At 39.1% G+C, this 288,358-nt stretch overlaps 1 protein-coding gene across 4 annotated transcripts; it reads right to left on the reverse strand.

Moving 5' to 3' along the window:
• Positions 1-94,042: 94,042 nt before the first annotated feature.
• LOC149191298 (uncharacterized) lies at positions 94,043-222,859 on the reverse strand. 4 transcript variants are annotated; one of them, XM_089404154.1, is made up of 7 exons: positions 222,669-222,857; positions 143,143-143,773; positions 142,754-142,988; positions 142,543-142,616; positions 94,827-94,879; positions 94,651-94,692; positions 94,043-94,562 (listed from the first exon to the last, which is right to left on the reverse strand). In XM_089404154.1, exons 2-7 carry the CDS (start codon positions 143,638-143,640, stop codon positions 94,532-94,534), a joined length of 933 nt encoding a protein of 310 aa, XP_089260280.1. In that variant the 5' UTR covers positions 143,641-143,773; positions 222,669-222,857; the 3' UTR covers positions 94,043-94,531. The 4 variants fall into 4 exon arrangements, with proteins under 4 accessions (XP_089260280.1, XP_089260282.1, XP_089260281.1 ...); XM_089404156.1 differs by having other exon boundaries at positions 94,820-94,879; XM_089404155.1 differs by having other exon boundaries at positions 94,043-94,692; positions 94,820-94,879.
• Positions 222,860-288,358: the final 65,499 nt, after the last annotated feature.

Below are 288,358 nucleotides of genomic sequence, written 5' to 3' on the forward strand. Positions count from 1 at the left end.
TATCCTTGGAAGTCAAGCACTGCGTAGTGCCTAATCATAGTGATTGTGTAGTGCCTAATCATAGTGATTGTGTAGTGCCTAATGGCAGTGATTATGCAGTCTCTAGAGATGATGATTGTGCAAAATTTGTGGACAGTGCTTGTGCAGTCCTTGATGCCTGTGCTTGCACAGTTCCTAGAGACAGAAACTACACAATCGTTATGGAAAGTGACAGTGTGATGGAATCCACTGCATATAGTGATTGCATAATATTTTATTGACAGTGAGAGTGTATTTCTTCAAGTCAATTAATTCACTCTTAGCTCCTAGTTTCCCGACATGCACTAAGCACACTCAACAATCTTAAACCCTAATTGAACGTCTTCTCTCCTTGTATAAAGAGTCTAGTCCATAGCTCATATTTATATTAATCTTTCGCTTTTGAGCTCTATGCATTGTTGGAATATAAGGAGTATTCTCTCACTCATTGTTGCAAATGCCTCATCTTTTGTGTGAGTTACTCAATTGTCACTTTTGCTTTCGTTTTCTCTTACATGTGTCATTTCTGCTTGCTTTCACTCTTGCATATGTTGCTTGTATTTTCTTTGTGTTTGCATGTGTCGCTATAACTTTCTTTCACTTTTATATGTGTCACTCTCATTTGTTTTGCATATCTTCTTAAGAACATTCTAGCGCACAGCTCCAGCACACTCTCTCGTACTAGTTGTTGTTATCTATAATAAAAACATGTGTTGGACACTCTCCCATGACATAGCGCATAGTTCAACTATAGTCGACTCTTGTGTCATAAACTTGTATTTAAGTGTCGCAAACTTACGTTTCAATTATTGCACTCAAAAACAAGTGTCGCTTTATTGTTGTTTCAATATATATGTGTCAGTGTTGACTATTGTACATTTGTTTACCTTGTATTTGATGATATACATGTGTGTGATCTTTGTTTGGGACTTGTTTGGATGTTTTTCTCTCTATTGTTCCATTGATTCCAAACTTATCCATTTTGGATATCTTATTTCTCCTCCCATCAGGCACAAGTTACTAAAGCACTAATCCTCCACTAGGTGATGAGCATTGTGCATTCACAAGCCTTAGTGATGAAACCCTTACCTCCTATACCTACACATTGAGCCTTTCTTGAGGACAACTCCCATTATTGTGCATTGAGCACCTTTAGAGCATAGTCATTAAACCCTTGCTAGTTGTATTGCCTCACTAAGTCTTGATTATTCCTGCCCTATATTGCACATTGAGCACATCTGGTTGATAATGAGGAATTCTTTATCTCCTTGCAATAACAAACTACGCAATACAAAGGCTCCCTTCCCTTCATTGTGTAGTGAGCATCCCCAAGGTATAGTGACCTAACCTTCTACTACTTACACCAACCCTCCGCACAATCCCTTCACCAAATGTGCCTCCTATTGTGCATTGTGGAATTCTAGTGGATAGTATGTCCATCTCTAGGTCACTGCAGTGCTCAACTGCACAATCCTAAAGACTTCTCCTCAATCAATGTGTTTTGCACAGTTACAGTGCCTAGTCTTTCTACTCTTGCTAACTGGACCTGCCTACAATGTAATGCCTTATCCTACCTTGCCTCAACTACACATTACATGGTTCTCATGGATAGTAGGGTCATCCCTCAATCCCTGCACAACTCAAACTTTCAATCCCTAGTTCCTTTTCCTTGATCACTACAAATTGTGCATCTTCAGTTAGCAAGCCTATCACCCTTATCCCCTGGACTTGCCCATTACACAAAATCTTGATGAGCTTCCCCTTATTACACATTTTGCAGTTCCAGTGGATGAAATGATCATGCCTTGGTCCCCATTGTGCTCAACTGCGCAATTCCTAGACCCTTTCTCTCAATCCCTTGCACATCGTCCCATCACAGTCAACATGATACATGAACAAATACATATATAGGTGATTATGGGATTTATGTTGTCTTTTCATGAGTGAATTTCACTTGCAGGTGATATCATTTTACCATGACAAGAGATGTCAAGGAGGTCAACAATGGGAGGTTACAAGGAGGAAAATTGTGAAGATGAAGTACAAGTTAGATCTATAATGAAGATTGAAGAGATAGCAGCAAAGAGAATAACTTGGCATTGACACATTACAATGAAGTCCCATGTCACAGTTGCCAAATTGTAGCTCTTCAAAGTGTCAACACAAGAGTTTTGTTTTGTCTCATGTATTTTGCCACATTATTGGTGAAATGTAACTATGTAATTTCAAAAATGAGGAAATGTAAAATTTGTGGAAGCCCAGGGGTCACACATGGAATGTGAAAAGTCACTAGAAAGACTTAAAGTCATGTAAAATCTCAAAGGTCACATAGGAATTTAAAAAGTCACATGGAAGCTCAAGATCATAAGGGAGGCCAAGAGTCATAAGGGAGGTGGAGAGTCACCTCATTTCTTTTAAATACACCATCATAGCTTAAGTAAAAGTAATTTTCACCTTGGCTTCTCTAGCTTGGCATAGGAGAGAAGACCATTCTTTGGAGGAGAAAGTGGTGACTTAATGTTCCACTACTAGGTCTAGTGTTGCATCGTCGCAATTGTGTATCTTGGAACTTTCACTTAATAATTGAAGCCCTCAAAGCCAACACACTTTCATGCATGTATCGCAGATGTTGTAACACTATTCTTTTAATTTTTTTCATATATGTTTGTGTTCATATATACTAAATAAAATGAAATGTTTTGTTTCCTTTGGTATGCATCTTGTAGAATGTATATTGTTATTTGTTTTTGTGATTGTTTTTATCTTGTGAACTATTTCGCAGGTTAACTAACGAGTCTTTCATTTCTCATGTGTATCTCTTTTAGTATAGTACTACTACTTTTCTTCTAGAGACTCACTATTTCTTTCCCTTCCGTGAAAGTACCTTATATACTTTGCAATTGTATGTTTCACAATGTCAACTTGGTTGTTTCAAAGGTTGTTTGCATACTCTCTTATGTTGTTTATTGTATCCAAGGAAAATATTTAAGTTATTGTGGTTGGGTATATTATCTGGATGGGGCTCTTACTCCAAATGGTGTGAGGTCTATTTGGGGATTCATATCGAGGAGACCCACTGTGTTGGAAGACTTCCAACACCATTAACAATTGGCATTAGAAGGAGGGCTAGATGATAGGCTAAGCCTATTAAGTCTGTTTTGAATCTCTTATCTTGAATGGATTTTTCCCAAATCATAATCCTTGGATGTTTTTCGAATAGATCAAATCTTACAATCCCCGCAGAAATCATCCATAGCTTTTCACATGTCAATTTCAATGGAGAGGGTCCAATAACCGTGCTTGGGCATATGCTTTTATTTATTAAATTTTACCTTCCTAATGGAATACATTGTAATGATTCTTATGTTAAATTGTTTACCCTCACACATGAAGGTCGTGTTAAGTGTTGGTCTCATACATTACTAGTTTCTTTTATTCATCCATTTGAGAAACTTGTTAAGGAGCTTCGTGAAGATTTTGATAGGTATGATTATAAATATATATATAAAAGAATCATCAGCTTAGAATGAAACCCAGTGAATCAATAAAGGATTTTCTTGATCAATTCCTTCACCTTTTCTATGAATTTTCCTAAGAAGATGTCGATTGGGATTTTATGAGTGAAAAGTTTCAGTGTTTGGTTCTAGTCTCTTTGAAACAATCAGAATCCTATTCTCTTGATGATTGTAATCTTCCAACTTTTCTCGATCATGAGGCACCTCCATTTTCAAAGAAGGAATATATTACTCTTTTTATTCCTTCCCCTCCTCCTTTCTCATTACCAAACAAAGGGGTCCCTCGTGCCGAGGGTGGAGTTGTGAAATATAAAAACCAAATTGTCAATATGTTTCTCCCACATTCATATTCTTCCCATGAACCATTTTTCATTCAAAATAACATTCACGATTCTCATGATCCCATTGAATCTAATCCCTTGATTCTTCAACTAATAATAGTATGCATAATCTTAATATTGAATCATATTTTATTGGAAGTAGTGTTTCTTCAAGGGATACATGTCATCCTCTATCATTTACACCTCATGACCCTCTGTACCTTGATTATTCTAATTAATTTTCTCCCCTAGTAATTTCTCCAAATACTTTTGATTCTCAATTTGTTGGTTCACATGGTGATCAGGTACAAGGTGGCTATATCTCACAGGTAGAGGAGAAAAAGAGTGAAGACACTTTCCATATTTCTTCCCTCTTTCATATTCTTCCATGTCAAAATGATGATCAATCATCTTGTGATCTTGATAACTAGTCAAATGATCTAAAAATCCTTACTCAAGTTGAAACCTTGGACAGTGATCACCCTAACATTCATATTTCTTCTGATATAGGAAGTGATGAAGGCCCAAGTACACTAGATGATCTTTTACCTCCTCAATAAGACCTGGATTTGTAAGGCTTCGACCTAATTATTGAGCATCCTTCTCATAGTTTGCAAACTCCAGCTTTGGATAATATCTCAGTTCAAGATGCTCTTGAAACTCCTCTTATCCATACATCGTTAGATACAAAACTAGGAGAATCAAATTATCAGGATTTTGAAACTTTAATATACCCTGTTGAAGAAGAGAAATTCCAATCCCAAAATCACATCGGTATATCATTCCTTGACCATTATGAAAGTAATATGAAACCTCCTCATGTTATGCTCTTACATGCTCCTTCTTTCCATGATCAAGGCCTTCTCTTGGGTGACAATGGATGTCTAAATTATCTTATAGAGCATAACAAGCATGATGATATAGTGTTGTTGCAAGCTAATATGAGTATGCAGGATTTGAATTTTTAAGTCTGATTTGGGTGCAAGTGATGTGTCTCCATATGGGTCTTTTCATCTTCCTTCATATTTAATACACCTTTTTTTATATCGTGATATGCTCAATGAGTCTGCTACACCAACAATTTATCTTGATCCTTTAGATATTTACTCTATTAGATTTGGCTATAATCAGGCACAGGATGGTGTCGTTTCACAATTAGAAGATGAAGAGATTGAATCTGTTATTCATTGTTTGTTCATTTGTAAATATTTCACAGGTCAAGGGTAAGATGTTGCAAATGTTCAAGGAAGTCGTCCAACTAATTCATCTAGATTCTCTACCCATGAAAATTTTCATGTGTTAAATCTTAAATCTGATCAAGTCAGTGGCATTAACAATGTTTTCAGTGACACATTTGATGATAGTGGTACATATTTACTAGTATATCTTTATAATCTATCCAAATTTGATGATCTATCATATGAAAGTTCAAGGACTTGTCATTGAATTGAGGCACTTTAGCTCTTGTTGATGGTTATGTTAGGTTCTCGTGATCCTAATGAGATCCCCGAACTAGATTGGATCCATATTTAATTATTTAATTATTTCCTTATGGTTTTTTAACTAGGTGTGAGATCACTCTTGAAGGATTTTCATCGTTTTCAAGTTAACCTTTTTAATCCTCAAGATAGAGTTTATGATCAGATAAAATAATCTTATTTGGTTAATGCTCCTTCATGCGAACTCCCTGTATTAGACCTAGGATTGGAGAGAATATCTTTCATCGATGCACACATATTTAAAGCATGTTATTTTGATTATCAAAATAAAGATCATTACCAACTGAAATATTTCTCTGTGTCAAATGCTTCCATGGATGATAAGCTTTTTATCTTTCTAATGTATGTTATGAAGACGATCATTTTCCAATCACAATCTATCATCTTGAGGGTTAGCAAGTGCTTGAATCATTTGGAAGATGTAATTACTCAATTTGATATCAATGTTAGATCTAATTTAACACACGCTTCTAATATTTTGTCAGCCTGGTTTCACTATTCTTTGTATCTTAATTGGTTTTCGGACCTTGCTATACCAAAAATTAATGTTAATCCTTTAAAGTTCTATGTTGTTGGTCCAGTCTATAATCAGATAAAAAATAGTGCTCTCTTGTATTGCAAAAGAGGAAGCAATTATTTCAAACCATTATCATGTGAGGAGGAAGATTCTCTAATTCAAAGCACTTGTAGAATCTCTCAAATTAACACATCCTTATCTTTCAATAATGGAACATCTCATGCGTTAACCATCAGAGTTGATCAATACACCAACCTTAACAGTTGTCATCCCCTTAATTATTTTCTCATTAATCTATCTGATGACAATTGTTGGCTTATATTTGATTCATTTCTTGATTTCTCATATACTAGTTAAGAAATTGGGGCACTTCACCATTTGTTGATGGTTATGTCAGGTCCCCACAGTCTTGATGAGGTGTCTGAATGAGATCAGTTTATGTTTCCCTTTCTTGATCTTCCTCATCAATTTCTATCTTTTTTACCTAGTTGTTTTTATGACCCAATTGTTGATTGTTTGGAGGAATCATATCCAGCGAGTTCAGTGGTTAATAATAAGTTCCAACACTAGCTTGAGCTTAACACGTATGGATGTACGTTTTAGAAATGTCTTCAAGGTATTCATGTTTATCATCCTATATATATTGGTAAGTTTTTAGGTTGGATAGAGGAATCTTTCGAAGCACACCTTTATGCTTGTATCCTTGACCATCATCCTTACGTATAGGTAATCTAGGTAAACATCTTTATTTTTGTAAATTTTTCTATTTGGCTATCATTCATATCTTTCATATTAATGGTCAGGAACAACTTTTTTGGTTGCATTGGAAATTTCACTTCACTTAGCCTTGACCTTCTACCGGTTAGGTTAGGTTTAGTCTTAGGTGCATTTTAGTTTTATTTTTTCATCACATCATCCTTGCATTATGTTTTTCATTTTGGTCTTTACATCTTCTTTTTTTCTTGTTTTTTGCTTGCTTGTTATAAACTATCCCTTTTCTTTTCTCTTTGTTTAATAAGACCATGTGTGAAAATTGTTGTGTTTGGCTCAAACATAGCCATGTGGAAAAACTTGGAAAGGGCAATCGTGATGACAAGCAATGTCTGGCTAGCCTGTGATCATCTTCTTTGCTTGGGTTTACATATCTTTAAAATTCAATGATGTCTAGACAAAAAATACAATTCATTCCAGAAAAAAAGCCTTTGGTGGAACTACAAAGCTCGTATATATTTTAGGATATTCATTCCTTACTCAACCGTGTAATAGTGAATGGTGTTTCAACCTGTCAACTCAATCGAGTAGAGAAGGGAAAGGAGAAAAATTTGAATGAGCATATCAATTTTAGATATATTTTAATCCCTCAAAAAAGTAACAACCTCTCTTTCTAATGAAATAAGTCAGGATCCCTCTTCCAACTATTGGAGAATCTACTAGGGCAGTTATTTAAACAATTCTCCTTATCCTTGATAAAAGCTTGTGAATTTGTGTTATCTTCTTTTATTCTTTATTGTTATTTTTCATCAAACAACTATCAAGATCATAAATCATAAAAGATAGTGGACACAAAATATAGGCTCGAAGCCAGGGGAAAACCCCTCTAAGGGGAAAACCTAGAAAGAATATATTTTCTTCTTATATAATCTTAATAAAATGAGAAAACCAAGACCCTAAGACCAAAGTAAATACCACCTCCAAGCACCAATTCATTCCTCCAAGAAAACCTTCTTCAAGCAATTCAAAACCTTTAAAGTCAACTGGAGTCAAACCTTCACTAATTTGCACCCATCAAAAGTCTTAGCCCTCAAATTAGGTGTGAATTAGGCCTGCAATTTCAGCCTACAATTTTTGGCCCTGCAACAACTGCAGAAACCCTAACAACGTTTTCACGTGTGAGAGAAGATTATCACAAAATTTCAAATTTTGGTCTCTTCTTTAGATGCTTCCTTTTATTATACCTTCGCTCTCTTCTTCTCCTTCTTTATTACTTCACATCGAACGCAGAAGTGTTTCTCCAAATGAGTTCAAGTAGCTTCTATATATGCACATATATGGAGGTCGAATAGCCTCTTTCTAGGTCGACTTGTCACTGGCAGGGCCAACTTGTGCTTGGAGGTCTTTTTTAATTTATATACATAAAAATAATATCTTTCATATGTTACAACTTTCCCAATAGGGTCTTATACAAATGATATTCACTCTCTTAACTCATGACAAATATTCTTCTGACATGAAAAATCTTATAAGCATGAAGAACATGCTTAATCTAGATGACCAATCAAAAGAAGCATGAAACCCATGCTTGAAAATAATATTTATCTTTCTTTTTTTTCTTGTTACATAATATATACATATTGACATGAGTACAATGAAAATTATGAAGACAGAAGCTAGTTACATTCTCCAACACTCCCTCTTAATTAGGGAGGTATTCATAATTGTACAACCGGTACAAGGTTATTCTCAAACTGAAAATTTCTCATAAGAAGAGTGGGATTGGTAAGCCATAATTAGGCATCAACATTATAACCAGCATTGTCGACATGGTAAGGCCTTAACTTGACAAGATCCATTTATATTAGAGCATAATGTTGGGATATTTACGTGAGGCACCACACTACCTCTTCAAGGTACATACACCATCCGGATGTTCACTAGGTATTTCCTTATAGGACTATTCTTATCTTGGATTCCCAATCCTCAAAGAATATTGGTCCTCTTCAACCACTCTAGTCTTGGATACTTGTCCAAACCTCAAAGAGTGTGTCCACAAGACTACATCCTATTTTGGATTTTATATCCTCAAGGAGTATTAATCTTAGATGCTTATCCAATCCTTCATTCTTTTTCCTAGTGCCTTCACTAAGACTTATGGTGATTATTCCTATTCTAGTGCATTACACATGGAGAATATGATTTTTTAAACATCTGTTGGGTCCCTATAATACTAGTGATTACCTCATCACTATTGTATTTGCATCCCTTATTAATATTTTTGTGCCCCTATTTTCCCCATATTGTTATTACTGTGCCCCATAGAATCCCTCTATTGTTATTTTTGTGGCTTTATATTATTATTGTTAGGTTGGCTGGGTTATATTGTGACTCCTTAGACTCCTATATATATAAAGGAGGTTTTGTCATTTGAATCATCCAAGAATTGTTCATTTATGTAATGTAAAGGAGGTTTCCCCCTTGAAGAGGCTGAATGCTAAGGCATTGATCTATCTTTTCTATCTTTTCTTGAGCTGGTTTCATAACATTTGGTATTAGAGCTTTGGATTCTAGGGTTTCGCTGCTCCAAATAGGTCATCGTGGCATTTTCGCTACAATGTTTTTTCTGCGACTTTTCAGAAGCTAAAAAAAAAAACCCATTGGAGAAGACATCGCGCTGAACCTCGAGTCCAAATTTCAGAGCTTTTCATGCTATATTTGCGAAGATATGATCTAAGGAAGTTGGTCTTTTTGTAGACTCCTAAATTACATTCCAAATAGGTGACCTAGGGAAAATCGTCATAACTTTCTCTCTGAGCATCAGATTGAAATTTCGTAAGAAGTTACAAAAAGAGGACGGACTTTAGTTTCTTGTGGATATTTTTCAGAGACAAAGGTTGAAACAGTGACTCCTGGCACGTCGTACAAGTTCGCTCTACTGAACTAGTCTATAATCAAGTCATTGTGGGAGATTTCGCATAACTTTTCCTTGGAGAATCCAATTTGGGTCAGATTGGTGGCATTGGAAAGAGGACACAAAGGGCTACTACAGGTCACTATTTTAGAACTAGATGATCAGAAAGTACAGAGATACATCAGAGGAAATATCGAGCTGCTATAAAGTGAAAAAAGGTGTGTAGATTTTTTTAGATTTTTGCTTAAGCTTGGTTTGAAAATCTATTTTGAAGGAATTCAAAGGACATAGTAGAGAATTATTATCAGTAACTGATTCCCCGAGGAAAGAAAATGAAAAAACCCAGTAAGCAACCTAAAAGCTCTAGCATGACTCATGAAGAAGAGGAAGAAATGCTACATGATATATCCAAATTACAAGAACAAGTGCAACAAATGTCACTCTCACAAAATCTAACAGAAGCTAAGATAAATGGCGTGGAATCTAAGATAAAGGGCATGGAAGCTAAGATGGATGAATTGAAGATAGTTCGAAGACAGATTTGAAGACAGACATGGCAGATTTGAAGACAGATTTGACAAATTTTCTACAAGAAATACTTACTAATGGTGAAAAGGTAGTAAAGGAAACTCATGATGCCAACAAAAGAATTGTTAATCATGATTTCTTAGACTCTAATGTGGGATCGAAGACCCACCATATTCCAAAAATTGATATGAGGAATTTTGATGGCAAGGATCCCGCAACATGGATATTGCAGATGGAGCAATTTTTCGATCTCAATAATGTACAAAACACACAAAAGGTACATATTGCAACTTTATATTTGGAACCAAATCATTTTGTATGGTATCAATGGCTTTGCTCTCGTAAACAAATTATCACTTGGGCAATTTTTACAAAAGAATTGACAGCACATTATGAGGATACAAAAAGCAACACTTTTTTTAGCCAATTGATAAGTCTCAAACAAAAGGGTTCAATAATGGAGCACATTGAGGAGTTCCAAAAATTGAACATAAGGGTAAAAAATATTCTAGAGGAGCATGGGATTGATGTGTTCATAGGGACTTTAAAGGATAATATCCAACATGACGTTAACCTTTGGGAACCTGATTCATTAGAGAAGGCATTCGGGTTAGCAAGAAAAATGGAAAGCAAAATTATGGCAACCAGGAAGCATACCACTCACAACTATAAATATGGAAGTGTGGTTGTCCCTAGTCTTCCACAACCTATAAGGTTGACACCACAACAATTGGAAGAAAAATGAGCAAAAGGGCTTTGTTATAGTTGTGATAGCAAATACACTATAGGTCATAAGTGTGCTGAGAAGAAATTATTCTACATAGATTGCGAAGAGGAAGAAGAAAAGGAGTAAGAAAGGTCAAAAGAAGAGGATATACTCCAGGAAAAAAGCCTAAATAAAGAAGAAATGAATCCGACCATATCTTGTAATGCATTGGCGGGAATTACCACTCCTCAAACCATCAAGATAGAAGGACAAATAAAGAAGAAAAAGGTAATAGTGTTGATTGATTCAAGAAGTACCCACAATTTTATTCATTGTAAGGTAGCAAAAGAATTGAATTGCTTCTTATATCCAGCACCAAAGTGTCAAGTGATGGTTGCAAATGGAGGAACAATAAATTTCTCTGGAAAGTGCCATAATATCAAGCTATCGCTGGGAGAATATGTATTGACTAGCCCAATGCTTTCCATTCCAATGGGAGGTGTTGATGTTGTACTAGGAGTCCAATGGCTACAATCCTTGGGTGCAATAGCTTTTAACTTTCAAGAACTTTTCATGAAATTTTCTGTGGAAGGAAAGGAAGTTGAATTAAGGGGTATTGCAGGGAAACCGGGAAAGATAATCAACTCTAACGGTATGACAAAGATTCTAAAAAAGTAACAAAGGGGTGTAATTGCACAATTATGTTCACTAGATGTTTCAACTTTGCAATCATCTATTTCTCCAGATCTCCAAAAAGTCTTGGACAATCATTCCAAGGTATTTGAGACACCCAAAGGTCTCCCACCTATTCGTGATCATGATCATGCTATTCATATGATTCCAGGAAGTGTTCCTCCAAACATCAGGCCGTACAGATATCCCTATGCCCAAAAGAGTGAAATTGAACGTATGGTTGTAGAAATGTTAGAGGCTGGTATCATTCAACCGAGTCAAAGTTCTTTCTTTGCTCCAGTAGTATTAGTACACAAGAAGGATGGATCATGGCACATGTGTCCAGATTACAGGGAGCTCAACAAGCTCACTATTAAAGATAAGTTCCCCATTCCCATCATTGATGAATTACTGGATGAATTGCATGGATCAATTTACTTCACCAAGTTGGATCTTCGTTCAGGATATCATCAAATCAAAATGAAGACTGAAGACATTCCGAAAACAGCGTTTAGAACTCATGAGGGTCATTATGAATTTTTGGTCATGCCTTTTGGCCTTACCAATGCACCTTCAACATTTCAAGGTTTGATGAATTCCATTTTCCAAACTTCCCTTTGTTCTTTTTCTTGGATTTCACAACAAAAGCTTGAGACTTCTCATTTTATTCAATGTCATTCTTTGCATGTATCCTAGTTTCTTCCAAGATACATTGAGCCCATAAATCATCAAAACGAGCACTATCCTTTCTTAAGTAGAAACTAGTTGAAAAACTACTTGATCCAAGAGGATTCCGTTGATTCAGATGCACAGGTGTTCAAGTGTTGTCATCAGTGTTTAGTGTCATCGTCAATTCAGTTCAGCTTCGACAGTTCGACAGTATTGGTTATGGATCAGGTTGTTCAGGTAATGTTATGATTTCATGGCGTTCAGTTGCTATGGGTGTACCTGGCTGTTGACTTATGTTCATCGATAGTTCCGCCAGGATTGGCCGATGACATGTGAGTTGTCGTTCGCCTTCACAAGTTTTGGGTGTCGACAAAGGGTGTCGTCACCAATGTCACTTGTGTCGATGATATGCATGTGGTTTTATGTCGCTTTGTGACAATGATTGAAAAAGGGTGTTTTACACCTAATGTAAAATCTAACATCCTAATCCTAAATCTAAAACAAAATCAATATAAAACATATACTAAATACCTAAGACTTAAACCCTAAAGTTCTATGACTATCAATACATTACAAACTATGTGTTAAATATTACACATAAAAACCTAACCATAGCGCTAATAACCCTCGGGCTATGTTAATATGTTTTAAAAAATACAAAAACATTAAAACAAATATACAGTCCCCTAACCGCAGCTGTTAGTTGCATTGGAACCGCGGGTATGTGAACAAGAGTTCACCGGATGGAGTTAACGTGACAATCAGGTTATAAAACTGCAGCAGAGATTGTAATGTAACCGAAGGACATGTGAACAAACTGAAGGATAGGTTCTAACCATGGCGGATAGGCTCTAACCGTGGCAGAGATTGTAATGTAATTATAACATGTGAACATGTGGTCAACCGCCATGACCTGGGGTTGGAGTCTGGAAGCCGCACTGTCAGCCGAGACCGCCGGGAGGCAGCTATCACATGCAGCATTGGAAAACGGTTTTGAAACTGCGGGATAAACCTACAACTATGTCTAGTTATGGTTTGACCGCAAGCCTGTTCACATAGGCAGTTAGCCAGAACGCACAATTTTGATGACTGCCAACGGTTCAGAGGATAGACTATTGTTTATTTTGTGTTTTTTGTTACAGTTTTGTTAAAGAACTAATTCAATGACCATGGTATTAGCCCTAGGTGCCATGCAACCACAAGGCCGAGTTTGTAAACCCAATCTGATACAACCAAATGCATCTACCAACCAACTCAAGGTGGTTTCATGAACTTGGAGGCCTTTAAAAGGCAAATTTCCCTTCATTGAGCAAGGGTGTGGTTTTTGACTTTTTCCTTGCAGATTCTAGAGGTCATAGGCAGTTTTGTTTTCAGTGTTACGGGAGCATCCGGAGTCGGAATTGGAATCCGTAAGAGGCGTTGGAAAGCTGGTTCAGAGGGCTATCTGATGATAGTGATCATAAGTTCCTACATGCACATTCATACTGATCAAATCTCTGTGTAATCAACTCCTTCTTTTCATTCCTAATAAAAATGGTCACCCATCTTGAAAGCGGACCCAGAGACGTAGTCCATCAGGGACGAACTCCGTCATCAATCTCGTTGTCTAGTATCACTGTGTTTTTACTATTTTCACTTCTGTTATGCATCTTTATTATGTTTAATCAGTTGTCATAAAGTCTTCTTCTCAAGCAGTTTTCCTCCATTTCCGCACTTTCAGCTAACATTCAAATCATAAATGGCTAATCACTTCTACATCAGTTTTATTTTATGATCATTTCAGATCATATAATTTGGTATCAGAGCAGGTTGCATTTGTATAATTTTCCATTGAATGTTAACCAGGTCAAAGTCGCAACGCGAATAAGGAATCCTTGAGCAAATCGATCTAGAGATTGGAAAGCGACGAGTTGTTAATAAATCGACCATGTCAGGACTTGATGCAGGTGAAAACAATGAAACTAAGATGAGTGAAGAAGAGTTTCAGCAGGAATTCTTGACTATGCAGCAAATGTTGGGAGAATTGTACGAAGACAAGAAGGCAAGAGATGCAGCTTCTTTTTCAAAGGCATCGAAGAGGGACAAAGGTAAAGGGAAGACTGATAAACCACCTTCACCTCCATCATCTCCATCATCATCTTATTTTTCTTCTTCTTCTAGTGCAGAATTTGAAATGGAAAATAAACCTAAGAAAACATCTCTTTTGAAACTTGATGTGAAATTTGAGTTACCTATTTATGATGGCGAAATAAATCCTTAAAAGTTAGATCATTGGATAAAGCAGTTAGAAGTGTATTGTTCAGAACATTTCTAGCGATAAAACTAAAATTCAGTTAGCTACACTTAGAATGGGGGGAACAGCTTTAATCTGGTGGGAAAGTAAAACTCAGCTAGATGTAAAGCGTAAAGGAAAAGTCATCTCTTCATGATCTAAGTTTTTAAAAGCTCTTAGGAAACAATTCTATCCTTTAGGATACATGCAGCAAGTTGTTATTGATTGGCAGCATCTGAGGCAAAGTAAAGGGCAGAGTGTTCAGGAGTTTACTCAGGAGTTTAGAAAGAAAGCATTGGCGCTTGGTATTTCATTGGATACATGTGAAACTTTGTTAAAATACATCCACAGTTTACATTCATATTTGTAGCATACATTATTGATGTTTAATCCTGATGATTTTGATGAGGTGTGTTTTCAAGCCATACATATTGAATCAAGTGGAAGACCATTCAAGTTTTCATTGAAATCATCCAAAGAGTTGGAAACCAAAGATTCCAGTGACAGTAAGGGGAAGAACATTTCGACGAGAAAGGAATCAGCGATCATTCAAAAGGAAAGACCTACTTATTCTCATTGCCAGAGAATCGGTCATGATGAATCAAAGTGTTGGAAACTTCATCCAATACTTAAGCCCAAAAATTTTCCTTAAGGAGAAGGATGAAAAGAAGGCCATTGCAGTAGTCTAGTGGGATCTAGGTTAAAATTCAGGTGATGAAAGGAGGATAATTGCCATGGTTATGACAGGTAAAACTTCTGATGCTGGTTCAAGTTCGAAAACTATTGCATCTTCATCAAACATAAATCCTTCAAATGAGGATAAAAGAGTTGAATTGTTTAACATAAGGATAACTTCTAAGCATACAAAGATAGATACAATGTTTGACAGTGGGTCACAGGCAAATTTAATCTATGAATATTTAGTTAAAAGTTTGGGTTTGGAAACGCGGAATCATCCAAGACCTTACCCATTAGGATGGCTAAATAAATCAACTCGGATAAAAGTCACCAAACAGTGTCGATTAATATTTTCCATGACAGCTAATTACATCGATGAAGTGGAATTAGATGTGGTTCCAGTAGACATATGTGGAGTTGTATTAGGAATTCCTTATCTTTATGATCGTGATGTAGTATTTTACGGGAGAGAACATAAATATCACCTTAAGAAAGATGGGGTTGAATTTATTGTCAGTGCACATCAAAACAAAAATCACTTGAATTCAGTTAATGTTAATCACATGAAATGATTAATAAGTTCAAACAAGAGGTTTGTAATCATGTGTGTAAAGGATCAACATAACAATCAACATGATTCTTGTTTAAGTTATGCAACCCAGCTTAAAGATGGTTTGATTAAAGAGATAGAAACTTGTACAGTTCTATGTAAAACCAAACATCGTATTCATAAGCAGGGTTTACAATATGAATTACAGTTTGTGCCTAAAGCTCCTCTTCCTAATGTCAGAATGAATCAATTCAGTTTAAGTTTGGAACTTAACAGTTACAGGGATACAGATCAGTATTGGGAAAATCAATGTTCAATTTCTCTTGTATTGCATCGCCATGTCATGTTTCAAAAAGTTTGGAAACCTCTTTTCAAGTGGAGAGGAAACCTATTTGTTTTCATATCAAAGACTTTCCTAAATCAGTGTCAAAGTCTCTAATGGGAACTTATGCATCAGAGGAAAGTTCTAATCAATGGAAACATCATTTAATGAATAAGGACAAAGTGATTCAAACAAATCAACAGCTAAATCAATACTTTCAAAGACAAACTAAGTTGCAGCAAATTTCACCTTACAATTGGATAGGTTCATTGCAGCAAGTTCACTTAGTAATCAAGAATCAGGAAAGTATGTCAATTCAAGTAGCTGGTTTGATGTCCAAAGTATCTTTGATTGTCTCTATCATTCCACAAAATAGATTGTTTATACATGCAGATGGTATTCAACAACATCCAATAGAGACTATTTTCAAAGATTATGAATCACTAACTCATGGTTCTACATGGAAAGAATTCAATTTTCATGTTCATAACAGGTTGTTTACCCACCGTCGCAAGTTGTTCATATTGCAGATGGATGAAACAGGTTACTGACTCAAAAGGTGCCATGGTCAGCATCATCAGGGTCATCACTTGCAAGTGATTGATCGAATGTATTGGTACATCATTAGGTTAAGGTGGAAAGAGAGGGAGTTCTACCCTCATCAACTATTTGATTAGTCAAATGTTTGTGGTCCAAAAGCTTTCAAGTGGAGAGGAATGATCCAGGAGGATTCCGTTGATTCAGTTGCATAGGTGTTCAAGTGTCGTCATCAGTGTCCAGTGTCATCGTCAATTTAGTTTAGATTCGACAACTCGACAGTATTGGTTATGGATTAGGTTGTTCAGGTAATGTTATGATTTCATGGCGTTCAGTTGATATGCGTGTACCTGGCTGTCGACTTATGTTCAATGATAGTTCCCCCAAGATTGGTTGACAACGTGTGATTTTTCATTCGCCTTCGCAAGTTTTTGGTGTCGACAAAGGGTGTCGTCGCAAACATCGCTTGTGTTGACGATATGCATGTGGTTTTATGTCACTTTGTGACAATGATTTAAAAAGGGTGTTTTACACCTAATGTAAAATCTAACATCCTAATCCTAAATCTAAAACCAAATCAATATAAAACCTGTACTAAATACCTAAGAATTAAACCCTAAAGTTCTATGACTATCAATACATTACAAACTATGTGTTAAATATTACACATAAAAACCTAACCCTAGCGCTAATAACCCTTGGGCTATGTTAATATGTTTTAAACAATACAAAAACATTAAAACACATATACAGTCCCCTAACCACAGCGGTTAGCTACGTCGAAACCATGGATATGTGAAAGAGTTTACCAGAAGGAGGTTAACGTGACAATCAGGTTATAAAACTGCAGCAGAGATTGTAACGTAACCACAGGATATGTGAAAAAACTGACGGACAGGTTCTAACCATGGAAGATAGGCTCTAACCGTGGCAGAGATTGTAATGTAACTGTAACATGTGAACATGTGGTTAACCGCCATGACTTGGAGTTGGAGTCTGGAAGCCGCACCATCAGCTGAGACCGCCGGGAGGCAGCTGTCACATGCAGTGTTAGAAAATGGTTCTGAAACCATGGAGAAACCTGCAACCATGTCCAGTTATGGTTTGACCGCAAGCCTGTTCACATAGGCAGTTAGCCAGCATGCATAGTTTTTATGGTTGCCAACAGTTCGGAGGATAGACTATAGTTTATTTTGGGTTTTTTGTTGCAGTTGTGTTAAAGAACTAATTCAATGACCACGGCATTAGCCCTAGGTGTCACGCAACCACAATACCGAGTTTGTAAACCCAATCTGATACAACCAAATGCATCTACAAACCAGCCCAAGGAGGTTTCATGAACCTGGAGGCCTTTAAAAGGTGAATTTCCCTTCATTGAGAAAGGGAGTGGTTTTTGACTTTTTGCTTGCAGATTCTGGAGGTCATAGGTAGTTTTGTTTTTAGTGTTACGGGAGCATCTGGAGTTGGAATTGGAATCTATAAGAGGTTTTGGAAATCTGGTTCAGAGGGCTATCTGATGAAAATGATCAATAGTTCATGTGTGCACATTCAGACTGATTAAATCTATGTGTAATCAACTAATTCTTTTCATTCCTAATAAAAACGGTCACCCATCTTGAAAGCAGACTTAGAGACGTAGTCCACTAGGGACGAACTCCGTCATCAATCTCGTTGTCTGGTATCGCTGTGTTTTTACTATTTTTGTGTATGTTATGCATTTTTATTATGTTTAATCAGCTATCGTAAAGTCTTCTTCTCAAGCAGTTTTCCTCGATTTCCTCACTTTCAGCTAACATTCAAATCATAAATGGCTAATCACTTCTACATCAGTTTTAGTTTATGATCATTTCATATCACTACTCCAATCATGTACCAAAGCACTTAATACACAAGTAGACATTTTTGAGTTGGAAACAACTTGCTCAAGCCCTTGAAACTAGTCCCTTATATTTGATATCTTCATAAGATAAGTGGCCATGTCTTCATCCTTTGCCTTCCTTATTCTATATAGTTGATTCTCAAGGATATCTTCTAATCTGATGTACTTATAGAGTACAATTTCACCAACTTATCACACATATCTTTTGATGTCTTCAAATAAACAACAAAGGGAACAAGAGGATCCTTTATAATTTAAATAATGATCATTTATGCCATTACTTATCCCTTCTTATATTTTTCTAACTCTTGAGTCTTCTTTTTGTCTGGTTGATTAACTTCACCAAGAACATATTCCATGACCTCATTTTTTGTGAATATCAAATAAATCCTCTTCTTCCATGCTAGGAAGTTTTTTGACCCAAAGAGGTTGTTTCTTTCCTTGAAAAATGTAGTCATTTGATTTGTAGATTGAGACATAGAAGATAATATGATACTTACTTGTCACATGAGTGTCCTCCTTGATGATGTCTTCAATTGTCTTGATGCTTTCAAAGAGACTTCAAAGATGCCCTAGAATGATGACTTCTAGGATGCCTTCAATAATATTGTCTTCAAATAACTTCAAAGAGTTGATGATTATCCCAATATTATTTGATGAACCTTCCAAGAGAGATAAATTAGTATTCTTCTTTAGATGATGAGGCATTCACTAAGAGATTGATATAGTAGTCTTTTTCCTTCAATGAGATCTTGATCCTTCTTAAGATAATGAGGTATTATTCCTTATGCCCTTCCTTGTGTCCTTAGAAAATGATCCCCTTTCAACAAATAACCTTCTCTTGTGTCAACAAGATGATCTCCAAGTCGCTTTATCTTCTTCACCTTAGATATGATACCATGTTGGAGAATCTACTAGGGTAGTTATTTAAAAAATTCTCCTTATCCTTGATAAAGGCTTGTGAAATTACTTTATCTTATTTTATTCTTTATTATATTCTTTTCATCAAACAATTATCAAGAGCGTAAATCGTAAAAGAAAGTGGACACAAAATATAGGCTCCAAGCCAGGGAAAACCCCTCCATAGGGAAAGCCTATAAAGAATCTCCTCTTCTTATAGAATCTAATCAAATGAGAAAACCTAGACCTTGAGACCAAATTAAAGACCGCCTCCAAGCACCAAGTCAACCCTCCAAGAAAACATTCATCAAGCAAGTCAAATCCTTCAAATTCAACTAGAGTTAAACCTTCATTAATCTACTACAATCAGAAGTATTCGCCCTCAAATCAAGTCTGCAATTTCGTCCTACAGTTTTTGGCCCTTCAACAATTGTAGAAACCCTAACAACTTTCTCACGTGTGAGAAAAGATGGTCACAAAAAATCATATTTTGGTTTCTTCTTGAGATGATTCCTTTTCTTGGACCTTTTCTCTCTTCTTCTCCTTATTTCTTACTTCGTATTGAACTGCAGAAGTGTGTCTCCAAATGAGGTCAAGAAGCTTCTATTTATACACATATGTGGATGTCAAATAGCCTCTTTCTAGGTCGACTTGTCATTGGAAAGGCCAACTTGAGCTTGGAGGTATTTTTGACTTTCTAGACATAAAAATAATATATTTTACATGTTACAACTTTCCCAATAGGGTCTTATACAAATGAAATTGAATCTCTTGAATTGTGACAAATATTCTTAAGACATGATAAACCTTATAAGCATCAAGAACATTCTTAACCTAGATGACCAATCAAAATAAGCATGAAACCCACACTTGAAAATAATATTTGTATTCCTTCTTTTTCTTGTTACATAAGATATACATAATGACATGAGTACAATGACAACTTGAAGACCAAAACTAGTTACATTTTCCAACACCACCCTAGTGTAATAAAAGTATAATAAATGCATAAGCATATAGAAAATAAAATAAGGGTTGAAAGAATAGAAAATCTTCATGCGCAAAGAGGTGAAGCAAGAAACTTTTTCAGGATACTAAACAGCCTCGCTAGCAGTGAATCAATGCTTGTGTTTCTTTAAAGTGACTCCATCGGGGTACTGAATATTCTTACTGGTAGTGGAGAAACACTAGAGATGGAACTAAAACTCTGATCATCCTAAATTCATGAATATATACTATCATTTTCCCCTATCAAAACAATTGGATATGACAAGTCTTGTAAATGTGTTTAAAGCTAAGAAATGCATAAGAGAGACTATATCTTTAGTCAGGGTAAGTGGCGAAGCTAGGGTGATCTATATGGTGAATCAATAATTCATAAAAGACTGAGACCTTGTACCTAAGAATATACCTAAATAAAGAAGTTGTGGTTCTTCCAGTGTGTTTCCAAGTGTTGTCATTGTGACAAACACCCTCCAAAATTTTGGATCCTCCTTATGATTATGTTATCTTTCATTTTACGCCATTAAAGTTATGCTCGGTCATGTTATTCAAGTGTTCAAGTTCTCCTTCAAGAATTATAAGTGTCAAAGAAACCTGCTTTACATATCTTGTGATTCTTGCATAATGAACTTCTTCTAAGCAAGCCTAGCAGTCAATGTCTATCCTTGGAAGTCAAGCATTGCATAGTGTCTAATAATAGTGATTGTGCAATGCCTAATGACAGTGACTGTGCAAACTTAGAGATAATGGTTGTACAATATTTGTGAGAAGTGCTTGCGTAGTCCTTGATGTCAGTGCTTGCACAATTCCTAGAGACAAATTTATGGATAGTGATTTCACACTCTTTGATTGACAGTGAGAGTGTATTTCTTCAAGTCATTCAATTCACTCTTGGCTCCTAGTTTCCTAACATGCATTAATCATGCTCAAAAATATTAAACCCTAATTGCATTTTTTATCTCCATGTCTAAACAGTGCATTCCAAAGCTCATCTTTATATTCATATTTCTCTTTTGGGCTCTATGAATTATTAGAATGTAAGGAGAATTCTCTCACTCGTGGTTGAAAATGCCTCATCTTCTAGGAGAGTTGTTCAATTATCGCTTTTACTTTTGCAAGTGTCATTGTTTCTTTATTTTTCTCTTACATGTTTCAATTATGCTTGCTTTAACTCTTTCACGTCTCACTTGTGTTTTCTTTTTGTTTTCATGTGTCACTTTTACATGCTTTCACTTTTATATGTGTCGCTCTCGCTTGTTTTTGCATATCTTGTTAACAACATTCTAGCGCAGAGATCCAACACACTCTCTTGTACTAGTTGATGTTATCTATCATAGGAACATGCATTGGACACTCTCCCATGGCATAGCACATCATTTGACTGAAATCAACACTTGTGTCATAAACTTGTATTTAAGTGTCACAAACTTATGTTTCAACTATCACACTTAGAAACAAGTGTCGGTTTGTTGTTTCTATTTCAATCTATATGTGTCGGTGTTGGCTAATGTACATTTTTTTACCTCGTATTTGATGATATACATGTGTGTGATCTATGTTTGGTACTTGCTTGGATGTCTTTCTCTCTCATGTTCCATTGATCCCACACTTAGCCATTTGGAGCTCTTTTTCTTAAACCTCCAATAGGTGATGAGCACTGTGTATTCAAAAGCCTCAATGATGAAACCCTTACCTCCTGGACTTGCGCACAGAGCATTTCATGAGGACAGCTCCCATTATTTTGCATTGAGAACCTTTAGACCATAGTCATTGAACCCTTGCTTCTTGTACTACCTCACTAAGCCCTGATCAGTCCTGCCTCATATTGTGCATTGAGAACTTCTAGGTAGTAGTGAAGACTTCTTTATCTCCTTGAAATGACAAATTGTGTAATACAAAGGCTCCCTTCCCTTCATTGTGTAGTGAGTGTCCCTAGGGTAGAGTGACCTAACCTTCTACTTCTTACACTAGCCCTCTACACAATCCCTTCACCAAATGTACCTCCTATTGTGCATTGTGAAATTATAGTGGAAATTAGGTCCATTTCTAGGTCATTACACTGCTCAACTTCGCAATCTCAGAGTCTTCTCCTCAATCACTACACATTGTGTAGTAATAGTGCCTATTCTTTCTACTCTTGCTAACTGGACCTACCTACTATGCAATGCCTTGTCCTGTTTAGCCTAAAATGCACATAGTGCAGTTCTAGTGGACAGTGTGATCATCCCTTAGTCCTTGCAGAGCTCAACTACGTAGTCCATGGTTCCTCTTCCTTGATCATTGTGCATTACGCAACCTTAATCAGAAAGCCTATCTCCCTTGTCCCTTGGATTTCCCACAACGCAGAACCTTAATGAGCTTTCCTTTATTTCACATTTCATAGTTCTAGTGGACATCATGATCATCCCTTGGTCCAGTTATGCTCAACTACACAATTCCTAGACCCTTTTCTCTCAAGCCCTTTCACATTATCCCATCACAATTAACATGTTACATGAGAAAACACAGATAGAATAGGTGATTATGGGGTTGATGTTGTCTCGTCACGAGTATTTTTAATTTGTAGATGATATCATTTTACCGTGAAATATGATGTAACAGAGGTCAACAAGGGGAGGTTACAAGGAGGACACTTGTGAAGATGAAGTACAAGTCAGATCTATCATGAATATTGAATACATAGCAGCAAAGATAAGAACTTGTCATTGACACATTACAATGAAGTATCATGTCATAGTCGCCAAACTATAGCTCTTTAAAGTGTCAACACAAGAGCATTGTTTTGTCTCATGTATTTTGCCACATTATTGGTGAAATGTAATTATGTAATTTCAAAAATGAGGAAATGTAAAATGTGTGGAATCCCAAGGGTCATGCATGGAATGTGAAAAGTCACTAGAAAGTCCTAGAGTCATGTAGAAGCTCAAAGGTCATATAGGAACTCGAAAAGTCACATGGAAGCTTTAGAGTCTTGAGGGAGGTCAAAAGTCACAATGGAGGTGGACAGCCACCTCATTTATTTTAAATACACCCTCATAGTTTAAGAAAAAATACTTTTCACCTTGGCTTCTCTAACTTAGCATAGGAGAGAAGATCATTCTTTGGAGGAGCAAGTGATGACTTAATGTTCCATTATGGGAGCTAGTGATGCATCATTGCAATTGTGTATCTTGGAACTTTCACTTGATATTTGAAGCTATTAGAGTTGGTGCACTTTCATCTATGTATTGCGGATGTTGTAAGACTATTCTTTTAATGTTTGCGATATATGTTTGTGTTCATATATACGAAAGAAAATGAGCTATTTCATTGGCTTTAATATACATCTTGTTGAATGTGGATTGTCATTTGTTTTTATGATCATTGTTATCTTGTTATTTTGCATGTTAACTAAGGAGTCTTTCCTTTATCTTTTGTGTCTCTTTTAAGGTAGTACTATTACTTTTCTTCTAAAGGCTCACTCTTTCTTTCTCTTTCATGAAAGTACCTTATATACATTGCAATTTTATGTTTCACAGTGTCAACTTGCTTGTTTCAAAGGTTGTCTACATACTCTCTTATGTTATTTATTGCATCCAAGACAAACCTTTAAGTTATGATGGTCAAGCTTATTATTCAGATAGGGCTCCTACTCCAAATTGTGTGAGGTCTAGTTGGGAATTCATATCGAGGAGACCCCATGTGTTAGCAAACTTCCAGTGCTTTCAACATGTAACATCAAAAAATATAAAGAAAGTGATTTCTTCCAATGATATCATGGTTCAACAGCACATGAAGTGGGCATTTCAAGCCACCCACCAAGGTTTCATTCACCCAAATGTGTAAATAAGTGAATAGGAACAACTCCAATCCTAGATTATTTTGATAAAATAATACAACACTATAGCAATAGATGAGAAAACCTAAAGTTTTTTTGATTGGTGACCACCCTCTCATCCATAGAAAGGGACCACCTATGGTTCTTGATGTAATTAGGGTATATGTAATGCCTCTAGAATTTAAAGGAAGCACTTTCCCAAAAAAAATGAATGGAAACTAAATTGAACATATCTATAGTGCTAGCTCAAGGGGAAGTAGCCCTAAAACCCTCGGCATTAACGTCAAGACATTCTCACCAAGTAAAGACCTTAACATCAAATGTGCTAATCTTTAGTAACATGAGATATTTTTTTCAAAACAAATGGAAGATAATAATCTACAACATCAACATACTGGAATCCTAATGGAAACAAGAGCTATAACACAAACAGCAAATGCTTTTGTAAGGTGCATCATAATACCCTTAAAGCTGAATCATATGTGTGTACTAATATTCTATAAAAGGCATGGCCTTTTATCATGTTCTCAAAAAGAAAATGACCTTCTGACCCTCAACCAAGGTTGAATGCAAAAATCCCACCCACAACAGACAACCAAAAAAAACAAATAACAAAAAATAAAGAAGGAAAAGTAGAAATCCCATGTATGCATACGTATTGCGTAGCCATGCATACATCAAAATCCTAAACAAAAAAAAGCCCTTCTCATGGGATTTGAAACAAAGAAACTTTGGTCTATGATGGGTTTCCATCAATTTCCTTCTACCTAACCATTGTAGTCTACCGTTGAAATGGATCCTTTACCAATACGATTCACAAAACAATCTAGGTTTGGGGGTCATTAGCCATATTTTTAATTTTTCAATAGTTGGAGAAAACTTACAAAGAGCAGTTCACCAGGGAAGCTATTGCAATTGTTGTCCAAAACCCTAGGAGCACACCGAGCAAATAAGTATATGGGGGGAAACAAAATAGGAAATAGATAAAGAATATGATTAATTGAATTAATGGAAATGATTCAGAAATAGAAACAACAGATGCTTCTTCAATTTGGGAGAGCGACAATGATGGTGGTGGTTGGTGAGAGGCTTAGTAGGCACAACTTAAAGATATTCTTTGACCACCTACACAACCAAAAAAGTCTATAACACATATATTTCTCTTCTTGTTGGGACTGCTTCAGTTGCTAGGCATGAGATTCGAACCTATGATGCTAATTACGCATGCTTCAGGAGTCTCCCCACTACCCCCAGGTTTATTTCCTCTATGCAACTTAGACAGACTAATACAAGTGAAAAATAGGAAAAAATAATTAGTAATAAATAAAATGAGGAGGATAAAACAATTGTGACCACATTTTTTTTATTTTTTTCAAATCCAAAATTATCATCAGATATCTGATAAACACAATTATTGTTAAATATTTGACTAACATATCTTCGGATATCCTACAATAATTTTGTTTTTCACATATCCAATAATATTTAGTGTTTTTTTAAATAAGAAAATAAAATAAATGTAATTAAAAGTGATAGTACAGCCAAACTTTCATAGGACAATGTCAGATTTTTTGCCCATATGTACTAGTGTTAAGGTAATATGTGACAAGATCCCCATCCAAATTATTCTACCATAGATTAATGAAGAAGAGAAAATAATACTATAACTAGAAACAATATTGGAAACAATGATTAAGCATCTAAGAAATCAAAAAATTATTGAGTACAACATTAAATGGAAGAACCTACCAGTGGAAGAAGTGATATGGGAAGATGAATTATTCATGCAAAAACACCTGTAGATAGTCAAGTGTTGAGGAAAATGCTTCTTTGAATGGGAGAGGCATGTTGAGCCCTATATTATTCTCATATTAATCCTAAACCCCTTATTACTCCCTAGATATTGAGTGATTACATTTTTGTTCGTATATTTTTGTCTAGGCTAGAACCTCTCATGGTCCCATTTTATTATAATTGTACTCTCTCTCTCTCTTTCTCTCTCTCTCTCTCTCTCTCTCTCTCTCTCTCACACACACACACACACACACTATAAGGAGACCCAGTCTTAGGATCATCAAATCTTTCCTTGTACATTATATTCGTTGTAAAAGGATGTTCCCCCCTCAAGAGCACAAGGATGAGGAACTCTTTGAATATTTAGTTGCAATCCCCGGAGAGAATACATGGATGAATAATATTATCATTATTCCTTTGAAGATAAAGTCATTTGAATTTCAAATGTACAAGGATAATTTCAATAAAGGCCTTGATGATGAGAGGATCCAAGCATATGTCCTTTCTTTTCCACATGAAAACAAGGGTTTGGTATGTCATGCACCTTTCCAAATGTTTGATTGTTGTGATAAATCTTTCGGCAATTTGGAAAATGAGATTTTGAAAGAGAATCTCTCAGGTAATGAAAAGCATAAAAACCATAAACTTGAAAATATTGATGCTCTTTTCCACATTGAAAGACATTAAGGGGATGTGAATTGTTTTTATTTTGATAAGTATCTCATTTATGACACTGATGATGATGACTCCAAGGTTGAGCTTGTAGAATTTTGGTCATGTGGATAGCCTAACATAATTAGGGGACCTCAATTTCATGGTGCATGAATAGCCATGTCATCACACTAAGAAGGCCTATTTACAAGTGCATAAGGGGGGTTTTCATGGCCAAAAAACATTATAAATTTTCCATACGTGGATGTCCCCAACTCATACATTTCTTATGCATACAAATCCTTCTCATAATAATGATTTTGAGGTTGTTAGGGTGCTATAATTTTTATAGGATTGTTTGATTATAGTTGATGATTATTATATTTCAGATGTTGTAAATAATATTCCATGTTGTAAATTATTTCCAAAAAAGTCAAAACCTTGAGAAAACCAAAAAATATGCTTAGATTAATTAAGTGTGTTTAGATTAAATTATCACATCAAATAAATGTGATAAATAAATTGTAATAAGGCACATATGGAAAAATTTGTTCAGTCTTATATTCTTAGAAGATTTTTTTGTCAGAGCATCGGGATTCCCCACTGATCTCGAACAACGGCTCATATCTTTTTTTGGCCCCCCTTCTACATCCTACTTTTACTATCGGGGGGGTCTAAAAAGGCAGTTTCTCCTGTCGAGCCCCATCCATACGTAGCACCTTCCCCACATTTCGCACCCTACCCCCCCCCCCCCCCCCCGATCGATACCACTTATTGCCTTATACCCCCTCCAAAATCCTCCAACCTTCTCCCCCTTTCCCACTAGCTCTTCCCGCGCACTCCCCTCCTCTCCTATCTCGACACCTAGCCATGTCCGTTACGAAATTAACATTTGACCTCGCCGTCACTCCCACACCACACACTACCTTCCATTTGGACTATTGTCCCCACTCACCTCCACGTCATGTCTCCACATCATCCCCACCTCCATGTCGTCTCACGCCTCCACGTCATATCTTTGTTTCATGGTCTGTTAAAAATATGTTTTTTCATATACAAAACAGTAATTTAAAACATGGTTTATAGACAACTGAGAACGTACTTTCAAAAACTAAGAGTTTTTTGTTTCTAACATCCTCATGCACAAAAACCTCTCTCGGTTTTGTAACAAATGTTATGGTTTTTGTAGGCATGTTTTTCCAAATTTTCCTATTTTTAGTTAGTGTTTTCAAATACGGTTTTCGAGAAGGTGGAAATGAATTTTAAAAAACTGAAAGAGGTTTTTGTTTCCAACATCATCATTTACAAAAACCTCTCTCAGTTTTCTAACATCTATTATGATTTTGTATATACAAAGGTATTACAGGACCCTATTTTTCATAATTTCAGGATGAATAAGCTCAAAGACAGTTAGTGACTTGGATGCCACCTCATCAAATAAGAGTTACTGTCAAATTCGAATTTCTCTTCTCTGTCACTAAAAATCCACAAAGATAGTGCCAAGTAGATTCATTATCTTTGAATGTCGTATATTTAAGTTCTATTTGTGGAGATATTTGTAAACAAATCTTGATATTTTCTCAACATATTTTAGTTTAGAATTTGTATAAATACTTCATAGTTTGAAGTAATAGGTGTTGATTTCTAAATGTAATTTATTCTGCATATTGTAATTTTCAAAGAACTGGAGCATCAATAATACAAGGACCTTTAACAGGATTCATGTGGTGTACCAAATGGTGATGTGTTTCTACTATTTATTTATTTAAACATTGTTTTTCTTTCTCTGTTATTCTAAAATCTTAATTACTTAACAGAAACTTTGATGAATAGGATTTGTTATTTAGAGCACCCTATTCTAGTTCTTAGTAATTTTTGTGTTTTCCACTGAAGTCAAATTAAGGAATTCTTAATTTCTCCTTAATTTCTACTGAGCCTTACGCTTTTGCTATTTCGAAATTCATTTAATTTCTTAAAAGACCCAAATAGTGCAACTTAGCTTTCCCTATGAAACTCATCTAAAATTTGATGTCAAATCTAGTTTAATCTATAGACTCCATATCCCAATGGAATTATAACACTTAAATCAACCAAACCTTTCAAACAAAACAATCAATACATTCACAACTAGCCTAAAATTTACAATAAAAGAAAGATAAATTTTACAGAGAGATCCTTCTTTGAAGCTAGCAGGGATAGATCCTAGCGTCCAAAGTGGTTTTGATGTTGTCCTATGTGTTTACTCCCTCAACCTCAAAAATACATAATGACAACATAGTGGCTACCATACTGGGGAGCCTAACCTTTCAAATTCCCCAAAAAAGTGTATCAAGTTCCAGATCTGATTACTGACGGTGGATAGTGATCAGACACAAGAAGGTTGTATCATTCACCTGGCGACTCCATGTTCAAAGTATCCAGAGCTTCAAAGTTTTTAGTGTGACTCCACTGTCAAATAATCTGATTTGTAGAAAACTCATGGCGACTCCACTGCAAGTTGATCGGATTTCTTGCTAAACAAGATGACAAGTTATGTGGAAAATTCTCTGTCTTGTGAAGTTTTAAAAGAAGTCAAGGATGAATTAGCCGATTTTCAAATTGATGAAGATTTTTTAACAGTCATGTTTCGTTGTTTTGAATTAAGCAAATTTCATCCTAAAAGTAAAGTTTGTTTTCTTGAGTTAGTTGTTGAAAGATTCGAGAAGGATATTGAACTTTTGGATTATCATATTCAGTCCTATAATTTCCGAGATCCTAAACAATTCTTGGAAAATTTTCCTTCTCCAAAACAAGAGGAGATTGTATTTCCTTTTGATTTGTAGATTGCTGAGAATTATGTTTTCGAGTACAAGACTAAAAGTAAATAGTGGGAATCAGGGTTTAACCTTGAGAATACAATTGATGAAATCTTCCATGCTCAATTAATCAATGAATGCCTGCAAAGTAAACTAATTAATCATACATTTACTGATCCTATAGAAAACTACATGGATGTGCTTTTTAGCTCAAGTGTTCAATCATGTTTTCATGACCAGATCCAACAGCATTTTTCATTGCACTCTACATCTTTGATTTTATGGAAAAAAAAATCAAGTTGTCCTTTTGATTGTGCTAACAAACAATCAAGCAGCCCACTTGTTTCAGCAGCTACTTGATTGGCTTCATTGGTATTTTTGTATTATTTGATTCAGCATAATTTTCAGCAGTGCAGAGTAGGTAACAGTGTGCAAATAAGATCAGTGCCTTGAGCATTTTTGTTTTTCAAAGAATTCTTTCCAGATTCAGTTTGAGATTGCAATTTCATATTTCAGTTCAAGTGTGTATTTCAGTTTTCAGTGTGCAGAATGGTTTTGATTCTAGTTTGAAGATAATTAGTCGTATAGATTTTTATGATAGAGCAGGCTGCAGATTTGGGATCAACCCAATGGATCAGGCTACTAATCTACAGTGTTCTTGACACTTCACCAGGAAGTTCCATCCCTAGCTGAAGCCATTGTTAGGGTCCTATAATTTCTATAGGATTGATTGATTATAGCTGATTATTATTATATTTCGAATGTTGTAAATAATATTCCATATTGTAAATTATTTCTAAAAAATTCAAAACCTTGAGAAAACCAAAAAATATGCTTGCAATTTGAAATGAAACATTATAGAATAATTAAGTGTGTTTAGATTAAATTAATCACATCATTTAAATGTGATTAAATAAATTGTAATAAGGCGCATATGGAGAAAATTGTTCTGCCTTATATGGTTAAAGGAATTTGTTGTTAGAGCATTGGGATTCCCCACTGATCTCTATCAACGACTCATATCTTTTTTCGTCCCCCCTTCTCCGTCCTACCTTTACCATTAGGGGGGTCTGAAAAAGCAGTTTCTCCCACCGGGCCCCATCCATATGTGGCACCTTCCCCAAATTTCGCACCCCCCCTCTGGTCGATACCACTTACTGCCTTATACCCCCTCCAAACTCTACCAACCTTCTCCCCCTTTCCCACTAGCTCTTCCCATGCGCTCCACTCCACTCCCATCTAGACACCTGGCCATGTCCGTTACGAAATTAACATTTGACCTCGTCGTCACTCCCACACCACTCACTACCTTCCACTTGGACTGTTTTCCCCACTCAACTCCACATCATCCCCACCTCCATGTCACCTCACGCCTCCACGTCATATGTTCGTTTCATGGTCAGTTAAAAATATGTTTTTTCATATACAACACAGTCATTTAAAACATGGTTTATAGACAACTGAGAACGTATTTTCAAAAACGGAAAGAGGTTTTTGTTTCTAACATCCTCATGCACAAAAAAATCTCTCAGTTTTGTAACAGCTATTATGGTTTCGGATATTCGGATGAAACTTTGCAAGCATGTTTTCCTGAATTTTCCTGTTTTTAGTCAGTGTTTTCAAATACGGTTTCCGAGTAGGTGGAAATGAATTTTCAAAAACGGAAAGAGGTTTTTGTTTCCAACATCATAATTTACAAAAACCTCTCTCAATTTTCTAACATCTATTATGATGTTGGATATACAAAGGTATTACAGGACCCTATTTTCATAATTTCAGGAGGAATAAGCTCAAAGACAGTTAGTGACTTGGATGTCACCTCATCAAATAAGAGTTACTGTCAAATTCGAATTGCTCTTCTTTGTCACCAGAAATCCACAAATATAGTGCCAATTAGATTCATTAGTTTTGAATATCTTATATTTCAGTTCTATTTTTGTAATACAAATTGAGATATTTGTAAACAAATCTTGATATTTTTTCAAGATATTTTAATTTAGAATTTGTATAATTATTTCATAGTTTGAAGTAATAGATGTTTATTTCTGAATGTAATTTCTTCTCCATATTGAAATTTTCAAAGCACTGGAACATCAATAGTACAGGGACCTCTCACAGGATTCATGTGGTGTACCAAATGGTGATGTGTTTCTACTGTTTATTTGTTTAAACATTGCTTTTCTTTATCTGTTATTCCGAAATCTTAATTACTTAACAGAAACTGTGATGAATAGGATTTGTTATTTAGAGCACCCTATTCTGGTTGTTAGTAATTTTCATGTTTTCCGTTGAAGTCAAATTAAGTAATTCTTAATTTCTCCTTAATTTCTACTGAGCCTTACACTTCTGCTATTTCACAGTTCATTTAATTTCTGAAAAGATCCAAATAGTGCAACCTAGCTTGTCCTATGAAACTCCTCTAAAATTTGATGCCAAATCTAGTTTAATCTATAGACTCCATAACCCAATGGAATTATAACACTTAAATCAACCAAACCTTTCAAACAAAACAATCAATACATTCACAACTAGCCTAAAATTTACACTAAAACAAAGCCAAATTTTACAGAAATATCCCTCTCTGAAGCTAGGAAGGCTAGATCCCAGCTTCCAAAGTGGTTTTGATGTTGTCCTATGTGTTTACTCCCTCAACCTCAAAAATACAAAATGAAAACAAAGGCTACAAATCTTTATAGATAGAAGCATGTAATAATTCTTTTGAGGTTGCAATTATTTGTAGATAGGGGCATGTTCAGTCTTGGCTATATTGCAAGAATTCCTAATCTCATATCAAATGAAACAATTCGTAAACCATGGATTTAAGTATTTTTAGATATGATTGTATCAAATTATTCATCTACATGTTTAATTAAGAGCAACAAAGGGTACATAAACCTCCTTGTATTTTTATATTGAAGCCTCCTTCAGAGCCCCTTTTTCTTGAAGATTTGACAAGTGATATTGATGGATTTCCTTATGCTTGTATCAAGTAAAATGATTACATTAATTCCATCCACCTCTTGATTGAGGAAGATTACACCAATATAGGTCAAAATTTCCATGTCTTTATTCTCTCAATGACCAATATCCTACATTAGTTCTTGGGATTCGTGTGATGGAAATTCTAACATATGTTTATGTGATGCTTGATGTTTCATTGTTTCAGTTCCTTACCAAGCACAGAGGTAGATTTCATGATATAGATAAACCCATCATATAGTTACATTTGATTTTTTGGTTTACCAAACATGTTTATTTTTCTTATATTATAACAGGATAGAATGAATAAACTCTTGAGCATGAACATTAGAGTCATTCGTGTCTTTTATTTTATTGATTTCCACACCTTAATTTCTTTTTGGAATAAATGTAAGCTAATTATCACATGGCATATGTTCTTCTTATGATATATGGTGCTATTGACTAGTTTCCATGTTCCTTATGTACTTGATTTATTTTATATAGAGAGGGGAGAAGGAAATTGCATATTCATCCATCTCCCTGTATGTGACATCTATTTGGTGAGGATGTTTCAGGATAATAGGCCTTGCATATTTTGGAATTTGCATGCACTCTCACATAGAGCACATGTCCATGAGTTGGAGAAAATTGTTACCACTTAGTTACTTGGCTTTTAGAGCTCAAGTTGTGCCATTATGATGACTTGTATTATATATCATGATCATCCAAAAGTTTTATCATGTCAAATCCTATATTTTTATGATCGGTTGTGTCATCACAGTGTTTTGTACTATGTATCAAGATCATGCAAAAGTGTGACCATGTTATCTTATCTATTGTGTTATACCATGCTTAGTGATATATGTAAAGTTTTTTTTCCATCTAGGTGGTTGCCCTAAACCCTTTGAGATTGATCACGGTGTATCCTCTTAGTCCCCATTTCAATATATTCCTTGCACTTATGAATCATATTAATAATATTATGAAGGTCAATTATGGACAAGGTGCATATGTGAGGGTCTTAAAGTGGATCTATTAGGACAAATGACTTAAAGGACCCATGATTGTTTCTATTTATCCTTTTGTAAACATATTGTTAATGCATTGTAAAGGTTTTCATATCTAGAGAGTACATTGAATTTATGCCTAAGCATGGATATCCCATGTATTTGTCAAATTTTGACCTAGGTGATCATTTCTCTAGCATTTTGGGTACTCTTGATGTGTATTCATCACATGAGGTTTCACTACACATTTTCATGCCAAGACACAATACCCTAGGAACTTGTCACAATACCCAATTCACTTGAGGACCCTTCTTCATGCACTTAGATTGCCCATGATATTCTATGTCAAAGATCCTATAGCACTTAGCCTTTTTACACAATTGGAGGAATGTATGACAAAATTTGATAACACATACACCTTGGATGATACATTACATAGGCATTGAGGCATCTATTTGGAAAATTTGGCCATGCTTCATCCTCTTTTGACTTAAGGATGTTGTTAATTATGCATTGGAGACCTCCCATATGACCATTGGACTTTCCTCAGCTTGAGTATAATCATTGAAATATTTGGTGTTTTATCTTTATTGAAGAGGTATTTTGGAGAGGTTAAATTGCATCATGGAGGGACATCATAATTCTTTGACTTCCACTTTATTATTTTGGTGGGATATATCTCTCTCTTGTTGGATTATTTTACATGTGAAGTATCTATTATTATATTCTATGTAAATTTTGACCTTGTCTCCTTAGTTGCAAGACAAGTCTATTGTAGAAATTAGGTGGTAGATTTGCAACTGCCCTTGAAGTTTTAATCTAAATCACAAGACGCAGATCTACACTACTTCTCTGTAGACATTAATTCATGATTTAGAACAAAAATTTCAAACATGCAAAAAGAAATAACACACATGCAACAAGTATTTTTATCTGGGGAAAGAAATATGTTAAAAAACCCAATGCCTCTTGCATTAATCAAATGAAATAGAGATGCATTACAATTTCTTTGCTCAACTAAGCTCACCCTGCAAATGCACAACCTATCTCTATGCTCACTGAAGGCCTCTGACCCAAACTTAGTTAAATTTCCCCTCGGCTTGAGCTCTTATTTCCTTGTGTTGTTCCTTGAGGAATTAGCCCCTATTATTTAGGAAAATCCCTCTATTGAATTGTGCAATTCCTTTAGGTTTATCATCTTACTGCATGCAATACTTGTACACTTTATATTAATCTACCACTTATGTTACAATGCCTTGGAATCTCCACCTCAACTGGGTAACTCAAATTCTCTACATGCACTAGATATTTTGGGTTGATTGATCAGTTATCTGGATGATCACTGAGTTTTACTGAAGTCACACTACTTAACTGACCTTTCACTAGTTCCTCCAAAACTCGGAACTAGTTTAACTGAAAACAACTTGAGATAACTAACCTTGATTTCTACAAATTATAAATTACACATGCAGAACTAAACTCTAACTCCTCCAACTCGAATTTACTGATTAAACTAGGTGACACAAGCCATGTCACACAAGTTAACATCATCCAAGTTGCCCACTAATGTGGAAATTCGAATTTTCTCAATTTAATCAAGGCAAAATCAAATTGAGAATTTATTGTTTCATTTTTCAACACTCCCTCTCAGCAAGAGAGGGATTATCAACAACCCCTTTCCTGCACCTATGGAACTCAAACGTCCCTCTTGACAAAGCCTTTGTCAAAATATCAGCATCTTATTCCTCTGTCAAAATGTACTACAACAACATTATCCAGCTATGCACACAGTCTCGTAAATGGTGATACCAAATATCTATATGCTTGGATCGATCGTGAAAAATAGGATTTTCAAAGAGCTTGATGCAACTCTGATTATCACAGTACATCACAATTGGATCCATCATCTTACCAAACAATCCAACAAGTATCTTTCTCATCCAAATCGCCTCAGACGTTGCTTAACTCGCATCCATGTATTCTGCTTCTACCAAGCTGAGTGCCACAAATATTTTCTTCCTGTTGTACCAAGAAGTTGTGAACCAAACACTAAAAATTTCACCTGATGTACTCTTTCGATCTAATGGACTCCCCGCTCAATCTGCATCTTTGAAGCCACATAGATTCACTCCCTCTTTCTGTTTGTGCCATATTCCAAACTGGGTAGTGCCTCTGAGGTACCGTAGAACATGCTTAGATGCCCTCCAAAATGATTTGGTTGGCCTAACCATAGCTTGGTTTAGTTGGTTGAATGCATCGCACATATCTAGTCATGTGTTCACAAGATACATTAGTGAACCCACCAACTGTCGGTAAAGAGTAGCATCCACTTCCTCACCTAAAGTGGCATCATCTTTCCTCTAATTGGTTGCTAGAGGTGTCTCCATGGGTTTGCAACTGTCCATGTGGAACCTCTGAAGTATCTCGTTGGCATACTTGACTTGAGAGACAAACAGTTCTTCTTCACCTTGTCATACTTCCAATCCGAGGAAGTAGTGCATGAGACCCATGTCATTCATTTCAAACTCTCTTGCAAGGTCCTCCTTGCAAGATCTTATTAGTGACTCATCACCAATTAAAATCAATTCATCAACATATAAGACAATAATCAACAATTTACCTTCTACCAAGATATGATAGATATTTTCATCCGCTTCACTTTTGGTGAAGCCCAAACTAGTGAGATAGCTATCAATCTTGGTGTACCAAGCATAGGGTGTTTTCTTGAGACTGTACAATGCTCGCTTGAGTCTTCACACATGAGACTCCTGATCAAAAATATCGAAGCCTTATGGTTTCTCAATATACACCTTCTCCTTAATAACTCCATTGACGAATGTTTTTTTCACATCCATCTGGTGGATCTTCCACCCCATCTATGCAGCCAGAGAAAGAATTGATCTAATGGATGAGTACCTTGCTACAGGATCAAAGGTCTCCTCATAGTCAATCCCCTCAACTTGAGAGTACCCCTTGGCCACCAATATGGCCATTTAATTTTCTATGCTTCTGTTTGTTGCATGCTTTACCTTGATGATCCATCTCGAACCCACAACTGATTTATTTTTTGGTCTTGGGACCACTTCCCAAACACTATTATTTATAATGGATTCGTATTCCTCCACCATTGCATCAACCCATACAAGTTTCTATATTGCTTCCTTGAAAGAGGATGGCTCAGTTTTTAGATCCATGTAGAGAGTGTAGAGATCTGGTGACCTTCTCTGCCTTTGCTGATTTGAAGGAGCACCCACATTCTCCCTTGCATCTTACACAGTTATCTCATATTCCTTGGTCCTTTTCTTGGATGGTTTGGCTTGAGTGGTTGTCTCCGCTCTTTTCTCATCAATTTGTGGCTACTCCACAACTTCTTGAGGTTCCTCCTTTGGAAATCTCCTCTTCTAGTGGGATCTGAAGCCCCCTCTCAAGAGAGCACCGCATGGATTTGTCTTCACCAAATTTTACATCCCTTCACACAACTATCATTCTAATGGATGGAAAGTACATGTTGTAGTTGTGGGGAGTTTCAGTGTAACCCACAAATACCCCCAATTTTGTTGTCAGCTCTAGCTTTTTCCTTGATTCTTTGGAGACATAGCAGTAAACAAAGGCTCCAAAAATCCCAAAGTGAGACACATCTGGCTTCCTCCCTGAGAAATCCTCCCCCAGTGTAATCATGCCAAGAATCCGATGAGGACTCTGGTTTTGTAAATAGACTGTTGCGTTGCATGCCTCAGCCCTCAAATGCAGAGGTAGGTCCTGATCATACAACATCACCCTCGCTACTCCCACAATTCTATGGTTCTTCCTCTCAACCACCCCATTCTGTTATAGGTTGTGGGGTGTTGTTAACTCTCGTCGAATGCCTTCTTTTGCATAGAAATTTTTAAATTCATTCGACATGTACTCACCTCCATTATAGCTCATGAGATCCTTCACCTTCTTTCTCGTTTCTTTCTCAACCCGTGCCTTGAATTCTATGAACTTGGAGAATGTCTCATCCTTTATTATGAAACCAACTCACAAAAATATAGAAAAGATAGATCAACAACTTCAAAATAAGCCTCTTCGAGGGGGAAACCTCCTTTACATTACACAAATGAAAATACCTCCTTTCTATATATAGGAGTCTAAGGGGTCATAATATAAACAGAGTCAACATAACAACAATAATGTAAGGGAACAACAATAACAATAGTGGGCTTCTATGGGCCACAATAATAACAATATGGGGACTACATGGGCACAACAATATAATAAGGGGGTTGCACTAATAACAATAAGGGGTTGCACTAGTAGTATAGGGACCTAACATGCCCCTCTCCTTCAAAAAGTGTTGTCCTCAATGCTTGAGTAGTTCTGGATGCTTCTGTATAAAATTCTCATCCTCCCTTGTGGAATCTTCAGCGGGTAAGTTCTTCCACTTGATGAGATACTTTGAAATTGATCGATTTCGTAGTTGTCGGGATCTTGTTTTCGTGACTGCTTCAAGTTCCAATATGATTTTTCCTTCCTCATCAAGTTTCGAAAATATTGTTTGAACTGGGAGCTTGTCACCTATAACCTTTTTTAAGATGAAACATGGAAAATTTTGGGCAAAGATGCAAGAAGCTCCAATTTGTATGCCATAGTACTAATCTTTTGCAGCACCTTTTAAGGACCACACTACTTTGGTGATAATTTATTATCCTTCTTAGCTTGCTTGAGGGACATTTGTTTGTATGGTTGTTGATCCAGGTGGATGTTGGTGGCCACCCACCTATCCCATTTGGACCCCCACAACTGTCTCTTTTAGCTTTTTCAGTTTCCTAAATTGTAGCACAGTTTACTATTTTTAGCAATTTTAAGGGTCCTGAACTTCCGGAGCCGTTTTGAGGCCCTAAACGACGTTTTTTTGGGAATCTGAGGCAACATGGGTCCATGGGGCCATGGATCCATGTTTCCTCCCAAAGTGGTAGTACTCGGATAGATCTTTCTAACGAGCTATCGTAAGCGTCAAATGGAGATCGTATGCCAAAGTTACGACCCCGGGAAATTGATGTACCAATTTACCCAAACGGGGCCCACAATTTGGCGTTTCATCTTCTAGGGTTAGGTTTCGGGATGTGAAGGGTTTTCCATTGTTTCTTAACAATAAATAGGCCTTCGAGCCTCATTGTAACACAGTTCAGAACAGTTCAGAGGCATGTAGCCACCACATCTCTTCTCAGAGATAAGCTACCATCGCCCTAGCTGGTTTATTTCCATTTCTGGTTGTAAGCATATTTCAGTATTTTCCATTAATGAAATGAAGTATTATTTCCGCTGCATCTTTGTGTATATGGTTATCTCTGTAATTTGTTGCGTTCCTGTTTAAATCTGGATCAGTGGTATCAGAGCGGTCTGCTTTTTCTCTGTTTTTCTTTGCATGTCCCCAACGAGGTCGGGATATAAGGAGTTAGGGCTTGAACTGGTCGAACCTTTGCAAGACCAGCCTCGCAAATCCCGACGGCCTCCCATGGCGGATGAGAAGAAAGACGAGGGAGCAGGAGATCCTATCAAAATCTTGCTCGAAGAAGCCCTCGAGCGACAAAGGAACGTGATGATGGATAGCTTTGCGCAGATTCTTCAGCGGCTACCCAGAGGCGACGCATCGGCTTCCAACAGCGACTCTGGAAACGCCACACCCTTCAAGGTACAAGTTAATTTTGAAATCCCATATTCGAGGGTCAAATAGACGCAGATGTCGTAGATAAATGGTTAAATCTGCTAGAGGGTTATTTTTCTGTTCATGAATTTTCAAGTCGGGAAAAGATTGTTTTCGCTCTTCTCAAAGCAGCCCCCCACGTCAAGGACTGGTGGGAAACCTACTGCGAGCAGAAGGATGAAAGTACAGGTTCACTATTTTCAGCCGCACCCACTTAGAATGACTTTCGGGATGCCATCAAGGAGCAGTACTACCCTGTCAGAAGCTATGAGGACAAATACATCAAATGGACTACACTACGGCAGGGACGAGACCAAGATGTGCCGGAGTTCACAAACATTTTTCATATCCTTCGCACACAGTTGGGTATCAAAGATTCTAAGCTGCATCTGGTACTCAAATACTGCGGCTGCCTACACAAATACATCCAGGAAGAGATGGGGTTCTTGAACATCCCCTCACTCGGCACAGCATACCGATACGCTGTCAAAATCGAGCAAAATTTCAAACAGAAGAAGCGAGACTTTGGATCTGCAAATCCGAAGCCCAAAGGACAAAGCCAAGGCAGGGTGACCCAAGACAACCCGTCAAAGCCGCAAGAAAAGAACAACACCACGAAGCCGAAGAAGGACACAGGAAAGTGGTGTGAGTTCCACAAGAGTCCCACTCATAACACAAGTGAGTGTCAGACCAAGCAGTCGCTGGTGGCCGAGTTGAAGGCTTCCGAATCAGATGCATGTTCCGACCCTGAACCAGAACTCGACAAGGGGAATGGCAAAGGGAAGCAGATCATTGATGCGGATCCCAGCGCCACTGTTGCCACCGCCAAGATCCAGAAAGATGAGCCCGAAAATCCAGAGGAAGGGGAGCGTCTTTTCCACTCACATATGTGGGTGAAGGGTTCACCGCTACAATTCATTGTCGACAGTGGCAGCCAAAAGAACCTCGTTTCAGCAAAGGTCGTGAAGTGGTTGGGCCTACCGACTACACCACACCCACAGCCGTACAGTATCGGGTGGCTTCATGAAGGACGAGATCTCAAAGTTCGCCAGCAGTGTCGCCTTCCCTACAGCATCAAGCCCTTCACAGACGAGGTATTGTGTGATGTTACACCTCTGGATGTTTGTGATGTATTATTAGGCCAACCATACTTGTGGAGGCGACATGCTGTGTATGAGTCAAGGCCTCGTGCTGTCATTATTTCTTTAAATAATTCATTATACAGGATACCGGAGGTAGCCCCACCTACGGCCACATCTTTGATCACTGCTAAGAAAGGTAGCAAGCTCATCTCCCAGACCAGGAAATTCATCTGTCTGGTTCACTCCCAAAGTAAGGGGAAGATTGCCATCACATCCATGACCCCCGCGAAGGGTTCCTCCATGCAGCAGCAGTAGCAAAGGGATATAGTCATGACAAGACACAGGAACAACTTCTCCTCACCCACAGGGGTACCACACAAGTTTCAGGTGGGCGACAAAGTTTGGTTACATCTGCAGAGAGAACGCCTTACCAAAACCCATTAGAAACTCAAGCGACTCCGACATGGTCCTTACACCAGTACCAAGGCTACGGGCAACAATGCTTTGAAGCACAGCATTCCTCCATTCCTTCGCTTGCACCAAGTGTTCAATGTGGACCATTGCCGACCATGCTTCCCACCATTTCTGGTCACAGCATAGATTGCAGAACAGCTCACCAGAGACCCAGCTCAGCAGAAGCTTCCTCATCTCAGGGATGAACTCAACGCAATGGGGACCATTGCTTCCTAAGGGGGGAGGAATGATCCAGGTGGATGTTGGTGGCCACCCACCTATCCCATTTGGACCCCCACAACTGTCTCTTTTAGCTTTTTCAGTTTCCTAAATTGTAGCACAATTTACTATTTTTAGCAGTTTTTCGGGTCCTGAACTTCCAGAGCAGTTTTGAGGCCCTAAATGACGTTTTTTTGGGAATTTGAGGCAACATGGGTCCATGGACCCATGTTGCCTCCCAAAGTGGTAGTACTCGGATAGATCTTTCTAACGAGCTATCGTACGCGTCAAACGGAGATCGTATGCCAAAGTTACGACCCTGGGAAATTGATGTACCAATTTACCCAAACGGGGCCCACAATTTGGCGTTTCATCTTCTAGGGTTAGGTTTCGGGATGTGAAGGGTTTTCCATTGTTTCTCAACAATAAATAGGCCTTCGAGCCTCATTGTAACACAGTTCAGAACAGTTCAGAGGCATGTAGCCACCACATCTCTTCTCAGAGATAAGCTACCATCGCCCTAGCTGGTTTATTTCCATTTCTGGTTGTAAGCATATTTCAGTATTTTCCATTAATGAAATGAAGTATTATTTCCGCTGCATCTTTGTGTATATGGTTATCTCTGTAATTTGTTGCGTTCCTGTTTAAATCCGGATCAGTTGTATTCGTAAAAATACCCAATCGCCTACATCAAAACTTCTTTCATTGTGATGTTGATATGTCTGTCGTTTCATTCGATTATGCACTAAAGTGGGGTTATCCTTTAAAAGTTGGAGAACTTTTTGTTGATGCTCGATGTGATCCTTCACTGCTTGAACATTTTTCTTCTTTATATGTCCTTCTATCTTGAGAGTTTGAGGAGCGTAATTCTTTCCAGTGCATTACAAGATATGGTCGGATCCATTTCTTGATGCTCAATGTGATCTTTCACTTCTTGAACCCTTTTCTTCTTGATATGTCCTTCTATCTTGAGAGTTTGAGGAGTGGTAATTCTTGCCAATGCTTTACAAGATATGGTTGGATTCACTTCTTCTTTCTCTAGGGTTGACTCCTGGTGTATATCCTCTTCTTTTGGTGTTTCTTGATCCTTTTCTTCCTCCTCTTCATAATCTATGTAAAATAATTTCTTCTCAGCACACTTATTACCTTTAGTGTATTTGTTATCACAACTGTAACAAAGACCTTTTTCTCTTTTTTCTTCCAATTGTTGTGATGTAACCCTTGTAGGTTGTGGAAGACTAGGATAAAAAACACTTCCATATTTATAGTTGTGAGTGGTAGGATTTCTTGTTTCCATAATTCGCTCTGATACAAAATATTATGAAACCAGCTCACAAAAAGATAGAAAAGATAGATCAACGACTTCAAAATAAGCCTCTTCGAGGGGGAAACCTCCTTTACATTACAAAAATGAATAATTCTTGGATGATACAAATGACAAGACCTCCTTTCTATATATAGGAGTCTAAGGGGTCATAATATAATCAGAGCCAACATAACAATAATAATGTAAAGGCACAACAATAACAATAGTGGGCTTCTATGGGGCACAATAATAACAATATGGGGACTACATCGGCACAATAATATAATAAGGGGGTTGCACTAATAACAATAAGGGGTTACACTAGTAGTATAAGGACCTAACATCCTTCTTCTACATGAAGAAGATCCAACACTTCCGTGAGAAGTCATCAATAAAAATGACAAAATATTTGTGCCTAGTAGTGGAGGATGTTAGAAAGGTCCATAGACATCAAAGTGGATATGTTCAAGGACTGCATGTGCATTGTTGTCCCGATCATGGAATGTGGCTTTTGTGTACTTCCCCAAAGTACATCCTTTGCATACATATTGTTGCTCAAGTGCTCCTTTGGGGAGGTCTATGGTTATCTACTGTATGATCTTCAAAGTTCCATGATGCAAATGGCCAAGTATTTTATGCCAAAGTTCACTGAAATTGCATCTTCGCACCTTCTCCTCCTATGTGCCCAATGCATCACAATCCTCCACATCTACCTTGTATAGGTTCTTCACATGAACCCCAATATTCTTCACTTGTCTTGTGTATATGTGTCTCGGGAATGCCTTTCCTTTGCTGAAGATCACATCATAACCACAGTCTTCCAAAAATACAACAGAGATGAGATTTTTCTTTAGGCCTGAAACAAACATGACATCCTTCAGCCTAAGGGGGGAGTCTGACTCCCTCTGAAAGGTGACTTTACCAATCTTGGTTTCTTTATACCTTCTGTCATCCCCCATCTCGATGTGCATCTACAAATCTTTCTCCTCTACGCCACTAAAACAATCTTTGTTGCCCGTCATGTGGAATAATGCACCTGATTCCAAGTACCACATGCTCCCCATCACTATGTTGGACATGCATGCAATGAGGGTAAAGTCAAGCTTGAACTATGAATCCAAGGCTTCACCTGCTTCTCCTCTTGAGGTCTTCTTGCTTGCCTTCTTGTTTGGGCGCTTCGTGGCATAGTGCCCGAATTCATGACAATGGAAACATTTAATTTTTGACAAATATTTCTTCTTGCCCCCTTGACTAGATTTTGGTTTGGATTGGGATTTATTCCCTTTTCCCTTATTTTCCTTTCCAGTCAATGCAAATTTTTCTTCATCCTCACCCTTGGATGAAGTCCCATCTCTGATATTCCACCTTATTTCCTCTTGCACCAAATCAGACCACAAGTGCTCCCAACTCGGTAATTTCTCCCTCCCATTCATTGAATCTTGATAGTTATGCCAGCTCTTGGGAAGGCCCAGAAGGGCTAAGGTTACCAAGTCTTCTTTAGGGACATTAACACTGACCTTGCCAAGTTCATCATGACACTATGTAAACTTGCTCAAATACTACAGAATTGTGTCATTCTTCTAAATCTTAATACTTCAAAGTTTATCCTTGATTTCCAGCTTCTTATGGTCACTACTATTCTCAAACAATTATGTCAATGCTTTCCACATCACGAACGGAGTTTATTTTCCGTGGAGATTCGAGACAATATGATCTCGTATTCCCTCCAAGATTATTCTCCTCACCTTAGCTACATCTTTCTTCCACTGAGCAAGGTTCTGGGCATTAGATGCTTGAGGTTTTGAAACATTTGTCTTGATGTATTCTAGCAATCCATTGTCATCCAATACTACCTCCATGCAGTCCTTCCATGCAACAAAATTAGAGGTGCCTTCCAAGGCATATTCTAGCCTTAGTCCATTGAAGGCCATCTTCTCAGCTCTGAAGAAATCCTGCTACAATAATCTTCAAATTCGAACCTCTGAGAAACAACTTCGAATTTCCTGCTCTAATGTGAATCCAACTCTAATACCATGTAGAGATTAGGTTGTACATTTACAACTTCTCATGATGTATTAATCTAAATCACAAAACATAGATCTACACTACTGCTCTACAAACATTAATTCACAATTTTGAACAAAACTTTTAGACATATAAGAAGAAATAACACACATGCAACAAGTATTTGTTATATGGGGAAATAAATATGATAAAAAACCCCAATGCCTCTCGCATTAATCAAATGAAATAGAGATGTATTACAATTTCTTTGCTCAACTGAGCTCACCCTGCAAGTGTAAAACATATTTCTCTCCTCACTGAAGGTCTCTGACCCAGACTTAGTCAATTTTTCCCTCAGCTTGAGCTCCTATTTCCTTGCATTGTTCCTTGAGGAATTATCCCCTATTATTTATGAAATTCCCCTCAATTGAATTACGCAAATCCTTTAGGTTGATCATATAACTACATATAACACCTGTACACTCAAGACTAGTCTACAACGATGCTACACTACCTTGGAATCTCCACCTCAACTAGGTAACTTGAATCCCCTGCATGCACTAGCTATTTTGGGTTGATTAATCAGTTAACTGGATGATCAGTGAGTTTGACTAAAGTCCCATTGCTTAACTAAAATTCCACTAGTTCCTCCAAAACTTGGAACTAGTTTAACTTAAAACAACTTGAGATAACTGACCTTGATTGCTACAAATTAGCAATCCCACATGCAGAATTTAATTCTAACTCCTCCAACTCGAATTTATTGAGTAAATTGGGTGACACAAGCCATATCACACAATTTAACATCATCCAAGTTGTCTACTGATGTGGAAATTCGAATTTTCTCAATTTAATCAAGGAAAAATCAAATTGAGAATTTCTTGCTACATTTTTCAACATCTATTGTGAGATATCCTAGCCTAGATCTAAGGAGATGAGATATTTTTGTCATATGAGGATTTTCAAAGCCTCTTCCATAAAAAGGGATCCCCCTCACATGTCAAATTATTTTTTATTATCTATTAAATACAATTTTGAAGAATATATAACTTCTATAGTTATTTTGTGTCAATTCCTAAAGAAGTTATTCTCTCTTGGTTGTTATTTGGTGCATAAATATTGATGGTGAATGCTCAAATCTTCCACCAAATAACAAGATCAATCATTTGAGGGGTAAATTATACCACTTGGAAAGAATATGTTTTGGGGTAACTCCTATTCGCATTCCTTTATTAGTTTGATAATTATTAAATTTCTTAGTTCGTCTATCCATTAGGAAACCTAGGAAGAGTAGTGAGTACATTCATCAAGCTAAAGTTTATTTTACTAGTGAAGGTGTTCCCTTAAGGACCCCTTCTCATAGCCTCTTGGTATTCATTATTTATCTTGATTAGGTAAGACACGATTGATCCCTTGCACCTAGTCTCATTATCCTAATACTTAGATCATATTAATTCAATTTCAAAGAGTGATTTTATTTTCGACTCCATAATCCCTTGCTAGATAAGGCATTTATTTTCTCCCATCAACCTCCAAAAATACTTAACGGTCAAAAATAAAATTTACGCAATGACAGGAAAGCATTCAAGGATATATAAGGAAAGCATTGAAAAATTATTAATTTAGAGCTCATACCATCAAACCATCCATTATGATCATCTTAATTTACAGCTCAAACCATCAGACCATTCAATCTAATCATTTAGAGCCTCCTTCAGTTGATGTTGAAAATCTTGGATGTTGGAGCTGCCTAATTTATGTAATTTTTGAAAACCTATATTGAGAAGCATTTGGTGGTTTTTCTCTCGAAAGGGTTTCCACCTAAAAATCTCTTATGTATTGTCTTGGATGTTGTGCATTATTGAATGGTGTTGTTTATTTATGTTTTGATTTAATACTAATGATAATTAATGCTCTGTGAAGTTAAAATTAATTGATTGAAGATAAATATTGATTCACCCCCCCTTAGTATTTCCAACAATTGGTATCAGAGTAGGTTCCTTCAGTTGCAACTTAACAACTAGAAGGAAGATCTCAGAAATACAAAGATGGGAAATTCAAAGCATGCATATAAGCAATCGGAGGAAGTCTTAGGTATAGCAGTAGTCTCCAAATATGAAGAGAATTAAGTTGGTTTACCAACTCTTGAGCTTGATGAAGCCAAATATGAAATATGGGAATCCATAATGAAAGTCCATTTGAAAGCTCAAGTATATGATGTATGGAACTCTATTTTTTCTGGAGATACATCCATTGATGAATCTAAAATGTTCAATACAAAATCCATGAATATCATTCTTAGTGCTCTTCTGGATCCTGTAAAATCCAAAGTTCATCAATGTTCATCAGCCAAAAGTCTTTGGAAGAAGCTCCATGATCTCTACTCAAAGAAGCATGTAGGTCAAGATGAAGACTGCGATGATGATTGTGACTTAGATAAAGAAGATGAAGAAGAAGAAGTAGTAGTACACTGGGAGGGAGAATTGATTAGCGCCTTATTTTATCTTAACAAAGCAAAGAAGAAAAATCAGATACTTGAAGAAGAACTTGCCCTTATAAGGCTTCAAGTGCATGAAGTTGAAAAGAAAGAGAAAATCTTGACAATAAAATAGAGGAATATGTTCATAAGCACAACACAAAAATTAAACAAAAGCAAAAGGAAATTGGCACTTCTCTAGTAGAAATAAACAACTCAGGGAATGGTAGAAGGAACATTTGCGGGACGTTGAAAAGAAGGATCATATCATTGATGAAAGGGACCAAGAAATTGCTTAGTTGAAGATGAATGCAAAAGAAGCAAGTAAAGCTCCATGTAATGAAGGCACAAGCTCCAAGCCCCTACAAAGCAATATTGACAAAAAACTTGATAGAAAAATCCTTCAAAGGCCAAATTGAATTGAAGGATAGAAGAAGGTTGAAAGTGTTGTTGTTGCAAGAAGTAATGCTCAACAAAGGGATGTACCTCCTCCCATAAATAGTGCCTTCAGAAGATCTTTAATACAAGACAACTCATCCATGTACCCTAGTTTTTCCAATAGTTATTGTTTCTCATGTTCTAACTTTGGGAATAATGTTAGCGATTGAAGAATGTATGACAGGGATGTTTATCAAGGACACTATCAAAACCATAGAGGCAAGTTTGCAAGATCGCAACACAGATTTCAAAAGGAATTTGTCAACAAAAAGTATATGTCAGTTGTTTCATCATTTAGGTACCATATAGAATTCTTCAAATGCCATAACTATTGACACATAGCTCGTGAATGCAAATATATGAAGGAAAATATTGATATTAGGTACAAGAATATTTAGAGAAGAAAATAAAAACAATAAGATCTAGTGAGTGAAAAAGTCTCAGCGATCATGCTCTCAGAATTTGTAAAGGCACATTATTGTGATGAATAAACATGTACATTGGAAGATGTCAAGGTTCAATATGATCTAGATGCAGAGCTAGTTCATACACGATTATGAAGAATCTTGATTGTTGACTCCCTCTGAATGTTGAAGAGGGGGAGCCTATGTAATAGTGATTTCACTTTCGAAGATATATCCTTTGATAGTTTGACAAATGGAAGATATAAAGAAGTTTTCAGAGCAGTAATTAGCATTGTGGGCAGATTAATTAGGTTTGTAGAGTAGCAGGTTTGGAAAGTAGAGTCATGGACAAATTGCAGAAGGTCTTAGTTGTGGCAAGTCATGAAAAACATAGCATGTCAGGGGGAGTAAGGCAGTTTATTACAAGAAGACGGAACAAGATATTTCATTAGGGGGAGTAACCTTTTTCCATTAATGGCAAAGGGGGAGAGAAATCAAGGGAAGAAGATCAAAGGCATGAGTCAGGGGGTGTAGTGATTGCAGGGGTGATCCGGATTTAAACAGGAACGCAACAAATTACAGAGATAACCATATACACAAAGATGCAGCGGAAATAATACTTCATTTCATTAATGGAAAATACTGAAATATGCTTACAACCATAAATGGAAATAAACCAGCTAGGGCGATGGTAGCTTATCTCTGAGAAGAGATGTGGTGGCTACATGCCTCTGAACTGTGTTACAATGAGGCTCGAAGGCCTATTTATTGTTGAGAAACAATGGAAAACCCTTAACATTCCAAAACCTAACCCTAGGAGATGAAACGCCAAACTGTGGGCCCCGTTTGGGGGTAAATTGGTACACCAACTTCCCGGGGTCGTAACTTTGGCATATGATCTCCGTTTGACGCGTACAATAGCTCATTAGAAAGATCTATCCGAGCACTATCATTGTTGGAACGGGCAACATCGGTCCATTCCATGGACCCATGTTGCCCCTGGATTCCCCAAAAAACGTCGTTTAGGGCCTCAAAACGGCTCCGGAAGTTCAGGACCCGAAAAACTGCTAAAAATAGTAAGTTGTGCTACAATTAAGGAAACTGAAAATGCTGAGAAAGACAATGGTGGGGGTCCAGGTGGACTTCGCAGGTGGCCACCAATATCCACCTGGATCATTCCTCCCCCCTTAGGAAGCAATGGTCCCCATTGCGTTGAGCTCCTCCATGAGATGAGGAAACTTCTGCTGAACTTGTTCCCTGGTGAGCCACTTGCCCTGCTGAAGGAGTTGGCCTGCTTTGACAACTCGATACAGTTGGATATTCTGTTGGCGAGTGTTCTTGATTTGTGTGTCCATGATTCGATCAGTTGCAGCTTGTTCCATGCAATCTGGATTTAATTCTATGGGTTTGAGCTGTTCTGCAATGTCGTATGTGTCTAGCAATGGTGGAAAGTATGGCCGAAGGCGGTCCACATTGAACACTGGGTGCGGGCCAAGGAATGGGGGAATGCTGAGCTCAAATGCATTGTCTCCCATCGCCTTAGTAATGGTGTAAGGACCATATCGGAGTGGTCTCAATTTCCAATAGGCTCCAGTAAGGCGTTCCTTTTGCAAATGCAACCAGACTTTGTCGCCCACCTGAAACTTGTGTGGCACCCGGTGTTGATCATGTCGCTGCTTGTACTTGGCATTTGATTTCTCAAGAATGTCATGGACCTGCTGGCGAATATGTTGGATGCGCTCAATGAAGCTGGTGGCCTTATCTGTTTCGGACTGGACATGAGCTGAATTCATGTGAGTAGCTGCAAGGGGTATGGCCACATCAATGGGGCATAGTGGCTGGAATCCCAAACCCACCTAAAAAGGGCTATGGCCATTGGAGCTGTGAAGAGCTCGGTTGTAGCTGTGCTGAACATAGGGGAGGCTCTCGTCCCATGTGCGTGGATGCTTTGAGTTATACATGCGCAGAATGTGCACAATCATCCTGTTGACAACCTCTGTCTGGCCATCAGTTTGAGGATGGAAGGCTGTGGACTTCGTGAGTTTGGTGTCCAGCATTGACCAGAGACTCGACCAAAATGTGCTGAGAAACCGACTGTCCCGATCTGAGATGATAGACTGTGGGATCCCAAAGTGCACCCACACTCGCTCAAAGAAGAGTTTAGCAGTGGCTTCTGCTGTGATATTCTTCTTGCAATCCATCATAATGGCCATCTTCGAGAACCTGTCGACGACCACAAAAACACAGTCATTTCCATGCTTGGTGGAAGGAAGGCCTGACATGTAATCCATGGAGATGGATTCCCAAGGTCGACTAGGGGTAGGCAACGGGGTATAGAGGCCGTGCTTCTTAATGGTCGGTTTGGAAATGGCACAAGCAGTACATGATCGGATGTACTTCCCAACATCCTGTCGAAGATTTGGCCAATAGAAATAATTTTGCAGTACTACCACTGTTTTCTCGACCCCGAAATGCCCAGCAGCCCGACTGTAGTGTGCTTCCCAAATCATCTTGGCACGCTCGCTTGAAGGAACACAAAGGTGACCGAGGTGGCATAATAGGGCGTCCTGGAGGTGAAAATCTGCAACATGCCAACCTTCCAAGAGTGTCTGGTATGTGTGGCCGAATTCTGGGTCGCTTTTGTAGAGAAGTGGCCAATCAGCAGTCTCGTGCCCACAAGAGTTGAGCACGGTGGTCAGCGCCATGATCGGTGGCCGACTGAGGCAATCTGCAACATTATTGGTGCTGCCCTTTTTATACTTGATATTCAAGTGAAACTGTTGCAGGTATGTAGACCACTTCTGATGGCGATCATTCTACAATTTCCCTTGGGTCTGTATGAACTGCAGAGGTCGGTGGTCTGTGTGGATGACCGTTTCCTTCCCCAAAATGTAATGCTTCCATTGTCGGCAGGCCTGTACAATGGAATACATCTCTTTATCATAAGTGGGGTACTTCCGGACTGTGTCTGAAAGTGTTTCACTGTGATATGCCACTGGATGTCCATGTTGAGTAAGGACTGCCCCAATAGCATAGTCAGAGGCATCTGTCTCGACCTCAAATGGTTGTTGTAAATCTGGTAACGCGAGCACTGGTGCTGTGCAGAGGCGATCCTTCAATTCCCTGAATGCCTTCTGTTGAGATTCAGACCAAAAGAATTTTGCTTTCACCCCGCCCTTGGTGACTTGACTCAAGGGCCAAGAAATATGAGAAAACCCCAACACAAACCTGCGGTAGAAGTTGGCAAGACCTAGAAAGCTGCGGAGCTCTGTTAGAGTGGTTGGAGAGGGCCAATCCCGAATGACTTGGATCTTGGCCGGATCGACATGCACCCCCTGTTCATCAATGATGTATCCCAGATACTGAACCTGGGTCATGCCAAAAGTGCATTTCTCCAAATTGGCACATAGCTTGTGTTGCCGCAGTGTTTGGAGAACCTGTCGGATGTGGTGGAGGTGCTCTTCCCAACTCTGGCTGAAGATCAGAATGTCATCCAAGTATACTACTACAAAGGAGTTGGTGAATGGCCGCAAGATGTCATCCATCAGCCTCATAAAGGTTGCAGGAGCATTCGTCAATCCGAAAGGCATGACCAACCATTCGAAGAGGCCCTCCTTGGATTTGAAGGCAGTCTTCCACACATCGGAGGGTTCTATTGGTACCTGGTGATATCCTGACTTCAGATCGATCTTGCTGAAATATTTCGCCCCCTTTAGTTGGTCTAGGAGATCATCAATCCGCGGGATCGGGTACCTATTACGGACAGTGATCTTGTTCAGCGCCCGATAGTCAATACAGAGTCTCCACGTCCCATCCTTCTTCTGTACCAACACGATCGGGCTCCCACAAGGCGATGAACTCGGATGGATGTGACCTTTCTGCAGGAGCTCCTGAATCTGTCTCTTGATTTCATCGTTCTCCAGAACGGAGCGCCGATAAATTGGTCCATTGGGTAGCGGCGCACCTGGGGTCAAATCGATGGAGTGCTTGACTTGACAGTGCAGAGGAACCCCTGCCGAGGAGGTGAAGATGTCCTCGTACTCCTCCACAACCTTGTCCATCTGTAGTTGTCGTGCAGAGGGACCCCGTTTGGAGGCCGCGGCCACTGTCTTCTTCTTTCCTTGAGGGCATATCATCAGGAAAACAAATTTCCTGGTTTTGGAAATGATCTTACTGCATTGTTTTGCAGTAATCAAAGAGAGGGCGGCAGGTGGTGCTACCTCTGGTATCCTGAACAACTTATTTCCCAATGTAATAATAACAGCATGGGGCCTTGATTCATACACAGCATGTCGCTTCCACAAGTATGGTTGTCCTAGTAATACATCACAAACTTCAAGGGGAGCAATGTCACACAATACCTCATCCGTGAAGGGCTTGATGTTGTATGGAAGGCGACACTGCTGGCTCACGCGAAGATCTCGTCCTTGGTGAAGCCACCCAATGGTATATGGTTGTGGATGTGCTGTGGTCGGTAAGCCCAACCGCTTCACGACCTCTGCCGAAATGAGGTTCTTTTGACTCCCGCTATCAACAATGAACTGTATCGGGGAGCCCTTTACCCACATCTGAGAGTGGAAGAGACGCTCCTCCTCCTCTGGATCTTCGGGTTCATTTTTCTGGATCTTTGCGGTAGCAACAGTGGCGCTGGGATCCGCATCAATGATCTGCTTCCCTTTTCCATACCCCTTATCGGGTTCTGACTCAGAGTCGGAACATGCATCTGATTCTGAAACCTTTAGCTCAGCCACCAGTGACTGCTTGGCCCGACACTCACTTGTGTTGTGAGTGGAGCTCTTATGGAACTCACACCATTTTCCAGTGTCCTTTTTCGGCTTCGCGGCGTTGTTCTTTGCTTGCGGCTTCGGCTGGTTGTCTTGGGTTGTCCCGCCTTGGCTTTGTCCTTTGTTCTGTGGTTTAGGGGCACCTTTCCCCTGCTTCGGATTCGCAGATCCAAAGTCTCGCTTCTTTTGTTTAAACTTCTGCTCGACCTTGACGGCATATCGGTATGCTGCGCCGAGCGAGGGGATGTTTAGGAATTGTATTTCTTCCTGGATGTACTTGTGCAGGCAGCCACGGTATTTGAGTATCAAATGTTGCTCCGAGTCCTTGATACCCAACTTTGTGCGAAGGGTATGGAAAAGATTGGTGAACTCTGGCACGTCTTGGTCCCTTCCCTGCCGCAGCGTGGTCCACTTTATGTATTCATCCTCATAGCTTCCGACAGGGTAGTACTGCTCCTTGATGGCATCCCGGAACGAATCCCAGGTGGGTGCGGCTGAGAATAGTGAGCCAGTACTTTCATCCTTCTGCTCGCAGTAGGTTTCCCACCAGTCCTTGACGTGGGGGGCTGCTTTGAGAAGAGCAAAAACAATCTTTTCCCGACTCGAAAATTCATGAACAGAAAAATAACCCTCTAGCAGATTTAACCATTTATCTACGGCATCTGCGTCTATCTGACCCTCGAATATGGGGATTTCAAAATTAACTTGTACCTTAAAGGGTGTGGCGTTTCCAGAGTAGCTGCTGGAAGCCGATGCGTTGCTTCTGGGTAGCCGCTGAAGGATCTGGGCAAAGCTGTCCATCATCGCGTTCCGTTGTTGCTCGAGGGCTTCTTCGAGCAAGATTTTGATGGGATCTCCTGCCCCCTCATCTTTCTTCTCGTCTGCCATGGGAGGCCGTCGGGATTTGCGAGGCTGGTCTTGCAAAGGTTCAACCAGTTCAAGCCCTAACTCCTTATATCCCGACCTTGTTGGGGACATGCAAAGAAAAACAGAGAAAAAGCAGACCGCTCTGATACCACTGATCCGGATTTAAACAGGAACGCAACAAATTACAGAGATAACCATATACACAAAGATGCAGCGGAAATAATACTTCATTTCATTAATGGAAAATACTGAAATATGCTTACAACCAGAAATGGAAATAAACCAGCTAGGGCGATGGTAGCTTATCTCTGAGAAGAGATGTGGTGGCTACATGCCTCTGAACTGTGTTACAATGAGGCTCAAAGGCCTATTTATTGTTGAGAAACAATGGAAAACCCTTAACATTCCAAAACCTAACCCTAGGAGATGAAACGCCAAACTGTGGGCCCCGTTTGGGGGTAAATTGGTACACCAACTTCCCGGGGTCGTAACTTTGGCATATGATCTCCGTTTGACGCGTACAATAGCTCATTAGAAAGATCTATCCGAGCACTATCATTGTTGGAACGGGCAACATCGGTCCATTCCATGGACCCATATTTCCCCTGGATTCCCCAAAAAACGTCGTTTAGGGCCTCAAAACGGCTCCGGAAGTTCAGGACCCGAAAAACTGCTAAAAATAGTAAGTTGTGCTACAATTAAGGAAACTGAAAATGCTGAGAAAGACAATGGTGGGGGTCCAGGTGGACTTGGCAGGTGGCCACCAATATCCACCTGGATCAAGGGGGAGTGTATGTTTTTCCATTAATGAAAAATGGGGATATTGTTGAATGATGTTGTCATTGATGCCAACATTATTCCTTGAATGCTCTTAGTATTTGTCTAGTTTTCGTTGATTGAAATCTCCAAATAACAAGAAGCCCTAGAAGAGAGGAAGGAAACATTAAAATCTATACACTTGTTGAAGATTTTGAGGATGGAGAGAAGTATATATTCTCTCAAGATCGTCTTCATTTGATGGTCCTCATCATGATGATTCCAACAACATATGGCATGCCTCGTGGTTCATCTCGGATTGGGAGATATGCTCGATCAAATATTGAAGCCCCCTTCTTGTGGTCAAAGTCCCCAAAATGAGATATGTGGTAGCACATAATTGGCTAGACATGTTTTCAACTCATGAGGCTTAGAAGGATTTTCATTTTTATTGTTGAAGTCAATTTTGGTTGCAAGAAGGGATATTCATCTAAAACATATTATCAAAATTTAAATTTAAATTTAAATATGTTGGTTCTAAAGTTGTTGGGTTTTGGCTCTAAATTAAAATTTGAAATATCAAATTTAAAATTTAAATTTTCCTTATGGTCAAGTAAGCCTATCCCTCTAGAAGGCACCTAAGCCTTTATATATAGGAAACGTTTTACCCTCATTTGAGATAAGATCAAGCACATTAGTGACAAATATTCTACGGTTATGAGACCTTTGAGGAATCACACTTTTTTTTTGGTGGGATGGCAAGTTTTATGGGCACAAAGTCTATTTTAATTATGTTTTGTGAGGTAGGTTCACCTAGGAATTTTGACCCTCCAAGTGCACAATTTTGTGGTGAAAAGTGAAGGCAGAAATTCCTTGATGCAACTTTGTAATATTTTCGGCCTTTTGAGATCACATTGAAGGGTTTTATGGAATATTTTTTAGTTTGACATTTTTATTTTGGGTTATGGTTTAAAAACAATAATCTTGTATGAGTTTCATTTGTGGCTTGTATTTAGAAATGGAATGAGTATAAAAGTCAGTCATCTACACAGTTAAAGTCTTTGTAACAAATTTACAGTGGCTAGTTTTTCTCTAAATATTTCTCAGTCACCTCATAGATTCGAGTGTATCTATAATCGACGTATATCCATGTGTGGCATAATATTATAATCAGACCCATCCACTGTAATGGATTATGTATGTTCAATGCCAACTATTGACGAAGAACATTAGTTAACTCACGGGAAAAGGCAAGCTATTGTGGCATATTCCTTCATATGGGAATTTCGTCTGAGTTTGGTGAGAAATAATTTTGTACCAATGTTGATGGAATCCATTCCTATTGAAAATAGACCAACCCAAGTATACACACAACTAGAAGGACTAGACAGTGAGAAGTATGCCAAGTTGGAAGCCATTTTTTTCAACAGAACATACTTCTTGCAGGGATTTTCCATGCACAATATTGAAACAATATAATAAATTTTTTGTCCTTCGCATTCCATGAACTTTGCACATAAAGATACGACAATGTTAAATGATGACATAGAGGTAAGACACGTTGAATAATGGGCATTGCTTACGCACCAGCTGAAATTGCAACATCATGAAAGGAAGTCACAATAATGTATAACCAATATGACCTTGTTTATGAGTTACATAATCTATAAAATAGTGGTTCAGTGTTGCGACAAGAATTTCTTTATCAAGGAAGAAGTAGAAAAGAATGAAAAATCAGTAGGACGCAGCCAAAGACTAGTCCAATGAGTGGAAAATCTTTATAAGGCTAATTATTATTGGTGAATTTGACTGAAGCTAGGTTAGAGTAAAGGATTTTCTTTTGGTCTTGAAGACTGGTTCATTCAACCTCAGAGTGTGTCTCATAGCAGTATTTATGACACCGTCAAGGCAATATTGAAGTCGTGGTAAGAAACAGCATTTGTGATATATGAGTGACACCATCCAAGTTTGTGGACAGAGAATGGCTAATCGAGCTTGTAGGATTACTTGCATTGGCAGAGTGTCTATCATTATATATGTTGGATAAATAACATAAGTCCATTTGTATGTGGATAGAGTGAAGTCATTGTGATAAATAATTTTGATGAATAGGCTTACTAAGGACAATCAGATATGGTATGTTTGCATTACAAACATTTTCAATGATAGTGGCAAAGTATTGTCACGACATGAACTTGGTATCTCATAAACTCTAGTGGTGACTATAATGAGTTCATGTGTTGCAGTAAAGATTCATCATAATATGTTATAGTTGTTGCAGTAAGTTGAGATAGTAATGTATGCAAACAAGGTTGTATGTTGCATTAAGAGGACAGAAGGGATTGGAATGTTGCCTAAGTTGGATATTACAATGTCATATGTGCTTGACTCTTGAAATAGAGTTTAGATCGAGTTTATGCTACTATTAGGATTTGACAGCTTGATGAGCAGAGAGCATTGTTTACAGCGTAGTGTCATTGAAGAGCAGAGCGAAGGCAATTTTGTTGAGGTCTATTGAGCAGAGAGCATTGGGAACTGCTACATGGTCTAGCTAGGATTTTATTTGTTGATCAGAAGATTGTATTGCAGAATTATTTATGTAGGATTTGACAGTGAGAACATTATAAGCTAGGGTTTCCATATTTAACAATGATATTTTCCTGTCTAAGATGATTAGATTGAATGGTCCGATGAGCAGGTCGTTTGAGATTGATCTTATTCATAAGCAAAGATTTATTATTGTTGATTTTGGTTGGGCAACTATATATCATTGGTATTGAAGAAGATGTAATTGTTGAGAAGAAGTCGTGTTGCAGTTTATTTTTGTACTGATTTTGAGCACAGGTGGATCCAATCTGAAAATTGTGAGATGTGGTCATCTTGTTGATTAGGGTGGCAAGGTGGTCCAAGGCAAGAGAGTTTAGTCTCATTCAGGTTAGATCCTAAGAACACTTCAGGGTGATAGGGTGGTGTTAGGGCAGGTTGAAGCCTGTTCAGGCTGTTGGAGCATCCTTTCAGTCGAAGTTGATAAAACCAAGGTGTTGGAGTGTCCTTTAAGTTGGAGTTGGTAAATCAGGGCATTGGAGCATCCTTCAAGTTGCAGCCTGTAAACTAGGGGGTTGGAGCTTCCTTCAATTGATGATGAAAATCTTGGAAGTTGGGGCTTCCTAATTGATGTAAATTTTGAATACCTATATCAAGAAGCGTTCAGTGGTTTTCTCCCAGACGAGTCTCCGCCTAAAAGTCTCTTGTGTATTGTCTTGGATATTGTGCATTGTTGAATGTTGTTTATTTATGTTTTAATTTAATTCTAATGATAATTAAAGATATATGAAGTTAAAACTAATTGATTGAAGAGAAATACTAATTCACCCGCCTCTCAGTATTTCCAATATCCTTGACCTTTCTTCTTTTCCCACTTGCCTTTACTATTGATATTTGTTGCAAAGACGTGTTTTGAAAACTTTGTCTCATTATTTCTATTGAATTGTTCCTACCATCTATCATGTTGTAAAAGCTTATTGCATAGCTCATCAAACTCTAGGGAAACATTTCTAGTTGTGATGGTAACAATTTCAATATGCTTCTACGCACATTGGAAATTTTTCAGTGTGAATACCATCATGCTCTCTTCTTCTATATTCCAACCAATGGTAGAAAACTATTTTTTGATCTAGGCTTGTTTTGTTAAATTATCCTATAAGGATGCACTCTCATCCATTGTGATTGAGAAAACCATATTCTTTATGAAGAAGGTACAACACTTGTTCAAACTATCATGGTTTTTTTTCAAATATCTATTGAAGTATTCCCTATTTGAATTTCTGAAAGCATTTCATCTATCATAGACAACATAAAAAATGTTACTACTTCTTTGTCTCACTCACCAAACTTTCTTTGATCTTTAATTTTAAATTGTGGTCCAATATATCTACCTAGGATGATACCAATGAAGTCATTGTACTAGAATATAGCCAACATCAATTGCTTCTACGTATTGTAGGTCTTGCTAGTGAAGCTTTGGTCACCTTCCAACTTGATGTTGAGTAAAGATACCATTGGCATAAGTTACAAACATAAAAATAACAATTGAAATAGAGTGAAATGTCAAAAATACCTATTCTTCCCTCTTTCAATTTACAATCCCAAAGTAGGAATACTTGGACATGTTAAATACCTATAACAACCATGTATTGTTGAAAAACATGATAGTTTTTTTATAAATCTGCCCAAAAACAACAAACCACATATTTTGATAATTTTTTTCAAGCAAAGTGGCAAAAAAAAAAAAAATCCAAAATACTAACAACCAAATACTTAGAAATATGTCAATTTATCATGAATCTGCTTCATATCACCAAATCAACAACTAGTGTCTTCCATGCAAATCTAGTTAGCGATATAGGTAAGAATAGATCCAATTTGCACCTAAATTATTTGAATTGTAGAAACATAGTGAAAATTTCATTGAAAATAGGTTGCACAACTCTAATTTGAGGTCTTGCAATGGAATTTGTCTTTAGTGATGGATTTATAACTTTTTATGGTTGTAAAAAATTTGGCGATGCTCATATAATAGTAACTTTTCAAATTTTCTTGTTGGCAATGCTCATACAATAGCAATTGTTCAAAATTACTTTGGTGGTACATTTAGATATTTTTTATGATACATTTAAATATTATTTATGAGTTTAAAACTAGTGGATTAATACCAAATATGATTATGCGGTTAATTTTTTGGAGTGGAAACATGTTGAGTAACATCCCAATATAATGGAAAATCAAAAGAAGAAAAATAATGTAACAGCGTTGGTTAAAACTCATGTAAAAATATATAAGACCATGGTTGATGCAACACGTATTCCAAGTTGAATGCTGGGCAAGACATCCTAGTGGGTTTTCATTTCGGTTATTATGGCTACGGAAATTGGCAAAGGCTTTGAAAAGACAAAATGGTATTTTTGACACATTTATTTAATATGAAAATAATGGAAATTAGGAGAAAAGGAAGGTGAAAGGTCACAGGTTGCATGTGAAGAGGAAATTGAAGGAAAATGATGGAAAATGAATAAAATAGAGGCCTCATTGATAAAAAGGCTTTTGAGGATCAGTAAGCTTTTGCTCAGTTTTGGAGCTCTCTCATTATTCTCTCTCTCTCTCTCTCACTCTTGGAAACTTAGAGTTTTCTTGGAGCACTTTGGCATTGGATGAAGAAAGACAAAGAAGGCAAGAGGAGGCAGAGACCAAGCAAGGAAAAGAAAGATCAAGCAGCTACAGCAATATTCTTTGCAGGTATCGATTTGCATGTCTATTCTCCTTACTATATTTAGCATGCATGGTATTGCATGTGGTTCTTTTGTTGTTATGACATGGGTTTTTCTAGGTGTGACAGTGTTTTCAACCTAGCCTTTCCATTTCTAGATAGCGATGGTGTGATGGGGTTCTCACATTTTGGTTGAGTTGGATTTCCATATGGATTTGAAGCTAAGTGAGGTGGATCTCTGAATGATAGAACACATGGCCTAGTGGTCCCTGAAATGGACTTTGGATCACAGTAAATCCACTAGCCTAGTAACCCCTGAGCCAGACTATGGGTTGCAGTAAAGCCAGGATTGTGTGTCTCAATGGGCCTAAGAAACCTTGTCGGTCAATAGTGAGATATAGGGTAAAGCCAAGAGGTGGATTGATATCCGTTGGGCCTAGTAATCCCAGGATGGGATATGCGGTAAATCCTAGAGAGTGGGTCTCATTTTAGGGGTCTATTGATCCGTTGTAGATTGCGGTATAGCCTGAGAGACTAGGAGACAGGAAAATTTATCGCGGTGTAGGTAGATAAATCAAGTGGCATCCACGCTTGTTTTGGCTTAGTGATCAGGTGAAGATCATGGTAAAGCCTGTTGTTACATGTTCATTGTGTTGGCCTAGTGATCGCTGACGGACTATAGTAAAGCCTGGTTTCTATTGATGAGGGTGAGGTGGTTTAGCCTCATGATGCCCTGGTTGGTTCTTTTAGTTTGAGTTCCACATGCATGCTTGGAATATGGCATGAAAGTGAATGGCTAAAGAGAGATTTGACTCAGCCATTCTATCGTCGGGTGGAACGTGGTAGTCCCATCCCGGGTTTTGATTTTGCATCATCAATATGAGGTTATTTCTCCTTGTATTTCTATGAGTATTATACTAATTTATATGTGGATCATATGGCTATGATTTCCTTGGTATTTTTGTTGCTATTATGTCGGTTAATATGTATAAGTTTTTGACAATGGCTATATATGGCTCTCATCATGTTTTTACTTGTAAATAAACAATATATCTATAACCTAATAGATGATAATGCAGCTAATGATATAAGGGAACAATGCTTCTTAGCAATTCTCAGATAAGTATGAGACCCCTATGCTTAAATCTATTATTTACACCTGTAGATTACATTGATGCCAAGTGTTTGACAGAATGTCAGTCCTGGTTGGGGATGGTCAAGCTTAGTCCTAGAGTTAGTTTTTGGTTTATTAGTCTTTTTATCATGTGTTTAATGGATTCCAGAAGTTACAGTAAGTTCTGGGTAGTGGCCAGAATTCTAGGCTTGAAAAGTGCCTTAAATCTCGCAAACTCTGGCACATGTCTACTGAAAATAGTCCCTGGACGCAGGCATGCAGTCTTGTGGTAGTGTACAGAGCTCTCTAGACGCTAGCATGCTCATAGCATGGGAGCGTCCAGAGGTTTAAATGGGTCAAAATCTCAGTAGGTCTCAAGGGCTAGTTAGCAGAAAGGTTGGGATGGCTCCTGGGAGTGTTGTTGTTGATGTGGAAGGTATGTTTGATGTGTTTCTATCGATTCCACTTCCTTAAGGTCACCTAGGAGGTTGAATCATATCATAGTAGCCTCTCGTTACATGTTTACCCCGGTTGGCCGGTTACTTGGGTAGATGTGGGAGGAGGGTGTTACAGAGTGGTATGAGAGTATGTTGCACTCTCTTTGGGTCATATCTCTTACCACAAAATGGTATTAAAGCATGGTTCACCCCACAGACTACATGGGTGGTGTGTTGGTCATGCATTCATGTCAGTTGCATATGTTTTCCTTATGTTTTATGCTTGTGGTCCATGTGCTTGTTGCATTTGCATGGTGTTTTGATCATGGTTGTAGTGATGTTGCCATGTGAAGGTTGATGGTGTTGTTGTGGGATGTGTTGTCATGAGCGTATGGTTGTATATGCATTTGTTATGCATGTCAGTGTTTATATGTTGTTATGCACGCATTGTCATGGTGAAGGTTGTTTTGCATGAGATCATTAACAATGTAAACTTTGAAACAAGAACTGATACGATTACCTGTTTCGTAGAGGTAGCAAAAAAGTGACCCAATTTTCAAAAGTGGTGATGCAGAATACACTTCTTTTTTTCCGAAACATATTTTTGACACTTTAAATTTTCGTATGTATCAAATATAAATATTTGTTTTTAAATGTTAGTGATTTTCACGTTGATTTTGAAACGTGTTAATGCAACATCAACCATATTTTTAGAGGGCTTTTTTTAACACTTCAAATTTTCTAATGGACTAAGTGTGGATATTATTTTTTAAATATTACATTTTTTGACACTTTAAATTTTTTTTATGTCTAATTGTTTTTTAAATCATGATTACTTAACAAATTTTCCAGTTTTTTATTTCTCTTTTTTAAATGTTGATTAAATATAAAAAAATAAAAAATAAAATAAAATAAATCTATAAGATTAAGTAAATTAAAATACAAAAAATTTAAAACCCATTGACAAAAAACTAAAAAAATTAAAAATAAACTAGATTTAAAAAAAATAATAATAATAATAAATAAATAAATAAAATTACAAAACTATTAAAATAAATTAAAAACACAAAAAAAATATAAAAAACCGAACAACAACAACGACAAAATGTGCCCCCACGGGCCCATGGCGGCTGAGTGCTGATTCTAAGAATCGGCCCCAAGCGGCTGAGGGTTGATTCTGAGAATCGGCCCCGGGCTGCTGAGGGTTGATTTTGAGAATCGACCCTTAGCCACCCGACGCCCATGGGGGAGCATTTTTTTTTTAAGTTTGAATTTTTTTTTTTAATTTTTTTTTTGTTTGTTTTTAAATTTGAGTTTTTCTTGTTTTTTTTTAATAATTTTTTTGTGTTTTTTAAATGTTTTTAATCTATTTTAGTAGTCTTTTCTTCTTTCTTTCTTTTTTAAAGAAATTTAAAATTTGTGTGTTTTTTTTTTTTGGTTAATCTTTTAGTTTTTTTTTTCCTAGTTAATGGTTTTTAAATTTTTTGTAATTTTATTTACTTTATTTTATATCTTTTTTCCAAACTTTTTTTATAGTTTAACAGATAAATCTTAAACTATAAATTTTTTTTTACATTTTTTATGTTTTTTTAAATATGTTTTTATTATTATTTTTTAGTTTTTTTTTAGTTTTTTAATTCTTATCTTTTATAGGTTAATGTTGTTTCTCTTTCTTAACATTTTCACAAATAATTTTTTTTGTTTTTTATTTTATTTTTATGTTTGATTTTTTTGTCCTTTTTATATATTTGATTTTTTTGTCTTTTTTTTATTTTATTTTTTGTTTTTAATATACATTTTTATTTATTTTTTTCATTGTTTTTATTTTTAAATTTATGTTTTCATTATTCTTTTGAAATTTTGAAGTTTTTCGTAGTCATGACAAAATCTTTTACGCCATTATTTTAAAATGTTGAAAATTTACCCTGCTATAAAAAAAAAAATTAAAATAAATAAATAAATAAATTATTTCATCAACATGTTGAAAATTTATCCTAGAAAAAAAATTGTTATTCCAGCGTCAACACTTTTCGTTTCAGGGTACACATGTTGAAAATTTACCCTCGAAAAAAAAAGTGTTATTCCAACATCAACACTTTAGGGTGTTTTTTGCACAATTTTTGCACAAAAAATTGGTTTTCACTGCCATTTTTAAAACATGTTGAAAATTTACCCTACCAAAAAAAAAAAGTTATTCCAGCATCAACACTTTTCATTTTTAGCACTGTTTTTCATGTTTTTTGGGGGTTTTTTTGCTAGAGTTCCCATTTTGAGTTTATAATTCAAATTTCAAAGTTTATGTTGTTCATTGTATGCAAATAGATCATCATTATGTTATTGATATGTTATGATGCTAATGTGTTGGCTGAGATAGAGCAGGAGATGCAGATCATTAAAGTGAAGCTGCAACATTGGACCTCGAGCCAAGAGCATGTTGTCATACGGGTTTGTATGTTGGACATACAAGTATGTAGGTTAAGCATTGTAATATGCATTAGGGTTATATGTATGTCTTTCATTTTATTGTTTTTATAGTTATATGCATGAAAGATGCTAGTTGATTAGTGTAGTCATATGTACATGTGTTGAATAGTCATGAATGATAGTAACATGTGCTTGTATGCATTGTTATTGTTGTTTTATGTTAGATAACTTGATGATTATGTTATATGTTGTTAATGAGTATGTTATCGGTTAACTTGTGCTTATATGGTAGTTAGATGATGATTAAGTTATATGTTGAATAACTTTTTGTTGTTATATGCTAATAACTTGATGATTAAGGTTATTACATTAATATCTTGATGTTATATGTATCATGCTAAATTGGATTGGCCTATGCAGATGGTTAGGGTTATGACATTTAGGCATGAGTTGACATATTTGTGATATTGTGTTATATTAATCTAGACTGATCATACATATGTGATTGTTATGCATGAATGACAATGTTTATGAGCTTATGATGTGAACATGTTAGTTAGTTACTATTATGGATATCGTGATCTTATTTGTGTTTGAGTTGATGAGTTGTGAAGTTATATCGTGCTAACTAGATTGATTGTGCAAACAAGATAGCCTCCCCTGAAATACATCAAGATATGAGTTTGCTTATGTCATATACTTGGTGTTTGATTACTGATTATGTCGTTTATTTTGTGTTTGAGTGTTTGATTATGTCATCTAGTTGAATTATCTAACACGGTACGTTTACAGTCTGTCTGAATGTTTGATTAATTGCATGATATGAGTATGTGTATGTAAGATTGCATGAAGAAATGATCTTGTTTTAAGATGGTTTTACTAACACGTGTTGAGATAGCTAACATATACTTGAGTGTAGTAGGTGACAGTGGTAGCATTATGTCTAGTGACTATGAGTTACTATGGATTATGACATGATTGTTAGTCTTAGTAAAGGTTAATTTCAAATTGATAGATATGATTGTCTTGATATTTTGAACATGTAGTTGACATGTGTAAACAGTTACCGGAAACATGTTTGGCATTAACGTGACAAGGTAATAATTGATGTGTTTATATAACCAACAGTTGGGTGATGTGGCAGTGCATAGTAACACTCAATTGCAGCAAGGAAAAGGTCAAATAAAGAAATTGGGCAAAAATACTTTTGGCTATGTTGAGAAACCCTAATTCAAAATGAATGAGTGTTTTGCATACAAGAAGTATTCTTAACCTTAATCTTCTCTGACATTATGTGGATATGTACTAGATTCATTAACTTGTATTTGATAGTTATATTAGCTAGTCTCTAGTTACAGGTGGATCTGTCAATGGAATTGGAGTCCCTTGAGAGATGACGTGGATGTGTTCAATTGCAAGCAACTTGCTTGGCACAGCGAGGTAAGATAACCAATGTATTATTATGTTTATTTAAGCATTGAAATTTATATGTTGATGGCAATATGATGCAAGGGATTGCATGAAAAATAAATTGTCATGGAATTTTGAAGAAGGCTCAAGTTGAGCTTTCCCTTGGAAGCATTGGGAACCATGAAGATAAGTCATGGTGTATGTTGTTAGTTTTTTTCTTCTAGTCTTTTGGTAATTTGTTGTGCTTGATTGTGGCTTTGTTTATGTCTAGTGTATGGCCATACCACTTTGTTTGTGGTGTCGTATTGTTGTTGGCTCTCCATGGTTTGCTTCTTGTTTGTTTCGTGTCCTTGCCTTTTATGTTTGAGATTCTGGGGAATCTGTTGGGAAAGAGGAAAGTTAATGGACCCCAGGGAGAGCTGAATGAAATCTATCAAACAATGTAAGACTCAGATGAAGCCCAGTGCATGTATAAGGGAAGTTGAAGGCAAGTGTATGACAACTAGTTGGATTGGTTAGGTCCATTGAGGTAAATGGGTGGTGATAGGACAATCATGAGAAAAGTAACAGAAAGGATAAAGTAAATGGATTTGAGGTTTCAAATGCCTTGGCTATGTTGAGCACTGTTGTTCTCAATGTTGTGCATGAATAAAGGAAGTTCTCTTAACTTTGGGCTTATGACATCTCGTAATTATGCTCTGATCATGATTGTTTTATGCTAATGTTTATATGCATATATGTATGTATGTACATTGTTATCTGACAACGTCATCAGGGATCGTGATTGTTTTATGTTGATGATTATATGTATATATGTATGTATGTGTGTCATTGTCTAACAAGATCCTGATCGTTTAATGTTAATATTTATATTTATATGTATGTATGTATGTTGTTGTTTGACAGGGTTGTTAGAAATCATTCTTGTGGAGGAATGATTACTTACGCAGGTGAATGACATGAAGAGGTTTCTGCTTTATGAGGAATCAAGTGAGAAGAGTACCCATGACAAATATATGAGGTTATGAGTTGATATTGTGATTATATTATGTTTATGTTGTGGACATACTATACTAAGGGATACATCAGTGAAATGAAAGCAGCATGATCCGCGACACGCTGTTGAAAATAGCAACAAGAAATGCTAAAAATAGAAGTGCTAAAATTAGCACTACTATAAATAGCATTTCGGGATGCATTCCAATTTTAGTTAGTCCCTAAACTAAAATTGTGAATTAAAATTCGAATTTGATGTTAGCAGTTGTTTGTAAAATAATTAATTAATTCATCTTGAGTTAATTAGTTGTAGAAAATCAAACATGAAGTCTATGTGAAGACATGCAACAGTTTCTCCATTGATTGAATAAATTATCCCTTGATTAAAGGAGAGCAGGATGAGTTGTACTTTGAGTTGTAATTAGTTAGCTCAATTAACTAAGTTAAGTCTAGTTAGATTAGTTCAAATAGTTTGTTGAACTAATTGTGAGTTCAACTAATTAATGCATGCATGCATGTAACTACTGCACTTCAGATAACTAAATATTCTTTCATAAATAACTCATGCATGTCAGTTCAGACAGAGACCCAGTTGAGATCAGATGATGGAGCAGTGTACTATCAATGGCAAGAATATTCCATGGAGGATATCTCTTGCATGCAGAAGGAATTCATTCCTTCGAGATTGCACAGTGACTTTTGGGTTTGATGAGTGTGTGATGAGGCCAATTCACACAGGTGGCAGCATTGGACCCCAAGGAAAACTACGCAAAGAAATAGGAGGCTTGGAGGGTTGAGGGAAAGCATATCTTGTGTCTATTCAGTCTGTGAGTTATATTGTTGGATTGTACTGAGAACGGGATAGCTTGTGAAGCTGATTCTTTGTGTAATCTGAACATATTTCCACTTGTATGGTAATACGGAGATCGATATTTTTAGTTGAGGCTTTCTCCGGAGTATTCTTCTGTGTTCATGTGATTAATTTCTCATTCTCAGTCATATGTGTTCTATTTGATCTCGCTCAAATTCGATTAAGCTTCCACGAGTTTGTTGTAGAAGTAGATTTTGTATTTTGCTTTAGTATATTGCATAATCTGTTGATCTACAGTGGGAATTTCTACACATGCTAGGATAAGCATGGATGGCGGGGAGACACTAGAAGCAAGGTTGTTTGATAGAGACATTGTGGTTTTGGATGAGTAGTACTATTGTTGTGCATATGTTGTACATGTTGCAATTGTGATGCTGTGCCAATGCAGTGTTGTGTATATATTGTGTGTACATGTTGTTTATGCAATATTATGTATAGGGTGGCACAGATAGTGTTGTGTGAAATTTGCATATGCAGTGTTGAGTATAGATGGTGCTATGTACATGTTGGATATGTAGTGTTGTGTACATATTGTATTGTGTGCATAATAAATATGCGGTGTTGTGTGCATATGGTGTTGTGTGCATGTTGGATATGCAGTGTTGTGTACACAGAGTGCTATGTACATGTATATGTAGTGTTGTGTGCATAGGGTGTTGTGTGCATGTTGTACATATGGTGTTATGTGCATGATTGTATAGTGGTGATGTGAGCATGTGGTGGCGTGTACATATTGTACATGTGGTGTTGTGTGCCTATGGTGATGTGTACATGTTGTGCATGTGATGTTGTGTACATGTAGTGTCATGTACATGTCGTGCATGTGGCACTGTTTTCATGTGGCACTGTGTACATATTGTACAGGTGGTGCAGTGTACATGTGGCGTTGTGTACACATTGCGCAGGTGGTGCAGTGTACATGTGGCGTTGTGCACATGTGCAGGTGGTGCAATGTATAAGTGGTACTATGTACATGTTGTACATATGGTAATGGTGTACATGTGGTAATGTGCGCATGTCATACATGTGTTGCAGGCATGCGGTACTATGTATGTGCATTGTGTAGTCATCGTATCGTGACATATGTATTCATTGTGTTGTACTATGTGTATGTGTTTGTGATTGTGTTGTACACCGGGTGTAGATGTATGTATTGTGTTTTGATGTACACCAGATGTAGGAGTATGTATTTCGTTGTGTTGTACACTGAGTATAGGGGTATGTGTGGTGTGTCCGGTGTACGTGCATGTATTGCATGGTGTTGTATGTCGTGTGTAGTTGTATGTGTGTGATGCACATTATGTGTATGTGAACATGGATGAAGATAAGGCACTGGGTGTTTGTCGGGTGTGGCAACCGATGCAGAGTGCGTACGGAATAAAGACAAAGGTAGAAGCTAAAGATTGGTTAAAAGATAAGTATCACTGTTTTATTTAAATTTTATTATGCATGTGATGTATGATTCTGGTGTACGATGATTACATGTGATATATGATTCTGGTTTATGATGGTTACATGTGATTTATGATTTTGATCTATGATAGTTGTGTTTTGAGCTAACCTGATGTGATATCTTTATTCATGATGATGTAGTTAGTTTGACTTGTTGTGACAGGAAGTAAATAGGATTGCAAGGGTACCTTATTGACAATCTACCAATGAGGTATGATTTGGATTTATTTCAATTTTTTTTAATCTAATGAAAGTTATGTGATTGGTACAGGAAGCACGTAAATGCCCTGTTGGGTGGTTGAAACTGACTACAAGAATTAGTAGCAGCAGTGAAAGGAATTCAAACAAGTAGTAGTATGTTGGTAGAGCACTTCAAGAGCAGGGCCATTGTGGGACACCAGTACCCAATAGTGTCCATTGATTTCCATAAGCATGCTATGATCGGTATGATGGTTTTGAGGAAGGTATATGCCTTGGTTGTTGACCTTCCGATGTGAGGAAGCCTTACCAAGGGATAGATCACCTGAGATAGGGGATGTCGGAGAACTTGGAAGGTGAGTGACTGCACGGAAGGCGGTGACCAGATTTCCAGAAGGACTGTGTAGCAGAGAAGGGAAGTTCGGGGATAGATTTGTTTTGGTCATCAACATTGCCAGATGGAATTAGATGCACATTGGGAGTGCGTCCTGGAACAATGAGTCGGAAACTGTTCACTTAGAGGACAAGTGGCGCAAGATTGTAGCACTGGACATTGATGCAGCTTGGACATTGATAGTGAATTATGGACTTCCTGGGAAGGAGGTGAATCCTGGTGTTACTTTGAGGGTCGAGGTGTGAGCCTTTGGATTCCTTGTTGTGGATGCAAGCATCGTATCCTTTTATTTGATGGTTGAGCAAATGTGCATATGTGTATATATGTATATTATTGCAAATACGTTATCGAGTTGGTTTATAAATCTCCACAGACAATATGGTTATTTGTAGGTTGAAAAAAATGTGCTCAAGTATATGTGGTTGTTATTGTAAATACAATAATGAGTTGTGTTATAAAGCTCCAGTATGTGGTATGTTGTCATGTTTTTTACAGTGATCATTGTAAATACTACAACGAATTGGGTTATAAAGCTCGATGGCCAGTATGTTTTTCTTTCAACAGTTTTCATGGTTATAGGTGTCATTGAACACTAAGGACGGTGTTCCCCCAAAGGGGAGGGTTCTGTAATAGCCCTGGTCAAAAACTCATGTAAAAATATATAAGACCATTCTTGATGGGACACGTATTCCAAGTTGAATGGTGGAAAAGACATCCTAGTGGATGTTCATTTCGGTTATTATGGCTAAGGAATTTGGCAAAGGCAATGGCAAAGGTTTTGGAATGGCAAAATGGCATTTTTGGCACATTTATTTATGAAAATTAGGAGAAAACGGAGGTGAAAGGTCACAGGTTGCATGTGAGGAGGAAATTGAGGGAAAATAATGGAAAACGAAAAAAATAGAGGCTCCATTAATAAAAAGGCTTTTGAGGATCAGTTGGTAAGCTTTTGCTCAATTTTGGAGCTCTCTCATTATTCTCTCTCTCTCTCACTCTTGGACACAAAGAGTTTTCTTGGATCACTTTGGCATTGGATCAAGAAAAGCAAAGAAGGCAAGAGGAAGCAGAGACCAAGCAAGGAAGAAAAGGATCAAGCAGCTACAAAAGTATTATTTGCAGGTATCGATTTGTATGTGTATTCTCCTTGCTAGATTTGGCATGCATGGTATTGCATGTGGCTCTTATGTTGTTATGGCATGGGTTTTTCCAAGTGTGACAATGTTTTCAGCCCAGCCTTTCAATTTCTGGATAAACATCATGTAATGGGGTTCTCACATTTTGTTTGAGTTGGATTGTCGGATGGATTCGAAGTTGAGTGAAGTGGATCTTTGAATGAACCTAGTGGTCCCTGAACCGGACTGTGGATCATGTAAAGACACTAGCCTAGTAGCCCCTAAGCCAGACTATGGGTTGCAGTAAATCTAGGATTGTGTGCCTCGATGGGCCTAGGAATCCTTGTCGGTGAATGGTAAGATATCTTGTAAAGCCAAGAGGTGGATTGCTCTCTGTTGGGCCTAGTAATCTCAGGATGGAATATGTGGGAAATACTGAAGAGTGGATCTCAGTTTAGGGCCTAGTGATCCGGTGTGGATTGAGATAAAGCCTGAGAGACTAGGAGACAGAAAAATTCCTCACAGTGTAGATAGAGAAATCGGGTCGCATCTATGCTTGTTTTGGCTTAATGATCGAGTGGAGATCATGATAAATCATGTTATTACATGTTCATTGTGTTGGCCTAGTGATCCGAGATGGATTATGGTAAAGTCTGGTTTCTATTGATGAGGGTGAGGTGGTTTAGCCTCGGGATGCCCTAGTTGGTTCTTTTGGTTTGAATCCCACATTCATGCTTGGAATATGGCACGGGAGTGAATGGTTGAAAAGAGATTTCGCTCAGCCATTCTATAGTCGGGTGGACTGTGGTAGTCCCATCCCGGGTTTGTATTTTGCATCATCAATATGAGATTATTTTTCCTTGTATTTCTTTGAGTATTATACTAGTTTATATGTGGATCATATGGCTATGATTTCCTTGGTATTTATGTTGTTATTATGTTGGTTATGTATATGTTTTATGAAAGTGGCTATGTATGGCTCGCATCATGTTTTTACTTGTAAATGAATGAACAATGTATCTATAACCTAATAAATGATAATGCAGCTACTGATATAAGGGAACAATGCTTTTTAGCGATTCTCAGATAAGTATGAGATCCCTATGCTTAAATATGTTGTTTACACTTGTAGAGTGCATTGATGTCAAGTGTTTGACAGAATGTCAATCCCAGTTGGGGATGGCCAAGCATAGTCCTAGAGTTAGTTTTTGGTTTATTATTCTTGTCATCATGTGTTTAATGGATTCCATAAGTTACAAGAAGTTTTGGGTAGTGGCCGAAATTCTGGGCTTGAAAAGTGCCTTAAATCCTGCGGACTTTGGCACATGTCTGCTGAAAATAGTCCCTAGACTCAAGCATGCAGTCTTGTGGAAGCGTTTAGAGCTCTCTTGACGTTGGCATTCCCATAGCATGGGAGTGTCCAGAGATTTAAATGGGTCAAAAACTCAGTAGGACTCGAGGGTTGGTTAGCAGAAAGGTTGGGATGGCTCTCCGGAGTGTTGTTGTTGATGTGGAAGGTATGTTTGATGTGTTTCCATCAATTCCACTTCCTTAAGGTCACCTAGGAGGTTGAATCATATCATAGTATCCTCTCGTCACATGTTTACCCCAGTTGGTCGGTTACTTGGGTAGATGTGGGAGGAGGGTGTTACAATTAAACATAGAAACAAATCTATGCCAAATGAAACCACGAAGAGATTTAATCATTTTAGCACAAGTTGACTTTAGATAGAATTTGTAGAAAATCAATTGTGTGCCAAATAGAGGGCATGTCCAAGGTGGAAATTTAAATGTGTTTGATTTTAAAATCTACTTCATGAGTGAGCTTATGCAAAATTTCAGATTTGAGACTTACAGAAATATCAAACAAGAAGTAGATTATCATATTTAAAACAAGATGTTTGGGGTTGTGAGTTCTAGTTTTATGATATTCAATAAAATAGCATCTCAATTTTGATTTGAAACAGGTACATGATAAATCAATCAATGGAAGATATTAAGAACATGAATCATAAAGGTAAATTCACTTTATAATTTACCAAATATTTTTGTAGGTGAGAATACAATTAAATCCAGCTCAAAGATGATTTCACAACTAGAAGAATATTAAACTCAATATATACATTATAGTTTCTGAAATTGATACCAAGTCTACGTTGGATATTCTTTAGATGCATTAAAATAGACTTAGCATTTATGTGAATTACTTTTATTTTTTTATGTAATTTCTAGATTTGTACAAACAATAAAAACAAACCAATGAATGAGAAATAAATTTTAAATGCACAATCTTAGTGTGTTGATTTGACACTTAGCATTTTAAGATACAAAATTAAGATCAAACCATAATCTAAGATAGTTAGAAAATGAACTTATGCGATGAACTTAATGCTAGACTAAAAAGAGCTCTAAATTAAGAATTCTTCAATGCTTTCCTTAGATATCATTCATCATACCATTCAATCTTATCATCTCATATAGGCAAATATCATTGCTTAATATGGAAACCCTAGCTCATCATGTTCTCACTATCAGATCCTATATAAATAATTTTGCAATACAAGCTTCTACTCAACAAATCAAACCCTAGCTAGACCATGTAGCACCTCCCAATGCTCTCTACTTAGTAGACCTCAACAAACTTGTCTTCTCGCTACTCTTCAATGAAATTGAGTTGCCAACAATGCTCTCTGCTCATCAAGTTGTCAAGTCCTAACAATAACATAAACTCCATCTAAACCTTGTTTCAAGAGAAGCACATATGACATTGCAATATTCAGCGCAAGTATCATTCCAATCCCTTTTGTCTTCTTAATGCAACATATAGCCAACTTGCCTGCATACATTACTAGATCAACTTACTGCAACAATTGTAGCATATTTTGATCAATATTTATTGCAACACATGCACTCAATATAGTCACCACTAGACTTTATGACAATACCAAGCTCATGTCGTGACAATACTTTTCCACTATTATCAGCAATGTTTATAATGCAGACATACCATATCTAATTGTCCTTAGTAACCTTATTCATCAAAAGTATATTAGCAACAATGACTTCACTCTATCCATATATAGTTGGACTTATGTTATTTAGACAATAGATATAATGATAGACACTCTGCCAGTGCAAGTAATCCTACAAGCCAGATTAGCCATCGTTTGTCTGCAAACTTTGATGATGTCACTCATATATCACAAATGTTGTTTCTTACCACAACTTCAACCTTGCCTTGACGATGTCACAAACACTGATCTAAGACACACTCTGAGGTTAAATTAACTAGTCTTCGAGACCAAAAGAAAATCCTTTACTTTGACCTTGCTTTAGTCAAATTCACCAATAGTAATTAGCTTTGTAAAGATTTTCCACTCATTGTACTAGTCTTTGGCTGCTTCCTATTGATTTTGAATTATTTTCTACTTCTCCCTTAATAAATAAAATGCTTGTCGCAACAATGAACCACTATTTTACAGATTATGTAACTCATAAACAAGGTCATATTGGTTACACATTATTGTGACCTCCTTTCATGATGTTGCAGTTTCAGCTAGTGCACAAGCAATGCACATTATTCAACATGCCTTGCCTCTACGTTGCAAAATTCATGGAAAGCGATAGAGAGAAAATTTATTACATTGTTTAATATTGTTTTAGTATAATGCATGGAAAATCCCTGCAACAACTATGTTTTGTTGACAAAATGGCTTCCAGCTTGGCATACTACACAATGTCTAGTCCTTCTAGTTGTGTGTATACTTGGGTTGGTTGACTTTTCAATGGGAATGGATTCCATCAATAATGATATAAAATTATTTCTCACCAAACTCATACAAAACTCCCATATGAAGGAATATGCCACGATAGCTTGCCATTTCCTATGATTTAACTAACGTTCTTTGTCCAATACAGTAGATGGCACTGATTATAATATTATGCCACACATGGAGATACATTGATTATAGATACAGTCAAATCTACAAGGTGGTTGTGAAATATTTAGAGAAAAACTAGCCTCTATAAGTTATTATAAAGACTTTAACTATGTAGACGATTGACTTTTATACTCATGCCATTGCTAAATACAAGCCACAGATGAAACTCATACAAGATCAACGTTTTTAAACCATAACCGAAAATAAAAAGATTAAACTCAAAAATAGTCCATAAAACCCTTCAATGTGATCTCTGAAGGCCGAAAAGATTACATAGTTGCACCAATAAAAATTTTCCTTCACTTTGCACCACAAAATTGTTCCCTTGGAGGGTCAAAATTCCAAGATGAACTTGCCTCAAAAAACAGAATAAAAATAGACTTTGTGCCCAGAGGACTCCCCCTCCCACAGAAGATAAGTTTGATTCCTCAAGGGCCTCAGAACCGTAGAATATTTTTCACTAATGTGCTTGATCTTATATCAAATGGGGGTAACATGTTTCCTATATATAGAGGTTGAGGTGCCTTCTAGAGGGGCAGGCCAACTTGACTAAAGGAGGGTAAATTTAAATTTTAAATTTGATACTTCAAATTTTAATTTAGAGCCAAAACCCCCAACAATTTTAGGACCAACATATTTTAAATTTAAATTTTGATAATAGGCCTTAGATAAATATCCCTTCATGCAACCAAACTTCACTTCAACAATAAAAATGAAAATCCTTTTAAGCTTCATGAGTTGAACAAATGTCTAACCAATGATGCACTGCCACATCATCTCATTTTGGGGACTTTGACCACAAGAAGGGGGCTTCAATATTTGATCTATCATATCTCCCAAACCAATATGAACCACGAGGCATGTCATATCATTGGAATCAGCACGGCGAGGATCATCAAATGATGACAATCTTGAGAGAAAATACACTGGCCTCCATCCTCAAAATATTCAACAAGTGCGAGGCTTCAAGGTTTCCTTCCTCTCTTCTAGGGATTCTTGTTATTTGTAGCTTCCAATCAATGCAAACTAGACAAATATTAAGAGCATTCAAGGACCAACGTTGGCATCAATGGCAACACCATTCAACAATATCCCCCTTTTTCATTAATGGCAACACATATACTCCCACTGCGATCATTGCTCCCCCTAAATCCATGCCTCTAATATTATTCCCTTAATTTCTCTCCCGCTTTGACATTAATGGCAAAGGGTTACTCCCCATATTCCTACAATAAACCACCTTACTCCCCCTGACATGCTATGTATTTCACGACTTGCCACAACTGAGACCTTTTGCAATTTGTCCATGAATCTGCTTTCCAAACCTGCTACTCCAGAAAGATGACTAATTTTCCCACAATCCTAATTATTGCTCTAATAACTTCTTTATATCTTCCATCTATTAAATTGTCAAAGGATGTATCTTCAAAAGTGCAATCATTGCTACATAGACTCCCCCTCTTCAACATTCACAAGGAGCCAACAAACTAATTCTTCATAATAATCTATGAACTAGCTCTATAGTTGGATCATCGTAAACCTTGACATCTTCCAGTGTACACGTTGATTCATCCTAGCCTTGTGCATTTACAAATCCTGAGAGCATTATTGTTGAGACTTTTTCACTCACTCGATATTCTTGTTTTTCTTTTCTTCTCCAAATCTTCTTGTACCTAATATTGGTAGTTTCCTTCATATATCTGCAATCACGAGCTATGTGTCCATAGTTATGGCATTTGAAGCATTCTATATGGTACCTAAATGACGAAACAATTGAAGTATACTTTCTGCTGACAAAGTCCTTTTGAAATCTATCTTGCAATCCTGCAAACTTTCCTCTATTGTTTTGATAGCTTCCTTGATAAACATCTGTGTCATACATATTGCAATACCTAGCCATATACCTGAAGTTAGAACATGAGAAACAATAACCATTGAACAGACTAGGGTACCTGGATGAGTTTTCTTCTCCTGAAGATCTTCTAAAGACATTATTTCTAGGAGGAGATGCATCCCTTTGTTGAGCATTACTTCTTGGAGCAGCAACACTTTCAACCTTCTTTTGTCCTTCAATTCAATTTGGCCTTTGAAGGATTTCTCTATCAAGTTTTTTGTCAATCTTGCTCTTCAGGGACTTGGAGCTTGTGCCTTCATCACATTGAGCTTTAACTACTTCTTTGGCCTTCATCTTCAACTAAGAAAAATTTTAGTCATTTTCATCAGTGATATGATCCTTCTTTTCAACACCCTGCAAATGTTCATTTTGCCATTCCTTGAGCATGTTTATTTCTAGTAGAGATGCATCAAGTTTGTTTTGGTTTGGAATAATATTTGTCTCATGCTTCTAAACATATTTCTCTAATTGATTTGTCAAGATTTCTCTTTCCTTTTAGCTTCCTGCGCTTGAATCCTTATAAGAGCAACTTCTTCTTCAAGTATCTGATTTTTCTTCTTTGCTTTGTTAAGATCAAATAAGGCGTTAATCAATTCCCCCTCCCAGTGTACTCCTACTTCTTCTTCATCTACTTTATCTAAGTTACAAGCATCATCATCATCATCATCTTCATCTTGACCTACATGCTTCTTTGAGTAGAGATCATGGAGCTTCTTCCAAAGACTTTTGGCTTATGAGCAATGATCAAAATTGGCTTTTACAGGGTCCGAAAGAACACTACGAATGGTATTCATGGCTTTTGTATTGAACATTCTAAATTCATCAGTGGATGTGTCTCCAGAAAAAATAAAGTGCCATACATCATATCCTTGAGCTTGCAAATAGAGTTTCATTATGGGTTCCCATATTTCATATTTGGCTTCATCAAGCTCAAGAGTTAATAAACCAACTTGATTCTCTTCATAGTTAGAGACTATTGTTATACCTGAGACTTCCTTCGATCGCTTAGATGCATGCTTCTTTGAATGTCCCATCTCTGCACTTCTAAGATTTGTCTTCCAATTATTAGGTTACAACTGAAGGAACCTACTCTAATACCAATTGTTGGAAACACTAAGAGGAGGGTGAATCAATATTTATCTTCAATCAATTAATTTTAACTTCAAAAACCATTAATTATCATTAGCATTAAATCAAAACATAAATAAACAACACCATTTAATAACGCACAACATCCAAGACAGTACACAAGATATTTTTAGGTGGAAACCCTTCCGAGAGAAAAACCATTGAATGCTTCTTCATATATGTCTTCAAAATTTACATAAATTAGGAAGCTCCAACATCCAAGATTTTCAACAGCAACGGGAGGCTCCAACCCCCTAGCTTACAAGCTCCAATCTGAAGGATGCCTCAATGCCTTAATTTACCAACTCCAACTAGAAGGACCCTCCAACGCCCCAGTTTTTTCAGCTCTAACTAAAAGGATGCTCCAACACCTTTCACATGCTCCAACCTGCCCTAGCACCACCCTACCTCCCTGAAGTGTTCTCAAGCTCCAACTTGAAGGAGACTCCACTCTCCTACCTTGCACCACCCTACCACCCTAATCAGCAAGTAGACCATGTTCCATAATTTTCAAACTAGATCCACCTATACTCAAAATCAATACAAAAACGATTTTGCAACATGACTTCTGCTCAACAATTAAATTTCTTCAATAAAAATGATATTCAGTTACCAATCCAAAATCAACAACTATAAATCTCTGCTCATGAATAGCATCAAACTCAAACGACCTGCTCATCAGACCATTCAATTTAATAATATTAGACTGACAAATATATTTGCTAATATGGAAACCCTAGTTCATCATGTTCTCATTGTCAGATCCTACATAAATAATTCTGCAATACAAGCTTTTGCTCAAGAAATCAAACCCTAGCTAGCCCATGTAGCAGTGCACAACACTTTCTGCTCAGTAGACCTCAACAAACTTGTCTTCTTTTTGCTCTTTAATGACATTGAGTTGTTAACATTGCTCTCTGCTCATCAAGTTGTCAAATCCTAATAGTAGCATAAACTCGGTCTAAACTTTGTCTCAATAGTCAAGCACATATGACACTGCATATCCAACTCAGGGAACATTCCAAACTTGCTTTTCCTCTTAATGCAACATACAACCAACTTGCCTGCAGACATTATTAGCTCAAATTACTGCAACAATTGTAGCATATTATGATCAATCTTTACTGCAACATGTACACTCAATAAATTAACCAATGGAATTTATGACAATACCAAGCTCAAGTCCTAACAGTACTCTACGGCTATCATAGGTAATGTTTACAATGCAAACATACCATATATGATTGTCCTTGGTAACCTTATTCATCAAACTTAGATTCGCAACAATGGATTCACTCTATCCATATACAGTTAGACTTATGTTATTTAGACAATAGATATAATGAAAGACACTCTACCAATGCAAGTAAACCTGCACGTTGGATAAGCCATCCTTTGTCTGCAAACTGTGATGATGTCATTGATCACAAATGTTGCTTCTTACCATGACTTCAACCTTGCTTTGACGATGTCACAAACACTGATCTGAGACACACTTTGAGATTGAATGAACCAGTGTTCAATTCCAAATGAAAATCCCTTACTCTAACCTTGCTTCAGTTAGATTCACCAACAGTATTTAGCCTTATAAATATTTTCCACTCATTGAACTAGTCTCTAGCTGCTTCCTACTGATTTTGAATTCTTTTCTACTTCTCCATTAAATAAAAAAGTGCTTGTCACAACACTGAACCACTATTTTACAGATTATGTAACTCATAAACAAGGTCATATTGGGTATACTTTATTGTGACTTCCTTGCATGATGCTACAGTTTTAGCTAGTGTGCAGGCAATGCCCATTATTCAACATGTCTTACCTCTACGTTGTCGTTTAACGTTGTTGTATCTTAATGTGAAAAATGGATGGAATGTGATGGAGAGAAAATTTATTATATTGTTTAATATTATTTCAGTATCGTGCATGGAAAATCCCTACAACAACTATGTTATGTTGACAAAATGGCTTCTAGCTTGGCATATTGCACATTGTCTAGTCCTTCTAGTTGCGTGTATACTCGGTTGGTCGACTTTTCAATAGAAATGGATTCTATCAACAATGATATAAAATTATTTCTAACCAAACTCAGACAAAATTCCCATATGAAGGAATATGCCACAATAGCTTGCAATTTCCTATGAGTCAATTAATGTTCTTCGTCAATGGCTAGAATTGAACAGACTTAATCTAGTACAGTAGATGGGACTGATTATAATATTATGCCACACATGGAGATACGTCAATTATAGATACAATCAAATCTATGAGGCGGCTAAGAATTATTTATAGAAAAAATAGCATTTGTAAGTTATTACAAAGACTTTGACAGTGTAGACGATTGACTTTTATACTCATGCCATCGCTAATACAGGCCGCAAATGAAATTCGTACAAGATCAACATTTTTAAACCATAACCCAAAATAAAAATATCAAACCCAAAAAGAATCCATAAAACCCTTCAACGTGATCTCAAAAGGCCGAAAAGATTACACTGTACAGAGTTGCACAGGTGAATTTCTTCCTTCACTTTGCACCATAGAATTGTGCCCTTGGAGGGTCGAAATTCCCAGATGAATCTACCTCATAAAATAGAAGTAAGATAGATTTTGTACCCAGAAAACTTGGCCTCCCACAGAAGATAAGTATGATTCCTCAAGGGCCCCAGAACCGCAGAAGATTTGTCACTAATGTGCTTGATCTAATCTCAAATGAGGGAAAAACATTTCATATATATAGAGGTTGAGATACCTTCTAGAGAGGCAAGACAACTTGACCAAAGGAGGGAAAATTTAAATTTTAAATTTGATATTTCAAGTTTTATTTTGGAGCCAAAACTCCCAACAATTTTAGGACCAACATATTTAAATTTAAATTTCGATAATAGGGCTTAGATGAATACTCCTTCTTGCAACCATACTTGACTTCAACAATAAAAATGAAAATCCTTCTAGGCCTCATGAGTAGCTCAAATGTCTAGCCAATGATGAGCTACCACATCATCTCATTTTGGAGACTTTGACCACAAGAAGGGGGCTTCGATCTTTGATCGAGCATATCTCCTAAACCAATATATACCACGAGGCATGCCATGCACTGTTTGAATTGTCATAACACGAACCATCAAATGAAGATGATCTTGAGAGCAAATATATTAGTCTTCATCCTCAAAATATTCAACAAGTTGTTGAAGAATGTAACTAGTGTTGGTCTTCATAATTGTATTTGAGTCATAATATAATGTATTTGTCAAGAAAAAGAAAATTATTCTATAACAAAAAATTATCTTATGAGCATTGGTTTCATGCTTCTAGGTCAAGCCTCCATTGTATGCTTTTAGGTTTGTCAAAAGTCAAAGTCATATTTGAGTCATAATATAATGTATTTTTCAAGAAAAAGAAAATTATTCTATAACAAAAAATTATCTTATGAGCATTGGTTTCATGCTTCTAGGTCAAGCCTCCATTGCATGCTTTTAGGTCTGTCAAAGTCAAAGTCATAGACCCTTCTTGGACATTGTATGTCCAAAAAGATTTGTTATTAATCATGTAAAGCCTCCTACATCGAGTCAGCCTCAAGATCATCATGTCAACCTCAAAATTACAGAGTCCAACCACTATGTATAGCAAATGAACTCAACCTCCTTGATATAGATTGGATTTTCAACTCAAGTAGAAGAGATAAGGTGTGAATATCAAAAGGAGCCTATCCCGTAACATGTAAGAGGAGGAAAGACCTAACGAAGAAGGAAGAAGCTAGATATTTATCTGTTTTGTCACACGTGTGAAGGAATTGAAGGACTGTAAGACGAAGGTACAAGATTATGATTACAGGATGAATTACAGAAGGACTGAAGCACTAATTGACTAACTACTGGATGGTTTGATGATCTTGAGGTATGGCTTGATGGATTGAGGTAAGGTCTTTGTCTTAGGTCAAGATTGTCTCAATTTGATTTGAATTTTCTAATGAAAGAGTTTGACTGGGTTTTCCCCTTCATAGGGGTTTTTCCCTGGTTTAGTGCCTACATCTTGTGTTCTCTTGCGTGTTTCTAATTTACATTGATTGGCATTTGTCTTGATGATAGAATTTAATAATTAGAAAGAAGAAAAAAAAATAACTTCACAAGAAAATGTCAAAAATAAGAGAAATCATCGTAATAAAAACCTAACCATGTTGCCCCAAAGGATTTCTAAACATGGTATCAGAGCTAAGGAAGGGAGCATAAAAATGCAAGCTAGAGGATCACAATAAGACTACAAACATTAGTCCTTAAGGCCGAAATTCTAAAAAGGAAAACTAAATTGAAAAGGAGTTCTTTTTTTAGTATGATCACAAGACTAGTCTTTTATGATTAGCACTGGGTAATGATGATCGTTGACCTGAATTTCAACAATGAAAGAAGCTGAATAGTATTTCTTGAAGTACCGAATAATGAGGCTTTAAGCCTTGTCAAGGTCGAGATCACTGGAAGAAAGAGCGAAGGTTTGTACATGAGATATAAGATCTGGATTGACCATTTCAGACATTATAAGGTTCTATGGATAACCAAATCACGTGTTCAAGGCATCTACAAGCGTTAAGCAGCATTGTTTGTGGGATCAGAAGTACTAGAGAAAGCAAAGGTCTATGTCCACCATATGAATTTTAGTGTTACCTCAGAAGGTCTGAAATTCAAGTTCTATGCATCTTTACAGAAATGACTGAATCACAGTTTTGAGATGTCTTTTGTAGACTAATATCACTCCCACCTCCAACAAAGACCCTTCTCAAGAAAGAAGCTGAAGTTGAATTGTTTAGAAGCCTTATAGAAGGTCTATTATAAAACTTTTGTCGCCATATTTGAAGGAGCCAAAATTTCTGTGGAAAAGAACGAAAGTCCTAAGAATATATATAAGGAGGATGAACCATACAGTGATATAAAAGTCAAGTCATTTTAATTAATTTGTCACCATAGTTAATGTACTTTACGCAATCCTAAGACATACATATTCAAACTTGATCAGTGGAATAGGAAGTCGACTTCTAAAGTATCCTCAATGATTAAGTGATACAGTAAGCCTACTTAAAGAGAACGATATCAGTATTTGAAAAGAGCCCTAGCCAAAGCGTTATCTCAAGAATTCATAGCAGTACTCGAAGTCCATCAATCTTGTCTAGTATACATCCCTTGAAAAGCAGTTAATCCTACTTCTGAAGTCCTAAACTTGAGAATTAGACTACAAGAGATAAGCTATCTAGCAGTGAAAGAAGATCCTATCGTTGAGCAAGCATATCTCAAAAAGGGAAAAGTCTATTTAAAGACATGTAGCAAGCTCATTCTTACTACAGTCAAAAGAAAGCATCAAGCCTGGAATCCTCATCTAACTCAAGTATTGGTATTTCTCCTTTTGTTTTAAGTCATCTAACAATATGTATTCAGATTGCAAGAAAAAGCCACAAGTTCAAAGGAATGTCAATCCTTCAATCATGAAAGACAAGGTATGAAATCTCAAGGTATGTATAGAATATTCATTTGTTAAAAGTACGAAATATGGTAACATTATTCGCTTGTTTCCTAATGTCTAGAGTTTGTAAGATATATAAAGCATTCCTTGGAAAAAATGAGATGGAATGATGTCTAGATGTTGAAATATTGTTAGAATTCCTAAGATTTCATCTTCTAAAAGTTTATTGAAAACCCTAGATTATATTCTTGTACTTGCATACTTTTGGAGGTACTTGTCAAGAAGAATGTTGCAGATATATTCTAGGACTAAAAGATTCAGAGAGAGTATTCAAAGGAAGTCCTTAGGAAATCCTACAAGGTTTGTAAAAGAACCAACTCAAGGTATGTTTAATACCACATGATTTATAGCTAGTCTTCTTTGTATTAAAAGGGTACAAACCTTTTTTCTTAATTTTCTTTATATTACTAGCTCTCTCTTGACTAGGTTTTTGAATCATAGAGATCTTGTTTAAGGTGATTAATCTTTAGATTAAATCAACCTTGTTATGTTCTCTATCTTTAGTTTACTTTAGTAAAGACTTAACTTTTAGGGTTCGCTACAAAAGCCTAGCCTTTTGGTGCTTAGTGTATGTTAATTAGGAAACCCTAGTCTTCTTAGGGTTTAGAACTCATAATGAAATCCTACTATCTTCATTTCAATAATGCTATGAAGAAACCTTAGCCTTTTAGGGTTTGTTATTGATGTTCAAGTTACATGATGAAACCCTAGATTTTAGGGTCTGGTGAATTAGGGTTTATGAAAAAACCCTTGTTATGGTCAATGTAAAATCCTATGAATGAAATCCCTAGGTGTATGAGCTTCCGCATAATTGTTTGGTCAAAATTATTACATATCTAATTTTGGAGTTTGATATTTGTTTCTAGGATTTATGATAAAACCCCTAGCAAAAGGTTGATATAAGGAAATAATAATGAAACCCAATATATGAAATGTAGTATGTTAACTTGATTGTTGATATTCATGATTTAGTTTAATCTAGGGTTTCTGATAAAACCTAGTAGAGTTTGACATGAATTTTTGGGCCATAATATTGAAGCCGTAGATATAAGTGTTATGATTGATTTGCTAAATTGATTTAAATGTTTATATCTAAGACTTTAAGTCTCGATAATGGAATCTAAGGTTTGCAACAAAAACCCTAGCAAGTTGTTGAATACCAAAATATAAAAGATATAAACCCTGTTGACCATGAATGTAACTAGGTTTATATATTTGATGTCTAAAACTTGATTGTTTTGATGTTTCCATTGTAATGACATGAATTTGATATACTTGACTTCATGCTTCTATATATTTGTACTGGGTTGTACTTGTTAAAATTTGCATGTACATAATCTTCAAGATGTTGAAGATGTTCATAATTGAAGATGACTTGATAATAATGATAAGCATGATGGATAAAGGGAGGTGTAAGAATGATAGATGACCTTGTTGCCATAAGAAAGAATGAAGCTTTGAAAGGTTGAAGTTTCTCGGATGATCTGATTAAGAACCTATAAGAATGAAGTTGTTGATCTCTCTAAGCTGAGAGGGAGCTTGGATGAAAGAAAGTGTGTATATCCCCAATTACGAGGGAGGGCATATTATGACAGCTATAATAAAGAATGAGATCAAAGAATGAATGAAAGAACTACAAATAGATGAAGTTGCAAACAAGCACTTGGTTGTGTTAATAAGTGTTGAGGCTAAGTTTGGTGTTGCTGGAAAATTTGAAGAAGTAAAACCTCTGACGAGATATGTTTGATATTATGATGATCTAAACAGCATCAAAATGATTGAGGACCCCAAAGGTTTATATATATATATATATATATATATATATTGAAAGGTTATTACTAATTGGGGTTATATTTGTGCAGGATCTCTCCATAAGAAGGTTGAACATTTTGAAGCATGCTTGGACTGATGGATATATCGTATTTAGTTGATTGGAGAGATAAAGTATCTTAGGGTGACAAGATGTTTGGGAGGACATCTAGTCGGTTTGTGATGATGTCTAGATCCCGAAGTAGGGTGAGTATCGTTGGTCTTGTGGAGCTCTGACCTTGGATACGATACCTAGATCCCTTGGTTGGTGTTAGAGTTGAAGCCTAATGGTACCTAGAGTGGCAGAAACTTGGAATACACCTTAGTCCCACTCGGTTAGATACCTTGGTCAAATATCTAATCTGCAGTACTGCGTGTGATGTAACTCTTCGTAGAACATATCATTTTGAGATCATCCTTGTACCTATGTATGTATGTAATTATGAATACCTCCCTAGTTAAGGGGGAGTGTTGAATAACGTAACTAGTGTCCGTCTTCATAATTGTATTTGAGTCATAATATAATGTATTTGTCAAGAAAAAGAAAATTATTATAAAAGAAAAAATATTTTATGAGAATGGATTTCATGCTTCTAGGTCAAGCCTCCATTGTAGGCATTTAGGTTTGTCAAAAGTCAAAGTCATGGACCCTTCTTGGGCTTTGTATGTCAAGAAAAATTTATTATTAATCATATAAAACCTCCTCCATCAAGTCGGCCTCAAGATCATCATGTCAGCCTCAAAAGTACAGACTCCAACGACTATATATAGCAAATGAACTCAACCTCTTTGATATAGATTGGATCTGTGACTCAAGTAGAAGAGATGAAGTGTGAAAATAAAAAGGAGCCTATCCCATAACATGTAAGAGGAAAGATCCAGCAAAGAAGGAAGAAGCTAGATATTTATTTGTTCGGTCACACGTGTGAAGGAATTGAAGGACTGCAAGATGAAGGTACAAGATTATGATTACAGGATGAATTACAAAAGGACCAAAGCCCTAATTGACTAACTGGATGGATGGTATGATGATATTGAGGTATGTCTTAATGGATGGAGGTAAGGTCTTTGTCTTAAGTCAATATTGTCTCAATTTGATTTGAATTTCTAATGGAAGAGTTTCACTAGGTTTTCCCCTTCATAAGGTTTTTTCCCTTGTTGAGTGCCTACATCTTGTGTTCTCTTGTGTGTTTCTAATTTACATTGTTTGGCATTTGTCTTGATGATATAAATTTAATAATTAGAAAGAATAACAAAAAAAAATCACAAAAAAATGTCAAAAATAAGAGAAATTATCATAATAAAAACCTAACCATGTTGCCCCAAAATATTTCTCAACACAAGTGTGGGGCTTCTAAGGTTTCGTTCCTCTCTTCCAGGGATTCTTGTTATTTGGAGCATCCAAACAATGCAAACTAGATGATGGATCCCTGTTGGGATTTGAAACGTTAACAAGTATGATTATCACTGTGGGTACTCCAAGATTCAACTAAAAAACAAAAAACAAAAAAAACAAAAAATATTAAGAGTGTTCAAGGACTAATGTTGCCATCAATGAGAACACCATTCAACAAAGGAAACGGTGAAAATGCAACCAAAAATTTAAAAAACATCATGTCACTATTGTGGCAAGGTGGGCCTTGTGATGAAAGATTGCAGAAAAGGTTGATTGATTAAAAAACCAACCAAGGAGGGTCTCAACAAAAGGATCATGTTGCAAAGCATACATAGGAGAAGGTATCAACCTTGTATCCATTCATGGCCAAGCATCTAATAGATTATTTCGAGGCATTTACTTGGTACATTGATTCAAGTGCATCACGACACTTCACCAAGAAGCAACATCAATTTAGAAAGTACATAGGTTGTTTCTTTAAGGATTCATGATCTTCAAAGCAAGTTGGAAGAAGAAATTTCAAGGCAATGATGAAGATGTAACCGAAAATTTAAAAAACATCATGTCACTATTTTGGCAAGGTGGGACACATGAAGCAAGATTGCAAAAAGAGGTTGGTTGACTAGAAAACCAACTAGGGCGAGTCTCAATGGAAGGCTCATGTTGCAAGGCATATAGAGGAGGAGGTATTAACCTTTTATGCATTCATGGCCAAGCAACTAGCAAATCAACTCCAAGGTATTTACATGGTAGATTGATTCAAGTACATCATGACACTTCACCAACAAGAAAAATTAATTCACAAAGTACATTGTGTGTTGCTCCAAGGATTCATAATCATCGATGGTGGGAAAAAGTAAACAGTGGTAGAGAAAGGAAATAAATAGATTTCCTTTGAAAGGAAAATTCTCTTTTTTCTTAATGTGTACTATGTACTAGGAATGGAGCTTAATCTACTATTAGTTAGTCATACCATAAGACATTGCACCCAACAAGATGTCAACTTTAACTATCACAAATGCTATGTCATTGACAAGGAACCAAGAAAACTATTATTCTCAATGTGGAGGATCATGGATTGTTCAAGTTGGTTGACATTAAACAAGGCAAAGAGTATGCATTAGCAATAAAGAATGCATCAAATAGCAATTAACTTTGGAAACAACAATATGAGCATGTTGCCTTGACCTACCTCTCTCAATGAGCATAAGAGAATTTGTTAGATGGACTCATTGACATCTAGCAACAAATTCAAGGTGTGTGCAGAGCTTACTTGGCATGGAATCAACACCAAGCACTATTTGATTAAAGGAAAGCTTGTAGGGCACAAAGAGTCCTTCAACTAGTTCATGAAAACATTTGTGGATAAACAAACGTGGCAACAATCACTAGTGCCAAGTATTTCCTTTCGTTAGTTGATGAAAATAGTAAGGAAAATATGGGAGTAACTTCTAAGATTGAAATCTCAAGTGATTAATCAATTTCAAGAGTTTCAAACATTAGCATTAGAGAGTTTGATTTTTGCAATACCACTCTTAGAACTACTAATGGTAGGAAACTATGTTGAAAAGAAGCCAACAACTTATGTGTTAAACATGGAACTCAGAGACAATTCATTACACTCTACATTCCATCACAAATGAGGTGGTTGAAAGGAAAAATTGCACTACCCAAAGATGGCCCACTATGTGATGGAAAACAAGTGTCTTCCCATTAGGGTTTACGCTATCAGAGTATGCATCACAATGTTTCTATTGAATAGATCTCCCATGCTGGTGGTGAAGCAAAAAATTGTTGGAAGTTTGGTCTACGAGGAAACCCAGAGCCAGTGATCTTAAGGTCTTTGGTTCTATTGCCTGTCCCTGGATTCTAAATGAGAAGAGATCCAAGTTAAACCTTAAGAACAAGACACTAATGATCATAGGGTACAACGAAAACATAAAGCTTATAGATTGGTTGATGTTGATACTAATCAATTAAACTTCAATAAAGATGTCATGGTTAATGAGAAAGTTAGAACTTTCCAAATTTCTTCAAAAATAAAAATCAAAAAACTTCTTGTAACTAAGGATTCAAATATCAAACTTCAAAAAATACCCATGAAAGGGGAGAGGACACCGAGCATGAGGAATTAGCAAGATCAAATTTGATGATACCAAAATAGGTACAAGTAGCCCAAATCAAGGTGATAACTTCAATGGGGAAGATCCCAATACGAAACCAAGGTGGTGGGACAATATCATTAGAGATGTTCGAATGGGTGAAATGATCAAGGGAAGATCATTGAGAGGTAAGAGAAAAGAAAATCAAACACAATTAACTTTGCTTTAATGGTCAATGTTTACGAAGTATATGAGCCATGAGTGTTTACGAAGGTAAAAGGGAACCCAAAATGGAAAAAGTCCATGAACGCAAAACATGAAAGTCTAATAAAAAATCAAACTCGAGATCTCACAAAACTTCCACGAAGGAACAAAACCATTGGCTACATATGGGTGTACAAGTTCAAGTATAATGTGGATGGCACATTTGACAATTACAAAGCACAATGGGTTGCAAAATGGTTTTGTCAGTGATAGGCATTGAATATGAGGATACCTTTTCCCCTACAATAGAGATGAGCACCATCGATTGGTCCTGGCCATTACAAGGCATTTGTGCTAAGAAGGTCCATCAAACAAATGTGAAGAGTACCCCTTAATGGAGATTTAGAGGAAAAGGTCTACATGCATCAACCATATGGGTTCCAAGTTCCAGGGAAACCGCAACTTATTTGTGGAATAAAGAAAACTTTGTATGGCCTAAAGCAGGTACCATAAACATGGTACATCAAGATTGACATGTACATTTAAGAACAAGGGTTCTAGTGGAGTGTTTCATATCCAAATTTATGTGTCAAAAGCATTACTAATGATTCTACAAGTCATTTATATATTTAACATCATTATCATGGGTAATGAAACAAGTGACACTGAATTGATCAAATATAATATGAGTAAAGCTTTTGACATTAGTGATTTAGGCCTCCTATATCATTGTCTGGGTGTAGAAGTTTGCAAAATCATTATCATGGGTAATGAAACAAGTGAAACTGAATTGATCAAATATAATATGAGTAAAGCTTTTGACATTAGTGATTTAGGCCTCCTATATCATTGTCTGGGTGTAGAAGTTTGCAAAACATGTCATGGTGTTTTTTACTTTGAAATAAAATATGCCCAAGAGTTTGTTTGATGAGTTTGGAATGACACACTACAAAATCTTGTCTACAACTACATAGAAAGGGCTAAAGCTTTCAACAAAACCAACTCTAAGATGGTTAATGAGTCAATCTACAGGAAACTAGTGGAAAGCTTGATATATCTTACAGCTACTAGGCCTGACGTGTGTTGTGAGCTTCATTTCTGGCTTCATGACAATATCACATATAGAGCATTGGATTGCAATAAAGATGGTGTTGAGATATATTAACGAGGCGCTTCACTTTGGCATTTTTTACAAAAAAAGCAAAGACCCTAGGTTGTGTGGGTATATTTAGTCAGATTGAGCAAGTTGTGTGGATTACAGAAAACAAACTTTTAGATATGTAATAAACCTTGACACATGCAATCACGTGGACCAACAAGCAACAACAAGTAATGTCCCTTTCATTGACATAAGCAATATATTGAATAGCCACATGAGCATGTGAGGCAGTTTGGCTAAGGAGGATGCTTCCAAACATGATGATAAAGCAGACAAATCCAACACCCCTACTTTGTGATAATCGAGTGCTCAAACTAGAGAATTCAATATTCCACAAATGTACCAAGCATGATAACATACGTAGTCATTTTATTATATGGCTTGTAGAGAATGGATCTATTGTGTTGCAATACCAACCCACATAGGACCAAAATACAAAACATCTACACTAAGTCTTTGGGTCTTCGACAATATATAAAAATACAATATAAGTTTGGTGTAATTAGTAGATTGATCACTAAGAGAGTGTTAAGTAAATGTCAAGTAATCAATTAGATATTAAACATAGACATTAATAAAGTCACTTCCAATTTAAGTTATTTTTTTGTTCTTATGTCATATTTCACTTTAATAAATAAACATTCTTTTTTTTTCCATGTTATCATGATAAGGTGGTCTCTTTGAACGTATTTCATAAAATAAAACGAGATGTAATAATATATTTCAAGGAGGTTAGCCTTGTATAAAATGTTTCAAGGATCTATTGTTTTGAGTTGTACTTCATTGCTTTGATGTGGCTACGACTTGAGGATGTTTCCTTGTAGTTTGTATATTACAATAATAAAATATATGTTGCATCTTCAAAAATTCATTAAACCCCATGAGTACGAGTTTACCCCTATCTTATCACAACACACAACGCACATGCTTTAAACCCAAACATATAACAATTTGATATTTCACTTAATTTGTTACAAGCTTGCATGGATCTACAAACATCTCAAACAATGACCAATCAACCTCTTGCACATCTTAGGTAAGTAGTTTTTTGAAAGGAACGAAGAATTCAATGTTTCACCAAAAACCAGTTAACATAAATAATGTTGCTAACAACATGTCTCTAAGACTATTGACTATTCTTTTGTACAAAATAAAGAAATAAAAGGGGGAATGAATGAATGATATTTTAACGTCCATGAGACTAAAAAAAATCTATGGGACCACCAGCGTCCCTACTTTTCACCTTCTGCAATTCAATCATTTTCTTACTCAAATTGATGATGAGCTGACCCAACCTTCTAATAGTCCCCTCACTGAAAAGACAATGTCAAGGAACTGATGCTAACATATTGTCATAATTGTCTCTGATGTCTCAAAAAGCATCACATTCCAAAATGAAATGTTTTGCGAATTCCACTGCCCTAGAAGTGCAAAAAATACACACTCGTTCTTCCTAAGCTTCTTTAGGTATTTTCCACTCCCCCATTTCACATCGAAGTTGATGTGAGTTAGTTCTTAATTGAGCAATAAGAATCTTTGCTCTTCAGGGAATGTTACCTCCAATGTATTCTTTTTGTTGGAGATCAGAAGTGGAGTTGAATTCCTGAACATAATACTTTTTCTACCTTCTCAACTCTTTTCCCCATATACGCTTATGAAACTTCTTCATAACAAAATTCTTTGACTCCTTGCTATTTGTCGAACAGGCGTTAAGGTAAATATTCCATTTTTGCATCCATTTGTTGTTTTGTCTCATCCATGATTTCTTTCTTTCACTCGTGCCTTCGTTGAAGATAACTTTAGGCCATCGACCAACCCCATTTGTTCAATTCTTTTTAGGTACCTTATGAGACACACCATAGCAATTGCTTCAATGGGAGATGCTCGTGTTTCACTCAACATTATCTCATAAGGAACCGAACTTTTTATTTTGAACTTGCTCATGATCAAGCGTTTTTGGATTTTCTCAAATTGTTTCCATTTTGAGACAGGGATGTTGCTAGCCCACAATTCACACCCATATAATATCACTAGACAAACTAAGAGTCCAAAGAGCACTTTAATCAATTTCCAATCCCATAACTCTGCCTCTCTACATCTGTATTGAAGAGCATATAATGCTTTCCACCCTCCTTAAATTCTCTTCTTTTCGTAGTCCTCCCAATTATGTTTGTTGTTGAAATCAATCCCGAGGTACTTGTATTCATCTACTTCATCAAGCATGTTGCCTTCAAAGAAGAAAGTATGTTGGCTCTACTCCATTTTATTAGAGAAAATCATTATTTTGGTTTTTTTGGTATTGACTTGCATCCCTGCTACTTTACAAAAATGCTCAAGTGCATATAGGTGCATCTGCAATCCATGGGTTGATTCAGCAATCAATACAAGGTCATCGGCATATAAAAAAAGCTTTATCACAAACTCCCCCAATTGAACACCATCCCCACCTTGCAGATTTATCCACTCTTCCAATTTATCAATATATAAACCCAAAGGAGTAGGGGATAAAGGGCAGTCTGCTTGACTCCGATGTCACTTCTAAAGCTTTTTGAAATATCTGTTGAAGTTCTAATTTTGACTTTCACCTCTTCATAAAGCCTATGGACAGCGGCTCTATAATGCAAAAGAATTTCAAGTTCTTCCATTCTACACCAACTTATCTCTCTTTGAAGTCAACAAAGCAGAAAAATACTTCTTCTTTGTCCCCGAATGGAGTACCCAAACACAAACCATAATACATACCATTCTTTTAATCAATGTCACTCTTCCATTTTCTTCTATCAAGAATGGATAGAGGGGAAAATAACTTATCAAAAAGGAACCCAAATATAATAATATAAATGATTTTCCCAAACAAAACAAAAGTACTGGGAAAGGTTTTGGTCAGTGTTGCGGGGGAGCGCCGCCCCCCCTCTCGATCCTGCTCCCAATCCGCACTCCAGGCGAGAGCGACTCGGGAGTGGGTCGAGAGCGCGCTCCCTAAAAAAATTGTGCTCATTGCCTTTTCGGGAGTGTTTATTCTTTTCTGCAATTTTTCTTTCGCAGTAATGTTCCAAATGAATAAATAATAAAAAATAAAAATAAAAATAAAGCATAAAAACAAATAAGTTTTGAGTGGTGCAGCTTAACGATCAAGCCTATGGCCCTAGTATTGATATGCGATTCATGGTAATGTTAGATTCTTAAAGTAAAAGTGACATTCTCCTTAATCTTCATTTTCATCCTTTTACTTAAATTTTTAAAATACCATGAAATGACTCGGGATGTTTGAGAGTGGTTCCGACCTCATTGGATTTCATATGGAGAAGTAGAATTTTACATTTCATTCAAAATCCAGCAGACTTATCAGTTTTTCAAGATTTCAAGATTGGGGGATTGCAATGTTTCCATTGAATTTTGTCATGTATTAGGGTATGGAACTCATATTTAATCAAGAGCACCAATCCCTCTATGTACCTTGATGTTAGTGACATTGGTTGTCGAACTCCTCTATCATGACCCTCCTAAAAATGTATGCATCGCTCAAACAAAATCTTGACTTGACATGCTATGCTTTTTCTATCTTATGTTAATGCTTAGAGGGTGATATTAATGACAAAGATCTCGATTTTCCAACAAGACTAAAAAATTAGACATTTCTCGGGGTGGCAAGAGGCCCAGGCATAAGAAATAGATAATAGATTTACTTGTCTTTTCTAGTTTCTAGTAGTTTTTATAATTATCGACTCTTTCATATTTATTATGATATTTTTTAAACAATATATGACAATTTAAGTTTGAAGTTGGCAATTGTAACTCATTAGTAATGAATTATGAATATGATGATTCATGAAAGTTGAAAGTCGTTTCATTTCATTTCATGTTAGGTTTCATTTCATTTCATGTTAGATATTATTTGTTGTAATGGTTACACTTAGCTTACAAGTACAACTTTGGTGATCAATGATGATAAATATTATATATTGAATTTTGAAAGCTTGAAACTTTAAGATTGATGAATCATGAGACTCAATATGTTGTATGTTACTACGTTACTAACTTGTGGACGTGGTTGATAAAGATTATAACTTCTAGATTGTTGTTATATGGTTCAATCTATGTTTTTTTATGTTTTTTATATCTAATTCATCATTCTACATGTTTTTGTTGACATATATGTATCAAAATATAAAATATATATATATATATATATATATATATATATATATATATATATTACACAAAAAAATGCTCCGGGATTTGCTCCCAAACCGGGAGCTTCTGAAAATGTTGCTCCCGCACCTGTTTTCGCTACCGCTCCCAAGTAACACTGGTTTTGGTCATCCTGTGACCACTGCACGTTCTCATTTGCATTGATACCAAGAGAAAAATCAAGCCTAGGATAAGTTATAAACTAAATATATACAATGTAACTTACAAAATCTCTCCAAATAGGGAAAAGGAAATTCAAGAAAATCCTCCACGGTACAGCAGTTCTAGTTGGCACTCGTAAGGTGCATTATTAAATACAATATCGGAATTATATATATACCCACAAAACCAAATATACTCGATGTATATACACACTACATCACAAGGCTAGTTTTATATCAATGAAGGAAAGTAATGTTTTGAATAAAAAAATCGGAAAATAGGTAGTGTCATACTTCATGACAGAAAGGATAGCAACACGTTTTGCAACAAATTCATCTTCTATTTGACGTTCCCTTCAGGCAAGGGAAACTCACTAAAATAGATGAGGTCACCACTTCTTCCCAATATTACTTGTAAGAGCCACTATTTTTAAGTATGTGATCCCGCTACCATAGCATTGACAAACTGCACACTAACCCCATGACTTGAAAGATAAAAACACCCACAAACTTTAGCAGGTTTGAGAATTAAATCACAAATGGGTATTTTCTAGCCCACTTACCATGTAAGAAGTCCTTCGTGTTTCAGTATAGAGTTCCTAACTAGGGCATTCCATGCTTGATATCCTACAAGAGCCATTTGATCCATTTGGCACAAAGGAAAATGCCTAGCAGATGAATCTATATTATATAGAGTCCTGATTAAGTAAATCCGTTAGAGAGATACAGACAGTCCAGTTGATGCTATGGAATCCCTTGAATGTGTTTTTTTGAGTGCCATGGCCTCACTCCCAAGTTACGACATCACTTATACAAATCCAAATAAATTTGGGATGTAATTTCCTTAATAAAGTGGAAAAAATTCAATCCTACAGAGAAAAAAGGCAAAGCATCCACTTGTAGCTATTAATGAAGAAAAATAAACGTTACTTTAGTTGACAGAGCATTGGTTTTACATTAGGTTATGTTTCATGCTTGGCAACAATGTTCTGGGTATGGATTAGCTAACCTAAACATATTAACTAAACTCACTCCATAGCCACAAAACCCGTCATCATCAACATACAAATGCTGAAGCAGTCGAGCAAATTTCACAAAATCAATATTATCATGATGTATTGTTCTAGAATTTTGAAAAATGGCCCTATGATGGAATAAAATTGAATCAGGAATGACTAATTATGGACTTATATTAAATGAATAGCACTTAATAAATGCAATCCATTGCCTCTCCTGTGGACTTTTGTTCCCTTGACCAAAACTTGACCTCTTCCTTTGTTCTACTGAATTGGGAAAACAGAAACCTCTCATAGATGCTAAACACAGTTGGGTGATTATTTGTCTATACACAGTGCACACAACATTACAATTGGGAACTGAAAACCTAAATGCTCCAGAGAAAGAAGCCAATGTCAGAGGAAAGATACATGACATGAATGGCACATTTATATCAGAGATGAGAAGTGTTAAACCTGTTATTGCCCGAATAAAACCCATTACCCCATGACAAATTTTATTGGTCATCATATCACAATCTCCAGCATTCCTGCCTGTATTTCATATTAATCAAGACATTCTTCCTCCACAAGGTACCATTCCATGGAGGGGAAATTTGGCTCATGTAAGAGATCTCCAAGTTTGTTGACCCATCCCAACAAAAATTACAACCCGTTACCACTGTGACCTGTATGCCTAGAAAAAATTGCAGCATTGAAAACAAATACCTTTAATACATCAATGGCTTCACTTGCATCAAAACTTTGCAGTCAATTACACATACCTGTCCTGGTTAAAAGTAAACTGCTGATCAGCATCTATATTCCTACAGAAGTGAGAAGACATTCCTTGAAGCATCATTCAAAAACCTGGACTTAAATGACTACAGCAAATAATGTTGCAAGAAATAAGTTATTAATAGTGATAAGAAAAACCAGAAACAAGCTGTCAACCTCAAACCTTTGTTTATAGGTTGGTTCTCCCCCTTTGTGATCAGTCTGGCCAATAGAGTTCTTTGAAAGCACGATGAAAAATCTTAATCAGGATAAAGGATAGGAACTGACTTGTTAAAAAAAAGAAACATTTCTTCAAAATCAAAAACAATTATTTTTGCACATCTATAAAAATTTTCCAATAGTCTTTTTCTGGCACTTCTCATTCCATTTTATGAAGTTCACATCCAAACAAGGTTACAAAATTAGGAAATAGATAAATATCAGAAATTGTCCTATATATGTAAAAGGATCGTGTGTGTGTGTGTGTGTGTGTATATATATATATATCAGGAGAAAGGATAGAAACTGACTTGTGAGAAAAAGGAAACATTTCTTCAAAATCAAAAACAAATATTTTAGCACATCTCTACAATTTTTCCAATGGTTTATTTTCTTGGCATTTTTAATTCCATTTTATGTTCACACCCAAACAAGGCTACAAAACTAGGAAACAGTTAAATATCAGAAAATTTCCCTATATATGTAAAAGGATTGTGTGTATAGCAAGACCCTCCCTCCTCCTCCCCCACACCCCACACACACACAAACCTTCCCCAGAATATCTAGATGGAGGACAGCTCAACCACCAACCACAATATCCGCTGGTAAACTCAAGGGACTCAACCAGATTAGAAACTGTGACCTATGGACTTCCCTTCGGCTACATGCCTTTGGGAGTTATAAACATATATATAGCTCAATTAGTTAAACCATCCATCCAAGGCATGCTACTGAAGGAAAGGCGATCAGTCTCTCTCTCTCTGACATAGACACATATCAATGTTGCCAAAGCAGGAAGGGAGACCAGTCCAACCCTAAAAACACAAAAGTGAAGTATTCCTGGGAATGTTTTATACTTCTACACACACACACATTAAAAGAGCTGCAGAATGTTTGATAAGATGCAGAGAGCATAAATTTTAATCATACTAGTAGGCAAATACTACATTATTAAGAAGTTAAAAATGTGATTCACACTAGATTAGAGAATAAACCATCTAGTACAAGTCTCAAGACTTTGTAACCAGTAGTTGACCATTAGAAGTTAACAAACTCAAAAGTCAGATAGCATGAGGTAGAATAAGAAATGGAGTTGAATCAAATGACATCAACTATCTATCAGTTACAAAGTTATAAATATCGAGGAGTAAAAACAATTATATGACAAGTAAAGAAATGAAAACAGAGACAATTCTATGAGTGTTTCCTCTTTCCATGATCAACTTTCAAAACCCTAACTAGAGATGAATAAAATAAAGTCAATAAGAAATAGAATGTCAAAAAGGAAAAGATAGATTATGATTTTTATAAGCTCTAAACTGTTAATTATTTTATACCAGATCTAATTTATTTTACTTCAACAATTTATTAAAAACCCAGAAAATATTTATCTCAAATATTTCTCAAATTTCTGATGAAATAAACACTTGTATATTAACACAAAAAATAAAATGCAGCATAAGAAAAATAGGGAAATCACTTACTACAACAGCAAACTTGTGTCCAACACAATGTTAAAAATAGCAATAAGAAAATCCTAATTTAATTTGTCCTTGAATTAAATTGAGAATTAAATCGAAATTCTATTCTCATAGCAACTTCTAACAGTGAACTAAGTTAAGTTGACTTAGTTGGCTCAGTAAATTCGAGTTGGAAGTCTATCTATAGTCATGTAAAGTGATTCTTAAATTTTAGGGGTCTAGGTTTAGTTCTTTTGAGTACTAAGTTAAGTTGACTTAGTTGGCTCAGTAAATTCGAGTTGGAAGTCTATCTATAGTCATGTAGAGTGATTCTTAAATTTTTTTCGAGTTGTAATTAATTAATTCAGTCTAACTGAGTTGAAGTCAATTAAACTAGTTCCAACTTTTGGAGGAACTAGTGGAGGTCTAGCAGTGAGGAGCAGCTTCAGTGCTCAAGCAGTTCACTGATAATTCACTCATAAATAACTCATGCATCTCAGTTTTGAGAAAGACCCAATTGAGATTAGAGTTCAGGAACAATGTACTATCGGTTGTATAATTTTCCGAGTTGTACAAATGGTGCATGCAATCAGTAGAAGGCCTGTGATGGATTGCCCAGTTGTGGTGAGGGATTTTCCCAATTAAATATGGTCTAATTCCCTTAGGGATTGTGCAAGGATGTAGGGGCTTGGCAGGCAGCAGATTTGGTTTAAGTGTTGGCTTGAGCTGGTTTGTGAAGCAGTGAGATAGTTTGTACTTGTGCAGAGATTGTTCGGGTTGAACAAGCATTGTATTTTCTTCTCAAATCTTCTAGTTACTGCAATATAAATAGTCAGATTTTTGAGCAGTTGTTTCGACCAGAAAAATATTGTGTTATAAGCGATTGAAATTCTTCCTTTTTTGCCTAATGTTTTCATCGATCAATTTTTTGTTTCCGCTGATGAGTAGAGTAGATTCATGTCATTTGTTTTATCATATCACATAAGCAGTTTGAATCTACAGTAAAAGTATACATGGTATCGGAGCTGAAGTCACTATAGAAGAATAGAATACGAGTTTGTTGTGCAAGTGATATCGAATTTGCAGTTTCATACTTCAAAGCCAGCGGGATGTCATTCTACGGTTTGAGACTTGAGTATGCCCTGGAGGGTAGCTCGAATTACATAGCTTGGAAGGACAGGATGGAGGCAGTGTTGGAAGACAATGGGCTGAAGGAATTCATAAATCATGATATCTCGAAGCCTCCAGCATCTGATGCTAAAGATTTGGTTGAATGGAGAAAGTGTGTGGCAAAGGCGAGAAGGATTATCCTAGAAGGAGTTCGAGATCATATTGTCTCGAATCTCCACAGTAAGGAAACTCCATTTGCAATGTGGAAGGCATTGACGGACCTGTTTCAAAATAGCAGTGACCACAGGAAGCTGGCACTAAAGGACAAGCTCAAAAAGATCAAGATGGAGAAGGGCAACTCAATTCCGAAATACTTGACCAAGTTCACCCAATGTCAGGATGAGCTTGGAAGTGTCGGGGTTACTATTGCAAAAGATGATCTGGTGATCCTAGCACTTCTAGGACTTCCCAAGAGCTGGCACAGCTACCAGGACTTAGTTAATGGGAGGGAGAAGCTACCAGAGTGGGAGCAATTATGGTCCGACTTGGTACAGGAAGAGATTCGACAAAAAACCAGCGACGGATCTGCATCAAAGCATGATGATGAGGAGAATTGTGCCTTAGCTGGGAAGGCAAAGAAAGGGAAGGGGAAGTCATCCCATTCCAAATCAGATTCCAGTCAGGGCGGCAAGAAGAAGGACATGTCGAAAATCAAGTGTTTTCACTGTCACGAGCTGGGACACTATGCCACAAAGTGTCTGCACAAGAAGGTCGGTAAGAAGCCCTCAAGAGGAGCGGCAAGTGAAGCTCTTGCTTCGCAATTCGAACTGGATTTTACCCTCATCGCTTGCATGGTGTCATCGGTGATGGGTAGTGTGTGGTACCTGGACAGTGGAGTTTCATTCCATATGACCGGTAACAAAGAGATCTTCAATAACTTGGAGGAGAAGGATCTCCAGATGCATATCGAGATAGGATAGCGCAACCAGCATTGGTATTGTTACCTTTTAGAGGGAGTCTGGTTCTCCCCTCAATTTGAGAGATGTCATGCATGTTCCGGGTTTGAGGAGGAACTTGGTTTTTGTTGCCCTTTTAGAGGGAGTCTGGTTCTCCCCTCAATTTGAGAGATGTCATGTATGTTCCGGGTTTGAGGAAGAACTGGTTTTTGTTGCCATGTTGGAGGATAGAGGCTATGATGTGATATTTAGTAAGGGAAAAGCTTTCCTTCATCACATAGCCACATGACAGGTGAAACGGATAGGGGTTCAAGTGAAGAACCTCTACAAATTGGAGGTAGAAGACTGCACTGCTTTGAGCACTAAAGCAAAGAAGGTGCAGAGCCGAAACATTGGTGAGTTGTGGCATAGAAGATTTGGTCACTTGCACCACGAAGCTTTGAAGATCATGCAACAAATTTCTACAGGACTTCCCAAGGGTACACTAGAGCAGAGAGACACATGCAAAGGGTGTACATTTGGGAAGTACACCAAAGCTTCCTTTCATGACAAAGACAGTCGAGCACAAGCGATCCTTGATCGAGTTCATTCATATGTGTGTGGACCATTCTTGACAGCATCCACGGCCAAGCACAGGTATTCTGTAATATTTGTTGAAGATTTTTCTCGTAAATGTTGGATTTTCTTCATGCAGAAGAAAGATCAAACGTTCGCTAAGTTTTGTGAATTTAAAACACTTGTCGAGAAAGATACCGACCAGAAAGTTAATGCTCTCATAAGCGATAACGGTGGAGAGTATGTGTCGAATGAATTCAAGAGCTTTTGTGCAACAGAAGGCATTTGATGGGAGTTGGTATCACCTCATAACCCACAGCAGAATGGGGTGGCTGAAAGGAAGAACAGAAATATTGTGGGAGTGGCACGAGCAATGTTGCATGATCAGGGCCTACAATTACACTTGTGGGCTGAAGCATACAACACAGTTGTTTATTTGCAGAACAGAAGCCCTCATCGAATTCTCGGGATGAGTACACCAAAAGAAGCTTTTTCAAGGAAGAAACCAGATGTGGCACACTTTAGGATCTTTGATTCATCAGTCTACTGCCATGTTACCAAAGATGCACGGAAAAAGATAGAGCCAACAGCTGAGTTGGGCATATTTGTGGGGTACACTGATACACCTCACAACTATCGGGTGTACCTGCCAACCAACAGGATGACAATGGTTCGCAGAGATGTAAAGTTCGATGAAGAGAAGGCCATGAGATGTTCCCTTGAGAAGGAGCTTCAACTACATGCAGTTGAGGAGCAAGGAACCTCGAGATGATGTGGAGCAGCCACATGCAGAGAAGCAGGGAGTGGAAACACCCACTCATGCAGAGACTTCCAGAGATGGGAGAAAGCGCACTAGAGAGATTGACTAGGTTATTGCATGATGCTAAAGAGAATGTGGGAGCACCCACATCACAACGCAGGCAAAGGAGGTCACCAGAGAGGTACACTGGCTACATGGCTCTGATGAGCGAGAGTGTAGAGATTGAGCCATCCTCATTCGAGGAAGTAGTGCAGCAACTAGTGTGGGTTGATGCCATGGTTGAGGAGTATGACTCCATTATCAGAAACAGTGTTTGGGAGGTGGTCCCAAGACCAGCAGACAAGTCAGTGGTGAGTTCCAGATGGCTTTACAAGGTAAAGCAAGCAGCAAATGGGAGTGTGGAGAAACACAAGGCCAGATTTGTGGCCAGAGGGTTCTCTCAGGTGGAGGAAATTGATTACAATGAGACTTTTGCTCCTGTAGCAAGGTACTCATCAATCAAATATATTCTATTATTGTCAGCACAGATGGGATGGAAGATACATCAGATGGATGTAACTATAGCATTCCTCAACGGCATGATTGAGGAAGAGGTGTACATTGAGCAGCCAAAAGGATTTGATACCTTCAACGAAGAGTCGCATGTGTGCAGACTCAAGCGAGCGTTGTATGGACTAAAACAAGCACCTCGTGTTTGGTACACTAGGATTGACAGTTATTTCACCGAGTTGGGCTTCAACAGAAGTGACGCAAATGCGAACCTTTACCATATTGTGGTTGAAGGTAAATTGTTGACTATTGTTTGATATGTCAACGATTTGATTCTAACATGTGATGAGAAGATAAAATCTTGCAAAGAGGATCTTGCAAGAGGGTTTGAAATGAAGGACTTGGGGCTCATGCATTACTTTCTTGGTATGTAGGTGTGGCAAGGAGATAAGGAACTATTTGTCTCTTAGGGCAAGTATGCCAACGAGATACCGAAGAAGTTCCACATGGAGAGCAATAAACCCATGGAGACTCCTCTGGATGAAGAAGCTTCTTGTTGGTTTGTTTGGTTAGTGGATGGATCCAATAGTGATTTACTGTGACAAGCAAAGTTGTATCAAATTCTCTGAGAATCCAGTGTTTCATGATCCGTCCAAGCATACTGACATCCGATATCACCATCTTCGAGATTGTGTGCAGAGGAGAATCATGTTGTTGGAGTACATTCCTACAGAGGATCAGGATGCAGATATTTTGACAAAGCTAAGTCACCTGACACGGGGATTCGGGACACGTAGGATTCGGGATTCGTGGTGTCGGATTCGGGACACGCTGACCCCCCGGAACAGGACACGTTAGGACACGTTATATATTATTTTATTAAAAAATATATATATATATATATATTATATAAAAAAAAAATATATATATATATATATATATATATATATATATATATATTAAAAATTAGATATTATCATATTTCTTACACAAATTTTAATTAATGATACAAATTTATTGATTTCAAACATAGATCTTCATCTATAGCTATTAGCATGCATAGTACATACAAAATTCAAATAAATGTCAGTGGTACTGGTCACATAAATGATAAATCTATTAAAAATTTAAATCATGATTCATAATTCATAACTAAAAGACAACTTACAACTACAAGATAGTAAGATAAACACACTGACAACTGTAGTTTTCTCATTAAGTCATCAAATCAAAATGTGTTACATAGGTAGTGTTGGTGCAATGCCAATGGCAAATAGAAATAGAAAATATAAAACAACTACAGGTATACAAGCCTCAAGGCATCAATCAGCATCAGAATCAGCATCACTGTCCCCATCATCATGGTCCCCACTGCTCTCCTCTACATCCTCCTCCTCCCCTGTATCCATAGTCGCCTTTGCATCTGCTGGTATGGAGGCTGACCCCTCTAAGTCATCAAATCTAACAGGCTCTAGCACTGGATCATTGAGATCCATGTTGGCCAATGCCAACTCAACAATGGTGTCCAGACCCATATCATCAGGAACAGTGTTACTTGGGAGTGGGAGCGAAAGCGGGGAGCGGGAGCGAAAACGGGAGCGGGAGCGACATATTCAGAAGCTCTTGGTTTGGTGCTCTTGATTAAATACGAGTTCCATACCCTAATACATGACAAAATTCAATGGAAACATTGCAATCCCCCAATCCTAAAACCCTGAAAAACTGATAAGTCTGCTGGATTTTGAATGAAATCTAAAATTCTACTTTCTCCATATGAAATCCAATGAGGCCGGAACCACTCTCAAACATCCTGAGTCATTTCATGGTAATGTTAAAAATTTAAGTAAAAGGATGAAAATGAAGATTAAGGAGAATGTCACTTTTACTTTAAGAATTTAACATTACCATGAATAGCATATCAATACTAGGGCCTAGACTTGATTATGAAGCTGCCAAAATGCTCTACTCCTTGCTGCAACAGCACAGATCACTTACCAAATGAAAATATTAATGAGCAAACACGCCCTTTTCATACCCGCGCTGAGCTTAGCGAGTCCTGGAAACCGGACACGTGTCCTAAAATCGCGACACGCCCTCGGACACGACGTGTCCGAAACGGACACGACGTGTCCTGTGATTTGGACACGAATCCGGACCGAATCGTGTCGGATTCGCCGGATTCGGGATTCGCAGGGGGTTTAGGACGAATCCGGTTTCCTAGTGACAAAGGCATTGTCAGTATGCAAATTAAAGTTTCACAGAGGCGGGATCGGGGTAGCAGATAATCCCTGTCTTGTTGAGAGGGAGTGTTAAAAATAGCAACAAGAAAATCCTAATTTAATTTGTCCTTGAATTAAATTGGGAATTATATCGAAATTATATTCTCATAGCAACTTGTAACAGTTAACTAAGTTAAGTTGACCTAGTTGGCTTAGTAAATTTGAGTTGGAAGTCTATCTAGAGTCATGTAGAGTAATTCCTAAATTTTGGGGGTCCAAGTTGAGTTATTTTGAGTTGCAATTAATTAATTCAATATAACTGAGTTAAGGTCAATTAAACTCGTTCCAACTGTTGGGGGAACTAGTAGGAGGTCTAGCAGTGGGGAGTAGCTTCAGTGCTCAACCAATTAACTGATAATTCACTCATAAATAACTCATGCATGTCAGTTCTGAGAAAGACCCAGTTGAGATTAGAGTTCAAGGACAGTGTACTATCAGTTTTATAATTTTCCGAGTTGTACAGATCAATGTTGTTAAAAGCGCGATCGAGATTAAATCGGCGCCGGGAAAAAAGCGGAAAAAATCGGCAAAAGCGGGAAAAAGCGGAAAAAAGCGGGAAAAAAGCGTTTGGCACAAAAATATTCATTTTTTTTCATTTTTTTTTCAATTTTTTTAATATCTAAACCATCTACAACATAAAATAAATACATTGACACATAAATATGATAAAAAAACTAACATATAAGATGTTTAATATCATTTCTAGCGCTAAAATCACACATAACATTGAATCATGTCCTGAATAGTAAGTCCTGACTCCTGAGTCCCAACTCAGCCTCAAAATATCAACAAAAAATATGATAATGTATCTCATCATGTCATAATGTCATATACAATAAAATGAAAGTCTAATCCTATTGATTTCCTCTGCCCCTCTTGCGAGAAAATGCCACAGCTTTCCCTTTCCCTCTAGATGTAGATGCTGGTGCCCGTGCAGGTGGAAATGGCAGTGGAGTCTGATGTGCTCTAGACGTTGAAGAACTAGAAGTAGGAGCTATAGGAGGTAGACCACGTCCTCTACTGGTGGCAAGGGTAGCCCGGGCAGGTGGTGTCACCTGGAAACATTACAATCTCCCAATCCTGAAATCCTGAAAAACTGATAAGTCTGCTGGATTTTAAATGAAATCTAAAATTCTACTTTCTCCATATGAAATCCAATGAGGCTGGAACCACTCTCAAACATCCTGAGTCATTTCATGGTAATGTTAAAAATTTAAGTAAAAGGATGAAAATGAAGATTAAGGAGAATGTCACTTTTACTTTAAGAATTTAACATTACCATGAATAGCATATCCATACTAGGGCCTAGACTTGATCATTAAGCTACCCCACTCAAAAATTATTTGTTTCTTTCAAAAAACATTGCATGAAAAAACCCAAAAAAAGTTATAAAACTATGTTGTCCTGAGCCCCCACGATTTTTTCGTTAAAAATCGCGTTTTTTTCGAAAAAATCGCGATTTTTTGAAAAAAGCGCGATTTTTTCAGTAAAAATCGGCAAAAAAAAAGTAGGCGATTTTTTCGTATAAAAATCGCGATTTGATCGGCAAGATGAAAAAATCGCGATTTTTTCATTAAATCGCGATTTTAACAACACTGGTACAGATAGTGCATGCAATCAGTAGAACGCCTATGATGGATTGTGCAGTTGTGGTGAGGGATTTTCCCAATTAAATATGGGTTAATTCCCTTAGGGATTACGCAAGGAAGTAGGGGCTTGGCAAGCAGCAGGTTTGGTTAAGTGTTGGCTTGAGCTGGTTTGCAAAGCAGTGAGATAGTTTGTACTTGTGCAGAGATTGTTCAAGTTGAACAAGCATTGTATTTTCTTCTCAAATATTTTGGTTAAAGCAATATAGATAGTCGGGGTTTTGATCAGTGGCTTTCCCCAGAAAATATTGTGCTATGTGCGATTGAATTTCTTCCTTTGCTGCTTAATGTTTTCATCGATCAATTTTTGTTTCTGCTGATGAGTAGAGTAGATTCATGTCTTTTGTTTTAGCATATCACATAAGTAGTTTGAATCTACAGTAAAAATCTACACACAATCTTCCTTCATATTAAATTTCTCAAAAAAAAGTGGGCCTAGAACGATAGGGAATACAAAGGAAAATGCAACCACTAGGACCCTGAAACTAGGCCCCATTGGGAAAAAATCAGCCTCAAGGAAATCAGCACTTGGAAATCGGCACTACTGAAAAAACTCCACCTCTGAAAAATTTAGCCTCCCTCACCAGTAATTCAGCCCTTTTTTTCCCTTGCTTGGCCCTCACACACTTGAGTAATTCAGCATATGGATATTGTGGCCCTCCAATAATTTGGCCCTCTTCTTCAACTGACTCAGCCTGTCCCTCTCCTAGCTTTGGCTTCCCTAAAATTTCTCTTGAAATCCCATGTTGCAATTCTTCTCACTTCTCTTCAGTGTAATCGAGCCCCTCACACTTGATAAAATCACTTCCTCAACACGATGTGTCTTCACCTCTCCCTTAGGCTTATTTTATAATTTCATTAAGCCAAAATCCCTAACCCTAATCCCCTAAGTGATCGATGGCTAAGATTACATCCTAACCCTCACTTGAGATCAACAGTCAAGATTATATCTAAGTCACTTAAATGATTTTATTATCTTTGGAACTTTGGCTTAATAGTCCGCAATAATTATTTTAGTTAATTATTGTACTTTTCCTAAGTTAACCTCAGTAAAGAAATCATAAAATCACTTACTCCACCAGGGAAGCACCTAAAGAGGCAATCAAATATCTTTTACATGCTAAAACACCAAGTCGATGTTGAAGGCCTTCCGAGGCTACAAAATCAACACTCCCTGTTATCAAGGAAGGGATTCTCAACCACCCCCAATTTGTCTCTGCAAAACACAAACTTCGCCTTCACTAAAGGCTTGGTGAGAATATCTGCTACTTGCTCCTCTATGGATATGTACTCCAATGTCACGACACCTCTATGGACCCTGTCTCTGATGAAGTGGTATCTAATCTCTATATGCTTGGACCTATCATGAAAGACTGGATTCTCAAAGAGTTTAATGCAACTTTGATTGTCACAATAAATCACAACGGGCCCCATCTCAAGACCAAATAATCTTGTGAGTATCTTGTGAAGCCATATGGCCTCACAACTCACCATCGCTACCATGTACTCAGCCTCTGCTAAGCTAAGTGCCACTGAGTGTTACTTCTTGCTATACCATAAGATCATAGTTGATCACAAGTTGAAACAACCTAAAGCACTCTTCCTATCCACTACACTCCCTCCCCAATCTGAATTTATGTAGCCCTGCAACTCCACTCCAACAACTCTGACATACCTCAGTCCATAATCCATTGTACCACAAAGATACCTAAGCACATGCTTCGCTGCCACCCAATGAACCCTCCTCGGCTCCACCATGAATTGGTTGAGTGTATTCACAACAAAACAAATATCTAACCTAGTGTTGACCAAATACATCAAAGAGCCGATCAACTAACTATACAATGTGAAATCCACCAACTCATCCTCAAAACAACATAGCTTCCTCAAGTTGGCGATCATAGGTGTAGACATCGGTCTGCAATCCTCCATCTTGAATCTCATCAAAATTTCAATTGCATACTTTCCCTTCCCAAGGAAGATCTCTCTTGATTAATGCCACACCTCTAATCCCAAAAAGTAATGCATCAAACCAATGTCCATCTGAAACTCTATAGCAAGGTCCTCCTTGCACATCCCTATGAGCCTCTTCAAACCCGTGAGAAAGAGATCGTCAACATGCAGTACCAAGATAAGTGACTCGTCATCAACAAGGACATAGTACAAGTTGGAGTCTGCCTCACTCTTGGTGAAGCCCAATCCAAGTAGGTAACCATCAATCTTAGAGTACCATGCACGAGGTACCTACTTAAGTTTGTATAATTCATTATTCAACCTACATACATGGAACTCTCTCCCATGCACCTCAAATACTTGACGCTGCTCAATATACACCTCTTCCTCAATCACCCCATTGAGGAAGGCAGTCTTCGCATACATCTAATGTATCCTCCACTCCCTCTCTGAAGCAATAGAAACAATTGCCCTAATAGATGCATATTTGGCAACAAGAGCAAATGCCTCCTCATAGTCTACTCCCTCCTTCTGGGAGAACCCTCTTGCCATGAACCTCACTTTGTACTTCTCGACACTGCCTTCTGCTTCATACTTGATCTTGAAGATCCATCAAGAAATGATCACCGACTTCCCTTCAGGCCTCCGTACAATCTCCCAAACATCATTCTTCATAATGGAACTATACTCTTCCATCATGCCACCCTCCCAAACCTCCTAGTCTACTACCTCCTCATAATTAGAAGGATCAAACTCACTAATGTTGCTCATCAAGGCCATATAACTGGAAAATTTGGTTGTTGGTCTACTCTTCCTAAAAATGCTTCTAAGAGTCTCCACATGCTCCTTGACATCTCTCATTGTCTCCTTAACCCATCTCGACCTCCTCCTGTCAGAGCTCGAATTAACCTCTCGCTCCTCCTCCTAATCAGAAGATTATGTCCCTGTTATTGGTGTTGTTGGTCCCTACTCAATCTTCAGAGCCTCTCATTCCTTATCCTATACCGCTATTGTATCTATCCCATGTGACCTCTTAAAGGTCCTACCCTCCTCAAATCTAACATCACTCCTAACTATTGAGAAATCTAGGGCATATCAATTAGGTGATTTCTCTTCTAATGATAACTGCTTGTGAATTTTTTTACTTCTTTTAGATTACGATCTTCTCCTTACTTAGATTATTATAATGTTCTTCTTCATCAAACAGCTACCAATGCATAAACAATAAAGAGACAAGAGACACGAAATGTAGGGGATCAACCAAGGCCAAAACCTCTCCAACTTGAGAGGAAAACCCAAATGAATTCTTCTTCTTATAAAGACTTCAATTGACGAATACCAAGACCCTTGACCTATTAACCTCTCCAAGACCAAGTCACAAGACCTCTTAGTTTAACCTCTTCTTCCTTGAGTCAACGATGGTCAAAATGCTTGCTTTTCCTTCCTTCTTGGTTATCTTTTAGATCTCGGCTTCTTGGATCAAAACTACAACCCTAGACCTATTCAGAAACCCTAGTTGCAGCACGTGTGAAGGATGTTGACCAACTTTTGCACCTTCTTATCACTTTGCTTGGATGGAAAGACTTCCTTCTACACTTCAGCTCGATGAATGTAATGTCTTCTCCTTTGATTTGGCTTACTAGCCTCGGCCCTTCTTTATAGCAGACAGTACTAGATTCTCGCACGTGGAGGTGCCAACCCAAAAACAGATCAGAAATAACCTCGGTGATGGTCCTCCTTCCTTCGCTTGACTATAGGCTTCATTCCTTGTAAACTTCGCACTTCTTTATTGTTCTTTTTCCTTGATCGAAAATTCTTGTCTCCAAGTGAAGGTCGAGCTGCCTATATATAGTGATCAATGCTTCCAAAATAAGTTGAATTGAACTGGTGCCAAGGCCGACATGTCCTACTAAAAACATCTTTAGGCCGACTTCAAGGAGGTGTTAGAGCTTGGTCTTGGAGGGTCTTTTAATGACTCATTTACATATGTAACATGCCCAATAAGGGTCTTTCTTACATGACATTGAATCAATTGACTTTTATGACATGATAACTAATCCTAAAGGCTCACAATGGAAGCCTTCACTAAAAATAAAATTCCTTGCTCATGAAACCCATGAGACAAACATTACAAAAATAATTATATTTTCTTCTTTTCATCAATTACATAAAATCATAATTACACATGTCATTATGAAGACCGAACCTAGTTACACTTTTCGACACTCCCTCTTAACTAGGGAGGTATTCATAATCCATATAAGGTACTTGGACATTCTCAATCTGAAGAATTCTCATAAGAAGAGTCGGATTGGTAACCCATTTGTATAGCATCATATCATCCAACATTGTCACATAGCAAGGCCTTGACTAGTAGCTCTATCTCTCCACAAGATCAGAGTTCAATGTGGCGATACTAATGATGTATAGACACCCTCACCATTGTTTCTCTCTGAACATACCCCACCCAGGGTCTCTCAGAGTATGTTCCACCAGGACTATTCTTATCTTGGATTCCCAGTCCTCAAAGAATATCAGTCCTTTACGACTACTCTTATCTTGGATGCCCTAACTCATCCTCAAAGAGCATCGGATACCATATGTTTACCCAATCCTCCATCTTGTCTTCCCAAGTGAAAACAAGAATGATGTGTCTATCTCTCCCTCATAACTTAGGGAGGACATACCCATTCCACTAAAGGAATGTACCCAAGCTCCCTCTTAACTAGGGACTTGACCAAGCTCCCTCTTGACCAGGAACTTGCTTTCAACAGCTCTTCAGATGGAGATCATGGGACAACCAGCTGCTTGTAGAACTCCTTCCTTTGATGTCATGAATTTTTTTTCTTTGTCAAGGAGTTTATATTTTACGGGACTTCTTCGTAGGGCATAGGCCATCCATCACTTTCATCCATGAGTCATGTCATCATTCCTTCCATCAGAAAGTGATCCATTAGTCCATATATGGCTTTCCTTCATGCCGTGTTGCCTTCTTCATGCCATGTTTCCTAAAGGATCTTTTATCTTGCTACATGATCATCAGTGTTGGAACACATCCATAGCTCTTCCCTTAGCAACCCTGCATAAGCCTATCCAGATATTATTCAAAATAAGAAATGAATCATTAAATCAAGATTACCTTTGTGATGGTCTTTCATCATGACATCTTTTAGTTTGCATCAACATCCTGCATACACATTGACACATCTCCAAAAGATATATATTTTCAAGGGTCTCTTTCTTTTTCAGACTTCATCAGAGTCTTCATATCTTTCATGGAGATATCCTAATCAGATCTTTCAATCCTTGGATGTTGATTGCCTTCTTCATAGTTTCATATTTCACGATCTCTTCCCTTTTTTCTTCACACATTTTTCTTCTAGGAACTTTCGATCATAGTTCCTCCAATTATTGTCAACTACCTCATATTTCATATGAGGACATATTATGCTGATTTCCTCTGTGACCCATGCATTCCTACATCGTTTCAAAGAAGGAGATCCTTTCTTTTGATCATCCTCTCGAGATAGAGCATCATGTTACCTGCAACCATATGACATGACTCTCCATTATCAAATACAAGCATACATACCTCATTTTTCTTTTAGGTTATCTAGACTTTCTTCAACAAACTTCCTTGATTGAAAGAACTTCAATCCCTTGCCCTGCTTCACTTGTTTTGACATCATACCATTCTTCAATGAATTCCTACAAGTTGGAATTCTTGATGAAACCCTTGCTTCCTTTTAAGCGGTGAACCTTCTGACGAAGATTCCAACAAAGGATCTTGAGTATCCTCATCCATCAAATGTTCCCTTTTGACTGGTGTATGATGAGCTTTGTGCTAGATGATTTTTTCTTCTTTTTTCCATGAGTGCCACTTATGCTTATAATGAGGTTACCAAGATTTATATGCTTCCATAGGTGACTACCATAAACTTCAGCTATCTTTCATGCTTCTTTATGATGATGTCATGAGCTCTTGCTCTTAATGCTTCTATGATGCCATGATGCATCCTATCTCATGATAGTCATATCTTACAACAAAAAACTTGAAAACAGAAACTTGAAAAGAACTAGGTGAGGAAGACTATCTCAATCATAGTAGAGATATTTTACTTCCTCGTTTTTGGACTTCTTCTTTTCAATTTCCTCCACTTCTTCGGTGATATGGGCTTCTTCTCCACCTCTTTTGTTATTGTCCTTCTTGAGCTTAGGACAATCCCTTTCATAATGCCCATATTATTGGCATCCATAGCATTGAATCTTAGCCATGTTCTTCTTTTTCTGAGGACCAAATTTCCCAGAGTTTCCTCTTCTCTTTGCCATAGCAGCATATGCTTGATTTTTCTCACTTGATCCTACATCAAATTTTGCCTTCACGATGGTTTCTTCAATCTTGCATAGTGACCATAGACCCTGGAATGGAGTAGTTTCTTTCTTCCCATAAATGCTTGAAGTAAAGTTGCTCCATTCCTCTTGTAGTGCATTTAGTACTACAGTGGTCATCTCCTTGTTAGACATTATTTCACCCAGATCTTGAAGTTGATCCCTTATTTCAGATATCCTCATGAAGTATGAGGCTATCCCTTCTTCTTTTGATATCTTTAGCTTGTAGAGTTCTTGCCTTAGAGAGATAACTTCTCTTGCAGTGCTTACAGAAAACAACTCTACCAATTTGTCATATATTTCTTTTGAGGTGTCGAGTTTAGATAAATATGGAATGAGGGGATCCTTGATGGATTCTATGAGAATCCTTTGAGCCCTCACTTCCCCTTTCATAAACTTTGCAAGTGCTTGAGCATCTTCTTTCAATGGTTTGGTGATAGATCCTTTGACATGATCCATAACCTCATTTTCAATGAGATTCAGATTTGTCCTCTTCTTCCATGCAAGATAGTTTGAAGCCCCAACCAATTTGTTGCTTTCCTTGCAAAAAGACATTTTGACAGATTCAGACATAAATATACTTACTTGTGAAGATGCTTCTTCCACTTGTTGCCTCCTTGAATTTGATGATAATATAGATGATAGAGAACTTCTCCTTGATGAAGATAGATCTCTTCAAGAGTGATCCTTGACTCCACAAAGAAGGAGATCACTTTAGATCCTTTGATGGTGATGTCCTTGTTGATGATGATCAATGATGACTTCTTGATGATGTCTTGATGCTTCTTGGATGATCTTCTTCAATGGTAAGGTCCTTGCTTCAACGAGAGGGAGATTGCCTTACAATCTTTTGAAGATGATGAAAACATCCTTGATCTCACTTCTCTAGGATGAACAGTCTTCAAGAAACTTTGATTTGTAGGTCCCTTCAACTTGAGTAGGGTCTTTGTGTTCTCAAGACTTCTTCTGGTGTAGACTTCTTCTTAGATCAAGGGTTTTGACATTTCTTTGTAGATCTTGACTTTTTCTTTGATATCCTTCGAGATTTGATCCTTGAGTGCTTGTGTGTCCCTTGATGAGATGCCCTTTCCTTGATTTGTCACCTTAGCTCTGATACCATGTTGAGAAATCTAGGGCATAACAATTAGGTGATTTCTCTTCTAATAATAACTGCTTGTGAATGCTTTTTACTTCTTTTATATTAGGATCTTCTCTTTAATTAGATTATTATAATGTTCTTCTTCATCAAACAACTACCAATGCATAAACAATAAAGAGACAAGAGACACAGAATGTAGGCAATTATCCAAGGCCAAAACCTCTCCAACTTGAGAGGAAAACCCAAACGAATTCTTCTTCTTTTAGACTTCAATTGACGAATACCAAGACCCTTGACCTATTAACCTCTCCAAGACCAAGTCACAAGACCTCTTATTTTAACCTCTTCTTCCTTGAGTCAACGATGGTCAAACTGCTTGCTTCTCCTTCCTTCTCGGCTATCTTTCAGATCTCGGCTTCTTGGATTAGACCTACAACCCTCGGCCTCTTCAAAAACCCTAGTTGCAGCACGTGTGATGGATGTTGACCAACTTCTGCACCTTGTTACCACTTCGCTTGGATGGAAAGACTTCCTTCTACACTTCGGCTTGATGAATGTAATGTCTTCTCCTTTGATTCGGCTTCTAGAGTGACCTTACTAACCTCGACCCTTCTTTGCAACAGACATTACTAGATTCTCGCATGTGTGGAGGTGACAACCCAAAAGCAGATCTGAAATAACCTCGATGATGGTCCTCCTTCCTTCACTTGACTATAGGCTTCTTTCCTTGTAAACTTTGCACTTCTTTCTTGTTATTTTTCCTTGACCAAAAATTCTTGTCTCCAAGGGAAGGCTGCGCTGCCTATATATAGTGATCAATGCTTCCAAAATAAACTGACTTGAACTGGTGCCAAGGCCAACATGTCCTACTAGAAACATCTTTGGACCAACTTCAAGGAGGTGTTAGAGCTTGGTCTTGAAGGGTCTTTTAATGACTCATTTACATATGTAACATGCCCAATAAGGGTCTTTCATACATGACATTGACTCAATTGACTTTTATGACATGATGACTAATCCTAAAGGCTCACAATGGGAGCCTTAACTAAAAATAAAATTCCTTGCTCATGAAACCCATGAGACAAGCATTGCAAAAATAATTTTATTTTCTTCTTTTCATCAATTACATAAAATCATAATTACACATGTCATTATGAAGATTGAACCTAGTTACACTTTTCAACACTGACCATTATCTTCCTCTGTCCTCGAATGTAGACCTTGTAGGCCTTTGAAGTCTCGCAGTATCCAACAAAAATACCCCTCTAATGAGTGCTCCAATTTAGTCCTCTTCTATGAAGGAATGTGGGCATACACTATAATATTGAATATGCGCAAATGACTCACCTCTGATTTCACTCTTGTAAAAGCTTCCTCAGGAGTCATGTCCTCCACCACCCTGTGAGGACTCCTATTCTGCAAAAACACAACCATAATACATGCCTCTGCCCATAAGAACATATGCAGATCCTGCTCACGAATCATGGCCTTGGTTGCTCCAACTATATTTTTGTTCTTCCTCTATGCCACTCCATTCAGCTGCGAATTGTAGGGCATTGTCAACTCTTTCCTGATTCTCGCTTACCTACAAAAACCCTTAAACTCATTGGAGGTATATTCGCCCCCATTGTTTGATTTCAAGACCTTGATCTTCTTCCCAGTCTGGCTCTCCACAAAAGATTTAAACTCTTGAAATAGACTAAAGACCTCATCCTTGGCCTTCAAGAAGTAAATCCATGTCCTCATGGAATAGTCATCTATGAATGTCATAAAATAACTGCATCCCAAGATAGACTCCACTGACATAGATGATAGGACCACAGATGTCGAAATTCACCAAATCCAACACACCCTTGGACCTACTCTCACTATTAGGAAATGTTGCCTTCATCTACTTGTCAAGTGCAAATCTCTTACACACACCATCATGCTCTATACTAAACTCTGAAAAACCAGTTACCATCTCTCATACTAGTGATAGAGACCTGTAATGTAGATGTCCCATCCTCCTATGCCAAATCTCACTCTGGTTGCCACTACTTACTAGGGCTTTTATTACCTATCCTCTCAACATATATAGGTTATTCTCTTTGCTACCTATAACTTGCCTCACACTAGAATTAGCCTAACAGCTACCCCACCTCCTATGAAACTGACCTCAAGTCCTATGTCCTCCATGGCATAAACTGAGAGTAAATTCTTCTCTAACCCAAGTACATACATTACCTCCTTCATCTCCATAAGACTCCCCCAGTCTACTTAGAATTGTATGTTTTCAATGCCCTCCATTGCATACCTAGTGTTATCACCAAGCTCTGCATGTAGATCTTTGTGCTCCTTGGCCATACTGGTGAAGATATCACGAGATCCTGTTGATTTGGGGTAGCATCGGATGTGTTCTAACCACGAAATTATGTGGAGAGGTTGGGGCACATGAGATCTCCAATACCGAGAAAGGGTTTGGGCAGATTCTAAACAGTTAAGGAGATATTAAAATAATTAATATTTTTAATGGAGTCCCTAAGTCTAAACTTAGGGAAAATAAAATATTAATGTGTATTAATATGAAACTGTGTTAGAATGGTCCAAAAGACATGGATCAAGCCAGATCTAATCTTAGCCGTTGATTAGGGACTTAATCTCAGTCGTTGATATGTCAACAGGAAAAGTATAAGAGGAGGCTTGAGGGTCACTTAGAGAACACACCAGTTTGATCAATCATTCTATTCTCCAGAGCGTGGTTTGCTAAGAGAAATAGAATCAGTGATCGGGAGAGCAGTTGAGGGGCATCATTGAGTATAGAGAAACAGAGAAGGTAGAGATTGTGCCGGGAGAGCAGCGCAGCAACCAAGAAGAGTGACACAGAGCCAGCAAGGGCTCACGCAAGGCCACGCAGAGCCAGCCAAGTGTTGTGCAAAGCACCAGAGAGGCCATCGTGTCTGACGCAGAGGCCCAGAAAGCTGACGCAAGGCCTCCTGGGGCTGACACAGGGCTAGCATGAGACAGAGAGGAGCTGACGTAGTCCAGATTAGGCAAACGCTGGGGTTGCAGAGCAATTTTGTGTTGAGGAGCTGCCCTAAGGATTTTTCGGGGTTTCAATCAGGAGATTTCTCTCAAACTGCGAGGTATAGCTGCCAAGGAAATCCTCTGTTGGGTAGGCCAGTTTCGGCACCCAAATTGTACTCTGATATTGCTTAATAAGAAAACCCTCAGATAATTGCATCGGTTTTCCCGCATTGGGTTTTTCCGGAGACATTGGTCCAAAAATAATGGTGTCATGTGGTGTGTTTGTTCTTGTTTCTTTTAGTTGTTGATCTGTAATATGTTGAGCATGCACTGGTGTTTATTTTCAGTATTTACTTTGTAAATAACTTGTTAAAGAGAAATAACAAGTAGGTAGGAATAAATCAGAAAAAGTGCATGAAGGGTTTCTAAACTAAGTAAAGTTAGAAACTTCAACAGATTCCATCATGTGACGAGATGCTCCCTTGTCCACAAACCACGCCCCTCTTTTAATGGTGCCAAAAAAATAGGCTTCTAGATAAAATTTTAAATTTCTTCTCGAATTTTTCCGCCAAACTCATCCTTTTGTGCAGGATGTCATTGTCGTTGTCTTCCCCTTGTATTTCTCCTTGTTTGGACACTTTCCGACATTATTACCAAACTTATGACATGCAAAGCACTTGACTTTGCTCATGTCTTTCTTCCCTTGTGAATGTGCTCCTCCACTCTGGTTTTGCTTGGCTTTACCCTTGCCCTCCTTTGCTTGCCCAGCAAGAGCAAGGTTCTCCTAATCTCCACCTTTGTGATGCCCACCAGTTATGGAATCCTCCCAAATCACCTTTTGGGTGAAATCATCCCACAATTTGGCCCAATTTGGCCCAATCAAGAAGCGTATCTCTGGCTGGGATACTTGTCACAAATGTAGCCCACTATTTGGTGCACTCTTTCAGTTTTGCTTTTACAAGCTCCATCTCATCCACCTTTTCCTCAACAGCTGAATGTTCATCATTAACTTGTTGAATCCTTGTGAAGTATGAGGCCATAGTCTCAAATATGTTCATCTTAATGTTACTTAGCTTCTCCCTTAGCACCATCATTCTACTCTGGTTGTCACTCTGGTACAGCTTTGTCAAGGCGTCCACATTTTATAGGTTGAATCCTTCTTTGTTATGTGAGGGATTATGTGATCCTTCACACCATCCAAAATGATGCCCCTAGCTTTTATATCTTTTATCTTATGTTCAACTGCTTGGGTAGCATCCTGAGGAACTTGAATCTCTTGGCTTGCAATTTCCCACAAACCATTTTCCATTAAAACAAGGTTGATACAGTCCTTCTATGGACTGAAGTTTATAGCCCCCTCCAACCTATCTTCATACCTCAGACTTGATGATGCCATATTACCATATCGAAACACCTCAGAAAAGGACCCCACCGAGCTTTGTTTCAGAGATATCCAAACTACCTCAAAAAGTGGTCGAGCTACCTCACACTTACCTCAGGAAATGACCAATCAGCCTCAAGAAATATCACCAGAGTCGTTGAGTTGCCTCAAACTTGCCTCGGAATGACTGAGCAGCCTCAGGAAAATTTCCATCGGTTCTTGCCTCAAAGCATACATGCACAACCTCAGGAATTATTTTGATTTCTTGCCTCAAATTGCCACCAAACTTCACTATATTCCAGATAGATAAATTTCGCACGTTCCAAAACAAAATAGAAGATAAAGAGAAATTTACTAACTAGGGTGGAATCTTTCACCACTGAAATTAGTAGAGGAAAAGGGGTCATAAAACCCTCAAAGACACAGCGCAAGAAAACAGATGTATTTGATCCAATTCAATGATGATCATTTGATTCCAACTCTCCTTTATTTATAGATTTCTTCATGTGCTTCCAAATGTGAGGGATTATGAATGCAACACCAAATTTTGGGATTTTTGCCTGAGTCGACCCAACATTTACACAATGTTGCCCCAACATTGGAAAATTTGGGTTTTACCCCTTTATCAAGACTATAGCCTACAAGGTTGGATAGGTCATTTCGTCCTTCCTTGGCCAATCAATTGGGAGAGTACATTACAGTGATACCATGATAGAGGTTGATGTTGCGATTGATTCCAAGTTTACAGCGAATGGGAGTGTTATAGAGTAAAGGGATAGGATTGACACAAGGAATTGTCCATAATGTTACTCTTTCTTTAGGATTCTCTCAGGATAAGAGGGTTAACCTAGTTTAGGATGTTTTAGTTGCAGGAGGATTGGAGGCACGTGAGAGAGATTCTCATGTTGATAGGTTGTTAATAACCTTACATAGGTTGTTACCTATACCATAAACTTTATATTCCTGGATCAACGAGTGAATTATACAAATCTCTTTTGTGATTTTGATACATGTAATCTACTTGTCTTTATCTTGTATGGAGATGCAATTATCTTTACAATATGTCCTTGATAGCTTAAGACGTGGTGTCCATCAATTTTGGCCTATCATGTTTACTTCGATGATGATGGAATTTACTGTTGGAAATTGTAACTAGTTTTGGTCTTCATAACTGTCATATGTGTCATATCATGATGTAATTCTTATGTATTGTCAAAATAAAAGAAAATGGAATTTTATTGTAAAAGAAAATTTACTTATTAAAGCATGGGTTTTAGGCTCAAATATTTAGTTCCTAGGTCAAAGCTTCCATTGAGTGCTCTTGGGTTTTAGTCATGAGTCAAAAGTATTTGTCATGATGTAATAGACCCAATTGGGCTCTTGTAACAAGAAAAGAAAAATTATTTTGATGTTTAGAAAGATCTAGAAGACACCCAAGACCAAGTCAGCCTAGAAAGGCTCATCTTAGCACTTGAAAAAGCTATAAAAAAAGGAAAGATTTCGTCCACCTTGAAGTAATACACTCCTGACATATCTTAATATGATCTGAAGTTTGTATGAGAAGTAGGGAAGAACAGAAGGCCAGCGAAGAAGGAAATATGGATCTCTTGAGTCTATTGATCAGCCCACACATGCGAGTACCTCAGGTCCAAGAAGAAAGAAGAGTTGCAGATTCTGTTGTGAAGGCCGAATCTCTTGCCTTGGAAGGATTTTGCCTCTTGATTGTGGAAATGTTGTCTTGCCTTGAAGAAGACTGATCTGGTGGCTAGCTTGATCTTGGGAAGGTTTTGTTTTGTGTCTTGGTTCTTGGAAGTCTCCTTTGAAGTTGATAAGAAGAGAAGTTCTTGTGGGTTTTCCCCTGTTGAGGGGTTTTGCCCTGGCATAGCGCCTATATCTTGTGTTCATGTGATCTCTATTGATTTTGGCATTTATTTGATGACAAAGAACATGAACATAATCAATTAAAGAAGTAACTAATCACAAGTAAATGTTATGTAAGGAAAACATGCTGCCCTAACCAATTTTCCAACATGGTTTCAGAGCTTCGTTCACTTTGAAGGCAGCTAAAGAGATCACATTCTTCACTCTTGGATTGAAGAAGCTGAAAGACACCCTCATCATCTACAGTAGCTCTGTGATCCAAAGAAGTTGCACAATCATCCAAAGCTACAGGTCCGAATGACAATGATCTGAGTTAAAGAAGTCCAAATTCAGTGATCCGAAGGTACAAAAATTAAGTGCAAAATCCGAGTCTGTTTAAGGTACTGTAATCCAAGTTTGTACAAGTGTAATGAGATTACAGAAGAACGAAGTCTTGAGCATAAGAATAAGTGTCTTGAAAATCCGAGCAATTCAATATGTCTTTTACAGATCGAAGCTACAAATTTAAGGTACAGATCGAAGATCGAAGGTATGAAAGGTTACACAGTGATTCGAAGTTGCAAAATAACCCAAAATTGCAGAGGTCCACAAACAGTATAGTAATTCGAAATAGTTTTACAGTTCAGCAACTTGAAGAAAATCCTAAACCAAAGATAGAAGAAGCATCTTAAAATTCTTAATTGTCGTAAAATCTTAATTTGAGGACAGAGACTACAGTAAGAATTTCAGGGATTGATAAAGGCCCCAAACCTCTTAAAGAAATAACAAAATAAAGGACTTTAGTCAATGTTCATTTTTTAAGTAAGGATTAAAGTCCTATCTAAGGATCAGTAGTAACATCGGCTACATAACCTCACCTAAATTCAAAAAAACAGAGCAGCAGTTGGTCACCTTGAGGAGAACATCTTTGAGAGCTTCTCTTAAAGGAAGTAGGAAGATTGTGACAACAAGTGAAAATGACAATGCTTTGAGATCAAGATTTTGAAGTCCTAAAGAAGACTTTCTTGCAGCTTAAGGGAATCATGGTTGATTAAGGTATGTAGTCAAAAGGTATGTGCATTTGCATAATTGAATAAAAGGTTTGTTTTTAATTGTATTAGGGTTTCTTATGTATGTATTGATCATAGGGCTTGTAGACTTCATCTTTGGAATCTAGGGATTACAAACCATAGATGGTTCTTGAAGTAGAAAACCCCAACCCTAATTTGATAGAGATTGTAGCCCTCGACTTCTAGGGTTTGCAGTCTTCATCTTGTTGAAGGTCTTTGATTTTTGTAAAACCCTTGTTGGTACTTGGAAACCCTAGTCAAGAGAGAAACCCTAACCCTAATCTATTTGTTCCCTCATAGAAACCCTAGCATTTGGTTTTTAGGGTTTGTAGGTAGTCTAGGGTGAATGGAAAATCCTAGTAAGGGTAGAATTGGATTTGAGATTCAAACCCTAGGGTTGATGTTTTAACAAAAGACTTAGGGTTTGGATATGAAAACCCTAGGAGTTTTCCCTCTCTAAGAAAACCATGAAAACACTAGATAGTCAAAGTTGACTTCATGCTCTTGTACTTGTATATTTTGCTTGGTTGTACTTGTTAAAGATTGCAGGTAAGAGCAAGATGAGAAGGAGAAAAGAAGCAAAGCAACTATCGTGCTTGAAGATGACTCCTTGGAAATGATGAGCATGTTGGAGGGAGGGAATTGAAAAGAAACTTGAAATAACTGATGAATAAAAGAACTTTCTCGCTAGAATATATCTATAAATGACCAACATCAAGTACAATCTCCGGAAGCAAATGAAAACTTGGTAAACAAGTTCAATCCTTGGGAACACTAATGCAAAAAGGAAGACTTGTGTGGAGATGGACCATGAGGATGTTGATGAGAAAGAGGTCATGATGAGGTAAGCCTAATATTAATATTTTTTGTTGGTTATCTTGTTAATATATTGTTTTTCTCCCTGGAAAGATGTTGTAGGGGTACATGATGACAAGGTATTGAGGGAAAGCTCAACATCTAGTACCTGGCATCTATGAAGATCAAGATGTGCTCATCTTAGGATTTGGAAGGTAGCTATTTGAGAAGATAACCTGAAGGTCTAGAAGGGAGATCAGTTTCGTAAGGAAGCTATGATTAGCTTGAAGTTTGGGAAGGTTCTATAGAAAGCCTTCATTGATAAAGTCAAGATGAAAGTGATGTGGAAGATGGATGACCTGGAATCTATCGTGAGAAAGATGGCTTCGTGATCTGTGATATCATGAAAGGAAGCTTGCTTTGTACAATGAAATGCGGAGGAAAGAGGAAGCCACACAAGATATTAAATTTATGAAAGACAAGGACGAGGACTTGTGGCAATGATTTCGAAGTTAGAATCTCCTCTAGGTTTGAGAGGGATTAAAAGGAGTCTCCTTGAATAGGAGCAGGATCTATTCTCTAATTACAAAAAGAATAGGGATGTCCTCCCTGATTAAGAGGGAGTATAGTTGGACAATGGTTCTCCTTGTGTCATGTACTAGACCTAGACTAATAGCCGTAATTCAAGTGCATGCATCACGAATAGGGAGAATGATAACTTGTTTGGTTATCCTTGTGCCAAGTACTTTGATGGATTAGGACTAATGTCTTAAGTTTGTTGAATTTCCACGACCTTGGGTCTAGGTTAGAGTCTTAAAATCACTGACACTACCAAACCAAGAATCTCAACCATAAACTACTTTGCACGGCGGAAATATAAAGCAGTAAATCACACATGCAAAGAACATAGACAACTTTTTAATTTTTCAGCCCAACTTCGTTATATTAACAGCATATAATACAACTATCTAGGGCTCCTGTACTAGGGATAATGGCCCTTAGTACAAGATACAAAATTGGGGCTTGGTGTCAGTCCATCGACAACCAATCTGCCCTCAACAAGATACACTAACCATTTGGCTGATGTAGTTGACTCTCTCATCTCCCCTCGATCGTACCCTGTACCTGCCCGGTCCTTCGGCTTCCAATCTGCAGCTCTTGCCTCTATCAATGCTCCAAGTCCATCTGGCCACTGAATCTCGGCTATCGAATCTGCTCTCTAGTTGTGCCTTCATCCATCAAGGCCACAACACATCGAGACTCTTGTCGAGTTGTTCACAGCTCCACTTGTGAACAACTCTCAATCTGCCCACTGCTGCTCCTCAGCTACTTAGGGACTTCAGCCCACTATGGTCTTCTTACGCTGCTCCAATGAAGACCAACATAGGGCACGAAGGGCTGCCACCTATCACTGCAAGATGTCCATCTCCCACAATGAACACGGGCTAGGAGGATTGCCCATCATCTGTTGTAGAAGTCCTTCTCCACACACAAGTCTCAGGCTCCACAACTGCTCCTTTGGTTCGTCAACCCTTGAGCTCAACAACTGCCTCTCTCGCAACTACCTTTGTCCATCAAGGTGTTGCTCATTGGGCTCCAACTTGGACACTATCACGCTATCCTCCAGCAAACCATAAGTGCCCAATCTCGTCCACACTTGGTCTTCTCTCACGCTGCCCTCCAACAATCCATGAGAGACCAAGTCCACGTTGTAGCATCTACACCTAGTTAGGGCATCCCCACACTTGGGAGACCCTTACACATGGCTGCCCACAGACTTCTCCAATCCACCCTTTGCTTCTGCAATAGAGGAGCTATTGCACAAATCTAGGCACATCAATATGTCCTCACCTAGGACACCATCAATTCATCATACATGGGTCCATCTGCAACATACTTTGCTGCTGTCCTCTTGCCTTCCGATCTGATGTGTCTATTGTCACCTTGGCTGCTTGGTAGGCCTCCCAACTATCCATGTGGGCTCCTCCAAACAACTCCTAAGGCCTCCTACAAGTAGCCCACAAACTTACCCAAGCAATGATCAACACTTTGACCTAATGCACAACAATCTTTTGCTACAAGTCTACTGCTCAAATCACTGTGGAATTTGTCACTAATGTAGGGAATCTAATCACAAGATCTGCCCCTCCCTGACTTCCACAGGTTGCCCTTAACTATTCCAAATCTGATCCTAAAACACGGACCCAATACACCTCCAACTGCTGCTCCAAGTCTGCTTTTGTTGCTATCACCACAGTGACTGGTTAGGGCACCAAACAGTGATGTAACAACCCTCAACCAATCATCAAAACAGCCCTCAAAAGTTGTGGTCTTCCCTTGTCAATACCCTTTGCCTCCACGCTGTTATATAGGGGTCAAACCATCCCCAAAACAGTCCACGCAGTCATCTGTTTGTGGAGTTAGGGCCTGCGGCCTACCACAGGTAGCTCCCAGCTCTCCACGCAGAGGTTCCAGCCACTAAAAGACCTCCAAACTGCCTAGAGATGCCTCTCCATGCTGCATCCTAAACTGCCCAGCATTCCGCACCTAAACAGCCCATGAATTAGCCCTTAACCAGCCCTTCAAACCACATGCAGTGACCTACAGGACTGCGGCCCAATCACAGAAGGTTCCACACCGTCTCATACTTCGTCCACGCTCTCTTCTGCTTCTTTGCTACGACTTCTAGCTCCACCGAAAATTTCAGAGGCTCACTTGGTGTATTGTGCTCACTTGGATGCTCTAAAACACAATACTTTACCTCATATTTATACACATATGAGGGCTCAACGAATTGATGAAGAGACCCTTCTATTGGATTGTGTTTACACCAAGCCTACATGACTTGGTAACCAATAATTAATTAGTCAACTTCAAAAATTCATTTCTCTCTAACGACAACTCAGATTCGGATGATTCTCGATGCGTTGGAATCGTATCGCCGAGCACTATCATCCTCATCCATCACATGTCGTACCTCCATCACGGTTTTGGCCCAAATCACAATGGGTGCAAAACCCCCAAGCTTGGACCTCAAGCCCACAAGCCCATTTGTGGCACTTTGACCTCCAACCCTTGAACACCAGGGCTTGGAGTACCTCCCAAGCTACACAAAAATCAACATCAAGTACATAGACATGGATAAGAAGAATGTTGGATTGGATAAGCATCTTCGACAAACATTCTTGGAGTCATGTAATGTGATGGATTAGGATGAAGATCCTAAGTCACATGGGCTTCGATAAGAATGGTCCAATGGTAGGATTACTCTGGGTATCCTAGGTGGAGTATATACCATGATGAGGCGATATAGTGTCCTATGGAATGCCTCCAAGCATTGTGCTCTAATCTTGTGAGAGATGGAGTGTACCCGTCAAGGCCTTGGGTAATATGACAATGATGGTTATGATGAGTGATGCTTATCAATTTGGTTCTCTTCTTATAAGAATTTTTCAAATGGAGTATTGTCCTTGTACTGGTTGGACAATTATGAATATCTCCCTAGTTAAGAGGGAGTGTTGGAAATTGTAACTGGTTTCGGTCTTCATAATTGGCATATGTGTCATATCATGATGTAATTCTTATGCATTATCAAAAGAGAAGAAAAAGGAATTTTAGTGTAAAAGAAAATTTACTTATTAAAGCATGGATTTCATGCTCAAAGTATTTGATTCCTAGGTCAAAGCACCCATTGAGTGCTCTAGGGTTTTAGTCTTGAGTCAAAAGTCTTTATCATGATGTAATAGACCCAATTGGGCTCTTGTAACAAGAAAAGAAAAATTATTTTGATTTTTATAAAGATCTAGAAGACCCCCAAGACCAAGTCGACCTAGAGAGGCTCATCCTAGCACTTGAAAAGACTATAAAAAGGAAAGATTTCGTCCACCTTGAAGTAATACAATCATGACATATCTTAATCTGATTTGAAGTTCGTATAAAAAGTAAGCAGGAACAGAAGGCCAACGAAGAAGGAAATACGAATCTCTTGAGTCTATTGATCAACCCACACATGCAAGTACCTCAGGTCCAAGAAGAAAGTACAGTCACAGATTCTGTTGTGAAGGCCGAATCTCTTGCCTTGGAAGGATTTTGCCTCTTAATTGTGGAAATGTTGTCTTGCCTTGAAGAAGATTTATCTAGTGGCTGGCTTGGTCTTGGGAAGGCTCTGTTTTGTGCCTTGGGTCTTGGAAGTCTCCTTTGAAATTCATAAGAAGAAAAGTTCTTATAGGTTTTCCCCTGTTGAAGGGTTTTGCCCTGGCATGGCACCTATATCTTGTGTTCATGTGATCTCTATTGGTTTTGGCATTTATTTGATGACAAAAAAAATAAACATAATCAAGTAAAGAAGTAACTAATCACGAGTAAATGTCATGTAAGGAAAACATGCTACCCTAACTAGTTTTCCAACATTTAGCAAGATGCTTTTGTTCCAAGGTTATGTTCCTCCATATTAACAAGTGATAATTACTCTTTGAAGGATCAAGATGTTGTGATAACATGGATGACTATTTCTTTGCAATCGATAGTGGTTGATTCAACGACTACAAGTCTACAAGTACAAATTTGCTTATAGTAGGTTTGGTGGACTTGCAAAGGGAGTCGACAAATGTTGGAGCAAACATTTTCCTCGTAAAGAGCAACTATGAGAATTTGGGTTACAAAAGTGTTTGCACCATGTTTGGGGGTGTTTCATGATATTTGGGATACATGGTGTATGTTTACCCCTTGGATGGCTCAAGATGCATTAGCACTTGGAAGATGGTCCATGATGCATTTTCAAAATAGAGACATCTTGTTTAGTTGTTGCTTGAACTCAATTTGGTACTTGCTTGGTACTCTCCCCTAGTGCATTAGAGTTCTCTTAACAACTTGGTGAACATCCTTCATTGTAGACACATGAAGAGATTCCCCTGCTTACATAACGCCCTACTTAGGAGGAGTGTTGTGCATTTTGAAGGAAGGTACTAGGCCATAGATAACATGTGGTTGCTTGGATTCTTTGATGGACACTTAGAGTTGGCTCAGGCACACCTAGGCTACGATAATGTTCATGCAGGGGGTAGTGGACCCAAAGGACTACGTGGCATAGGAGGAGCAATGAAGTCCATGTGGGCTTGTGATGAAAAGGTGTCGAGACACCTTGTGTAGCTACATTATCTTGGATCCTTTATTCTATATGACATCGCCTTGGAGAATGACATGTGTACCACTGAAGTGGAGTGCTTTACTTGTGTGGGTCTACATGACTTTACTATAGATTGCTTGTAAGGGCTTAAGTGCACATTGTATGGTTGAACTACATTACCTCTCATATATATTGAAGATGGAGAGGCATTTCATTATCATCATCAACACACTCTTTTCTTTGTACTTAGCTTCTTGGAGGAAGTCAATAGGGTTCTTGACGAAACCCTTGTATGAGTCATGAAGTCTAAAGAGGATCTCTTGGCTTGGAGCTTGACCCTTGTGAGAGGCTAGGGTTTATTCATATGAAGAAAAAATTGGTCATGATATCTCTCTCACTTTGAGTAGAGTTGAGGTTTCATGATCTTCTTGAAGCATATTGAAGTCTGGGTCTAAGGCTTCATCCCTTCAAGGTTTGAAATTAGAGTTTTATGATGAAACCCTAGGATGTATTTGGTGAAGAAGAAGATGAGAAGAGGGCAGCTTGCCTTGCAGGACTTGTGTGAGTGATTCATATTGTAGCTCCTTGGTTGAGGTAGGATTTTCATTGTTTTCCCTATCTAGGGTTTTGGAGAGCTAGTGGATTGTACTAGCCTTGTGAAAAAGCTAAGGTATGTACAACAACTTCATTTTGTCTATAGTAATGAAGTTTTTCATTGTCCACAACTTTTGTAAATTGCACATTTGATTTCCAGCCATGTATGTTCTTCATTATTTGTAATTTACAGCTAGATATGTCTTGATGATTTGACATAAGTAAAGGACAAATATGTTGACTAATTTCACATCATAATTGAAGAAGTTAAGGGTTGTTTCACCGCTGTTATAACCACTGTAAAAGTGAGTTTTCACATCTGGATTATGGCATGATAAGATATCCTTAGAAGGCTGAAACTTATCAAGTCACTTTGGTATCCTTTCTCCTTGGATTGCCTAGAAGATTGGGTTGTTAAGAATTGAAATATTGTTATCTTTCTACTGTTGTTTTGTCCCATATTTCACAACAGCCCTAAGGCCGAAAATTCATCTGGTTAAGCTCAGGAAACCTCTAGTTAAAGAGGTGAAATTTATGTTTTGCATTTAACCCATTAAACTACATGAATTCTATAACTACCTTATTTAAAGTATCTAATTCCCAATTTGTTAGTCACTCATATGAACATGAATTTCGCAAATAGATTATTAACACCATTGCAGTGTTATACTCCAAAACACTCTCTTAACGCTACAATAACAAGAATTACAACACAAACATAAAATGAAAAATTATTCTCAAGTAACATCACCCTTCAACAGTTTGAAAGCATGCAGACACAATATCACACTGTCTCTTCACCCTCACAAATGTAGTATTCCCAACTTCTTTGAATTCCCAAACTCCTCAGATTCCCGAATTTCCAGATCAATGCAACTCTCTCAATTCTTATGTTCTTGGACTCCTCAAATTTTCAACTCCCCGATCAATGCAATTCCCAAATTCTCAAATCAATTTGACAACAATCGATGCTGAATTAAAACTTCTCCGATTCTACTCTATCTTGGAAATTAAACCACCTATGATAAAAATAAAAATAAAAATCACCCTTAGCTTTTGTCACCATCATCTCCCTTGTTTCATTGTGATAAACATTTTTGTTCATGTCTTGAGAGAGAAATTGTAGCTCTAATATTATGTAAACTAATCAAGAATATCTCAACATACACGAGGTTTACCAAAAAAATAAAACTATTGTATTATGTTGATTTGGGGTAGCATTGGATGTGCTCTAGACATGAAAATTGGTGGAGAGGCTAAAGCACATGAGATCTTCAAGACCCATAAATGATTTGGACAGATTGTGCCCGGTTTGGGAGATATTAAAATAATTAATATTTTTAATGGAGTTCCTAAGTCTAAACTTAGGAAAAATAAAATATTAATGGGTATTAATATAAAACTGGGTTAGAAAGTTCCAAAAGTCATGGATCAAGCCAAATCTAATCTTAGCCATTGATTAGAGATTTAATCTCGGTCATTGAAGGACCAACGAGAAAAGTATAAGAGGAGGCTTGAGGGTCAGTTGGAGAACACACCAGAGTGATCAGTCATTCATTTTGCTAGAGCGGGGTTGCTAAGCAAAAGTGAATCAGTGATCAGCAGCGAGGGGCAGTGAGTACTGGACAGAGAGGCAAAGACAGTACTGAGAGACCAGCACAGAAGCAGAGAGAGCGAGAGCAGCAGCCAGTTCAGGCCACGCAAAGCCCAGCAAAGACAACGCAGAGGCCAGAGGGACTGCGTCATCCACGCAGAGGCTGCAGGAGTGACGCAAAGGATCCCAAAGGCTGCACAGTGCCTCAGAGGGCTGACGCAGGTTAGCAAGAGGCTAACGCAGAGGCCAGAAGGGCCAGCGCCGAGCTTCAGAGTCACCGGAGAGGGTTTCATGGGACAGGTTTTCTGAATACTTGTTTCCGAACATAGAGGTATTGTTGCCATGTATTTTTCTCTGTCGGGTGAGTCGGTTAGGCACCCAGTTGTACTCAAGGAAATATTGTATAATAATAAACCCTCAGAATAGCTACACCGGTTTTCCCGCAATGGGTTTTTATGGGGAAATTTGTCCAAAAATAACAGTGTCACTTGTGTGTTTGTTTTCTTTCAGCTCATGATCTGTAGATGTTGTGACTGTATTGTGTTTATTTCGGTATTTAAATGTTTTAAATAACTTGTTCAAAATTTACAAATAGAAGAAATAAACCAGCAGAATACAAATTAATTTTCTAATGGATAGACTTGGAAAATTCAACATGGTATCAAAGCGTGGTTGCAGATCACAAGAAAGCTGAAGGCATCAGCTGAGCAGAGCATTTGCAGCAGAATCAGCTGTCCCGAGTGACAGTGGTTGATCCTTGCAGAAGCGACAAAGGAAGGATTGACGCAGAGGGACTGCGTCATCAGTCTGGGCTTGAGAGAGGCTAGCGCAGAGGCTGAGGAGGGTAGAAACAGGCTCATGCAGAGCCACGCAGAGGCCAGAAGGGCTGACGCAGTTAGTAGAGGGAGTTGTTTTGCCGGTGCCGGGATTGCGCAGAGCCAAGAGTCTCAATCCTTCAGTTGCTGGGGCAAAGGAAGTTGTAAGCAGTTTGCGAGAGCGACGCTGGTGGGGTATTGTGGTCAGAACAGTACCTAACAGGGCAAAACCAAGGTAGAGGGAGTTGTTGCCGAGGTGGATTTCTAGCCAAAGAATCAGGATCAGTGTTGCAGTTGCACAGACAATCGAAGAGGGGCAAATTGACGGTTGGCAAAAGGATTTCCAGGAGGGAAATCAGGAATCAGAGGGAGTCCAAAAGAGAACTTCCAGATGGGAAGTAGAGAGACTCGGAGGAGTCGAACCAAGAACTTCCAGACGGGAAGTAGAGAAACTCGGAGGAGTCGAACCAAGAACTTCCAGACGGGAAGTAGAGAGACTCAGCAGGAGTTGAACCAGACGGGAAGTAGAGAGACTTAGCAGGAGTCGAACCGAGAATTTCCAAGCGGGAAGTAGAGAGACTCGGAGGAGTCGACAGAGAAGAGCAGAGAGATGGTCATGAATGGGCTAAGAGATCAGGATAGGCTGGACGAAGCGTCCAACTTTGTGGTCTGGAAGGCTAGGATCTTGTCCATTCTAGACAGACATCATATCAAGGGCTTCACCTTGAGAGTAATGGCTATCCCAGTTGACCCGATAGCTAATGAAAGGTACGAGGAGGCAATGGCTAAGGCAAAGTGCATCATCCTTGATGGGGTTAAGGATCATGTTGTCCAACATATTGTCGAGAAGGAAACGGCAAAGGAGATGTGGGACACTTTGAAGACATTGTACCAGCATACTTCCGTGCAGAGAAAGATGCTCCTAGAGAATCAACTAAGGTCATACCAAATGCAGTAGGGAGAGCAGATAGATGTCTTCCTCGGTCAGTTGAAAGAGATCCATGACCAATTGACTTCCATAGGAGCCACGCCGGAACACGAGTTGATGGTGAGGACCACACTTAACGCAGTCTCCGAGGAGTGGGAGACATTTGTCCAGAGCATATTGGGCAGGGCGAGTCTTCCAGATTGGGAAGAACTGTGGGCGGCCCTTCGTCAAGAAGAAATCAGACGGTTGACCAAGACGAGAAGTAGCAGCAAAGGGGTCAGGATCAAGAACGAAGAGGGAGAGGATGCGACTCTAGCATCTGCGGGAAAGCAAGAGAAGAGGAAGAAGAAGGACCTCTCCAAGGTCAAGTGCTTCCATTGTGGGGAACTGGGTTACTGTGCGAACCAGTGTCCGAGGAAGAAGAACAAGGGAGAGGCTTCTTAGTCTAATGCAGCGCCAGCGAAGGCAAAGAAGAAGTTGAGGAGGATGACGATTGTGCCATGAGTGCTCATGTGCCACTAGAGAATAAGTGGGGAGACATCGAGCTGTAGTCAGAAGGACTACAGGCGATGAGGGGCAGGATCCTTGAGGTACCCAACCTCTTGGATTATACCTTGCTATGGGAGCCCCGAAGAGGAGTAGCAGGACTGGCAGATGTAGGTAGAGATGGATGTGGATGAAGCGACAGAGAGTGCTACAATGCAAGAGTCCCCGAGCAGCGCAAGGCTAGCAGGCTGCAACAGTGCGAGAAGAACAGGAGTGTTGCACTAGTGCAGGATGGCACAAAGAGGTGTGCAACGGTGCGAGATATAGGGAGTTGTTGCAGCAGCGCAGAGGTCAGTAGAGGGAGCACTTGTTAGCGACAGAGAGAGCTTCAGCATCGAGAGTGTTTCTAGCCTAACGGGATGTCAAAAGTTGGGTGGATCAGTTACTTACTTCTTAGTAACTGAGTTGTAGTGCAGTAGCAATATGCAATAGCACGATGCAGCATGATGAGAAGGAGTGTAGTGCAAATGCAGAGTTGGGAGGATGGACCAACAGCAGCACGGATGCAGAGGGAGTTGCCGTACATATGCAGCAGTGGCAGTGGCAGTCGCAAGGCCATGGGCAGCAGTACAGGATGCAGCAGTGCAGAGGATGTTGGTCGAGGAGGCCTCGCATCAGCACAGGGACCGGTGCCGGATAATCAGGGTGATGCTCAGTGAGGAGTATTACTAGAGCATACTAGCATAGTCCTCGCTAAGAGGAAGTGTTGATTTGGGGTAGCATCAAATGTGCTCTAGCCATGAAAATTGGTAGAGAGGCTAAAGCACATGAGATCTCCAAGACTCAAAAATGGTTTGGACAGATTGTACTCGGTTTGGGAGATATTAGAATAATTAATATTTTTAATGGAGTTCCTAAGTCTAAACCTAAGAAAAATAAAATATTAATGGGTATTAATATAAAACTGGGTTAGAAGGTTCCAAAAGTCATGGATCAAGCCAAACCTAATCTTAGTCGTTGATTAGAGATTTAATCTCGGGTCGTTGAAGGACCAACGAGAAAAGTATAAGAGGAGGCTTGAGGGTCAGCTGGAGAACACACCAGAGTGATCAATCATTCATTTTGCTAGAGCGGGGTTGCTAAGCAAAAGTGAATCAGTGATTAGCAGCGAGGGGCAGAGAGCACTGGACAGAGAGGCAGAGACTAGCACAGAAGCAGAGAGAGCGAGAGTAGCAGCGAGTTCGGGCCACGCAGAGCCCAGCAGAAACAGCACAAAGACCAAAGGGATTGCGTCATCCACGCAGAGGCTACAGGAGTGATGCAGAGGGTCCCAAAGGCTGCGCAGTGCCTCAGAGGGCTGACGCAGGTCAGCAAGAGGCTAACGCAAAGGCCAGAAGGGCTAGCACTGAGATTCAGAGTTGCCGGAGAGGATTTCGTTGGACAGGTTTTCTAAATACCTATTTACGAACATAGAGGTATTGTTGCCGTGTATTTTTCTCTGTCAGGTGAGCCGGTTAGGCACCCAGTTGTACTCAAGGAAATACTGCATAATAATAAACCTTCAGAATAGTTGCACCGGTTTTCCCGCATTGGGTTTTTCTGGGGACATTTGTCCAAAAATAATGGTGTCACTTGTGTGTTTGTTTTCTTTCAGCTAATGATCTGTAGATAATGTGACTGTAATGTGTTTATTTCGGTATTTAAATGTTTTAAATAACTTGTTCAAAATTTACAAGTAGAAGAAATAAACCAACAGAATACAGATTAATTTTCTAACTGATAGACTTAGAAAATTCAACATATACCTCTACCAACTCTGAATATTAATTTACAAAATAACAATAAAAGCTATGTTAGTTCATTGTGTATTGTAGGGAATAAACTTTCGGGGGAAGGGGTGATTATTTGTCTGATTTCTAGAACAAAGGGAAAAGTAAAAGCTATATATACACCTCCAGAATACAGATTAATTTTCTAACGGATAGACTTAGAAAATTCAACATATACCTCTACCAACTCTGAATATTAATTTACAATACAAAATAACAATAAAAGCTATGTTAGTTCATTGTGTATTGTAGGGAATAAACTTTCGGGGGAAGGGGTGATTATTTGTCTGATTTCTAGAACAAAGGGAAAAGTAAAAGCTATATATCCACCTCCAAACTCTATATATATCTATATAGAATGCCTAAAAATTTAGTCTCAAAATACATACTTTATTTCCCTTCCTGTGAGTATCTACCTCCATTGAACATATGTGTCCTAATGTTCTCTCATTAAATAACTCAAAATAGAAATTATTTACTGGCAGAAAATTAAATTTTTGAACATTGCATCAATCACACAATATCTAAAATATGAACAGTGGAAAAAATAAAATATATTAATCAGCTTTGCACTCCTTTGATCAAAGCTTAGAAGATGACCTCTGCGGCCTGCTTGAACCAGCAGTCATATGGTCAACAAAATCACCTCAAATAGAGGTGCATGGCCTGTATAAAATAGGGTACAGCTATAGCAAAACAACCTGCCCTGTTTCTACCTTTCCTGAACAGAAAACTGTTCTCTCTCCTCTCAACGTTGAAACATATACTTAAGCAAGCACAAAAGGCTCTGTATAGCCAGATCTGAAAGTGTACAGAGAGATCTGAAGGTGTGCAGCCTGTGCATAAATAAAATATGGCTACAGTAATGGTATGCCTCGTACAACCTGCTGGTCTCTTTAGCAACCTGCTCCTTTTCTCTCTGATGCACTCTTCTTCCTTCTTCCAGTTCTCTCTCTTTCCTCATATGTGAGCGCCTTCTTCCTCTCTTGTCCTATTTATGCTTTGAGAAAAATAACTAATCTTCTCAATCCCAGCGGCCAACTATCTCAATCTTGAGATGTACGGCTAAGATTAAATCCTTATCTCAGTCACTAATTTTCTAGAACACTTCATTTAGATCCTAAGACTAAGTTAGCCTCGGAACATTAATCTTTCACTTTTTAGTTTTCTTACTTTTTAAATGGAATTACAAGAGAGAACTAGTGATCACCTTTCCAACGTTGTCAGCAACAAAATGTCTCAAAACAACTTCCACGCGCTAAAACCTGCGCAAGAAGTTCCTACACAAGCTACATTTCTCAAAACTCCCTCTTAGCAAGGAAGGAATTCTACACAGATCCAATTCTGTTATGGAATGCTTCAACACCGTTATTAGTATTGTAGGTGTTGTAGTAAGAGAAGAAAACATGAAGTAATCCTCATTGGCCAAGAGAACTATCCCAATCAGCTAAAGAGGTGCAAGAAGATTATCAAATCAAGATAATCTGTAATGTATTCAACTATCCCCTTTAGCATTGATCTCTTCCCAAATAAATCATACAAATAGTTAAATAGACTTGAAAGCAAATTGCATAAACAAATAGTTTAGGACTTGTTGACTTGCCACTCTTGGAATAGAATTTATTTCTGAACATATCTTCTAATCCTTAATAACAAGCTGCAGAAAGTTGGAATTAGTTCTTTAAAATAAGATAAGATAAAATGGTTTTATTAATGACTGCAAAAGTAGGTCAATGGAACTAAAGAAGAGTAAAATCAGTATGAAACCAATGTGGGAGTGCAGGCACATCTCCCAAAAGATGTTGAAAATAACATAAAGAAAGAAAGAAACAAGTGGTAGTGCTACCGTGACACACAGAAAAGATCGTGCCACAATACAAAATAAACATTTGCCTGCCAAGAAAGAATGAGTGAGATCAGAAGATCTGGCGATGGGGCTAAAGATGTCAAGGGATCCCGAGTCTAATGGTCGATGACGAGGGAGGCGAATTGGGCACCAGCTAGTTGTCAAAGTCCCATGGAACCAATGGTGGGTCTGACCGCATGATACTGGGGGGGGATGTAGAAGTGAGGGTTACTCCTAGCATCCGAGGTCAAAAGAAAAAAACTCCAAACATATCTCTGGCCACCCCTAGGAACTAGGAGGTAATTGGATGGGCTGGGGCTACCCTTCTCCGAAACTATATAGAACTGGTCCCTCTAGTGTTTTGAGAGCATGTGAACTGATGTATGGCTCAGCATCGTTGAACTGGTTTCGACAGTATCCATCAATCCACTGGAAGGGGAGGTTGAGAAGAAACCCGAGATCTCCCCCTTCTATTCTTTGGTGCACCCTGAACTTTTTCCCATCGCTTATGGTTCTGATCTGACAGATCCACATGAAAATATGAAGTGATCATCCTAGTTATCCCAAGGCAGGGCATGGTGTGCAGGAATTAAGATGGCTGAAAATCTCCCTAATGAAAAAGGCTAAGCATTGTTGGTCCAAGTACCTGAAAAAGGTAGAGAGGAGCCTCTCAAAACCTTGATATAAGCAGTGATAGGATCCTCTGATCTCATAGTATAGGGGCACCTAAAAATGTGGTGTATCTCTGTCTCTAGCTCCTATAGGGGGCACATTTGGCATATCCTATATGTTTGTGGTATATGGTGGTCTGCCTCTATCCGAAGTCTATGAGAACCAACTCGAAATTGTCCCAACCTCTCAGGAAAGGTTGATTATAAGCAGGAGCAGAAGCAGAAGTGAAAGCAGGGAGCGACAATTTTCAGAAGCTGCCAGGCCAGGAGTGAATCAGAAGAGAATTTTATATAATATATATTTTGATACATATCTGTCAACAAAAGCATGTAGAATGATGAATTAATTATAAAAAACATAACAACATGGATTAAGCCATATAACATCAATCATATAGTGGTTATAATCATCATCAACCACAGCTCCACAAATTACAAGTTCTCATTTATATAACATGTAAGGGTGCACATAACAAAAATAGCATCAAGTGCAATCCATCTCGGAATCGAAAATACATCAACAAACAGACTCTAGATGGCCTCTAACATCCAAAAAAATCATGCTACAACAAATACCTACATATCATCAAAATCATTGCCTATCTTGGGATCTGTGTCATTAATATCACCTTCTAAGCATTAACATAAGATAGAAAAAACATAGTATGTTAAGTCAACATTTTGTTTGAGTGATGGGTACATTATTAATAGGGTCATGACAGAGGAGTTTAACAACCAATATCACTAACATCAAGGTACATAGAGGGCTTGGTGCTCTTGATTAAATATGAGTTTCATACCCTAGTACATGACAAAATCCAATGGAAACATTGCAATTCCCCCAATCCTGAAATCCTGAAAAACTGATAAGTCTGTTGGATTTTGAGTGAGATCTAAAATTCTACTTTCTCCATATGAAATCCAATGAGGTCAGAACCACTCTCAAACATCCAGAGTCATTTCATCGTAATGTTAAAAATTTAAGTAAAAGGATAAAAATGAAAGATAAAGGAAATGTTACCATGAATTGCATGTCACTACAAGAGCCATAGGCTTGAATATTAGGCTTCCCCACACAAAAACTTTTGTTTCTTTGAAAAAAAAATTGCATTTGGAATGTATTTGCAAAGAAAAGTTAGGCAGCGAATTGTTTTTGCGGGAGCGCGCTTCAAGAGCAAGAGCGAGGAGTGGGGGCGCTCCCCCGCAGCACTGATCCTGAGTGAGTGCATCCAATGTCTACGTGTGTAAGGGGGGGAATTATGATGTCGTCCTACAACTCCAAGAAGTGCTCTAGGTAAAAGGGAATCTTCAAGCCGAAGCTCGTCGGAGGTGAGGTCCAATGATCCAAATTGGATCATTATATTGTTTGTCATCCATCTCAATGCTTTCAAAGTGGAAAAAGTGGAGGAATCAGCGCACGGGACCGTTTTTATTGGCAAGACTCAATTTGGCAAAACAGGGTCTAAAACATTATGGGAGTGTTTTGAGGCATCAAACAACGTTGTTTGGGGGTAAAACTTTGTCGCTTTGGCATCACATCTTTTCATGCTATTCTACACACAGAGACCTTTCCAATGGCGTAAGAATCATGTCAATCGTAGTCCGTATGCGAAAGTTATGCCACTTAAAAGTTGACCTTCCAGTGTTCACCAACATAATTCGAGAGGATGCCACATCAGCCCCCAATATTCATGGAAAAGGGGCTAGCCACGTGATTATGATGTAAAAGACTGCAGAAGAGTCTATATATTGTAACTCTAGTTAAGAATTGAGGTAGTCAAACCTAAACACTAATAGGCTATTTGACTGTGTTATAACCAGGCCACTAGGAGGAAAAGGGTTTACATTCTTTCGAGTGCATTTGTTCCATAGTTGATCAAAAATAGCCAAGAGGGATAGGAGGTAGAACACATAGAGAGGATTTGTGCACTAGAGCAACCAACGGGCCACAGGCCATACTTCTTTGTACTCACAGCCATATTTCCATCCAGAGAAAGAGAGCGAAGCGGCCTCAACTTCCAGTTGGGTTTTTCTCCTGAAAGGGTTTCCCAAAGCATATCTTGTGTCAAATGTGTGTGTGAGATTTTATTTTGCCATTCTCTATTTTCTGCATAATTTTAATGTGCATGCATGTGCTATTAACAGTATATCTATAGATCCAAAAATCTAATAAAATTGTAATAGTGTAGAATTTCAAATTTTAAATATAATAAAATCAGATCTGTTGTAACGAACTATCCATGGCAGTTTACAGATCATCCAAGTGACCTAAATGTACAATCTGTGGATATCTTCTCTGATGGCCTAATTTAGTCCCTATCAAGTCTGCAAGAGATGGCTTAGTGCGTCAAGGGAGAATCTGAATGGGGGAAGGTAGGGAGATAGTCAATGACTAGGGAAGCTGAGATAGTCTATTTGTTAAACTAATCAAAGAAATTACTTACAGTTTCCTACAGCAAATATCGAAACATATACACTGCAGCCTTCACAAAATAAATACTGCGAAGGAAATAACAACACTGGAAGAATAGATGCACACACACAATTACACTGTTGTTTTTGAACAAACATCCTCGAAAAAGCCAACTTGGGAAAACCAATGCAGCAGCTAAGGGTTTTATTATCATGCAGTAGTTTCTGAGTACAAATCTCTAGATGCCCAAACTGGCAATCTCATATAGAGAATAAACTGGCAAAGAGGTAGTGAGAAAAATCTCACATTGTCAGTGGCGATCTGAATCTGATTTAGGCTCTAGATGGCGAGCCCCACATTGCCTCTGCGTTAGCCTATGCAGATCTACGTCACAGCCTCTAGGCTCTGCATCACCCTTCTTGTTGGTCGATTTGCCTCTGGAACTTTGACTCTCTAGCCTTCTGGTCTCACACCCTAACTTCTGGCACTAGATCTCGACTCTCCCAGCGAAATTTCAGACCCCCTCTTAAGCTATGCGCTGCCTCTCTGAACCTCTCCTTGCCTTCTCTACCTTGCACTCCCCGGAACTAGAGAATCTCCTCCGGTCTACTATCCCTGCCCCTCACTGCTTCGACTTTACTGAATCACATCTGGCAACTCACTGCTGCTACACAAGAAATCGGTTTCCCGACAAAATCGAACTGCACAAGTTGTGTTCTCCAAGTGCCCATCGAACTCCTTATAATCTCTTGTTGGAGCACCAACGGCCAAGATTAAAACATAATCAATGGCTAAGATTAATTGGGAATTGATCCTCGTCTTCTTCTAGAAGATTCGCACCAAATTTAATTAATACCCTTTAATTAACCAGATTTCCTAAGATTGGACTTAGGGAACCATTTAAAAAAGTTAATTATTTTAATTAAATAATCTCTAGGTGGAATTTTCCCAAACAATTTCTGAGTATTGGAGAATGCACGTCTTAGCCTCTCTGCAAAATCTCTAGGCTAGAGCACATCTGATGGTACAGAAATCAACATGTAATGACCTTAATGAGATTCTATAAGGGGATAAAGGGCCAAATGTTTATATAAATAGTGAGTTGGCCTGGGAATGAGCCTACGTGGGAAATAAGTGAGAACTAGTATATATAAGAGGTCAATAGAGTCATTATTTGGCACATTGGCTTATGACTACTGTATGTGGATGTATTTGGTCACATGAAGTTCTTCTCCTAATGTATAAGGGGTTACCATGTAAACCTTCATAATAATACTTTTGAGAATTGTGCTCCACATGCATATCTAGTGTACACTGTGTGTATACAGGTTACTTATATTTTATTGTGCAATATGTTTATTATACGTGATATCAAAGCAAATATGATCTGATTCATACAAGGAATGAAATGAAACGCGGGAAAATAAATGGAACACACACCAAACAATATAGCAGGTAGAGTATTATAATGTGGTGAAAACCCAATTTCTATTAATAAATGAAATATAGAACACTATGGAACACAAACTGGCTAGAATGGTGGTAGTTATCTCTGAACAGAAAGAGATGGCAGATATGTGCATTCGTAAAACTATTACAAGGGGCCGAGAGAATGGCCTTTTCACATAAAGCAAGAACCCTAGAGGTCCAAAAACCTAACCCTAGAAGATGAAATGCCAAAAATTTTGCAGGCCCCAATGGGGTTAGTTGGTACGTCAACTTCTTGGGGTCATAATTTTTGCATACAATCTTTGTTTGGCGCACTCGGTAGCCCATTGGAAAGGTCTAGCCAAGAATTACAAATTTTGACTGATGCCCAAGCTAGAGCCCATGGTTATCGTGGCCCTCTCCAAATCAAAAAAACGTTATTTAGGGCCTCAAAACAACCCTAGAAGTTCAGACCCTAAAAACTGTAGAATTTGTCAAGATGGAGAACTGTGCTTTGAGCTAGTGGAGTAGGTGGATGGCCACTGATATCCACTTGGATCAATCCTCCCCCCTTAGGAAGCAATGGCCTCCATTGCGTTTAGTGCCCCTATCAAATGGGTAAACTTGTACTAAATTTGGCTCCTAGTGAGCCACTTGCTTGGTGAAGAAGTTGCCCTGCTTTCACAACTCGGTAGAGTTGTATGTGTTGTTGGCAAGTAAAATTTGTCTTGGTGTCCATGCTTTAATACCACTTATTTGGGTCATACAAGGAACGAAATGAAACACAAAAAAATATAGCAGGTATTACAATAATGTGGTGAAAACCCAACTTATATTAATAAATGAACTACAAAATATTGTAGAACACAAACTGACTAGAATGGTAGTAGTTATCTCTGAATAAAAAGAGATGGAAGCTACGCACATTCGTAAACTCTATTACAAGAGGCCAAGAGAATGGCCTTTTAACATAAAGCAAGAACCCTAGAGGTCCAAAATCCTAACCCTGGAAGATGAAATGCCAGAAAGTTTGCGGGCCCCGATTAGGTTAGTTGGTACATCAACTTCTCAAGGTCGTAACTTTTGAATACGCTCTTTGTTTGGCACGCTCAGTAGCCTGTTGGAATGTTCTAGCTGAGAATTACATATTCTAACCAGGGCCCAGGCCAAAGCCTACCACTATCGCCTAGCCCCCCACCACATCCAAAAAACTTCGTTTGAGGCCTCAAATTTACCCTGGAAGTTCAAGACCAAAAACACTGTAAAACCACTGCCAAGATGGAGAACTATGCTTTGAGCCAATGGAGTAGGTGGATGGCCACCAATATCTACCTGGATCAAAATAATTATCAACTAAGCTTCTTCAAGGAATACACTGCACTATCAAAACCATTACTTTTGCTATGGGCCCACAAATTGAGAGAGACTTGAAGTGTATCTCTAGTAAACATTTCAGCTACAAAGACATAAAAATATAAGAGATAGAATCCATACAATTAGGGTTTCTACCCAATCGTGAAACCTCGGTAAAACTAGTAATGCCCAATAAACATGCACATATCTGAAGATTGTGAGGTCTAAATTGAGTGAGACCAACAACATCTAAAGAAAACATCAAAAGGTACTATAGAGACAAAATTTGGAGTTGTTCATGAAAAATGCAGGGGAAATAGTATATGTCCAACCTTGTTCCCTTGAGAAGGGCTAAAAACAACAAAGTCACAAAAATAGTATATGTCCAACCTCGTTCGCTTGAGAAGGGCTAAAAACAACAAGGTTTAATAAATCTACTATAACATTCTCTTGGAAAATCCAAATTGAGTAAGATTAATATAATGCAAGAGAATACATTTCAAACTATGGTTGAAATCTCAAAAATCTTGGAGCAGAAATTCAGAAGATCAAGTCAGATCATAGAGAATTCCCATAGAAGGGTTTAAATTGGTAAGTCAACTTAAAATGGTCATAACTTTTAATTGGAATGTCCAATATAGGTGATTCTAAAGGCAATTGAGAGAAGAAATAATGAAGAATATATAGGGGAAAAAAATTGGGACCATTTTGGACGTCGCTTGTAAAGATAGTTGAGGTGGAAGTTAACAGTTCAAATAAGAGCCCAAGTCCTTGGTCTAGAATTGATGGGAATGCAATTCTTTAACGGAGATAAATAAGGAAGTGATGCTAAAAAATGGTTAAATATTGCAAAGGAAACTTTTCCAAGTCCCTATTTGAATGATGAGGTTTGGGAGTGGTGGATGTGTCTCGATAAAAGCACTAGTTTAAAATACACATGAGAAGAATTTGAAAAATTCTTCTCAAACAAATGGATAAAGAGAGTCAATTAGGTCTAGCCTAAGTGGTCATGGGATGGAGTGTTAACCTCCCCACCCAAGTTATATTCCTACAAGTCACATGTTGGGCTTATAATGAGTATGTTGCTGTAATGGCTTTGAGCCCTACTGTTGACTTGCCTTTGTGCCATGAAGAAACTAGGGTTTACCTTGGGTACCATCCTCAAAATGAGGAGATGTGTTAGGGACTTTCCTAGGATATGTTACCTTGAAAATAAATGGATAAAAGGAACAAAATCAAAGGATATTGATACTTTGTGTTGAAAATGAGGGGAACATGTAGAAATCAACAAACAAATTGAAAAAGACTAAAAAGGAACTTGTATAAAAAGATATTCAGTTCTCTAATTTGCAAGCTCTTAATACAAGAAAGAAATGAAATAAAATAAATAAAAGGTTTCCTAAACCTAGTCAATAACTTCTTAATGATGCTAAGGATGTGAAAAGACATCTACGAGAGGCAAAAGAAAAGATCATAGCTGAAGAGATGACCTGGGAAATTGAACTGGAATTTTGTTAAAAGGTTGGAGAAGCCCTAAATAAAAATGAGATAAATAAAAAAATGCAAACAAGAATTGAAGAATGGAAGAAATTGATGAATAGTGTTCCCCTTCAGCATCAAGTTCTCAAAAGGAGGAAGAAAAACTACAAGAAGGGATCCAACTCAAGAAGGTAAATTTCAAATTGGGAGACTCAAAAAAATTGACAACACTCCGTTCCAAGAAAAATACAATTGAAGATCCAGCATAAAGGCTGGAAAGCCTTACCAGAAAGCAAGATGGGTGCAAGGTTGGTCAAAGAGGAAGGAGAACCATCAAAAATTAAACTATGTCGGAATCCACATTATCAGAAAAGTCTACAATAGATGCAAGAAAGTACAAAAAAGATGCTTAGGTCCAAGAAAGCAGATGGCAGAATCAACAACGTTTATGTAGAAAGGCTCCAAGAATAGTACACGACAAGATATTATCAAAGACCAACACCCAAAACAAATTACAGATTGATTGTACTATATATATATAAATATTTACACAAGAGAGAGTTAATTATGGATGGTTAGATAATCAACAACGGCAACAAGAGAGCTAAAATTTGAGGAAATCCTATTATTTAGTTTCATCATATGTAGAACCCCTAACTACAGTGCTTTCCAAGGGGGGTACTATGTAATATATGTAGTAAGCCTAATGGAGGTATATAAGGAGATAAGGAGTCAAATGTAAATGTAAATGTAAACGTAAATGGTAGGTCAGCATAGTACTGGGCCTACATGGTCAATGAATGAGAACTGGCATATTAAAGGGTCCATAGAATCATTAATACATACATTGGCCCATTGAACTCTGATATATTTAAGTTATTTGGAGTTATTCTCCTAATATCTGAGTTATTGTGTTACTCGTGATAGTAATACCTTTGGGAGTTGTGCACAACATCAATATTTCGTTTAAATAGCGTGAATGCAGGTTTATCATGCTTTATTGTGTCTCATGTTCATTACAAATACTCCAAAAGTCCAAGGTAGCTTATTAGCATAAGGATTGAAATAGATTCCCATATCAATGGCGTTAAAAGGCGCTTTGGCAATTTGCAGTCTCATTTTTGGAACTATTTCTTTCAAGTTTGCAGGTTCAGTGGTTCTCAAAATGATCTAGAAATTTTGGCAAAAAATATCCCAAGAACTTAACATGGATTTTGAAGAGCTAAGAAATGGATGGAATTTAGTAGCGAGATTTATCTGGGCATTGTCGAACATAAAGAGGTCGGGTCAGCCTCCTTGCAAGTTCAGGAAAAAGACCAACTAGGAGAAGTTTTCATATGTGGAGCGATTTATGGGATAAAATTACACAAGCTGGAAAGAACAGATACCAGTCAATCAAATCCCACACCACCCTGTGTCTGATAAAGAAGCCTTCTTAGAGTTATGCAGATGTGCCTATGCTCTGATATCCTTAAGATGTAACCAGATGCACTACAACCTCTTTGGAACCTGCAAATAATGTGTTAATAAACCATTTTTCAGCTATGACACAAGTAAGTTGCCCGAGGGAGTCTAACAAGCCACAGTATTACAGATAGACTTATTAAAAAAAGACAGGTAGAGGATACCAAAGATAAATGGGTTTAAAGATGCTATTCTATTTGGAAACCTAGAGTTTCTTCTATATCAGTATCCCGTGTGCTGTGATGAATGACAATTAGTCAAAGTCTAGCTGTCAAAGCCAGACTTTGTGACACACTGTGGTCGCATGGTCTTTGTGTGATTGACCAAAAAGAAGAAACAATGAAACATAATTTCGGCAATTACACTGTGGCTCAGACATCCTGAGAATGGATTGTTGCAGAGTACTCGGTTCTTTCTGTGGGTCCTCTATGGTGGAAAGGAGCAATTATGGATGATCGTGCTACAGAGTAGGGAAATTCGAAGTACCAGACGCCTTGCAGCCTGCAGGTCTCTTGATCTTATGGAAGAGGACAAGCAGGGCAACATTTAATGGAGAAGCTTGCAATTTAAATCCATTATCATCCTTCCAAACTGACTCAATGGAATAGGTGATACTGATAACTAAAGTAGATTCTTCCAGAACAGATATTGGTTCACCAGAAGTTGGAGATAAGGCTGGGATATGAACTTTTCTTGCATATATTAACTTTTAAGCAAGGAGTCATCATGGACAGTGCTTAGCTCATTGATTTAACATCTATGTAATTCTGTTTCTCCTTGCAATAAAATACACATTGTCAAACTTAAGAAAAGCAAAAAATAAAATATCTCAAATCTAGAGAAAATACCTGTTCAAGATATGTATTTTGAGCATGAGCATGATCTTTAGCAGACTCTACCAAATCCAAAGAAAAACCTGTCCCTGAACCATCAAACCAAAGACATCAGTAAACACATCTGACGCACATATCAAAATTGTTATTTCAAATATAAGGAAACCTCAAAGTCAAAAGAATTAAAGACTGCAAACTCTATGGGCCTGACTACTATAGAACTCACCCACTGTTTCTCCAGTGTTGAGATAAATTTGTGGGCGGAATTGATGCGTCTGTTGAAGGGTAGCATACTCCTGTGGCCATGTTCCACTGCAAGCTCTTCTGTCAGGTGTGAATGTATTGGGTGAAACTTGAGCACTTCTACTTGTCCCAGCACTGGGATCCATATTTGTACCAGATGCGGACTCTATCATACTTTCCCACAGTGGATTGTCATCATCTTGAAGCTGCATCCCAAACTGATAAAATCGAAAGACCAAATCATTAAAGGCATCTATTACATCAGTCCAGTGGAAGGCATCCAAGCTCTGCACTTGAAGCAATCCACACAAACCTCGATTCGGCAATCAAAAATGTATATGAAAGTTTGAAGAAGCGCTTATAAAGATGTACCTCAAGCCCATTAAGCCTTGCAATTGTTGAGAATAAATCATTGCTATCCGCATCCTCAAGTTCCTTGAGCATCACGATTGTTGAGATCAAATCATTGCCATTTCCATCATAAGCCTGTTTGAGGCACTCTACTGAATAACCAGGAAACTCTGTGACAAGAACCTCCATATCCCTTTGATCAATACATGTAAATGAATGCTCATCTATCAAGGCCCTACCATCCTCAGTGATGGACATGCGATCATCCAAACTACGAAAGTCTGGTGTAATATCATCAGGAAGTAGAAGGCTGTAGTCCTGCAAATTCTGATCGGTAAATGTTCTTGAAGAATCATTACTATGGGTGACAGCTGCACCAGAATTTCCACATAGTTCATTCCTTATAACTGAGTTGTTTGTAATGGTAGATGCAGCTCTAAGCGCAGATGGAACGAATATTGCAGCATTTGGATTTAAAGATGAGCGCTTAGTGGCTGCTGCATCTTTCTTTGACCCCATCTTTTGTCAAGGTGGATAATGATATCACATGGAACATGGAAATCCAACTTGCTTGAAAACATTCAAATTTATATGCACTCCAAATTCAAAATGAAGACTGCCCACACTTCTGAGAATGAGCTTCAATTCATTTCTGAAAACAGCATAACAGCAATTGTCACCTCTTATTGGCAAAGGTAGAAATTGTTAGAATATCTGTAAGTAGCTAAAATTCTTCACATATATATTCAAATATTAAAGTCCTAGATGACCCTGTAAGAGTTTGGTTCTTAGTCAATGTAATGACTAGCTACAATGGACGTAACTTGCAATGTTTAACCCCAACTATAACAGCATTGCACAAGAAACATGTACTAATCACACTTCCCAGTTGGATAATAAGCACTCAAAGGATGTATTCATATGAAATCATAACCTGTTTGAAGTGCATAAAATTGAAAGAACATGTTACTGTTACAAAAAAAATAATAATATCCAATGTCATGCATTCAAGCCACAAGTGCCCCATCTTGCAGAATATTCAGAGCACTTTTAAGATAAATAAGATAAGATAATTTTAAGAATGTACAACAAATGAACACAAAGGTAGGTCAATGGGGCTGAAAAAGTACATCCAGTACATCCAAGAAAGAAAAGCATATTAGGACTGAAATGCTAAATGGAAAAGTAGATGCTGAAGTAATAGAAGCTAAGATCAAAGCATTGGTGTTGAGCCAAGAGAGAATGTCAAGGCCAGCTGGAGCTAGCTGCCAAGTGTGAGTGGAGGCTGAGGAAGGGTATTCTCCTCGTCAACGTCATCCACTGCCGTGATGTGACCAATGCTATGTTGGATGATAACCCCCAAAGAAGTGGACAGGGTTCATGGACCATGTTGTACAATCCTACAGGGAGCACAACTATGAGAAAGTCTAGACTCTAGTTCTCCTAGCATCCAAGGCTTTGGGAAAGAAGCTACGGATGGAAGCTTGGTTCCTCAATGCTCTGATGGATGATATACTCCAAGAAGTGGGCAGGGTTCATGGGACCATGTTATAAAATCCTAGAGGGAGCGTGATGTTGATTTGTGTAGCCTGGGAGTTGTTACCCACCATCTGAAGGTGGTATCATAGGAGAATTTTTTTCTCCTGGATGGTCCTCAGCCGGCAGCCCCTTGCAGCCACCAGATAGCTTGTGTGCCACTATCTCTACCACCTGAGCCAGCCATGTGGTCCCTCACCCATCTGTTATGATCATATGTTTGAAGGAGGGGCCTCTCGACCCCGAAGGTATGACCTTTCAATGGTATAGTTGAGTAATTTTGTTTACTTATCATGGACACTTTTGGACATGGATTGTTGGGGGGATTCAGCAAAAAGAGTGGGCTAGATATGTACTCTTGTCTCCGCTGCCCGATTTGGTGGTTAGCCTTGTATCTTAGTCCCATGGGATCTCCTTTACTGGCTATTAGCTTTAGGGTTGGCACTACATGCGAAATCTCGATTTTGGTTGCATAGCCCTGCTTCTTGACACCATATACATCACTCCCCTCCACTCATTTTAACCCCATTTATCACTTTTCCCATCCAGGGCCACATTTGTCCATTGGGTCCCCAAAGGGTTAGCTCCCTCCCCCCCCGTGCCCACACCTTGGGTCGGGCCTGGAATGATGTCCCGAAGGTTAATGCAGCAAAAAGAAAAGAAAAAGAATAATTTGGCCACTTACAACAAGAAATGTACCACAAAGAAAAAAAGATGGCCGAGACATACAAATTTAGTGCGTGGGCAAAAGCCAAACATGAGCTCTACCCCTAATCTATGGCCATCACCCTAGTTCCTATGGGCCCTAGATGAGCCCCCTCCACATTAAGGAACCCATGACTGTCCCAACCCCTAGTGGGCAATGAACTGCCTCACCTTAAAGGGGGTATCTATTGTTGTATCCTACACATCATGCTCTCATTCCCTGGAGCCCTGAGCAGTTATGAGAAAAATCAATCAAAGGCAAAAGGCATTTGAAGAAAGGTGGAAAAACAAAAGCTGGGGTAACTCATGTACCACGATTGCTTCCTCCTACACTCATATACCCAAGTGTTGGCCACTCATGTACCACGATTGCTTCCCCCTATTATAGCTACCCTTGTACCATGGCATGTGGCTTGGGGCCTTCCCCTGATCCCCACTTCATTCCATCATTATATCGCATGCCACCTACCACTTGATGGATGTACCATGGACATGTCACCCCCTTTAGAGGTTGAAACCACCTAATAGGGCCCTTGGTTAATGTTAGTTTTTGTAGCATCGGTTGTATTCTAGCCACGAAATTTGGTGTTGAGGCTAGAATACATGTAATCTCCAAAACCCATAAATTGTTTCTGGAAATTCCACCTAGAGACAACTTAATTAAAATAATTAATCTTTTTTTAATGGTTCCTAAGTCTAAACTTAGGAAAACTGATTAATTAAAGATTATTAATTAAGTCATGGTGAGAATCTTCTAAAAGAAGAAATGGATCGAGTTCTAATTAATCTTAGACATCAATCATGTTTTAATGTTGTTCGTTGATGTCTTAACGAGAGATTATAAGAACAAATTCGATGGGTGTTGGAGAACACACTTGAGACACCAGAAATTCGATTTTGCTAGGAAATCGATCTCTAGAGTAGCAGCATTCAGTAGTCGGATGTGATTTACTAAGATCGAAGCAGAGAGAGGGGCAGGGATAGTAAGGTCGGAGGGAGATTTTCCAATCCAGTGAGTGCATAGTAGAGAGGAAGTGAGTGCCATAGAGAGGCAACACAAAGCAGAGAGGCAGCGCAGTGCTTCAGAGGGGAATTCTTATCTTGCTGGGGAGAAGTAGTGATTCAATGCCAGAAGCCAAAGGCGAGGAGAATCGATCTTCCAGACAACAGTTGATCAATTAGCGAGAGAGACATTGGTCCGAGTTATGGGACGCAGCACTGCATAGGCTTACGCAAGGACTGCGCAGAGGTAGCAGAGAGCAACTCATCTTGAGCCAAGGTCAGTGTCGGATCGCCAGTGGGAATGAGATTTTTCCCACTAGACTTTCGGTCAGTCATTTCTCTGTATGGATTGCTAGATTTGAGCATCCATAGTTTTGTACTCGGATTTACTACTGCATAATAATAAAACCCTCAGCTATTGCACCGATTTTCCCAAGTTGGGTTTTTCTGGGGACATTGGTCCAAAAATCATTGTGTATTTGTGTGTCTGTGCATCTATTCTTCCAACATTATTTTTCTTCCGCAGTATTGTATTTGTGAAGGCTGCAATGTATTAGTTTCGATATTTACCGTAGGATGCAGTAAATAATTTGTTCAGTTCATTTAACAAATAGAAAAAACTTCATCAGTTGTTGCAGTAGGATTCTGGATTTCGGAATTTTCACATGGTATCAAAGCACAGATCGTAAGCCGGAGAGCTAAGTAGAAGAAGGGAAGAGGAATTTTGAATCTTTGCAGAGGCAGTAGTTCGAAACCCTCAAAGGCAGCACAGTTCTTGGCCAGGGGGGTCGATTTTTGAGGAAAAAATTATTTCTCTGAGAGAGTCGACAAAGAATACATTTTCCAGATCAAAGATGACCAAAGGCAGAGGGAACAGCAGTATTTTCTTTGCAAAGCAGATCTTCAGCTACGACGCAATGATTTTGCAGCAGTTTGCTAGTGCAAAATAGCGTCAAGAAGAAAGAAGAGCACACACAGAGGGAATTCTTTCCTCGGGGAACTTCTTGCTTAGAAGTTCGATTTTTCCTAGCTGAGCACCAGTAGTTTTGAGTAGATTTGCCCACTCCAACAGGGAGTGCGTAGAGCCAATCAACAGCTGCACAGAGAAAAAGAGGAAGAATTCGACTTTCTTCAGAAATGGCATCATCAGGGTTGAGAGATCAGGATTGGTTGGAGGGAGCCTCCAACAATGTGATTTGGAAGGCAAGAATTTCCTGTCTTCTAGATGAATACGATCTCAAAACTTACATCGATAGTATGGTAGTTGTACCCGCAGATGCAGATCCACTAAAAGCCTACAATAGGGAGATGGCGAAAATAAAGAGGTTAATTCTCGATGGGGTTCGAGATCACGTGGTGTCTCACATAGCTGGCAAAGATATTTCCCTGCAGACGTGGAGGCACTTGCTACGCTATACGAGGGATCTTCCAAGCAGTGGAAGATGTATCTTGAGGAGAAGCTAAGATGCACAAGGATGTAAAAAGGGGAGCGCATAGATCCCTTCCTCACTAGGCTTCAAGATATCTGAGACCAACTGTTTGCAATAGGGTCAGCGCCCCATCCTATAGACTTAGAGCGGTTAGCTCTCAATAGCGTTTTTGAAGAATGGCAGGTCTTCGTCCAGAGTATTCTGAGCACAGAAAAATTTCCAAATTAGGATCGAATGTGGGCTGATTTGCAGCAGGAGGAGATGAGGCGAGATTTGGTGAAGACCACCATCAGTGGCACCAGCGCCAGCAATGGGACGAAGCAAGTAAAGAAAGAGGAGAATGTGGCCCTCACATCAAAGGGATAGCAAGAGCAGCGCAAGAGGAAGGACATTTCCAAGGTGAAATACTTCAGATATGGTGAGATTGGCCACTACAACACTCAACGTCCTCTCAGAAAGAAGGACAGAGAGGAGAAGCAGGACCAGCAGATTGCATCCCAGAGTTGCAGGAAGCGCCCCCCCCCCGGATCCGAGGCCGGAATCGCGCCCCGTACGGAAGCGACAGGCGAAGCGCGATTCCAATTTTGGCGAAGCGCGGTTCCGGTTTTTTTTGCGCTTCCTGGTTTTTCGGAAGCGTGGGCCCCGAAGCGCGCTTCGGATGGCGCTTCGGGCCTCCGAAGCGCCACGCTTCGGGCCCGGAAGCGTACGCTTCACGATGCGCTTCCGAGCGCTTCCTCCATAATCCGCGCGGGCTGGAAAATACGCATCTTTTTTTTAATTTTTTTTTGAAGTTAACTTAACTTAAGAGTGAGGGGGTGGGTTAGGGTGAGTTTAGGGTGAGGAATGAAAAGAATAAAGCCCCCATTCATTCCTCATTTTCTCACTTTGAGTTTATGAGAGTTGGAGAAGAGAAGAGAGGAGAGGAGAAGAGAAGAGAGGAAAGGAGAGGAGAAGAGAGGAGAGCTTGGAGGAGTGAAGAAGAAGGAGCTAGGAGAAGGAGGAGGAGCTTGGAGCAAGAGCTTGGAGGACTTCATCTACAAGAGCTAAAGAGGTAAGTTCAAACCCCAAACTCCCTTGTTTTTTTGAAAAAAAAATTGTATTTTTCTCCTCCCTCTCCTACTCTTTCCCATTGTTTCTACTTGCTCCTTTATTTACAGGTTGTCCACCACCTATATCCATATTCCAAGATGGTGTTCTTTTGGCTTCTATGTATCATTCCACTCTTGGTTTTAATGATGGCAAGGGTGAGGAATAGAAGGGAAGAGGAAGGGGATGAACTTGGTCCTAATAGTAGTGACCCAATGTATGATGAGGAGGAAGGGTTTGAAGAGGAAGGGGATGAACTTGAAGGGGACACTGAAGCACAAGATGGGAAAGGTACATCAACACCCTTGTGGAACTATGTGACCAAACTTGATGGGGGAAAGGGTGGTGGATCTTACAAATTTGTGTGCCCTCATGGTTGTCATGGAGGAAAACCATATTGTGGTTCATATACCCGTCTGAGGAGGCATCTTTGTGGGGTGCTGGACAGTGATGAAAAAAAGGGTTCTGTGGGGGTACAAATTTGCCCAAACATTCCAACTGAAGAAAGAAGAAAATACATCCAAATAGAGATGGCTGCACAACAAAAAAACAAGAAACAAAAAACTCATTCTGAATCAAGTGCAACCTCTAAATTTGGTAGTTGCCCATCTCCTCATGGTACTTCTGCAACCTCTGGAGGTAGAAGAACAATAGGGGATTTCCTTAATGTTGCTGGGAGGGATGATGTGGATGGAAAGATAGTCCGTTTTCTTTGTGCTTGCGGTGTACCATTCAATGTGCTTCGCTCTCCCTATTGGCATGACATGGTAAAGGCCATCAATGAAGCCCCAAAAGGATACAAGGCCCCCAACTATGAGAAAGCTAGAACAGTGTTATTAGAAAGAGAAAAAGCTAAGGTTCAAAGAGCTTTGACACGTTTTACACATGAGTGGGTGGATTCTGGGGTATCCATTGTATCAGATGGGTGGACAAATATTAGAAACCAACATTTGATAAATGTTCTTGGTGTTTCTTCTAGTGGTGCAGTATTTATTGCATGTCATGACTCCTCCTCCATCAGTGCAACTGCACAAAACATTGCAGATCTCCTATTGAAATCAATCAAAGATGTTGGTCCGAATAATGTGGTTCAAGTGATCACAGATAATGCAGCAAATTGTAAGGCAGCAGGAAAAATTATTGAGCGTACTCATCCACACATCTTTTGGTCTGGGTGCCTGGTTCACACATTGAACCTTTTGATGCATGATATTGTGAAACACAAAGATTGTGGGTGGATTGTTGAGGTTTACAGGAAAGGGAAGCAGCTCATTAAATTCATCACAGGGCATACAAGGGTAAACTACTTCTATGGCACTTACTCCAAGTTGCAATTGCTTAAAATTGCAAAGACAAGATTTGCTAGTTATTACCTCACCTTTAGGCGGCTAGTGAGGGTGAGACAAGCTTTAACTAATCTGGTGTGTGCTGAAACATGGGATGAAATTAACACTGACACAGATGGTGCTAATGTAGTCAAGGACACTGTTCTTGACAGTTACTTTTGGTCACAGGTTAAATATGTTTTGCAATTCACCAAACCAATTTATTACATGATCAAGTTTGCAGATTCAGATCGACCAGTAATTGGGGAGGTGTATGAGCAAATGGATAGCATGTTGGGGCAGATTAAAGACATTGTTGAGCCTAGAGATACCACCTTGTACAATTATATTCGTGTAGAGGTGCAAAACCGATGGGAAATGCTAAATATTCCATTGCATGCATTAGCATATGTTTTGACACCTAAATACTATCATCCATCATGGCTTTCAACACCAGCACCTGGGGGGGGAAGCAGGAAAAAACCACACCAAGATAGAGAGGTTCACGAAAAATATATGGCTGCATTGAGTAGATTAATCCCTGATGATGAGGAGGCTGCATTGGTACGGAGACAGGTGAGCAACTATACGCTCAACACTGGTCCATTTGGGAGCATGCATGCAATTCAAGATCGAGAGACTTTTTCTGCTCTTGAGTGGTGGAACATGCATGGAGGGGGTACTCCACTTCTACAGAGTTTGGCATTGCGGGTGCTATCACAGGTGGTAAACACTTCTTCTGCAGAGAGGTGTTGGAGCTCTTATTCTTTCATCCACAGTGTTAAAAGGAACAGGTTGAATTTAGACCGGGCAGAGAGCTTGGTTTATGTTCATTACAACTTGCGATTGTTGTCCCATTACTGTGAAGATGCAAAGTCTAATAAAGACTTGTTGATTTGGGACAAGAATCCAGAGGAGCCCAATTTGGAGGATGGAGTGTTGCGACTAGAGTAATTAGAGGATGCTCTTATCCAGGTATGTCCATTGTGGTATGAATTTTCCAATTTTCCCTTATAAAGCATTTCTCTAATTCATGTTTTTAATTTTTTTGTTAACTAGTGGTTTTTTTTTTTGCATGAATTTTTTGAGCGATTCTAGGATGATGATGACCGTGTTGATATGCCACCACCCCCACCCCCATCTGGTCCCTTGGTTCCTAGGTTCCATGGTTCAACACCAACAGCAGGGGGTTCTTCTTCATCAGTTTCAGTGCCACGACTTACACAGGGACCATCTTCTTCATTGCCACCACGTGGAGGCCCGCCATCACGTTCTATTCGTGGTGGAAGGAGGAGAGATTAGTAGATATATTCACAATCTACTTCTTTTTGTCATAGATTACTCATTAGACTTGTAGACTTGTGAATTTGAATTTTGAACCTTTTTGGCTTGGCGGTGACCAAATGACATATTTTGTAAACATTATTATTTGAATTTTGGACATGACAAATGTTGACAGTTGCTCACTTGCTAGATAAATCATAATATGCTCTATGTTTTATGTTTTATAATATGCTTAAATGTTTTATGTTTTATAATATGCTTAAAAATTTGATGTATGTTTGTAATAGCTAGAATATAGATGATTGTTGTACATACTAGTAACTACAATGGAATCATGGATGCCATATCTATCTTGATTTATGCAAAAATATGCATGTTTTCATGTCTTCTACAATTAATTTGGTATTTGGGATGTTTGTTTTGAGTATAAATGCAAAAAAATATAAAAATATATATATATAGCAGACGCTTCCGCGGACGCTTCGCTTCCTAGATTTTTGGAAAATGACGCTTCCGCGCTTCCGCTTCGCTCCCGCTTCGTGCAACATTGTTGCATCCGCAAAGCTCGACAGGTTGTCCTCCAAATTAGAGGAAGAGTTTGCCATGATCACGATATACCTCCTAGAGTTAGGTGGGGTGATTTGGTTTTGTAGCCCCAACGAACTACAGGTTGGGCAGGATTCTTGAGGAGGTCCACTTCATAAGTCAATACCTTGCTACAAGAGCCCATAACATGCAGTAGCAGGATGGACCAGTGGTAATTGGTGCAGTGAAGTGCCAAAGTGATAGATGCAATAGCTAGTAGCGGTCAGAGACTAAGCAGCACAACGCAAAGTCGACAGCAGTGCAGTTGGCACAGTGCAAAAACAGCGACAGCGCAGAGGCTTCAGTGACAGGGCAGAGTCTAGCAGCAGTCTAGACTTGGGTGACAGATGCATCACAATGACCACAATTGGTTCAGTGTGTTGGATATTTCTCAGTAGCAGATGTTGCAGTTGCAGCAGCAGCAGATGAGAGGGAGTTGCAGTGCAGATGCAGTAGTTGGCAACAGTTTAACAGGGTCAGCAGCAGCACATATGCAGCTCAAATCAGAGTTGCGCAGTAGTGATGGGCAAAGCAGCCAGACATCAACATGGTGGCAGGAGGTGGTGCAAAGACAAGGTGTTGCTTCAGTGGGTTGCAGCACTGGAACACATTCCTCGCTAAGAGGGAGTGTTAGTTTTTCTAGCATCGGTTGTGTTCTAGCCACGAAATTTCATGGAGAGGCTAGAATACATGTATTCTCCAAAACCCATAAATCGTTTCTGGAAATTCCACCTAGAGATGACATAATTAAAATAATTAATCTTTTTTTAATGGTTCCTAAGTCTAAACTTAGGAAAACTCATTAATTAAAGGGTATTAATTTGTAGTAATTTACAGGGTAAGTTCCTTAGATAGAACACCAAAGGACACCGCTCACAAACAAATCACATATCAGTACACCAGTATTCTTGACATGGTTAAAACCCTCAAAGAGGGAACCAGTGCATGGCCTGAGCCAACGCGGCCACTTCAGGCAATTTATTAATGTAAAAGAAAGAAAAGTTACATAAGCTTCTCTCATGAACGACCACCTAACAAATGACCCTCCATGCTCTTTAAATAGAGACCATGGACCAACCGGGTGTTAATCCACGAATCAAGTGTCGATGACTCGATAATACCGAGGAGAGAATGAACTGTCGGATCACTTCATGTCTAGAACATATTGTAACCATCGGATTGTAAGTTACAAAAAGTACATAGAAAAGAAACACACTTTACCTAACTATACACTAGACCAAGTTATACTTAATTATTTCCTGTGTCGGAATATCCTAACATCCCCCCTTAAGAACAACTTGGGATAGAATTGAAGGATGTACAAAAATGACACAATAGGTGAAGGAAGGAGGCATTAGAGCCTATCCCCCCTTAGTGACAACTTCCTGAACTCCAACCATAAATGGAAGTTTAGTAAACTTTGCCTCTGTGAGAGCTTTTGTAAAGATGTCTGCAACTTGATCATCGTTTGAACAATATTGCACTTCAAGAACATGGTCATGAATGAGCTTTCTAATGAAGTGCATGTGTAGTTCAATGTGTTTGTTGCGCTGATGTTGGACTGGATCTTTGTTGATTTTGGGTAACATCGAATATGCTCTAGCTCCAAAATTTTGTGGAGGGGCTAGAACACATGAGATCTCCAAGACCCAAAAATCGTTTGGTGAAATTCCACTCAGATTGTGTTTTATTGAAATAATTAATATTTTTAATGGGGTTCCTAAGTCTAAATTTACGAAAATCAAAATATTAATGGGTATTAATGAAAATATGGGTGAGAAGCTTCTAAGTGACGAAGATAAAGTCTAATTTAATCTTAGACGCTGATTAGGGGCTTAATCTCGGCCATTGATTCACCAACAAGAAAAGTATAAGAGGAGGCTTGAGGGTCAGTTGGAAACACACTTGAGAGATCAGTCAGTTCGATTTTTCTGGGTCGAGGTTCGCTGATAAAATCGAACAAGTAATCTGTTGCAATGAGAGGGGCAGTAGTAGAGAGTTGGATCAGAAGGGAGTTCCGATCCAATGAGTACCAGGCAAAGAGGCAGCAATAGCATCAGAGAGGCAACGCAGAGACCTACGTAGCCCAAGAAGGGGCTCACACAGAGCTAACGCAGGGCAACAAGGTTCTTGTAGTGGCAGTGCGAGATAATCGAGGGAAGTTAGAGATTTTGCTGGGAGTTCGATGTTCTCAGCCGAGAGGGCTGAAGTCGAAGCTTCTGAGGGCAAATCGATCCAGCAGAGAAGTGACGCAGTGTCCCAGAGACAAGATGTTGGCCCACACAGAGCAGATTCTGCTGAGATTTTCGCAGTGCTTGCCAGAGTCAGCGATTTAGTGGATCAGTTAGACTTGGAGAACGAGGTAAACCCTTGATTGTATTTCTTGCTGCCGTAATATCTCTGAAAGGTTAGCCGGTGTGAGAGGCAACCTGTTGTACTCAGATTCTGCTTGCTTAATAATACAAACCCTTTGTATGTTGCATTGGTTTTCCCGAATTGGGTTTTTCGGGGACGATTGGCCAAAAATAATGGTGTCCCTTGTGTATTTGTCTTGTTATATTTCAGTTCATGATTTGTATGTATGTGTAGTCTGCAATAGTGTTTTCATCGTTGTTTAAGTAATTAAATAAACTTGTTGAATGTAAAAACAAGTAGGAGATGATAAACTAGTGATTGCAGTAGAATTTTTGATCAGAAATTCTCACATGGTATCAGAGCATTGCAGACCATAGGAGACTGAAGACACCAGCTGAGAGATCCAGAGAATTTGCTACAGAGAAGCAGTTGTCCCGAGTGACGGCATTGTTTCAGAGGCAGAGGAGCAGCTACAGGAGTAATGCAAAGCCAGAGGAGTGACACAAAGGTTCACGTAATACCTGTGTTAGCATTTTGAGCCTGTAAAGGGTGACGCAGTACCCAAGAGGAGCTCACTCAGTGACTGTGTCAGCTCTCTAGGCCAGCGCAGAGCCTGAGAGGCTCAATTTAGTCGGTTGTCGGAGTTGGAGAAGCAGTGAAGATTCGATCTGAGGTGCTGGTGGGACGCTGTTTCTGTTGGTGCAGAACAGTGTCTAAGGACACTAAACCAAGGTAAAGGGAGTCACTGCCTTAACAGATTTCTTTCCAAAGAAATCTAGATCCGGGTTGCTGAGCAGTAGCAAAGGAGGATCGGAGAGGGGTGATTCGACATTATTTGGCGGAAGGATTTCCGTGAAGGAAATCATTCCTTAGAGGGAGTCTAGAGGGAACTTGTTCCTCTAGCGCCAAAGAAATCTAGATCCGAGTTTTGCTGAGGCAACAACAAAAGAGGGAGAAGAGAGCCTATTCGACACTCATTTGAGCAGAGATGGCAGTTAATGGACTGAGGGGTCAGGACAGATTGGATGGAGCATCCAACTTTGTGATCTGGAAGGCCAGGATCCTGGTAGTCTTGGACAAGAATCGCATCAAGGATTATGCCTTGAAGACAGTTGTTGTTACAGTCGATAGGAGGCTCAAGCAAAGGCGAAGTGCATGAATTTGGACGAGGTCAAGGATCATGTAGTTCCACATATTGTTGAAAAGGACACAGCAAGGGAAATGTGGGAGGCCTTGACCACCTTGTACGAGGGAACTTTCGTTCAAAGGAAGATGTTGCTTGAGAATTAGCAAAGACAGTACTAGATGCAGAAAGGAGAAGAAATCGATCCCTTATTTCTCAGGTTGCAAGGGATTCAAGACCAGCTGACTTCCGTGGAGTCTATACCAGATCCTAAGTTCATGGTCAGGACTGCCCTGAATGCAATCACTGAAGACTGGGAGACCTTTGTCCAGAGCATCTTGGGCAAGGCTTCTCTCCCCAGTTGATAGGAGATGTGGGCAGCTCTTCGATGGGAAGAGATCAGATGGTTAACCAAGGCAGGAAGTAGCGGCAAAGGAGTCAGAGCCAAGAAGGAGGAAGAGGAGGATGCAGCTCTCGCATCAGCGGGACAACAAGGGCAGCAAAAGAGGAAACAGAAAGACATATCCAAAGTCAGATGCTTCAAATGTGGGGAACTGGCACATTTCGCCACAAAGTGCCCTCGGAAGAAGGGCAAGGAAGAGAAGTCTGACTCAAAGGCTGCTCCAGCAAAAGCTGACAAGGAGGACGATGACGAGGATTGTGCCATGAGTGCTCATGCGTCTCTAAAGAAGAGGTAGGGCAACATTGAGTTGTAGTCGAGAGGACTACACAAAGGTAGGATCCTTGGGGTGCCCAAACTCTTGAATCACATACGGCTACGGGAGCCCTTAATGACAGTAGCAAAATGACGAGAGTCAGTTGGTGCGAGGGATGATGGAGCAGCGACAGTGCCAGAGCTAGAGTGCCAAAGTCTGAAGCAACACAGTTGAGTGTTGCACAGTGCGGGAGGCACAAAGTAGATACAACAGCAGCGCAATAGCATAAGAGGGTCAGCACAGAGTAGCAACGCAATAGCTTCAGCATCACGAGGCATCCACACTGACTAGCATGTCAGTTTTGAGTGACTTTTTCAGTTGCTTACTTCTCAGCAACTGAGTTGTAGTGCAGCACTTAGCAGTGGCAGTGCTATGGGCAGCATGATGTAGCATATTGAGAGGGAGTTGTAGTACAGATGCAACAGTGGCAGTGGCAGTGTCATGGGCAACAGTACAGGTTGTAGCAGTGCAGTGGATGAAGGGTAGCATGCCAAGCATTAGCAGCACCGAGGACCGGTGCCATGGATCAATGTGATACTTCTGTTGGTAAGTATTGATAGAGCACATTCCTCGCTAAGAGGGAGTGTTGATTTTGGGTAGCATCGGATGTGCTCTAGCTCCAAAATTTTGTGGAGGGGCTAGAACACATGAGATCTCCAAGACCCAGAAATCATTTGGTGAAATTCCACCCAGATTGTGTTTTATTAAAATAATTAATATTTTTAATGCGTTTCCTAAGTCTAAACTTAGGAAAATAAAAATATTAATGGGTATTAATGAAAATATGGGTGAGAAGCTTCTAAGTGACAAAGTTCAAGTCTAATTTAATCTTAGCCGTTGATTAGGGACTTAATCTCGGTCGTTGATTCATCAACAGGAAAAGTATAAGAGGAGGCTTGAGGGTCAATCGGAGACACACTTGAGAGATCAGACAGTTCGATTTTTCTGGGGCAAGGTTTGCTAAGAAAATTGAACAAGTGATCTGTCGCAGTGAGAGGGGTAGTAGCAGAGAGTTGGATCAGAAGGGAGTTCCGAGCCAACGAGTACCAGGCAGAGAGGTAGCAATAACATCAGAAAGGCAGCACAGAGGCCTACGCAGCCCAGGAAGGGGCTCACGCAGAGTTGATGCGGGCCAAGAGGGTTCTTGTAGTGGCAGTGCGAGATAACCGAGGGAAGTTCAAGATTTTGCTGGGAGTTCGATGTACTGAGCCGGGAGGGTTGAAGTCGAAGCTTCTGAGGGAAAATCGATCCAACAAATAAGTCTCGCAGTCTCCCAGAGGCAAGACACTGGCCCACACAAAGCAGATTGTGTTGGGATTTTCGTAGTGCTTTGTCGGAGTCAACCATTCAGTGGATCAGTTGAGACTTGGAGAACGAGGTAAACCCTCATATGTATTTCTTGCTATCGTAATATCTCTGAAAGGTTAGCCAGTGTGAGAGGCAACCTGTTGTACTCAGATTTTGCTTGCTTAATAATACAAACCCTCTATATGTTGCATTGGTTTTCCCAAATTAGGTTTTTCCGAAGACAATTGTCCAAAAATAACAGTGTCCCTTATGTATTTGTCTCGTTATATTTCAGTTCATGATCTGTATGTATCTGTAGTCTGCAATAGTGTTTTCATCGTTGTTTAAGTAATTAAATAAACTTGTTGAATGTAAAAACAAGTAGGAGATGATAAACCAGTGATTGCAGTAGAATTTCTTATGTGTAGATTCAAAAATTCTCACAGATCTTTGCATAGTTGAATGGCACTTTGATTATCACACCAAAGTGTAGTTGGATGCTGCTGCTGAAAACCAAACTCTGACAGGATCTGATGAAGCCACAGGGCTTCCTTACTGGCTTCAATGGTGCCACAATACTCTGCTTTTGCTAAAGAAAGAGAAACAGCGCCACGATACCAAGTAGTAATTTACAGGGTAACTTCCTTAGATAGGACACCAAAGGACACCGCTCACAAACAAATCACATATCAGCACACCAGTATTCTTGACGTGGTTAAAACCCTCAAAGAGAGAAACAGTCCACAGCCACTTTAGGCAATTTATTAATGTAAAAGAAAGAAAATTTACATAAGATTCTCTCGTGAACGGTCACCTAATAAATGACCCTACATGCTCTTTAAATAGAGATAATGGACCAATCGGGGGTTAAGCCACGGATCAAGTGTCAGTAATACCGAGGAGAGAATGAACCGTCGGATCACTTCATGTCTAGAACATATCGTGACCATCGAATTGTAAGTTACAAAAAGTACATACTAAAGAAACACACTTTACCTAACTATACATTAAACCAAGTTGTACTTAATTACTTCCTATGTGTCGAAATATCCTAACATTAATTAAGTCATGGTGAGAATCTTCTAGAAGAAGACATGGCTCGAGTTCTAGTTAATATTAGCCATCTATTATGTTTTAATCTTGGTCGTTGATGTCTCAACAAGAGATTATAAGAAGAAATTCGATGGGGGTTGGAGAACATACTTGAGACACCAGAAATTTGATTTTACTAAGAAATCGATCTCAAGAGTAATAGCATTCAGTTGTTGAAGGTGGTTCACTAAGATCGAAGCACAGAGAGAGAGAGGCAGGTATAGTAAGGTCAGAGGGAGATTTTCCAGTCTGGTGAGTGCATAGCAGAGAGGCAGTGAGTGCCACAGAGAGGCAGCGCAAAGCAGAGAGGCAGCGTAGTGCTTCAGAGGGGAATCCGTATTTTGCTGGGGAGAAGCAGTGATTCGGTGCCAGAAGCTGGAGTGGGAGCTCGAAGGCCAAGAGAATCGATCTTCCAAATAGCAGCTACTCAATTAGTGAGAGAGACGTTGGTCTGAGTTGTGGGACGCAACATTGTGTAGGCTGACGCAGGGGCTGCGCAGAGGCAGCAGAGAGCAGCTCATCTTGAGCCAAGGTCAATGTCGGATCGCCAGTGGGAGTGAGATTTTTATCACTAGACTTTTTGTCAGTCATTTCTGTATATGGATTGCTAGATTTGAGCATCCATAGTTTTGTACTCAAATTTACTACTGCATAATAATAAAATCCTCAGTTGATGCACCAGTTTTCCCAAGTTGGTTTTTTTGGGGACATTGGTCCAAAAATAACTGTGTATTTGTGTGTGTGCATCTATTCTTCCAGCATTATTTTCCTTCCACAGTATTGTATTTGTGAAGGTTGCAGTGTATTAGTTTCGATATTTACCGTAGGATGCAGTAAATAATTTGTTCAGTTCATTTAACAAATAGAAGAAACATAATCAGTTGTTGTAGTAGGATTCTGGATTTCGGAATTTTCACAGTTAACCCCCTTATTGAGCTTGGAGACACCTGTACATGCCAAAGCCCGCCATGGAAGGGCATGCTATTATAAAGTGTCTGCTTGTGTTTCATGATTTGTAAGCTCTTTTACTTGATTACTCTAATGATTTGTTGTACTAGAAGGCAAGGGGACGCATTGGGTATTATACAAGATTGCAGATGGGTCTCCATTTGGGGTTTGGTCTCCCTATACGAGGTCCAAGCCCTCCAGAGGGCCACAGTGGCACTTGTGGGGTGAGTGGAGAGATACATGGACCTCCACCATAGCAAAAAGCACTTCATGAATCCCCAATACAATTCAGTGGTTGCTCATGTTCCACCTTTTTGGATGAGGATAATGCACCTGGATCACCATGCCTAGTCGGCTCCACACTTGTACCACACACTTGACAGAGGTTCCAGGGTCCAGATGAGGATGTGTCTCACTGCGAGAGACAAAGGGAGGGCTTATGTCATCATCCTAGCCCTTACAGATGGTTTACGGGCATTATCAATCCACTTGGAGACCCATGAGGATGTCATTGTGCCCCCAAACCCCCTTGGGGACACCACATGTGACTTTCTTGGATATCAAAGGGCCAACCCCTTATTCACTATGTTTGGAGTCAATTCTCTCAGCTTGGCACACTTGGACTCCACTAGGCCTTCTCAATGGCCCAACGACTCATTATGATCACTATTTTTCCCTCTTGAGAGGCTTATCTTTCTATTTTGGAGCTATCTTGGCGCGCTTGTCAACAAGGGATGTTATTATTGCACATTACTTTATTATTTGGGGCTTAATTAGGCCTAATTAGGCGAATCACACTCTTTTGGAAGGATATAAATAGATGAGAGATTTATTCATTCCTCTCCTCATCACTTAAGATTGGATTAGTATCTCTTGAGAGATTTTCGCACTTATTTTTGGGATGAACTTTTTGGAGTTTTTAGATGCACTATGATGTTTGGATTTTCGCTATTATCTTTGGAGCTTCTTTCTAATGCGAAGTTGATGAATGGATATACTCTCTCTCTCTCTCATGTAAGTGAAATTCTAATGTTATTCTTGTTATCTTACTTGTCTAATGAATGTTATTGTTATAATTGTTCTTGTATGGGTTCAGGTAATGCGAAATTCTTCTAGAAACCTTGAATAAGTGGTTTAATACATGTGTTGCTCTTTGAGGGAGTGGGTGAATGTTCCTAGAGGCACCTCATTGGTTGAAAGCCCTTGAACTTCATCTCTTTTGCAATTTGAAGTATAAATCCCTAAATGACCTTGTTGTTGCACCTTGAAAGGCTAGCGAAAGTCATCTAGGGCTCCTTAGCATATGAAAATTCTCGATCTAGGTGTATCTTGACTCCATTAAGCCCAAGAAGCAAGGCACTGATCCTCGCATCCCTTTGGTGGTCAAATTTACCCCTCTTTTTCTCATCTCTCCCAATTCTAGGCCTAACCCTAGTAGGTCACCTAGGGAATCAAGCGAAATCCTTTGTATCCATTCAAAACCCTTGAATTTTGGTCCACTACTGCGTTGGGGTTTTCTCAAGAGGTCCTCCAAGTTTGAGGCAAATCCGACAATGGAATCCCAAGATATAGCAAGCCCTAGCCATAAGACCATCTCTTTCCTTACGTTGATTTGGGTTAGTGTCCTCAGTTGGATCATAGCATTTAAAATTCAAAAGAGAATTTGTCCTTTGATCTTATTCTCCTCCCTACAGTGGTCAAGCCCTTCTAATGTTGATAAACTCCACATCCTTGACCTAGTTTGGGTCCACTTTGGTTCTTTGTGGTCCCACAACTTTATAACTCAAATTCCACAAGGATTGCATAGAAAACATTTCTCCTTTAGGTTTCTTAGGCCCAAGACACCTATTCTTAAAAGATATTCCCTGACCCTAGGTCTAGGTATCCTCATAGCCCTTCTTAGAGAGCTAATCACCTCGCTTTCAAAGCAAACAAGCCAATTATTTGAGCCTCTCTTGTGAATAGGCTTTAGGAATCACCATATCTTATCATTGATCCATCTTTCCTCGTGATTCCTCTCATACCAGGACTCCTCCCATCAATGGAAGTTTGTAAAGAGCAAGGAGCCTTAACTGAGGTGACAGTGGGCTATTGATCCATCGTTGATCCTTGACCTACTAGTTGCTCTATAGGATCCCCTCCTAGGCCCCCTGCTAAATTGAGCAGTAACAAGGAGTACTCCCACAACCCCTAGGATACTAGGTTTGTGAAGAGTTGACCCACAAAAGTGGTTTGTGGGCAATGTACCCAAGCAGTGTGTTTCGTACCCAAAGTTGTGGGCACGAAACCAAGTGGAGAAATTGATAGTTTGGTCATTGATGCATGAGGGCACCCTTGATGGGCTAAGGGTCACCTAGGGGCATCATGATGTGGCAAGAAACAATTGTAAGGAATCCCATTTCTTATGATAGTTGGGGTTTTGTCTAGATAGTTCAAGTCGGTTTGGGCTTAAGTGATGCCCCTTGAGGACTAACCGTTACCCTCATAGAAACTATAAGAAGCATGAGATGAAGATCATTTGTGCATCCATCCAAGAAGCTCATTCTAGCATGTGATATGCTCAAGAACAAGTGCAAATTACCTCAGGTGGACACAGAACATAGGGAGGACAAAATGTGCGCACGAGTGGTCAGTCTTATGTCTGTTGAGAAGCCCGAGTTTGCCCAGAATCAAGGAGAAGACTCTCTGTAATTTCGGCCTCAAGTAAGTTCGTGCCCTAGATTAGGGCTCTTTCTATGCATGTTCAGCCTGCCGTGTACTATCCCTAAAAATCTGTCCCAAGTTCTGTGATTTTCACTCTGTTTTTGTTCATAGAAAAGAGGGCCGAGACCCTAGAAAAATGAGGTGAAGTCTGGTTTTAAGGCCGCAGATTCTGAAGATTATGCGCAGGGTTTAGGTGTGTTGACAGATCCTTCGAGATTCTCTCTTATGTCGTGGACAGAAGAGTACAAGCTGGAGGATAGAGTGTGAGGAGGAATGCTGAAGGTAGTATGGTTGTCATGAAGTGAAGATGTGTGGCCCGTGGGCAGGATCGTTGGAGAGATATTGCTAAGTGGAGGTCTGTTCAATAGGTTATTGGACAGTGTGTTTGGTTGCCCAAGTACATTGATGTTTGAGGGTCAACATCACTGTTAGGAGGCTGTTGTTTGTATGCCCCAAGGATAGTGAAGCAAGTGATCATTCACTGTTGAGTGGGCTGATTCTAGAAGCCCTAAGTTTCATGTAAGTTGAGGAGACAAATTGCAGATGTGTGGGCTGTGTATGATGCCCTATATCAGCTAACTTTTGTGTTGTAAAGGGGATGTAAGTGGGCTATGCCAAGGGCCCTAGATCAGTCAGTTTATTGGACTGTGTGAGGGCAGAATTGAAGCCCCTAAGAACTGACCTTTTGGAGCAGCAGAAGGCAGTGAGTGGGCAGTTAGGTTGTGTGCCCAAGTTCAGTGATCTGGGGTTGGCAGAACAGTGATAAGAGGGCAGATCTGAAAAGCTGAGTTCTGTTCACAAACGAAGTTGTGAACAGCATGTCTCATTGGCGTGCGTGCAGTGGGTAGATGAACTTATCTACTGTGAGAAGCTAGTGTTGTTGAAGACCTAAGATCAATCATCCTTGGAGCAGCAGGAGGATTGACAGAGGCAGATTGGTCAGCTGAAGAAGCAAACATTCTGAATTTGCCGAAGTACTTGTGAGCAGCAGAAGAGGTGGCAAAGGACCTGCCAACTTTGTTTAAGGTACGTGGACTGAAAGGGCTGTGGAAGCACTACATCAGCAAGTCAAGTGTACTCTGTTACAAGTCGTTGATCTCAAAGCCCTAGTTGTTCTTGTATCAGGGCCAATTGTAAAGGCCATGATACCTGGTACAGGAGCCCTATGTTTGTTGTATTAGAGATTGTAACATAACAAGTTTTGGGTTGAAAATTTGTCTTGTGTACTACATTGATTCATTGTTGTACGTTTTCCGTTGTGCAAAGTGCTAGTGTTGTGGTATTTCAATGTGTTTATGATCATGATTTTAGACATAGACCTGATTCTAAAGTGTCGGGGAAAAATTAACTTGCAACTATGAGAAAGTATAGACTCTAGTTCTCCTAGCATCCAAGGCACCACAAAAGAAGCTATGGATGGAAGCTTGGTTACTCTAGTGAAGCTACGTGGACATGGGAAAAGCTGCGTTACCAGATCCATGGGGTCTTGATGCTTGATCTGCAGATCCACTTTTCGGATATGAATACAAACATTGATCTGCCCAAATCCGCATGGAATCTGCCATGTAAACAGATCCTTCAAAACTAGATACGTATCCCATGCTACGGAAATGGATCCTGTGCCAACTAGCCCTAACATGCCAGATCCCAAGCAAATAGCATTAGAGATTTCAGTTTATTTTTTATTTTTTTAAGTATATTTGCCACCTGTTTGAAACCATAAAAAGCAAATACTCTATTTAGAATTTTAGTTAGATTGCTTATTAGTAATTTGTAGGTGGTATAGTCATATAAGATATAAATTACATAGGATGTATAGCACATGATAATGCTAGTAGGAAAGGTCTTACACAACAAAATTTTGATTTTCAATTTTTGATAATGCTAACATGAAAGCTCTGAGCCAATACGTAGATAATCATATATAGTGTAAAACAGATGGTCGTGTCAATAATAATTTAATTAAATCAATCCCATCCAACTCTAGTTGAAGAGTCCTCTTAGAACAATATGATACATAGACTATAGCATGTTCTCAAATAATGTATAATATTCATTTACCATTGTAACTAAATAGGAATTTTTAAATTTGAGGCTAATTTCAGGGAAGATGATAGGTTGATCATGATGTAGAGTTGAAATATTCAAATGATGAGCACGTAGACCTATTTTTCAACATATAGTTAAACTTACATTACACCATCATATTAATAGAGTGATCATTGATGAGATACTCAATTTTCTATTTACAGTTATCCTTTTTGTATAAAGCATGATGCATCACGATTCAATCTTCGGATTTATAAGTTACCTAATGATTTCAATTATAATATTTTATTTTTTTTGTAAGTCAACATTCTATTCATTCTAAAAAAAGGGATATACATCCGAAATTTCCAAAAAGCATGTGGTCTCACCCCTACCGGGTTTTTTGACCGTGAGCTGCAGAAGGTGACAAAAATACAAAAAGGATACTAGTTCCAGTGTGCACAAACAGGAGCGCCATAGGCTCCAATAGACAAGCAAAACAAAAAGAAAACCGGAGGGCATGCTAGTCGTCGGAGGTGACTGAAGCAAGGTTATCTGGAGCAGTTCATGGAGGAGGCGGAGGATGGAAGGTGCACTGAACGTGCCCTTCAAAGTGCGTTATCCAAGTCTCTAGTTGTTCCACTTTCTTCGTTAACTAGTTTTGTCCCCTCCAAACTACCACCACTCACTCCCTGAGCTGGCAATGGAAATAATGCATGCGTTCCAGAGTAGCCATCAACTCGTCGTGCTTTTCCTTGTTGCCTCTTTTTGTCGCATCCATCCGAATCATCAAGGATTGAATTAGATCTCGACAGCTATTCAGGTAGCAGTGATGCAGGCTCAGAGGGTCCATGGCGTCACCGCGGCCATCGTTTGCAACTGTCTGAGTCTTCCTGCACCCTCCAACTCTCTGAGGGCCAATCTTTCTCGGGTTGTTGTCGATGCAGGGTGTCTTCGTGCCTCCACCCCCACTACGCTGACCCAGCTTCCCTCGACTCCAGCCGCCTCGTCTACTGCCGCAAATTCCGCCACCTAGTCCTCTGCGCATGCCAAAACCATCACCTCGAGCCTCTCCCACCGCTGTCCACCATGGTTGCCAAGGCGAGGGTCTCCTTCCTCCCTGTCCCTCGCTGCTCCAGAGGGTTCGACTGCCTTCGTCGAAGAGTAGGTGTCATTTGTCACCGAGCAATTATACCCAATTCCACCGGGAGTACTGCCCTGTCAGCTGCAATGGAAGGCGTCCCTCCCGTTCTCCAAATTGAACTTGAGGTCGTGTCGTTGATGTCGTCCCCACGCTCCCCCTCACACCAGTCACTCCAATGGACAGAGCCAGCGATGAGGAGGACGATAGTTCTCCAGGAGCAAGATACGCCCCAAGCACCACCCTCTCTAATGCACTGTCGGCTTTTGCAGAGGCAGTCCTTGCCCCAAATGACCCAAAAATAGCACTTGCCTTCCCACCACGTCTGCCAACCCAATCCAACTATGTCCAGCCCGAGAAAGATCGGGAGTTGGCCGCCCCTAGAAGTAGGCTCGCATCAGTCCGTATCTCCCCAAGGAAACTGAAGGAACCACCACTTTTGGTGCATCTCCGTCGCCTCTTTCGCGGTCGAGCAGGAGGCCAATTGTAAATCCACCACCACGCCTGCACACTGAACCGGAGTCCCCACTCCTTCCGCATCCCGCTTATCAACTCAACGGCTCTTCCCACCCCCAAGGCGACGTAAATGCTCACACGCCCGAGAGTTGTTACTCCTGTACACCATCCCCTCCTTCGCATGGTATGAGGGGCTTAAGAGGTACGGCCCACCTCACCAACCCAATTGTCAATCTTCACGGGATCCACCGGCCACGTTCACCTCAGTTCTCACCCCCATCAGGGATCAATTATAATATTTTGATTCATGAATGGTTTTGATTTTTAAAATTAAATATGTTTTTTAAAATTAAAAAATTATTATTTTAATTTTTGTACATGGTGTTTCCCCACCGTATACAGATCCTAGATTTTAAAGATTTGGTGGATCCATATCTGTTTCCATTTCCTAGTAACTTAGATGAAAAGCAGAGGGCATCAAATCCTACAACCTCCAAGTTATGGTATGTCTATTGTGGTACTAGTGAGTCACATATGGCCTAGAGTGGTAGCTTCGCACAAGTCTCAATGGGAGATGTCAATCCCCCCAAGGGGGTGTTGAATTTTCTACAAGGGCACAGTAGAATACAATTTTCTGTCACATAATTACTACCTAATGATTCTTCATGTAATATTCTTATGCTATTGATATCATTGAGCAATTACACTGAAGAATATATCAATAATAAATGCAACAAAAAAAATAAAGATCAAAGAAAGACAACCGTGCACAATAGAGACTATTTTTAGCCTGGGAAACCCAACCTTGGGAGAAAACCCAACAACTTTTCTTTAGGAGAAATTATTCTTCAACAATGTTTACAAATCAACAATTTATCTAGACATCTTTGCAATATCCAAGTCAAAATATCAGTCAAACCATGGCCACCGTCATCATTCAGCATCAGCATCCAACAAGCCTCAACCTATCCTCTTCAAAGTCTGTAGCAGGCCCTGCGGCCTACAGCTCTATTCTGCAGTCAACGCCTAGTTAATTTAGCTCGATTAAAAGGCAAATAAACTTCGTCGAACTTGGCCTTCTAGATCACATGCGCAGTGGTCCACGAGAGATGATGAAGAGAGATAGAAGAATTGCTTGATGGTCAAAATGAAATGTCACATCACATATATATACTCTTCGAATAGGGGTAAATTACCCAAGCAACACACCCTTTCCCACCTTGAGCCGACTTGACTTCTTGGGCCAACTTGGAGACCTCAAAAATAAATTTATTTAATTTTTCTAGGCCATACAGGAATACCTTTCGACGCTACAAAAAATCAACCCTCCCTCTTAGCGAGGGAGGTATTCTCCTTGGATGCAATAGATTTCCCCTTAACTGAAATTTCTCCTCCGCAAGAAAAGTTCATGAGCTTGCTTATGTTGGTGCATGTCTATAAATCACTCCATCCTGGAGTAGGCTATGTAAGTATCTTGGACCATTTACCCCTGACCAAATCAACAAGGTCAGGCCAAAGTCCTGTATGGCTCTTCAAGTAAATATATCAATCTCCTTTGGTCAAATCAACATGACCCAGCCAAGTCCGCCTGGCTTCTCAGGAGAGGATCTACCCCTGGACCATTCACCCTTAGCCAAATCAGCATGGCCAGCCAAGTCCTTCTTGCTTCTCATGTAAATTTCATCTATATCCTCTAGTCAAATCAACACAACCCAACCAAGTCCTCCTAGCTTCTTAGGTGAATCCATAGTTGCGTTGGGCCATTCACCCCTGGTCAAATGACCCAGCCAAGTCCTTTTGGTTTCTCAGGTGAATGTATCCACCTCCCCTTGTCAAATTAGCATGACCCATCCAAGTCCTTTTGGCTTCTCAGAAGATGGTCTGCCCGATCCTACAAAGACATCAACACTCCCTCTCAACGAGGGAGACATTTTGCATCACACCAAGCTTGTCTCTGAAGTATACAAACTTCACTCTAGACAAAGGCTTGGTGAATATGTCCTAATCTACTCGTCTATGGATATGTACTGGAGATTCATTGTTCCCTTCTGCACCATGTCTCAGATGAAGTGACATGATCAAAGAGTCTTGCAAGAAGCTTTTGAAGCCACACTGCTTCACGACTTGTAACACTTGCTGCAATATACTCTACCTATGTTGCACTGAGTGTGACAGAAGTTTGCTTCCTGCTAAACCAAGAAATCATAATTGATCCCAAGTTGAAGAAGCACCTCAAGGTGCTCTTTCTGTCCTCAACAAACCTGACCCAATCTAAATCAGTATATCCCTATAGCCTCACTTCACCACCTAAGACATATCTCAAACCATATCCAACTGTACCACACAAGTACCTCAACACATGCATCGCTACATGTCTTGGCTCAACCATAAACTAACTAGCTTCCTTCACATGACCCATCACCACAACTGCTTTCTAGTCCCCCTAACTGGGTGCTCCCTCTGACACTAAAGTAGATCCTCCTATAGCACTGGCAATCTTGCTTGCTCCCATTGTCATGGAAACAAATCCTCCTACCATTGTTGCTCCCTCTGTCAACAAAGCATACTCAGTAGTATGGCATCGTCCCCTCATAGAAGGCATACTTCTCCTAGAGACCTCTCAACTCTCAACATTTGACAATCTCAACTCATGACATCCTCTTGGACGGTTGTTCCTTCCATTCTAACTGATTGTCTGCTTCCTCGGAATTGGAAGCTCTTCCGGTTATCTGGCACAGTCTTGGATCTTCTAACAATCTGTACAATCCTCCCTCTCGAACATCCATCACTCCGACTGAGTCTATGCTCAAGCTCTTAGGCAAGAACCTGACCATTTGGCCACTCTTCATATTCCACTCCCTCTTTCTGGGGGACCCCTCTTGCCACAAACTTTTGCTTTGTACTTCTCGATGTTGCCATCTACTGCATGAATCATTGCATTGGTAGTCTCCACAATTCTTCCTTTCTGCAAATTTATCTATTGATTAAGGACGAAATTGTTGATGATTTTCAACTCCCACTCTGACAAATCTGTAAGAGAAACTCGGAAACCTGTCGCGTGCCTAGAGGCACAACTATCCACAAACATTACTGGTAGTAGATCCTAAAGGAATTTGAAGGTCATATGAACAGAAAAAGCCTCAGATTTTGCCTCTTGTGATTTTCATGTAGCATCAAAGACCAAAACAAAGGAACTCCAAGCTAGGGTCCTTCTCCAAGGATGTTGAGTGGCAATAGTTCTTAAAATGTGCCAAAGCTAACTACATGCTCCGTTGGAACACTCTTTTGGTTGTCATGTTATTCCTACTGATACTGGTGCTGAGAAAATAGTTCCCTTTGCTAATCAAATTTCACATAGGAAAACAAGCCCATAATGGCGTTGTTGCATTTGTGGCATAACTTATGTATTGTTGAAGCGATCCTCCACACATTCAACATGTATTGTATTGCAGCCTGTTGATTTCAAATGTTGAAAGCTGCTACATGATTAGGATGTCCTAATGATCAACTACAGAAGTCCCAATCTTGATTCTTGCTACAACTTTTGCTACTAACGATGGATGAAGATGTCATAAAGTGTTATTGTCACCATCCATGGACTTTTATGATGTGACTAACACGAAAAGAATGGCTTTTCTGTTGGAAACACATAACAATTTGCCCAGATTCATCATACTTTTGCCTTTGTGTTGTGCTAGTCATGAAAGTAAGTGAATTTTTGCATGGTGAAACTTTTAGTCTCAGATTTCTTGAAATATTGCTAGAGATACATCACCCAAACTGATAGAAAAAAATCATTCAAGACCCTGCCAATAACCCACTGTCTTCATGCACATAGGTGGATATGTGGACAAGCCCAAATAGTCATGCCATATTATGCTCCTTTTCATCTCTTGTAGTCCTCAAAAACTAGCCTCATCAAAATGTTATTACTAAGCAATCAAATCAAAATGCCATTAAACCATCTAGCTCAGCCTGAGTGAAACCTCATGCCAGATTGAAGGGTAACAAGGTATACAACGTATTAACATCTAATTAGGGCTCAACTCTCTTATTAGAAATTGCCTTTGCTTCTCGACTCTTCCTCCACATGCCATCTCAAGGGAGTGCATGCAATAACTACTACCCTTAACAATTACTAGTAATTGTCTACTATAAATAAGTCATTGATAGAATTTTTCTCATAGTTGACTTTCTCCTCAGCTCCCTCTGACTCTGGAATAGCTTCCTTCTAAAGATTGGTAAGATTTTTCAAATTTTCTTCCATTCTAAGACTTGACATTATTTAGTAAGAGATTAAAAATCTAGTCAAGTTGTTGAACACTTGTCTCTTACGCTGACTTCAATGGTTTCTCTTTCAACAAGAAGGCTCTAATACCATGTTGAATTTTCTACAAGGGCATGGTAGAATACAATTTTCTGCCAAATAATTACTACCTAATGATTCTTCACATTCTTCTTATGCTACTGATATCATTGAGCAATTACACTTTAGAAAATATCGACAATAAATGTAGTAGAAACAATAAAGACTAGAGAAAGACAACCATGCACAATAGAGACAATAATTTTTACCCTGGGAAAACCAACCTTGAGAGAAAACCCAATACCCTTTTCTTTAGGAGAAATTATTCTTCAACAAGTTATACAAATCAACAATTTGGCTAGGAATCTGTGTCAATATCCAAGTCAAAATATCAGTCAAACCATGGCCACCTTCAACATTCAACAACAGCATCCATCTTCAAAGTCTACGGCAAGCCCTGCGGGCCTGTGGCCCTGTGAACCCATTTTGTGATCAACGCCTAGTTAATTTAGCTCGCTCAAAAGGCAGATAAACTCAATCAAACTTGTCCTTCTAGATCACATATGCGGCTATTCAAGAGAGATGATGAAGAGAGATAGAAGACTAGCTTGATGGTCAAAATGATATGTTACATCACATATATATACTAGTCAAATGGCGGTAAAATTACCCAAGGGACATGTTGACCACTGGAGTGGCAACCTGATGATTATATGAAAACTCCATGCCCAAGGATGATCCAGAGGACACTTGTACCATCGGATATCGTCAATCAACAGAATTTTTTAACTCTACTTCTATCTTCTCATCATCTTTCTTGTACACAGATTCCACACCCTACGGGGAATTGTAATAAGTGATACTAGTAATGATGAGTTTTGAGTCTGTAACAAGCCTAGAATGTTGGGACTTGAGCAGCAAACGAATACACCTTGGAGTGTTTTTTTTATCTGGTTGATTATCCCTTCTTTTTCAGAGGTGGATAATTTTCTAAGTTTTTTCACTCACATTTTACCCCAAAGCCGGGGTGACGGTTTGAAGGTTGAGCCCCTGATACATCTTAGTGTCTAGAGTCGATGTATATTACCATACTAAATCACACAAAAAAATTTGTGGAATTTGGTTAGGTCTAGGTAGTCATTTTTTAATTTTTTAGATTTCCCGCAGATCAAAAATTGCAAATAAAATTGTATTTAAATTGTAATAAGTGTAGTCTAGAGAAGTTGTATGGGGTATAAGTAATCAAAATTACACCTCTCACCCTTGAATTTCTACTATGACACACTTTGAGCAGTTAATAATGTGTTTTGGACCCTCAAAACCCACTTTTCCTATGTTTAGTAGGAAATCTAGCAATTAATTCAGCCAAAAATTAAATAAATGGAGAAAAATAAATATCCACACATGCTAAATGTTGTGGAAATGAGGTGGAAAATTATGGGGGAGTTAAAGTGAAGTCCCAAGGTGATGTGGACTCCTAAAATCAAGGAAAGGACATGTGCTCAAATAAAATTGAATTTCTGGCATTAAATGAAAAAGTTGCTTGGAAATTCGAATTTGTGAAGTTAATGCACATTTGGGAGGATTTGGGAGAATATTTGGTGGAGATTTTTGTGGGAAATTGTCCCCACATGGGTTACCACCCATATACACTTGTCGTTCCACTATAAAATTCGAATTTGGCACGTAAGGGAAAAAGAAAATTATCTCCACTTGCCAAAATTCGGTTTTTACACTTGGCATTGGAGCTCCATTCAACAAATTCATATTTCTCTTTAGGATTGTCACCTCATGCCACTTGTTTAATCACTTCTACATTGGGATTGGCTCCAATGCCATTTGTCATTGTCATTCTTCATTGGGATTTGCTCCCAACTCTCTATATAATAGAGCCATGGGCTCTCACATTGTATAATATTGTTACTAGCTATTGTGCTTGCGGAAGCGCTGCTACGTTGTACACTTTCAGAAATATCAATAAAGACTTTGGGGTTTCATTCATGAGGTGTTCCTCCTTTTCGAGTGTGATGAATTGTTGAGCATTGGTATAATTCCTTTTACTCATGCTTTGATCTAATTTGCTTCCATATGCTCTTGTAGATTTGTTAATGTAGAGCTATCTTGCATTGACATTTGATTTAGAAGTATGCTCTAGGTATAGAATGCTCTAGTTGGTTTTAAATAAATCTCTGGAGTTTTTCATCATTGTTTATTGTTAAATCTATATGAAACTAATTCTTGATTGAAGTTTTGTAGAGGGAACATCTTGTTGGGATTACAGAATCAAGCATGAGGGGAAGTCTTTGGAGAGACCAACCCACTCTTGATACATTCTTAAAGGAGCTCTCATTTGTTCTTTGAACCTTCATAGTCTTATCTTACAAAGTGGTTTTGCAGAGATTTCGGCACATAGCTTGTACACAAGCCGAGAACTTCTAAATTTAAATCTTTTTTAAAAAAGCATTGTACTTCATTTCTTTCATTTGCTATCTAAGAGCCTAAAGATGGCTAAGCAAAGACGAGAGTTCACTCTCACTCTTTAGCTTAGCCTTTTGTAAATTATAATTGTACATATACATTTTATCTTGTTGATTTTTCCATTAATACTTAATTTATTTTGCAGCCATTGTTTGGATTGTTTGCTAACTCTTGTTTGGCAGATTTTGAAGAGCAACTTCCCGCAACATCTAGCAAGTGTTTGTAGGACCTTTGGCAAGTGTTGGGGGTTCGATTTCCAAGGATGTCGTGAGCCCTTTTAAAGCTTATTTTGGCCAAGTCGAGTTCACTAGAGGGCTTCCCATTTTCCTCTTTAAGCCGTGGGCATTTGGAGGAAACTCGCACCTTGTTTCCCTTACATAAGTTTTGTGAGATCTTGTCACTACTTTCTCATGAAAGGAGGTCTAGTGTCCAAGTTTCAAGCAATTATTGTGAGGACTCTCCTTGAAGTATAGTTGAGAACTTTGAAGGGCCCTCTTCTCATTGTAATATTAATAAAAGATCTAACTTGCTTGTGGGAGCTTGGGAATTCTCCCATGGTATCCTATCTCCCCATTTAGAAGGAGGCTTCTCTTGGGTGGATTGACATTTGCATGGTTTAAGCTTTCATACTTCATTCACTTACATGCATGCTTTAATTGGGAATTAACACAACCTCACTATCACATTTCATTAAGTTAAAGTTTGTTACAATTTCATTTGAGCTTTGCATTATCTATCTCATTGTTGTTTGAAGCTACAAGCTTACACTTTACTTTGGGCAATTCATCATTTACATACAAGCATTTTATATTCTTAACAAACTTTGATTCGTTTCCATTTACCTTCGTAAATTGTTTCATGAGCACTTGAATACATGCTTCAATTTTATGCCACATTGTTGTCTTGAATATTGGAGCAATTTATTGTCATTGTCTATTTGAAACAAATTTTACTTTCAAGCAAATTACTTGTATCATTTTAATTCATTGATGAGACACATGCAACACTTGTAAGCTAATTTTATTCCTCCAATTGAAGTTATAATTGCAACTTATGTTGAACACTATTTCATTTTCAGGCATTGCAAATCAATCTCTTTGAAGCATTTGCATGTATCATTATTTTAATTTGGGGAATTAAAACAATTTGGATTTCATCTAGGCATTTTAGTGTAAGAAGGCCCCAAGCCTCGTCAAAATTTTACCTCCAACATAAGTTGGTTGAAGTAGAGCACTTTCCATTACATTTACTTTACTTGTCCCTTGATGGTTTGAGTTTTCATATGCAAATTCTATTCCAAAAGCAAGTATTGTAATCATTTCAAACAAGTGTTTTCTGTTCATGTTTCAAGTCTAATTGCATATTGATGTCTTGGATTGGCACTTCCTTCCTTTTACATTTCCAAGTTAATTACTAATTTTTTGGTTTTGGCAAGATATGTTTCACATGTTTTGATTTATAAAGTTGATTATCTCAAAAGCATTTTGTATCTTACATATCTTGTGCTAACAATTCTTATTTACATTTCAGGGTTACTTTGTTTTCTCTTTTGAGCACATTGCATTTTACTTTGAGCAAATATATCTTTAAATTGTTGAGCAAATTCCTTATAAGGCACTGGTTTTATGGTTTTTTTAAACCATATTAATGATTGGCATTGTTATTTCAAGTTGTTCACTTCATATTTGCTAATAAATCCTTAAAAGTAATCCATTTTCACTATAACACTCTCCAAGAAACTCACATCTTTTAACTTAGCTTTTCATTAGGGACCACCCCCCTTAGCTAACCTAGGAGATAACTCAAACGGAGAGAGTCAAGATTAGTGTGACAGCCCCTTCTTTGAGTTCCCTGCTACCAACCACACCTTGTGGGGTTGAAGGCTTTTCTCACTGACTTGTAGGTAGGTGTAGGCAGCAGGGTCAACAGGACACACTCTTTCATCCCCTAATCCAATTTGACTTCCTGGGCCAACTTGGAGACCTCAAAAATAGGCCATACGGGAATACCTCTCGATGCTAAAAAAAATCAACAGGGGTAAGATAGGAAACAAGATGTCTCATTGTTATGGAATCTAATGTATCATGGTCCTTTCTCAACCACTTGTAACTCTGATTTGACTCAACAACAAGGAAATAGGAGATGATCCTCCAGAGAGTCTCCTACATAAACGAGGCATCTAAGGACTGAGATCTAAAACTGAGCACTTCTCATGTAAAGAGCAAGGCACCTCTACTCTAGGTACCAAAATAAAGTGGAGAGGGAGTTCCCCATGCCTCAAAATAAGAAATAGTATCATACTTTGCTTTGATGTTAGATGGGGCAACCAACATAAATGAAGTGCTCAACCATCTTATTCTCCTATGTAGAACTCAAACTTTATGTGAACCCACCAAAAACTAAGCAAAAGAGATCCTAAGCACATGCATCTAGTGTTTTCTTGTGTATCACAATCAAATAATCAAAGTTCAAACCATCTCCCAAATCCAAAAAATGTTCATGGTAGAAGGCCATCTTCACACCTAAAACATCAAGAGGTGTAGTCCCTGTGACCTGGATGTACTATTCATAAATGTCCTCCCTAAGTATGTAGTTCAAGTCCTACTTAGTCAACAAGAAGTGACCCTGGGCATCGAGGGAGCACCTGAATGTGGGAAGAGGTAGTTAAAAAAAAATTGACTACGAGAGCTCACAGAGACAACAATGGTCTTGTCACCCACAAAAAAGTAACCCATAGGAGAATTTTTTTTCTCCTCTTTGGGCATCCAACCAGCTAACACCCTTGCATGATTAGCACATGACATGATGTCAAGATCCTCTACTTCTTGCTGTGGACAGATCTCTTTCTCCCATCTGGCAATCCTTCTTGAAGGAAGGTGGGCCATCCATCGAAAAGTACTATAACCATTTTGTAATCATGCGCTTTCACTTAATGTTATGGAAATATTAATATGGATCGAACCGGATGATTGACTGACTATGACTATATTTTTATTCCCTCACTTCACCTAAGAGGTTAGTCTTTGACTCATCCAGGAGACCTCCTTTGAGGCCTTAGGGTTTTAGGAATGACACTACCATTAAAAAAAAATTTAGGTCCAAAATGGTCCTCCTAAGGAATATTATAAAATAATAGTGGAAATAATAAAATAATATTAGAATACTACTTTTTAAACTTGTATTTTCAACTTATCTCCCTACGATTTTACTCAAATTTCGAGCGGGAGCACTCGTTGGATGCGGAATTTAATTTTTCATCCACAAAGTACCCATGTTGCATATTTTCGATGGACCCTACTACACGAAAAATGTGAAATACATGAAAAATGTGATAGAAATCGTGTTTTTCATCTATTTCACATTTTTTGTGTTGTAGGGTCCATTGAAAGTATGCAACATGAGTACTCGTAGGATGCAAAATTAAATTTTGCATCCAACGAGTGCTCCCACTCGAAATTTGAGTAAAATCGTAGAGAGATAAATTGAAAATACGAGTTGAAAAATTAGTTTGTTTTTTTTTTCACCTTTTTACTCCAAATATGGTGAATCATCCCCCATGGTTGACATCATCATATTGAATCCTATTAGTTCTTCTAAAGTTGATTTTTGTTGTACATTTTTGTTTTGAAACCCATTTTTTACCTCAAAATTTATCTAATGTGGGCAGGATTTGATTGAAGTAGCATAACCATGATATTCCATACTTAACACTTTTCCATTTTTCCCATTATTTCATTTCCATTCTTCGAGCTATTGGTCATTGGTCATGGGGATTGGCACCATTTCATCCTCATTCTTGAGTCTGAGACAGAAAACTTTTCCCTAGAGACTGATACAACTAAAAGAAAGGTAAAAGCATAAGAAAGCCACACTGAAAGGAAAAGATAAAATGAAAAGACTGTCGAGACATTGGATTAGCGTGTGGGCAAAACCCTAGCATGAGTTGCATCCCCCTCATTAGCCATCACCCACTTTATCAAGCATATCATTCTTCATCTATTTAAAGTAACTCTTGTATTGTCCCTATTACCACAAATCTAGCAGGCCTAGTGCAAAGCCTCAATAGGCAGTGTTGCCACAAAATCTAGCAAGCCTTAGAGAGAGGTGTCCTACAAGACAATCACTAGACTAAGTGACAACAATGGAGTGATGGCCTACTATCGCCACAGCCAAACTCCTTGCTCTTTATGGAATTTCACCAATGGGAGGTCTCGGTATGTGTATAGGTTACCTAATAAGTATTCTAAGCTTAAAGTTGTAAGGTAACATAGAGGCCTCCAAGGAAAAGACACAATTTAGTCACAATGCTCCAAAAGGAGGCAATTTCGCTTTCCTTAAAAGAGGCCAAGATAGGGCAACAGAAGACCTAGGGTTTGATTTATAGGTTGAGAGTTGGAATGATCAAAGGTCACGATGCAAAGAAAAGGTTTCCCACAATGTATTCCATCAAGGTTAACACACATGAAACCCTCAAGAAGCCCCCAAGTTGAAGCTACAACCAAACTAGGGTTTACCCTAGGGAAAACAACTAGGGCAAGGAAAATTATGGATGAAAATGGAATGAATGCCCACCAAAAGAGAATGATTTTGTGGCAAACACTCAACCCTTGATGTTTAGACTTTCCAAAATTCCTCTTCCTCGACAATTCACACTACGCCCTAGTGAGTCGCTTTGCCTTAATAGGGCCAAATTAGAGAGAGAAGAGAATTCAAAATTTATGGATAAAATATGTTTTCATCACCAAGAAGACTTGTCCAGACCTTAGTCCTTGGGTTGATGGAGTCTATGGAGGTGATAGATTAGCCAATTCTTGCAAAGGAGTAAGGATATTTGATGCCCTAGCACAAACCCTAACTATTTCCTTTGTGAGGGATTAAAGTCACTTGGGAGAGCTATAATCAAGATCACCAAGGGGAATGTCATTCACATATCATATAATGAGTAATGCATGCAATAATGAGACCTAGATTCCATATAATTGATATTCAATAAATTAGGGCACAATAGAACAAACCCTAGATCATCAATTTATTCCATACATTAGACATAAGCATAAAGATTATTCAAAAATAGGTACACTTACAAGATGAAAATGCATGAACATTCCATTATCAATCCAAGACAACTTCTCCAAAGTCAAGAACGAGCTCCAATAACCAAGTATACTCCATAGATCACATCTTGCCAAAGAGAAAAGAGGTCAAAATTCTCCTAAGAGAGGCCAAATTTTCCAAGTGATGATGATGAAAAGTGAAATATTCCTCTCTTTTATTTATATGAGGAAGAAGAGTTCCCAATTAGCCTAAAAGCCCCTAATCAACAAGTAAAATCATAATGATGCATTGGGCTATAAGCCAACCCAACTAGCTTAGACAAAAGATCAAATGATAGCCCACACATGTGAGCCATGATGCCTCATAACGCTGATGTCATCCAATAAATGAGCTCCACGTGGCATGCATCGAGGCTCTAAGGTGCCATGAGTGGCGTAGAAGCCTCTATAAATCATTATGTGAGGGTTGGACCTCAAATCTCTATCAATATCCCTCTGTGGACCCCAAGATCTAGTTTGGGGCACCAAAGGTGGTCTCCTAGGTCTTCAACTGCTCAAAATGTCCATCTTTGCTCCAACATTGAGGGCTTTCCTGGTGCTACTAGCCCTTCCAAGTCTCTAAAGTTGAGACCATCCTCATTTCGGCTCTAGATCAGCTATCATCTCTCAGAGAGTGCTAAGGCTGGCCTGGGTGCATGCTAGTCTAGGTGCAACATCCTAAAGAATCATCAAATGTAGTGCAAAGTGGCAGAATGCCCTAGGTGCAAAAGGTGTCTAGGGGTAGGTGTGATGTGTTGCTATTGCTCGAAGACCCAAGGCTCTCAACACTTCACCTTGTTAAAATTGGCAACTAGGGCCAAACTCCATGTGGGTCAACTTATTGATGGCAGCTGATATTTTTCTTGGATCCCTCTCATAGAGAGGTGCAGGGTCTAAAGATCATCCGATTCCGATAAGTATTCATGAATTTATGAATTTATTTGTGTTATAAGACAATTAGTCAAGGTCGGCTAGCAACCAAATATACCCCACATGTGCTCAACATTTTAGTATAAAAGGAGATGACTTGATAGTCATTTCTACACACTTCTATCTTGATTTCTCTCCACTTGTCTTGGGTTTTAGTGGAAGAGAAATCTAGGAGTGGAAGCCCTAGACATTCGAGGATAAGATGTTGCCCTAGATGCAGCCAAGAAGAAATATGCTGCCCTAATCTAGAGGACGCAGTCATGAAGAAAAGCTCTAAGTCTATCAAGAAGGAGCCCTAAACCTATACACTGGTCCCTACCCTAACGCAGACCTAAAGGCTGCCCTAACGCAGACCTAAAGGCAGCCCTGACGAAGCTATTTTAAGGCAGCTCAAGAAAAAGGAGGACGTTGATGTGAAGGGTTAAAGGGACAGCATGGAGGCTGCCCTAGATATCGTGAAAGGGTTGTAGGAACAACATGGGGACATGACGGTTAAGAGCACTATAGGCAAGCAACCAGGCCAAGGAGAATAGAAGCCAAATGCTACTGTTTGTGGACAGATAGTTGGGTGTGTAAGGGCTGCTAGATGCCCTAACCAGTCACCATATAAGCAGCAGTGAAGACAGCTTTGGAACAACAGTGTTGTGGACAGCAGCAAAGTAAATAGGACAGCTGGGCTATGGGACAGCAAGGTAACTAGTGAAGCAAAATGCATGGGACAGCAAGGTAACTAGTGCAGCAAAATGCATGGGACAGCAAGGTAACTAGTGCAGCAAAATGTATGGGACAAATGCATGGGACAGCAAGGTGACTAGTGCAGCTAAGAAGCATGGGACAACAAGGCTACATAGTGCTGCAGAGATGCATGGGACAGCAGGCTACATAGCAAAGATGCATGGTACAGCAAGCAAACTTGGAATGAACAGTGGGACAGTTGTATGCCACATAAGACAGCGATGACTAGCATGTTACAGAAAAGGCACATGAGACAGCAGCAAGCATGGAGAGCAAGGCAAGCATGGTGGAGCATGCCAAGCATGGTGCAGCAGTATGATGTGTACAACATGGTCATGGTGTCCAGCATTATGATGATGGGTGCAACATGGTGCAGCATGATGACGAGATGCAACACAATGATAGGTGAAGAAGTCACCTTGCAAAATCAGTTGAAGCAACATGTCTTCAACTGATCTCATGTATCATCTTCTTAGAAATGATCTATGCTCTTATTTGGATAAGTCAATGTGTTGACTTCTATTGTAAATGTACTATCTCTCTCTCTCTCTCTCTCTACTGAACTATTGAAGAACATATAAGAATAATTGATCAAGGGTTTCCCCACATTGGAGTTTGTCCCTGACTAGCGCCACATCTTGTGTCCTCTTGTCTCGGCTTGTCTTTTGCGATTTATATTTATGTTCTATCTGCAGTTTACTTTAATGCTAATGTGACTGCTAATCTGGAAAAGATATTGAGCTAACTGTGAAAATTGAAATAAATTGCTCTAGCATAGAGCATACCTAAACTTAACATGGTATCAGAGCTTAGGTGAAGACAATGCCCAAGCAAGAGTGAAATAGAAATCACCGAATACAGTTGGGAAAGGACAAAAGGATCAATGGATTCCTCATCCCTCTTCAAATTCACCAAAGGTGAAATCGAAGCAAAGAACATTATCAGAATGGCGCAGCAAAATCTTATGATGGCCTACCTAAAGATCACTTCATTGGGAAGTCTGGATCTAAGGGTGGAAGGAAAGGCAGATGACTTGTTCGGCCATTATGCGAAGGAGTGTCCGAATGGCAGGGACACATCACTTGATGATGATAACAATCATTCCTGGAACAACTTCAATGATCAGAGGAATGACAGGTAATGCAGGTCATCAAGGAAACGGCCAACTCTTCAGAGAAAGTAAGGAACCCCACGTATGAAGAATCAAATGTTGTTTCTGATAAGATAAAGAAGCGTTATCTAGTATTGTCCCTCTCCTTCAGATTCTTTGGGAATCTGGCTTATTGATTGTAGTGCTCCAAAGCACTTCAACAAATAGAAGGGTGCTCTCAAAAATTTGGTAGAGATGGAAACAATCGTGGGATTATACTTGGAGCCAATGCCACCTATCCCGAAAAGGGTGTAGGAAATATTACCCCTCTATAACAGAATCTCTTTTATGTACATGATCGCAAGAAGAACTTGGTGTCCATTTCAGCAACGAAAGTCAAAGTTTAAGGGTGGCATTCATCGATGGAAAGGTACGTGTATGAAAATAGAATTTTCAAATATGCTTCTACTCATGGGTTCAGGATTGGCAATTTGTACCAAGTTGCAGGATGGTCCATTGGGGACCATGTCAGTTGACACATCTCATCTATAGCACCGGAGGTCTACTTATTGTGGGGCCCTACCCGATGTGAGTTAGATAGTGACTGGGATGCTTGAATTCAAAAGGAACATAAAGGTACATGTCTGAGATGTATTGAAATCTTATAAGGGGACCATTACCCTCATGTAGCAGGTTCACAGGCTTGGAGCAACCCGAAGGGTTTGAGATTCATCGGGAATCTCATGTATGCAGGTGGAAGAAAGCCCTCTATGGCTTGAAGCAAATCACCCCGGGTTTGATATGAGAGGATTGATAGCTATCAAATGAAGCTGAGATTCACTAAGAGTGAAGCCGATCCAAACCATTTTTTAAGGTTGTGGATGATAGACCTCTCATACCGGCACCTTCTAAGAACGACCTATTTCTGATAAGGGCAAACCCTCTCACTTGCAAAAGTAAGAGGGAGTTGGATTCCGGATGTGGAATGGTAAACTACAAGCCCGTGACTACCTCGAGGATCTTAACTTTTAGAAGTTATATGGTGATGATGCCGAACCAGATTTGGGAAATGCCTCTGAGTTTCATAAACTCATTTGCATTGATATTCTTAGTGAACTTCCGTCGGCATATATGTTTTGCAGTTAGCATGGTGAGCTCATATTTAGTTGAGCCTCACTGGATTGGTGCCAAGAATCTTCTGAGATATCTTCGGGGCACAATCTCTCATGGATTGAGATACACTGCCAGAAATATGAAGCTGCATGATTATTCAAATGCTGACTAGGTAGGCAGTGTGGAGGATCACTAGAGCACTTCTCAGTGCTGGTTCTCTTTGGATTCTGCTTCGATATCATGGAGGAGCAGGAAGTAGAAGTCAGTTGCTATAAGCACCGTCGAGACCGAATACATAGCTACAAGTATGATCTCGTGTGAAGCTGCCTGGTTGTGGAAGCTCTTCAGTGAGCTGTTTGTACACATGATGAATACCACTATGATTCTCTGTGACAACCAGGGGGGGATTCCATTGTTGAGGAATCTCGTATTCGATGATTGCTCCAGCAGATAGACATCAGATACTACCTTATCTGAGATATGGTAAGTCGATGAGCGAGGAGGCTCCATCGCATTGACACTGATGTACAGGTCGCAAGCATTTTGTCAAAGCCATGGGGAAAGGACAAATCTGTGACTTTCCCGAACGACTTGGAGTCGTTGAGAGACCTTCGTATAAGGGTCCTGCATGTTGCATGCATTGAGCTCTGGAGCTCTGGGGGGGCTTGGGGTACTTACTGGAGCAACACACGACCGTAGGGCGACTCACCCTCCCCTAATGGTGCGCTGTGTACAGGGTGAATAGCTCAGCCTTCCCCTGTGATACCCCAAGGCGACTTTGGGACAGGATGATTTGTCCTCTTGTGAGCCAAGATGATTCGTTCTCCTGTGAGCCAGGATGATTAGTTCTCTTGTGGGACAGGATGATTAGTTCTCCTGTCGAGGCATCCTACCCATGCAGTCTGGGACTCATCTGATCAATGAGCAGGGAAATGGGGTTAGGGACCATAGTAGTACTATCAATGGACGCATCGTTGTATCTACCGTACTCCCTATGCTAGGATAACCTCCATTGATCTGGGATCAATGTAACTAATTTGGGATCAGTGTGAGTGGTTTGAGACACTCTCTTGTGATATTGATCTGGGATAGTATGGGGTACAAAGGGAGGTACCCAAGGGAAAAATGTAATAATGGGATGGGCCATAGTAATAAATAAAGTGGTTAACCCGTATCATGTAACGGACCACAAGTAGTTAGCAATAATGTAATAAGCCCATTGTATTAGATAAATGGTATTGAAAGAACCATGGTAATGACCCATGGTATTGTATGTATGAGGCCTATATAGAGGCTAGAGACTCCCCATTGAGAGATGTGAAGGAATATTGTATGAACGAGCATATGGCTTGTGAAGTGTTCTCCTTCCTTAAGGAGTGAATGTATGGTGTTGCCCTACCTTAAGGGTTTGATCAGTAAAGAAGCATTTCTATCTATTTCTATCTTGTTATTTCTTGGGTATATTTATATTTATCATATATTTTCAGATCAGATCCATAACATACTTACTAGAGCAACACACGACCATAGGGCGACTCACCCTCCCCTAATGGTGCATTGTGTACAGGGTGAATAGCTCAGCCTTCCCCTGTGATACTCCGAGGCAACTTTGGGACATGATGATTCGTTCTCCTGTGAGACAAGATGATTCGTTCTCTTGTGAGCCAGGATGATTAGTTCTCTTGTGGGACAGGATGATTAGTTCTCCTGTCGAGGCATCCTACCCATGCAGTCTGGGACTCATGGGAAGTACCTCTCATCTGATCAATGAGCAGGGAAATGGGGTTAGGGACCATAGTAGTACTATCGATGGACGCATCGTTGTATCTATCATACTCCCTGTGCTAGGATGACCTCCATTGATCTGGGATCAATGAAACTAATCTGGGATCAATATGAGTGGTTTGAGACACTCTCTTGTGATATTGATCTGGGATCAATAAAACTGACTTCAGGTCAGTAAGAGTGATATGACACACTCTCTTCATATGGAACTGACTTCGGGTCAGTACAGAATGGTATGAGACATTCTCAATCAATTCTTCTTCTTCATGGTTCAACAAAGCAGAGCAATGCAAGGCACTGATGGCAGAGATAGTACAGTCGGACATATGAATCAGCGAAGGGAGTTCTCCCTAGTTGAGAGGGAATGTTAAATTTGGCAACTAGGGCCAAACTCCATGTGGGTCATCTTATTAATGGCAGCTGATATTTTTCTTAGATCCCTCTCATCGAGAGGGGTAGGATTGATCTAAAGATCATCCGATTCCGATAAGTATTCGTGGAGTTATGAATTTATTTGTGTTATAAGACAATTCGTCAAGGTCGGCCAGCAACCAAATATACCCCAAATGTGCTCAACATTTTAGTATAAAAGGAGATGACTTGATAGTCATTTCTACACACACTTCTATCTTGATTTCTCTCCGCTTGTCTTGGGTTTTAGTGGAAGATAAATCTAGGAGTGGAAGCCCTGGACGTTGGAGGATAAAATGCTACCCTAGACGCAGTCAAGAAGAAATATGCTGCCCTAATCTAGAGGACGCAGTCATGAAGAAAAGCTCTAACTCTATCAAGAAGGAGCCCTAAACCCATACGCTGGTCCCTACCCTAACGCAGACCTAAAGGTTGCCCTAACGCAGACCTAAAGGCGGCCCTAACAAAGCTATCCTAAGGCAGCTCAAGAAAGGAGGACGCTAATGTGAAGGGTTAAAGGGACAGCGTGGAGGCTGCCCTAGACATCGTGAAAAGGTTGTAGGAACAACATGGGGACATGGCGGTTAAGAGCACTATAGGCAAGCAACCAGGCCGAGGAGAATAGAAGCCATATGCTATTGTTTGTGGACGGATATTTGGGTGTGTAAGGGCTGCCAGATGCCCTAACCAGTCACCATATAAGCAGCAGAGAAGGCAGCATTGGAACAACAGTGTTGTGGACAGCAGCAAAGTAAACAGGACCGCTGGGCTATGGGACAGCAAGCTAACTAGTGCAGCAAAATGCATGGGACAGCAAGCTAACTAGTGCAGCAAAATGCATGGGACAGCAAGGTAACTAATGCAGCAAAATGCATGGGATAGCAAGCTAATTAGTGCAGCAAAATGTATGGGACAAATGCATGGGACAACAAGCAAACTTGGAATGAACAGTGGGACAGTTGTATGCCACATAGGACAGCGGTGACTAGCATGTTACAGAAAAGGCACATGAGACAGCAGCAAGCATGGAGAGAAAGGCAAGCATGGTGCAGCATCGCAAGCATGGTGCAGTAGTATGATGTGTACAGCATGGTCATAAGGTCCAGCATTATGATGATGGGTGCAGCACGGTGCGGTGCAGCATGATGACGAGATGCAACACAATGATAGGTGAAGGAGTCACCTTCGAGAATCAGTTGAAGCAACATGTCTTCAACTGATCTCATGTATCATCTTTTTAAAGATGATCTATGCTCTTATTTGGATAAGTCAATGTGTTGACTTCTGTTGTAAATGTACTATCTCTCTCTCTCTCTCTCTGTTGAACTATTAAAGAACATATAAGAAGAATTGATCAAGGGTTTCCCCACATTGGGGTTTGTCCCTGGCTAGCGCCACATCTTGTGTCCTCTTGTCTTGGCTTGTCTTCTACGATTTATATTTATGTTCTATCTGCAGTTTACTTTAATGCTGATGTGATTGCTAATCTGGAAAAGATATTGAGCTAACTGTGAAAATTGAAATAAATTGCTCTAGCATAAAACATACCTAAACTTAACACACCTCAAGGCTCTCAAGGCTATTGCTCAAAGACCCTAGCCTTCCTTCGCACATGTGAGAGAGAAATAGCCCAGAAACAAGTTTTATTTGTCCTCTTCCTTCTTTGTTGCCTTCTTTCTCTTCTTCTTCACTTGGATGAGTGAGTGATGAATGTCTTCCAAGGAGGTCGAGTTCCCTCCTTTATATAGGCTTCTAAAGGTGGATGTGGCTCCTCAAAATAGGTTGACTTCCCAGCTACCAAGCCGACTTGGTCTTGAAGGGTATTTTGACACTTTTAAAGACAAAAATAATTTTCTTTACAAGTTACAATGTGCCCGATGGGGTCTTCAACTTATGACAATGACTCTTTTGACTTCTTGACCTAGGAAAAATCCTAGAAGCACTCAATGGGTGCTTGACCTCTAAAATAAAAGACCTAGAGAATGAAACCCATGCTCCAAAAAAAATAATAATAATTTTTCTTTCATTTTACAATATACAAGAATCAAAAGTACATTTCATATTTATCAAGACCGAACCTAGTTACACACTTTTCAACACTCCCTCTTAACTATGGAGTATTCATAAATGGTACATGGATATTCTCAATCTGAAGAGATCTCATAAGAAGAGTCGAATTGGTAACCCATTTGTTTAGCATCATAACAACCGACATTGTCACATAGCAAGGCCTTGACTAACAGGTCTATCTCTCCACAAGATCATAGCACAATGCTGGCGAGACCAATGATTTATAGACAGCATCATCATTGTTTCTCAAGGCACATACCCCACCCGGGTGTTCACAGAGTATGTCCTTCCTTGGTCTCTTCTTATCTTGGATAGCTAGTCCTCAAACAATATCGGTCCTCGACTACTCTTATCTTGGATGCCCTACCTCATCCTCAAAGAGTACCGGATGCCAGATGCTTACCCAATCCTCCATTCTGTCTTCCCAAGTGAAGACAAGAATTATGTGCCTATCTCTCCCTCGCAACCAGGGAGAATATATCAATCAAACCAATCTTGTCTCTCAAATACACAAGCTTCTTATTAGGAAGAGATTTTGTCAATATGTCAACTACCAGCTCATCGGTGGAGATATACTGTTGTTGCAGCACACCATCTTGTACTAGCTTTCGAATGTAGTGATACTTGTGTTTATATGCTTTGTCTTTCCATGGAACACTGGGTCTCCAAACAATCTTATACAACTAGTGTTATCACAATGTATCACTGTAGGGTCCATTGGTCCTTCGAATAAGTTGGACAACAGCTTCTTTAACCAGACAACTTCTCTGCTCACTTCACAGGGTGCAATATATTCAGCCTCAGCGCTACTCAAAGCATATATATCTTGCTTTCCGCTCATCCATGAGCTCATGGAGGATCCCAAACTAAAACATCCTCCTGTAGTGCTCGTTCCATCCTGCTCATTGGCTCCCCAGTCAGAATCTATATATTCAATCAAGTGGACATCATTCCTCCTATCATATTTCAGGCAATAGTGGATTGTTCCTTGCAGATATCTCAGTATGTGCTTGGTTGTTATCCAATGATCATGCTTCGGCTCCATTTGGAACTAACTGAGAACATTTACTGCAAAACATATGCCTGGTCAAGTATTGTTGATTTGGGGTAGCATCGGATGTGCTCTAGCCACGAAAATTGGTGGAGATGCTAAAGCACATGAGATCTCCAATACCCATAAATGGTTTGGGCAGATTCTAAACAGTTTGGGAGATATTAAAATAATTAATATTACTAATGGAGTCCCTAAGTCTAAACTTCGAAGAAAATAAAATATTAATGCGAATTAATACAAAACTTTGTTAGAAAGGTCCCAAAGTCATAGATCAAGCCAAAGTTAATCTTAGTCGTTGATTAGGGACTTAATCTCGGTCATTGATTTGTCAACGAGAAAAGTATAAGAGGAGGCTTGAGGGTCACTTGGAGGACACACTGAGGGAGACCAGTCAATTCAATTTCTAGAGCGGGGTTAGCTAAGAAATTCAAACTAATGGTCTAGTGAGCAATCAGGAGGCAACAAGTATAGAACAAAGAGAAGGGATCAGCCATTGGAGACCAGCACTACGGGATTTCAGGTAGATGCAGAGGCAGTGGGAGACTGTGTAGAAATTTCTCATTTCCCACCCCGGTTTTCAGTTTCTCTTTATTTCTCCCATATAGTTAAATGCCCTTTCCCATAACCATACATTTAACAAGCTGGAAAAAATAAATTTGTTGAAAACACAAATTCTGGAAATTTTACAAAATGCTGGAAATTGCAGAAATAAAAATCAGCAGTAATAAACAGCCATTAAAACACATTTAAACACTGAGATTTTTGGTCAATGTGACCCTGGAAAAACCCCCTACAACTCTTGGGGAAAACCAGTTTGAGAGCTCTTCTTTATTTCTGGAAAATGCCTTTTTACAGTAAGAGAAATATTTAGCAAAAATCAGCAAGCAAACTTTTACAACTTATCTCAGCCTTGCTGAAACTCCGCCCTGTTGAAACTCCGCTGTACAGACTTGCTGAAACTCCGCCCTGCTGAAACTCCGCAGCTAAAACTCCGCAGCTCACTGTCCAGAAATCTCCCTTGCTCTCTAGCTCTCATTCTCTCAATCTGCTCATGAAAGAATGAATGACCTTTTCCTTCTTTTCCTCCTTTAATCTAACCCCAAGTGACTTTTGGGTGATCCAAGTGACTTTTGGGTGATCCCTAAATCCAATGGCTGAAATAGATTGAGATCTAAGGCTGAGATTAAATGCTCATTTAAATCTCACTTTTTATTTTTTAATTCACCCCACCTTAATAATGACCCACTTAGTCATTTATTTCCAAAGTCACTTTTCCTTTCTAATTTTTCATTGACTTTATAAAAGTCACTTTAAAATTAGACTTAGTAACTTTATCACTTAAAGTCACTTTTAAATTAGATTTAACTTTATAAAATTATAAAGTCACTTTAGAAGAAAAATTAAATTCTTTTGGACACTTTTCCCTAGGCCAAAGATCAACCCCTAAGGGAACCACCTGCCATCTGGTACCAAATTTCAACACTCCCTCTTACCGAGGAAGGTGTTCCTCACCACACCCATCTTGTCTCTGAAGTAGACATGCTTGCCCCGTGGTAAGGCTTTGGTAAGAATATTTGCAACCTGCTCATCAGTGGGAATATACTCAAGCTTCACAGCGCCCTTCTGAACACAGTCTCTGATGAAATGATATTTGATCCCGATATGCTTTGACCTGTCATGAAAAACTGGATTCTCCATGAGTTTAATGCAACTATGATTATCACAGTAAATCATTGAAGGTCTCAACGGCTGACCAAATAAGCCAAACAACATCTTGCGAAGCCAGATAGCCTCACAATTAGCTAGACTGGCTGCCATATACTCTGCTTCCGCTGAACTCAATGCTACTGACTGCTGCTTCCGGTTGAACCATGACACTACTGCTGAACCCAACCCAAAACAGCACCCTAAAGTGCTCTTCCTATCAGAAGCACAACCTGCCCAATCAGAATCAGTGTATCCTGCCAATCTCACTCCATCTCCCTGCCTGTAGTCCAGACCATAATCCACTGTCCCCTGCAAGTACCGCAAAATGTGTTTTGCAGCCACCCAGTGAACCTTCTTAGGCTCACACATAAACTGACTCATCGTGTTGACTGCAAAATAGATATCTGGTCTAGTGTTGACCAAATACATCAAGGAACCAATCAGTTGCCTGTACAATGTGGGATCCACCAACTCGGAATCCGAAGCATGAAGCTTCTTCCAGTTGGTGATCATCGGTGTCGACATGGGTCTACAATCCTCCATGTGGAATCTGCTAAAGATGTCCACAATATACTTCCCCTGCCCCAAAAAGAAATGCCCCTCCTCCTGCCACACCTCCAAACCCAAAAAGTAATGCATCAAGTCGTTGTCCTTCATCTCAAACTCCGTCGTAAGATCTCTCTTGCAGTGCTCTATGAGTCTCTCTGCACCTGTAATGACCAAGTCATCCACATATAGCACCAGAATGAGAGGCTCCTCACCAATCACAATAAAGTAAAGGTTCAGATCTGCCTCACTCTTTGTGAAACCCATCCCCTGCAAATATGTATCTATCTTGGAGTACCAAGCTCTGGGAGCTTGCTTCAGGCCATAAAGGGCCTTCTTCAGTCTGCACACATGGGACTCCTTCCCATGCACTTCAAAGCCCTGTGGCTGCTCAATGTACACCTCCTCCTGTATGAAGCCATTGAGAAATGCAGTCTTCACATCCATCTGGTGGATCTTCCAACCCATCTTTGCTGCTATCGATATAATGGAGCGGATCGAAGTATATCGAGCCACGGGAGCGAAGGTCTCCTCATAATCAACTCCCTCTACCTAGGAGAACCCTCTAGCCACAAACCTTGCTTTGAATTTCTCAATGCTGCCATCTGCAGCATGCTTTACCTTGTAAAGCCATCTGGAAGTAACCACGGATTTGCCCTCAGGCCTCGACACCACCTCCCAAACATCATTCTTCATGATAGAAGAATACTCCTACATGGCCTCTCTCCAGACCTGTTGGCTAGCTGCCTCCTCATAGCTAGAAGGCTCAGAGTCAAGGATGCTGGTAACCATCGCCATATAGCTACAAAACCTCTCAGGTGGTCTACTCTCTCTGACCGGCCTCTTAGGCTCAGCAACAGATGTGGCATCTCTCAAGGTGTCCTGAAGCCACTTGGGCTTCCTCTTCCCTGAGTGCACTTCTCCCATAGGAGAATGAAACTCCTCCTCCCCATCATCATCAGGAGCCTGAACTCCTGACTGTCTGTCTGCTGTCCTCCTGCCTGCACCTAAACCTGTAGAAGCTGAGGTACAATGTGAACTGTCCATCAGTGGACTCCCTAGTGAACTGTTTTGTGAACTGCTCTGCATGCTGCCCGGAGCACCACCCCTCTGGCTCGGTGAGCCACTGCTCACTGACGGACCTAACATCCTCATAGATGTACCTCCTGATCCTCCTGATCCCTGCCCACTGGATCCCTGCGACTAACTCAACTGCTGCTGAGGGTCTGGCTGATCCAGATACTCTAACTCCCGTGACCTCCTAAAGGCCTTGTCCTCCTCGAACTTCACATCCCGTCTAACAACAACTCTCCTCTGTGCAGGAATGTAAATCCGAAAGGCCTTTGAGGTCTCACTGTAGCCCACAAAGATACCCTTCTCTGCGGTGGGCTCTAGTTTGGTCCTCTTCTCCTTGGGTATATAGGAGTATGTAATGCATCCAAAGATATGAAGATGACCAATATCAGGCTTCTTCCCAGAGAAAGCCTCCTCCGGAGTCATGTGCCCCAAGGCACGATGCGAACTCCTGTTCTGCAAGTAAACAGCTGTGTTGCAGGCCTCTGCCCACAAGAACAATGGCAACCCCTGATCATGTAACATGGCTTTGGCAGCCCCTATGATAGATCTGTTCTTCCTCTCTGCAACCCCGTCCTGCTGGGGGTTGTAAGGAACAGTGAACTCCCTCCTAATGCCTGCCTCCGCACAATAGTCAACAAAATCTCCAAGGGTGTACTCTCCTCCATTGTCCGACCTCAGGGACTTGATCTTTCGACCTGTCTGTGTCTCCACAAGAGCTCTGAACTCCTGAAACCGCTTGAAGACCTCACTCTTGGTCTTCAAAAAATAAATCCAGGTCCTCCTGGAGTGATCATCAATGAATAAAACATAGTACTCATATCCACTCAAGGAAACATGAGACATCCGACCGCTCACATCGGAATGAATCAAATCAAGTATCCCAGTCGCTCTGCTGTCACTGCTGGGAAAAGGGGATTTGGCAAACTTGCCCATCGCACAACCTCTGCAAGTATCAAAGTGATCAGTACTGAAATCTTGCACACCTGTAGTGATCTCCCGCAATGTCCTCAAGGCTCCATGATATATATGTCCCATTCTGCGGTGCCAAATCTCACACAGCTCAGAACTGCTAGCTCTGCTGTCGGTACTACTACTCAATGCCAAAAGGGGCTGGAATGCAAACTTGTACACCTTTGCATGGCGTACACCTATCACTCTAGCTGAATCAGCTGGAGTGCCCCTGGGATACATCAATACCTGTCCTCCCCTGAACAGTACCTCATATCCTCTGTCCTCCAAAGCTGAGACGGATATGAGGTTCTTCCTCATCCCTGGCACATAAAGAACATCTGACACTTTCAAGGGAGGTTTGGACTCCCCTCTGAAATGTCAGTGTCCCCACCCCGACTGCTCTAACAACTCTGTCATCACCAAGTACTACCTCTATATCAGTGCCTCTCTGAAAGCTCTGAGAAGTACTCACGGACTCCTGTCATGTGACGTGAAGCCCCACTATCCACATACTAGATACCTGAAAATGCTCCGCTAATCGAGGGAAAAGCATGCTCCCTCTGAACCTGTGTGGCAGGTGATCCTGCACTAGAGGACTCACACGTAGTGAACGCAAACTCCCGGTCAAAACGACCTGCAAAGTCCACAATCTCTGCTGAAGCTGCCACGTCCTGGTTCTTCCCCTTCTTCTTCTTCTTCTCCGGACACACAACTGCATAGTGTCCCATCTTTTGACAATTCCAACACTTCACCTTGGAATAGTCCTTCTGTGTGTTCCCCTGTTTACCTTTACCTTTGCCTTTGCCCCCACCACTGCTTGTGGAAGCCTGCTTCTTCCCTTTGCCTTTCTTGCCTCCTGCCACCAGTGCTACATCCTCATCCTGCTCAACTGGCTTCGCTGCCCCAAGCTGACCTTTCCTGATATCTGTCTGAATGCAATCATCCCAAAACCTCTCCCATGTGGGAAGGGTCTCACATGCACAAACCCCATCAGCAAAGTTCAACCATGAACGGGGGAGGCCATTCACTACAATCCGCACCAACTCAGTGGGTGGAATGGCCTCTCCAATCGCTGCCAACTCATCTCTCACATTAGTAATCTTTGTGAGATATCCAGCTGCACTATCATTACCCATCTTAATGTTCTTCAGCTTCTCCTTCAGGACCATCTTCCGGTTCTCATTGGTACTCTGGTAGAGATTGGACAATGTTGCCCACATCTCATGGGCATTGCTCTTTCCTCTCACATGAGGAATGCAATGGTCTTTGATTCCATCTAGAATCAGCCTCTTACATTTGTTGTTCTTTTTATTATAAGCCGTCAACTGAGTAGCATCAGTAGGCACAACAACAGGGTTCTGTGTGATATGCACCATGATATCCCAGACTTCTGCCTCCTCAAAGATACTCTGCATTCTCTCCTTCCAAACATTGTAATTTGTATGCCCATCCAGCCTATCCTCCACCCTCATCCCAATGACATCCTGCTGTCCTAAAACTGAAAAATAGCACTATTGTAGTAAAGATAAAACTGCTGTTTATGAAAAAAATCAGCTTGCTGAAATTTTCTGAGTGAAAAATCAGCAGCTGTAATTTTTCGTTTTGTTGTCCCAAACTGTCCTTCAGCACTCAAGCTTTGATACCATGTAGAAATTTCTCATTTCCCACCCCGGTTTTCAGTTTCTCTTTATTTCTCCCATATAGTTAAATGCCCTTTCCCATAACCATACATTTAACAAGCTGGAAAAAATAAATTTGCTGAAAACACAAATTCTGGAAATTTGACAGAATGCTGGAAATTGCAGAAATAAAAATCAACAGTAATAAACAGCCATTAAAACACATTTAAACACTGAGATTTTTGGTCAATGTGACCCTGGAAAAACCTCCTACAACTCTTGGGGAAAACCAGTTTGAGAGCTCTTCTTTATTTCTGGAAAATGCCTTTTTACAGTAAGAGAAATATTCAGCAAAAATCAGCAAGCAAACTTTTACAACTTATCTCAGCCTTGCTGAAACTCAGCCTTGCTAAAACTCCGCCTTGCTGAAACTCCGCTGTACAGACTTGCTGAAACTCCGCCCTGCTGAAACTCCGCTGCTGAAACTCCGCAGCTCACTGTCCAGAAATCTCCTTTGCTCTCTTGCTCTCCTTCTCTCAATCTGCTCATGAAAGAATGAATGACCTTTTCCTCCTTTTCCTCCTTTAATCTAACCCCAAGTGACTTTTGGGTGATCCCTAAATCCAATGGCTGAAATAGATTGAGATCTATGGCTGAGATTAAATGCTCATTTAAATCTCATTTTTTATTTTTTAATTCACCCCACTTTAATAAAGACCCACTTAGTCATTTATTTCCAAAGTCACTTTTCCTTTCTAATTTTTCATTGACTTTATAAAAGTCACTTTAAAATTAGACTTAGTAACTTTATCATTTAAAGTCACTTTTAAATTAGATTTAACTTTATAAAATTATAAAGTCACTTTAGGAGAAAAATTAAATTCTTTTGGACACTTTTCCCTAGGCCAAAAATCAAAGCCTAAGGGAACCACCTGTCCTCTAGTACCAAATTTCAACAGATTGCGCAGTCACTAGAGGGCCTGCGTGGGTGACGCAGAGTGTTTGGGAGCCACGCAAAGGTCAGCCAAGCTGACACTAGGACTAGGAGAAGTGTTGGAGAATTTTTCTATCTGTGAGTAAGCCAGTTTGGCACCCTGTTGTACTGAAGAATTGCTGAATAATAAAATCCTCCCTTGCTGCACCGGTTTTCCCACATTGGGTTTTTCCAGGGACTATTGTCCAAAATATTTGTGTCAGTGTTGTACATGTGTTTTTTTCTATATTACGGTGTGAGATCTGCGGCAGAATTTATTTTTATGTTTATTGAAGGAATAAATAACTTATTGAAGAATAAGTAGGAAAAGTAAATCAAATGTTGCAATGATAGAATTTTCACATGGTATCACAGAGAGTAATCAGAGACAGGAAGGGAAAATCAGTTATTGGTTGAGACCACAATGCAGAGGCATCCACGTCAGGGGATTCACACAGATTTTCAAAAGATTGCACAAGAGAAGGAGACTTCGATTTCTCTATGTTGGCTTCCAGGCTGGAAGAAGAAGTGGCTTTTATGACTAGTTCTTCATCATCAGAAGTGTGGTATATAGACAGTGGACCCTGGTGGCATATGACAGGAATCGGGGAATGTTTCTCAAAATATCGAGAAGAGAAGATGAACTTTCAGATCACCATGGGGAACAAGGCAAAGTGTACTCCAGTAGGGAAGGGTACCATAGTTTTTCAAACAGAATCGGGAGAACAGTTCTGTGCTACAAATGTGCTGCATCTACCAGGATTGGGGATGAACTTACTTTCTGTGTCACAACTTCAAGGCAAGGGCTATGACGTTTACTTCATCAAGGAGAAGGTATACGTCAAACACCCGAGTTGGAAAAAAAAAGTGCAGATCGGGATCAAAATTAACAGGTTGTATAGATTACAACTAGAATCACAAATGGCACTAATAGGCAATCATGGAGACAAGGACTTGAATGAATTATGGCACAAAAGAATGGGTCATTTGCACCATGGAGCTCTAAGAATTCTCAGGAGCACTATAACAAGAGTTCCGGATCTGAGTACGGAACGAGATGATGTACGCAGAGAGTGCGCTCTAGGAAAGTATGCCAAGGCAGCATTTCCTAGGAGCAAACACAGGACCAAGAGTGTACTAGGATTGATACACTCAGGTACCAGCAGACCTATGTCTATCAAAGCTCTCAATGGCGCTGAGTATTTCCTTACCTTCATTGATGACCACTCAAGGAAAACTTGGATTTATCTTCTGAAAACCAAGGATGAGGTTTTCCGTCAATTCAAAGAGTTCAAGGCTCTGGTGGAGAATCTGAATGGGAAGAAAATAAAATTTTTGCGCTCAGATAATGGTGGAGAGTATATCGATAAGGACTTCACTGATTTTTGCGCTAAGGAGGGCATCAGAAGAGAGTGGATAGCTCCTTAATGGAGTAGCAGAAAGAAAGAACAGGACTATTGTACAAGCAGCTAGGGCCATGATGTATGATCAAGATATGCCGAAATTCATGTGGGCGAAAGCATGCAGCACAGCTGTCTATGTTCAGAACAGGACTCCTCATCGGGCTTTGGGAAGATTACTCCAGAGAAAGTTTTCACGAGGAAGACAACTAAAGTCAGTGATTTCAAGATATATCGCAATTTAGCATATTGCCGCATACCAGAGGAAAGAGGAAGAAGTTGGATCAAACTGCGGAAAAGGGATATCTGGTGGGATATAGCGAGAACGCTAAGGCATACAGAATCTACCTTCCAGGGAGCAGGAAGATAGTAGTTCAACGAGATGTGAAGTTCATGGAGGACAGGGCTTTTAGAAAATCTCATGAGATGCCTTACAAGGAGCAGTCAAAAGAGGAGCCATTGGTTAAGCCTCTTCAACCAACGAAAGTAAAAAATTCTTCCTCTGGTCAAAAAGATTCACAGGATGAGGAGGGGCTAACAGAAGCACCTGCTGGTAGAGGAAGAACTAGCAGGGAACTTTGTCAAATTCTACAAGATGTAGAGGACTTCATCGGTGCGCCAAGAAACAATAAGAAGGAGCGAAAACAGCCAAATAGATATCAGGCATTAGTAGCTCAAGATGGGGAGCCTGCCAATTTCAAGGAGGCAGCTCAACATCAGGTTTGGCTAGACACGATGGTAGAGGAGTACAACTCTATAATGGTGAACGATGTCTGGGAGGTAATGCCAAGGCCTCAAGACAGATCAGTGGTAGGTTCGAGATGGATCTACAAGATCAAATACGCTGCAGACGACAGTGTTGAGAAATAGAAAGCCAGGTTTGTGGTTAAGGGGTATGCTCAAAAGGAAGGAATTGACTAGGAGGAGACCATCGCCCTGGTAGCCAGATATACGTCTATTAGGACCATGATATCTCTTGCAGCTCAAATGGGATGGAAGATTCATCAGATGGATGTCAAAACAGCTTTTCTGAACGGGGTAATAGAAGAAGAGGTATACATTGAACAACCAGAGGGCTTTGAGACATGAGAAGAAATCTCATGTATGTAGTTTGAAGAAAGCCTTGTATGGGCTGAAACAAGCACCTAGAGCATGGTATGGTCAAATCGATGGCTACTTGCAAAAGATGGGATTTGTCAAAAGTGACGCAGATCCAAATCTCTACTATCTGATTGTAGAGAATGAACCGCTAATCTTAGTATTGTATGTGGATGATCTCTTTTTGACAGGATCATCCAGGCTCATCAGGGACTGCAAGAAGAATCTACCACAGAATTCGATATGAAGGATTTCGGACGAATGCAATATTTCCTAGGGTTGGAAGTTTGGCAGCAAAAAGGAGAGATCTTCCCTGGGCAAGGGAGATATGCTACAGAAATCCTAAAGAGATTCAAGACGGAGGACTGTAGACCCATGGCTACTCCAATGATCACCAACTGGAAGAAGATTGATGCATCAGAAGACAAGGATGTTGATCCCACGTTATACAAGCAGCGCACAGGGTCCCTGATGTATCTAGTCAATCCCAGGCCAAACATTTGCTACGTTGTCAACACCCTCAATCAGTACATGGTGGAACCAAAGAGGGCGCACAGGGCAGCAACCAAACATGTTCTCAGGTATTTATCGGGAATAGTCGATTATTGACTCTTGTACACCAGGGGTAAGGATATCAGATTGAGTGGATTTACTGAAGCAGATTGGGCAGGAAGTTCAGTGGATCGGAAAAGTACCTCTGGGTACTGTTTCAACATTGGATCAGGAATGACCTCCTGGTGTAGTATGAAACAGAAGTTCGTGGCTATGAGCTCATCTGAGGTAGAATATATGGCGGCAAGCACAACTTGCTTGTGAAGCTATTTAGAACGAATATGGAGGCGACCAGGGTATGTGCGATAATCAGAGTTGCATCAAGCTCTCTGAGAATCCAGTGTTTCATGATAGGTCGAAGCATATTGATATCTGATGTCACTTTGTCAGGGACTGTGTCCAACGAGGAGTTGTACAGTTGAGCTACACTCCTACAGGAGAACAGGTGGCGAACATCCTCACCAAGGCCCTTGGAAGGACAAAGTTTGACTACTTCAGGGAAAAGATGGGGATGGTAAAGAACCCGTTTCAGTAGCAAAAATGGGAGTGATAACAGCACAGATGCAGAGGGAGTTGTCGTACAGATGCAGCAGTGGCAGTAGCAGAGCCATGGGCAGCAGTACAGGATGCAGCAATGCAGAGGATGTTGGGCAGGGAGGCTTAGCATCAGCACAAGGACCGATGCCAGATGATCAGGATGATACTCAGTGAGGAGTATTACTAGAGCATAGTCCTCGCTAAGAGGGAGTGTTGATTTGGGGTAGCATCGGATGTGCTTTAGCCACGAAAATTGGTGGAGAGGCTAAAGCACATGAGATCTCCAATAACCATCAATGGTTTCGGCAGATTCTAAGTAGTTTAGGAGATATTAAAATATTTAATATTTTTAATGGAGTCCCTAAGTCTGAATTTATGGAAATAAAATATTAATGTGAACTAATATAAAACTGTGTTAGAAGGGTCCAAAAGTCATGGATCAAGCCAGAGTTAATCTTAGCGGTTGATTAGGGACTTAATCTCGACCGTTGATTTGTCAATGAGAAAAGTATAAGAGGAGGCTTGAGGGTCACTTGGAGGACACACTGAGGGAGACTAGTCAGTTCAATTTCTGGAGCAAGGCTAGCTGAGAAATTCGAACTAGTGGTCTGGTGAGCAGTTAGGAGGCAGCAAGTACAGAACAGAGAGAAGGGATCAGCCACTGGAGACCAGCACTGAGGTAGGAGAGGCAAACGCAAGGCATTTCAGGCAGACACAGAGGCAACAGGACACTGCGCAGTCATTAGAGGGCCTGCGTGGGTGACGCAGAGAGGCCCAGGGCTGACGCAGAGTGTCTGGGAGCCACGCAGAGGTCAGCCAAGCTGATGCTAGGACTAGGAGAAGTGCTAGAGAATTTTTCTCTCTATGGGTAAGCCAGTTTGGCACCCTATTGTACTAAAGAATTGCTGAATAATAAAATCCTCCCTTGCTGCACCGGTTTTCCCACATTGGGTTTCTCCGAGGACTATTGTCCAAAATATCTGTGTCAATGTGTTGTACATGTGTTTGTTTCTATATTATGGTGTGATATCTGCAACAAAATTTATTTTAATGTTTATTGAAGGAATTTCATAAATAACTTATTGAAGAATAAGTAGGAAAAGTGAATCAGATGTTGCAGTGATAGAATTTTCACAAGTATTCACCAAGTACATTAGTGAGCCAATCAATTTCCTATACCTGGTATGATCCACTAGGCTAGATTCTGAACTTAGTCTCTTCAAGTTTGTCATCATCAAGGTTGTCATTGGTTTGCAATCCTTCATGTCAATCCTCTTCAACATCTTGATCACATACTTCCCTTGACCTAGGTAGATCTCATCAGGTCCCTTCCCTTCCAGACTTCTAGTCCCAAATAATAGTGCATTAGCCCCAGATCCTTCATATCGAATTTCGTTGCTCGTTGTTTCTTGCATTCTTCAATTCAACCTTCCACACCTATCAAGAGAAGATCATCCACATACAGAAGAATGACTACTGGCTCATGTGAAAATTCCTACACTCTGAAGGAACCCCTACTGCAGCAAGTCCGAATCTACTTCACCTACTTGATTTTTAATATACATGAACCAAGTTATTCTTCTGAATACTGAAGCAAATTACTTCTACAGTCTACACTAATTAAATATTTGATCTCATGAAATAGAAAACAAAGCAAAAAACAAGATACATAGGACACACTTATTTTTGGACACAATAGTCCCCAGAAAAAACCCAATGCGGAAAAACCGGTGCAGCAGTTCTGAGGTTTTATTATTATGCAGAAGAAATATCTGAATACAAATCTAGGATGCTCATCTAGCAATCCTTTACAGAGAAAAGACTGGCGAAAAATCTGAGTGAGTTTTACCTCACTTCACCCGGTAGAATTTTGGCTAATCCGACACAAGACTGGCTAACCTTGGCTATTTCTATGTTGGCCCTGCGTAGGCCCTACGTTAGCCTTTCAGGCTCTGCGTTAGACCTGCGTCACCTCTTCTGCCCTCTGCGTCAACTATCCCGGTTGTTCCAGCACTTCCGACTTCTGTGTGGGCAGCGTTTCTGCTCTGCATTGGCCCTTCTGGCTCTACGTCAGCACTGCAAGGGCCCAGACTGGGCCAGCGTCAGCTCTCTCGGCTACTGCGCTGCCTCTCTGCAAGCTTTCTCCGCCTTTCTGTCAGTATTCTCCAGAAAGTCCTCCCGAATTCTCACTGCCCCTCAGTTGCAAGATCTCCCCAATTGATTTTCTTCCTGAGAACTTCTCACCTCAGAAAATCGATTTCCTCAATCTCTCTGTGTGTGTTTCCAAATGAACCCCAAGTCTCCATTTTATACTTTTCCTGTTGAGTCTTCAACAGCCGAGATTAAGTCTCTAATCAACAACTAAGATTAAAACATGACTTGATCCGCCTTCTAGATCATTCTCACCCATATTTTGATTAATACTCATTAATATTTTAATTTCCCTAAGTTTAGACTTGGGAGCTCCATTAAAAATATTAATTATTTTAATAAAATACAATCCGAGTGGAATTTCACCAAATGGTTTCTGGGTTCTTTAAAACTCATGTGCCTTAACCTCTCCACCAATTTTCAAGGCTAGAGCACTTCCGATGCTAGCAAAAACTAACAGCTCACCCTTTACAACCTTGAAGAAAAGATTCGGATCAACAGAACTTTTTGTGAAGCCCAATCTTTGAAGGTATGCATCCATCCTTGCATACCATGCCCTTGGTGCCTGCTTAAGGCCATATAATGCCTTCTTTAACCTGCAAACATATGCCTCTCTATCTTTGACTTCAAATCCCAAGGGTTGCTCTATATAGACTTCCTCATCAATTGTGCCATTCAAGAATGCAGTCATAACATTGATTTGATGTATATTCTATCTCATCAATGTTGCCAAAGAGACCACTGATCGAATAGTTGTATACCTTGTTGGAGCAAATGTCTCTTCATAATCGATGCCTTCTTGTTGAGAGAAGCCCCTAGCCACAAATCTTGCCTTATACTTGTCAATACTTCCATCTGCCGCATGTTTAATTTTGTACAACCACTTGGAAGTTACCATAGACTTGTCTTCAGGCCTAGGTACGATCTCCCATACCCTATTCTTCATTATTGATTGGTCTTCTTCGTTCATAGCATCTTTCTGTTCTTGATGATTCACAACTTCCTCAAAAGTGGATGGCCTTGCTTCAATTAACTTTGTCATATATGTTGCATACCCTGAATATCTTTTGGTCTTCTTGCTTTCTCTAAATGTGCATTTAGCTGCTCCATGACCGTCTTCATCTAAGAGGGTGGATTTCAACCAATTAGGTCTCTTTCTAGTCTCGGGGATTACCACAGGTTGAATAGGTTCACTGGGACCTTCATCTTCATGATTTAATTCTTCTTCCTCCCTAGCAACTTCTTCAAATATTGGAAGTTCTTCATCATCAAAGCCCATAGGGAGATATTTTGATTTCTTGAATGCAATAGTTTCGTCAAATATCACATCTCCACTGACTTCTATTTGGTGTCCTTATTTTATGTAGATCCTATAGGCCTTTGAAGAATTATTGGAGCCAACAAATGTTCCCTTCATCCCTGATGGATCCAACTTCTTTCTATTGTCCTTTGGTATATAAATATAAACAGAACAACCAAAAATTTGGAGATGATCTACACTTGGTTTCTTCCCAGTGATACTTCTTCAGGAGTCAAGTTATCTAGTGACCTATGGGGACTTTGATTTTGTATGTATATAGTTGTCTTTGTTGCTTCACCCTACAAGAATTTCAGCGAATCTTGATTGTGTAGCATTGCTTTCACACTTTCTTCAATGGATCGATTCTTTCATTCTACAACTCCATTTTGCTCGGGATTATATGGGACTATCAACTCCCTCTTAATCCTAGACTCCTTACAAAAGGCTATAAGTTCTAGTGTTGATAATATCGGCGATATTCAAAAATATCGCGATATTTTCGGCAAAATGATATATCGACGAGAAAATATCGCAATATTTTCGTGATATCGGCAAAATATCGCCATATTTTGAAAATATCGGCTATGTTTCAAAATCTTATTAACAAAAACAAAAAACAAACAAACAAAAAAAAATATGCTTGCCGATATTTTCGCCGATATTGCCAATAAGATGTTTTCTGGACCCTCGCCAATATTTTGCCGATACCGATATTAGCAACACTGATAGTTCTTTGGAAGTATATTCTCCTCCATTATCAGATCTTAATATCTTGACTCTCGTTTCTGTAAGGTTCTCTACTTTAGCTTTGAATTCTTGAAATTTGGTAGAGACTTCATCCTTGGATTTCATTAAGTAAACCTAAGTTTTCCTTGAATGGTCATCTATGAATGTGACATATATAGATGACCTCCAAGTGACTTTGGAGTCATAGGACCAAAGACATCGGAATGAATAAGATCCAAGATTTCTTTTGACCTTCAAGCACTACTTCCAAATGGTCCCTTGGTGTTCTTACCCAGTGCACATCCCTTGCAAACTCTTCCATGATCTTCTTTCAGTTCGGGGATGCCATTTACTATGGTATTTAGGGTTGGTAAGATTTTGTGGTGGAGATGACCAAATCTTCTATGCCAAAGTTCACATGTGCTAACTTCAATGTGAACCAAAGCTTGAGCGAGGGGAATTATCAATCTGTAGAGTCTTCCTTCACGAATCCCAATCATTCTAGCTTTTTCTATGCTTGAGATTTTACCCCATACTACAACCTTTCCATCAATGAATGCAACTCAATCACCCTTGTCTTCTGAGCATGAAATGGAAAGTAAATTCTTGTGCAAACCTAGAACAAATAAGATATCGTTGAGATGAATGTTTCCTCCATTTTCCAGCTCAATCGAAGTTGATCTGTTGATCCAATTCCTCTCACAAGGTAGCTTTTATTATCACCAAGTTCTACGGAGTAAGAGGACTTCACTTTTGATAATGTCTTCAATTGTTTGTGTCGACCAGTCATATGCCTTGATGCTCCATTGTCTATCACCCAAATATTCTCATCTTGAAATGTGCCAGTGAGTGCTGAGAATAATCCTTTATCCTTTGTAGATGTCTTGGTCACTTCCTTCTTAGAATAAAATAAGAGATCCCATGCTTCTTTGATGCCCTACTTGAGATGACTTGCCACCTTCATACACTTCTTTAGGAACTTCTTCAATGTAGTAGAGATCTTCATTATGCCCTTAGCCAACCTTAGCTCTAATACCATGTTGAGAAATCTATAGGGCAATAGTTAGAATGATTTCTCTTTTCTTGATAACTGCTTGTTTTCTCTTTTTACTTTTTTTTACTTTTTAGCTTCTATAATTATTATTATGTTTGTATATCATCAAACAGCTACCAAAACTAAAAGAAAAATAGTACACAAGAACACAAAATGTAGGCTGCAAGCCAAAGCCAAAACCTCTCCACTTGAGAGGAAAACTCGCAAGTCTCTTCTCTTCTTGTAGATTCTTCAATTGACAAATTCCAAGACCTCTAGACGAAGACCAATACCCTCCAAGATCCTTCCGAGTGATGCGATTCCTTTGTTCAAGTCAAACCTAGTCAAATCTCTTCTAGCAACACAACTTCGACCCCAACTTCAGAATTTCGGCCTCTACTATAGGTCTGAAATTTTTAGCCCCCCAAGCAGCAACTGTTGCCACATGTGTGCCTTATTCTGGCTTCCCAAGGCTTCTTCACACCTTCGCTTGGCTTTCTCCTTCTTTTGGTGCTTGAGGATGACCTAATGTGACCTATTCCTTCTTTCTTCAAGATCGAACCTACAGAAGAAAAACCCTAGTCCAGCGACAAAAACCCTAGCTTTCCTTCACACGTGTGAGAGAGAAATAGCCCAGAAACAAGTTTTCTTCATCCTCTTCCTTCTTCGTTGCCTTCTTGCTCTTCTTCTTCACTTGGATAAGTGAGTGATGAATGTTTTCCAAGAAGGTCGAGTTCCCTCCTTTATATAGGCTTCTAAAGGTGGACGTGGCTCCTCAAAATAGGCTGACTTCCGAGCTAGCAGGACGACTTGGTCTTGAAGGGTATTTTGACACTTTTGAAGACAAAAAATAATTTTCTTTACAAGTTACAATGTGCCCGATGGGGTCTTCAACTTATGACAATGACTCTTTTGACTTCTTGACCTAGGACAAATCCTAGAAGCATTCAATGGGTGCTTGACCTCTAAAATAAAAGACCCTGAGCATGAAACCCATGGTCCAAAAATAATAATAATAATTTTACTTTCATTTTACAATATACAAGAATCAAAAGTACATTTCATATTTATGAAGACCGAACCTAGTTACACATTTTTCGACAGCCTATAGTAAGCCATGAAGTTTTGATTTACAGGATCAGGGAAAAGCAAGTGGATGTCAGAGAGAGCCTCCTGTCCAAGAAAGAATAAATGCTTACTAGAATGTAATTTGTTTAATCGAGCTCTTAAAGCCTTTTCAGGATCAGGAGCGAGGTTAAGCAAGCTACCAGGATTTCTTCTAGAGTAAGCTCTTGTAAATGGATGAATCAATGGAGTCACCACTCAAACAAGAAACTAACTCGAATGTCCAGGTGCTAAGGTGCAGATAGAGAAGAAGATGAGAAGATTGGTGAATGAGGGATGAAAGGATGACAAGATTGATGAAATATCAATGGTGCCAAAGAATGTTGCGGAGTCGCCGGATAAGATGAAAGATGAAAAAATGGTGCTAGAAAGTGTGGCATTGAGGGGCTAATGAAAAGATGAGAAATGATAAGATGATAAAATGTCGTTGAAGCGCCGAAAACAAGATGGTCCCTGGCAACAGCACTAGAAACTGTTGTTGCTCGGATTGTACAGGCACGGTGCGACAACGACGCAAGCTGGGGGTTGTCACTCTGATCCCCGACCCCCCATAGCCTGTTGTTGGGAGACAGCTAGAACAAACATGTCGGGGATCAGAGTGACAGCCCCCGGCCTGAGTCGTTATCGCATCGTGCCTGTACAATTTGAGCGACAACACCCCCTTGGGTTTTTCCCTGGTCTCCGACCAAAATTTTGGTGTCTCTATTGTGTATGCCTTTCTTCAGTTGTTCCTTACTATTTCGCTGCATTGTTGATGTTATTATTCTCTCTATATAATTGCTTATGATGACATGGGGTGAATGTAATGTATAAATTGTTGAAAAAGTTTAAAAATGCTATTATCTACAGCAGACAACAATCTAGCCTTAAAATTATCATGGTTTTAGAGTTGGGCTGAAGAAAAGTCATTGAGATCACCCCCGTGTAGACACCTATGATGGATTTCTTGAGCAAGCAAAGTGGAAGAGATGAAGATGTCAGAGACCTAAAAGAATTCTTGGGTTTGAAGGAAACCCTGAGCACTTTGTTGGTACAAATAAAGGTTAAAACCCTAAGAGTGGCCTTGGAAATGATAAAGGCCTAAGTTTTATCACATTGGAACCGTAGTGTGATTTAGAATCTTCATGATAATTATGTGATTGGTGTGAAGTTATTCAAGTGGTAGATTCAGATTCGGAGTATCCCTAGTTGGGCTTGGCTGTCCATGAAGGACATGAAGGATCTAGAATGAGAATACAGGTGGTGTCTTCAAGAGGATGCATTTCTTCTAAAGACAACATTGACATATGTTTGATGGACAAATGATTCTGGAGGCGGGATAAAGAGGGAGTTGATAGCTTCCTACAGTCCTCATTAAAGATAAGTACTTTCAAGACTTGTGTCATTTCTTTGTGACATTGTTCCTGTTTTGATTGATTTATCTTCTTAGACTATTATTCATTCTTCCTGCATGAGAAATTGGCTAACAAAATGTTTCTTTCCCTAACTTTGAAAATGTGATCAAGGAAAGAAGATTCATCTTGAGTGCCATCTAGATGAGGAATAATGCAGGAAGAATCAACTCCAAGAGGGAGTTGGTGCTAGCAAATGAAGGAGCCACTCTCATATCTAGAGAAGAAAGATAGTCCTACCTCATCATCAGGTACACTTTCATTATGTTTATCTCCTTTGCTATTATTCCTCTTGTTCTAGGGTCATCAGGTGGATGTAAGGACCTAGTCCTCAATATCGAGATTGAGGAGGACGCAGACCCATCCCATGATTAGAGTAGTGACCTTGAAGGAAGGAAACCAGTCTCATAGGTTGATGTCTATGACTGAAGAGGCTTCCTATTTGGAGGGGGTAATCTATCAAATTAAATGCAACAGTGAGATGAGATGTTAGGAGCAATATGTCCATGCAAGGACCATTTTGGATGACAAAGATGTTGCAATGTCAAATCCTTCCATGAATATGCTCTTAGAGGGAGAGGACTACGATGAGATACTAGAACCTGTTCCAAGATGCTCTATTATCAGATGTATGTGAAGTTGGCTTCCTCCATGATACTTAAGGAAGAAGCATACTTGGGGATACTTCAAGATTTTGATGTGCATGAGTAGGAGACTTATGATTGTGTATTGAAGCAAGTCCTCTGGGCTTGGTATACTTGGATTAATGAACATCTGATGCGAACAACAACCTCTCTTCAAGATTGAAGGTACGTCTTTGATATTTGATTATATATGCTAATAATTTATTTCCGACAAAATCATATCCTATTATCGTTGAATGCCAAAAACGGTTGACCTTTGGGCCCAAGGTGATCCACTTCTTGAGACTAGAATTGTAACAGTGAGATGACGAAAACTTCCCTGTCAAGGGATGTATGCTGTCAGAGACTTCGCATGATGGATTACACTGAAGCAGTGGAGAGACTCCTCTTCAGATTTAGATCGGGTGGATCCCACGATGAGCAAGTAGCCAGGTGGATCCATGCTTTGCAGCATGTACCCTGAGCCAGATAAAGCCTGGACATGTATATTGAGATGCTACAAAGCTAGTATTGAGATACCTAGATGATACAATCAGTCATGGATTGAGATAGTGTTATGACTCGTGAGATATGTCAATGTCAATTTGTCAAGTGAACTTGGAGTGATGCGAACAACATATTGAGGTGTTGCTTCAGTATGGGTCTTGCTTTGATTCCCTAGATGAGCATGTAGCAGACTTCTAGTGCACTTTGTCCAGTAGTGGCTGATCATATTGGGCGCAGTGTGACTTCTGATAGAGAATTGAGGCTCCAACACAGAGGGAGCGATGAGGCTCTAACATAGAGGGAGCAGTGAGGGCCTGACAGTGATTTGTTGAGGCTTCAGCTGATGAGAAAGTTGCTAACATTCTCACCAAGCCTTTGTCGAAAGGGAAGTTCTTGGTCTTCAGAGAGCAACTTGGAATTGTGGGGAAAGTATCCCTTTCGAGAGGGATCCTGAGTGATCACGAGCACTGAGCTCTAGGAGCTCCTGGGGGCGTGGGGTACTCCTTGGAGCTATAGGGTTTGGAGGATCCTTATCATTTTGATAAGTTGATCTTCCCTAGTCAATTCTGAGACTTGACGAAGTACATGCCCCAGTATGCATCCTACCCACAAGACACCTTTATGTCTTTATTGACCAAGGCCCACAGTGAGGTGGTTAAGCTTGTTGGGATTGCCACTCATCTGGCCAATGAGTGAGGAGACTTAAGTATGGAGGATCTTTACCTATGGCGGATGTGTCTAGTAAATTGATCTCCCTAAGTCTAGGATGCATGGTGTTCAACCACTTGATCACTGAGGATCATGTTGGATATGACATAGGGTATGGAGGATCTTTACCACTTGTGGTAAATCGATCTCCCCTATGGTTGATGAGGATCAGCCGATGGACATAGGGTATGGAGGATCTTTACCAAGGAGTGGTAAATCGATCTCCCCTATTGTCATTGGATATAGGGTTTGGAGGATCTTTACCCTAGTGGTAAATTGATCTCCCCTATGATGATTCTTCTTCTATGGATCGAGACATCATTGTTCAGCTGAGATAAGGTCATGGAGCTTGACCTGGAGGGTTTACCATGGACTTGGTTGTGGCAAATCAATCTCCCTCACTATTGGTTGTGGATCATTCTACTTCTATGAGATGAGACAAGATGAGATAAGCTTCTCTTATGTCGAGACATATACATCCGAGATGAGACACATGGTGCAACTAAAAACTTCTCCCTAGTTGAGAGGGAGTGTTGAAATTTGGACAGCTATGGGGTGAATTTCCCCAAGAGAAACTTAATTACCCTAAGGAGAAACCATCTTGCCCCAAAGAGAATTTATATTGGATAAGGAAAAAAATTATTAATGTGAATTCAAATCAATGATGGGCAAGAAATCATGTCAAGGCATTTACTAGTAAATTTGAATTTATGTTTTCCCTCCTTTTACAAGTCAACCTCTCAAAATAATCAAGTCGACTTGCCCCAAAAGTCGTGACCCTTCACATGGAGGATCAACTATAAATTGGCACCTATCCTCCCATTTGGAATAATTCAATTCAGACTTATGTGGCATATCTATCTAAGGCAGGCAAGACTTATAAGAGCGAATTTGAGGTGAAAAAAATGTCGAGTTTGTTGTGTTCTTACAAAGGGTTATGTGTTTTCTTTGGAGACATTTCTGCACCCTATTCTTATTTATCTCTGTGGCATGTTCTTATCTATCTCTGCGACCTAGACACCTATTCTCTGCAACCTCTTCTCTGTGCTTTTAGCGTCCTTTGTTTATGCATATGCGGCCTATCTTCTATGCATCTGCAGCCTATCTTCTATGGTCTCGACTCTCTACGGCCTACCTTCTATGATCTCTTCGACCTATCTTCTATGCATCTATGGCCTATCTTCTATGGTCTTTGCGGCCTATTTTCTATGGTATGCAACCTATCTATGGAAATTCATGCAACCTCTCTATGGTATTCTAATGCAAACTATCTTTGTCCTATATACGCTCTTTCTCTGAGGATATGTGCATTCTTCTTCAATAAGTATATCCAACCTTTCTCTCTAAATATGAGGACTACTCCAGCAAGGTTAAATAGACTTTGTATGTGGTTCCTTTGGCGTTATGGTGTTATTTGTGTGACCTTAATGGCGGCCTTTATAAGGTTTGTTTAGAGATCGCTGTGACCCACTTTTAGGCCTAATGTGTTTGATGTTGAAAGGCCTGTGTCTCATTCTTATTGTACTTTGTATCTCAACTAAGCATTTGATGAATATCTAATAGAAGAAGAAGAATTGATTTTTGACTTCCCCCTTGTGGGGTTTTGCCCTGGTCTCCGACCAAAATCCTGGTGTCTCTATTGTGTATGCTTTTCTTATGTTGTTCCTTATTGTTCCGCTGCATTGTTGATGTTATTGTTCTCTCTATATAATTGCTTATGATGACATGGGGTGAATGTAATGTGTAAATTGTTGAAAAAAATAAAAATGTGATTATCTACAATAGAGAACAATCTAGCCCTAAAATTAACATGTGAAATGTACTACTCCTATCTCATTGCCAATCCATAAAATAATAAAAATAAAACCATAATTTTTTCAATTTTATGTTTTCTAGGGTAAAATAGGGTTAAGTACAGCAAAATATGCATTTTTTAGCATTATTTACCTTGGATCTCATTGTCCTATGGTTAGACTTTGCATACATTCATTTGGAAAAGTAAAAATCTTATTTTACATACAAATTTTCAGCCTCTAATTAGCATTGACGTCAAGGGTTTCATTGTTGTTTTATGAATTTTCAGCCATTGGAAATTGTGGTAATTTATTCTCTTATTTATTCATTGAATAGCCCTAATTTCTCACTTATTTAACATAGATTATGGGTTGCTTTCTTCCAGTTGTTATACATATTTGCATGCTATAATTCTAATGAAAAAAACCCTAGTTTATAACAACCAAGTATATTTTCTTGATTGCATGTGTTTGGGTACCTATTTGAGCCTCTTTTGGTCTAACTAAGCCCTCTAGAATTAGTTGTAGGGAACTTTGAACTCACTCCCTTGAAAGTATATCTTAATTCACCTAAAACCCTAACCATTGCATATTTGTTCTTCGATGAACCTTGTAGTAGAACTCTTAATTAGCCTAAATCTATGTCACAAGTTTCACCGAACTTCAACCTTGAGGTTTGAAATTCGGCAAACCTAAAAAAAAATTGAGCTTCGATGAACCTCATAAAACCTCATGGTCGTTGACCAAGTCCACAATTCAAGCTCATAACCTTGTGACACACCTCAAGCTCGTAATCTATCCTTGCACTTTCCAAGTCCATGATAACATTTTTTATGTTTATTGACATTGCTTTCTTACTATTTTATGTTATATTTCATTTTAAAGTTAATATAGAAAATATATATAGACGAACCTAATCACTTCCAAATCCAAATTGTGTGACTTAGGCTTAAATCAATTGGCTTATTAATCGCTAAGATCTACTAGGGAAGCCTCCTTTATGGGGATTGTATCCAACCACAGAAATGAGGGGAGTAGTTAATGAGGCAATAGTGGTAATTAATCCCATTGTTGCTCTTAATCTAGGTTGCTTACTGAGGCTTTACACTAAGGTGCTAGATTTTGCGGTAACAACTCCATAGCACCAAAAGAATAAGGCATTGGACTCCATTTCACTCATCACAACAAACCCATATACATTTTTTATTATTCATTTCATTGATTAAGTGATCCAATTAACCAATAGGGAAACCCCCTTTGGCTAAGAAACTCTTCCTCAATTTAAAGTGTAAAGGAGCGTTGGTGAGGTGACAGGTTCTCTTTACTCCCACTCATAACTACACAAAATTAGTAACCAATAGGAAAAGCCCCCTTGGCTAACAAAATTTTCCTCAGTTTAACATGCAGATTGTTGATGAGGTGATAATGGCCAACCTCCTAAGTTCCACAAGGCCAGTACCCTATCTTTCAAGCTTTAAGCTAAAGGTGTAATTTTGTGTGCAATGACAAGAGGAAAGTTGAGCTCAACGGTTTCAATATATGCATGTTACTTGAGATGGGATTGAGGCATGCAATCGAGCTAAAAAGTAAAAAATAATTTATATTTTAACAATTAATGCATCATCATCTACATTCAACAATCTTATAGAATTAAATTTCAACACCACACCACCCATAATGTGGAGAGCAATTGTGTTGGCCTTACCTATAACTGGAAACTGGCTAGCCTAGAGGGAAATAGTTTGAACATTAAGATTGGGGTAGATCCCTAGATGGGGAGCAATGGTGAACACCAATTATTATTACAAAATAAGCTAGATAACTAAATGAAGAAAACCTACATCACTACATGAGGAACCTTGGATGGGATTGAGTAACATAAGTAAGCTCAAAGGAAGATACTCACAACAAGACAATATTATATTATCAATGAATAATCGGTGAATTTATTACAATAGCAAGTACCTCCTTATATATCATTGTTCACTAAGCAAATCATTTCCACTTATGAACGTGGGATACGCTCTTTACACAAAAAGAGAACAATAACATATCCTAAATTTGTGAAGTGACTTTATTACATAGTAAGCCTTATATACTAACACGCCCTCTTAAGGCTTAAACTATTGAAAGAAAAACATGCTAAATGGAGATAAAACACACTAACTAAAAACTAAAACATCAAAACCAAGATTTCTTCAAATGCTTATTTATTTGAAAACAATTCTTGGACCAAGTAGAGCCCCATCAAGCTACCTTGTAACACTCGTAAAGGCGTAGCTCTCAAACTAAATTCGTGAGTTCCTCAATTCCACCTCCCCAAACTCCCAAATTCAAATCTCCTGAATTATTGGACAACCATTGATGTTGAGCTACATGGACAATGCTCCATCAAGTTGTCTCATGACCACCATAAGGTGGTAATTCCCAAGATTCATAAACTCTAGAACTATATGGATAACTATCCATGCTAAATTGTATCTACGCTATATCCCTTCCTGTCGTCAAAGTGCAGTCTTCTTAAATTGCATAGAATGCCCTTTCTTCAGTAAGATAACCTCTCTTTTTAGTGTCCAATGAAAATTCAACAATGGTTGTGTTAGCTAAATGTAGTATGTTTTTTACTTTTCCCTTAACAACCTCAATGCCTTGAAATCTACAATTCCAAGCTATGTGCCCCATTTTCTTGCAATGGTAACAGTCCATCTCCCCATTGTCTTTAGCTTGTTGAATTTCCATGACCTTGGGTCTAGGTTAGAGTCTTAAAATCACTGACGCTACCAAACCGAAAATCTCAGCCATAAACTACTTTGCATGGCAGAAATATAAAGCAGTATATCACATATGCACAATATAAACAGTTTTAAACAAAATTGTACGATATGTACAATCACAATCTTTGTTATATTAAACAAACTGAGTAATACAACAGTCTATGGTTTACAAGATACAATGACAATCTTCGCTGCAATTTCTATGTCGTATCTCATCCTGTTGGTCCTTCGCTTCTGTACTACTCACTAGTAGTGCCTTAGTCCATCAAGGCATCTACACTTCGAGACTCCAAGAGGGTTGCCTCCTATCACTGTTGCAAGTCACGTCTGCTACAATGAACACGGGCTCATCAACTGCTCTCTGGGTAGGCCTAATTCCCAAGCTCCAATCTGCTAGGCTAGCAACAACTTTCGTCCATCAAAGTGTTGCACTTCGGCACCATCCTTCACCCAACCTTCAGCTGCTCTTCATCCTTCAAGATAGCTTGTCTAGGGCTACTTTGGGTAGCCAACACACTGCCCTCCAACAGCTCTATGACACCCAATACTATCACTGTTGAATCTGCACCTAGGAAGACACCTTCCCTCCCCGGAATGTTTTCCAATTGGCTCCAACAGACTGCGTATAAAACTGATCCAAGCTCTGGTCAATATATGACCCAACACACCTCCAAACACACTGTTGTTATGTTTGCCTCTGCAGTTTCTATCAGTCCTGATTAGGGCACATTCCACATCCCTAACTCCACCTAATAGTGATCAAAGAAGTCCCTGAAGGACTACGGCCCACCTTGGCAAGCTTCTTCCCTAGCTATGCTGCCTCCTTAGGATGTGTATCAGCCCTTAACACCCCTAACGCAGTCACAGTTGTGTGCTTAGGCCTGCGGCCAAGCACAACAGCAATCTTGTGTTGATTTGTGTAGCTTGGGAGGTACTCCAAGCTCTAGGGTTTGGGGTTTGGAGGACAAAGCGCCACAAGCGCAGCTTGTGGGCTTGGAACCCAAGTATGGTTTTGGCACCCATCGTGTTTTGGGACAAAACCATGATGGATTCACGGCATGTGATGGATGAGGATGATAGTGCTCAGAGAGAGACGATTCCAATGCATCGAAAATCGTCCGAATCCGAGATGTTGTTAGAGAGATATGAATTTTTTAAGTTAACATAGTTATTATTGGGTGTCAAGTAGGTCGACTTGAAGAACCCAATGGACGTGTTGCTTCAAACATGACGTTTTGGGAGCCCTTCTTTATGGTATATATAGAAGCTGATATGGAGTCATTTTAGATATCCAAAAGTGCAACACACACTTGATCTCAAACTCGTGGGAGAAGAAGAATATCTCTAATTTAGACGCAGCAACGAAGAAGAGGACAGCGTGGGTGTTTTAGGGCTGTTGGAGCCTCTTAGTGACTGCGTGGAGGGTTGTTAAATGCTACAGCTAGGCCGAGTTTGAAGAAAGGAGGACGCAAGTCTGTGTGGGCAGTTTTAAGGTAAGGGAAAAATATGTTTTGGTTGGCTATAGGTGAGACAGCAAGTCCCTGTGGAGCCTAACTAAAACAGGGACAGCGTGGAGGTTTCTTGGGCTGAAAAGTGCCCAGACAGCAGCACGTGTGGAGGAGGCCCTTCCTTGATAAGCCCGCAGTCTTTGAGGATTGTGTTGGGTGACTGGTTGGAGGTTGTTGCAGCAAGTGGGTGCCCTAACCAACCACAGTCAGGAACAGCAGTGATGCAGACCTGAACAACAGTGTGAAGTGTGTTGGATCCATGTCTTTAGGTCAGATTTGGATCAAATTATCAAGCAACCTGTTGGAGCCATTTATATGACATTCCAAGGTGTGGAAAAGTCATATTAGGAGCAGATCTGGCAATGACGAGATTGGGTGTCATATAGCTGGTTGGAGGGCAACGAGTTGGCTACCCAAAGTAGCCCTAGATGAGCTATCTTGAAGGACGAAGAGCAGCTAAAGTTGTTGCTAGCATGGCAGATTGGAGCTCGGGAATTAGGCCTACTCAGAGAGCAATTGATGAGCCCGTGTTCTTTGCAGCAGACGTGACTTGCAGCAGTGACAAGACGCAGCGCTCTTGGAGTCTCAATGTGTAGATGCCTTGTTGGACTAAGACACTACTACTGAGAAGTACGGAAGCGAAGGACCAGCAAGACAAGATACAACATAATAGTTGCACAATGAAGATTGTCATTGTATCTTGTAAACCATAGACTATTGTATTACTCAGTTTGTTTAATATAACGAAGATTGTGATTGTACATATTGTACAATTTTGTTTAAAACTGTGTATATTGTGCATGTGTGATTTACTGCTTTTTATTTCAGCGGTGCAAAGTAGTTTATGGCTGAGATTCTTGGTTTGGTAGCATCAGTGATTTTAAGACTCTAACCTAGACCCAAGGTCGTGGAAATTCAACATCCTGTAGCTGCTGCCTCCACAGAATGGTGCCCAAAACAATCTCCAACAGCAGCGTATTGCTCCTATTCTTGTCGGTCTGGCTGCTTCCCTTTCTTGCACTTAACCGTACCTAGAAACAGCCTTTAACAGATTCATTGTCACCTACAGCAGTTGTTCCTACCACAGGCCTCTACGTTGCTCCTTTAGCTTCCTTTTGCTGCGGCGAAGGCTCACCTTTCTCCACCGAAAATTTCAGAGGTGTATTGCCTTTTTTGGATGCTTAAAATGACTCAACTCGTCCTCAATATATAGGCTTTAAGGCCTCCAACAAGTTCACTCAAAGAGACAAGTCTACTTGGAATTTTCTTCAAGTAGGCCTACTTGAAAATACAATATTTACTATGTCAACTTCAAAAAATTCATATCTCTAACAACAACTTGAATTCGAACGATTTTCGATGCGTTGGAATCGTCTTTCCGAGCACTACGATCCCCATCCATCACATGTCGTGAATCCATCACGGTTTTGCCCCAAAACACGATGGGTGCCAAAACCCCACATTTGGGTTCCAAGCCCACAAGCTGCCCTTGTGGCGCTTTGTCCTCCAAATCCTAAACCCTAGGTTTGGAGTAACTCCCAAGCTACACAAATCAACATAGCTAAGCTATTAAGAATGTTTCTTGAGTATAATATCGCCTCAGGTTGAGTATCACCTTATTTATCCCCTACAATGGTTCTCTTTTCTTTAGTTAAGAGAGCAGTGATCATATCTTCTAGAGTTTGAGAAGACAACTAAGAGTAAAAATAGCATTGTTGTATTTAAATGGTAGACTATTTAATATAATGGCTTTGGTGTCCTTTTCATCTACCAAACCTTGATTTTTGCTAGTTGTCCAGGAATTGATCTCAGATTGTTTATGTGGCTAGACATAGTGATTTCAGTCATCATCTTAAAACCAAATAATCGTAGCTCCAAAGGAAACTTTGCATTCATTGTTTGTGCTCCAAATAGCTTATCTCAATTTACCTTGGATGATTTTTCCAAATTTATATGATGTAATTCTGAGTCTAAGAGATCCAAGGCCAATAACATATTTTTTTTTATCTCTTCCTTTCTGCCAATCCAATAATTTATTTGGATCTGTCAGTGATTTATTAGTCCCTATTACAACTCCCCACAAGTTTATGTTGATTAGTTAAACCTGGATTTTCACTTTCCAAGTGTGGAAATTGAAGCCAAAATATTTTTCTAATGGCATATCCATGTTTAACACTCTAACCAAAAAAATCTAAAACTATTCTTTGCCTGATCTAGAAACCCAAGTCAACTATGGTATATGACGGTGTTTAAACAGGTAGAATGTACAACAATAGCTCTTAGATCTTCACACTTGCATAGACTTTGTGGCTCTTGAATTGCAGAAGTTGAAATAGTGGAAACCTCATCTTTCAAAGGTCCAAGACTCTTGACATCGCTTTAGAATCCTAGCGACTTTAATACTATATTACAAAATGACCTAGATCACTAAATGAGGAGAGCCTAGATAAGGTTGAGCCACATAACTAAGCTCAAAGGAAAATACTCAAAATAACACAATATGATATTATTATCCATGAATAACTAGTGCATTTGTTGGAGATTACCTCCTAGTTAGCTCCTCGTATATCATGGTTCATTAAGCAAATCATTTCCACTTATGAATGTGGTTCAGACCATTTTACACAAAAAAAAAAACATTACATATCCTAAAGTTGTGAAGTGACTTTATTACATAGTAAGCCTTATATGTTAACAACTATCAGAAGAGTCCTCGATCAGGATGATCTACATGACAATATGAGTTATTGGGAAAGGCGCTCACCACCCCATCGTTTCCCGAGGATATTAGTGGCAAGGCGTGGCATGGCCTATCCCCCTAAGATGATTGCATGCATGATTTGTACCCACACACACTTGTTGCCTAGTGTACTAATGCTCCCCTACTCGCAATGGTTCTATTTAAGATTTCAATACTACAGTGAATCGATGAAGGTGGGATTACTCTTCCCCTCAGCTGGTCTGGTCACATAGGCAATGCAACCAGGAAAGGGGTGTTATTGGGCTGAAACTTACTTTTTCATGGAAGACTGTCTAATTTTGTTGAAGGCTTTTTCGGAGCTCCCAGTGGTTCTTGAGTGGCGGAAAGACTTGCCGACTACTAGGTAGAGTGGTTCAACATATCAGAGGGACTTCTTCATTCTGGGAGTTGGATTTGTCTTATGCGACAGGAGCATTTCTAGTCCTTGACGAATCCTATGAGCCATTGGTGTTGTGACTATAAGGTATTTTCTCGCTTGGTGCTAGGTTCTTCCCATTTGGGTAATTTATGTTGTTTATGAGTCCCTTTATAGAGGCTAGGAATCCTTGCCACTTTTGAGTCCCCTGGAGTATTATCTGGTCCCTTGGTAATCAGTACTTTTTTTGGAGGAATACTATTATTCTCTTGTCGAGACTCTTTGTGTAGCCTCCATTTTGTCGGAGGCCCTCTGCTTCATCACTAGCACCTGGGGTTTACATTGTTATCCTGGAAACTTTATTGGACCAAAGGGCCTATTCCAATGCCCTGTGGCATTTGGCTTGGTCTATTCAGTGGGTTGGATCTTATTTTGGTTGTGGTGTTTGTTAATTTGGCAACTCAGGGATAAATTCCCTCCATTGGATAGCCTTCCTCATCCAGAAAGACCCCTACTAGCCCTTGAAAGAAATTAATTTGGTCAAGGAAAAATGTTATTTCAATGATGAACTCACATGTGCAAAAAAGTTCAGGTCGGCCTAAAGGACAAATTGGGTCTTCTCCACCACATATAAATAGACCTCATGCCACATCACTTTGGAGCATCATCACATCTTCTCTCTCTTCATTTGATTGGTTCGAACTTCGAACAGGTCTGAAACAAGGAGGTCCGAACTCACACGTGCGAAGGGAAGAAGGCATTTTTTGATTTATGCGTTGACTTTCTATTTGGGACAGCTTGACCAACCGTTGATCAGCTTTGACTTGTTGTTTTGACTTGGTTTGACTTGGAAATTTTCGATCTTCAAAGACCGAATTGATTGGTAAAGAAGCCGAACTTTTCTGGGCAGTTTGACTTGGGTTGACCGCAGACCTTGACTACAGTTGACCGCAGAAAATTCTGAAGTTTGACAGCATGCCTTCTCTCTCCTTTGACTGAAATTATGTTGACTGTTTTGTTGGGTTTGACTGAGCTTGGAAGGCCACATCCTTTGACTGTTGACCGATCTGTTTTGAAGGTACTCTGACTGCTGAACATTGACTGTTTAGGGCATGTTTGACTTCTATTGACTTTGGCCACACATCGCAAACTTTGACTTTGGATCAGACTTGACTTTTGGGCTCATCTCTCATTGAATATTGGTTAGTTGAATTGGATAAGTCAAAGTTTTTTACCTTTGACTGTCGATGAATTGGAACATTGTATCTCTCTACTAAACATTTGATGACAATCTAATAAAAGAAGAATTTTGAAAGGTCTTTTCTCTGGTCTTTGACCAAATCTTGAGTATCTTGTCATTGCTCTTGGTTGTCTTCTATTGTGCATTGGATTTACTGTTCTATCTACAATTACTTATGGAAGACTGAATTTATTTGAAAGTGATTGCTAATTGAAGAAGAATTGGAATAAGTGATTGTGCTAACCATAGAACTCTGGAAAATTAACAGTGTTGAGCGACAAGGGTCTGTACCTTAAATTTGGGTGATGGTCCCTCTCTGGAGTTCCTTCTAGTAGTGGGGAAATATGGATGCCTTCTGGTCATTGTAAGTCTTCTTTGCGCCTCCACTTCCCTGCGTGTTTTCTGTTTATAAGAATCTTGTCGTTTTCCTTTTGGCATTTGTCATCCTTTCGTATTTGGAAGGGGATATTTTGGGACTGTTTGCAAACTTCGGTGGAGAGTACTTCCTGGTATGATTTGTTTAGTGTGGGATTCTATATTCTGACTGGGGTTCTGTGGCATCGAGATCTTCCTCTCTCTTCTTGACGGTGGTCATTTATTGGTGTTTGGACTATGCCTCTGCTGGGTGTAGGGACTCCTTTGGTTATTGCGTGGGTGTGTGGGGGCTGGATTTCAATTATTCCTCCAGCCATGGCCACGCAGCTTATGAGGTGTCGTCACGGACCGACTAGGCGAGGTGGTTGTAACTCTGCAAGAAGGATCCGTGCACAATCTCAAGCACAAGAGGCAACCTCTCGCTATCATGCATCTACCTCCCCTGACACCAAAGTGGACATTCGGCAGTTAGAATCCCAGGTGGCTAGTGAACGTCAGACTTATTTGGATTCCGAGCTAGTTGCTGAAGTATCCAATTGGCTCCCCGACCCTGGGCAAACCAGGGGTCAAAGGAACCAATATCTGCATTCTGTCACCTTGCATTGGGAGATGAGAACTTTCCTTGGACGGGTGCTGAAGGAAAAAAGAGAGGAAAGGAATGATATTGTACCATTTCTCAATGATATTCAGAGAATTCAGAGACACCAGAAATATTGTTTGGAACGACTGGATGTTTGTCTTGGTCATCTAGAGAGTCATCTCCAAGGCAAGGGCAAGCTATCAGACCCTGCTGGAACCAGTGCACAGGATCCAGAACCGGTGACTTCATCAGACTCTTAGTCCTCTCTCATGTTTACTCTTGCTCTCTTGCTGCTAGTCTCTGTTATGTTTTCGGTCAGGAGAGTTGCTGTCCTTTTTGGATCTTTGGATGGCTGTTATGTGGATAAACTGATGCTCTGGTTTGTGAGCTGGCTTGTAAAAAATGTCCCCGTTTTGTGGGCAGATTGTAAATTTTGATGTACTGGGGATGTAATTTTGAAAATTGCATGTAATATAAATTTAACTTACCAAAAAAAAAACAATTATCAGAAAAGGTCATTGAGACAATTAGACAAAAAGGATAAACATCATTGGCAGATGCAGCTGAGGCAGAACATGGATCCTTCTGAAGCCAAGAATGGAAAAGAGCAAGGGATCTTGACTTAGAAAGCCAAATGGTAGTATAGTGAGGTCTTCTGGTGAACAGACTGAATATCTATGCTATAAAAATAAGGACTGAGGAAGACGAAATCGTCTGGTCAAAACCCCACCTGGGGAGTACACAACCAGCTTTCGGTACAAGGCAATGTTTCTAAATAATAAGCATCAGGAATGCTAGTGGTGGAAACCAATCTGGAAACAAAAAGCCCCTATGAAATCTAGGTGTTTCTTTTGGCTGGAATTAAGCAGTAAAGCGCCCACTTCGGACATCCTCCAAAAAAGAATCTAGCAAGGACCAGGGTTCTGTGTCTTATGAAAGGTAACTGAAGAATCCATCAAACATATCCTTATGGATTGTACCTTCTCAAAAGATGCCCTCACGTTCCCTGAGAATTCTGTGTCTTGGAAAGATCAAACTCTCAAAGAAGGATACAAAAAATAGATGGGGGTGCCTGCAGCTGCACAATTCAAATCACAAATCACTCCCATTAATTGTATCTGCAGTTTTTGGACCACTAGGTATGCAGTACTATTTCAAAACCTAGCTTTCTCTCCCTTGAAATTTTATCATAACATCAAATTTAATTACGAGGATATAAAGCAACCAATTAAGAAAAAATCAAATAAGACACATAGGGATATATCATATTGCAGATTGATTAGTCAAAAGCTTGAGGCCTTTTTTGATAGAGCCAGTCAAAGAAACCCTGGACCCAATGGTACTGGTGGAGTTATGTGTCTGATAGATGGCTCAAATTTTTCCTTCAAACTGGGCATAGGGATTGGTAGCAATACATGGGCAGAGCTTTGTGCTCTGATATCTCTGTTAAACTTGATAACAGAAAAGAGGGTCGATAAACTGCAAGTCTTTAGAGACCCGAAAGCAATGATAAAATGGGTAAAGACAAACATAGACTTCACTGCATCATATTGGGACCTCTCCTTGAACCAATCAAAGATGCTGCAATCCAATTCCCCGATATAACATTCCAACATGCATACAGAGTAGTGTTATTAAAATCAGTCAACCCAGACTCGAACTTGGCCAATTTTACCAAGTTGACCTTCAACTCTATGGAATTGGTGCTCTGCTCAGTTTGGTGACCAATTTGGTAACAAACTGACCAAGTCAATATATAAATCAGCTGATTTGGTACCGAACCAGTCCAACTTGACCGAGTCTGTACCTGCTCAGCTAAGTTGGTCATCTTCCTCACAATTGATGCTGCATTGCATGTCAAAACCAAAGAGGGCTTGTTTTCTCTATGTAAACAGTATATATGAAGAAAACTATCAGAGGAGTTATGCAACTTCTTACTTTGATAATGTGGTCTTCATTACAAGTAGTTTTGATGGCTCTGGCTCCACTATCATTCCTGTAGGAATGTAATGTTGTCACTTGCTTTTTAGCATATGATGATTTTACAAACAAATTTTAGCATTTTTAGCAGTTCAATTGCAATCTTATTCCACAGGTTGTCTAGTTTTCAACTTAAAATAATAGTTCCTGAAGTGTGCCATTGCCCTCCAGGTCCTACAGCAATTGTCATAGTGAACTAATTAATGTGATCCACCTTTTAGGGATTAAAGGTACTTAAAAGAACAAATCAAAAGGCCCTTTGAAATATAAGGCAAGTACGCATATTTCTATCAAAACATATGAACCCATTGGCAATTGCAGAATTCTGTAACCAACCCAGATGCAAGAGCTAGAATAATAACTAATCACTGTAAACAGTGGTACAAAATATATGTTGTGTGTTGTCTTGACATGCCATTTCTTCCACATCCATATCAAATAGTGACCAACCACAGAAGATCTCAACAAGAAAATTGTTGGTGCAATTGGGACAAGCCTGCAACAAGAACAATGAATTTAGCTTTGAACATAGAAGTACCAAAATACCAAAAGTATCTTGATTTTATGTTCCATTGTCACAAGATTGCTATGTTGAGATGCCTTAAGCAGGGTGTTAATGCAACTGCAGTCTGCAATAGGTTCTGATGCAGTCAACCCTTGAATTTGCATTTGGTCACGCTTTTTCTTCGCTTAATCTACAAAATACACACCCGCTAAAAGGTCACTTATCAACCTTTCAAAGCCATTCACATTCAAGGCTTGAGAATTCTTTGGCAAAAAGCACAACAACATACATGCTGTTTTTTCATGCAGGCCTGGCCTTAACATACATTTCCCAGAGGCTTACACGAACTTTTAAGGGTACTTCTATTTTAGCTATATCATCAAAAAGCTGTTCTGCCTCCTCAACCAACTACAACTTACCAAGCAAAGTGAATTAAAAGGGTTGATGTTTCCACTCCTGGTTTGAAGCCATCCTTCCAAACGTTCAGTAGCAAGATCAGTGCCTTGCCAAGTAGCTTGTAGCATTGTTGGACTCTAAAGGCCATTTAGAGCCTCATTGATTATGTATTTGGTTTCTGATATGTATTGCACTCCATGCCATTTTAATGTATTCACCCTTATCTTGTATATACATGAGTAGAATATGTATATTTTGTTTCTAATGGTTTGGAATCATGGTTTGAAATCTTTAAAATATATCTTCCATTAAAATTTAAATATTTTATATATATTTTTTTGTAAACCAAGTCATAAATTCAAACTGGTCTAATCCCAAGACGAGTCCAAGTTTTAAAACATTGATACAGAGAGCATAATACAAGGAGATAGCGTAATACAAAGGCAGATGAACTGTCCAATGCTGCAGTCAATGGACCACTTGTGAATCTCCCGCTGGAAGAACACAGAGCAGAAAGAAATTTTGTTCCTTTCTCCCCTTGATACTCAGTTGTCCTTATTTTCTTGCAGTTATAGGAAATTATTAAATGGTCTGTTAAGACAGCATATTTTTAATGCCTTATAATGATGTAAGACCTGCTATGCTAGGGGTATACAGACTGTAGACTTTTTTTTTTGTAGCTCTAGGCCTTTTATGATGCTTTTCGAGCCAGTATAAATGGGTTTTGATGCTGCAAGCATATCGGAACATACGTAGACTGTAGTGCTTCGACACCTACTAATGTAACTTTCTCTACTTGAATATAGAGTTGAAATCTTTTCCTGGGGAAAAATAACTTTCCAGACTGCAGACCTTTAGGAATAGACCTAAGCGCAACTACCTGCCAAACAGCAGGTAGGTTCTTTGGAATCAATGATAGCATTATCAATGCATTTCATCACACCATGATATTGATTTCCTGACCACCCAGTTATCACTGGACCCAGTAACCGATTTCAATATAACCAACACCCATTATTAAAATCATCTCAAAATTGTAAATGCTTTAAATGACTAATTGATTAGAAACCAACCAGCAAGAATCGCAGCAAACCCAATTTAAAATCACCTGTAACATCTCAGAATTCAGTTTGTGATTATCAAAAACCTAAAGATTGCTATTTAAATTTGATCTGATGGCCAACCGTTGGCCATTGCACAAAACCCACCTCAGAATTACCAGTGTCCATCACAGAATTCAACTAAGGGTGAACAGAAAATGAAGATCACAAATTAATTCTTATTAGCACAGCCATGAACAGAATTATATATGACCAAATAAAGCATCGGCCAAACAAAGGAAGAATGGAAGAAAAGTTAAAACTCGCCCGTAACAAGGGTGGCACCCACCTTATTGTCTGCAAATGCCTTCCTGAACCAAACAGACCTCCTCCTGCACCACGGGCGTGGCTTCAAACCCTCGTATAGTAGATATGGCAGCCTTGGTCATCGGGAGGAAGAAGAAGACCGGACAGATCAGTTGATAAATCATATATTTTATTATATTTAAAAAGAGAAAAGAATAAAGGTGGCTCTACCACGCTACACTCCTATACCAGGTCAAAACAAGCATAATTGGGAATTGGAAACTATGGTTACATGGATAGTACTTCAACTTCCACAAAATTTAAGTGGTGTTTGGTGAAATGTCACATCTTTCATGAAATCTGATATAAATTCTTTCACCACTGTTTCTTTCAATGGGAAAGAAAATTGAAACAGTGTGCCATGTCACGTTTAAATTCACCTCCACTGTCCCATGTCACGTTTAAATTCACCTCCACTGTCCCATGTCACGTGTTAAATTCCGAATACAAATAATCATGAGAGATATAGAGGCTACAGCCACTACATGGTCACGAGATCTTAAATAAATCACATGATACACAGAGGCCATTTGCTAAAACAAGAAAATTGAAACCACCGTGAAGAACGGTACTAAAAATATGAAACAACAATAGAGTTGATGTGTCTAAGAATGCCAGGAAAATCGAACATGTTTGTAGTAAGGCATAAAAATTAGTAAATGAGAAGTATTAATGATTTTCCGGATAAGAGGTATGAGGAATTATTTCCTTTCTTTTAAATTATAAATTTCAATAATAGGAAAGATGGATTTGATTAATAGGAAAGATTATCTTGTGTGTATCTATAAAATAAGTCAAATATATTAATAATTTATGACTTAACAAAAGTCAAGATATTTTGACCTCAACAAAGTGGGTTTTATTTTAGGGAAGAGTATAAAGTGGGTTTTATTTTAGGGGTTGTTTAGTCTTCGAGCTTTACCACAATAGGTCAAACTTGTCTCTTGGAGTTGAACCAGGTTGGATGTGAGAACAAACCATGTTCCCAACCACTCGAGCTATTAATTTGGGACAATGTATCAAATATATTTTAGTCAACTTATAGAAGTTAACATAAAGACTCTATTTCCCTCGATTGGGATGCAATGACAACTAGCAGAGGTCGGGAGGGGTGTCTGCCACCCCGCCACCTCCCACTGCAATTAAGAAGGGGGTGGCGTGGCCAACCACTCCCATGTACGAAGCATAAGAGATCTTAATTCCTTTGGCATAATGTTGTATTTCCCACACAATCCTCAACTTCTTGTTTTATTGCATGAAGGTTGGATTTTATGCCTTGTTTGAGTTACGTCCCCGCCATTGGTGGGATTTTATCTCCCTTTGTGTTGCATTTTTAAGTTTGGATTCAGGGACAGTTGGTTTGATAAATGGAGTGAAACTCAGCGTTTTTCAGTGCGGGGGTCGCATGCCAAAGGTGTTGCAGTGGCAGTGACCCGCGCAAGCCCTCCTTTCCCTCTGCTTCCGGTGTTTGAGAAAGTAAGTTATTTGATTGGGGGTGTGGGTGGTAGCGTTGTACCTGATCCTGAAGCAATCGTAGCTCAACGAGTCAAGACATCGAGGGGTCAGCAACACTAGTTAGTGGATGTTGTTGGTGCCATCACTCAATTTTGAAGGTCAAGGTTCCTATGGCCCTGGCAGTCGTGGGCAGTGTTTTCTAGGTAATAGCTTCCCCCCTGCTCGATGAAATTTTTTTGTTATATGTTTGGTGTTGGTTCTATGTTGGGTACCCTCGTGATTTTCTCTTGGTGTAACACTGCTTATTGAGTATTGAGGTCTTAGGGACTCTAGTGAAATAGGTGACGTTTTCCTTTTCTGGTTTGGTCTTCCTCCTGTTGGGAGTTCTTTTACGTTATTCCCCTGGTAGTCTACTCGTTCAGTCAACTTTCCCATGTATTTTTCACTCCGGGAATATCTGGTCATTTGACATTCAAGCAGGGCTTCTAGGAGTTAATATTAACCTGGATGTTTGTTAGTGCGAGTTGGTTTGGTGTTTTTGGGTATTTGTTCTATTGTTGGTTCATAGTTGGGTAAGCTCTTAGTGGTAGATTTCATTGGTGTGGGAGGCGGTTGTGGACTTGGTCTTACGTTGGGTTAAACTCTGTTTTCTCCTCAATGGGATGCGTAGCCGCAAAGGGGTTGGCAGACATGCCAGCAAGGTTGGTCGAATGCCTAGACCCAAGCCCAAGAAGCAGTTCCATTTGTCATTTTGCGACCTCTCCTAGCATTTTGGAGGAGATTCATCAACTAGAGAATTATGTCATTCATGACCGCTATGCCTACTCAGATTCATAAATTATGGAGGAGGTTTATAATTGCCTTCCTGACATTGGTCATACCAGGGGAAGAAGGAACTTGTGACAGATCTTTTTGCTATCCCTCCTGTAATTATCATTATGAATTGAAATTCATGTAAATATTGTGGAAAAATAAACACAATGACTAGTTGTGAAAAGTGAACATAGATTCAGAGTTTTGAGGAGTCATTGCTTAGGAATTGGTTAAGTCAAGGTTGTTCATTTAATGGCCACCAGCTTTCTAACCGAGTTTTAAGGCCCGCATGGCAGGAAGGGAAGTGAAGTATGGAATTTCTAAATGGAGGACAAGCCCATACCCCCTTTGTCTTTTCTCGTGGGTTGTGTTATGTTGTCAACACGCAAGGGCTAGGAGGGGGTTGATGGGGGGGAAAGGAGAAGCTAACAGAAAAGGAGGAGACATTCATTAGAGTGAAGGAGAGTGAACTGCATGTAGGGATCAAGCATGGTGAATATTGGAAAAGTTCATAGACAAGCGTAGTGTCTTATGGGTGTTGTATGTTGGGTTAGGCATATAAGGATTGGCAAGTGAACTTGTGAAATAGAATGACAATGTTGGAGCAAGTGTTAGCGTTGGAGCAGGGGCACGTTGGGAAGCGTGGTTAAAGAAAGAAAACAAGTGGGGACATTGTTCTTGTAGAACCTTGTGAGGTGGAACACGGTGTGCTCTAGATCTCTGGTTTGCAAAGGCAAAGCTCTTTGTGTTTCTGATATTTGTGAGATTAACAGATGGACATGAGTGTGCTTCAAATTCCTAGGTGAACAGGTGGAGACACTGAAGGATACAATCTTGAACTAAGTGGGTGGAGGCGGGGTAGTCCTTGGATTCCTATGTGATCTATTGATTAGCATGAATTTTAATCCCCTTGAGCACTTACTCATCGAACTTTGAATCTGGACCAAGGTTAGTAATCTACAAGAAAGATTGCAGTATAGTTGGCCTACGGTTGGGTGGAGAGTGGAAGTCCCTCCCTCAGTTATAAGTCACTAAACTATATAGATAAGTGTACTCACTTGTATTCTATTGCATTATGAATGTGAAATGATGTTGGTATGGGTAATAACAATGGTGGTATCAACATTGTCTATGTAGGAATTGTGTTATTCTTGGTTGTCTTTAATGAGATGTAATTGTGGATGTTCTCATGGTTTGATGTTGATACTGCTATGGGTTAAAAGGTTAATTTATAATGTGTGGATATTACCTTTGGCCTAGACAAGGTTATTTGTTGGTTTGCATCTGTTGACTGCTTTTATGTTTCATTGTATGTTTATCATCGGGTTGATGTCATTGTGTTGAACCCAGTGGGGTGTGGTGCATTCTTGTTGTGCTTAACATGTAGAGCAGTGTTAGTCACTATTTGGCTTGTCCAGTGCCTAGTAAAGGGCATGTTTATAAGCTCTAATTGGACTAGATTACGTCCATGGCGATGGTTGAGTGTTGGTATGGAAACGAGGGACCCATTTTTGTAAGGGTCAGTATTTTGAGTAACATTGGGCTCCAAAGAAGCATGTGGCTAGTCCCTATAATCCCTATGTTATAAGCATGTGTGTCACGAGATGATGGGATTATGTTCTAGCCAAACAAGATTAACAATGTATAAAGAAAAAAATATATAAGTTACAAGGACCGGAGTTAATAGAAGGCACAGTACGGGAAAATACACGTCACCTTCCACCAAATTCTTTTTCGTGTTGCGGAGGTGTGGCAAAAGTTTCTCTCGAGTGTGGGTGGATAGCGTTATTAATGGGAGGTGCGGGCACACTAAGAAATTGTTCCCGTAAATGAACGGAAACCTTTGTGTCCCAAAAAATGAAGATAGGTCTTCGTGGGATGGGGAGGTTGTTTTGGGGGGATAGACATATATATGTCCCAGGGGATAGGAAAAGGGGACATCTCGAGGAATGGAGACTCTATGTTTAGGAACATAAGAAGATGCATTTATTTATGCAAAGGGTTGCTAATTAACCACAGAACCTTATAACGAGAAATCATTGAATTATAAAAAGGGCGAAGACTTGGTGGGACCCTCGACTATGCTGAGGTGGTAGGATGCCACACATGCTGGTGAGACTATGTGGATGCCACTTAAGGTTTTTGGATGAGAGTGTGATATGTGGCAAGGTGACACATGGAAGTAGTTGTTGGTGCCACTTAACGTGGGGAAGCTATGTGGTGTTGATGGGGAAGTCAACATGGCTTGTAGCCATGTCATAGCAAAGTGTGAGTCCCCAAAGAGATTTGCAGTGTGTTTCGTAGGCGGGGCACAACTAACGGAAGTCGTATGATGAAGAATCATCCCCGTCACTTAACATGGAAATACATGTTGCACTGCGAAAGGTTAGCGGTTGAAGAATCTTAGCAGTTAGGTGTGGAACAATGGCACGATGTCGTACATTATGGCAGTGTCATGGTGGACCTCCCCTGAGGTGGAAGTGCTATGTGTGTACCACGTGAGAGGTGTCTTGCTAATGCGGCGAGGAGTTAAGAGGGTCAACTTCAAATGACCATATCTTCTGATCCAAGAGTCAGATGGAGGTAAAATCTATATCGCTGGAAAGCTCTTGATGAATTGAATGTGATGGTGTTGTCCAAAGTTGATTCCACCAACTTTGGGAAGGAAGGAAATTTTGTAACCACATTTCCATGAGGAGACTGTGGAGGTTGGGTTAGATTAAGCTAACACCTCCCACTAGTATTGGGGAAGTCCAAGGGGGTGGGAGGGAGCATTACAAAGTGATATTAGAGCATGGTTTAACATTGGAACTAGATGGGCTCATAAATGATTAGATTTGGAGCTATTTTACAGAGTGTAGTCCTTAGAGGATGCTTGTTGTTGGACCAAAGATCACACTAAGAGGGGTGTGAATCAATGTGGCAGCAATTTTACCATTTCACAACTTTTGTCAATAAACAATCATGTATAGATTAATCATAACATATAAGCAACATATCAATGAATAGAGCAGTGCATCAAGAAACCATATCAACAACACATCAAGAATCTGTCACATCAACACAAGGAGGCACAAGCTTTTACGTGGAAACCTGTACAGGAGAAAACCACAAATTCTTCTTCATATAATTCTTTAATACATTACATAGATTTACAGGAATTTACCTATTAGAGGCACCGACCCCCAAGATATGCAAGTTGCTACTTGCGGTAGGCTACAACCTAATTGAGGGACCAACCTTGAAAATGTGCAAGAAATAACTCATTGTAGGCTACAACCTTATTGAGGTTCCAACCTCAATGATGAGCAAGCTTTGACTTGCTCTAAGCTCCAACCTAATTGAGGAATAAACATCAGTGATGAGCAAGCTTCGACTTGCTCTAGGCTCCAACCTGATTGAGGCACCAACCTTAGTGATGAGTAAACTTCAACTTGCTCTAGGCTACAACCCGATCGAGGCACTGACTTCAATGGAGGCACCCACCTCCTTCTTCAACTCCCTATGGACCTCTTTTCAAAATCTTTCAAATTGGATCCACCTGCTCTTTAACCAATATAAATCTTAAAATTAAATAAATTGATGTTATCATACTGTTGTCAACATTGTGTCATACCCTGTCTAAACTTTGTTTGAACTTTCTCATCAATTTGGTCACATAAGACTCATCTCATAACTTGTTTATGTCATATACTCAATGTTGAGCTTCATGATTGCTTCATTTTGACACTCTCCCTTACCTATTTTTCCTTTCCTTGACCATCATCATCAACTCAATAGGCATAAAACTACAAGGTTTTTGACATGGTAAGGTATTTAATTGTCTTATCTTTCATATTTCCTAATGTTCCTTATTATTAAGTTAATATTTGTATTGGTTACCGAATTTGCACGATTATGCAACTAATCTATGTTTTTGTAGCAAATTCCATGGTTTACTAAGATTAGAGGTGCCAGCTAAGAAGAGAAAGATATGGAGAAGTGGAGATTGATCCTTTTAACAATTTCCTCCTATTCATTTGAACCAAATCATCAAAAGGATTGCTCAATTGTGTGGTCAAAGGGTTAGTCAACTTAGTTGTTGAACAGGCAAGCGAGAGTCCGAAATTCCTACGCTTCACTATTTGCATTGCCAAATAACAAATCGCGAGCAACGATATCTCAATAGTTGTTAGAAGCTTAATTTAGAACTTTGTTAGCTAAGGTAGGGGTAAAAGCCTCGAACAATTATTGACATGGGATTTTATAAATACCATGCAGCAAACATGAACAGGAGGTTAATTTATGTATGCGACAGTAATGTTTTAAAGACTCTGTTTTTACTCTGTTAATTAAGAAATCCTTTGAAGTTTTGATGCGTAGCTAACTGTTCGATTAAAGTTCTATGAGCGCGTATTTGTGGAGGGCCCCTGCAAACAGTGAAGGTTTTGCATTTTCATATCTTTTCTCTATAGTTTATTACAATTATTTACATGTTTTAGAATTGTTCTGTAGTCTTGATTTCAATTAGATAGTGATAGCAAGATTTCACTAATCATTCCTTTTTCAAGTTGATTTATAATGATTATAATGGTAATGTAATCGCTTTTCATAGATTTCCTTATAATTTCAGAGTGTTTCTTTTTAGAGCTTGAGTAATTTCTTTATAGTTTCATTTTACACTGTTTCATTTCAAAGCATATGTGATTTCTTTATGGTTTTCATTTCAAAGCATGTGTGATTTCTTTATGGTTTTCATTTCAGAGCATGAGTGATTAATAATGAGTAAATGTGTGGTTTTCATTTTGAATAGAAGTTGATTTCATTTTTGGTTTTTATGCAAAGGATTGTTAGAATGTTAGATGAATAATTATGTGTTTAGATTAAATTTGTGTTGCAATAGATCAGTTAAGTTTTCTTAATGAGATAGTGTGAGTTTGCTTTAAGTTTCATTTTGCAAGTGTGAAGAGCATTTTTTATTTCATTAGAAAGGAGTAGGAATATTTAATGTGTTAAATCCATTTTCTTAAGATCGGAATGAAAAACATCCTTAGAAGTAATTTTCATTAACTCAATCATGCACATTGATAATCTGATTTAATAAAAAGGACTTCTAGCATATAATTTATGTAACAATTTAAGACAATTAAATTGACAAACACCCAACATCAACTATAACGTGCTCATAAGCTCCCAAAACATATAACAGATATTCCAATCATAAAAAAGACATCATCTAGATTCTTCATGCCTATAGTATTGTTCACCTTTGAACCCTAATCGTCCTTCTTCCGGAATTCAAATTGTACTTAAAATGCCCCTAGAAACCTCAACATAAAACCATTTGAAACTATATAAATAACATACAAAAGCTATGTCTTCTACAAAATAGACAAATATGGGTGCGTTGTATAAAAGGGAAATTTATGACCACCATAAAAGTTTAACAGTTCGAAAAATTGGATAGAATCGACGTGCCAAAAACCCTTCTATAAAAAAATATACTTGAGTCTACAAGAACTCAAACCAACGACCTGCATTGTACAAACCACACCACAACTAACTGACCTGTTTACTGTGTTGGGTCTAAGGGTGAGGCATTGTCGTATAACCATACTTCCAGCCATGAAACTACACAAGAAAACTATGTTACAAAATGCTCACTTGAGGGCTCGACCAATCGTGCCACCACATTAAACTTGCCATGAAACCACACAGACTGTGTTATAAAATGCTCACCCAAGAGCTCGAACAATCATGTTACCACATCAAACTTACCACAGAGCCACACATATTATGTTATAGAATGCCCCAAGAGCTTAACCAATCATGTTACCACATCGAACTTGCCGCGGAACCACACTAACTATGTTACAAAATGCTCACTCGAGAGCTCGATCAATCATGTCACCACATCAAACTTGGCATGGAGGCCACAAAAAATTATGTTACAATTTTTTTTCCTTAGAGCTCAACGAATTGTGCTACCACATCAAACTTGCCATAGAGGCCACACAAAATTGTGTTATAAAACACTCACTCGAGAACTCAATCAATCATGCTACCACATCAAACTTGCCATGGAGACTACACAAAACTATGTTATAGAACACTTGCCTGAGAGCTCGACCATAAATCAATCGTGCCACCACATCAAACTTGCCACGGAAGCCACACAAAATTATGTTACAGAATGCTCACCCAAGGGCTCGACCTCACAATTAGACCAATCATGCTACCATGTTAGACTTGCCACAAAATCACAAAATATTTGTTATAGAACACTCGCCTAAGGATTCAACCTCAGGCCAATCATGCTACCACATTAAACTCGCCACAGAACCATAAAAAAATTGTTATAGGACACTTGCCCGAGGGCTCGACCTCACAACAAACCATTCAAGCTGCCACTTCAAACTTGCCATAGAACCACAACTATGTTTCACATTATGTTTTATATGGATTGATGGATTGCATGGGATCGAGCTGCTATAGTATATATCTATGGGGTGTGGTCTCAAAGAATCAAGGTTCGACCTCGGGTCACCACTCCAACATATAATTTGTCATTTAAAACATGTCCTCGTGCATCTTGGGGCTTGGCCCTCCAACCAAGAAGTTGTGACCATGTGACCTTGCTTTAGAATTTATGCTCAACCCCATATGACCTTACCTTTACCTTGACATGTGACCCTAACCTCGGGTTCCATGGTCACGCGCATGATGACATCAACATAACATCATCATGCCATGTGGTATCCCATGAGGTGTGCCATGTGTCACCCATTTTTTATCCTTTGACAAATCAAAACACACCAAACATGTATGCCAAGTGGTAGTTCCTGGTGCCACCACATCATGGTGTTGATGTCATCTGCTGACTATGCAGGGAAGCCATTTTATCCAACTAACCATCACCATGTGTCACTTTTACTAACTATGCAAGTGACCATGTCATCCAATCAAACACTGCCATGTCTCAAGTGATTATGCAGAGGGGACCACGTCATCGACCAATCAAGCATTGTCATGTGTCATCCCTAGATTGGCCATTGTGCTTTGGTTAACTAGTATACATCTTGGCCTATCTCTGCTATTCGATTTGAGAAAGGTGCACACTATTTAGTCTCGTTAAAGGTCATGCAAGTTTTTTTGAAATCTATCATTGACTTAGCCATTGAACCATGGATCCACTTGAGAGTTGCGCATTGTTTAACACACTGAAATTTGGTAGTTTTGGCCTATAGTTTTAGGCCCTCAACTAGTGTTTATTTTCAAATCACCATAAATTCTCATCCGGGAGGATTTTTTCAAAGTGGGATACATCGTTGGAAAGCTCTTGAGGATGACTACACAACCATGTTGTTTGTAGGATCCTTAGGGTGTAACAACCTTGTGAAAGACTCAAGAAAAACCTAGTTTCCTTTAACATCACCTAATGAGGGTATGTAAAATATCCAACTGTCATACTACTTCCTTTGACCCATGAACGATATTGCTATTCTCTCAAACATCCCCTTTGACATCAATGACACTTGTTGTCATCAATGACAACACTATGTGCAACACTTGTTTCCTGTGTGCGCCATTTGCAGATTATGTGTTGTATTCCTATACATGTTAACACCATAATGATGGGATGATAAGTGATTGGTAGGATACATTGTTGATTTATTATTTTGTCCCCAACTAGCATACGAATTTAAAAATTTGTGCTTCAAATAGCCTTATATCCACGGGCTTATTGCAATTAAGCCAAGGTGATGGGTAAATGTGTTTAATTATTATTTGGTTGGCTAATAGTTACATGTATGTAACAACACATTAGAAGACATCAAAGAACAACAAGGGAATAGGGGTTTAGCAACAAAATGGTGTGGCACAACCCTGATGAATGTAACCAATACTAGGAAGAAGAATCAAATAGAAATAGGATGGAGGGAGACTCTTCTGACTAGATGAACACCCTTACAAGTATAAGAGTTGAGTTGAGAAGTTACAAGGTTGACAATGAAAGGTTTGTTGTGGCTCAACAGAATCAGGTAGAAGTAAATGTTATCATATTGTAGAGCCTGTAAGACATGTAAAGATAAATTCAACATGATCTGGGTGCCAGCTACCTAGGAAGGAGTAAGGGCAAGCAAAATCCCTCAAGACTTGGAAGGCATGAATCGGAGATTGATGGTCCAGAAGGCAGTAGTTCAAGGAAGAGGTATAGACAGATAAGTGAAGACACCTTAAGAGGTGGAACTCCACTTAGTACTCCAAGGAGAAGAACAAATAGTCATAAACAATTGTCTACTGTAGCCACCAAAACACATTGTTAATAGAAAAGGAGAGGAAATGTTTTGATGCCAGAAGAGTTTAAGAAGGCAAATCCTCCTACATTTGATAGAAAGGTGAAGAATAGAAAATACGTAGAAGCATGGTTGTTAGGAATGAAGAAATATTCCAAAGTGCAAGATTACTCTGAGAATATGAAAGCAAGAGTAGCCACCTTCAGCTTGAAGAGCAAAGTTGATATCTGGTGGGAAGACCTGAAGAATGTCAAGAGCATTCAAGAAGAAGAGTTGTATTCAAGGAGATTTGAGAGATATTTCAGGAAGAAGTACCTGTCTAAGAGGTACTATGACAACAAGCCAAATAATTTTACAAGCACAAGCTAGGGAAACTAACAATTGATGAATATACAACTAGATTATTCACATTGTTAAGGTATGTGCCCTACCTTAAGGATGAAAAAGAAAAGATTTAGAGGTATCTCAGCAGGTTTCCATAAGCATTCAGGGACAAAATAGAGTTTGATGAGACACAAACTTTGGTGGATGTCATTCGAAAGATAAAGCATTGTTACAAATAGTCGAAGCATGGGGCTGAATCCCACACTAATTGGAAGGAAAAAGGCAAGTCCAACTTTAAAGGAAAAGGGCAGAAAGTTGTAAGACACAAACCTAGAGGAAGGAATGTGAATTCTGCCACTTCCATTAGGGGTGAATTTTAGTAGAGATCCACTACTGCTGGTAGAGATTGGTTCTCTCGGCATATAGGAAAGGAAATCAAGGGTTTCAGAGGGGAACCTATTAAGTGTTGGACTTGTGGAGAAAACCACAAGAAGAGAGACTATCCTCAGCGATAGAAGAATGACCCAACATTCTACAATGCATAGGAAGCAGAGACAGTAAATGATGTAGCTTGGAGTATCCCACACATCTATGCAGCATTATAACAATAGACAGGTTGATCACTAAGCCTCAGTGATCAGAATGGAAGGTACGATCAATAATCAATTTTTTTTAGTTTTGATTGACCTTGACTCGAATTTTAGTTACATAAGTCCACAATTTGTAGAGAAGTGTGCATTACAAAGCACAAAGTATGAAAAATCTTGGTTGGTTCAGCTAGCCACCAGGACCAATAAACGAGTTGAGAATGTGGTGAATTTATGCCTAGTTGCTATAGATGAGATGCCCACAATTGTAGATCTAAACCTTTTACCGTTGGGCTCGCATGACATCCTAGTTGGGATGGACTAGTCAGCGACCCACAAAATGAAGGTCATCTGCTACAAGAACTCGCTTGAGTGTCTCAATGACAAAGGAGAAAGGATGACATTGTAGGGAAAGAGAAAACTTGTAATAGTTAGATAAATAACTATGCTGCAACCAAAGAGGTGCAACAGGAAGGGGTGTGAATTTTTTGTTGTTCAAGTGACTGACGAATTAGAGGCCGACAAGGATAGAGTTAAAGAGCACCCAATAATCAAACAATTCAATGATGTGTTTCTTGAAGAGATCCCAAGATTTCCACTAAGGAGAGAAATCAACTTCTCAATTGAACTACTGTCGAGATTAGCGCCAGTATCCAAAGCTCCATATCGAATGAGTATGCTAGAGCCGGTAGAGTTGAAAATGTGATTTAAAGGAACTATTGGAAAAGGGATATATCAAACCCAATGTATCACCTGCATTAGTTGTCAAGAAAAAAGATGTCACATTGAGGTTGTGTATAGACTATAGACAACTCAATAAAGCCACAATCAAGAACATATATCATTTCCACGGATTAATGATCTATTTGACCAGCTGAGAGGAGCTACAGTCTTTTTGAAGATCAACTTGAGATATGGGTACCATCAAGTACACATCAAGGATGAAGATATTCATAAAATGATGTTTAGAACCAAGTATGGGCACTATGAATTTACGTGGTGTCATTTGGGCTCACAAATTCCCCAGTAACATTCACATATTTAATGAATAATGTTTTAAGTTTGTATTTTGACATGTTTGTGCTCGTTTTTGTCTATGACATCTTGGTTTATTCAAAAGCCAAGGAGGAACATGAAAAGTATTTAGCAAAAATATTCCAAGTGCTATGAGAGCACAAGCTCTACACCAAGTTCAACAAGTCTAAATTTTTCCAGTCTCTCAATATTTTGGATATAATGTTTCCAAGGAAGGAGTAGTTATAGATCCATAGAAGATTAAAGCCATTATGGAGTGGCATAATCCTCAGAACATGACAGAGGTCAAATCTTTCATGGGTTTGGTTGGTTATTACCAGGTATTCATCCGTAATTTCTCAAATATTGGGCATCAAATCATAGCACCATAAGAAAAAGGAATTAAATTCCAATGGACACCAAAATGTCAAGCTAGTTTTGAGCAATTGAAATGTTTGCTCACACATGCACCAATATTTAGGATAATAAATCCAAAGAAAGTTTTTGTGGTATTCACAGATGCCTACAAGGAGGGACTCAATGGATTACTATTGCAATGAGGGCAAGTGGTATGTTATGAGTCCATAAAGTTGAATGAGCATGAGCGAAACTATGTCACTCATGATTTAGAGCTGGCAGCAATAGTCCATGCACTAAAGATGTGGAGGCATTACCTCCTTGGAAGGAAATTTATCTTAATGTAAAATCATGGAGGGCTAAGGTAACTATTTGATCAGCTCAAGCTGGACGCGAGATAGGCAAGGGCAAGGAAAACAAAGTAGTTGATGCACTCGTTAGAAGGCTATAGGTAACTCATGTGGCAACTATAAGTTCTTGTGAAGTTTACATGCAAGAAAATATTAAAGAGGAAATACAACAAGATGAGCATTACCAACAAATAAAAGAACACTTGCAATAAGAGTAAGAAGGAACAATGAGTAAGAACTTCTCTCTCATTGAAGATGGACCGTTGAATTTCAAAGGCAGGTGGTATATACCTTACATGGGTGACTTGAAGAAGCTCGTTCAAATGAATTTCATAAAAGACCATATTTGTTGGCATTATGATTCAGGTGTTGTCCTTGATGGCAAACCCATTCAGGTGATAAATCAAGAAGGACGCAGGAAATATGTTCAGCAAGTGCGTCCCCGCAGGTATACCATACAGAACCCGCGTCCAGGGACGTCGGCCAGCCGTTCAGGAGGTGCGTCCGCCCAGTGCACACATTTCAAGGCAGAGAAAAGCACGTGGGGGTTTCTTGCGTGGTATCTAGCCGACGGTTTTGTGTTTCTATGGTGTCGGCTCGTGGTATTGTTCCATGTTTTGGGGAGAAGCTTGCCTATATAAAGCAAAGGAGTTCATTTGGATTAAGCATCATCTTGGTTGAATATCTTTTGGTGAGATCTAGTCCAGATCTATGAGGGCGAATCTTCTAATGGACTGTGATCTCTATGGCGCATGATCAGATCTGTGGATCTGAGTGTTTGGGTTGGTTCTGAAGTCCTCATATCTTTTATATCTGAAGGGACGCAGGTTCAGTGAAGGGCAAGTGCGCCGGGACGCAGTACAGTAAAGGCTCAGGTGCGTCTCTGAGGCAAAGGACGCGGCGCGACTGTGTTATTGGGTGCGTCTCTGAAGCAAAAGACGCGGCGCGATAGTGTTTCGGGGTGCGCCGGTCGCAGCAAAGCATAGAGGAACAGTGCGTCTGCACGCAGAACAGCGGAGGGTAGACTGCGTCCAGTCGCAGGCCACAGAAAGAAAATATGCGTCCCTGTCTTAAGATGATCTGTTGACTGTATATTTCTGTTCATAAGGTGTTCTGGGTTATTTCTGTAATTACTGATCTGATATCTGTAGTGGACTGTATCTGTTATATACTTGTTGATCATTTGATTCTTCATGAAAAGAAGTAGGGGGTTGTAGCTCCCTTCCAGGAGAAACTGGAAAACGAGAGAGAGTTGTAGCTCTCTGCAGGTTGCAGCCTGCGTGCTGGTAAAGGACTGCACCAGTACAAAATCATTGTAAAAGAATTTCTTGAAAGAAGATAGAGACATATTGCAGCAGGTGGTTTTCTCCCGCATTGGGTTTCCACCTTACATCTTGTGTTCTTTGGTGTGACTGTCTATTTTCTTTATTCAAGCTCATTATTTTATGGTACTGATATGCAAGAATAATTCAAAAGATCAAATAAGGAAGATTTGGTAAATTGCTTAATAATACTGATTCACCCCCCCCTCTCAGTATTATTTCCAACAATTGGTATCAGAGGAGGTCCTTCAGAAAAGCTTGATCGCTTGAAGGTAGATCGTTCATCATGAGCAACTACGAGAGAGAAGCATCAATCAGGCCACCAGTTTTTGATGGGACAAACTTCAATTATTGGAAGGTAAGAGTTACTGCATATCTTCAATCTCTTGGTACTGAAGTTTGGGACATTGTAGAAACAGGCTATGCTTTTCCTTCAGCTACTCCTACAGATCCAGCTGAGAAAAAGAAGTATGAAACAAATGCAAAAGCAGTCAGTACTCTATTAGGAAGTATATCCCAAACAGAATTCATGAAGGTAATGCACTTCAAATCAGCAAAAGAAATATGGGACAAAATGATCACAAGCTATGAAGGAGATGAACAGGTAAAACAAGCTAAACTTCAAACTCTCAGGATTCAATATGAGACTCTCAAGATGTATAATGATGAAAGTGTGGCTAATTATTTTCTTCGGGTAGATGAGATTGTTAATTGTATGAAAAATTTGGGTGAAGAAGTAAAGGAGTCCATAGTAGTTCAAAAGATTCTAAGATCATTATCCCCCAAGTTTGAATCCAAAGTATCTGCAATAGAAGAAAAAGAAAATCTCCGTGTTCTTACTATGTCTCAGCTACATGGAATTCTAACTGCTTATGAAATGAGAAAGGGAGGACCATCAGACAGAAGGGAGGCTGCTTTTAAAGCATCAGGCAAAGAAGATTACTATGAAGCAAGCCATGATCCAGAAGAAGAGGAAGAAGAATCAAATTTTGTCAGAAATCTTCAAAGAGGTTCTGGAAGGTTCAGAGGTAAGCTACCTTTCAAATGCTTTGCTTGTGGAAGAGTAGGTCATTATGCTGCAAAATGCTCTTATAAGGATAAAGGAAAGGAACCAGTTAGATGGAACAAGAAACAAAGCGCAAATAAGAAAAGCTACTACACCCATGAAGATAGTGATGGCTTATCAAACAGTGATGAAGATGAACAAGGTAATAAATATAGGTTGTTAATGGCATTTGAAGATGATGATTATGAGGATGCTGTAGATGTGGATAACCTTTATGATGAAATTACTAGACTCAAGAGATGCATAGAAGAAAAGAACATGATTATTGATACTCTACAATTCCAAATTGATGAAAAGGAAAAACATCTTGAAAAATTAGAAGGTGAAATTGTTGGTCTTAGAAAAGAAATTGAGAAAACAAAAACTATTAATCTCAAGTTTGTCAAAGGATCTGAAACTTTGGATGAGATTATCAGTGTGCAGCGGTCTCCACTAAATAAGACAGGTTTGGGCTATAATGGAGAAACTTCTCAAGCATCCACTTCAAAAAGTTATCTTGATGCAGCAAGAAGAAATGAGCAAGAGCACAAGGAAGATCATCAGGTAAAGCAGGGACAAATGTCAAACAGAAACTATCAGGGGCAATCCAGCTTAAGGGTGAACAAAAGCCACAACCAGCCACAGGTAAAATCTTCTCAATTTGGTTCAAGAATAGATGAAAATAGAAATTACAATCAGTTGGCTGGTAGATCCAATAATCGCAGAAGCTTCTTCAATGGACAATGCTTTTCTTGCCATAACTTTGGTCACAAAGCAGCTCAATGTGTTGCGTATAAAACAATCATGACTAGGGAAGCTCAAAAACAAAGAAGTATGACAGGGATTACAAAAAGGACCTATAACAACTTTTCAGCTCTTGAAAATGAAGTTGAATGTTCTATTTGCAATAATTTTGGACATAAAGACTTTGAATGCAGAAGCAGGTTTCCGGAAAGAAAGGTACAAGAGCAGAAAAAGGAACAAGCCTCAGGCACCAAAACATGGAGAATAAAGGAACCTCAAACAGAAAGATGTGGGATAGCATTTTATGCAGAAGGACAAGAAAATCTATGGTACATTGACAGTGGATGTTCGAAGCATATGACAGGTGATAAAGAAAAACTTGAGTCTTATTCTAATTTAGAAAAGGGAAAGAAAGTCTCTTTTGGAAATGATACTCCTGCAACTATAAAAGGAAAAGGTATTGCTCCTTTAAAAGAAGATGTTAAGGCTGGAAATGTTTTGTTTGTTGATGGATTGAAGCATAATCTACTAAGTGTCAGCCAGATGTGTGATCAAAGAACCGAGGTTATATTCAGATCAAATGGATGCCTTGTTCGTGATCTTGATACAGGTAAAACAGTTCTCAAAGGAAAAAGAACTCCAAATAATCTATACATATTTGATGAAGGACAACAACAATGCTATCTAAGCAAGGATGAAGAGCACTGGCTATGGCATCGAAGGTTGGGACATCTAAGCTTCTCACAAATAAGGAAAGCTTGCAAATATCAGGCAGTTCGCGATCTTCCAGATATCAAAATTCCTGACAACACCATATGCAGATCATGTCAGTTTGGAAAACAAACCAGAACTAACTTTCCAGAGAAAGAAGGATCAGCCAGCATGCCTCTTGAGCTAGTACATACAGATGTATGTGGACCATTCAGAAAAAGAACACCTAGAGGAGAGGAATACTTGATATTATTTATTGACGATTTCTCCAGGTTTGTTTGGTTAGGACTTATGAAGCACAAAGATGAAGCATTCGAAAAATTCAAATCCTTCAAAGCCTTGGTTGAAAATGAATCAGGTCACAAAATTAAGTGCCTCAGATCCGACAGAGGTGGGGAATTTACTTCAAATGAATTTTTCGATTTTTGTGATGAACATGGGATAAGGAGAGAATTTTCTACAGCTAGAACTCCTCAGCAAAATGGAGTAGTTGAAAGAATGAACAGAACAATCCAGCAAATGGCTCGTGCTATGCTTGATGAATCAGGAACCCCTGCAACCTTCTGGGGTGAAGCTGCACATGCGGCGGTTATTATTCTCAACAAGACAAATGTCCGAGTGAACAGCACTCAAACTCCTCATGAGCTCTGGAGTGGTAAAACTCCTTCGGTAAAGCACTTCAAAATCTTTGGGAGCAAATGCTATATCAAGAATACTGAGGAGCAGCTTGGTAAACTTGATCCTAGAGCAGATGAAGGTATTCTTCTTGGCTACTCTCCACATAGCAAAGCATACAAATGCTACAATAAAAGACTTGGCAAAATTGTTGACAGCATTGATGTAGTGGTTGATGAGAAGGGATACATTCCTAGGCAAATACATCGTGAAGACATCGAAGAAGATGAAAGCCACCCTCAAAGACAGAATGATGAAGAAGAAGAACCGCAAGAAGAATCTCAAGAAGAACCTCACGAAGAAGCAGAAGAACGAACAAGAATAGAAGAAAAGACTCCATCCAGATATGTTCAAAAGAACCATCCAGAATCTCAGATCATGGGACAGAAAGAAGCAGGTATACAAACTAGAAGAACAGTTGCAGAAGCTTCAAGTTATTTGGCATTACTCTCCTCTACTGAACCACAAAATGTGAAAGAGGCATGCAAAGATGAATGTTGGGTGAAAGCAATGGATGAAGAACTTGAGAAAATCGAAAAGAACAACACTTGGGAGCTGGTTCCTAGACCAAAGGATAAGAATGTTATCGGAACAAAATGGGTCTTCAAAAATAAATTGAATGAAAATGGAGAAGTAATTAGAAACAAAGCCAGACTTGTTTGTAAAGGATATGCACAGCAAGAAGGAATAGACTTTGAAGAAACTTTTGCTCCTGTTGCAAGACTTGAGGCCATCCGAATGTTCCTTGCTCTCTCAAGTTCTCAGAATTTCAAAGTATTTCAAATGGACGTAAAATCAGCCTTTCTGAATGGAGACTTGGAAGAAGAAGTGTACATTGAACAGCCAGATGGTTTCATTCTTGGAAATGATCCAAATCTTGTATGCCGATTGAAAAAGGCTCTCTATGGTCTCAAACAAGCCCCAAGGGCTTGGTACTACCGGTTGACAAATATCTTCATCAACAAGGTTTTTCAAAAGGTTCAGCAGATAGCAATCTATATATAAAAATTGAAAATGACAAATTGCTAATACTTGTTGTGTATGTAGATGACATTATTTTTGGCAGCAATGAAGAAGCTATGAGTCAAAGCTTTGCCTCAGTCATGCAGAAAGAATTTGAAATGTCCTTGCTAGGAGAACTGACATACTTTCTTGGTTTGCAAATCCAACAAAAGGAAGGAGGAATCCTTTTATCTCAAACCAAGTATCTCAAGCAGATTTTGAAGAAATATGGCATGAAAGATGCAAAACCAGTATGTACACCCATGGTCACAGGATGCAGTCTCAGTGCAAATGATGAATCTGCAGCAGTACATCAACCAACCTACAGATCTATGATTGGAAGTTTACTATATTTAACAGGTACCCGACCAGACATCATGCATGCAGTTGGAATAGTTGGAAGATTTCAGGCAAATCCGAAGGAGACTCATCTTCAAGCAGTGAAGAGAATTTTCAAATATCTTCAAGGGACTCAAAATTATGGCTTATGGTATCCTAGAGATACAGATCTTACTCTTCATGCCTATACAGATGCAGATTGGGCCGGAAGCGTGGATGACAGGAAAAGCACAAGTGGTGGTGCGTTCTTTATGGGTCCCAGACTGGTCTCTTGGTTCAGCAAGAAACAGAGTTCAATTGCCTTGTCTACAGCTGAAGCAGAATATGTTGCTGCTGCATCTTGTTGCACCCAACTCCTTTGGATGATGCAGACTTTGCAGGATTATCAAATCACTTGTACACCTCCAATCTCTATCTTATGTGACAACACAAGTGCAATCAGCATCTCAAAGAATCCGGTTATGCATTCAAAAACCAAGCACATACCAATCAAGTACCATTTTCTCCGGGAACAAGTACTTGAACAGAAGGTCAAGTTGGAGTATGTTCCTTCTAAGGAACAAGTTGCTGATATTTTCACCAAACCATTGCCCAGGGACACTTTTGAATACCTCAGGCAAAAGCTGGGGGTTGTTGATGCATCATCTTACTGTTGATCATCTTCCTATTGGTGGTATAGGCTCAGGGGGAGCACATAATGCATTGTTGGCATTATGGAGAAGGAGATCTTGGAAATAGCTGCAATATGTCTCTATCTCCTTCATGATGGATTTCTGGTTACAGATCTGGAGATGCATGAGCATAGGGGGAGCATACCCTTTGCTCTTGATGTCAAAGGGGGAGAATGAAGCTGAAGATTATGTGGTTGCCATCAAGTCCAAAGGGGGAGATTGTTGGCATTATGATTCAGGTGTTGTCCTTGATGGCAAACCCATTCAGGTGATAAATCAAGAAGGACGCAGGAAATATGTTCAGCAAGTGCGTCCCCGCAGGTATACCATACAGAACCCGCGTCCAGGGACGCCGGCCAGCCGTTCAGGAGGTGCGTCCGCCCAGTGCACACATTTCAAGGCAGAGAAAAGCACGTGGGGGTTTCTTGCGTGGTATCTAGCCGACGGTTTTGTGTTTCTATGGTGTCGGCTCGTGGTATTGTTCCATGTTTTGGGGAGAAGCTTGCCTATATAAAGCAAAGGAGTTCATTTGGATTAAGCATCATCTTGGTTGAATATCTTTTGGTGAGATCTAGTCCAGATCTATGAGGGCGAATCTTCTAATGGACTGTGATCTCTATGGCGCATGATCAGATCTGTGGATCTGAGTGTTTGGGTTGGTTCTGAAGTCCTCATATCTTTTATATCTGAAGGGACGCAGGTTCAGTGAAGGGCAAGTGCGCCGGGACGCAGTACAGTAAAGGCTCAGGTGCGTCTCTGAGGCAAAGGACGCGGCGCGACTGTGTTATTGGGTGCGTCTCTGAAGCAAAAGACGCGGCGCGATAGTGTTTCGGGGTGCGCCGGTCGCAGCAAAGCATAGAGGAACAGTGCGTCTGCACGCAGAACAGCGGAGGGTAGACTGCGTCCAGTCGCAGGCCACAGAAAGAAAATATGCGTCCCTGTCTTAAGATGATCTGTTGACTGTATATTTCTGTTCATAAGGTGTTCTGGGTTATTTCTGTAATTACTGATCTGATATCTGTAGTGGACTGTATCTGTTATATACTTGTTGATCATTTGATTCTTCATGAAAAGAAGTAGGGGGTTGTAGCTCCCTTCCAGGAGAAACTGGAAAACGAGAGAGAGTTGTAGCTCTCTGCAGGTTGCAGCCTGCGTGCTGGTAAAGGACTGCACCAGTACAAAATCATTGTAAAAGAATTTCTTGAAAGAAGATAGAGACATATTGCAGCAGGTGGTTTTCTCCCGCATTGGGTTTCCACCTTACATCTTGTGTTCTTTGGTGTGACTGTCTATTTTCTTTATTCAAGCTCATTATTTTATGGTACTGATATGCAAGAATAATTCAAAAGATCAAATAAGGAAGATTTGGTAAATTGCTTAATAATACTGATTCACCCCCCCCTCTCAGTATTATTTCCAACAATATTTTGGTCATCTAGTTTATTCGAAAATGATAAAAACTATGAAAAAGATATACTATTAGCCAAGCATGAAAATGGATGTGGTTGAGTACATTTCCAAATGCTCAGAGTTCTAGCAAGTGAAGGTGGAGTGTAGACATCCAGCTACATTTCTACAACCAATCCCCATTCCAGAGTGGAAGTGGGAAGTCATTTCCATGGACTTCATCATTGGGCTGTGAAGGACAACTCAGCGACATGATCATGCCATAATGGTGGTGGTAGACAAGTTGAGCAAGGTAGACCACTTTGTAACTATTATATCTACTCACCAAGCAAGTGATATTGCTCAGATTTGTATAAAATAAATAGTGAGATTACATGGTGTACCCCAGAAGATCATCTGGATGTTAAGTTCACCTCTAAGTTTTGGAAGGTGTTGTTTGCTGGTTTTGGACAAAGTTAGCCTGCAACACAACATACCATCCTTAGACAAATGGATAGACTGAAAGAGTTAACAGAGTGCTAGAAGACATGTGGAGATTGTATGTCATGCATCAACCAAAGAGGTGGGAAGAATTTCTACCTTTGGTAGAGTTTTACTATAACAATGGGTACCAAGAATCACTGAGAATGAGTCCATTTGAGGCTCTTTATGGCAAGAAATGCATTGCACCTATCAAGTAGAATGATCCAATGAACAAGATGCATATCGGGCCAGATATGTTGAAGGAGATGGAATAGGAAGTAAATGCTATTTGGTAGCAATTAAAGATAGCTCGTGATGGGAAGAAGAGCTATGCAAATCAATAGAGGATGAACAAGGAATTCCAAGTGGGGGAACATGTTTACCTTCTCATCATACCAAGGATAAGTTAATTAAATATTGGGTCTTGTGCCAAGTTGGCACCACAATTTTGTGGGCCATTTCATATTTTAGAAAGAGTGGGGTCGGTGGCCTGTAGATTGGCCTTACCATTCACAATGAAGGCTTATGATTTTTTCCATATATATTTACTTAAAATATATGTACATGATGCTAATCATGTTGTTGATTGGTCTGTGATACAAGTGAAATCTAGGGGAGAATTCTAGCCAGAGCCAACTATGCATTTTGGACGTGAGGTAGATCGCACTCCATAATCGAGTAATGAAGCAGGTCAAGGTGCAGTGGAAACATTTTGGACCAAATAAAGCCACTTGGGAGATGGATTAATAGATGAGGGTATCATACCCATTTTGTTTGTTGGTCAAGAAAATGTAAATATAAATGTAGAAAATGTAAAGAGTTGTGTATTTAAAGCTCATTACCACCATAGTATTCAACATAAAATACTATTTATTTTTGTGTTCGATAAAGAGAATTGTGAAATTTTGTGCTCGATATATAACATGGTTGAAATGATGTTCGGGTATACAACATCGAGGACAGTGATCCTCTAAGGGGGTGGGGTTTGTGACAACCCTTTTTGCTATCCCTCTTGTAATTATCATTATGAATTGTAATTCATGTAAATATTGTGGAAATGTAAACATAATGATTGACTATGAGAAGTGGACATAGAATCAAAGTTTTGAGGAGGAGTTTCTTGGGAATTTTTTAAGTCAAGTTTGTTTATTTAATGGCCATCATCTTTTTGACTAGGTTTTAATGGCCTGCATGGCCAGCAGGGAGGTGGATTATGGTCTTCTTGAATGGAGGACAAGTGTGTACCTCCTTTGTCTTTCCTTGTGGGTTGCGCTATGTGGTCAACACACAAGGGATGTGAGGGGGTCAGTGGGAGGAAAAGATGAACCGATAGAAAAGGAGGAGATAGTCATTTGAGTGAAGGAGAGCGGACCTCACACATGGATCAAGCATGGTGAATATTGGAAAAGTTAAGTGACACAAATAATGTGCAGTGGGTGTTGTGTGTGGAGTTAGGAATATAGGGATTTGCAAATGTAATTGCAGAATGAAAGGAGAACATTGGAACAAGCATCAACACTAGAGCAGAAGCACATTGGGAAGCATGGTTTAACAAAGAAAACAAGTTGGGACACTATTCCTTCTAGAGCAACTGTGAGGTGGAACATGGTGTGCTCTAGATCCCTGGTTTGTAGAGGAAAAGCTTTGTGTTTCTAATATCTGCAGGATATCAAATGGACATCAATGTGCTCTATATTCCTGGGTTAATAGGTGAATACATTGGAGGATACAATCACGAACCAAGTGGGTGGAGGTGGGGTAATCTCTCGATTCCTGTGTGATTTCTTGGATGGCATAAATTTTAATTCCCTTGAGAACTTACTCCTCAAAATCTAAATCCAACTTGGGGTTGGTTAAATGCAAGAAATATTATAGTGAAGTTAACCTATGATTAGGTGGAGAGTGGAAGCCCCTCCCTCATTTTCCATTCATTAAGTCATACATATAAGTGTACTTGCATATATTCTACTGCATTATTAAGGTGAAATGATGTTGTTATGGGTAATAACAATGGTTGTATCAACATTGTCTATGTAGGAATGGTGTTATTCTTGGTTGTCCTTAATGAGATGTAATTATGGATGTTTTGATAGTTTAATTGTTGATATTGTTATGGGTTACAAAGACAATTTATAATGTTTGGATCTTATTGTTGGCCTAATCAAGGTTATTTGTTGGTTTGCATTTATTGACTGCTTTTATGTTGCACTATACTTTTAACATTGGGTTGATGGTGTTGTGTTGCGCCTAGTTGGGGTGTGGTGTGTTGTTGTTGTGCTTAATATGCAAAGAAGTGTTGACCACTGTTTGGCTTGTCCAGTTCCTAGTAAAGGTCATGTTTATAAGCTCTAATTGGATTGGATTACATCCATGGTGATGGTTGAGCATTGGTATGGAAATGAGGGACACATTTGTGTAAGGGTCAGTATTCTGAGTAATATTGGGCTCCAAGGAAGCTTGGGGCTAGTCCCTATAATCCTTATGTTATAAGTCTGGATGTCATAGGGTGACAAGCTTGTGCTATGTTCGAACGAGCTTAACAATGTATAAAGAAAAAAACTATAAATTACAAAGTGAAGAGCTAATCAAAGGCACAGGACAGGAAAACACACGTCACCAGCTGCTGAATTCTTTGTCGTAAAGTGAAGCCATGGAAGAGATTTCTCTTGAGTGTGGGTAGATAGTGTTATTGACGCAAGGCACGAGGTTCACCTGTAATAGCCACAGGTTAAAATTTCATGTAATAAAGGTTAATAAGGCAAAATAAGACCAAGGTCATGGGACACGTATTCCAAGTTGAATGTTGGGTAAAGTATCCTAGTGGGCATCACTTGTTGTTTGTTATGGCTGTGGGAAATTGGAAAAAGGCAATGGAAAAAGATTTGAAAAGGCAAAAAGGAATTATTGGCATTTATTTATGAAAATAACGAAAAATAGGAGAAAAGGGAGGTGAAAAGTCACATGTTGCATGTGAGGAGGAAATTGAAGGAAAATAGAGGAAACTGAAGAAAATGGAGGCCTCAATAATAAAAATTCTTATGAGGATCAATTCACAGCCTTTTGTTAGTTGAGTTTTGGAATTAGTCTTAGAGAGAAGAACAACACCAAGAGGAGAAGGAAAGCAAGCAAGCAAAGGAAGGACAAGGAAAGCAAGGGAAGCAAAGGAAGGATAAGCAAAGCAAAGGAAAGTAAGGATCAAGCAAGGAAAGGTTTGTCAAGTAGCTTCAACGGGAATATTTGTAGGTAACATGTTGCATGTATGATTTCCTAATTGGTTTTGGCATGCATGGTATATGCGTGAGTGTATTTGGTTCATTTGTTGTCATTAGCATGGGTTTTGTCAGGTTTCGACAGTGGTTTAAACCTTGCGTTGCCATTTCTGGATAACCATGGTGTGATGGAATTCATTATTGGTTGAGCTTTGGATTGCTGGAAGGTTTTGGATCCGAGTGAGGTGGTCTCAGGAAAATCCCAAGGGTTGGGGGTGGAGATGGTTTTCTCCTAGAAGCCCTCAATAGGTGGGTGGATACATGAAAATTCCTCAAGGGATGGTGAAGGAATTATGAGGCATCCAAGCTCGGTTTGGTTTTGTGATCCCAAGAACAATTTAGGTGAGATCATGATAGGGTGAGGGTGGAGGTGGTTTAACATCTAGAATCCCTTGGTTGTTTATGGATTGGTTTGTCCCATGAGATCCCACATTCATGCTTGGAATATGGCATGGGGGTGATTTGATGCAAGAAAGATTTGATTCAACGCAATCTATGGTCGGGTGGTACGTGGAAGTCCTTGACTTGGTTGGATTTTGCATATGGTTAATAAGAGCTAAGACTATATTGTCTTGATGAGTAACTGTACGTGTATTATGTGGCTTTAATGGTTGTTCTATCGTTGTTATCTACCTAGTTATATGTTGGTTATAAGCATGGTTATATGACATATATAAGTATGGATCTTATCACATTTTAATTAAGGAATGTTTGGTTAATGAATGCATGACATAATTGGTTTTATGACAACTATTATGAGAAGGCATTGGTACTTCTATTTAAACCTTAGATAAGTTTCAGATCCCTATGTCCCGTTATGCATTCATGACTTGTAGGTTGGATGTTAACCATGTGTTTGACATAATGACTATCTTGGTTGGGAGGGGTCAGGTCAAGTCCTTGTTCAAGTTATTGGTTTAAAATATTTGTTTCTATGTTATTTATCATTTCTAGAAGTTTTAATGGGCTCTAGGCAGAGGCCTGAGTCTTAACCCTAAAAAAGTGGCTCAAAATTTGGGGTCGCTGACACAAAACTAAATGGAAAATTCCATAGTCGTTGGGAAGCAAGCTTGTGGGAGAGACTAGAGGCCTTTTCAAGGGATTGATTGAGATCCCAGGTTAGTAAAAAAGAGAATTAGCTCAGGGGTTGGACGCTTGGAGGGGTTGGGTAGCTTCTGGAGGTCTCATAACACCTTAGGGAAGTTAGTAAGGTCTTAAGTTGTCGATTCCATTTCCTTAAGGTAATATAAGAGGTTGAGTCTTATCATAGTGACCCTCAACTCATGTTTACCCCAGACAAACCAGTGAAAGTGGTTAAATGTGGGAGGAGGTGGTTACAACGCCAAGAAAATTTTCCTGTCAATGAACATAAACCTTTATGTCTCGAGAAACACAGATGGGTCTCCATGGGACAGAGAATTTATTGTATGGGAACAGACACATGTATGTCCCAGGGGATGAGAAAAATGGGTTTTTGGTGCTATTTATAGTTCAACCTGAGTTATGTGCGAAGTGCGGCCAACAAATCCCCATAGGATACTGGCCCCTTCAACATCACCTACGAGACAGGTGAAGCCTCACCTGAGGCATTGAGGGGGACTCCAAGGATTAGGCTTCTGTAGTTATGAAGGGAATAAGAATCAAGCAAGCACAACCATTCATCAACATCCTACTCATTATTCATGCGTTAACCCGATGTGTGAATATACATAACAAACATTGAAATATTGACAAACCAAAATAAATATTTTAAAAGGGGGTGTCTTAATTAGTTGAACGCTATAATAGACTCAACCATGCATTACAACCATTATAAAGAAAGGTAATTCATAAATAATGTGATCATCTCACATAACATAAGAAATGCGAACAAACTAAGCTTCAACTATCTTTCATTAATCATCCAAAGGGCACTTGGCGCAACACTTTAGCATTACAACAATATTTCACTTTGGCTCACCAGCCTAAATCTCATAATATTACAACAACAATAAAGAATTAGTACATAACCAATCACAAACCAACCGACCAACCAACTCGAACCCCTTTGACAATCACCTATTTATACATAGTTACCCAGGTTTTGATACCATGGGCAATACCAAGGAAAATAATTACCATGCTCTTGGAGGGGCCAATCAACTTAGTCAAATAGGCCATTCGAGTCAACATGAAAGGATATATTGTAAAGTTGGTCAATCCTCCAGTTGAGTCGACCATTTGATTTAGTTAGGCAAAGTCAATTCCGAGGGTTAGCAATAATTGTCTTGATATATATATATATATATATATATATATACGCACTTCAATGTATTGGTTCAATTTTCTCATTAAGAAGATAAAGCATTTATTTGTTGGTTCTCTGCTACTTTGTGTCTCTTTTATATTTCTTGTGTTGCATATGATTATGTAGGTTCATGTTATATATATATGCACTTCAATGTATTGGTTCAATTTTCTCATTAAGAAGATATAATATAAAGCATTTTTTTTGTTGGTTCTCTGCTACTTTGTGTCTCTTTTATATTTCTTCTGTTGTATATGATTATGTAGGTTCATGTTGTCCTTTATACTGGTAACCAATGCACACTTTGTGCTAGAATACAACATTGGTTACGTTGTTGGTAGTATTGGACTCGAGTACTTATAACATGCAAACATAAATGTTAACCATAGAAGAGATAAAAGAGCGGTGTCAGACAAAAATTAATAATTACCTGAAGAGCTATGCAAGGCGAAATAGACTGTCGATTACAGAGATCATGGCACATTTATTTATAGAATCATATGAAAAATTCATCGAAGTAGCTCCAACTGAGATAAAGAAATTCCTTGACCAGATCAGTATTGTGACAGATAGAAAATGACAATTGACTGACATTGACATTGACAAACAACTGCTGAACAAACCTGCACGAGTGGGTCGAAAAGATCTTGGATGAATTTTATGAGTAAGCAATAAAAGGACAGACTTCCATTGAATGAATCAAAGCACAAATTTTTGACGACTTTCACAAGAGTTTCTTCTATACCATACCTACTTTGTTACATAATTTTCTCCTTGACAGAGGGGTTGGACACATAATCTAATATCGACCACCCCTTCAGGAACCATTAAATTCCGACTATCGTCGGAGATTGTTATAGACATTTTTGGGCACTACAACCCCAATCATACATGTTCATAAACCAAGGGCTCCTAAGTCCCTAAAAGTGTTGTTTCATACCCTAAAGGAACAAGGTCAGCTGATTACATCATCTCCCAGAAATTCTCCACAGGAAACTGGTCAAAATTGGACCATACAGGTTGCTTAGTGCTAAGGGTGCGATGCATCCCACCTGCCCAGTGTAAAGGGTGCGATGCATACTGAAAAGCCCTTCTGTAGGGTGCGATGGGTGAGAGTGGACAAATGGCAGAGACAGTTTGCGAGGTGGATGATCATAGAATCTTCCAAAAACTTCTCCTATGACACTTGCCTCTCTGAATTCACCCAGGGATGAGTAAGAGATCATCAATCTCCAAGTGGAATCAAGAACTATTAGAGAGAGGACACTAATCAAAATCCCAGAAGCTGACTCACCCCCCTGCAATCATCTATATATGGATCCCTCATCCCAGAGATCCGGAGGCTAGAATTTTGTATCTTGTAAGGAAGTGCTGTTGGTTTCTTGGTGCAACATCATAGTGTTGGGTGATCTAAGCTTTTCATGAGGTGAAGAAGGGCTTTCATGCTGGGAGGATGACGCTGGGTCAGAACAATTGGTTGTAATCCTCTTTGCTATTCTTGATATTAATAAAGCTATTCAAGTTTTCCTCCACATTCTTGTATGTTTGATGATATATGCATTTGTGTGGTCAATATATATCTGGTCCTATATTGTTTATGATTGTAGATCTCTGTTCTTCGATAGTATTATGCTGCTTTGATTCCATAGGTGCTCTTTGAAGCTGGATGGACGAAGGCAAAGCGGCAAGGATCTGTCAGAAGGGAGAGGAACCAAGCAAGGAACTAAGCGCAAGACTGAGGTTGGTGTCCTTTGTTCTCCTCTTATCTACTCTCATAAAGGAAAGCAAAAGTAGTTTTTAGTTTGTTTGTTTCTAAGATAGCTACCAGTCTTAGTGGGACTAGCAGCTCCGAGTGGACACTAGATTTCCCGATAACAGAGATGGATCAACTGGGAGAAATTTCTTGTAGCTTGCTGTGAAAATACAAAAGAAGAGTGGGACTATTTCTTAAGTAATAAAAAACGGATGTTGATCTTACCCTCATAGACCAAGAGTAAGTAAGCTTGGCATGGTGGTTAATGATTCGTGAAAAATAAATAAGAGAAAAGGAAAAGAAAAAAGGAGAAGTATAAAGTAAATTAAAAAATGGGAGGAAAGCGGTCGACTGCAAAGAAACGACAAGATGAAGACGATAGATGAAATACTTTAGACGAGTTTCAACTATATAAACAATCTATCAATATTTAAAAGTTAGCAAGGGACAAGAGACAAAAGAGACAAGAAGAAATATGAGAAGAATGCTATAGAAGGAAAATTCAAGTTTAGGAGCGTGAGAGTGAAGATGTATTAGACTCCTCAGATGCCTAACATCATGAGTTGAGAGGCATAACACCACCAACTTCGACACAAAATAATAATCTACAAGTAAGCCCTTGAAGGCATGTAGATAATATGGAAGTCAACGAAATTGGATTAACATTGTAGTGTTCATCGGTTGCATGAACATCAAGTCTCGCTATTAGAGAATTCCTCCAAAAATGACTTCATATTACTTCAAAATCACCCATAGTTTGATATATAAGAGATTAACAAGGTAATTTAAGTGATTGTCTAGAAATTAAAATTCCTGTTGTAAACAAAACTTGGATTTATAATCAACAAATTAAGACATACTTCTCCACATTCGACATCTCATGAACATACCCCCCTTGCCACAATTATTATCTATCGAAGAATAGGAAGATACAAGCCCGAACGTCGAAGAGTCATGAATCAGAACAAGTCGGTTCACTGAATATATAGACAAAGGTTTTCAAACCAACATAATATTATAAATTATGTAGAATTTGAAGCCGACAATCAAGAAAGTATCCCATGTCCGATGCACTAGCCAACAATTGAAGTTGATAAGATAGACCAATCAATCAGTCAGAAGGTAACAGTAAAAACTGCACCTCCATGAGTAAAAATAGGGTTAAAATCATATCCCTATTTATGAAGGATATGAAGATCCAAAGAAACATTGGTCTGTATATGAAAATTTTTGGGGTTTCTAATGACATTATTAATGAAGACAAACAAATGGCATTGTTTTCAGCTTCTCTTCGAAAGCGAGCACTTACTTGGTTTATGAATATTATAGAAAGCCAAACGAAAAGTAGAAATGACATCAAAAAAAGTTTATTTCCCTTTTTTAAAGCACAATATGTCAAGCATCTCGCAGCTCAAAAATTGAAAGAAATTAAATAGCAGCCAAATGTGACAATAAGGGAATATGACAAACGATTTAAATATTTGTTAAGTCAAATCCCATATACTATTGATGTAGCATTACTAGTCCAATGGTATGTTGTCATCCTCTTACAAAAAGTATGAGGACCATTGAGGATGCATGAAGTACAAACATGCAAAGAAGCCATTTAAAATGGCTCAACACATCAAAACAAATGAGAAAGGGTCGTCAAACACCTCAACGACTGCTAATAAACTAGAAGAAAAAATTTAACAATTATAAAGCTCTCTATTGGCATTATGTTTATTAATTGTAGAAGTGAAGGGAATACCAAAGACAACTAGAAACTTGCTGACTATTTTGATTAGGACGTTTGACGAGTTCAATCAAATATGTACTGTGATATATATCAAATTGCGTCAAACCACAACACTAAAGAATCTCAATATAACTTATGTAATACTAAACCAAAATGGTGTGCCATATGTGAAGATAATAGCCATTCAACACAAGTCTATCAGTAAAATGCAAAGAACAAGCCCAATTATAATGATGTTTATTATACTTAGGATTTGGATCAACATATTGAGCCACCTACACAAAGAGGAAGAGGAAGCAGTAGAGGAGGATATGTTGGTCGACACAGAGGAAACAATGGTCGAGGCCATGGACAAGGTCGAGGTCAAGGAAGATTATATTGTTTCACATTTGACAAGAGGGCCACACGATGCCTAACTACTCATTAAAAGATAAGGCTGACTTATTTTTTTGCAATATGTGCGGTCTGGGTGATCAATCTTTGTAGGATTGCAATTCTTGAAAATATATTAAATAAAAGAGTTGCCGATCATTTACAATTTGTCCCAAAGCAGGAGATTTTAAATCCAAAAAACTGTTGGCATTATGATACAGGTGTTGTCCTTGATGGCAACTCACTCAGAGGTATGGTACAGGTGGCAACTCAATTAGATGAAAGATCATAGTACAGCAGGACAAAAGAGAGGTATACGCAGGTTAACCTTGATGAAACTGCGTATACACGCGGATGAGCATAACAGAAGATGCGTATATGAACACACGTAGGTTCACAGAAGGAAAGGCATGTACATGTCGGAAAACTAAGTTTTGGTCCGTGGTATTTGGTCCATGGTATTTTGGTATTGGTCCATGGTATTTGGTCTGAAGTGTTGACCCCAGGGTTTGGGTCCAAGGTATTGGTTCAACATGGTTTTGGACCATGGTATTGAGAGAAGCCTAAACCTTTATAAGGAGAAGATCATTAGGCCAAGGTGTGCAAGTGTGCAAGGATTGAATATCTGATGAAGTGTAGTATGCTGGTTATAGGTTTGTGATGCTTAGCTTGATCTGAATCAAGGATGCACCTATGCGGTTGATGATGGATCGGGATCATAAGGCTTGGAATGTATTATCATTATGTGGTTTGATCATGGATAGACTAGATTTGAATTATTAATGCATGTTTTATTGTATGAATGTTATGATCTGGGTATGACTCATGTCTGGAACAACTGCAAAGTTATGAGTAAATATTTGTAGATCTGTACGCGGGTTGGCCTTGGTGAAAGCGTGTATGTATGCTGGTTTGGTTCTTCATAGTAGCGTATACATTATGAGATATGATATTTGAAGTTGCAGTTGGATCTGGTTATTGTTGCATAGTTCTGTTGTCTGTTCTGTGTTCTGGTGACTGTGTTGTTGACAGGGTTTCAGTGTTTTAGTATTGGGTGATTCAGAGATTGATGATGTAGGTGTAGTTGATGGGTGTATTTTTGTGATGATTAATTTTGTGCTTCAATGTTGTTGATGGGTCCAGTATGAAAATTGGATGAAACGTGGCCTTTAGATTATGGTGTTGTGCTTTAGGAGTATCCAGTATGAAAATTTATGAAACGTGGTCCCTGGAGGAAGAGAGAAGATCGTAGAGTTTTGTAGGCCGGCGCCTACGTACTGGTAAACATATTGGCCAGTACAAGAGCTAGGGGGTTGTAGCTCCCTTCCAGGAGCAGCTGGAGAATGAGTGAAGGTTGGAGCCTTTAGTAGGCCAGCGCCTACGTACTAGTAAATGGATCGGCTAGTACAAGAGCTAAGGGGGTTGTAGCTCCCTTCCAGGAGAAACTAGAGAACGAGAGAAGGTTGTAGCCTTCTGCAGGTAGAAGCCTGCGTACTGGTATAAGACTGCACTAGTACTTAAATATTGTAAAAAGAAGTTTCTTATTAAAGGAAGATAGAGACGAATTGCAGCAGGTGGTTTTCACCCACATTGGGTTTCCACCTTATATCATGGTGTTCATGTGTGCTCCTTATGTGTGATGATTTGTTATGTTTTACTGCACCTGTTTACTATTAATATGGTTAATAATGTTCTGATGCACTCATTGAAGATCAACTAACTGAATCATAAGTTTACTGGATATACGCTAGTTGCATTAAACACAGTTGCGTATATACGCGGGTATCCTTAACTGAAGTAGCGTATATGAATCTGAGTATGAAAAGGAAAAGATTATTGATTTGATAATACTGATTCACCGCCCCCCCCCCCCCAGTATTATTTCCATCAATTGGAATCAGAGTAGGTCCTTTGGTAGAAGCTTGATCGCTTGAAGGAGATTCGTAGAACAATGGGAAAGAAAGCGCGTCAAAAGAAGAAGACAGCTCAAAGGAACAATGACAGCCTACCATTGAGTGGAAGCAAGTATTCAGATCCTGAATCACCTCAGATTGAAGATGGACAAGCAAATGAAGCATCAGATAAAATCATAGATCAACAAGATCTACCTAGCAAAAGGGAGAGTGCCCTCAAAGAAGAAATTATCAGCTTAAAAGCTCAGCTGGAATGTGCCTTTAGAGTTCAACAAATGCTACAGGCACTGAATGAAGAACAAGAAAAAGAGATTCTCAAACTAAGGCAACAAGTGGAAGAAGGAAGAAAGTCTGAAGAAATTTTGAAGAAGCAATGTCTGGAAAAGGAAGAACAACATCAGGTTGAGGTAAATATCTTGAAAGGTAAATTAGAAGAAAAGGATAAACTATTACGATTTCAAGACAGTACTAAGATTTTGGATGATATTCTTAGTAGTCAAAGATCGCCTGCTATCAAAATTGGTCTTGGTTTTTATGAATCTGTTGAAGGTGAATCTAGATCACAAGGTGAGGCAAGGAACTCTAATGAGAAATCTGAAATGCTCAACCAGGAGATGAGAAGACAACCCCATCAACAGCCAAGGAAAGAAATTCCTCAAAGAATATCTTTTTCTCCTAACTATGGAAGTGATAGACGATTGTTTCCTCCGATGAATAATGTTGAATGTTGTGTATGTCATAATCTTGGACATGTTGCAGCCAGATGCAGAAGTAGAATGGTTCAAGACCATCACTCAAAAAGATCATCACGTTCTAGATACTTTAAGGGATATTGTTTTTCTTGCAATATGTTTGGTCACAAAGCCGTTGATTGCTATAGAAGGAATATGAAACATGTAAGATGTTATGCATGTAACAAGCTTGGACACATAGCAAAGGAATGCAGGAGAAGAGTTTGGGCACCATACCAAAAGGAGAAAACATCATCACAGTTGAAGATATGGAAGAAAAAGGAAGTACAACCAGAAAGATGTGGCATAACGGAGTACACAGACATGACAGACTCAGAGGAAGCTGAAAGTGTGGAACATTAGTGTTCTAAATCTCATACACAGGTATCATGAAAACAAGTCGCGTATATACGCGATTTAGATGCTACACAGTAGCATATATGGAGCTCTAAAGAAAAACAGCAGAATAAACTCAGGAAATGGTTCTGTCGTGGTATATGATGGTTGGCTCAGGCTCAGGGGGAGCATATGCCTCGAATAATGCATTGTTGGCATTATGGTTAGAAGTCCTTGGTGATGATGCTTATTGACATATCTTACTACTGATTGTTGATTGGCCAAGAGAATGGATTGCAGGTTAAGATGCTTATAGTGCAGATCATATAGTGTATGATAGCTGCTGATAACTGTCATGGTCTTGTTGCCCCACTATGCATGGGATGGATGATGTAATGGTTCTTGTGTTTGAGTCAAAAATGGTGTATCCCCACTTGGTTGGGAGATTGATGTATGTATGAGTCTTTAGGAAGGTCATTGGCAATGTATGTATAGAGTCATGTTATGCTTTTGCAGACCTTGCATATGCTTAGGGGGAGCATGGACGGATTGGTACATCTTGGCATGTGCAAAGGGGGAGCTCAATCAGAAACTTCAGCATGTACTCAAGGGGAGCATGGACAGCAGAATGTATATCAAAGAAGAGAATATCTTGGTCCACCCTTTGCCCTTGATGTCAAAGGGGGAGAGTGACTTGGTGTGGTGGTTGCCATCAAGTCCAAAGGGGGAGATTGTTGGCATTATGATACAGGTGTTGTCCTTGATGGCAACTCACTCAGAGGTATGGTACAGGTGGCAACTCAATCAGATGACAGATCATAGTATAGCAGGTCAAGAGAGAGGCATACACAGGTTAACCTTGATGAAAGTGCGTATACATGCGGATGAGCATAACAGAAGATGCGTATATGTAGACACGTAGGTTCACAGAAGGAAAGGCGCCTACATGTTGGAAAACTAAGTCTTGGTCCGTGGTATTTGGTCCATGGTATTTTGCTATTGGTCCATGGTATTTGGTCCGAAGTGTTGACCCCAGGTGTTGGGTCCAAGGTATTGGTTCAACATGGTTTTGGACCATGGTATTGGGAGAAGCCTAAACCTATATAAGGAGAAGATCATTAGGCCAAGGTGTGCAAGTGTGCAAGGGTTGAATATCTGATGAAGTGTAGTATGCTGATTATAGGTTTGTGATGCTTAGCTTGATCTGAATCAAGGATGCACCTATGCGGTTGATGATGGATCGGGATCATAAGGCTTGGAATGTATTATCATTATGTGGTTTGAGCATGGATAAACTAGATTTGAATTATTAACGCATGTTTTATTGTATGAATGTTATGATCTAGGTATGACTGATGTCTGGAACAGCTGCAAAGTTATGAGTAAATATTTGCATATCTGTATGTGGGTTGGCCTTGGTGAAAGCGCGTATGTACGCTAGTTTGGTTCTTCATAGTAGCGTATACATTATGAAATATGATATTTGAAGTTGCAGTTGGATCTGGTTATTGTTGCAGAGTTCTGTTGTCTGTTCTGTGTTCTGGTGACTGTGTTGTTGACAGGGTTTTAGTGTTTCAGAGATTGATGATGCCGGTGTAGTTGATGGGTGTATTGTTGTGATGATTAATTTTGTGCTTCAATGTTGTTGATGGGTCTAGTATGAAAATTGGATGAAACGTGGCCTTCAAATTATGGTGTTGTGCTTTAGGAGTATCTGGTATAAAAATTTATGAAACGTGGTCCCTGGAGGAAGAGAGAAGATCGTAGAGTTCTGTAGGCCGGCACCTATGTACTAGTAAACATATCAGCCAATACAAGAGCCAGGGGGTTGTAGCTCCCTTCCAAGAGCAACTGGAAAACGAGTGAAGGTTGGAGCCTTTAGTAGGCCAGCGCCTACGTACTAGTAAATGGATCGGCTAGTACAAGAGCTAAGGGGGTTGTAGCTCCCTTCCATGAGAAATTAGAGAACGAGAGAAGGTTGTAGCCTTCTGCAGGTAGAAACCTGTGTATTGGTTATAAGACTGCACCAGTACTTAAATATTGTAAAAAGAAGTTTCTTATTAAAGGAAGATAGAGACGAATTGCAGCAGGTGGTTTTCACCCACATTGGGTTTCCACCTTATATCATGGTGTTCATGTGTGCTCCTTATGTGTGATGATCTGTTCTGTTTTACTGCACCTGTTTACTGTTAATATGGTTAATAATGTTCTGATGCACTCATTGAAGATCAACTAACTGAATCATAAGTTTACTGGATATACGCTAGTTGCATTAAACACAATTGCGTATATACGCGGGTATCCTTAACTGAAGTAGTGTATATGAATCTGAGTATGAAAAATAAAATATTATTGATTTGATAATACTGATTCACCCCCCCCCCGCTCTCAGTATTATTTCCAACAAAAACCTCTGTGTCATTACTAGGTCTGGTGCGGGTCAAGAGAATACTTCTATGAATCAACAAGTCCTCCAACCTACTAAAAGTACTGCTAAATATCCAAATATGCAAATTTAGAGTGACACTATGGAAAAATCAACCAATTTTTTTTGTAATGAAGCCGATATGCAGAAACTGACAAAGGATATTATACTCGAAGAACTTCTAGAATTATTAATGGAAGAGCAATCAATTGGTCATCTTGTTGTACTCTTAAATATATTAAAATACCACAATGAAGGAAGAAATAAGTATGAAAAGTCGCGCCATCTATCGCAAGTTAAACATGTAGACAATCACAACCCTCAGGTTGATTTGGAAATAAATAGATATATGGTGAAAAAAGTCATGGTTGATTTTGGATTGCAAGTAAATACACTTCCCCGAGAAACATGGAGTAATTTAGGAGGACCATCGCTTCACATGACGACTAACTATCTTAAACTAGTAGAGCAGAGGTTCATTAAGCCATTTGGAGTGATGCGACAAGTCAAAACATATATTATGGGAATTCCAACCTTTGTCGACTTTGAGGTCATCAACTTAGTTGATGGAATATTGACTTATCCAGCTTCAGTTGAAAGATCTTGAGGTATAAGGATGAAGGCCAATATATCTTTAGAAAAAATATAGAATCAAACTAAAGAGTAATAATAGTACCTCTTGACCCTCGCTAAGGAAACTCCTGTGTTGAACCATGGGAAGAAAATTCAAAAACAAGGAGACAGTATCAAGTTCTACATGAATATAAAGATAATGTGGAGCACAATGCATTTGGAGAGATTTTAACAAGCTCCCCACTTTCTATTGGACAAAAAATTGACACTGAGTTATATAAATAGCAAATTGAGAACTATGAATGTAAAGCAAAAGAGTGTTGGACAATTGAAGCAGTTTCGAGAAAGAAAAATTTCCCATGTTTTTCCATAAAATTTGTGCCTATAATCCAAGAAAGGAAAACAAAAGAAACTCCATCATTGCTACTATTTTATTTAAATCAAGACTCTAGTATTCCACTCAAATTTAAGGAACGAGACTCTCTTGTGAATCATGTTGAGCAAGTGACGAAATATATTATAGATCAAGGGTGAATGTAGAGTCTCGTGAAGAATGTTACTGGTCAAGCAACTTGATGGTGGGATACACACTTTAATGGAATCCATATCTGGAAAACAACAACAACATATTTTATTTAAAGGTTTGGAGGCTGTAAATTATCAGTATAAGCAAATATCCTAGTATTTAAGCATGGACGAGACCCTGTTCTTCATATAAAAAACTATGAGTCATAATGACGAAGCATCAAATATAGGGATGAAAGAGTATGGCCTCATATGTTTTCCAAAACTCTAGTTGATATTCCCAATAAATGGTATAAATTAGAGGAAACTTGCAATTAATCATTACAATGGAAAAAATTTAAAAACAAATTTATAAAGGATTTTGAATTTTGACCAGAAGAGCATGAATTGGTTGAAACAACTCAACATATCAAAGAATTTTTTAAGGAAAATTTCTCCAATTGTTGTAAAGAAAAAGCAATAGTCGACTTCTCGTCAACTCCCCTATGCAATCATGTGTTATGCTTATCAAATGACAAGTTTGATGTTCACTTGAAGTACCCATACTCGTGGACAATTTTTTTGTTGGAAGAAAGAACATCTCAAAAACCTTAGAAAAATTAAATCAATATTTAAATTGGAAAAACATGAAAGCAAGAACCCTGATCAATTAGACTTTCCACCTGCATATCAGGAGGTAAAAGTCAGAGACTGGACACTCAATGAGTCAAAGGCCCCCAACTATATGGATGCAACGATTCAATTAAAATAAGTCGATATATCAAATGATGACTGACCAAAGATGGCATGACTAGGCGGTTATTGGTCGGATAAACAAACAACAAAATTTATTGACTTATTAAAAGAGTATCAAGATGTATTTTCCCGTGATTACAAAGTTCTCATGGGACTTGTTAAGGAAATGGGGGAAATGAAAATTGACCTCATTGAAGAGCTAAACCTATAAAGAAAAGACCATACAAGCTTGCACATAAATATAAACCCATTGTGTAGAAAGAGATAGAAGGGATGCTAGTTGTTGGCATCATCTACCCTATCAACAAGTAAGAATGGGCAAGTCTTATGGTATACAGCCTAAACAACATGACCCTACCAGATTGGGAATATGTGTTGACTTTCTTGGATTAAATAAACTCACAATAATTGATCCATTCCCTACTCTATTCGCAGATGAAATTATAAACTCTGTAGTGAGTCATGAGTGTTATTTTTTCACACACTACACTTGCTAATTTGGACCAAATCAAAACTGGTTCGAAGATGCAGTCAAACTTAAACATTTCACCCATTCACTTCGCATGCTGCTCCTTTCTGCGCCAATGCTGCACACACCTCCTTTTGCGACATATTTGTGTGTCGTTTTTTTTGTTTTTGTTTTTGTTTTTGTTTTTTTTGTTTTTTCTTTTCTGCTCCTTTTTTACACAATTCCCAAATCTACCCCAAAATTTTGACATTACTTTTACTTTTCTTCTTCTCAAAACTAGCCCTTCTGTTGATGGGATTTGTTCTTTATCTATATTCGTTAATACTTAGAGGGAATTACACACACTATCAACATTAGAGCGCATTTGAGCAACATGCATGATGATCCCGATAGATACCTTAATTTCATGGTAGTAGCAAGTCATTGCTCCCCGTCTTCTATTTCAGTCTTGAATTTTTGTTGTACATTTGTGGCTTCATTGGTGATCCATAGTGATTCTTCCTGTAGAGTTTCTACTTTCCATGCTAACTCTTCCTGTTTGACTCACATTTTTTTAATTTCCTCCTCCAACTAGAGTGTCTCATTTATGGAATGCTTCTTTGCGGCCACTGGTAAACTAATAAAATTGCACATAATCTTCTGCATATTTTCTTTAGTAGCCTCTAATTTATAAGAAACATCTTGCAACTCCTGATTATGCAATAAACTAGCCTATGTAGTCCCTCCTCATACATTGTATAACATGGTTCCTGTAAATCATTCACTTGCGCAAGGTGCGTAATAGCCCTCTGCTCCTCTTGTTGGCTTAGTGGGCCCTGACCCAATTTCAACGTTAATTTAGCCAAACAAATCCCTACACTACTAGCCCTTTCGGCATCAACCCGCGAAGCATGGATTGAAGTCTCATTCGATGCAGTATGGGGGGATGCTGGAACCAAGTTTCCACACCTAGAGATGGTAGTGATGTCGTTTTATGCCCTAACTCTACCTTCGTGCAGATCGATAAGCCTTTTAGGGCTTATCGATATACTTCTATTAATTGGCCTCTAGACCTTCATGAAGGTCTACGACTGTTGTTCACAGAACCTAACCAGGAAAATCAACCACTCAACTTAGGTAATTACTCTTACTTTTGTATTTAGCAAGATCAACTTAGGTATCTGATAACTTCTATATGCATTAATATGTTCTTCGCATAAACATATATTATTAATTGCGGACAGATAACAATGTAAAACATATAGGTTCACACATTGATACAACATTAAATCATGAAACCATTATTCAGCATAACATAACCGCATTTATTCATAACAAAAGTAAATATATCAAGTAAATAGATCAAACACAAATATTTCCAGAGTAATCTTCTTTATTAGTACTTCAAATCTTCTTACAAACTCTTACTACCTTGGGCACTCAGTTGCAGGGGTCTGCACACTTAGCTGTGGACTTCTACCTCAGGCCTCTATGCTCATAGCTACAGAGTCTTTCTTCTACTTCTAAAACTCTTCGATCATAGCTCTTATTGACCCATCAATGACTTAAATCTAATCTCTACTGCCTTAGACTCTTCTAAGAATCTCCTTTTTATACAATCCCATGGTTCGTGGACCAGGGGTGGATCTTCTAAAGTCTACACAACTTACATAAAAGAAGGCCGAAAACCCTTTATGACACTTTACATGCTCCGTGACCACAAATTGTGGAAACTTTACACTTTACATACAAAAACTTGGGCTTTCTGCCCCAAAATTTAGGCTTTTAACCCCAAAATTGACCCTAGGGGACCCTGTCTCAAGATGTGGTCACTTACGACCTCAGGGATAGCTCCCTCAGAGGCTATAGATCCTCCAATACTTGCAGTTTCTATGGGTGCCGACATGAGGCTATTCAGGAGCTCCTGGGTTGCCTTAGGTAACTTGTCAAACACTGAACTGGCCACTAAATCCTCAAAAACCGCAGGATTCATGCACAACCGATAGCATGATACAGAAGCTCTTAAAATGAAAAGTGTTTTTTGTTGGGCGGCCATTTATAATTTATAGGCAAATTCGAATTCAAATCCGACTGTTCCCGCCAAAATCCATTCATAAATGCTAGATTGGCGGTAAATATTCAAAGATATCGCTCTTAATTTCAGCCTTAAATGCTGCCCCCCCCGCTCCTCTTAGTAGTTTTCTCACTGTCAAATCATGAATAGTGATCGTTACGGTCACTTTCTGGCTGCCCTGTGCGATCTCTCCTTCCATAGCGCAACTCCCGTCGCGATTCTGCTGATGCTGTGACATTCTTCTATCCCGCACAGTGCCCTAGTCGCGCAGTGCGACAGCCCAAGCAGTGTAGTTTATAGTCCTGCACCTTCTTTCAGCTGCCTGGAGCGCTACGACTGTGCTTCCATCATATAGTCATTTGGTTGAATCCCCGATGTATGGCTTCAATCAACTACCATTTACCTTTCTGCGAAATGGATCTCCATTCAATTTCACCAGTTGAATTGCTCCACCATCGGTAATCTCTTTGATGACATATGGCCCCAACCAATGCATTTGATAATTTTCCTAGAAATTTATCAAACTTGCTGTCATATAATAAGACCAAATCATTTACCTTGAAGGTGCACAATTTGATGTGTCGATCGTGCCATGCCTTTTTGCGCTCCTTCTAAACTTGCTGATGGAATCCAACCAAAAACCTCTCTTTTTCAAGCTATGTCAGCTGCATGAGCCTCTCTTCCAGGGCTATGCGATCCTCCATTCCTGTGAATGTTGCTATGCGTATACTAGGTACAATATACTCCATTGACATCACAACCTCTACGCCATAGACCAGCCTGAAGGGTGTCTGTCCAGTCAGCTTCTCACAAGTAGTTTTGTAAGCCCATAGCATCGCGGGTACGCGCACGTACCAATAATTCCATTGTGCATTGTAAACCTTCATCAGCACGTTCTCCAATATCTTACTAAATGCTTCAAGCGTCCCATTAGCCTGCGGGTGATATGCCGTGCTCTTTTGATGAGAAACTTGGAATTCCTCCGTTAGCACGCTGATCATTTGATTAAGGAAATGTGTACCTCGATCACTCATCAAAATCTTCGGGCAACCAAACCTAGTCAGCACATATTCAAAGAGGAACTTTGTTGTTGTTGCCCCTGTATAGTCCTTCACGGGCTGCGCCTCTGCCCATCTGGTCAAATACTCCATCGCGGTGATGATATACCGCGCACCCGTCTTCTTTCCTGGAGGCTGAATCGGGCCTACAAAATCAATGGCCCATTTCTCGAATGGTTGTAACGACACTTGCGGATTCAGAGGTAGCTCATCCCTCCACGATGGCCTGCTCGTCCTCTGACATGCATCACATGCCTTACAATAAGCCTTGGAATCCTTATGCAGCGTCAGCCACCACAACCCAACCCGTAAAATCTTCTCCCGCAACTCCTCTATGAGCTTCAACGAGGATGTTGTTCCATTCAAACTCAAGCACATAATGTCGTAGAATTTAATCCAAGCCCATTTTATATAAATGTCCTACAATGATAGAAAAGTATGTCACGCGCACCACCATCTCCTTCTATTGTTGACTAATATACCCTTTTGGAGCCGTTCCCATTGTCAGGAAGTGTATGATATCTGCAAAGTGATTGTAAGCTACACACACCACAAAGAGCCTTGCGTCAGGCAGTCCTTCCTCTAAATTTATAGGCTCCTCTCCCATTTCAATGCATGACAGATGATCTGGTCCTGCATTCAATCGTCATGGCTTCATAATGACTTCAAAATCATATTCCTGAAATAGTAGTAGCAATCTGCATATCTTCCCCCCCAACACAGGCTGTTTAACTAGGTACTTTAATGCAGAATGGTCTTTATACATCTTAAAGTTTCCGCTTATCAAGTAATGTCTCAACTTCTAGAGCGCGTACACCATAGCCAAACCTTCGCGCTTTGTCGTTGACTAGTTCTTCTCGGCATTAGACAACGTCCTACTTGCAAATGCTATAGGGTGATCCAACTCTCCCTCACCGGCCTGTGTCAATACTGCTCCGAGCGCAATACATGACGCGTCCACATGCACATGAAATTCCTTCTTCCAATCCGGGAAGAATAGGATCAACACGATGACTATCTTTTCCTTTAACACATCCAGGCTCCGCTGACATTCTTCATTCCAATAGAATGTAGCATCCTTCTTTAGCAACTTCTCCATTAGCGCGGTAATCTGGGCATAACTCTTGATGAACTTCCAATAGTATCTCGTATGCCCCAACGTTGCACGCAACTGTTTCACACTTCTTGGCACCTCCAAATTAATTATAACTGCTATCTTAGCTGGGTCCACCATTAATCCTTTCCTGCACAGCACATGGCCCAACAAGATTCCGAAAGGAACACAGAATAAGCATTTATTCAAATTGAGTGTGATCTAATACCTCCGGCATGTATCCAACATCAAGCGTAGGCTAACTACATGGCGTTTCACTAGCCCAAACACCATCCAATCGTCAAAGTATACCTCCATAAACTTGTGAATGAAGTCCTTGAATGCCACAATGACCACGTGCGAAAAGATCACCGACGCGTTCTTCAGCCCAAAAGGCATTACAATATACTGAAAGCATCCCCACTCGGTTGCGAAGGTCGTCTTACTTCTATCGTCCGACGCGATCCTGATCTGATGGTACCCCGAGAACCCATCAGTGAACGAATATGCTTCCTCTCCTCCTACATTATCTAACACTTCATCGGTGAACGGAGTCAGAAAATGATCATGCACACAGGTGTCATTCAACTTCCTAAGATCTAAGCATATCCTTATCTCATCCTTCTGCTTCTTTTCCCAAACTACTATTGGGCTCACCCAATCAGATTCTTCCACTGGTTCAATAATACTTGCGGCAATCATTTTATCCAACTCTAAGCGGACCTTTTCTTTATACTTTAGATTGAGGCGGTAAGGCCTTTGCTTGATCGGCTTCACCTCTGGTTTCAACGTAATTTTCATAACTCCCAAGCCCCCTATTATCACCTTTAAGTCTGAGAACTTCTTAGGGAACAAGTCTTGGTAGTTGCGAAGCAGCTCAGAGACCTTATCCATGATAGCATCATCCTAGTAGTCCCTTATCTTCGCAAACTTCGGCTCCGCCTCTGTCCCAATGTTCACTTGTCTTGTTTTCATCGACACGGTGACATCTGGGTTTTCTATTCGCGGCCCCTCAACTTCATAGTGTTCTTCTGTTTCTGGGATATTAATGTTCCTCGAATCCTCGTCCTCCTCTTCAACAGTCACGTTGTAGCACTCGAGTTCGTGGCGCGGCTGGGTGGTCCAATCCGGTTGAATCAAATCCAAGGGATCTTGCGGTATTATGAAGATCGCTGCTTTGACCTCCCGCAACACTTCATCAATGCACTCAAATCCATCTTCAAAGCTAAATGTCATCAAGAATCCTTGTCTCAAAATATCCCATTCGTTCGTGCCATGGCGAAACTTTGTCTCCAAGTACCAATTCATAGGTAGTACATCCAAGGCGTGACAGAACACATGCACCCACTCCAGTTGCAGTTCTGCTCCATAAGCATCGGTCCATTTGGCTAAGTGATTGCGTGGGTCACTCCTTTCATCATATTTCTCTATCAATTGTACCTTTGGGAGACCAAACCGTACCCTCATCATTCTTCTATATTCGCACCATCCATCGAAGTGGTCTTTATGCGTACCCCACCATCTTGCAGGTGTAGCACGTAGCACCTCCAAGGCTTGGAAGAGATGCTTCTCCGACACTTCCCTTTCAAATGCATCCAGAAATTTATCAACGTCAGTTAAATCATCATAGTAAGGAAGACTTATTACCTCCAATGATACGCAACGCAACGATTTGGTCAGCATGTTACATCATAGCATAGACACTTTGTGCAATCTATTCTGCTAGTATTCTAATTCCTCATTTGAATATGATGTGCAGGAGTTGTCGCAGTCCCATGCAATACGTCCATTAGTTGTCGGATTCACCCCGTTTTGATCTCACACCGTTATCTTATAAATTTGGTCCAAATCATCGTCACTTTCGTAATCGTGGGCTGGTTCAGTATAGCGCAGTGCTTCTGCAGGGTCCAACGACACTACTACGTGGAGGAATTTTTGTTCAAATGACATTGTCTTCTTCTTCAAATTGATCACCCCGTTCATGTCGATAGCCCAGTCGATCCCAAGGAGCGCTGGGTAGGGATTGCTGTCATCCACAATCTCTATCATTTCAAAATTGGCCAACGCGCTCGCGCCTTCGATATCAACTGTCACTCCCTCTAATATTCCTAGGGAGATTGAATAGGAGACCACTGCAGTGCAGGTCACCCCATTCTCTCTCGGCAAAACATTTGTGTCGGACCTTAGATCGAGAATAACTTGTTCTATTTCATATTCCCCTATTTGCGCGGTGAGTCTCTTCTCCCGCCCTATTCTTGCCTTATGCTTACCAATTTTGCTGACCACGCGCGGTCCGTCAAGAGTATTACTAGCACATTTATTGATCAACTCCTGTAATCCCTTTACGGCCTTGCTATCTCTAAGCAGCTTCATACAGTTCTCCGAAAATGTAGTAAGCATGGATGGGTCCATTTCGTTAGACTGCTTATCCTGACTTCCTAAGGTAGAAGCCTCAACGAAGCTTTTCTTTGCTTCCATAAATGTTTCCCTCGCGTGTTATAGATCAAACCTGACCTCCTTTTCTGGAGCTTTCCGGACCCATTCACCTTCTTCAGACTTCTTTCCCTTATCTTCGCTAGTCATCATTCCACTTCGTAGCACGATGTTCACATTAGGATCCTCTTCGCAGGGTTCAGCCCTCATCATCTGCAGATTCTGGGTAGGTTGTTGATGTTGTGCCCCTTTTTCACTTATCTTAGCTAGTAATACAGGGCAGTCTTCTGTCGTGTGGTCAAACTGAGTGTAGTATCTGCACGACAGGCATGTCAGGTTCGTGCATTCTTGCGCATAGTGTCCTGGTCCCCCACAGTTGTAGCAAATCACATGTCCTCTTCCTCTACAAGGTCCTCCTCCACCTCGACGTCGCCCGCGCCCTTGAAATCCTCCTTGTGCTCCCTCAGCGCCTTTATCCGGAGGCCGAGTTTCTGCCTACTATATGCGGGCGTTCTATCCATCATTAGCTCATAGCTACGACAGTTACGCTCATCATGACCCATCGATTGACAGAAGTTGCAGAAGAGCTATTGCGGTGTCTGTACAAATTTCTGCAATAGGTGACAATTGTCTGTCACATGTTTTCCAACTACTTGACAGATAGCACACCATAGCGAGGGCCCTATACTTGGCCCTGCTTGAGTTGTGGCCTCAAAGGCATTAGCCCTCTTGCTGCAACATAATTCGCAAAGACTGGGAAGTGATCTTTGTCATGCCCATGAGTTTTGCATTTCAGGCACCAAACTTCTTCGGGCACCTCTGGCCGAACTACTCTATCCTTCTCCAGAATTTGAAACTCTAGGCAAAGGTTCTGCAACTGCGCATGAATCTGTTGAACTCCTAAATTAGCATCTTGCATTGGTGTCTCATGCAATTTCATCGCAATCTCCAGGGCTTCCGCCTCAGTCCCAATCTTTTGTTGTGATAAAGCAACCCTCAGATGAGGCAAGAGCGAGGCCACAAGCAATTTGCGGTGCTGCCCATCTTTAAGATTCATGTTAGTTTCATAGATCTTGTGCTTCAATATCTGATCTAGATCCCAGGGTGTCTCGCCATGCTTCATCGTGATCTCCTTGAATCCCATAATTGATTGTGCTTCAGACTTAGGCCTACTGAATTCTTTATTTAGCGTAGTCTCAATATCTGCTAATGAAGCCATCGGGTTATTAGTGCAGTACTTAATGTACCATGTCAGTGCACGTTATTGTAAAGTAGTGACCAAAATTGCTTTCTTCATCTGGTCATCTATTATACCCTGAGCCTCCCATACGACCTTCGCGACAAACCAAAACTGGTCTAGGTCCTCATTTCTCGAACCTTTGAAAACAAGCAAATTTACTACATTCGCCATATTAGACGGTGGCGGAGGTGGCGACTGTGTGGGCAAAGGTGTATGCTGTGGAGGTGAATGCGGAGGTGGGGTGGGTGGATGGGGTATTTGTGGGGATCCTCATCTTATTAACTAAACAACACTCTGTGATGAAGCCTGTGTTGTTTCCTCGTCGTCACTCAGAGGAGGTTCAATCAACGGGCTATATTCAGGGCCTGTTCTCCCCCTATCCTTGAAGATCTTTCCACTTCGCATAGCTCCAAACATCAAGGTAACTGAATAACTCGCTTTTCACACAAGAGCATCTTAATCCAAGTATTTAAAGACGTTAAATACTTACCTCGCAGTCCCTTGAAGAAGCGTCATTCTGCTTCGTTGTAACTGACCGAAGTATCGATCGCGAACTCTGTCATGAATCCTCCTATGATATGATCAAGCCAGTGATCGACAACACGTATGATCTTATCTTTCGAGGCTTCCAATTTCCGCACTAACTCTGGGGTCCACACTATCAGACCGTCAAGCCTCCACCTTCCTTGGCTGTCTGCCAATTATGCGATCCACTCGTATAATTCAACTAGGAAGGAACAAAAGAATATTTTGTGTATCTCTATGTACAGGTATCTGTCCAACCACTGTTCTTTCGTCAATCGCGGATTTCTATTTTCTTGCGTTGCGAATAAGTGGATCTTCCTATTCAACCAATCTTCAATTTCCTTCTTAGTCAGATTCTAGTGATGCGAGTCACACATTTATTTATGTAGATCCTTGTCTCGGCAACAGAACCATTTGTTTGATTAGTGGGCCCTGACCCAGGTTCAATGTTAATTTAGTCAAACAAATCCCTACACTACTGGCCCTTTCGGCATCAATCCGTGGAGCGCGGACTGAAGTCTCACTTGAAGCAGTATGGGGGGATGTTGGAACCAAGTTTCCGCACCCAGAGATAGTAGTGATGTTGTTTTATGCCATAACTCTGCCTTTGCGCTGATCGATAAGCCTTTTAGGGCTTATCAATATACTTCTCTTAATCGGCCTCTAGGCCTTTGCAAAGGTATACCATTGTTGTTCGCGGACCTAACCATGCAAATCAACCACTTGGGCGCTTCTGTAATTACTCTTACTTCCGTATTTACGTAGATCAGCTTAGGTATCTGATAACTTCAATATGCATTAATATGTTCTTTGCGTAAACAGATATTATTACTTGTGTACATATAACAATGTAAAACATATAGATTCACGCATCAATACAACATTAAATCATGAAACCATTATTCAGCATAACATAACCACATTTATTCATAACAGAAGTAAATAGATCAAACACAGATATTTCCAGAGTAATATTCTTTATTAGTACTTCAGATCTTCTTACAAACTCTAACTACCCTGCACACTCAACTGCAGGGGTCTGCGCACTCAGCTGCAGACTTCTACCCTAGGCCTCTGCGCACACAGCTACAGAGCCTTTCTTCTACTTCTAAAACTCTTTGATCTTAGCTCTTACTGACCCATCAATGACTTAACTCTAATCTCTACTGCCTTAGACTCTTCTAAGACTCTCCTTTTTATACAATCCCATGGTCCACGGACCATGGGTGGATCTTCTAAAGCCGACACAACTTACATAAAAGAAGGGTGGAAACCCTTTATGACACTTTACATCTACGCGCTCTGCGACCACAAATTGCAGAGACTTTACACTTTACATACAAAAACTTGGGCTTTCTGCCCCAAAACTTGGGCTTTTAACCCCAAAATTGACCCTAGGGGACCCTGTCCCAACACCTCTACTTAGTTTTATTTCTCTTCGGGTGATGTAGACGACCTCTTATATGGTTTTAACTCCTCAATATGTGCTTTTAGCCCATGCGTGACTTCTCCTATGTTCATAACTTGACCTTCTACTTTGATATCTACCTCCACAAAATTTTCCACAACCTGTTTATATATTGCCTCAATTGTTGCATGAAGTCATGTTTCTCTTTCCATAACCTATTATTTCTCGTCTACTAACTACACCTTTTCATGTTGCAATACTTCCTGCGTTGTAAGTTATTACACTAGCTCGAGTACACATTGTTATAATTCTTCAACAGGGAACTTTATTGCTTGCAGCGAGATTTGGAGCACTTGATGCTCTCCAGATTTGGCAAAAGTATATTCCTATGATTCCAATATATTAGTGCACTTTAAGCCTCCATCTGATCTGCTGGTTTAGTTTAATTCGGTTGTACAATTACTCCCTTGCTAGCTTCTAGCAACTGCCACAATTGTTCCAACTTTTCCAATGTGCATTATTGGTCCTGCTGAACTTTCATGAGTGTTTCTTTTGTCTTTTCATCTAGTTGTCCAGTGATGTGCTCAACATAATATTATGACAAAGACATAATGTGAATAATGTGGGTCACCTTACGCTTCTTCCTATTCTGAGATGTTCCCTCCCCCTATGCTTATTTCATGGGTCTCCTTCAATCTTGCATGCACTATGGCCAAAACTTGTTTTGAATCAATTGTTGCTGATGGAGTATCTAACTACTCTAGTTTTGGACCCTTGTCTTGCACCTATTGTCTAGTAGCATGGGTTGGCTCTTCTTTTTGATGTTCCTATTGTCCTTCATGATCTTCTTTGCTTTCCAAATTTTCTATGTCTAGATTTCCTTCGACCAATTTCTTCTAGCCATCTTCCCATGTGCTAATACGAACCTGAACATCCTTGGGAGTTAATTTAAAAGGTGACTTCACCCATTATCGATATGGATATTTCCAGGCTTGGATGTATAAATAATGAAGATTAACCTTGAATCACGCAATCTTCTCACACTTACTAACAAATTTTGTTGAAATGCTCATAGTCCTTTTTATTTCCCAACTAATCATATTGTAGTAAACAATGATAGTAGCATTGATATCTATCTTCCATAAAGAAATTGTGGTTCCCCATAAATGTTGAAAGCACATGGCTGCAATAGGTACATGAGATTCTTTACTATCTGTAAATCTTTAGGCATTTTTCACTTAGTGAAAGCAAATAAAATAAGTAACCGAATTTTGCATTGTTGTCTTGCGCTTCCAGACAATATGCCAAAAAATGATTGAGATAAAATGTTGCCCAATTCATCTATATACCCTTCACACACTTGGCTACCATGATGATCACACCTTTTGACACATCATCCTTTCTGCACTTTCTAAGTAGTTTGCAGGCCATCACCTTCGTGGAAAACCATATAGATTTATCCTTTATATCTGAGATAAAAAAATCCATGCCCTCTTCTTTTTCTCTCTTGTCTTCGACAAACCAATGATATGCATGATTTATTGTGGGGTAATCTAAATGGCATGATCTAACCACAAGTAACCACCATGCAAACAACTTAACAACAAATTAGTGACAAAATTGATCTCATTACTAAATCTAAAATGGGGGATCTCCAATAAATTCATAATACCAATGTTTTCCAATCTCAAGGCCCAATCTAGTTGCTTGAGCGCAAAAACATTGGTTCTATATGTTCCACCCACTTCAAATATCTTATTAACTTTGGAAACTTGTCCTTGTCTATGATGTCAAGATCTACATGTCTGAACTTTCCCACATGACCCATCATGTTACCCTAAACTAAAACACCTATTGGAATATCTAGCAAATCCATGATGTACTTAGGATCCTTTGGTAATCTAAATTTCCTACTTGTTTCTTTTCGAGTAGGTATATATTGTCTTCCTGGTCCAAACCCTTCGGGCTGTGACGACAATCCAACAACCTTAGCTGCTTCACCTTCTTTTATGACTTCTACCTCCTTTGGCACCATCTCGAATCATGTAAGAACAAAGGGTTGCTTGGTATGGGGGCTTCACATTGATAAAGCTTCTACAACTTGACCCATATGTTCAATCTATGACCCCTTTCTATATCTACTGCAACCTCCCACAAGAATCACCCAAGAGCAAGCACTTTGACTCCTTCAAACTCACTTTCATCCTTACCATCAACAATAAATTTCTAAGTGCATAGTGAACAAAGATGATCCCTCCACTACATATTTATAATGTTCGAGGCCCAGGTGTTATATCTTAGGGTTTTTATGACCCAATATTTTGTGACAACTCCCACATAGTTTTTTCTTTCCTTGGCGCACAACCTAACCTTGCATATGTCTCACCAACTATAATTTTAAATAGATTACGGTAACCCGATCCTATTTTTTGCAATAAATATTTCTTGGCAGTTAAGGAAATGTCCCTTCACACTGAAATGAACTAATTACTCCTTTGACTTGGCCAATGGTCACATGATTAAATTACTTAATTTTTTTGCGTGACTGTTTTATCAAGTCAGGCGTAGTTTCCCCCAACAATGCGTGCTACATATATCTACGACCAAATCGCACGAAACATTTCTCTATGGATAGTATTTTCCTTTGCGTAGTGGAACTACTCTTATGCGACAAATCACACAATTTTGAGTTTTCAAGACAATACTAGAAGTAATGCTATGTTAGGTATAGTTCCAACATCTGCTTCCTTCATCCTAATAGGCTTAAAATAATCTTTGATTTCCAATTAAGGTCCTAATATGGTGCACTCATCAATTGTCTCTAGAATTTGTAGAATCCCAGAGTCTTCATCATCATCTGCTCCTTTTGCACTATTATAGCTTTCCTTGAAATTGTTGACATTCCGTGAGTGGTTGGGCTCTAAAGATAAAAATATTGATCGATGGTGAGTCAGATCTTTGAGTGCAAAGATCTTATTCTTCATAGCCTTCAAAGCTATATCTAATACATCATCTTCGGCTATAAGACTGAATGTAGACTTAAAATTTCGGGTCATCTCCTCCCAATGTACTGTGCCTGTGCACTCCTCTAACTCTTTATACCAATTCCTGGGAATGATATCTAGAGTGTGCACAAACCTATGGACCCATTCCTCTTGTGGTATCCTCCTTCTATTTGAAGTAGCAACACACCTTTTCACATAGGTTGTTGGACAATCCAACCTAGTGTACTTTACTCCTTTAACCCCCGACTCAAACCTAAACTGAATGCATAATAAGTTCTTACACTAAGACTAGGTATCTCTAACAGTCTTATGCGTGATCCAACATCGTACTTGAGTTGCTCTGAAAGCAACATCTAATTCTAACAACCTTAAATGTTCAAGTACTTTCTATTCAAATTCTTGGATAAAAGACACAACATCAGTTAAACCATCATACTTGGGTGGATCTTGCACTTATGTCTTGATCCAATGCACTACATGAGTGATATCTGTGCACCTCCTAGTAGATAATTCATGTAGTCAATTATGCCAGTTCTCTAGTCCTTCTTCAGAGTCTGATGAACAAGAACCAATACTGTGCCAACTTGTAGTAGGGTCAACATAGTCCTCTAAAATAATTTTTATATTATAGATATTTTCCAATGCCTCTACATCCATATCCTCCTGAATAGGCTTTACATATTTTTCTCCTTCCCTTGGATCTAATGGTGCAATCACTTGGACATCGCCAGATTCAAAGATAATTTTCCTTTTCTTCAAATTAGTAATAACCCGATTGTCAAAGGCCTAGTCAATGCCCAACAATGTCTTATACGAGCAAGTTTAGGTCCCTATAATACTAGTGTAGCCCCTATTTTTTATCGTTGTGCCCATGTTGTTATTATTGTGCCCCATAGAAGCCCACTGTTGTTATTTGTTTGCCCTTACATTATTATTGTTATGTAGGCTCTGATTATATTGTGACCCCTTAGACTCTTATATATAAAAAGGAGGTTTTTTTCATTTGAATCATCAAAGAATTGTTCATTTATGTGATGTAAAGGAGGTTTCCCCCTCGAAGAGGCTATTTTTCAAGTCGTTGATCCATCTTTTCTTCTTCATTGCGAGTTGTTTGCATAACATTTAGTATGAAAGCTTTGGATTCTATGGTTTTTCTTCTTCAAACAGGTCATCTTGGCATTTTCGCTATAAACAAAATTCTATGAATCTCCAGAAGCTGAAATTGAAATCGTGGTGAACTTCGTGCCATAATTTCAGATCTTGGTTCACTATATTTTCTAAGATATGGTCCAAAGAAGTTAGGGTTTTTTCATGATCTAGAATTTAGTCCCAAACAAGTGACCGAGGGAAAATCATCATAAATTTCACTTCAAGCACCAGATTGAAATTTCATAAAGAGTGACAGAAAGAGAACAAACTGTAGTTTCTTGTGTATCAATTTCAAGGCCAAATCTTGAAACAATGACACATGGCATTACATACAAGTTCGATCTACTGAACCAATCCATAATCAGGTCATTGTGGGAGATTTGACATAACATTATTTTGAAGAATCCAATTGTGTTCTGACTTGCAGCGTTCGAGAGAAGACTCAGAGGGATACCAGAAGAAGGAATTTCAGACTATGTGGTTTGACATAATGACTATCTTGGTTGGGAGGGGTCAGGTCAAGTCCTTGTTCAAGTTATTGGTTTAAAATATTTGTTTCTATGTTATTTATCATTTCTAGAAGTTTCAATGGGCTCTAGGCAGAGGCCTGAGTCTTAACCCTAAAAAAGTGGCTCAAAATTTGGGGTCGCTGGCACAAAACTAAATGGAAAATTCCATAGTCGTTGGGAAGCAAGCTTGTGGGAGAGACTAGAGGCCTTTTCAAGGGATTGATTGAGATCCCAGGTTAGTAAAAAAGAGAATTAGCTCAGGGGTTGGACGCTTGGAGGGGTTGGGTAGCTTCTGGAGGTCTCATAACACCTTAGGGAAGTTAGTAAGGTCTTAAGTTGTCGATTCCATTTCCTTATGGGAATATAGGAGGTTGAGTCTTATCATAGTGACCCTCAACTCATGTTTACCCTAGACAAACTAGTGAAAGTGGTTAAATGTGGGAGGAGGTGGTTACAACGCTAAGAAAATTTTCCTGTCAATGAACATAAACCTTTATGTCTCGAGAAACACAGATGGGTCTCCATGGGACAGAGAATTTATTGTTCGGGAACAGACATATGTATGTCCCAGGGGATGAGAAAAATGGGTTGTTGGTGCTATTTATAGTTCAACCTGAGTTATGTGCGAAGTGCGGCCAACAAATCCCCATAGGATACTGGCCCCTTCAACATCACCTACAAGACAGGTGAAGCCTCACCTGAGGCATTGAGGGGGACTCCAAGGATTAGGCTTCTGTAGTTATGAAGGGAATAAGAATCAAGCAAGCACAACCATTCATCAACATCCTACTCATTATTCATGCGTTAACCCGATGTGTGAATATACATAACAAACATTGAAATATTGACAAACCAAAATAAATATTTTAAAAGGGGGTGTCTTAATTAGTTGAACGCTATAATAGACTCAAACATGCATTACAACCATTATAAAGAAAGGTAATTCATAAATAATGTGATCATCTCACATAACATAAGAAATGCGAACAAACTAAGCTTCAACTATCTTTCATTAATCATCCAAAGGGCACTTGGCGCAACACTTTAGCATTACAACAATATTTCACTTTGGCTCACCAGCCTAAATCTCATAATATTACAACAACAATAAAGAATTAGTACATAACCAATCACAAACCAACCGATCAACCAACTCGAACCCCTTTGACAATCACCTATTTATACATAGTTACCCAGGTTTTGATACCATGGGCAATACCAAGGAAAATAATTACCATGCTCTTGGAGGGGCCAATCAACTTAGTCAAATAGGCCATTGGAGTCAACATGAAAGGATATATTGTAAAGTTGGTCAATCCTCCAGTTGAGTCGACCATTTGATTTAGTTAGGCAAAGTCAATTCCAAGGGTTAGCAATAATTGTCTTGATATATATATATATATATATATATATATATATACGCACTTCAATGTATTGGTTCAATTTTCTCATTAAGAAGATAAAGCATTTATTTGTTGGTTCTCTGCTACTTTGTGTCTCTTTTATATTTCTTGTGTTGCATATGATTATGTAGGTTCATGTTATATATATATGCACTTCAATGTATTGGTTCAATTTTCTCATTAAGAAGATATAATATAAAGCATTTTTTTTGTTGGTTCTCTGCTACTTTGTGTCTCTTTTATATTTCTTCTGTTGTATATGATTATGTAGGTTCATGTTGTCCTTTATACTGGTAACCAATGCACACTTTGTGCTAGAATACAACATTGGTTACGTTGTTGGTAGTATTGGACTCGAGTACTTATAACATGCAAACATAAATGTTAACCATAGAAGAGATAAAAGAGCAGTGTCAGACAAAAATTAACAATTACCTGAAGAGCTATGCAAGGCAAAATAGACTGTCGATTACAGAGATCATGGCACATTTATTTATAGAATCACACGAAAAATTCATCGAAGTAGCTCCAACTGAGATAAAGAAATTCCTTGACCAGATCAGTATTGTGAAAGATAGAAAATGACAATTGACTGACATTGACATTGACAAAAAACTGCTGAACAAACCTGCACGAGTGGGTCGAAAAGATCTTGGATGAATTTTATGAGTAAGCAATAAAAGGACAGACTTCCATTGAATGAATCAAAGCACAATTTTTTGACGACTTTCACAAGAGTTTCTTCTATACCATACCTACTTTGTTACATAATTTTCTCCTTGACAGAGGGGTTGGACACATAATATAATATCGACCACCCCTTCAGGAACCATTAAATTCCGACTATCGTCGGAGATTGTTATAGACATTTTTTGGCATTGCAACCCCAATCATACATGTTCATAAACCAAGGGCTCCTAAGTCCCTAAAAGTGTTGTTTCATACCCTAAAGGAACAAGGTCAGCTGATTACATCATCTCCCAGAAGTTCTCCACAGGAAACTGGTCAAAACTGGACCATACAGGTTGCTCAGTGCTAAGGGTGCGATGCATCCCACCTTCCCAGTGTAAAGGGTGCGATGCATACTGAAAAGCCCTTCTGTAGGGTGCGATGGGTGAGAGTGGACAAATGGCAGAGACAGTTTGCAAGGTGGATGATCATAGAATCTTCCAAAAACTTCTCCAATGACACTTGCCTCTCTGAATTCGCCTAGGGATGAGTAAGAGATCATCAATCTCCAAGTGGAATCAAGAACTATCAGAGAGAGGACACTAATCAAAATCCCAGAAGCTGACTCACCCCCCTGCAATCATCTATATATGGATCCCTCATCCCAGAGATCCGGAGGTTGGAATTTTGTATCTTGTAAGGAAGTGCTGTTGGTTTCTTGGTGCAACATCATAGTGTTGGGTGATCTAAGCTTTTCATGAGGTGAAGAAGGGCTTTCATGCTGGGAGGATGACGCTGGGTCAGAACAATTGGTTGTAATCCTCTTTGCTATTCTTGATATTAATAAAGCTATTCAAGTTTTCCTCCACATTCTTGTATGTTTGATGATATATGCATTTGTGTGGTCAATATATATCTGGTCCTATATTGTTTATGATTGTAGATCTCTGTTCTTCGATAGTATTATGCTGCTTTGATTCCATAGGTGCTCTTTGAAGCTGGATGGGCGAAGGCAAAGCGGCAAGGATCTGTCAGAAGGGAGAGGAACCAAGCAAGGAACTAAGCGCAAGACTGAGGTTGGTGTCCTTTGTTCTCCTCTTATCTACTCTCATAAAGGAAAGCAAAAGTAGTTTTTAGTTTGTTTGTTTCTAAGATAGCTACCAGTCTTAGTGGGACTAGCAGCTTCGAGTGGACACTAGATTTCCCGATAACAGAGATGGATCAACTGGGAGAAATTTCTTAGAGCTTGCTGTGAAAATACAAAAGAAGAGTGAGACTATTTCTTAAGTAATAAAAAACGGATGTTGATCTTACCCTCATAGACCAAGAGTAAGTAAGCTTGGCATGGTGGTTAATGATCCGTGAAAAGTAAATAAGAGAAAAGGAAAAGAAAAAAGGAGAAGTATAAAGTAAATTAAAAAATGGGAGGAAAGCGGTCGACTGCAAAGAAACGACAAGATGAAGACGATAGATGAAATACTTTAGACGAGTTTCAACTATATAAACAATCTATCAATATTTAAAAGTTAGCAAGGGACAAGAGACAAAAGAGACAAGAAGAAATACGAGAAGAATGCTATAGAAGGAAAATTCAAGTTTAGGAGCGTGAGAGTGAAGATGTATTAGACTCCTCAGATGCCTAACATCATGAGTTGAGAGGCATAACACCACCAACTTCGACACAAAATAATAGTCTACAAGTAAGCCCTTGAAGGCATGTAGATAATATGTAAGTCGACGAAATTGGATTAACATTGTAGTGTTCATCAGTTGCATGAACATCAAGTCTCACTATTAGAGAATTCCTCCAAAAATGACTTCATATTACTTCAAAATCACCCATAGTTTGATACATAAGAGATTAACAAGGTAATTTAAGTGATTGTCTAGAAATTAAAATTCCTGTTGTAAACAAAACTTGGATTTATAATCAACAAATTAAGACATACTTCTCCACATTCGACATCTCACGAACATACACCGCTTGCCACAATTATTATCTATCGAAGAATAGGAAGATACAAGCCCGAACATCGAAGAGTCATGAATCAGAACAAGTCGGTTCACTGAATATATAGACAAAGGTTTTCAAACCAACATAATATTATAAATTTTGTAGAATTTGAAGCCGACAATCAAGAAAGTATCCCATGTCCGATGCACTAGCCAACAATTGAAGTTGATAAGATAGACCAATTAATCAGTCAGAAGGTAACAGTAAAAACTGCACCTCCACAAGTAAAAATAGTGTTAAAATCATATCCCCATTTATGAAGGATATGAAGATCCAAAGAAACATTGGTCTGTATATGAAAATTTTTGGGGTTTCCAATGATATTATTAATGAAGACAAAAAAATGACAATGTTTTCAGCTTCTCTTCGAAAGCGAGCACTTACTTGGTTCATGAATATTATAGAAAGCCAAACGAAAAGTAAAAATGACATCAAAAAAAGTTTATTTCCCCTTTTTAAAGCACAATATGTCAAGCATCTCGCAGCTCAAAAATTGAAAGAAATTAAATAGCAGCCAAATGTGACAATAAGGGAATATGACAAACGATTTAAATATTTGTTAAGTCAAATCCCATATACTATTGATGTAGCATTACTAGTCCAATGGTATGTTGTCATCCTCTTACAAAAAGTATGAGGACCATTGAGGATGCATGAAGTACAAACATGCAAAGAAGCCATTTAAAATGGCTCAACACATCAAAACAAATGAGAAAGGGTAGTCAAACACCTCAACGACTGCTAATAAACTAGAAGAAAAAATTTAACAATTACAAAGCTCTCTATTGGCATTATGTTTATTAATTGTAGAAGTGAAGGGAATACCAAAGACAACTAGAAACTTGCTGACTATTTTGATTAGGACGTTTGACGAGTTCAATCAAATATATACTGTGATATATATCAAATTGCGTCAAACCACAACACTAAAGGATCTCAATATAACTTATGTAATACTAAACCAAAATGGTGTGCCATATGTGAAGATAATAGCCATTCAACACAAGTCTATCAGTAAAATGCAAAGAACAAGCCCAATTATCATGATGTTTATTATACTCAGGATTTGGATCAACATATTGAGCCACCTACACAAAGAGGAAGAGGAAGCAGTAGAGGAGGATATGTTGGTCGACACAGAGGAAACAATGGTCGAGGCCATGGACAAGGTCGAGGTCAAGAGAGATTATATTGTTTCACATTTGACAAGAGGGCCACACGATGCCTAACTACTCATTGAAAGATAAGGCTGACTTATTTTTTTGCAATATGTGCGGTCTCGGTGAGCAATCTTTGTAGGATTACAATTCTTGAAAATATATTAAATAAAAGAGTTGCCGATCATTTACAATTTGTCCCAAAGCAGGAGATTTTAAATCCAAAAAACTGTTGGCATTATGATACAGGTGTTGTCCTTGATGGCAACTCACTCAGAGGTATGGTACAGGTGGCAACTCAATCAGATGAAAGATCATAGTACAACAGGACAAAAGAGAGGTATACGCAGGTTAACCTTGATGAAAGTGCGTATACACGCGGATGAGCATAACAGAAGATGCGTATACGTACACACGCAGGTTCACAGAAGGAAAGGCACGTACATGTCGGAAAACTAAGTTTTGGTCCGTGGTATTTGGTCCATGGTATTTTGGTATTGGTCCATGGTATTTGGTCCGAAGTGTTGACCCCAGGTATTGGGTCCAAGGTATTGGTTCAACATGGTTTTGGACCATGGTATTGAGAGAAGCCTAAACCTATATAAGGAGAAGATCATTAGGCCAAGGTGTGCAAGTGTGCAAGGATTGAATATCTGATGAAGTGTAGTATGCTGGTTATAGGTTTGTGATGCTTAGCTTGATCTGAATCAAGGATGCACCTATGCGGTTGATGATGGATCAGGATCATAAGGCCTGGAATGTATTATCATTATGTGGTTTGATCATGGATAGACTAGATTTGAATTATTAATGCATGTTTTATGGTATGAATGTTATGATCTGGGTATGACTCTGGTCTGGAACAACTACAAAGTTATGAGTAAATATTTGTAGATTTGTACGCGGGTTGGCCTTGGTGAAAGTGCGTATGTATGCTGGTTTGGTTCTTCATAGTAGCGTATACATTATGAGATATGATATTTGAAGTTGCAGTTGGATCTGGTTATTGTTGCATAGTTCTGTTGTCTGTTCTGTGTTGTTGACAGGGTTTCAGTGTTTCAGTATTTGGTGATTGAGAGATTGATGATGCAGGTGTAGTTGATGGGTGTATTGTTGTGATGATTAATTTTGTGCTTCAATGTTTTTGATGGGTCCAGTATGAAAATTGGATGAAACGTGGCCTTTAGATTATGGTGTTGTGCTTTAGGAGTATCCAGTATGAAAATTTATGAAACGTGGTCCCTGGAGGAAGAGAGAAGATCGTAGAGTTCTGTAGGCCGGCGCCTACGTACTGGTAAACATATTGGCCAGTACAAGAGCCAGGGGGTTGTAGCTCCCTTCCAGGAGCAGCTGGAAAATGAGTGAAGGTTGGAGCCTTCAGTAGGCCAGCGCCTACGTACTAGTAAATGGATCGGCTAGTACAAGAGCTAAGGGGGTTGTAGCTCCCTTCCAGGAGAAACTGGAGAACGAGAGAAGGTTGTAGCCTTCTGCAGGTAGAAGCCTGCGTACTGGTATAAGACTGCACCAATACTTAAATATTGTAAAAAGAAGTTTCTTATTAAAGGAAGATAGAGACGAATTGCAGCAGGTGGTTTTCACCCACATTGGGTTTCCACCTTATATCATGGTGTTCATGTGTGCTCCTTATGTGTGACGATATGTTCTGTTTTACTACACCTGTTTACTGTTAATATGGTTAATAATGTTCTGATGCACTCGTTGAAGATCAACTAACTGAATCATAAGTTTACTGGATATACGCTAGTTGCATTAAATACAGTTGCGTATATACGCGGGTATCCTTAACTGAAGTAGCGTATATGAATCTAAGTATGAAAAGGAAAAGATTATTGATTTGATAATACTGATTCACCGCGCTCCACCCCCCTCAGTATTATTTCCAACAATTGGAATTAGAGCAGGTCCTTTGGTAGAAGCTTGATCGCTTGAAGGAGATTCGTAGAACAATGGGAAAGAAAGTGCGTCAAAAGAAGAAGACAGCTCAAAGGAACAATGACAGCCTACCATTGAGTGGAAGCAAGTATTCAGATCCTGAATCACCTCAGATTGAAGATGGACAAGCAAATGAAGCATCAGATAAAATCATAGATCAACAAGATCTACCTAGCAAAAGGGAGAGTGCCCTCAAAGAAGACATTATCAGCTTAAAAGCTTAGCTGGAATGTGCCTTTAGAGTTCAGAAAATGCTGTAGGAACTGAATGAAGAACAAGAAAAAGAGATTCTCAAACTAAGGCAACAAGTGGAAGAAGGAAGAAAGTCTGAAGAAATTTTGAAGAAGCAATGTCTGGAGAAGGAAGAACAACATCAGGTTGAGGTAAATATCTTGAAAGGTAAATTAGAAGAAAAGGATAAACTATTACGATTTCAAGAGAGTACTAAGATTTTGGATGATATTCTTAGTAGTCAAAGATCGCCTGCTATCAAAATTGGTCTTGGTTTTTATGAATCTGTTGAAGGTGAATCTAGATCACAAGGTGAGGCAAGGAACTCTAATGAGAAATCTGAAATGCTCAACAAGGAGATGAGAAGACAACCCCATCAACAGCCAAGGAAAGAAATTCCTCAAAGAATATCTTTTTCTCCTAACTATGGAAGTGATAGAAGATTATTTCCTCCGATGAATAATGTTGAATGTTGTGTATGTCATAATCTTGGACATGTTGCAGCCAGATGCAGAAGTAGAATGGTTCAAGACCATCACTCAAAAAGATCATCACGTTCTAGATACTTTAAGGGATATTGTTTTTCTTGCAATATGTTTGGTCACAAAGCCGTTGATTGCTATAGAAGGAATATGAAACATGTAAGATGTTATGCATGTAACAAGCTTGGACACATAGCAAAGGAATGCAGGAGAAGAGTTTGGGCACCATACCAAAAGGAGAAAACATCATCACAGTTGAAGATATGGAAGAAAAAGGAAGTACAACTAGAAAGATGTGGCATAACAGAGTACACAGACATGACAGACTCAGAGGAAGCTGAAAGTGTGGAACATTAGTGTTCTAAATCTCATACACAGGTATCATGAAAACAAGTTGCGTATATACGCGAGTTAGATGCTACACAGTAGCGTATATGAAGCTCTAAAGAAAAACAGCAGAACAAACTCAGGAAATGGTTCTGTCGTGGTATATGATGGTTGGCTCAGGCTCAGGGGGAGCATATGCCTCGAATAATGCATTGTTGGCATTATGGTTAGAAGTCCTTGGTGATGATGCTTTTTGACATATCTTACTACTGATTGTTGATTAGCCAAGAGAATGGATTGCAGGTTAAGATGCTTATAGTGCAGATCATATAGTGTATGATAGCTGCTGATAACTGTCATGGTCTTGTTGCCCCACTATGCATGGGATGGATGATGTAATGGTTCTTGTGTTTGAGTAAAAAATGGTGTATCCCCACTTGGTTGGGAGATTGATGTATGTATAGTCTTTAGGAAGGTCATTGGCAATGTATGTATAGAGTCATGTTATGCTTTTGCAGACCTTGCATATGCTTAGGGGGAGCATGGACGGATTGGTACATCTTGGCATGTGCAAAGGGGGAGCTCAATCAGAAACTTCAGCATGTACTCAAGGGGAGCATGGACCACAGAATGTATATCAAAGAAGAGAATATCTTGGTCCGCCCTTTGCCCTTGATGTCAAAGGGTGAGAGTGACTTGGTGTGGTGGTTGCCATCAAGTCCAAAGGGGGAGATTGTTGGCATTATGATACATGTGTTGTCCTTGATGGCAACTCACTCAGAGGTATGGTACAGGTGGCAACTCAATTAGATGACAGATCATAATATAGCAGGTCAAGAGAGAGGCATACGCAGGTTAACCTTGATGAAAGTGCATATACATGCGGATGAGCATAACAGAAGATGCGTATATGTAGACACGTAGGTTCACAGAAGGAAAGGCGCGTACATGTTGGAAAACTAAGTTTTGGTCCGTGGTATTTGGTCCATGGTATTTTGGTATTGGTGCATGGTATTTGGTCTGAAGTGTTGACCCCAGGTGTTGGGTCCAAGGTATTGGTTCAACATGGTTTTGGACCATGGTATTGGGAGAAGCCTAAACCTATATAAGGAGAAGATCATTAGGCCAAGGTGTGCAAGTGTGCAAGGATTGAATATCTGATGAAGTGTAGTATGCTGATTATAGGTTTGTGATGCTTAGCTTGATCTGAATCAAGGATGCACCTATGCGGTTGATGATGGATCGGGATCATAAGGCTTGGAATGTATTATCATTATGTGGTTTGAGCATGGATAGACTAGATCTGAATTATTAACGCATGTTTTATTGTATGAATGTTATGGTCTAGGTATGACTGATGTCTGGGACAGCTGCAAAGTTATGAGTAAATATTTGCATATCTGTATGCGGGTTGGCCTTGTGAAAGCACGTATGTACGCTAGTTTGGTTCTTCATAGTAGCATATACATTATGAGATATGATATTTGAAGTTGCAGTTGGATCTGGTTATTGTTGCAGAGTTCTGTTGTCTATTCTGTGTTCTGGTGACTGTGTTGTTGACAGGGTTTCAGTGTTTCAGTATTGGGTGATTCAGAGATTGATGATGCGGGTGTAGTTGATGGGTGTATTGCTGTGATGATTAATTTTGTGCTTCAATGTTGTTGATGGGTCTAGTATGAAAATTGGATGAAACGTGGCCTTCAAATTATGGTGTTGTGCTTCAGGAGTATCTAGTATGAAAATTTATGAAACGTGGTCCCTGGAGGAAGAGAGAAGATCGTAGAGTTCTGTAGGCCGGCGCCTATGTACTGGTAAACATATCAGCCAGTACAAGAGCCAGGGGGTTGTAGCTCCCTTCCAAGAGCAACTGGAAAACGAGTGAAGGTTGGAGCCTTCAGTAGGCCAGTGCCTACGTACTAGTAAATGGATCGGCTAGTACAAGAGCTAAGGGGGTTGTAGCTCCCTTCCATGAGAAATTAGAGAATGAGAGAAGGTTGTAGCCTTCTGCAGGTAGAAACCTGTGTACTGGTATAAGACTGCACCAGTAATTAAATATTGTAAAAAGAAGTTTCTTATTAAAGGAAGATAGAGACGAATTGCAGCAGGTGGTTTTCACCCACATTGGGTTTCCACCTTATATCATGGTGTTCATGTGTGCTCCTTATGTGTGATGATCTGTTCTGTTTTACTGCACCTGTTTATTGTTAATATGGTTAATAATGTTCTGATGCACTCATTGAAGATCAACTACTGAATCATAAGTTTACTGGATATACGCTAGTTGCATTAAACACAGTTGCGTATATACGCAGGTATCCTTAACTGAAGTAGCGTATATGAATCTGAGTATGAAAAATAAAATATTATTGATTTGATAATACTGATTCACCCCCCCCCCCCCTTCTCAGTATTATTTCCAACAAAAACCTCTGTGTCATTACTGGGTCTGGTGCGGGTCAAGAGAATACTTCTATGAATCAACAAGTCCTCCAACCTACTAAAAGTACTGCTAAATATCCAAATATGCAAATTTAGAGTGACACTATGGAAAAATCAACCAATTTTTTTAGTAATGAAGCCGACATGCAGAAACTGACAAAGGATATTATACTCGAAGAACTTCTAGAATTATTAAAGGAAGAGCAATCAATTGGTCATCTTGTTGTACTCTTAAATATATTAAAATACCGCAATGAAGGAAGAAATAAGTATGAAAAGTCGCACCATCTATCGCAAGTTAAACATGTGGACAATCACAACCCTCAGGTTGATTTGGAAATAAATAGATATATGGTGAAAAAAGTCATGGTTGATTTTGGATTGCAAGTAAATACACTTCCCCGAGAAACATGGAGTAATTTAGGAGGACCATCGCTTCACATGACGACTAACTATCTTAAACTAGTAGAGCAGAGGTTCATTAAGCCATTTGGAGTGATGCGACAAGTCAAAACATATATTATGGGAATTCCAACCTTTGTCGACTTTGAGGTCATCAACTTAGTTGATGGAATATTGACTTATCCAGCTTCAGTTGAAAGATCTTGAGGTATAAGGATGAAGGCCAATATATCTTTAGAAAAAATATAGAATCAAACTAAAGAGTAATAATAGTACCTCTTGACCCTCGCTAAGGAAACTCCCGTGTTGAACCATGGGAAGAAAATTCAAAAACAAGGAGACAGTATCAAGTTCTACATGAAGATAAAGATAATGTGGAGCACAATGCATTTGGAGAGATTTTAACAAGCTCCCCACTTTCTATTGGACAAAAAATTGACATTGAGTTATATAAATAGCAAATCGAGAACTATGAATGTAAAGCAAAAGAGTGTTGGACAATTGAAGCAGTGTCGAGAAAGAAAAATTTCCCATGTTTTTCCATAAAATTTGTGCCTATAATCCAAGAAAGGAAAACAAAAGAAACTCCATCATTGCTACTATTTTATTTAAATCAAGACTCTAGTATTCCACTCAAATTTAAGGAACGAGACTCTCTTGTGAATCATGTTGAGCAAGTGACGAAATATATTATAGATCAAGGGTGAATGTAGAGTCTCGTGAAGACTGTTACTGGTCAAGCAACTTGATGGTGGGATACACACTTTAACGGAATCCATATCTGGACAACAACAACAATATATTTTATTTAAAAGTTTGGAGGCTGTAAATTATCAGTATAAGCAAATATCCTAGTATTCAAGCATGGACGAGACCCTATTCTTCATATAAAAAACTATGAGTCATAATGACGAAGCATCAAATATAGGGATTAAAGAGTATGGCCTCATATGTTTTCCAAAACTCTAGTTGATATTCCCAATAAATGGTATAAATTAGAGGAAACTTGCAATTAATCATTACAATGGAAAAAATTTAAAAACAAATTTATAAAGGATTTTGAATTTTGACCAGAAGAGCATGAATTGGTTGAAACAACTCAACATATCAAAGAATTTTTTAAGGAAAATTTCTCCAATTGTTGTAAAGAAGAAGCAATAGTCGACTTCTCGTCAACTCCCCTTTGCAATCATGTGTTATGCTTATCAAATTACAAGTTTGATGTTCACTTGAAGTACCCATACTCGTGGACAATTTTTTTGTTGGAAAAAAGAACATCTCAAAAACCTTAGAAAAATTAAATCAATATTTAAATTGGAAAAACAAGAAAGCAAGAACCCTGATCAATTAGACTTTCCACCTGCATATCAGGAGGTAAAATTCAGAGAATGGACACTCAATGAGTCAAAGGCCCCCAACTAGATGGATGCAGTGATTCAAATA

Source organism: Pinus tabuliformis, chromosome 2_2 (genome assembly GCF_031772625.1).
Source record: "Pinus tabuliformis cultivar Carrire ecotype Pingquan chromosome 2_2, CPIR1, whole genome shotgun sequence".
In the NCBI taxonomy this organism is placed as follows: domain Eukaryota; kingdom Viridiplantae; phylum Streptophyta; class Pinopsida; order Pinales; family Pinaceae; genus Pinus; species Pinus tabuliformis.

Bases quoted from the DNA above. Each gene is read 5' to 3' on its own strand.
- LOC149191298 (XM_089404154.1), bottom strand. From the start codon at position 143,640: ATGGGGTCAAAGAAAGATGCAGCAGCCACTAAGCGCTCATCTTTAAAT. The intron at 142,989-143,142 runs GTACATCTTTAT...CGATTTTATCAG, and splicing joins CAAGGCTTAATGGGCTTGAG to TTTGGGATGCAGCTTCAAGA. The intron at 94,563-94,650 runs GTATGTGTAATT...AATTTTTTCTAG, and splicing joins TTTACTTTTAACCAGGACAG to GCATACAGGTCACAGTGGTA.